This window comes from Aquarana catesbeiana, linkage group LG01 (assembly GCF_042186555.1).
Source record: "Aquarana catesbeiana isolate 2022-GZ linkage group LG01, ASM4218655v1, whole genome shotgun sequence".
NCBI lineage: Eukaryota > Metazoa > Chordata > Amphibia > Anura > Ranidae > Aquarana > Aquarana catesbeiana.
The window spans coordinates 319,306,450-319,509,129 of NC_133324.1; the positions used below are offsets into that span (position 1 = coordinate 319,306,450).

Here is a 202,680-nt window from a genome sequence, read left to right on the forward strand (position 1 = left end):
CCCTGCATGTAGCAAAGGGTAAACACAGCAGAAGAGGAGCTCCAGACTGCCCCCAAATGACTACAGAAGATGGTAAGTGACTGCAGACATACTACAGGAGATGGTCAGAGACTGCAGACATGGTACAGGACATGGTCAGAGACTGCAGACCTGCTGGACGTGGTAAGGTAGGTGCCAGACTGTCCTATGCAAGATGATCAATACCCCACTGCCCTCACCACTAACCTGTCCCCATATAATACTATTACCATAGCGCTCCCCTGCCCAGTGTCACCGCGGACCAATACCCATCCTTCTCGACCAGCATCCACAGTCCTCTGCTCTCCACACACCCCAACCCCCCCCCACACACACACACACACACACCTCTACACTGAGCATGCAGATAGAGCAATAAAACAAAAAATGGTGTGCAGTGCTTTGTGGTGACAAATGCACAAAAGAGTCTTATTAAGTAGAGAATAAATATAGCACTGAAATATATAAATGTGTGATCTGATTAAAAGAAATCTTTTGTGTATTCAAAGTAATTCCAGTGAGTGCTGAGTGTGCTCTGCTGTGTTCAAATCATTCCTGATTTCTGGTGAATGATTTGAACACAGCAGAGCACACTCAGCACTGGAATTACTTTGAATACACAAAAGATTTTTTAATCAGATCACAGATTTATATATTTCAGGACCATATTTATTCACTTAAGACTTTTGTGCATTTGTCACCACAAAGCACTGCACACCATTTTTTGTTTTATTGCCCTATCTGCATGCTCAGTGTTGAGGTGGGGGGAAGAGCATAGGACTGTGTGGATGCTGCTCAAGAAGGATGGGAATTGGCCCGTGGTGACACTGGGCAGGGGAGCGCTATTGTAATAGTATTAAATGGTGACAGGTTAGTGGTGAAGGCGGCGGGGTATTGATCATCTTGCATAGGACAGGCTGGCACCTCCCTTACCACGCCCACCCCCCTCGGTGTCCTCCCCGCGGCCCCCTCACCTGGCTATGCCTCTGTCACACCTGGCTTGACATGCCGCGGCTCCACTTTCCTCCTCGGAGCTCCGTGCTCCACAAGCCGGCCGCCGCCACTGTTAGCAGCAGCTCCAGCCACTGGCGATCCATGTCCCCACCAACGTGCATACAGCTTCGCTCCTTGACGCAGGGCAGCAGGGGGATAACGTCAGGGGTGGGAAAAGCCGGCGCGGCTTACTCCCACTGCTCTTTGGCGGCGTTCGGTCGCGGAGGTGGGGCTTAACGCGGCGCGAGGATGACATCATCAAAACATCGATTACTCCCGTCGTAACATCGATGCCGCATCGTGTATGGTCGAATCGCGATCGATGTTACGATTAATTTCAACAGCCCTACTACCCACAGTAAAATTTGGTGGAGGTTTCATCATGCTGTGGGGCTGTGTGGCCAGTGCCAGTACTAGGAATCTGGTTAAAGTTGAGGGTCGCATGGATTCCACTCAATAGCAGCAGATTCTTGAGAATAATGTTGAGGAATCAGTCACAAAGTTGAAGTTACGCCGGGGCTGAATATTTCAACAAGACAACGACCCAAAACACTGCTCGAAATCTACTCGGGCATTTATGCAGAGGAACAAGTACAATGTTCTGGAATGGCCTTCCCAGTCCCCAGACCTGAATATCATTGAACATCTGTGGGGTGATTTGAAGCAGGCTGTCCATGCTCGGCAACCATCAAACTGGAGATGTTTTGTAAGGAGGAATGGTCCAAAATACATTCATCCAGATCCAGACACTCATTACAGGCTATAGGAAGCATCTAGAGGCTGTTATTTTTGCTAAAGGAGGCTCTACTAAATATTGATGTGATTTTTCTGTTGGGGTGCCCAAGTTTATGCACCTGTCTAATTTTGTTTTGATGCATATTGCGCATTTTCTGTTAATCCAATAAACCTAATTTCACTACTGAAATATTACTGTGTCCTTCAGTTATTAGATGGATCAAAATGAAATTACCGATTCAAACACCCAAATATTTATAAATGACACAATCTTGAAAATTGTTAGGGGTTCCTAAACTTTTGCATACGACTGTATATCCTCCTGACCCAGCCATCCCCACATCATCAGGACACTGTCTGCCCTGGTCCCCTGACCCAGACCATGCTGCCGACTCAACACCCAACAGTGGGACACCGATTCCCCAGACATCCCCAATCCATTGGTACACCTATAGCCTTGTACCTTCTGGCCGGATTTCTATAACCCTACCACAATCCATGAGTTTTCTTGTTAGTGTCTGTAGGTTTGGACCTCTTCTCCTTCCGGGAGAAACCAGCTTCACTAGTTTTATTGTTTCTTCATTTATCTTCTGATTCTTCAATCAACCCTCATTGTCTTTTAATGCTTACAAAGAAGCAGGGTATCTGGATTGGTCCAACCTTAGTAAAAACCTTGGGAACCGTACTCACACCCCACACTGGGGTTGGCCTGTAATGTTGCTTTGGGCACTGGATCCTGTGTGGGGCGCTCACCTTGGCACTTGGTGCAATGGGTTGAATTATCAGCAGGGTGCTATACAAGTACAGGGCTGTGGTCCATAATAATGGATCCCAGTTCATGAAGACCCCTTTCAAAAGTATGCCCACCATACTGGATGAAGCCTGGACTTTATATACAGTCAAGTGTTGTGGACAGGTAAGATGAGGTCACCCTGTATTTATTACTGTTACTGAGTAAAATGGGGCTATGTTTGGAAGTATACACTTGACAGTGCAAATGTTTCAAACTTGGTGCCAAAATTCAACCACTCACAGCTTTGTATCCTGTAGATTTGGATGACCAGGTGTGGTACAGCTTACCATTGTTCACACACTTTAACATCACTTCTGCCTACAGCCAAAAGGCTTTGTTGCAGGACAGTTTATACCTAGGCTATCGTGTATTCCTGCACATGCTTACATTATCTCCTACACTCTGGGCTATTGCTGTGGTTGACTTGGCTGTCTCTGTCCTAAACAAACATCTCACTGTATCTATTGAAGATGTTCTCTTTTTCAAAGATTCTGCTGACAGAAAATTTGATACGCTCCTAAATGCACTCTCTAAACTGGCAGGCCTAGCCTGCAACCAGCTGATATTTCTGTGTGTCAAACTGCAGCTAACTGGACTAGGACAATGAATAGCCAACCTGACCCTGTTTTTCAGGATCATTCGATTGCAGAACAATTACAACTGCCTTCTGCTCTTTTTTTTGTGTAGGTGCCCTGGAGCACATCATGGGACAAATATCCAGAATGGCTCTAATCTCTGTTCATATGCACAGAACTCTGGCTAAAAGCTTGGACAGCCAGTAAAAGATGCCACACATGTATGCCCTTCCAAGCCTCAGTCAGTTCAGGTTGTTATGGAAGTGTGAATGCATTTGAATTTATCCCATCAGACAGAACCAGCTATAAACATGTTACAACATGCATACATTTACAGACTTGACTTTGATCCAATCCAGCTGCAGAAGACATCCACAGATTATAGTAGGCCAGCAGAGCTTCAGCCAGCTCAGACTACGTCTCGTCTCTGTCCAATTAGTCTGCAGATGGGGCCCGCTAATCCAGGTATAGATGCTGAGCCCAAGGACGCATTGCCCTGCTCCCCTTGTAAGTGGAGAATCTGGACAGGGGCACTCAGGCTCTGTCACTCACAATTTAATTCTGCACTCTCCCTGGCTGTGGGCAGAAATACGGTAGGGTATTGTGGAAGTGGCAGAACTGTCACTTGCAATTAACTTTACACCATCCCTCAGGGGGGAGAATCCAGGGTATCGGTAGTGTTTAACTGTTTTGCTGACTGGCTAGACGTGGCCATCGGTGCTGCTGTAGTGGGGATGTTTTAGTAAGCATAGCATTAATCTTCTTTAGCTTAGGAGAAATGTCTATAACAGGCATATTATCCTGATCTAGTGCCTGAGAAGGTAAGGAGTCCGTCCTCTAGTTCTGTTTTTGGCTCAAGGACAAAGTCAAAGACTGATTCTGGTGGGGAGGTCGAAAGGGCAAGCCCATAGCCCTGTAGTACTACAGCAAAGACATGGATTGGGTACTGTATCCCGGATACAGTACCCAATCCATGTCTTTGCTGTAGTACAATCAATCAGCTTATGAGTTTGGGTGTCACCACTTCTTATTTCCATGTTTTGTATACAAAATTGTTTTTAATTGTCCCATGTGGGAATTTTTTACGTGTTTCAATAAATCATACTTTTTTATTATATACAGTATTGTATGTTTGGTTGCCTTTAAGAAAGTCCCAATGTAGAGATTGTTTATGTACCACAAAACAGGGATGATGGCAACCCTGATTCAGCCCTAGAATAAATAGCGTTCAAACCCTATCCTTGCTTTGCCCTCCATGATGGGCATACCCCCACAGGAGTCTTCAGAGAGACTGGGTTCTGCAACGGGGAAACCACGGCCTGGACCTGTGCCTAACTCCAGTTGCACTACATGACAAGGAGGTGCCCCTACAGCAGGATCCAGTACATAGTGACATTAAAGGCCACCCTACACTTTCCAACATATGAGGTCCAGCTCCCCCCCCCCCCCCCCCAAGGCTCCGCTGAGGTGTCAACCAATCTGGAAGCTGCATGAAGAGCCACAGAAGCTTTGGGGGAGCCAATTGATAGAAGAATCATCTTGGCATATAATCATTCAGAGAGAAAGAGAAGCCTCCATAAGAGAAAGTAAGCCTCTCTCAGTAGAAGGAAGAGGTCCATCACCTAAGCACACTGGAAAAAAAACTGAGGCTAGCTGGAAGTTGGGAGAGTTGTATAGGGAGATGTCCCTGCATCCTTCCTTGTTGTCCAATCACGTGAAGGTAGCTGCATACAACCCAGTCACAAAGATTTAAATAAGCCTTTGTCCTGTACGATCAGGAAATCAGGTTTTCTTCCCTGCCAAGTCTCAAGCCTGGATAGAAGAAAAACATCCTTCGGTAAGAAAAACAGCTCCCTTATATGTATTTCATCTGTGTGTTTAGCTAGAATTCAGCTTTAACAAGTGCAGAGTGCATTCATTCCTTTATTAGAATAGGTGATTGGGATGTATGCTAATACTGGTATATTTTAATGTTTAGGTGTGGGCATCCTTCTGGTCGCACCAGTTGTGATTAACTATTTGGAAGACTTAATTGGTACATACCTAAACAATGGAGTTGAGTCCAGTTGTAAATCAAGGCACCATAAATAAAGTAAAAACATAAAACAAGTTCCACTACAGATGGCCCATTTTGGTTTACATTAACATGAAACAAGACACTGGTAAGAAAATAATTTATTCTGCATACTGTTACACAGTAGACAACACTAAAGTGCACACTGCTTAGAATAAAAAAAAAAAAAAACATCTATGCAAGGTGCTGCCAGTCTTACTTGTCACAACTCCTTACAGTGTAATGTTTAATAGCTCAGGCATTGAAGATTAAGAGGTTACCTTATGTGGAACTACTACAGAACTCTTCTACACTAACTACACAGCCTACAGCATTATGGTTCAATTGGGTTAAAAGATTTTAGTAACTCCAAATTGTGGCATAACTTTATTTAGGCTTCCAGCAGGGTGTCATTTGAGAACCTCTGACCACTTTTCATGTGGCTCAGACTTGTGAATCTGTAAACAATGAATCGGTGGATGCCATGATGCACATTGCTGTAAATGTGATTGGAATTAGCAGTCGCTAGATTCCAGCCCAGCCATTTACACTGGGAAAGGTCATGACTGTGCTACATCAAAGCATTTTTTTAAAAATTGAATTAGCACTTTATTGCAGTACAGGTAATTGCCACAGTGATTGAGATGTGAATTTCAGTGCATGGTTTTTGGTTGAGAGATAATGTTGTCACTTCTTTTATATAAATAGTATTTTTATATATTTTACATGCTTGTTTTTGTTCCTGTATTTATTGCTTTTTATGTCCATTTTTGGAGACATCGCTTCCCACATTGACACCACTTCCCACCACTATTTTTAGACCCAGTGACACCATCACTGAGACGGTTTCTATATGTCGTGCTGGCAGATCATGGCTGGTGGGAGGAGACAGCAGGTTGCTGTAGCTGCCTGATAACATTACAGCACCTTGTCTTATGCCTAGTACACGCAATTAAAAATCGGACAAAAAATACTTTGAGAAGTTATCTTATAATCTAAACATTAGTACGTGGCTTTCGAGAGCTGTTCATGCGAAATTATCCAAAAGGGACAAACATGACTGTTTACTTGTACGATAACAGAACGAACAATTTTTGGGTAATTAGTACATTACTGGTCACACAATTTTTTTCGTACAAAGACCACACATGCTTGGAAACGAAAGAATACATTACAATACAATATATTACTTCTGAAGTTGTATTCTGTTGTACAAGAATTTTCGTAACTTTAGTATTCTATAGGTTTTCGACATGAGACTAACATGTGAAAAAAAAAGATAAGTAAAACAGACGATCATTTGTTCGCTATTTTTGTTGTGTGTACAAGGCATTCCTTTCAGGCTGCATTCACACTTGATCATGGGCAGAATCGCAGCGATTCCACCCATGATTTCAAATCACTGTAAAACAAGGGATGTGTTTGTGATGTCATCACTTCTTAAGTAATAGATAGTGCTTGATATCCCCCAGCAATCAGGCTGGCTCTATTGGGGTTGCAGCAGTTTCTAATGTTCTCTGTAAGGCTTCATGTACACACAGCCTACTTTGACCACAGAAAAATGCAAAACATGGCAAAATCATGCTGTGATTTTGCAGCGGTTTGCGTTTTCCAATGGTCAAAACGTTCCAATCATGAACCTGATTCTTCCACATTCAGGAGGAAGAATTGAAGCTCCCCTGACTGCAGCAGTTCCTAAACTTTGGTAAAAGTCTATGTGTACATGGACACATGGGCTTTTATGGAGTTGAGTTTAGGAGCTTTGGCAAATAACACCAAAAGCTCCTAAACTCAAGTTTAGGAGATGTAGTGTACATGAAGCCTAAGAGGCTCACAGTTTGCAATGAAATCAGATTAAACAAAATCAGTACATGAGAGATGCCCATATAACTGTGCAAGACCAAAGTGAGGGCTGGAGTTCAGCTTTGAAATCTCGCAGACTTTCAAATATAACCCTGCTTTTTTTTTTCCCAGCTGGATGATTTCACTTGCTACCTGTCATGGTAACTGGAACAGGAAGCGAAAGACACATACAGTGGCAAAAATGAATAGAAGTTCTAATCCAAAAAGGCTGGAGTTGGGCTTTATACAGTATGTAATAGATTATCAGACTTAGGCCCCATTCACACTAGAACACGGTGTGGGAAACCCACGTTCAATGCGCGATTAACGAACCATGTTCAAAATGCACTGCAGTTGTGATCCTCAGCTGGTGTCAATGTTAGCTCAATGGCAACCCAAAAACAGGTCAGAAACGCAACGTGCTTGTCTGAACCGGATTGCATAGCACTTTTGATCCCGTTGGCAGTGAGTTTTGAAAAGTAGTGCATGCGCTACTTTTGGTGCGGTGCAGTGCAATTTGAGCTAATTCAAAAATAATAGCCTCAAATTGCACCACAGTGAATGGCATGTGAATCTGAATCGCACAGTAATAAGCTTCCTGGTGTGAACTGATCCTTTCGTTATATTTTTATGAGCAGAGAAACAAATACCCATTTTCCCATATTAACATGGTTAACCGTCTTACAGGTGTTATTTCTTCACTGAAATATAAATCTGGTTTCTATATTCAATAGCACCTTTTATTTAGTTCAGCTGCTGTGGAGTGCTGATCATTGGTGCAATGCTTTACAGGCTCCTGCAACAAAAAATAAGAAAAAGTATGTTTGCAGAAGACTTGCAAACATACCATACATTCCCTGTAACATGCTAAAGCAGTTTACTTGAAGCCCTTAAAGTGGTTGTAAACCCTTTTAAGTGACTTTTACCTATATTTTGCCTTATTCTAGGCTTACCTATAGGTAGTGGAAATATCTCCTAAACATGCACCGTTTAGGAGATATTTCACTTGTAGTGCGCCAATGTCGTCATTGGCGCATGCACTGTGAAGAAAGGGACCACTGCGCCATTTCTTCCCCTAGCACGTGCGGTGACTGACTGCTCCCGTGCGCATGCGCGGGAGTGATGTCATGCGACTCCGGCCAGTCACAGAGCCCGAGTCCGCGGCCCCGGAAGGAAGAGGGGCGAAGATGGATGCGGCCTGCACAGAGGACAGCAAGGGCTTCGGTTGCAGGTAAGTGTCATATAATGGGCTAGTATGCAATGCATACTAGCCCATTATGCTTTTAATTTGCAGGCCTTGTGGGGAGCAAAAGAGGAAATAAAACCCATCGGGGTTTACTTCCTCTTTAAAACTACTTACAGCTCCAGTCTGGTAGTTTTTTAACAAAAATCTTAATGAGAGTTCTGGCTATGGCTTTAGGGCCTAAAAGTGCTTTTTAAGTTAGAGAACCACAAAACTTATGCAGTGCTTTAGGAAATAAGCCATAAAACTGGTGTTGTATAATTGTTAGTTTGCACTGTGGCACAATCCTGTAGGTATGAAATGCTCAAGAAATGTAGCAGCAAAATTGTTCAAATAAATTAACAAGACGTAGCCGACATCTCTGGGAAGTGTAAAAGTTTAAGGCAACTAAGGCCGCACCATAGTTTGAAAGTTTAGGTCTTCACTGGAAGTGTTTGCTTGCACTCAAAGAGATCAGGGTTGGGTTCTGGGAGACCAACCGGATGCTCTGCTGTGGCTATCAAAAATAGATCTAAGGTTGTCTCTGTACATTTGGCAATAAATCGAATAAAAGGTCTCACGTCCCCTTCATTTGCCAGTTCTAAAACGTGATAATATTCAGACCTCTGCTCTTTCCGGATGGTTACTGGTGGGTATCCTGCCTGCATGAGAATGAGATTCATGAGCAAGCGTGAAGTCCTTCCATTACCATCTACAAATGGGTGGATATAGACCAGTTTATAATGCGCTAAGGCTGAAAACTCCACAGGATGTAAGCTCATGGCTTCATCTGAATTCAACCACAGCACAAACTCCTGCATATGCTTTTCAACATCTCTGGGATGTGGTGGTATATGATGACCCACAAACACTTGGGTAGTGCGAAATCTCCCAGCTTCCACAGGATCCACATAGCCGAGCACTCTCCGGTGTATCTCCAATATGTCGTTGATTGTCACAAAACCAATACGAGAAACTAAAGTGGTGTTCATATATTTCATGGCTGCATGCATACCAATCACTTCATTTTGTTCCTCAAGGCTCTTACCAGGCACTGCGTAGCGGGTTTCAATTATATGGCGGATTTCAGACAACGAAAGTGTGTTGCCTTCAATGGCCACCGTGTGATAAATGTGGTGATAATAGGACTCCTCCATGACCCTGCGGAGAGCTGAGCTACCCTTTGGAATGGACATCAATTTCTTAACCTTGCTGTCAATTATACTGAAATACCTCTGATCTATTTCTTCAACCAATGGCAATGTCCGATCGCGGTTTATTAGAGCCTTTTCATTGTGGGGAGAGATCATTAATGCTTTGGAATATAAGTAGTCTGCCTGGATGACATCTTTTTCTTCCTCCAAGAGGATACCTAGCTCATTAAGAGCATCCACATGATCTGGATCCATCTTTAAGGTGTGGAGAAGAAGTTTATGTGCTTTTTCTCTTTTGCCTTGACGCTTCATTTCTAGGGCTTGGTTAAGAGAAGCTCTGGCTTCAAACACGACCTCTGCAATATTAAAAATACATCTTTAGTAAATCACAGTCTTTATCAGCCATGGGCAGTCACATTCTGTTTGCGTTAAAGTGGATGTAAACCCTGTCCTATAACCTGTGAAGTGAACAGCCCCAGATGATACACAGGGATGAAACAAATCTCTCTACATAAGTTTTACATGTATATCTGCTGTCTTTCCCTTTCTATATTCTTTAGAAAGTGCACATTGTGTTAGAGATTTTCTCTTCCTGTTCATTGCTGGGAGTGGATTCTTGGCATACAGCCAAGACAGCTGACTGGAGCAAAGGCACACACCCCCAATCCACATTAGGCAGAGACTTGCAGAGTTGTGCTGTGACAAGTCAAGCTCTCTGCTAATTTATTTATAGCAACCTCCAATACAAATTTCAGGCTGCTTTTATCTTGGTTGACAGAGAACTTGTCAGAAGTTATCATGCTGATAAAACAGCAACGAAACAGCAGAAACACACGGGACTCAGGGCTTTGGAGAGAGATAAGAAAACACTACAGATATATGTGCTTAGGTCAAATTTCATGAAATCTGGTTTACATCCACTTTAAATCAAGAGGTTACAAAAAAAAAAAAAATTGACCAAAAATTAACTAGACATAGGACGGTATCATGAGCCTTGTCTCCACTGTCTATAGATGGTACTGGGTGACATTGCAACACTAATGCCCTGTACACACAAGCGGATTTTCCATCGGAAAAATTTCTTGGATGGTTTTTCCAATGGAATTCCACTCAAGCTTGGCTTGCATACACACGGTCACACAAAAGTTCTCTGAACTTTCAACCGTCAAGAACGCGGTGACGTACAACACTACGACAAGCCGAGAAAATTAAGTTCAATGCTTCCGAGCATGCGTCGCATTGTTTCCGAGCATGCGTATAAATTTTGCGCGTCGGAATTTGTACAGATGATCGCATTTTTGGATAGGAACTTTTCCCGACTGAAAAATAGAGAACCTGCTCTCAATCTTTTGCTGGCTGGAATTCCGCCAGCAAAAGACCGATGGAGCATACACACGGTCGCATTTTCCAACAAAAAGCTCTCATCTGAGTTTTGCTGGTGGAATTCCCGATCATGTGTACGCGGCATAAGAACATGCCCTCATCTACTTGCTTGAAATGTACAGTTTTTTTGAAGGTTAGACTGCCATTGAAAATCTAGGACTGTTTATATTTTTTTGCATTGTTTGATTTTTATAATCTCTTCGGCCCCCCTGTTAGAACACAATAGCACAGTGGGCAGATTGCAGTACTAACATCGGATAGTTAGTACAGCAACATCCTCGGTTTTGTTTTCATTCAACCCGCTGGGTTGAATGAAATAAAAACTGAACGTGTGTACCAGGCTTTAGTGAACAAGGTCACCAATTCAAGTAGTATAGATCTTTCCAAAAACAAGACAGACAACAATGAAAACACTTTTTAGTAGAATGAATAAAAATGTGAACCTCTGGCTGCTTGTATTGGTTTCTGGGTGAAGATTGTCCTCCACTTCCTCTCTCAAGCAATGGGATTTCTCCCAACAGAGACACAGAAAGCAATGAAGACTTGGGAGACATTTTTAACTTTTCCTAGAAATCTCCAAAACTACAACGAAAAAGATTTTGGGCAGAATTCAGATGTATCAGAGTAGTTCTTATGTTTATTTTAAACCAAATGCTGGTCACATTTTTTGCCATGGTATGTGGAAGACCTTGGTAGGAAAAGATGACATAAATGAACATACAACAGAATGTCCATTACCTGGGGAAGGTTTCTGTTTGAATACCAGAAATTCAATTGCAGCTGAAGTAACGGTAAGACCTGTTGACTGTCCTGTGTATGTGTGTATGCGCTCATCCCCTCCCCAGAGGTTATAATGAAGGAGAACTTTCAGAGCTCCTCTGTAATGTTCCTCCAGCCCACTCAGGGGGACAAGGACAACCAAAAGTGACCCAGATAATATCACCAGTGCTGCTCTCATTCCATAGCGGGCACCCAAGTGTGGCCACTGAAAGTCCGTGGCGGCCATTGAAGTATCCATCATCCAATTCCACACATTTGCAGCATGGTCATGCTCAGGAAGGTCACCACGATCCTGAAATAGAACAAAACATGCTAAATGCTGCTGTAGAGAGACTTAAGGCTTATTAAAACAAAGCAATGGAAAGTGCTGTAACTGATGACAACCAATCAGAAATCATTTTTTTTTTACTGATATGGCTATAGTAAACATAAACCCGATTAACTGGCACATAGATATCTTCTATGTTCCTATACGAGGACAAGGAAATAATCTTTCAAAAATAAAAAGGAGATTATAAATCTTCAGCAACAGTAGAACTACAGATACCAGAGTGCCTTGTAAGACACACCACTTACCGTCTCCATCTGTACCCCACAAACTGGCCTAAGGTTGGGATATACAGACCAATTCCATACATGTCTATCAGTTGTCAGGCATTAAATCCAACCTGTGCCTAGACCAGCATCTCACAACCTTTTTTCAGTGACAACACCCTATAAAAGTATGCAAAATCTGGAGGTACCCCAGTCTAAAATGTAAAAAAAACGGATTGTTATTAATCAATGGGAAACCTGAACCTGGGACAATACACACAACCTCCTTGATGAAATTAACTTCACATCAGAGTCACCCCATCACATAGGAGCCCTACTTTTTGGCTCTAGCAAAGAAGCCTCATTGGATGTTATGGTGCAGGGGGTCAGTCTGCCCACACCATAGTAACTCATGATGCTGATCCAGGGTTCCTGTGCTCCGCACAACCCAGGGGAGCCCAAATGGCACCTTAGTTAAGAAACACTAACCTAGACAATGCACATTAAAGTACATACAGGAGAACCACCCCCCCCTCAACTAACTTACACCTGTGTCAGTACATACATAAGAACCCCACCTATTTCAGTTCATATATCAATCTCCCCTCCTTTACACCTCTGTCAGTGACAGTACATACATAAGTACAAAACAGATTACAGCACACACATACAAGAATGACATTTCCTGCAGGGCTAGTTAAAATCACCTGAACATATTCAAAAAATACGGGGGTTTGGTCACACTATATGGTCATATAGTGCTAAGCCCACTTACTGCGACAAAGTACCCCGAATTAGTGGGTCCTACGCTATCCATAGAATGGAAGATCCTTTGTCTCACCCATGGGAGCTGAACTCCTCTATGTGGGAGAACTGAAGGAGATACATCCTAAACACTTGTGTCGCAGTAAGTGGGCTTAGCACTATATGACCATATAGTGTGACCAACCCCCGTATTTTTTTGAATATGTTCAGGTGATTTTAACTAGCCCTGCAGGAAATGTCATTCTTGTATGTGTGCGCTGTAATCTGTTTTGTACTGTTTGTTGGTCTTATAGCAGCACCAATCCCCCCCCCCAGTGACAGTACATGTATAAAAACTCAAATCCCACCACACCCTTTCCTTTACACCTGTGTCAGTACATACATGAAAAACATAACCGCCCCCCCCTTCCTTTAAATCGGTGTCAGTACACATATGAGAACGGCCCTATCATTATCAGCACATTCATGAGAACCCCCCACCCCAGCACCTTACATCTGTGTCAGTGTCCGTACATACATGACCCCTCATTACATCTGTGTCAGTGTCCGTACATACATGACCCCTCATTACATCTGTCAGTGTCCGTACATACATGACCCCTCATTACATCTGTCAGTGTCCGTACATACATGACCCCTCATTACATCTGTCAGTGTCCGTACATACATGACCCCTCATTACATCTGTCAGTGTCCGTACATACATGACCCCTCATTACATCTGTCAGTGTCCGTACATACATGACCCCTCATTACATCTGTCAGTGTCCGTACATACATGACCCCTCATTACATCCGTCAGTGACCGTACATACATGACCCCTCATTACATCCGTCAGTGTCCGTACATACATGACCCCTCATTACATCCGTCAGTGTCCGTACATACATGACCCCTCATTACATCCGTCAGTGACCGTACATACAAGACCCCTCATTACATCTGTCAGTGACCGTACATACATGACCCCTCATTACATCCGTCAGTGTCCGTACATACATGACCCCTCATTACATCCGTCAGTGACCGTACATACAAGACCCCTCATTACATCCGTCAGTGACCGTACATACATGACCCCTCATTACATCTGTCAGTGTCCGTACATACATGACCCCTCATTACATCTGTCAGTGACCGTACATACATGACCCCTCATTACATCTGTCAGTGTCCGTACATACATGACCCCTCATTACATCTGTCAGTGTTCGTACATACAAGACCCCTCATTACATCTGTCAGTGACCGTACATGCATGACCCCTCATTACATCTGTCAGTGTCCGTACATACATGACCCCTCATTACATCTGTCAGTGACCGTACATACAAGACCCCTCATTACATCTGTCAGTGTTCGTACATACAAGACCCCTCATTACATCTGTCAGTGTTCGTACATACAAGACCCCTCATTACATCTGTCAGTGTTCGTACATACAAGACCCCTCATTACATCTGTCAGTGACCGTACATGCATGACCCCTCATTACATCTGTCAGTGTTCGTACATACAAGACCCCTCATTACATCTGTCAGTGACCGTACATACAAGACCCCTCATTACATCTGTCAGTGACCGTACATACATGACCCCCCCCCCCATGACAGTACATATATGACCCCCCTCATTAGACCTGTGTCAGTGCATACATGAGAAGAACCCCACCTATGTAAGTTCTTATATGATAATCTCCCCTCCCCCCTTACATCTGTGTTAGTGAGAGTACATATATAAAAACTCATCCCCGCCCCCCAACCTTTCCTTTCCACCTGTATCTGTACATACATGAGAACCGCCCCACCTTACACCTGTGTCAATGACAATACATACATGATCCCCCATTACACAAGTGTCTGTACATACATGATCAAGCCCTAATGACACCAGTGCCAGTGTATCCATGAGAAACAACAACCCCGCCCCCTTTTCCCACCCGTATCAGTACATACACAGGAAGTACTTCATATATAACAGCCCCCAGACACCCCTAACCAATGTCAGTACATACATGGGAGCCCCCGAACAATCCCATCAGCTGGGACCGATTGGACTTCCTCTTCAGGATTACGCACAGCAAACTTATAGCTCTGGTCCCACCTACCTGAACGTCTCAACTGCTATTGGCTACTCCCGTTAGGTACCCTTTTCCTCTAGCCTATCGCCTTTCTTCGCCACGCCGCACGGCACGGCCTCCAACACTAGGAGAACACACTGTGGTAGAATTTGGTCCTTTGATGTGTCCTCAAACCGATCTATGAGGGCGGCTTCCTTTCTGGAATAGTCCTATTGAGGGCCATAGGAGAGACTACAACATGGCGCCCTGAGCGGGGACGAAATGCTTCGTTCTCTAGTAGCTAGTTAGAAACAAGGACGTAACTCTTAGAGGATTGGACGGCAAACCACAGCGTGGTGTATTTTGATTGGACGCCATGTAAAGTGTACCTGTACGGAATATCAGGAAACCGAAGTTCTAGAGAGTTTTGGAAAAACTATATATTTGCTTAACAATATATATATATATATATATATATATATATATATATATATATATATATATATATATATATATATATATATATATATATATATATATATATTATTGCCACAAAAGCCAGCTAGTGATTTAGTGTTATTACACTTACTATTTCATTTCAAGCTGACTGAAAACTCGAACTCGGAATTAAAGCGTATGTAATCAATCATCTTAATAAAACAACCCATTCAGTTTGAAATAGAAATGAAAAGCAAAACATTTGTGTATAGATATAAAAAAGTAAAACACTTTTTTTACCCTTTTTTTTTTATATAAGTGATCACATTCCCTCTGATCTCAGATGCATAAGAGCTGGGGGAGGAGAAACATCAGTCCACTGAGCTTCCCAGTGAATGGCTGTGGAGGGGGGGTGTCAGGATAAGTCTAACAATTAGGTCTGAGAGCAGGTTGAGTTCCCAGCATAGCATGAGAACTGACCACACTGTGTTATCCTGCTTAGTGTGGTCAGTTTTTAATAGCAAAGCAGAGGAACTGGCAGGCACCAGTGGCGTCGGGGGGGGGGGGGAGTGTGACACCCGTGAGTGGCGGCCCCACAACACTGCCCGCTGCCCTACACTGATCTGTCTCTCAGATCTCACGGCTGTGTCCCTCAGCGGAGGGGACCGAAGCTGCCTCCCCCTCCTCTCTGTTTACATTAACACAGGAGGAGGAGGAGCTCGGGACACACACACCACTGTCCGCTGTGTATATGCATCCACGCTGTTCTGAGGTCTGTACAATACTATATATGTAGATTGATATGTGCAGGGGGGCGCTATGAGAGGGTTGAGGGGGGTCTGTACTGATGGGGGGGTTTGCACTGAGGGAGGGGGTTTATACTGAGGGGGGGGGGTCTATACTGATGGAGGGGGGTCTGCCCTGAGGGGGGCTCTATACTGATGGGGGGTGTCTATACTGATGGGGGGTCTGCATTTAGGGGGGGTCTGCACTGATAGAGGGGGTTGTACTGAGGGGGGTGTCTATACTGATGGGGGGTCTGTACGGAGGGAGGGTAATCAGTACCTAGTGGGGGAGTCTATACTGAGGAAAGGGGTCTGTACTTAGTGAGGGGGGTCTGTACTGAGGGGTGAAATCTATACTGAGGGAGGGGGGGTCTGTGCTGAGGGAGGGGGGTCTGTACTTAGTGAGGGGGTCTGTACTTAGGGAGGGGGATCTATACTTAGTGGGGGGGGTCTATAGTTGTGAAGGAATGTAATGTACATAATGATAATCATAAAAATGTCTATTTTCTTATGTGTATACATGTTTCTGTGCAACTCCTTACTTATTATATAGTAAACAGGTCAGCTCTTCTTTGGAACCAAAAGATGGCGTCTACCCCGTACAGCCCCCGCATTGGAGGTATGAGGAAGTAAGGAGAAGAATCAGCAACAACCAAGCCTCAGCATCAAGTTTCTGCATTCCTCTTGTATTTCAGCCAATAAGATGTACCCTTTTAAGGCCCGTACACACGATCTAATGCAAATTAGCTGTTTTGGGGTAACATCCGACCGTGTGTACGCTCCATCGGACAAACTTTTTTTGTTTTCCATCGGACTTTTGTTGGCTGTGCGAACGGACAAACTTTCCGGCAACACATGTCCGATGGAGCAAAGTCTGATCATGTGTAAACAAAGCCATCGGACTTTTGTACAAACTACAGTACCTGCCCGCGAGAATGTTTCTCGGCGACAGAGTACTGTACATCTCGCGCTGGCTGCAATAGGAAAAACATATTTTCCTATTGCAGCGAGAGGGAATTCCCCTCTGGGAGCATACCAGGCTCTTAGGTCTGGTATGGGTTTTAAGGGGAACCCCCTATGCCAAAAAAAACGGCGTGGGGGGTCCCCCCCCCAAGATCCACACCAGACCCTTATCCGAGCACGCAGCCTGGCTGGTCAGAAAAGGGAGTAGGGACGAGCTAGTGTGCCCCCCCTCCCGAACCGTACCAGGCCGCATGCCCTCAACATGGGGGGGTGGGCGCTTTGGGGCAAAGCACCTTGTCCCTGGCCGTTGGTTGTTGGGGTCTGCGGGTGGAGGGCTTATCGGAATCCGGGAGCCCCCAGATCCCGGCCCCCCACCCTATGTGAATGAGTATGGGGTACATCGTACCCCTACTCATTCACCTGGGGGAAAAGTGCCAATAAAAAACACACTAGACAGGTTTTTAAAGTAATTTATTAGGCAGCTCCAAGGTTCTTCTTACGACTTCGGGGGTCTTCTTTCGACTTCTCCGCTCTCTCCGGCCTTTTCTCCCGGTGTCCGGTTCTTCTCCCACTCTTCTGCCGGGCAAATCCGCTATCTTCTGCTCTTTTGCTGCTCTTTTGCTAGCGGTTGCCCGGTCTTCTCCGTCGTCTTGTTCCCTCTTCTCTTCTTCCGATGTTGACACGACGCTGTCTCCCGCTGTAATGCTGTGTGCGAAGTGCACGACGACTTATATAGGCATGGGGCATGGTCACCGGGTGATGTCACCCGGTGACCCCGCCCCCCTTATGATGTCACAGCCCCGGGGCATGATAGAACTGTGATGTCATAAGGGGGCAGGGTCACTGGGTGACCCCGCCCCATGCCTATATAAGTTGTCAGGCACCTCGTACACAGCATTATAGCGGGAGACAGCGTTGTGTCAACATCGGAACAAGAGAAGAGGGAACAAGACGACGGAGAAGACCGGGCCACCGCTAGCAAAAAAGCAGCAAAAGAGCAGAAGATAGCGGAGGAGCCCGGCAGAAGAGCGGGAGAGGAACCAGACACTGGGAGAAGAGGCCGGAGAGAGCGGAGACGTCGGAAGAAGACCCCCGAAATCGGAAGAAGACCCCCGGAGCTGCCTAATAAATTACTTTAAAAACCTGTCTAGTGTGTTTTTTTATTGACACTTTTTCCCCCTGGTGAATGGGTGTCAGGTCACCTTGAGGCTAGGTGACAGCTGCACACCGTTGGGATCAGGAGTGCACCGCAAGGTAGTGAATCCTACGGCTGACTGCTGCAGATGGGAGTCAGGGTGGTAAGGAAGGCAGGGCCGCTGAAACACCAACACGGATCCCACCGGGGTTAGAGCGTAAGATTCCCTGAGGCACAGAGTCTAAGAGCCAGCAGGTGTTCACCAGAGCCTTTAGTGGTGAGGATGGACTGGGTTGCAACTGGCTCCAGGTCGCGACCCCCATGGTCCCCCAGCTCACACGCACAGTAGGCAACAGGAGGATAGGGATAGTAAGGGAATAAGCCAAGGTCAGGGCCACAAGCAGACAAGGACAACAGAGTTCACGCCAAGGTTCAGGGTCACAGGCAAACAGGGATAGTCAGGGACAGACCAAAGGTCAGGGTCACAAGCAGACAGGAATAGTTGAGACACAGTCGGTAACTGGAATCAGACGTAGGAAACACAGCAAGTACACATGAAAGCTAACACACAATGATTGATCAGCACTGCTGGCTTGCAGTGCACAGGTTAATATAGGGTTCCCTGATAGGGCCTGGGGTGGGGCCATGCTTAGAGGAGAGGTTATAAAACCAGTCAGGTGTGAGTGGCTGGCCTCTTAGGCTCCATTCACACTAGCGCGTTTTTTGATGCATTTTGCATTTTGCAGAAATGCATGAGAATTTTTTAACATGGGTTCCTATGGAACATGTTCACATCAATGCTTTTTTGTATCTCTGCGTTTTTGGAAAGGGTCAGGGACTTTTTTTCATGCAAAAAGCAGCGTTTTGCATGTAATGGATTTCAATGGACAAGCATCAAAAACGCAAGTGCACCGTTTTTGCAGCGTTTTTGGTGCGTTTTTGGTGCATTTTTGGTGCGTTTTTGCCGTTTTTTTATTTTTTTATTTTTTGTAATTTTTTTTTAAGACTGTAAAAAAAATGAAAAAAAAAAAAAAAACGCAAAACGCAAATCGCGGCAAAAACGCCGCAAAAACGCTACAAAAACGCTGCTCAAAAACGTGCCAAGCATGAAAAAAAAACCTCCAAAAACGCTCAAAAGCAACATGCATAGGTGTGAATCGAGCCTAAGTCTGAACACATGAGGAGAAGGTAAGCTGACAGAGAAAGATTACTGCATAACCATGACAATGGGTAGGGGTACGATGTACCCCATACTCATTCACATAGGGTGGGGGGGCCGGGATCTGGGGGCCCCCTTATTAAAGGGGGCTCCCGGATTCCGATAAGCCCTCCGCCCACAGACCCGGACAACCAACGGCCAGGGTTGTCGGGAAGAGGCCCTTATCCTCATCAACATGGGGACAAGGTGCTTTGGGGTGGGGGGTGCCCCCCTGCCTAAAAGCGCCCACCCCCCCATGTTGAGGGCATGCGGCCTGGTACGGTTCAGGAGGGGGGGGCGCTCGCTCCTCCCCACTCCCTTTCCTGACCAGCCGGGCTGCGTGCTCAGTAAGGGTCTGGTGTGGATTTTGGGGGGACCCCCATGCCGTTTTTTCGGCGTAGGGGGTTCCCCTTAAAATCCATACCAGACCTAAGGGCCTGGTATGCTCCTGGAGGGGAACTCATGCCGGTTTTGTATTTAAAATTTGGCGTGGAGTTCCCCCTCATGATTCATACCAAACACCTGTCGGCAATGCTTGTCGCTCATCGCGAAAGGAAAAGACACATTTTTCCTTTCCCGTTGAGCGAGGCAGCTCGGCGACGGGGCTCGCAGGTGTCAAATCTAGCCGATACAGAAGTTGACCAAAGGGTGGCAGAGCTGAAAAACCACGTGATTTGGTGAAAGTTGGATGAAAAAGTCCTGGCGTGTGTATGCTTAATTAGTTTAAGGCCAACGCCCTTTGTACAAAAATCCACGGGAAAGTTTGTACAAAGTCCTATCGTGTGTATGAGGCTTTAGAGTGACCACATTTACATAGTAGTGACGTATAATCTACTGTTCTTTGTGTATAAAACATTGAGCACCACCCTGCAATAAACAGAGATGTGGAAGTAATCGAGCTGAACAGGTGTCAGAGTGGTTGCTTCTGGCGTGCACGCATATCTTCACTTTATAATTAGGACCAGCAGCAGATACCTAATTAGAACCTGATTGAGGTTTTGATCTATCATATAGTTAGTGGAGGGGGTCTGTACTAAGGGGGGGTCTATACTAAGGAAGGGGGTCTGTACTGAGGGAGGGGGATCTATACTTGGGGGGGGTCTATAGTTAGTGGAGGGGGGTCTGTACTGAGGGGGGGTCTATACTTAGTGAGGGGGTCTGTACTTAGTGGGGGGGTCTATAGTTAGTGGAGGGTGGTCTGTACTGAGGGAGGGGATCTATTCTTAGTGGGGGGTCTATAGTTAGTGGAGGGGGGTCTATACTGAGGGAGGGGATCTATACTTAGTGGGGGGGTCTATAGTTAGTGGAGGGTGGTCTGTACTGAGGGAGGGGATCTATTCTTAGTGGGGGGTCTATAGTTAGTGGAGGGGGGTCTATACTGAGGGAGGGGATCTATACTTAGTGGGGGGTCTATAGTTAGTGGAGGGGGGTCTGTACTGAGAGGGGACCTGCTGCAGGGCAAAGGCGACGCGCTCTGTGATCACAGTGTCCAGAGAACACTGCTGATTACAGATTGAGGCTAAGAGTCAATCAGCGGCTCTTTACCACGTGATCAGCTATGTCCAATCACAATGTAAATAGAAGCTGGTTATCGTCATTCCTTTCCTCATGAGGATCGGAGAAGAGAGCTGATACCTGACTTTTCTAAAAGGGACATGTACACTGATAATCAGGGCCGATGTGTGCTCCCCAGTGCTGCCAAAAAAGTGCTCACTAGTGCTGCCAATCAGTGCCTCCTCATCAATGTCACCTATCAGTGTCGCCTAGCAGTGCCCATCAGTGCCGCTCGTCAGTGCCACCTCATCAGTGTCATGTATCAAGAAGATCTCTGTGAGGGAGAAAAATTAACTGTTTCCAAAATGTTATAACACACTATGATTTTACGGTCTTTGTTTATTTAGCAAAAAGTAAAAAACCCAGTGGTGATTAAATACCAGCAAAAGAAATCTCTATTTGTGTAAAAAAATGATACAAATTTCATTTGGGTACAGTGTTACATGACCACACAATTGTCATTCAAAGTGTGACAGCGCTGAAAGCTGAAGATTGTCCTGGGCAAAAAAGGGGTAAAAGTGTCCAGTAGGCAAGTGGTTAAGGCAACCTGGAGAAAAGCTAGTCCACATCGCTACACACACCTTTGTGTCCTCTGCAAAAAGACATGCCTTACACACCAAACCTTTAGTTATATCACTTACAAATAGAATAAATAGAACATAACCTTGTGGTACGCCACAACAGACTGGTGATCCCATTGTATTTTTTCCTTCCATCTCTGATCTACCTAGAAAAAAGGATTTGCCCCCTTTCTTAATAGATTTAGCCATTTCCTCCTCTCTATTGCTTTGACAGCACTGATAATACATTTGACCTCCTTTTGTCTGTTTTTATACACTTCTCTATCAGCTACACTTTGTTTACATGCTGATTTTTTTCTCCTTTTACAACCTACTTACTTCCTTAGTGTACCATATTGTTTTTATTCTTCTGTTTACTCTTCTTAGTGTAGCACCCTGGTCTTAAACAGGGCTGCTAATAAATCTAGTTGTGCTAGGTGGTGACTAGCCTGGCTAATTGGTAGTTTTTGTCCTAAGTCTGAGTTTAATTTGTAGTCTCTCTCTTCAGTCAATAGGTGGCACTGTTGCCTTTGGCATTAGGATGTTGGATTACAGTGAATTCAGGTGATGGGTAAATAACTTTCTCAGCCAATCAGCAGGAGTTTCTTTTGGCTGCTGTGCATGCTGGGATAGTCTATTTATTCGGGAGGAGTCAGGTGATCGGGGTTCTTCCTGCCCCACGCTGCAGCCTGGGTGGAGGTGTGTCAAACAGTTCCCGGTTGCTAGGCCTGAAGCCTATCCAAGAGTCCTACTGGCTGCTAGGTCTATGTGAGGCCTATCCAGTAATTCAAGGTTCCGCAAATGAGGAGCAGCAAAGCTTAAGCCTGGGGCAGAACCACGTGTGTTAGAGGCTCAGTTCAAGAGGAGCCTATTCGTTGCCAGAGGTAAAGCAGAAGCAGTTGCCAGAGGGACAACCACTTAGGGTTGCCACCTGTCCAGGATTCACCCGGAAAGTTTGGGTTTTGAATCATGTGTCCGGATTTCAGTCCACCTGAAACCCAGACACAATATTTAAACAAGGCTGTGGCTCCCCAAGTAAACAAGATAGTCATACACACATCTGTTGCTGTCCGGGAGATGCGGGCAGCGTTTGGGGGCAGGTTTGACTGAAGGGTGGGGGATAATGTCAGCAAAAGCAGTTTGGCCACACCCACTGTTTGCCAAGGTGCGCTCTGTGCGCTACATTACTACTCTCCTTGGGGCACCAAAATGTATCTAAGGCCTTTTATAATCCTATAGTGTTTACTGCAAAAAATAAAAAATGTCTCTGTGCTGCAAAAGTGTTCAGGTTTGGCTTGAAGAAAAGGTGGCAGCCCTACGACCACTCCTGTTACCAGAGGCAAGGTTGGAAGGGATGAAGTTCTCAAGGAGTACCAGAGCAGCCGCTTTACTAGCCGGGGATGGTGAAGTAAGTGGGAAAGCTTCAGTAGAGACTCATCCAGCAATACAGTGGGTAGCTGGGAGTAAAGCTTGAAGGAGTATGGCGGGTAGCTGTAAGTAAAGCTTGAAGATAAGTACAGAGGTTAGCTGTGGGTGAAGCTTGAGGAATCCAGCAGGTAGCTGAGAGTCCAAGAAGTCTAGTGAGAGACGGCGAGCTGAGCTTGGGGATCTACAGTGGGATACTGTGAGTTAAGCTGGAAAATCCACATTGGGATACTGTGAATTAAGCTGGAAGATCTACAGTGAGATACTGTGAGTTAAGCTGGAAGATCTACAGTAGGATACTGTGCAAGAAGTTGTTGCATACAGAGTATGAACAGACCATCTGTTATCTTCCCTGCACAGTCCCCATCCCCCTTCAGTTAGAACACAAACTAGGACACACTTAACCCCTTAACTGCCCCCTAGTGTTAACCCCTTCACTGCCAGTGACATTTTTACAGTAATCAATGCATTTTTAATCGCACTGATCGCTGTATTAATGCCAATTGTCCCAAAAATGTGTCAAAATTGTCCGACGTGTCCGCCATAATGTCGCAGTCACAATAAAAATCGCAGATCACCGCCATTACTAGTAAAAAAAAAAAATTAATAATAGAAATGCTTTAAATCTATCCCCTATTTTGTAGACTCTATAACTTTTGCGCAAACCAATCAATATGCGCTTATTGTGATTTTTTTTAACCAAAAATATGTAGAAGACGTATCGGCCTAAACTGAGGAAAATTTTTTTTTTATATATATTTTTGGGGGATATTTATTATAGCAAAAAGTAAAAAATAATGCATTTTTTTCAAAATTGTAGCTCTTTTTTGTTTATAGCGCAAAAAAAAAAAACGCAGAGGTGATCAAATACCACCAGAAGAAAGCTCTATTTGTGGGAAAAAAAGGACGTCAATTTTGTTCGGGTACAACGTCGCACGACCGCGCAATTGTCAGTTAAAGCGACACAGTGCCGAATCGCAAAAAGTGCTCTGGTCAGGAAGGGGGTAAAATCTTCCAGGGCTGAAGCGGTTAAAGTGCAAGCTTTTTTAAAAATAGCCCGTGGACGCTCAGGAAGGGCAGGTCCAAGTACACTGTCCTCTCTCAAAATATTCCAATATTTTTTCAGTACATTCACAACCCATCGATGTTGGCTAGAGAACGTGGTGAGGAACGCCCATTCAAATCGGTTTGATGACTGTTTTTCTACAAGCTGTTTTTTTGGTTTAACCGAGACAAGAGAATTTTGATTTTGAGTCAACGCTCGTCAATATTCTCTTTCCAGACATTCCTCAGAGTATCCTTTTTTGAAAAAATCTACCTTTCAAAATTCCTGCTAAAAGGACAAAGTCCTCCTCTTTGGTACAGTTCCTACGAATTCTTTGAAACTGTTCCCTTAGAATTGCTTTCAACCAATTGGGATGGTGGCAACTTGCAATCGGGATGAAGCCATTCCTATCAGTACATTTAAAATAGGTTTTTGTTGATAATACATTATTTTCCCGATAAATAGTTAGATCCAAAAAACTGACTGCTGTATCACTCCACTCATATGAAAAATGTATACCCCATGTGTTGGAGTTCAGTTGTGACATGAAATCGTGTAAAGATTCCACATCACCCTGCCATATGAAGAAGACATCATCAATATACCTTCTCCAAAATTTTAAACGTCCAAAGAATTGACTGTAAATGACACTATCCTCCCAAAAGTCCATGAAAAGATTGGCTAAGCTCGGGGCGAATTTAGGGCCCATAGCAACGCCAGTTTTTTGTAAGAAATACTAGTGGCCATAGTAAAAATAATTGTGTTCCAAATGTGAGTAGATCCAAAATAAAGGGCTTCTGCTGTTGGATGGTCTGTCATCAAAACCTAAAAAACATTTAGCTGCCTTATAGCCTCTATAATGAGGAATTAGCGTATAGAGGGACGAGACATCGGCAGTAACAAGCAGAGTCTCAACCTCAACATGTATATCTCCTAATTCTTTAATGATCTGTGATGTGTCTATTAAAAAGGAAGGCGTACCAGCTACCAGAGGTTGTAGAAAAAAATCTATGTATTTTCCAATACGTGAAGTGAAGGAGTCTATCCCACTGACTATGGGTCTACCCGGAGGTTTTTCAGAATTTTTGTGTACTTTGGGCAAATAATAAATTATAGGAACCCTGGGTGCTAAGGGAATTAAAAATTCTTTGTCTTTTGATCTCATTCATATAGGCATTTTTAATCATTTTATCCAATTTCATTTTAAATTTATTGGTGGGATCACAATGTGAGATAAAAAGGTGCGCCAATCTGAGTGCAATATCCAAAAAACTTTATTAATAATATAAAAAGAAGAACGGCCAAATGGCTACTCACAATATGTCAGTGGGGATAAGGCATGTAATACATAGAGATAGCCCACAGGCAAAACCTCAGCAACTCTCAGTGCGAGGTCCCAAGGTAGGTGAGACGCTGTCGGTGATGTAGGCAAGCAGTCCGTGATGTGTAGCCCTCTGCTGGTGGGGGCTTGGGTATGGGGGAGCGGAGTGCCCACGGTATCAGCAAGGTCGGACCGGCGTCTCTCGAGGACCGGAAAACGGAAGTCGGAGTGAGATGAAACCAGCCTGGAAGGCACAGTCTGGCAGATCTGAAGAAAATGCAGAAGCATTGAAACGCGTCATCTGACACGTCCAGACGTCATTTCCGCAGCTCCCTCTCCAGTGTATGGTGTGTTCCAGGCTGGTTTCATCTCGCTCCGACTTCCGTTTTCCGGTCCTCGAGAGACGCCGGTCCGACCTTGCTGACACCGTGGGCACTCCGCTCTCCCCATACCCAAGCCCCCACCAGCAGAGGACTACACATCACAGACTGCCTACATCACCCACAGCGTCTCCCCTACCTTGGGACCCTGCACTGAGAGTTGCTGAGGTTCTGCCTATGGGCTATCTCTATGTATTACATGCCTTATCCCCACTGACATATTGTGAGTAGCCATTTGGCCGTTCTTCTTTTTATATTATTAATAAAGTTTTTTGGATACTGCACTCAGATTGGCGCACCTTTTTATCTCACATTGTCTTCCAGAGTCCTCGCTTCTACTCTATAGGGAGCTGCCGCTGGTGCTTAGTATCAATTTTAACTTGAACTTTGTATTTGGGACTTTAGCTTTACAGCGTATATAATAGACATTTCCTTATCCATATACGCTAACACCACAGTTTTATACCGTCCTCCTGGACATCATCACCATCATTTTTTATATATTTATATTCTGTTTGGTCTTTTCATGTGTGGCTGATTCTTGCGCCATTTCTCCCTTGTTGTTATTGGTGGGATCACATTGAAGAACTTCATATGTATTTCGATTTGACAATTATATTACCCATATAATCTTGTTTTTTTAAGGAGAACAATATCTGCTCCCTTATCAGTGGGACAGATGACAGAACGAACTGGAGCATACTTGAGACATTTATTTAAAACCTCCTTTTCTGTTTGGGTAAGTTGAACTCCACTCAAATGAAAAAATCCAATGCAGTTTACCTTTTACTTTTTTGTTGTTTCCTCCTTCCTCCCCTACATCCTCTAATTTTCTTCCTTTGTTCTTTCCCCTGCACTTTACCTTGCCTAAAAAACCATGGGCACGATGTTTTAAAGGGGCACCCATTGGACGATCCCTCCAGCTTGCTTTTTCCACATGGGGGACTGGTATGGACCATGTGCACTTGCAACGCCCCTCTGCCCCAAAGCACCCACCCTCCCCATGTTCAGGGCATGTGGCCTGGTATGGTTCACGAGGGGGGGGGGGTGCTCGCTTGCTCCCCCCCCCATCCTGACCTGCCAGGCTGCATGCTCGCATAAGGGTCTGGTATAGATTTTGAGGGGGGGACCCCACGCCAATTTTTTAAAAAAATTTTGGCATGGAGTTTCTCTTAAAATCCATACCAGACCGAAGGGCCTGGTATAGACTGGGGGGGACCCCACACAGTTTTTTTCATTGATTTTTCATCTATATTGCCGGGAGCCGGCAATACATTACAGCCGCGAGCAAGTTTAAATGACATTTTTTTCCTTTAGAAATGTAATTATTGCTTCCGCATGTTCTATACCTTATTGTACAGATGTGCCACTTTACAGGCAGACTAAGGGGACCCCAGGCACAATATTTAAAGGAATTATTTTTATTGTTTCACGTTAAGCATCATTAAAATCACTGCTCATGAAAAAACTATTTATTTAAAAACTTTTAAAATTACCCGATACCTGGGTCTCCATACACTTTTTATGGCAATAACTTGCTTATAAGCCATTAAAATTAATTCATTTTGATTGTTCATGTTTGTGTCCCATAGATTTTAATAAGCTTTGCAAGTTTGCTACAACTTTTTGCCTGTTCGAGGTGTTCTGGTGCAAACCGAACCGGGGGTGTTCGGCCTATCCGTAGTAGCCAGTACTCCTTCCTTTTTAAAAGACACATTACAGATCATTAGAGAATTAGCAGATATACGCATTGAGGGTGAGACTCTGCTTGTTACAGTCTATGTCTCGTCCCTCTATACAATAGTTTCTTATCATAGAGGCTATGAGCTAAATATTTTTTAGGTTTTGATGAGACTATCCCCCCAGCAGAGGTCCTTTATTTTGGATCTACTAACATTTGGAATGGAACACAATTATTTTTACTATAGCCACGAGTATTTCTTACAAAAACTGGCGTAACTATGGGCGCCTAATTCGTCCCGAGCTTAGCCAATCTTTCAGGGACTTTTGGGACTTTTGGGGGGATAGGGCCATTTATGGTCAATTCTTTGGACGGTTACAATTTTGGAGAAGGTATATTGATGATGCCTTCTTCATATGGCAGTGTGATGTGGAATCTTTACATGGTTTCATTTTTCATATGAGTGGCGTGACACAGCAGTCAATTTTTTGGATCTAACTATTTATCTGGAAAATAATGTATTATCAACATAAACCTACTTTAAATATACCGATAGGAATAACTTCATCCCGATTGGAAGTTGCCGCCATCGAAAATTGGTTGAAAGCCATTCCAAGGGAACAGTTTCAAAGAATTTGTAGGAACTATACCAAAGAGGAGGACTTTGTCCTTCGAGCAGGAATTTTGAAAGGTAGACTTTTGGAAAAAGGATACTCTGAGGAGTGTTTGGAAAGAGAATATTGACGAGCGTTCTCTTGTCTCAGTTAACCACTTGCTTACTGGGCACTTAAACCTCCCTCCTGCCCAGACCAATTTTCAGCATTCAGCGCTGTCATACTTTGAATGACAATTGCGCGGTTGTCAGGTCACCTTGAGGCTAGGTGACAGATGCACTCGGTAGGAGTCGGAAGTGCACCACTAGGTATTGGACCCTAGGACTGATTGCTGCGGATTGAACCCTGGGAGGTTCAGGAAGCAGGTCTACTGGATCACTAACACGGATCCCACTGGGAGCTACAGCATAGATTCCCCAGGGCGCAGAGTCTAAGAGCCAGCAGGTGTTCACCAGAGTCTCTAGTGGTGAGGATGGACTGAGCTGCAGTCTGGCTCCAGGTCACGGCCCCCAGGGTCTCACAGCTCACACTAGACTACAGGAGAAGAGGAAGGAGGCAACAGGCTGGAACAACAAGGAAAGTGAGGAATAAGCCAAATGTCAGGGCGACTAGCAGACAAGGCTAAACATAACACGCCAAAGGTCAGGGTCACAAGCAGACAGGGAAAGTCGAGAACAGGCCAAAGTAGGGTAACTGGAATCACACGAAAGCTAACACACAATGGTTGATCAGCACTGCTGGCTTGCAGTGCACAGGTTAATATAGGGTTCCCTGATAGGAGCTGGGGTGGAGCCATGCTTAGAGGAGAGGTTATAAAAGCAGTCAGGTGAGAGTCAGCTAGTCTCTAGAGATGAACACATGGAGACAGGTAAGCTGACAGACAAACTCTATTGCATAACCATGACAGCGGTCATGCTACACTGTACTCAAATTTTTTTCATTTTGTTCCCCACAAATAGAGCTTTCTTTTGGTGGTATTTGATCACCTCTGGGTTTTTTATTATTTGTAAAAAATTTTTTAAAAGACTGAAAATGTTGAAGAAAAAATACAAAACATTTTGTTATAAAATTTTGCAAACAGGTAATTTTTCTCCTTCATTGATGTACGCTGATGAGGCTGCACTGATGGGCACTGATAAGGCAGCACTGGTGGGCACTGAGAGGTGGCACCGAAGGGCATTGAGAGGTGGCACCGAAGGGCATTGATAGGTGACACTGAGGCATTGATTGGCACCACTGGTGGGCATTGATAGGTGGCACTCGTGGGCATTGATAGTTGGCACTGATTGGTGGCACTGATATACACTGTGTGGGCACTGGCAGGTGGCACTGGTGAGCACAGATAAGGCGGCTGTGCCTTTTCGGGACTGATGTCTCTTACACAGAAGCCGTAGGTGAGCTTTTTTTTCTCCTCACGCTGAAAAACAAACAATTCCTGATCTTCTGTTTACATCACGTGATCAGCTGTCATTGGCTGGTCATTGGCCAGGATCGGCCCCTTACTCCGATCTATGATCACCCAAGTCTCATTGACACACATATTAGTTCTTTTGGCAAAGACCTTTTAATTAGTTTCATATAGCTGGTCTATATATAGCTACGTGCTCTTTTGTCTTCACCTCAAATGTTTTAAGTTTATTTTTTGATAATTTTGCACATAGACCCTCTCTCTCCTCTTTTTGATGAGGATATTCATAAAGGAATGAACTGTGTTTAGAATTTATTGTATATGTAATCCTTTTAATACACATGTATGTGTATTTTTGAGACATACATTTGTGTTTTGTAAAATGTTTTATAGTTTATCATTGAGCAGCACATTTGTAAAGTGTCATTTTTAATTTATGCTATCTTCTAGATCAAATTTCATGATTCAAGTAGATGATTCAATATATATAAAATTGTAATTTTATATTTGATCCACTAGATGGCAACAGTGTGTACTGTACGTATGCAAAAGATCATTTGTTTGCTTTTTCTCCCTTTTTTCTATATTTTTTATATTTAAATAAAATTGTCTGATTTACACTATGGGGCTTCTCCCTTTACATACATGATCTTTTGAACACATGGAGCTCATCCCTGCAAGTGAATCAAGACATGCTGTTTTAAATCTCCACACCTGTGATCATTCCAGCACAAGCTTCCTTGATATCTGTTATAGGGATCCATCAGATCTGGAAAATGTAGTTAAACTGCAATACACCTCCATCCTCTCCCTTAGTTTAAAGTGGGCTTAAAGTGAAAATCCAGCTTTCATTTTTTTCCCTGCTCCATCCTAACACTTATGCTGATTAACGTGTAAAAAAAGAGATGCATATACCTACCTATTTTCAGGCGCTTCCAGTATGGTCGCGTGATCAAGTTCAACTGTGTCAGCCAGTAGCAGCTGCAGGGGAGAGAAAGGCACACCAACAACCAATGGGCCATGGGAGTCTATGGGTTAAGATGCCGCTGTAGGCTTTACCAGCAACTGGCTGACACAAGAGGATCACGTGACTGGACTGGAGCAAGCTGAAAATAGATGCATCTTTTTTTTTACACAGGACAGTCAGCCTATGTGTTAGGTGGGGAAGGGGACAATTTTAAGGCTAGTTAAAGTGGAACTTTAGTCAAAAAATGAAGTCCTGCTAGATAATGTCAGGATGGTTCCTTTTGCAGGTATAGTTATGTAACACATTAAAAACAAGTGCCTATGTTGTTTAAAATCCAGTAATATACTGTCTCATCCTGCACTGCACATGCTCAGTTGCTCTCGATTTTTAGGCACTGTGCTGAATTTGTAGAGGCCGATCTGCTGACAGCCTAAAGATTTAATGCTGCACAAGACTCTGGGCTTCAGCAAAATGGCAGCCTCCGGCAAGAAGAAATAGTAACAGTATTGGAGGCAATTTACAGCACACACTCATTTTGGCAACAAATGTGTGGAATGTATGTTTCTTGCAAAAGAACAATATTTTTTAATGATGTTGTTATGGGTAAAGTTCTGCTTTATATTTAAGCTGGAATTCAATTTTAAACTTGGGTTGGTATTTGTTTTATAGAAGCCCCAAATCCTGGTGTTCACAAATGCAGACTTAGCTAATTTAGCTGTATATCATAGAACCGAGATTAGCAGCAAAATGACATTACTGCTTATATCAGTGTATCAGGACTCCTCGCTGGTCTTATTTTTCATCGACCTAGGCAGTGTTGGTTCGTTAAAAAAAAACAGCTAGAAAAAGATACAGGGGCTGACATTTTTGTCCTTTCTCTAAATGCATCAGTTAAGTGGCTGTTATTCTTACTCACGGTTTCTTATATTTTTTGATTCTCCTCCAGAACAAGCATGCAGGTTGCAAAAGTTCCTAAATGCATACTAATGACAGGTCACCAACCAAGGGTGGTGAAATAGGACAGCTAGATAACTTTACTGAAGAGTTTATTCGTGCCAGTCTCTCTGTTTTGTGCTTTCCTTTAAAAGCTTTTGTACACACAGGCACATCCCAAACATGTGTTGATTGCGGGCTTTACATATCTAACTGACCAGTGGCGGCTGGTGCTCAATTATTGGGGGGGGAGCAAACCAACGCCATCCCAACCCCTTCCCCCGATCTCCCCTGTCCGAGCCGGGGAGTGCTGGAAGCAGCGGGAGCTTGTGGGTTGGGCTTCGCCTCATCTCTTGACATGAGGCTTGCCTTTGAGGGAGCCAGAGCCCTGGACCGGCATGGGCACCAGTTGTGCCCTACTGTACCTGGGACATGGCCTTCTGGATACAGGTGGGGAACCTCTCATCCATGGTCCTGCCATCCGTTCTTGGAGATCCCGGGGCCCCTGAGCAATCCTCGGCCCTCCGAGCCGGCTGGGGACAGCAGAGAGTCCAAGTCAGAGTCCGAAATGTGGGACATGGAGCTGGCCAGTGTTCGGCCGTGCGTCTCCTCTCTCCAGGCCAATAGGATTGCTTCTTCTTTCTGCCAATTGGGAAACGGGTCTCTTAACGTGTAAAAAAAAAATGCATATACTTACTCTTTTTTGAAGCCTATTAGAGCCTCTGGCCCTAATCACGTGCTTCAAAAAAAACAAAAAAAACCCACACTGGAATCCATGGTCTGGCGCCCTGTATGTAGATCAGGGGGCCGGATGCATGGATAGGGGGGCGGCACCCACGCGCCCCTAATGGACAGACCGCCACTGTTGACACTCCTAAATGGGGTACATTATAACCTATGGAAAGCTCACCTATAATGTACAAGACATCTTGTAAACACAGCTCAGCAGCAGCCAACAGCATCCTAGACAGTGAGGGAGGCACATCCGTGAAGCCACTCTCACTATTCACCGACACATTTGGATTTGTAGCAACATGTGTAGTAGATGTTAACAGCTATATAGTAAAAGGAAGAGGACACCACTAGTGTAATTTATGGTGTGTCACCTCCCTTCTCATTGCTGAGGTCCTTTCCGTCCTCTCTCCCTCAGATTATTTATCCCCTTCCCATATGAAGTTTGCCATAGATTACAATCTGATTTCTACAATCTCCTTGGAATAGATTTATCAACCAATCAGACTCAACTATCTACTGAGTAGGGGTCACCTGACCAGATATACACTAAATGGATTGGTTAGGAAAGGACTTGCACTACATGTACCAACAGACATTAGAGAACATTCACCCATTCTGGACATTTATGGTTGTATCAGGGAATGTTTTTACATCTGTAGGCTTTTCTCAATACAACCCTGCTTGAGTCTTCTTGGACATGGAATAGATCAGCCAATAAGGGCAGAGTTAGTGTGACGTCATCGTGTACTGGCGTGTCAGCTGGCTTCTGCGGCACTATTTTTGTGGATAGTTTGTTTTTATTCAACTTTACGTAAGTGCAATACCTTTTAGAATAAAAATGTATTTGATTTGGAGTAAAGGATGTGGCATGCTGGTTTCATGTGAGGATTATACCATCACATTCCATCAAGTTATCCGGGGATCTGGCAGTGAGAGTACCGACTTTTACTTTGGGGTACAAAAGCGCATTTGATCTCCAATTCGAGATCATCTCGGTCTGGTAAGGGGCCCTTTTAACTTAAAGTGATTGTAAAGTCTTGTTTTAAAAAATAAAATAAAAATAGCAAACATGTTATACTTCCCTCCTCTGTGCAGTTGGTTTTGCACAGAGCAGCCTGGATCCTCCTCTTCTTGTGTCCCTCTTCGCTGCTCCTGGCCCCTTCCTCCTGTCGAGTGCACCCAAAGCCAGCAGCTTGCTATGGGGGCACCCGAGCAGAGTCACAGCTCCATGTGTCCATTCAGACATGGAGCCCCGACCCGGCCCCCTCTCTCCACTGATTGGCTAACTGACTGACAGCCGTGGGAGTCAATGGCGCCGCTGCTGTGTCTTAGCCAATCGGGAGGAGAGTCCCGGATGGCCAAGACGCTCGTGGTCATCGCTGGAGAGAGATGGGGCTCAGGGAAAGTAATTAGAAGGTGCTGGGGAAGCTGCTACAAACAGAATGTTTTTTATCCTAATGCATAGAATGCATTAAGATGAAATAAAAACCTTCTGCCTTTACAACTCCTTTAAGGAGCACTTATAGCACTGTAGCACTTAGGATACTTAGGAGTACAAAGCGCTTTATTCACTTATGATTCATCATGGATTTTATGTTTATATGAATTTTACAAATAACCAATTTTGTCACTTTGGATAAAAAAAAATCTGTTTTTGCATTGATTATGTTATATTCAATAACTTTTCTTTCACTCACGGTTAGTGTTTGGCTGAAGCCATTTATTATCAATCAACTGTGTTTACTCTTTTTAAATCATAATCACAACAGAAAGCACCGAAATTACCCTAATCAAAAGTTTACATACCCCAGTTCTTAATACCGTGTATTGCCCCCTTTAACATCAATGACAGCTTGAAGTCTTTTGTGGCATTTGTGGATGAGGCTCTTTATCTTCTCAGATGGTAAAGCTACCCATTCCTCTTGGCAAAAGGCCTCCAGTTCCTGTAAATTCTTGGGCTGTCTTGCATAAACTGCACATTTGAGATCTCTCCAGAGTGGCTCAATGATATTGAGGTCAGGAGACTGGGATGGCCACTCCAGAACTTTCACTTTATTCTGCTGTAGCCAATGACAGGTCGACTTGACCTTGTGTTTTGGATCATTGTCATGTTGGAATGTCCAAGTACGTCCCATGCGGAGTTTCCTGGCTGATGAATGCAAATGTTCCTCCAGTATTTTTTGATAACATACTGCATTCATCTTGCCATCAATTTTGACCAAATTTCCTGTGCTTTTGTAGTGCACACATCCCCAAAACATCAGCGATCCACCTCCGTGTTTCACAGTAGGAATGGTGTACCTTTCATTATGGGCCTTGTTGACTCCTCTCCAAATGTAGCGTTTATGGTTGTGGCCAAAAAGCTAAATTTTGGTCTCATCACTCCAAATGACTTTGTGCCGTAAGGTTTGGGGCTTGTCTCTGTGCTGTTTGGCGTATTGTAAGCGGGATACTTGGTGGTATTTGCGTAGTAATGGCGTTCTTCTGGCAACTCGACCATCCAGCCCATCTTTCTTCAAGTGCCTCCTTATTGTACATCTTGAAACAGCCACACCACATGTTTTCAGAGTCCTGTATTTCACCTGAAGTTATTTGTGGGTTTTTCTTTGCATCCCAAACAAATTTCCTGGCAGTTGTGGCTGAAATTTTAGTTGGTCTACCTGACCGTAGTTTGGTTTCAACAGAACCCTCATTTTTCACTTCTTGATTAGAGTTTGAACACTGCTGATTGGCATTTTCAATTCCTTGGATATCTTTTTATATCCCTTTCCTGTTTTATACAGTTCAACTACCTTTTCCCACAGATCCTTTGACAACTCTTTTGCTTTCCCCATGACTCAGAATCCAGCAGCACTGGATGAAAGATGCAAGGGTCTGTCAGGAATCCAGAAACTCATTGACCTTTTATACCCACACACTAATTACAAGCAAACAGATCACAGGTGAGGATGGTTACCTTTAATAGCCATTCAAACCCCTTTGTGTCAACTTGTGTGCATGTTATCAGGCCAAAATCACCAGGGTATGTAAGCTTTTGATTACGGTGATTTGGGTAGTTTCTGTTGTGATTATAATTTAAATAGAGTAAACACAGTTGATTGATAATAAATGGCTTCAGCCAAACACTAACCATGAGTGAAAGAAATGTTTTTGTGTTATCATTCATATTCTCTGAAAAATGGCCAAGAAATCATACATTCTGCCAGGGTATGTAAACTTATGATTTCTTGGCCATTTTTCTGAGAATATGAATGATAACACAAAAACTTTTCTTTCACTCATGGTTAGTGTTTATGTGCAACTTCTGAATTGCACATAAATTGAATTTAAAAGGAACAGAGAAATCTTTATTACATTCTTCATAGATCGGCTAATGCAAACACATATTTGTACAACATATCTATCTTATGGTCAGTCCAATGATGTCTGTAGGGACCCATCATAAAGGGACCTGTCATAAGGGACCCATGCATGATCTGCATGGAAAGTATATGGATCCTCCTCTAGATACAGTAGCAAAGTATGCCTAGAGAGTTAGTCTTCAATAGGCAAGTTAATACAGCTACCAGTGACTACTTTCCAGGCACTCCTACAGTCAGCTTGATTTTAAATGTCAATTGATACAGAAAAAAGGTGATAATTTAAAGCATATGCAATTCCAAAAACAACCTTTATTTTTGCCTGGACATCCAGCCAGTAAAACACTTTCAGTCCTAGCCTGACATTCCTCATTCTTTGTACAGTATCAGAACAGAAACTATGGAGAGAGGACTAGGGAACCCAACTCCTTTCCTGTTCTAAATAACAGAGGAGTGTGGTTTTGTAGTCTTCAAAGATATCTGAGAACAGGCAGATTACACGGAAGTTATCAGCTCACAAGATTTCTGGTAACATCAAACAAATAATCCAAAACCTTTCCAATTGTATATTTAAGGGACAAACTAAAGCAATGCATTTTTGGTTTTAGGTTTAGAAATGCTTCAAACTACTTTCAGATAATAAACTCAGGCAAGAAGTATTATGTTCAAGTAACAGCTTTATTTAAAAATAAGTCTATAAAATAAACCTTCATTCACATGAATAAACTGGTAGACCACAAGTTCATTAGCGGTTCTGCCAACTTAAAGCATTAGTTCACCTTTTCATAAAAAATGAAAAGGTGAACACACACACCGTACACCCTCCCCATCCCCTCTGGTCCTTACTGTACTTAAACCCCTGGAGATGGTGAGATGTCAGTGCCCATACAGCCAGTCCAGCGTTCTGGTTGCATGGGCACTGGCATTGCGAGAACTGGGAAAGGGGGGGGGGGGGTTGTGACGGGTGTTGGTTGAGGGTGTACGATGTTAGTCCAACTTTTCATTCTTTTTTGCAAAAGGTGAACAATTTAAGTGAAAATGCTTTGTTAAAAAAATACTTAATAATTAAAACACACGTTTTTCCCTTTTAAATAAACACATTGTAAAATCATTCTTAATTTTGTGCTTAAAAAAATAAAATGCAGCCTAAAAAACCAAAAAACCTGAGATAGTGATGCAGCCATTCCAGAGGATGACCTTAAGAAATTGTGGAAGAATGGCGCTTCAACGCAGCATATTGGTTTTATGACCTTTTTTTTCCCTTTTGGCATTAGGATTCCTCTTTGATTATTCCAAACTCTGTTAATAATGCTACAATTAGAAATACAACATAAAGTACAAGTAAGGCAATTCCATAAACACGACGAAGATGGAAGCACTGCACGGTTACGAAAACCAGTGAAAACACCAGGCTAATTCCAAGACCTCCAGCCAATATCCACATCAAAAGACCATGTGCATCTAACTGAAAAACAAATAGGAAGAACATTAGAATGGCTTGTTTACCTTTGCTTTGGTGGGTTGTGTGTGTGTGTAAAATTATAGTGCAAAGAAGAATCTGAGCTTTGGCAAACTATAAGCAAATTCCAGCTGACATTTGTTTAGCACCAGCCTGAGATAGCAGCAAGACTATTAATGATATGGGAAAACCCTTGCAGAATTTATTTAACTGTACGCTCTCATGGTGTGTCATATGCTGTCGAAATCCACTATAAAGTAAATAATATGGTATTACCATTTAGACCAGTGGTTCTCAACTCCTGCCCTCAGGACCCACTAACAGGCCAGGTTTGCAAGATAACTGAAATCCATCACAGATGATATCATTTGCTGCTCAGTGATAGCAGTATTCTAGTCTGCATCTCCCCAAGGTAATACTTAAAATCTGGCCTGTTAGTGGGCCCTGAGGACAGGAGTTGAAACCACTGATTTAGAGGTTAACTCCACTTTTGTGGGAACAAAATTAGTAAATAAACAAAATAATATAGTATATATAATTGTGACAAAAGTCATATTGTAATTAAACGTTATTACAAATGACCTTTGCTTTTCAATCTGCAGCGCTGTAATTTTCTGTAAAATGCAGTAAAATATGTCTACCTAGACGTGTTCTGTACGCAGATGGTGTACACAACACCCCCTGAAAATGTAATTTCCTGCTTGTGTGATTGGCTTACTGATTTCCCCAGAAGTCTGCACTAAGACACAAGTCAGATTTTGACCATGGCCTGCAACAAAAATTTGCTTTTTATTTTTTTTGTTTACCCCGAAAATAAGCCTGTGTCTTATATTAATTTTGGCAACCAAAAACACAGTAGGGCTTATTTTTTGGGTAGGGCTTGCCATTTAATGTGCTGTCTTCTCTCCGCCTCTCCCTCCCTGCCTGTCAGGAATCCCCAGTGTGAACATAGTAAAAGTGGTTGTAAACTGCTAGAATTCTCTCTATTACAGTAGTATATAATGTAAAAGGTGTGTGTTTCTGTAATCTAATTGTGTCAAATACCCTCTTATAGCGCTGTGCAGCGCTTCCATAAATCGCCTGAGTGGTCTTCCCCCCTCCGAGCACTGCAGAGGGAGGGGGGCCCCGAGATCCCCCGCGGACAACTGGGAGAGGAGGAGAGCAGCAGGAGATCAGCTGAGCGCCGCTTGGTGCTTGCATGGCCCACCTGGGCTCTCTTCCCCGCTCCGAGCACTGCAGAGGGGGAGGGGGGCGTAATCCTCCACTGACAGCTGGGAGAAGAGGATAAGAGCAGCAGGAGATCAGCCGAGCGCTGCTGTACCGAGGGTATTTGACTCAATTAGGTTACAGAAACACACACCTTTTACATTATATACTACTGTAATAGAGAGGATTCTAGCAGTTTACAACCACTTTAAACTAGGGCTTTTTTTCTGGGTATTGCAGCCCTCCCTGAATATTGCAGTAGGTCTTCCCCTTCCCGGGAAACACGGTACTCTCAAAGGGAAATCACGTCTAAGAGGATGCAGACCCTGCCACTTTCCTCATTACAGTTGACTGATAATTAGAAAACCACCCCCATACAGATTCACTTTGTACATGGACACATACAAACAGATATTCCTTCAGAACAAAAGGTAAGAGTTTGTTAAAGTCCTTGCAATGTACAAAGATCACATTTGTTAAAGTCCTTGCAATGCACAAAGATCACCCAGAGGCGGAATGTTTTTTTTTTCCTCAACAAAAGTGGAGTTACTCTTTAAAGAAGTTTGGCACGTTTTATACCATGTAACCATTTCTGTGTCTCTAAACCAACCAACAAATAGCCAGATGGGGGCCACGTAAGACACCTTCTTGGCTCAATATGGAATTGCCCATATCTGAAGTTGGCCACAGCCCATCTTGCCCAGGGACAATTATAAGGATCATTTGAAGGCAAAATGTATGTCCTAATGCAGCTTCCTTCCCTGCCATTTAAAACCCATGCCAGTAACTCTTGGGAGACTCTTATAGCAGCCAAATTACCAGCAAAGAGAAGGTTTACATAGATGGGCAAATAAAAGTATAATGTATTTTCAGTAAGCACATATTTTAGGTTTTTGCCTAATATATCTCAAGACATTTTTTATTTGACTATTTTTTTTGCGAGTACTATACACATACATACACTTATAAACACACACTATACATTAAAATAAGATACAGTATATATATATATAAAACAATAACACAAACTGAGAAGCTTATTTGCATCAAGCCAATCTCTTTTACACGTTCATCTAAAAAATATTGAAGACTATACATTCCCCTTAAAGGGTAAGTTCACCTTTGTACACTTTATTTTTTTTTCTAAATTCCAGCTCCCCTGTGCACCAATATAGCATTCATGTACTTTTTTTACAAAAATATCAAAGCTATCCATAAAATCTACAGTCACTTACTTTTCTTGTCCTAATCCAGGGAGTGGGTAGAAACACTTTCTCATTTCTCAGCCCCTTTCACATCTCTGCATAGCGGGAACTCACATTCTAGCATTTTTGCTAGGGGGAAGGCGTTTTGGAGCATTTTCACTCAAAACACATAGGGCAGCTCATCCACCTGAATGGGTTGCCCTACACATAGCAATCACCCCAAAGAAGCTTCGGAACTTTTTTTTTTTAGAGAGTGGAGCTTAGTGCGTTTTTTACTGCGATTTTTGGTGCAGCGCATTTCTGAAATGCAAGGAAACGCACAGATGTGAATGGAGCCTCAATGTTCTTGTGTTATCGCACCAATTTCACTTTCAGGCCCCATTCACATCGTGCACATTTTGCGTCTCGTTTTTCCTGTGACACGCATAGGGCAGCCTGTTGATTTCAATTGGCTGCACTACATGTGGTTAATGGGACATTTTGGCGTTTTGTAGGTTGCGGATTTTTTACTGTGCGTTTTGCAGCATTTGTCACTCGTTTTTTCACATAGCAAAATGCGTGTTTGCTTCTGTGTTTGGTGCACCATTAACAAATTAATGGCACTGAAAGCGCAACTAGTAATTTTAGGTGTATAAACATGGCCATACACTATGCAATCTGATTGTATATTGTGTATTTAGTGAGAAGGGTGATTTAATGAGAAGGGCCTTTTAGTTCTGGACAAAGTTAGAATCTGTCAGTTTTTTCTTTCCTCTATCACTGTCCATTTAGGAATGTTTCCCTTCACTTCCAGTCCTGGATACATAACAGGTGGTACTATAAGCCTAGGTTCACACTAGTGCTGCTGCATAATAATGTGTTTTTCAGTGCATTTTTGTAACATGTTTGTAAACATGTTCTGATGCGTTTGTGATTTTTTTGTAGAAGGTTTTAAGCACAAAACCCTGGTAAAAATGCACCAAAATAGCATGTAAATGCACTTTTCATGCGCTCCCATTGAAGTCTGTGGGGCCAAAATTGCACTACGCTGTACTAAAAAGAAGCACCTGCTCCTTTTCTAAAATCGCACTGCACCATATGTTGTATTGATGTTAATGGGCACCATAGGGAATGATTTGCATTGTCTTGCACTGAAGTATGACGGCAGACGTGGAAGAAAATGCACAAGTGTGAACAGGGCCTTAAATTTGGGATTTCCCAGGAGTACAAAGTAAAAAAAGTTTAGGTAAACCAAAGAGTAACGCGGAACAGTAAACCCAAAGTAATGCCACTCTAGGTGAGTGACCGACTCTCACAAGTTGTGAACTGGTACCCAGGGCGCTGCACAGCTCATCTGTGAGATTCAGGAACATGCACAAATCCGGAATATTGCTGCACTCTTTGGTTTCTTTATCAAAGCAATAAAATGACATCATAGGTATTACAGGAACACTAAAGTGGAAGTAAACCCTTTCTGTAAACTTGTAGCTACAGGTTAGCCTATAATAAGGCTTACCTGTGGGGACTATGAATATCTCCTAAACTTGCACGATTTAGAAGATATTCACTCTTCATACAGCCAGTGATGTCACCGGCGCACGAGCTCTGAAGGAACGGTATACAATCCCTTCAGAGCTCCCTTCAGAGCTCCGAGCGACGGTCTGTGACTCCGGCGCGTGACGTCACTGCAGCGCCACCAATCAGACGTTCGGAGCACGCAAACCCTAAAGGAGGACCAGGTGAAGGTGGAAGCGACAGTTACAGCTGACAGCGCAGTGCTGTAGGGCTTCGTTCTAAGGTAACTATTTCATAATGTGCTAGTATGCACATTATATCTTTATTTTGCAGAGTTTAAAAAAAAAAAAAAAATTGCTGAGGTTTACTACCGCTTTAAATGATCCTGTCATACCCGTGATGTCATTTAATGCTTTAATAAAGAAACCAAGGAGTGCAGCAATATTCTGGATTTGTGCATGTTACTAAAAAGTAATGCAGCTGCAATTTATGTTCATATATACAGCCATAGTTTATTGGTAAAGGTACACAAAACAAAATACAGTACAAATAAAATGAAAAAAAGGACTACAGCAAATCTCGGAATCTCTGAATCACAACTCACCTGTAACACAGTCTTTGATGGGCCCATCTGCAGCAAACAGCCTAGACCAACTCCAATTAACACATCTGTAGTCCAGTTAAGGAAGGGAAAAAATAAAAAATAAACTTACCAGCTCTCTGAAAGCAGTGATTAGCTTGAAGATAAAGCACACTATTTACACAGGTTTTATCAAACACAGTGGTATATAATGATAATTTGAAGATTATACTATTTAATTGCAATCTCTCTCACACTCCAGGGAATTAACTAAACACCCAAAGGCTTGCTCTCAAGTTGAATTTATTGAATAAAACAGCATAGCGGTGTGCATGTGGAACAATGTGGCCAACTCCATATGCTGCAGTCTCCCTCTATAATACCGTCACCCTCTATTTTCAGGGCCCAACCCACCTCTAAAATATTGACCCCCTGAAATTCCCTATGTACCCACCCCCACTATTACCCAGCCCCCAGTGATCCCACCTAAAACCTCCCAGAGGAGCTGGAACAGCACAGCCAGAACCACTACCACAAAATAGACTCCCCAGATGTTGCCCCTATGTATGCACCTGCACTCTAACACTTGGCCAGCTAATTGGGGACCAATCCCATGGAGCGCTGCACCCTGAATCTCATTGGGCAGATGTGATGAGCACCTCAGCGTAAGGTTTCCCAGGGAAATAACAATCCACAATATGCATGATCGTTCCCATATAAGCAGTGTAGACCTTCAAAGAATGGGGGCAACCATGGTAGTCCAAGGCCTTACTTTATACCGTGATTGGGACTAAAATGTCTACACATTGCTGTTGTAGGTACCTCAATCCACACACTAGGCTAATCAACACTGATGTTTAAACATTTTACCGTTTCAAGCCACATAGTCAGCTGAGAATCACAGTGAGTAAATACTGATGTAATGAGCATATTAGATTGCATCCGATCTGGCTGGTACACAGCTGGGTCCCAGTACACCGGGTACCTCAGGCGATTCAGGCCATACATGGGTCGAATTTCGAAAGAATTTTCTTTCGAAAATCTTATCTAAGAATTTTCGTTCGTATTTCGCACCATTAGTGGGCTGCAGCAACAGCCGATTTTTGTGTGGCCATCGAGTTTGAGTAATCGGACGTTGGAAATTTTTAAAAAACTAACAATTTTCTAATCAATGATGGGAGAATCATGCAAGAAATGTAATCGAAAAAGAAGTGCGCATGTGCAAGAAAAGAAAATTCCCGGAAAGAAAAGAAGATTCCCAGCCACGAAAATTCTTTTCTGTAGCAACAGGAGGTGAAATTGAAGGCTTGGTTGGTCGAATTTCGAAATCAATGGTGGCACCATCGGATCACAAAATGCACAAATTTTCTGATTTTCAGAAGAAAATTCTTTCGAAATTCGACCATGTATGGCCAGCCTAATGCAGTGTAGTTGACTCCTCTGTGGGTGGTAATTAGACACACCTGCCGTGTTATGACACACTCCCGTTAAGGAAACACTTTTATCCTGCAAAGTAAAAGCATGATGGGCTAGTATGCATCGCATACTAGCCCATTATGTGCCACTTACCTGCAAACGAAGCCCGCTGTGTCCCCGCTAGTGGCCGCATCCATCTTCTGCCCTCTTCCTTACTGGGCCGCGGACTCCGGCTGTGTGACTAGACGGAGCTGCGTGACATCACTCCCACACATGCGTGCGGGAGCCATCAGTCACGGCACATACGAGTGAAGAAACGACATGGAGGTCCATTTCGTCACAGCGCATGCGCCGATGACAGCATCCAAGCAGTGTACAGGAAATATCTCCTAAACGGCGCACGTTTACAAGATATTTCCACTACCTACAGGTAAGCCTTATTTTAGGCTTACCTATAGGTAAAACGTACAAATGTGGGTTTACAACCACTTTAAAAGAGGGAATGCGGCAGTTTTCCAAATAGAAAACGGCTGCAGATTCCCACCAGGTGTGATCTTGTCGTATGGAATGTGAGCGCCCTGCAAAACAGCTCACATCCCTCTCTCTGCCCATGTAGGGATTACACTACATGAGCAGAGCCTGCAAGGTTAACAACCCTCCTCTCTTCCCACTCTGAGCTGGGCACGGGGAAGCCACGGGCAAAGAAATTGAAGAATGCAGCCCCAGCTCACTGTTCTCTGTGCTGCATCTGTCACACCCACAAAAACAGAGAACTGATCTCTCCTAACGAACAAAGGGGCTTGCAGCCCTTTGTTAATTAGGAGCAGCGTCTGATTCATTTTTATGTTAAGAAGTGTGGTACAAGCATTGTGTTAGCACCACTCTTTGGTAATTCCACCCGTGAAGTGCAGATATTGTCAGAATACTTTGTTTACCATACTGCTGCCATAACAGTAACAAAGTAATGGAAATTTAATTCTTACATGAGTCTTGTGTATAATGTTAGAAATTCAGAAAATGGGGAATATTTAATAAAACAGAGTGCAGATTAGTAAAGATTAATTTTTGTGTGGTTGCTATTTGTCTTTTAGGGCCCTTTCACACTGGGGCGGATTGCAGGCGCTATTGCGCTAATAGCGCCTGCAAACCGACCCAAAAGTGCCGCTTTGTCTCCAGTGTGAAAGCCCCGAGGGCTTTCACACTGGAGCGGTGCGCTAGCAGGACGGGAAAAAAAGTCCTGCTAGCAGCATCTTCGGAGCGGTGAAGGAGCGGAGTAAAACCGCCCCGCTAGCGGTCGAATACTGACGGTAAAGCGCCGCTTATAATAGCGGCGTTTTACCGCCGACGCCGCCCCCGCCCCAGTGTAAAAGGGCCCTTAATGAATCATCAGTTAGGACTGATATATGTCAAAAATAGAGAAAGGAAAAAGGGCACAAAATTGTAGCTGCTGTCCATAGTCACAATTCTTGTTCAAGAAAGGTGCAATCAGACTGATTGCTATCAGCCCCAACATATCATTAAGTTGTTCATAAATTTTATGTACTGAAAAAATTACCATTTCAGTGTGCAGCGCTTTACAACATTAGGGTAGACAGTACAATTACAATACAATTCAATACAGGGGGGAATCAGAGAGCCCTGCTTGTTAGAGCTTACAATCTAGGAGGGAGGGTCAAGTTATACAAAAGGGTAATAGCTGTGAGGGATGAGCTAATGGAGAAACCAGTGCAGTTGTTAGATGGAGGCAGGATAGGCTTCTCTGAAGAGGAAAGTTTTCAGGGATCGCCTAAAAGTGGATAAATTTGGAGACAGTCTGACAGATTGGGGTAGCGAATTCCAGAGGATGGGCGAGGCTCGGGAGAAGTCCTGGAGGCGGATATGGGAGGAGGTGATGAGGGAGCCAAAGAGCAGGAGGTCTTGGGAGGAACGAAGAGGGCGATTAGGTTGGTATTTTGAGACTAGGCTAGTGTAGCTGGGGGCAGAGTTGTGGATGGCTTTGTAACTTATTGTTAGTATTTTGAATTTAATTCGTTGGGCGAGTGGCAGCCAATAGAGGGATTGGCAGAGAGGGGTAGCAGACACTGATCTGTTTGTAAGGTGGATGAGTCTGGCAGCAGCATTCATGATGGACTGAAGGGGGGATAGTCTATTTAAAGGTAAGCCAATGAGGAGGGAGTTGCAGTAGTTGAGGCAAGAGATAACCAGGGAGTGAATCAGGAGCTTTGTGGTTTCATTGGTTAGAAAGGGACGTAGTTTAGAGATGTTGCGGAGGTTGAGGCGGCAAGCTTTGGAAAGTGATTGGATGTGGGGCCGAAAGGAGGGTTCAGAGTCCAGGATAACACCTAGTACCCTGACATATGGGGATGGGTGGATGGTTGTGCCATTGCTCTTGACAGATAAGTCAGGGGAAGAGGCACTCGGTTTTGGACAAGTTGAGTTTGAGGAAGTGGTGCGACATCCATACAGATATGTCTGTTAGTAACTTAGTGATGTGTGAGGAGACTGATGGAGTGAGTTGAGGGGTGGAGAGATAGATTTGTGTGTCGTCAGCGTAGAAATGATATTGAAAGCCATGAGAGGCCATCAGCTGACCCAGGGAAGAGGTGTAGATTGAAAATAATAGAGGTCCAAGAACAGAACCTTGGGGGACCCTGACGGAGAAGGTAAGAGGAGTGGAGGAAGTAGAATTATATGTGACACTGAAGGTGCGTTGGGATAGGTAGGATGAGAGCCGCTGAAGAGCACAGTCATGGAGACCACGGGAGTAAAGTTTTTTGTGGAGGAGGGGGTGGTCAACCATGTCAAAGGAAGCTGAAAGGTCCAGAAGTAGGAGTACAGAATAGTGTCCATTGGTTTTTGCAGTTAGTAGGTCATTTGTGAGTTTTTGAAGAGCAGTTTCTGTGGTGTGTTGAGGGCGAAATCCAGATTGAAGGGGATCAAGAAGGTTATTCTTAATGAGGTGGTCACTCAGTTGGTTGTAAACCAGGCGGTTAAGGAGTTTAGAGGAAAAGGGGAGCAAGGAGATAGGGTGTGTGTGTATATTATATATATATTTTCCATGGCAAAAATGCTTATTTAGTCTCTACAGTCTTCACCCTCCTGATCCAATTTTTAGCTCACCAATCTATAAAAAGCCTGAAGTGTATCTCTAGCTAGAACTAGCGGTGCACTAAAATAAAAGTTCCGGTGCTGAAACCGAAAATTCAGGAAGCACTTGCACGTAATCAAAAACTGACAGTTTTTTAAAACATTTTTTTAAATTTAATTAATGTGACTGGAGTTTTTTCATAGAAGTCAATAGGGGGCCTTTTTGCATTGAAGTCAATGGGACATGACTTCACATCAAAGTCAATGGAACACGATTTTGCATTAAAGTCAATGGGATGCAGCATGCCATTATCGGCACCTTTTATTTTATAGCAGCAAAACGCTGGTTACCCAATGTTCGGCTGATAATTTTCGGCGGCTGTTATATCGAAGCATCCCTAGCTAGAACCGTTTTTAGTTTTGGATGAAGTTTGGAAGAGCTAGAACTTCTGTCAGGTCTTTACTGCGGTCTGGTTCTAACTCTTCCTACAAACTACATAAAACCTCATATGAAGCCATCTGATGGAAGATGATCTGACTCCTTCACAAGAGTGTACAGTTCGCAACTTAAACCTACTGAGCTTTGATTATAGGCTTTTTTTTTTTATGATCCTATATTGTATGAAATTTTTGTTTGCACTATGGCACTTTATATATTCTAGCATATATTTGGATTATAAGGTTTATGATGTTTTATTTACACGCTTTATGGTAAAAAATTTTCGCACGCAAACATTTTATTTATTTTGTGTCATTGCAATAAGGCACTCATGCTAAAATCCAGATAGTGCAGCATTTCCTTTAAAAGTATTGCTTTTGCACGGTCGTATGGGACGTGATCAGTGCTAGCAGCTGTCTTGACAGGAGGTGTTACATATTTACATATGGTAGCTCGCAAGATTTATTTGGAGTAGACGAAGGCTGGCCATACACGACTCGGCAGTGTTGAATGAATGAAAGAAAATCTATTCCTTTATTCATGCGGATAGCGTGAATGGAGGAATCTCCACTGCCACATGCAGATGCCTGAAAATAATGACGCTGCCAAAAAGGGACTGCATTTGATAAGATGCACTTGCTGCTCAGTGAATCATTTTCCACCCGGATGAGTCAATTTTTTAATTTTAAATTGCAGGGCCACCCATGGCTCAACTTTCAGCTGATCCAGCAGTAATTAGATGCACTAGTGCTACCTTCCATTTGGATAGATATACACATTTTATATATATAATAGGATATGATAATATTACCAAAAATTATATATATATATATATATATATATATATATATTATAGGATATGATATGATAATATTACCATATTATGGTATTTCAGTAGTAAATAAAAATATATATGAAACCACTATGCATTGCCTTTACATGCCTAAGAAAATGAATGCAAGGATACTGAATATAATTCCACCAAAGCATGCAGAGAATGCCATACGAGGATAGCCTTGACGAGCTAGCGTGAGGTCAGATACAAAATCTGTAAGAATAGAAGAAAGAAAGCTTATGAATAAAGCAGTAAACAGGTGAGACCGCAACATATTTAGTGCCTGTATGGTCTACAAGGAAGTGGCTTAAAAGAGACCTTCCAGTAACATTATCTTCCCACCTGCTTTTGACTAGTTGACCTTAGCTTAAAAACTCTCTTGTAAGTGGGACCCACAATCTACTTTTTATCAGACAGAGGTCCAGACAGATGAAATGATGCTCAAAAACAGCATTAGATATGAAATAGCTGAAGTAAAATTGCACCAGCATGTGCCACTGTGTGTGAAATACACAGCTCAGCTTTCACTTTTAAGAAAACAGTGTAAATGTATTTGGCAGGATCACAATTATGCAGCTATAAAACGATTTTATATAATATATTAGGGGGCTGTTACTGATTAAAATTTTCGTGTTCGATGAATCGATTTTTTTTAATCGATTAATTATAACGCACATGTAGATCCAACTACTTTTAGTAGATCTCCTTGCATTGCAACTCTGCATTAGTCAGTGGTAAATGTGGTATACACTATATCACCCGACACTAGTTAGTTTCCACAATCCATGACTTAACACTTAAAAAAAAAAAAAAAACTTTTAAAAAAAATTTTAAGGAGTCTTTTAATGGTTAATTTGTTTTTAGGGTGGACCTCCACTTTAAGAAGACATTTTCAAACTTACAGCTCAATTGCTTGCTATCTGGGTAATGCCTCCAATGGGTATACCAGTCCTGTTGACAACCATCTAAAATGGGAATGCCATTTCACTTTCCGTTGTGTCTCTGGAACAGGAAGTGAAATGAAAGCTCCACACTGGGATGCACAAGGCAAAGCCTAAACCAAGAGGTGTTTTCTCTCTGCATGACCTAATATAAAACTAAAATACAGAATACATACTTTAAATCACCACGATTCCTCCTCCACAATTGACCTGTCCAGTACAGACAACACACTCACCTTCATAATGCCTTCCAATGCTTGTTTATTCCCAGCAAGGGTCACGTATCATCAGCATGGGGTGTGTCCGGCCAATCACAAAACCGGCTCACAGCCACACCTCTGCAATTCGCGGACACGCCCGCTCGATTGAAGCCTTTCAGGCCATGATTGGATCGGTCAGGCGCCTGCTGTATTCCATTACTTTACCATTGTCCAGCGTAGGCGCCGTCAATGACTGGGGAAGGGGGGAGGAGTCCGGTGACGTCGATGTCCGTGACGTCACCGGATCTCCGACGGAACTCCCTGAAGACCTGGAAGCTGGCGGAGAGGTGAGTACCGATCCAAAGAATTTTGATCGATCAAAAAAAATGAACGATTAATCGAGGAATTAATCGTTAATTTCCGCAGCCCTAATATATATATCTATATATATTCTATATATAGATTTTATATATATATATATAAATATATATATATTGACATATTGTAATGTATATTGTATTTCTTAGTACCAATAGGATTCCCTGAGGAAGCTGTAAGCGAAACGCGTAGTGATCCCTCAGTACGTTGATCTCCGGTGGGGCCCTGATATGTAAGACCTTCTGCATATACTAGCCACACAGTCCACCATATCTATGGGCATAACTACAGGTTTTCTTAAGTGTTCACATAGGTTTCATCCAGATGGGACAATATCAAACATTTATGGAATCATTTGATATGTACTCTCAAGTACATATCAAAGGTACTCTCAAGTACATACATAAAGTTCCACTTTAATATCATCTACATGGCTGTTTGCTCCTAGAATGTTTTGGAGACTTTGGGGAGCTGTCATTTTTGGACCACCCAGCTACTCTTTGACCCCACCCAACTGAAAAAAAAAAATCTAAGAACAGTGAGTGGACATCATTTTGGCTTGTGTGTTATTAAAGCATCACTAATGCAAACAAGCTTATAAAATAGACACTTCATCTACTGACATCCATAGGATTATCCAGGCTTGCACAGTACTGCTATTCATTTATCTCCTTATATGTGGTACTGTCCAGCTCTAGAAATCCTCCAATTTCTGTAAATTTAGGTTAACTACTCACTAATAAATATAGAGAGATATCTATAGAAGTCATGTTGCTTACTAACCCCCAATACTGTTCCCCCAGGCAAGCAAGGTTAGCCCCAGGACTGTGTTACTCAGCCGGAAGACAACTCCAAAAGTGCGTAGAAGGTTAACAATTTCAGTTGCAGCAGCACTGATCCAGAGAGCACTGGCAATGAATCCCAAGAAGGAGAACAGCTGAGGAGACAGCAAGAGAAAGCAATAAACATGAAGCATAGCACACACTAGAGTACAGTGAACAAAACCTGTCTTTTAATCAGATGCTTACAAAGTAGTACTTGGGTGGCTGGTTGTTCTTAGTGGTGAAAAAAATGATGACTGCCAGTGGAGTTCCAATGATCACCAGAAGAGCCCAGATGGGCATTGTGCCCTGAATAAGGTACAGTGCATCTATGGGTGGAAGAAAGCAACACTTACATGTTTAGTATGAGAACTTGGAAATAATGTTTTGGTAAGCAACCAGCTAAACAAAATTGACTACAACAAAAATCCACATTTACCAAAATAAGTAAGTGAAACTGCGCTGGAAATAAAATAAAGTGTACAACATATAATGGACAGAAGACTCAATCGAATAAATAGATCACAAAGTGAATATACAATGAAATGTGTGATCCAAAAAAAACAACTCAAATGATGACGTATGGGATCAAGTGCTTATGCGTCACATTTAGTGCCAACTCCACTCATAGGAAAAGTGGTCCATGCATAGAGATCGGCTCAACAGCTCCCCTGTGGCCACACTACTAACTCACTAGAGCTTTGAACCCTGCATACCAAGGGTCAATACAAGCTTTTTGCAAAAAAACATTCCAGCAGGCTCCACCACGCCTTATCTCCTGGGGCTCCTTCACCATCAGCCTTTACTCTATATGTGCTCAGAATCATAAACAATAGGAATCATCATTGTGCACTATAAAAACTTTATTCCACACTAAAACATCCACAAAGACTCGGCAGGTTAAAAACTCACATTTAGTGGTGCCTAACCGACACCAGTATGTAGAGCGTGTGTGATGTGTCCCTGCTCGGCTACTCCATGCCCCCAGAGGCCAGCAGGAACAAATAGGGAATGCAAATATGAACCGGAAATGACATTAAACTGACCGGAAGTGACGTATCCCAAACTCCGCCTCATCGCATTTCACCCAGTCAGGGGGAAGCCCTCCTATAAGTGGAGTTGGTACTTTATGTGACACATGGACACTTGATCCCAGACGTCATCATTTGGATTTGTTTTTTGTATCACACATTTCATTGTACATTCACATTGGGATTTATTTAAGCTGTTGAGTCTTCTGTCACTTTGCCTATTGTAAGTTGTACACTATTTTTTTCATTTCCAGCGCAGTTCTCACCTACATGTATTTTGGTGCATGTGGATTTTTGTTGTAGTTTTCTAAATGCATGAATTGTACACTTGATTGGGAACAGGGGGACACTTGGTTTTAATATACACTTTCCATAGCGCTGGTACATATATTGTAAATGTGTGTTTATATATATATATATATATATATATATATATATATATATATATATATATATATATATATATATATATATATATATATATATATAAATAAAATGAGATAGCGAATGTTTAGCATAAGAAATAGTATTTTTGTGGGCACTCACATTTTCCTGAATTTAGACAGAAGACACAGAGAAGAGGACTGGTGATTAGTTGAATGCAGTTTAAAGGCCTCTGCCAGTTGAGATCCTCTTTGTCAGGGTCCACCACAGGGACAGAAATACGAAGCAGCACCTCTATGGGGAACTGGGTGGGAGTGAGGGGTTAAAAAATGAAGTTAATTTAATTACACATGGAAGGGCTTGTCCAGTCTTTTAGCCCCCTAGATTTTTGTTACCTTTGCAACTTTTAGAATTTTCCAATGCCAAGGTTTTTGCCTCCACTTCCTTGCATCCACTGGATTTAGAGATTCCAGGAGGATCTGGCAGGTTCCATGCTGCACTGCTATTAATGGTCGATACTCATCACCTGTGTAAAGGGGGGGGGAGAGATGAGGACTGTGTAGGGAAATGTGTGCAGAGGTGGGGAATGGGGGAGAGCAGTGCAGAGGTCAGCGCTGAGAAGGGGTGGAAGTGAGACAGCCTGTGAAAGAGAGCTGAGCCCTGCACTCTGTGCGTGGCGCACCCCTGAGCCCTGCACTCTGTACTTTGAGCACTCCTGAAACCTGCACTCGGTATGTAGAGCACCCCCGAACTCTGCACTCTGTACGTAGTGCACTCCTGAATTCTGTGCATAGAGCACCCTTGAATCCTGTACTTGGTACGTAGCACACCCCTGAAACTGCACTCTACACAGCGCATCCCTGAACTCCCAGATCCTCCCACTGTTAGCGCAATTTGGTCACATCCACTATTCTATTTTTGGTGGGTTGGGGCGTGGTTGAGTTCCTGCACCTATTTTCTGAGAAAAAAAGCCCTAGATAAATATATATAATCTTACAGATACAATGGCCCTTTGAGGGCAACTATAATTGCTGATGCGGGCCACCATAGAATTGAGTTTGACACTCCTACTCTATTATATGCCCCCTAGACTAAACAGGAATTCAATCCTAATTAGAACAAAAGATTACAGCGCACACATGCAAAAATGCCAATGCCATCCTAATTACACCACCATCCCCCATATAAAATCGCCACAAAAAAAAAAAAAAAAATCACACAAGAGAAGAAAAATAACAGAAAATATACTTGCCTTACAGCTTGGCTATCACTTGTGGCGACTAAGAGAGGGCCTCCAGGCCATTTCATGTGGTCCTTGCACCCAGGGCTTTTTTTTTCAGCCAGAATGTGGTGTAATGGAGTTCCACTACCTTTGGCTCTCACCTTCCACTCCCCGTGGATTTACTTGCCTTACAACTTGGCTATCACTTGTGGCGACTAAGAGAGGGGCCTCCAGGCCATTTCATGTGGCCCTTGCGCCCAGGGCTTTTTTTTTTTTTCAGCCAGAATGCGGTGGAATGAGAGAGGGCAATCCCGGATGTTCCATTAAGATCCTGGGATGCTCAAGCAATGTGAGGCATATCCTGGATCTTGCTGGAAGGCCCACTGTTTGTTTCATGTGGCATTTTTACACAGTGGTTTGGACTAACTAAAAAGTGGACCTTGCATTTTGATGAACGGTCTGCTTTTGTAGCTGCTGACTTTAACTTTTTTTTTTTTTTAAAGACCGAAGTTCCTCTTTAAATTAGCCCCTATTTGAATAGTTCCCAGTATGTGTGTGCGAGGTAGGGACCCAAGATACAAAGCACTTTAAGGGCAGGAACTGATGTGAATACAATATGTAAAGCACTGTGTGAATTGTTGGCGCTACATAAATACCTGTAATAAATAAATTATGGGCTGCCCTGACGGCCAAGACTAATATTTGAGAGACAAGATGGCGTAGGCAAGCATAAACACTACCATGAGGTGCTGGAGCCTTGCTTGATGCAGAACAGTGGTTTTTACCAAGGAAAATTTGGATTTATAATATTCAAACAGGATATAAAACAAGCATTTTTAACTAATGCAGAAAATAAATATTGACATGAAAAATTTCCACTTGTAGTTTTTTTATTTGAACCACTGCATATGTTTGTTTTCTATTTTGCAAGGAAAACTATTATATATTATAGAAATGTGCATAATTTTTCTTTTTTCAGCCTGAATGACCCTTTAAATGCCTCCATTGTATTTTATGGGTGCAGTTCAATGTCTGTTTTCACAAATTTGACATGGAGCTTCATGTAAAATCTGCAATTCAGCAGCACTCTAGACAGTTCCAGATTGTACATTACAATCAAAATGTTTAATGTTTATGAAGATATGAACACAGAACTGTCTCATCTGTTAGAAGTACAGAAGCTAAAAATGATCATACCAAACTCAGAGCCATGAGGAGTGGATTCACTAGGTTCTTCACTGTCCGTCAGAAGATCTGATTATAGAAAGAGGAAATACAAGACATAAAAAGGAAAATAAAAAGCCGATTTAACAGGATCAATCTTACAGTTTAACTACTGTGTGGTATAACTCATAACTGATTCCTTCAAGGAATTTTACTTTTGTTATGCTACCATTAAATAGCTAAGCGACACTGTGTACCCAACAACTCTTTAAATTAAAAGCTGAGTATAAGGATTTCAAGAGCCACCATGTGGTTTACTGCAGCAAAGTTAAAATGTTGGCCACGCACCCTTTCTTTCACTTCCTAAGGTCTACAGGAAAAAAAGTCAGCTTTTTTGCTGCCACAGGCATTGGGAAGTTCACCGGTGTGCTTAAAGAAGAACTATAGGCCAAATGTTTTTTTTTTTTTTCCATTTTGGATTGAGAAAGGGAGTGTTATAACCCTTGTCAGATTTTTTTTTTTCTACCGCCATTTGTGTCCCATTGCAGAGATTTCTTTTCATTTCTTGTCCCATAGCCAAACAGGAAGTGAGAGGAAATCCCTGCAAATTAAGGGCATTCCTTAGGAACCCCCAGGTCACCAGAACGAGTGTCCCCACTGGAAAATTTCCCCTCTCTTACTGTTCTGGGGACAACTCAAAATGTGGGGTTTTCTTTTACTTTCACTTTCAATGATAATGTTAAACAGGACAAATAGAGAGGGTGAATCTCCTTAACGGAGGCACAGACAGCAATAAAACTGACAAGAGTTCTAATCCCTCTCCAAAAAAAAAAAAAAAAAAAAAAAAAAAAAAAAAAGGTTTGCCTTTAGTTATACTTTAATCACCAATCCACTTATGTCAAGGCAAAATACATTAAAACACATACAAGCATGCTTCTAACCTTAGATTTGAGATCACAATGCAGTGTCTCTGCTGCTATGAAATGCCATGCATTGTTGTTATCTCTGCCCAGTTCTCTTCTGCTGGACTATAGAACACCCCATTCTTTTCTCCATACCATAGGAGGGAAGACTTCTGTTGTCCAAAAAAAAACCAAAAAAACAACAACAAGGAGAACGGGGTAGGACCAGCAACACGGCTTAGTATTTCAGTGCAGCAGAGGCAGTATGTGTAACGATATCACGTACTAGACACCCAAAAAAGCTGTAGCTAGTGGCCATTTTGTTCAGGAATCATACGTCAGCCATGACAGTTTGTCAGAATAGGTACACATTGCAGCAGTAATCTTAACCCCCTCCCTCCTCCCTTAATTCATGGAATTCATAGGCTTAACTCAGGCTCACTTCAAAAGAGCCATTATCTCAGCTTAGAGACATACAGCAACAGCTATTTCCTACAGCTCCTTCCTATCTCTGCTATCTTTTCTGCTTGCAAAATGCCTGGGTTATCAGAATATAAGAAGATGAGCAAAAATGACCTGACTGCTGAGTGTGCATTAAGAGGAATTGACTTTGGCGGCAAAAATCGTGAAGGTGTGATTGATTCATGACCTACAGGAGTTCGATATTTGGGCAGACCAGAACCTGGGGGTACCTGAACCAGAAAGGGTTTCCGCTACTTCAGAGCCCAGTGGTTCAGAGATGGCCTCGCAGGATGGGCAAGCAGAAACTGACACTGAGGTATCACCAAATGTCACCTCAAAGCATCAGCATGAGCAGGCCAGCCCCAGATTGCCTGAAAATAGACTCTCCTCAAGTGCAGGAAAAGCTACAACGCATCAGGGAGACGGATACTGTGGGGTACCTGCAGTTTCTTGAGCGGCAGGTTGCGGCTGAGCGAGAGGAGCGCAGGACTGCGGTTGACAGAGAGGAACACCAGGCTGAAAGAGAGGCTGCAGAATGCCGGTGTCTTGTCGAATACAGTCCCCTATCCAGAAGTGTCCGCCCTGTACTGCGCAGGCGCAGTACGGAGGACAAACGAGACACCGAAAGTCTCCGAAGTTCAACAGCTGATCATCAGCTGTACACGGCGCCTGCGCATTTATTCTTACCCTATGTCCAGGATCATTCCCTACTATCCAAGTGGACATAGAGTTAGAATAAATAGTTGCCGAGCGCAGCGAGGCCGTGCCCGAAGCGTGGCGAGCGAAGCGAGCCCGCGAGGGGCCCTCTTACACAGCCATCGCTAACAGGTGCCCGAGCGCCGTGTACAGCTGATGGTCAGCTGATCAACTTCGGACATTTTCGGCATCTCCTGCTGCTCCATACTGCGCAGGCGCTGCGCCTGCGCAGTACGGGGCGGACACTATTTGATAGGAGGACACTATATGTCAGAAACCGGGATGAGAGAGAGAGGCTGCACTGAGGGAGGCTGATCGTCGGCACGAACTGGAGATGGCTAGGCTCCAGCAGCAAAGACAGGCTAAGAACCCCGGATCCCTAGAGCACAGGGACGCCTCTCTGCCTGTGAGACAGGCAGCCCAATTTCTAGTTATGGAAAAGGACAGTGACACTGACGTTTATCTACTGTCGTTTGAAAAAAATTTCCGCCAGTACCATCTTCCCCCAGCACAATGGGCCTGGTACCTGATGCCAGGGCTGCGAGGCAAGGACCTGGATCCATATGTTGAATTGCCAGCAGAGCAGGACGACGATTATGAGGCCATAAAGGCTGCGATCATCCAAAAGTTTGTTAACCCTGGAAGTGTACTGGAAGCGTTTTAGGTCCTTGCAAAACGGGCCTGAGGACTCATATATGGATGTGGTAAGTCGCTTACACACCACATTCTGTCAGTGGACTAAAGGCTTGAAAGCCAATTCTTTTGAGTCCCTGGAAGATCTTATGATTGAAGATCAACTTTTGCACATCTGTCCTACAGACGTCAAACAGTTTGTGCTGGAGCGGAAGCCAACCTCTGTTGAAGTAGCAGAAGAACTGGCAGATACCCATATCAACAGTCGGGTATCTGACCATCGCAAGGCTCTTCTGAATGGCTGGAAAGAAGGAAATCACTCATGGCAACCCCTACTCCGCCTGCAACCCAAGTTTCTCAGTGGCTGGCACCTGCAGTTCCGGTGCCAAGCCATTCCTGACTGACAACTGCAGATGTTATACCTGTGGAGAACTCGGCCATCTCCGGACTCAGTGCCCTGTGCAGAAGAAGACCACATCATCTGGCCCACAGGCCAGCAACCCTTCCGCTGTGCTGCTCGTCAGTGTGAAACCTCAGGGAACCAATGCCCACTTGCAGCCAGTCATCATCGGCACCCGGACTGTAACTGTTTTTTGAGACACCGGAGCTGAAGTCACATTGGTCAGACCAGAGGTGATAGAAGAAACGGACATCATCCCAGAGAAGTTTGGAGTTGGGGGATCCGTTCCCGCATACCCCGTGCATGTGTGTTCATTGATTGGGGTCAGGAAGTGGGATTAGAGAGGTGGAAGTCTCTGAGGAGATCCCCACTGCTGTGTTGTTGGGTGCAGATTTAGGGACCCTTGTCTCATATTATGCCCCTGCTGAGAACACCCCCATGGAACCCTCTGGACCCCCCAAGGTACTCTGACAGATGTGGGTTTAATATCTGGGCAACCTGGGGAGGGTGGAGTGGAAGTGCCAGGTCCTCCTTCTTCAAAGAACAGAGAGGAGACCCCCTTGCCTGTGAAGGTAACAGACCTATGTTCCAATGATGCTACAACTGTAAATGCTAAATGTGATGATGATAATGCATTGCCAATATTGGTGGTCACTCACAGTGCTGCAAAGGCAGCTGAGGGGCAGGCTCTGGTCGCAGAACAGCAGGAGGCGGTCCCTGGGCCCTCTCCTTGGACTCCACCTCTGTTGATCATCAGCAGATGTCTTTGTTTGTCACAGGACTGCTTGCTGCTTGTTTAGCCTTTAAGCCAGCACTGCAGACAGACCAAACACTAGAGCAGCTCAGGAGTCTAGCTGATCGCTCCCTGCAGAGAATGACAAACAAAAGGTCTACTGGGACAAAGGAAAACTGTACAGAGAGGGTTTGCCTGCAGAAGTGAATGAGACTGACATTAGGTAGGAGGCAGCTTGTTGTACCCAGTCAATTCAGGGGGTAATTGCTAAAAGTGGCTCATGAGATTCTCCTAGCAGGGCACTTGGGGATCACAAAGACCCAGGGGCGGTTGATACATAACTTTTATTGGCCTACCATGCTTGCTGACATAGCTGACTACTGTCGTTCCTGTGTTACCTGTCAGTGAGTCAGTACCTGTTTCTGTAAATATTTTACTTGCACCAATTTTGCACCAATTTTGACCTTTTAATTATTAAAACCTTTTTTTGAAAAGTGTTAATCTTGTCCCTAAGCTTTTAATTCAAGTTAGAAAGAACCTGTGTCTTGAAGAGTGCTACTGTATAGGATAAATCTCTGAACATCCCTGTCTGTGTTGACAGTGTGTGCTACAGACGATTATCCTAAAATAATAATTGTAATGCTAAATTGGTGGAAGTTCTGACACTTCAGTAAACAAACGTCAGTGCTGGCAGTTAAAGGTTTAATTGCTTAATTAGCCCAGTGACAATCGCTTTCAGGTTCCTGGCACCTAGATTGTGGTCCCGCAAGCTGGAAAATCCTTGAGTCGGGTGCAGCTGACAGTAGCATTGTTACGTAAGTGACATTGTGGTGTGAGATTGGCCGGTCCTTTGTCACGAGTTAGTGAGGAGTACAGGGATCTGATACCCGCGTTCGTCACAGTATGCACTGAAAATTATGAGCTTGCTGGATTTCTAGCAGGATCAACAGATATTTTTCAGTGCTTGCAATGTTTTTTTTTAGGAGAGACAACATATGGGGAAGTGCACAAATATTGGAGAGATATACTGAATATTTTTTTACATTTTACCCAGACATACAATGTAAAGGCTCCAATGGAGCAATTTCCCTGAAATGATGCGTCTTCTACCTGTTCACATAAACCATTAAAGCCAATATCTCACAGCTAGACTCTCCATTTAATTGTTTACAGTAGGAAACCAACATTTGCCTCAACAATGACTGTAACATTTGAGAAAACATCAGAAGTCTGTGCCTATTTATACCAGACTAGAGAATAAGATACCGCTCAGGTGTAGTATGTGATGGATTACTCACGGTGCTGGCCCCGGCTCGCTACCGCAGTAACATGCAAATTAGAAGAAAACTGGTCGCACACCGCAGTTGTTATCCAATAAAATGTCCTGTATTCTTCAAACATTAGAGCAGAATAGGATACAGTTGACATGTTTCACACGTAGGAGTGCTTAGTCAAGCACTCCTACGTGTGAAACATGTCAACTGTAACCTATCCTGCGCTATTGTCCCATGTTTAAAGAATAAAGTACATTTTATTGAATTACAACAGCGGTGTGCGACCAGTTTTTTTCTAATTTGCCTACATATACCAGCATATGAGTTACCTTCCCAGCTGTCACTCAAACGGTTGTGGAGTTGTCATTTGTCATACGCTTGATGAGGCAAGAGCAAAATGGAAACAAAATAACTAATATGTTACCTGGCTCGCTTAAGCTGGGGGCAGCCAACGACCGATGGCGCATCCTCTGATAGATCCAGGCGGAGAGCACCACCACAAGAACATAAGCCACATACATCAGTAGATACACTGTGGGAACAAAATAGAAAATTAGACCCTGTAAGAGTAATACAGCTTAAAGATTTCACCTTTAATTTAGGTGCCAATATAAATAACAGAAGTAATCTCGCCATTATTCTTGAATATTTTTTTGCAGGCCACGGTCTACCATAGACAGGCATTAAGGCTGTAATACAAGCTTTTTACTTTAGGTGATGCATAGAAATTTAGTAAATACAGAAAGCAAAATGCAAGAACTTAGTGTTTCTATACAAAATGGTTATATTTAACTGGGGAATTTTCAACTATCACTGAAAAACCCATAAAAGTAAATACAGAACCATCTGTATATACAGCCAAAATTAAAGTAAGTACATGTTGTATGATATATAGTGGATGAAATTACATACTCCACTGGAAGTATTAAAGTGGTAGTAAACACCGCTTACTCACTTGTACCTACAGGTAAGCTTATAATAAAGCTTACCTGTAGGTACAAGGAATATCTCCTAAACAAGCACCATTTAGGAGATATTCACTACTTCTGCAGTCGGTGATGCCACCGGCGCATGTGTACTCTGTGCTCTGAAGGGATGGCATGCTGTCCCTTCAGAGCGCTGTGTCACGGCTCCCGTGTGCATGAGTGGGAGTGATGTCATCGTGTCTCAGCCATTCAAATGGCCAAGGCCCATGAACCCGGAAGGAAGACTGGGTAGAAGGCGCATGCGCGGCGGCTCCTGACATGGACGCTTAGTCAGGGAGCTCCGTCCCGCTTTAGCAGACCGGGCCTCCGCAGCGGCACTCGGACCGGCGTTCAGCGCCTGGATTACCCCCCCTCGGACACCGGAAGACTCAGGGACTCTCCCGATGTACTCGGGAGCAGTTAAGAGGAACTTAAAGCCCGCATTTGAAGCCGCTCTGTCCCACGCTGAGACAGCTAAGATGGCGGCCGCTCCTCACTGCTCTGCAGATTCATGCCCTCCCTGTGCCCAGCTCACAGCATTCCCCTCCCTGCTACAACAAAACTCCTTCACAGGTAACTCTCCCCTAGAACCAGCTTCCCCAGCATCCACCGCATCTCTCCTAGAACACTCCCTGACAGGACTGGAGTACTCCCCCATGGATGCAGGCCCTCCCCAGGCACACCAGCTAATACAGCCCGGGGATTCAGGCCTACTACAACTGACCTCTGTGGCAGAAATGTTTGCCAAATTTGCTGAACTACTGGACAGAGGCCTGCACAACACAGCCCTGAAAATAACAAATGACATTAAAGCAGACCTACAGCATATAGGCACCCGCATGGACCTCATTGAGTCCAACCTAGATTCCACCATTTTGAGAACAAATCAGAACACTACCTGTATACAGACCCTCCAGGAGCAATTAGAGACTGCCAATGCCAAACTTGATGACCTCGAAAACCGAAATCGGAGGTACAATTTTAGAATCAGGGGGCTCCCTGAATCGTTTAAGGATATTCCTGAAACTATACAATCCTTTCTTAAGGAATTACTCCCTGATGCACCTCAACACAGACTGGAGCTGGATAGGGCTCATAGAGCTCTCAGACCTCCTAGGGCGGATGGACTCCCCCGTGATGTTGTGGTGAAACCGCACTTCTCCGTCAAGGAGGAGGTCATGAGGAAATCAAGATCCATGCCTAAAATAGTGTTCCAGGGTCATCAGCTGCAAATCTTTGCTGATTTATCCCCCCTCACTATCCAAAAAAGGAGGGCCCTAAAGCCACTACTTCAAATCCTGATGGACAGAGAAATTAAATACTGGTGGCTCTTCCCATTCCAACTTAAACTAATCTTCAAAGGCAAGGCCTATACCTTTGGATCCCTGCAGGAAGGAGAACGACTGTTTCTACAACTGGGCCTCATCAACCAAGACCCTAATGCCCGTCAGTTGGGACCTCAACCAAACTCTGCGAAAAGACATATGCCCACCAGTCCCCTGAATCCGGTTTGGGAGAAGGCCAGATCCAAGAAGTCCAAGGAAACTATCCCTCCATGACTTCCGTGACTCGTTTATTCTCCAGGACTCACCTTTTTTTATGTGTCTCCTTTTCTTCTCAGCTACTGGCTGAGATGACGGAGCCCCCCCCCCACTTGAGCTTCCCGTGACAGGTTTTCCATTCACTGTCTAGATGATCTCACGCCTCGGCTGAGGCGGTGTCGGGTACCTCTCAAACTGGGGAGGACACTGAATAAGAAATTTTTTTTTTTTTGACCCCTTTAGGATGCTCCATTACTACCTCTAGGTGGGAGTTGCGGGAAGTACTTATGGCGCCTATCTAATGCAGATGAAAATTTTTTTTTTTTTTTATATAATCCACAAGGTTTTGGGGCACCATACCAAATGTACGCCTTCCCCTACAGTCCTTTTCGCTTCCCCCTCCTGTGTACCCCTTGCCCTTATTCACAGTTCACCATTATATATCCAGGTCCACATTTATTTGTTTGTTAACTGTTTAATTTTTACAAGCATTATCAGTGTACTGATGCACTTCCACCTCCAAGTTTTCCTTAGTATACATCAATGTTAGCAGAGGGAGTGCTAGGTTAATGCCGGCCCCAGTGCCTTCATCCTGTTAATCGCTAACCATATTAAACGGCCACTCTGCTGAAGTGGTGTTCATGCGCCCCCTCCTGTCTAGTGGCTCAGGTAGATTACCCTACCCTGGACAGGACCATTCCCTGCCTTCGGGAGGGACTTCAGTGTGACACACACTTTCCGATGGAGGACTCTGTCCCCTCCACTCTACGGGAGACTCTCTTGTCCCCCGTCTTTCTTTCATGCTTTTTCTTTTTTCTTCCCCAACAATGTCTTATTTTACATTTCCCCATAGAAGTCGACTGGGGGGATCTATCCGGACAACAACAGGACATCTCACCGGTCTTCGCACGCTATGCGGGATGTCTTGGTATCCGTGTATCCGGATGTCTTGGTATCCGTGGACGTCAGATGGTAAGAGCTGCAGATTTCCTAGCCCTGCCCCCTCTACTGCTCAATGGCTGATGACCCACCGGTAAATACACCACTTAAAATAATATCACATAATGCGCAAGGCCTAAACTCACCGACAAAAAGGCGCAAAGTCTTCCAATACCTACATGCACAAAAAGCAGACATAGTTCTCCTCCAGGAAACGCATTTCCCCAAACGCTTCAATCCATCTTTTATACACTCCAAATTCCCCTTCTTCACACTAGCCAATGCGGAAGATAAAACAAAGGGGGTGGGCATTTTTATCTCTAAACGATGCAAATTTACCCTCAAATCTGAACACAGGGACCCTGATGGTCTCTATATCCTCATTGTGGGGGAATTAGACGACCAACTGTATTCTTTGATTTCGTACTATGCCCCCAACAGAGGCCAACTAGCCTTCTTTCAACGCCTGTTTACAACACTAACACCACTGCTGGAGGGCACAGTGATATATGGAGGCGACTCTAATTCGGCCTTTGACCAGGGCCTAGACAAGTCTCGCCCCCCTGGTAAACGCCTCACCAGACCCACTAAACAGAGTCTACGAATAGCCAAACTAATCTTTCAACATGGTCTCGTTGATATATGGAGGGAAGTAAATCCCACCCTACGAGACTTCACACACTTCTCTAACCCCCATAGATCCTTCGCGAGAATCGATCATATCCTCATCGCTTCTGCTTCTATTCCCCTAACGAACAGGGCATATATTAAAGACGTAGTCTGGTCGGACCACTCACTGGTGATCCTTTCCATTCAACGCCCACTGGGCCCTAAACCCAGCAGGCGTTGGAGACTTAATGAGTCCATCCTGAGTGATCCGATTAGAACCAAAGAAATCGAAACCAATATTTGCAATTACTTCACCACAAACGACCAACCAGAAACTAGCCCTTCTTGTCTTTGGGCAGCACATAAGGCCGTAATTAGAGGTCATCTGATCCAAATTGCCTCTCAGATTAATAAAGCCAACAAAGCTGACATAGAGAAGTTAGATAAGGATTATACAGCCTTAATTAAAAAACACAAGGCCGACCCGAGAGCTGTCCCCACCAGCAAGTTGGATGCAGCTCGCACGGCATTGAACCTCGCCCTGACCACACGGGCCGAAAAATGGCTACGGTGGAATAGATCCCGATTCTATTGCCAAGGCAATAGAATTGGTCCTATGCTTGCAGGCAGGCTGTCCCCGAAATTTAAATCCCCAGCCCTTCCCAAGATCAAAATCCAAGGCGGCACTCTGTCCCAGAACCCTAAACGAATAATGGGGGAATTCCTGACCTTCTACAAATCCCTCTATAGTGGTGAAAACGGTCCCACTACAGAGACGGTTGATCACTTCCTAGACAACATACGAATCCCCAAATTAGAAGAAAGACACCGCCAGAAACTAGACTCACCTATTTCCGCTGAGGAAGTATGTGCAGTGATTAAACACTTGAAATCTCACTCGGCGCCTGGCCCAGATGGTTTCTCCATACCATATTACAAATCGTTCTCTCCCATTCTTGCCCCTTATATGGCCCGATTTTTTAACGCGCTACGGCAGGGGACTTCACTAGATGCTTCACTTAACATGGCATACATTACGGTCATCCCTAAACCTGATAAAGATGCCAGCTCGGTTAGCAACTATAGACCAATATCTCTCATTAATAATGACTTAAAGATTCTGACTAAGATCCTTGCAGACCGCCTGGCCTCCTTCATTAGACTATACATTAACAAAGACCAAGTGGGCTTCATCCCAGGGAGGCAGGGACCTGACCAAACTAGGCGAGCGATTGATATAATATCTCTTCTCAATTCTAACTGGGACGGGGGCCCTCCCAGACAGGGATGTTTACTCTCTCTAGACCTCCAAAAAGCTTTTGATACTATCCAATGGCCATATATCTTCAACACTCTTCAAAGATGGGGATTTGGGAATTCATTTCTTAATGTCATGCATGCCCTTTACTCAACCCCCTCGGCTCAGGTGCGTCTGCAGGGATTTTACTCGGAATCCTTCCCCATAGCTAGAGGCAGACAGGGCTGCCCCCTATCCCCATTGATTTTTGCCATAGCAATTGAATCCTTGGCGATAGCCATCAGAAACAACCCGAATATTCAAGGCATTCAAAGTGGCCCCAAGTGTCATAAATGCGCATTATTTGCGGATGACATCTTACTATTCGTTTCCTCCCCAATAACGTCACTCCCCAATGTATGTCGCCTCCTAGATGAATTCGGGGCGGCATCAGGCCTTAGAGTTAATTACGATAAATCACAGGCACTCAATATTACCATCCCAGAACCTCACTTGACCGGGCTCAGGAAGAGCTTCCAGTTCTCCTGGAACGACTCCTCCATCTCATACCTGGGGATCAAACTGACCCCCAGGATAGAACTCCTACACCAAGCCAATTACCCACCTCTCTACAAGAAACTGGAGGAAGACCTCTCCCGGTGGTCCCGGCTATCATTGTCATGGCTGGGTAGAATCAACACAATTAAGATGAGTCTACTCCCCCGCATTCTCTACTATTTTAGAGCCCTCCCGATTCCTGTAGACAAAACTCGCCTACAACAACTCCAAGCTAAAATCGTCAAATACATTTGGGGTAGAGGGGGACACAGATTCCCCAAAGCAGTCCTGTTCAGATCTAGAACTGAAGGGGGCATGGGACTTCCAAATCTGCTGTGGTACTTGCAAGCTGCTCATTTAGCTCAGATCTCGGCGGTATACTCACGCTGGGAACAACCTGACTGGATTCACATAGAAAGACAGGCAGTCCCTCTCCACACTCTAGACTACCTTCTCTGGAGCCATAGAAAACTCAGACCCTCCATACTTTCCCCAACCCTGTCACACTCCTTCGCACTCTGGGACAGTCTACGTTGCAACCAACATCTGACTTCCCCCACAAAACCATTGCAACACTTATTTCAAAATCCTGATTTCCCTCCGGGCCTTGACATATCAGCATTTAAATGGTGGCTCGACAAAGGGTTATACAGAATAGGGCACTTCCTTAGACCTCTTGGCCCACTCTCCAAAGCATTCTGTGTTAGTAACCTAGACATGCCTGTCTCAGAATCTTTCAGATTCTCTCAAATCTCAAACTTCTTACATAAAAGGTGTAAAACACTCCCGAATGGGCCCCAAATAACTCCCTACGAAGTATGGTGTGGTCAGGCCGGTGAGCAGAGGGGGGGCATCTCGGTAATCTATAGAGCCCTGTCCTCCGCGCAATCCAAGACATCTTACATGCAGGCTTGGGAATCTGATCTTTCCCAACACTGGACATTGGAAACGTGGCACAGGAACTTTTTCCAATCCTACAAAGGTATCCTTCATTCCAACCTCATAGAAGCTAGTTTAAAAGTGTTGACTAGATGGTACCTGGTCCCTTCAAAACTGGCGCACATGTACCCGTCAGCATCTCCCCTATGTTTTCGGTGATGCGGTCTTAAAGGCGATATGCTCCATATATGGTGGACTTGCCCCAGAGTCCGACCATATTGGCACAAGATCTTCTCTTGGATTAGCAAGCTAACCTCAATACCTATCCAAATGTCCCCCCTCATAGCGCTCCTTAACTTCCCAGTGAAAGAAGCCTCCAGGATTACTCAACGCCTTATATTCTTTATCATTTTAGGTGCCAAACTCACCCTGGCTCATGCATGGAAAAAACCACTGGTGTCATCACTTCTAGCCAAAAGAAAGATCTCTTGGATTATGAACCAAGAGAAGATGGCAAGTGTAATCCTGGATCGCTCAGCCAAATTTGAACAAATTTGGGAACCCTGGGCTACCTTTGTGGGGGTCACCCTCTAATTATCTCCTCCTGAATGTCTCCTTCCGGCTCTCTTTCGCCCCAGTCGACTCGTAATCACCTCTTCTATCGTTTACCCCTTCTTTCTTTTTCCTACCTTTTCTTTCCTCTCGTATTCTTTTCTATCACCTACCTCTCTAGGTCAGTCTTGGATCTCAGCCATTGATTGACTGGTTGTGACCGGAGCGGGGGTCAGGATTTACCCTGCTCCCGGTCCCAACTTTGACTACAAACTAGATTCTTACGAACATGTTGCTGTACTAAATCCCTCTTATATACACCATGTGATCCCATGAGTGTGTCCCTTTTTGTATTTTACTGAGCAGTCTTTTACAGGACTCGAAATTGTTCCCTTGTCCAGAAAACTTTGGACTAGTTTATACACTTACTGTTCTACAACTAGTTTTATTAACCCTCTACATTTTCTTTTTATTTACACAAGATAAATCAATAGCTTCATTATCCATGATGGGGGGAGGCTGAGGGGGTAGGAAGCCTCGCCACAGCTTGTGCCCAGTTGGGGTGGCGGAGCTTTCCCCCCTTCTACACTTCTCACTGGATAAAGCTCCTGGGAACATATTTGATACCCGGGGATCCCGATCAATTCACTTGACAAGTTATGTTTGTTTTATGCAGATATGTTTTGTAATTATATCATTGATTACTATGTTTTCCACATGACCGTGTTGGTCACCCCAAGACAAATGGCTCACGTTGTATCTATGACATGTGCTGTATTCCGTTCATCCACTTTTGAAAAATAAAATATATTGAAACAGGAAGACTGGGTAAAGATGAAAGCCCTGTCAGCGGTGGAGGGCTTAAACTTAAGGTAAGTCTTTCATAATGTGCTAGTATGCAATGCATACTAGCATATTATGTTATTACCTTGTGAGGGGAAAGTTTTTTTTTTCTGGGGGGCGTGGGGGGAGGGGGGGTTTACTACCGCTTTAAAGTAGTTTTAAATTCTCACACATACCCAATAAAATGATGGGTCTCGGGTGATACACAGTGATAAAACAAATCCTTCTACACAAGTTGTATCTGTTTATCTGCAGCTGTCTCTCCTCTCTACAGTTGTTCAAAGTTCAGAATTTTTTCAGCTTGTGAGCTTTCAAAAAGCAGGGGACAGAGAACTGAAGTTACACTCTGCAGAGATCAGTGAGAGCTAAGTGGAGGGAAGGGAAGGAAAGCGCCCCCCCCCTTCACTGAGCACACAGGAACAGAGCTGAGGCTATCAAATATAGGCTGTGTCCTGGAGGTCCCTTCCCAGTCACCTTTTTACTTCTTGGTGTCTGGAAAACATGTCAGAAGGGACTCATTCAGATAGCAGAGACAGGGGGCAGCAGACAGAATGCCACTTAGTGCTCTGGATTGAGTACAATAGTAACACTATAGAGGGATAGAACTTGTTCATATTTCTTGTCAGGGATTTACAAACATTTTAATTAGATATGTTCATATAAATAGCTGGAATGTCACTGTTAGGTATAAAACCCATTTGTAAAGACTGATACCGAAAAGAAAATACAATTCAATAAAATAGGCCTGTGAGAAAAAAAAAAAGATACACACCTAGAACAACAGGTAAGGTCACATAACCTTGATACAGCACATAAAATGTTAGGAAGATGGCAGCAATGTAGAATACAATATCTCTCAAGAAGGGACGAGAAGCAGCAGTGAATGGCTTTACCAATGCAATGCCTCCAGCTACGACTGTGGTGACAAATACACCAGCACCTGGAAAAAAGAACACATGGGTCGTCATACGCCTGACTTTTTTGGAAGTTAGTTGAACACAATGTTAAATGTTATTGGTTTTAATACATACCAAAGAGAGCACCGATAGCCAGCCCAGCAGTCCGGGAGTCTGAGAACGCAGCCACAGCACTGAACACATCAGGGGCCCCATTCCCAAAGGCCAGAAAGGTGACACCATGAAGGTTAAATGGTCAAGGAAGTCTGCTTTACCAATACGTCAACCTGTTTTCCAGACTGGCCCATTGTGTTATGCTACCAATGTAGAAAACGGTTTACCATTGTGCAATTAGAGCTCATATAATTATAGCACAATAGTAAAGTGTGGCCATTGCTTAAACACTAGAAATGCACAATGGAAAAAAAATGTGAATAAAGAAAAAAAACAAAACAAAGAAAAAAACAAAAAAACAAAATGAATGTATTGGTGTTTGAAGTGTGTAAATAATAGATGTACAGAAATAGAGGTATTTTCAGAATAAAAAACACCTTCCCCTCTACTCATCTCCTTAACATGTGGAAATGATTTAATTTTTTTTTTAAAGCGGAGCTAAACTCTGCAATACTCACCTATCCTTTAATAGTCCAATGTCCCTTACCAGTATCTTCTATCCGGCTGTCTTCATTGGCCAGGGGGATGTCACATTTGTAGGAGTGCAATCATAAAGTGAGCTGAGCAGTGTTCATTCCAAAGAAGACCGCAGGTAGGTTTCTCATTCTGGGGATAGGCAGCACATCCCATACATTTCCAGAACACCAGATATGAGTTCCCCTTTCTTCTGTACATCATTCCCTTTAGTTTTCAAATCAACCTGGCCATACACTCTACAAAGTAGGCGCCCCCGTCAGCTGACTCCGGCCTAACATCTCTCGCCTGGAAAAATTGGATTTTGGGTTTACCTGTAAAGTCATTATTCTTGAAGTACATTACAGGACACAGGGTTATCTTTATCTCCATTACGCCAAGGATGTCCCAAACAACCACAGCGTCCCTTCAGAGACATAGCAAAGGATAATGCTGGTAAGCTGAAAAAATATGTCTGCACACCGGTTAAATCCAAAAGGACAAGTGACTTGGGCAGTACAGCAAGGGAGGCAGAATCACATCCACAGCTGCTGGTTAACAGGCTGGGATAGACAAGCATGAACCATCTACTCACTTGGAGGCTAAAAAGCACGTAGAGTGACCAACTTCCCCTGCCAAACCAACCCAGGAACATGTGTTTTTTTTCCTGTTATGCAGTCTTGTAATATACAGTATATTTACAGTCTCTCACTAACCAAGTGCTGGAAATTAGGGAGGATATAGCTATTGACAGCTATAGACATGACAAACAAAAAATCCCCGACAGCACCACTGGCCTGGAAGAAGAATGAGCTTCCTTTTATGAAAAGAGATATTCCAATCGCCTGAGAGAAGGTCATTATTCAGGAACACAGATTGGAGAAAATAGAGAATGGGCAGAGGAGAAACAACAGTCGCATACTGGGTCTGCTTGAATGTATAGAAAGCAAATGACCATCTGACTTTATTGAAAAATGGTTGCTGGACATTCTTGGCGAGGTGGTTTCACTAATACTTTTGTGGTTGAGATAGCACACAGAATCCCAGCACACCCTCTACCTCCAGGAAACCCACCCAGACCATTTATTCTAAAAATGGTCAGCTTTCTTACACTGGAACCAATCAGCAGTTATTTTCTAACTCCTTCCAAGGCAGAAGACTGTTATCACTAGGTGTATCGGCATCTCCCGTGTTGATGAGTACTAGACCAGGCCTGTTGCCTACTGGCTCTTCAAAGCGGGCTACTGAACTTAGCCCCCAATGGAGAGTCCTTCGTGGATAACAGTTTTTTTGCTTATTTTTTCTTTTTTTTTGTATTGACTGTGACCCGGTTGGTCCATTTGCCATAAGAGTGCTTAATCATCTCTCTTGCAGGATGTACTTTCATCATCAGAGACTACCTATCTCGATTTTTTCTAGTTCATGCCTTCTAGAAGCCCACCCAAGGGGTGTCATACAAAACAAGTGATTTCAATGCTGTTGTTTTAGTGTCCTATGGCTAAGCAAGTGGTTGTGACGAGCTGGAATGTTAGGGGCCTGGGAGACAGGGTCAAACGACTGGCAGTACTGCATATGATTAACCGTTTGGGTTCCTCAGTGGTGTGTCTACAGGAGACTCACATGTTGCCTGGACACGATTCCCCATTCTCTGCAAAATTATTTGGTGCCCAGTTTCATTCTGCCTTCTCGTCCTATGCCAGAGGGGTCAATGTTTTAATTCACAAGAATGTCTCTTTTGTGTGTACTACTTCGCTGATTGATGCCAATGGTAGATATATATTCTTAGTGTGCTCCTTGGATGGACTACGCTGCATTATAGGGAATATATATATACCACCGCCCTTCTCAGTAGAGGTTTTAAAAATTCTGGCTGCTTTCTTGTCCCAGCACCCGGGTATCCCCGCCATTATTGTGGGAGACTTCAATAATTATTTGGATGCTGACCTAAATAAGTTATCTACTAGGGCTTCTTTGGGTGGCCAGAGGGGAGGACAGACAGCCTTTGCTCGGCTACTCATGGAAATTGGGTTAAGAGATATTTGGAGGCTTAGTCATCCACGGATAAAAAAGTATTCATGCCATTCTACAACATATGGAGGTCTCTCGAGAATTGACCTGGGTCTTGGCAATGATGTGATGCTCCCACTAGTGATTTCCTCACATTACGAGGCTAGAACCATATCTGACCATTCCCCGTTATGTGTTGAGATCTGTACAACTGGGGTGGCCAAGTGGGTGGGTTGGAAACTTAACCCGTTCTGGTTGTCGCTCCTCCCTAATCCTGATCCTATTTATGAGAATTTGAATGTCTTTATACAGCTCAATAAGCCCTCAGCGTGCCCTGGTATTTTCTGGGACTCGCTTAAAGCATATTTAAGGGGACAATTCATCACATCCATCAATGATATTAAGACCAGAACTAAGGCTTGGGAGTGCTCTGTGCTGCAGGAGGTTGAGAGTGCTGAGTCCACTTTTGTTGACTCCCTCAGACTGAAAGAATTTGGCATGAAGCCCAGAAGGTAGTCAGGCATTTGACCTTGACGAAAGTGGAAAATAAACATTTTTTCCTCCAAAGGAAATTTTTTGAGGAGGGAGAAAGCACAGGCCATATGCTTGCCATGATGGTGAGGTCACAAAAGGGGTCATCTCATATAGAGGCAATAACTAATCCTACCGGAACTTTAGTCTCCTCTCATGCTGATGTTTTATCCACATTCCGGGAGTTCTATGCAGACGTATACTCCTCTAAGTTTTCACCTACGCCTGGGGAAATTAGCTCTTTTTTGGATGAATGTAATATTCCACAACTTTCGGCTCTGGACGCGGAGCAGTTAAATGCTCCCCTCACGACTGATGAATTGCTGGATGCATTGGCGCTCTTCTCTCCTGGTAAGTCTCAGGGCTCTGATGGCTTGCCAGCGGAGGTGTACAAGCGTTATTCTAAATTACTGATACTGCATTTAAAGGGGGTGTTTGAGGACGTGAGGGAGGTGGGACGTTTACCCCATTCCATGAATGAAGCGTTTATTGTACTTCTTTTGAAACCCGGTAAGGAGGTACATTCCCCTGACTCGTACAGACCCATTTCATTATTAACCACGGATGTTAAATAATTGGTAAGAGCTCTGGCTACTAGACTAGCCAAGGTTATACATAAAATAATTCATAATGACCAATCAGGGTTCATTCCCTCTAGATCCACAGCCCTCAACATCAGACGCCTTTTCCTTAACCTCCAAACACACGTAGATAACTCGGGACGTAGAGCAATTCTATCCCTGGACGCAGCTAAAGTGTTTCATAGCGTCAAGTGGCCCTACTTGTGGGCAGTGCTGAGACGTTTTGGACTGGGAGACAATTTTATCCAATGGGTCAAGCTGCTTTATGCAGCTCCCAAAGCTAGGATCCCCGTGAATGGAGACCTCTCTGACTCGTTCTCTCTTTTCAGGGGCACAAGGCAGGGGTGTCCACTGTCACCCCTGCTGTTTGCGCTAGCACTTGAGCCGCTTGCCATTGCGATAAGATCATCCACGTCTATTGTGGGTTTTAATAGGGGACCGGTTGCGGAGAAAGTCTCCCTTTACGCGGATGACGCCTTATTATACTTGGGAGATACAGACAAATCTCTTACAAACGCTATGCAGTTGATACAACAATTCGGCTCTTTGTCGGGATTTACTATTAACTGGAGCAAGTCTGTTCTCATGCCAATTGATGATCTAACAGTCACACTACCGACTGCTGCAGAATACCTTAAGGTAGTCTCCACATTTAAACATTTAAATATTTGGGAATACAGGTGTCTGCTAACCCACGGTTGTATCTAGAGGAGAATCTCCTGCCCCTTTTCAAAAGATTGCAAATGATATGTAACACTTGGTGCAAACTTCCGTTATCAGTAATTGGGAGAATAAATCTTATTAAAATGGTTTGGTGCCCCCAACTGTTGTATATTATGCATAATTCGCCACAGTGGATACCTCGTGGATGGTTTAACCGTATTGACACACTGTTTAGGTCCCTGATATGGAGGAAAAAAGAGTAGCTAGAATAAGCCTTTCCTCTCTGCAGTATAGCAAGGATAGGTGATGGGCGGCAGTTCCAAATCCGAGACTCTACTTCTATGCCTCTCAACTACAACACCTGAGTGGTTTTGGGTTGTTGAATGATTATGGATCAATTGAAAGTTTATTACGGACTGGAACTTCAAACGTTTCAGTACTGGCTGGTTTAAAGGCAGGGCTTCCTCACTTACCACAAACAGCTCCCACCGTTATTCTTCTTAAAAAATTATGGACCTCAGTCAAATCTAATTTAAAGATAGTAGGATTTCTGGCGGAACCCCCCTTATGGGACAATCCTAATCTAGAGGAGGTGTTCAAATTGGAGGGCTTTCGAGCTTGGGGACTAGCCGGAATCTGTAATATATCCCAACTATATAAACACAATGTGTTAAAAACATTTTTAGATATACAAACAAAATTTAATCTTCCGAGGCAACACTTTTATAAATACCTCCAGATACGGCACGCTCTCCAGGCCCAGGGTCGGATTTCCAATCTTTCGCTTTCCAGTCATCCCCTGATAGAGGATATTTTCCTCAGTCGGGAGAAAAGGGGCCTGATTTCCCACATTTACTCTTGCCTGTTGTCTTCCATACAAAACATTGAAACCTACCGAGTAGGATGGACAGAGTACTTAGGGGAAATAAAGGACAAAACATGGGACATATGCTTACAGGCGGGGCCACTTACTTCTGTATCACAATCACACAGACTGTCCCATCTATTCTTACTGCACAGGACCTACCGCACACCTATACAACTGTAGCGTTGGGGAAGGAGGAATTCTTGCTTATGCTCCAAACATTGTGGAGAAGAGGGGTCACTAATTCACCTGATGTGGCACTGTCCAAAATTGCATCGGTATTGGGGCACTATAACTGAGGTCATCTCCTCAGTATTTCTGATTAGGGTCCCTTTGGACCCCCAGATATGTATCTTAGGTGTCGTGGATGAAGAAATATACCCATCCCCAATTAACCTTGCAGTGATCAGACTATTATATCTAGCTCGTAAACTAGTGGCCAGATTTTGGCTTTCTATACATGTCCCTACTAAACAACAATGGATAGATCAGGTTAATTATATCCTCGTAAGGGAGCACTTAACCTATCAACATAGAAATGCAGTGCGGAAATTTTATTCCATTTGGCAACCTTGGCTGGAAACACCTGGGTTGGTACCCCCAAGATTAATTATGCAACGGTTACTACAGGTTTAGGAGGTACTTAGGGTTCAATAGAAGATAGACTCTGACGCGATTATGTGTTTTAAGGGAGGTGATGGGCACGTTCATCCTCTGAGGTAAGAGGAAAGGAACACATATGATTGGGCACAACATGGGCAACACTGTTAATTAGATGGCCCGCTGGCCATAAGTTTTGTTGGTATTGGAATAGCGGATGTATGTACGTCCGTTTAAGATAAGAATGTCTCTTTTGTGTGTACTACTTCGCTGATTGATGCCAATGGTAGATATATATTCTTAGTGTGCTCCTTGGATGGACTACGCTGCATTATAGGGAATATATATATACCACCGCCCTTCTCAGTAGAGGTTTTAAAAATTCTGGCTGCTTTCTTGTGCCAGCACCCGGGTATCCCCGCCATTATTGTGGGAGACTTCAATAATTATTTGGACCCCCAGATATGTATCTTAGGTGCCGTGGATGAAGAAATATACCCATCCCCAATTAACCTTGCAGTGATCAGACTATTATATCTAGCTCGTAATCTAGTGGCCAGATTTTGCCTTTCTATACATGTATCTTATCTTAAGCGGATGTATGTACGTCCGTTTAAGATAATTCTCATATATGTACTAACCAAGATATGTCCAAGTACTTCCTATTTTTTGGTGTCACTGCTGTACTGATTGTCAATTGTACAATGTTTTTCGGTTACAGTAACAAATGTTATTCCTTGTACGGTAGTATGTAAAATGCTTTCTGTCTTTGTTGACACAAACTTTTTTTCTGATTTAAAAAAAAAAAATGCTCAGCTATAGGGATAGGGATCTCATACTGTCCAAAGTCCATATGAAAACGAATATTGCATTCAACTGAGCAAAAATGTAATTCTTTCCTGATTTTTCGGCCGAAGTGTAGAAACAACGGGCAAAACATGTAGATGTTAAAGTGCTTGTAAACCCTTAGACATAGATAGTGATGTGACTGGCCTCAGGTGATACACAGAGATAAATCAAATCCTCCAACATAAGCTGTACCTGGTTATTAGTAGTCTTCTGTACAGCCATTCAAAGTCCAGAATTTATAAAGCTTGTCCGAGCTGTGAGAAAAAAGGGGGTGGAGAGCTGAAGTTACACTCTTCAGAGCAAAGTGACTAGAGCTCTGACAGCTGATTGGAGGGAAGGGACACCCCCCTCCACACAGTTCACAGGAACAGAGCTGAGGCTGTCAATCAGCTCGAGGTCCCTCCGCTGTCACCTTTTCTCTTTTTGTGTCAGGAAAATTTGTCCGAAGTGATTCATGCTAATAGCTGAGGAACGAAGCAGCAGAAAGAAATTACACTTTGTGCTCTTAATTGAGTACACACTATAGGGAGATATGCTTTGTTTGAGGATTACGCCTACTGCAAATCCCTTATGCCATAAGATATCCTGCTAAACTAGAAAAGGAGATACCACACATTTGGGGAGAAGAGCCAATTCCCCCGAGACAGTAAGAAAGCAAATTGCCCTAAATACCAAAAAGTTGATGGGCAACGACCTCTTCTGCTAAGACCTAGGCTGTTATCTGTCTTCAGGACCCTCCAAGATAGAGGGAGAAATGATTTTCCCATTTCCAGCATCCATGAGGTAATCCACAGGCTCATGCTGGGGAGTAACAGCAATGGAGAATCCAACTTCTGCGTTATTCTTTCCCATGCAGTCAAGGCATTCCGTCCAATGGGGAGGGAATATGAATATTCAAGAAGAAAATCAATGGAGCTGGACAAAATCATCATCATCTAAAAAGTGGCTGCATCCAATCAGATGCAACTGCTGTTCAGTGGCCGGCTGTCAAATTAAAAGTGACAGAATGGTGGGAAAACTATCAGTATATGGCCTGCTTATGGAAATCAAAGAACATTTCGACATGACTATCTCACACAGTCTCTTGGCTTCAATTCAAAACAGGAATATGTGGGTCAGAGAAGGAGGAGCACACAGAAGATCTCAGCACTGCTTACAACTAAGGAAAACAGAAAAGGTATTCTAATCTGTCCAGTCACTTTTTCCCCACCATGAACAGTTTTGGGGCTATTAGAGGCTGCCCTGTAGGCATTTGATGATTAGCAATTAGAAGGCCAACATATGTCAATGGGCACCTTTAGTTGTAGCCGATTAGTATACTGACTACTACAGTACTTAGTACACTACTGACATCAGCTACAACTAAAAGGGCCCATGGACAAACATATGTCAATGGGCACCTTTAGTTGTAGCCGATTAGTATACTGACTACTACAGTACTTAGTACACTACTGACATCAGCTACAACTAAAAGGGCCCATGGACAAACTACATTACCACAAAAACTTTAAACCATAATTAAGTAGCTAAAAAAAAAGGATACTGCCACATTATGGGAAAGCCTGAGTGTTCTTGAGATTGCAGACAAGTTTGGACAAAAGCTAAAAAAGCAATGGAAAATTGTAAATCAAACATAATGAATGAAAAAAACAAAACAATTAATGTAAGACATTGCAACGAAGACACTGACAATAGTCCCATCCAAAATTAGTTACTGAGCTCTATGACTATTTAGGCTTACAGTTCACACATTTCAGAAATTTAAATTTATTTAGCCTTTTTTTGGCTTTTATCAAAACCTAAGCAAAAGAAAATAAACATATTCAAGTCTACAGTCAATGGTGATATCTAGCACGAGATGCCATCAAAGCAATCCTGAGTATTGGAGAAGTAAGCATCTGGCAGTCAAAAGAAAAGTAGGAAAAGGGTGGAGACCAGTGGCGGCCTGTCCATTAGGGGCGCCAGAGCGCTGCCCCCTTTATTCACGGCCGCCACCCCCATGCTCTATCCACAGCCGCTATTTTCACAGGACACTGCCACCCCCTATTCATGCGTCCAGCCCCTTTCAGGACGCCAGGCGCGTGAATTACAGTGGCGGGGTGTTTTTTTGAAGCACATGATTAGAGCCAGAGGTTCTAATAGGCTTCAAAATAGAATGGGCTCATGGCGCAGAGCAATGCGCTAGGAGCCCACCCAGGTGTTACAACAGCAAATGAATATTTGCTATTGAAACACTGATCCTCAATCCGGCCAATCAGAAGCAGGTCTGAGACCCATTTTCCGATTGGCCGAAAAGAGAAGACTCCCAATTGGCCACCGAGAAGGAGGGAGGAAATGGAAGTAGCCGTGGAGAGTAGGAGAAAGGAAAGCCGTCGCCGCCGTGCAAGGGAAGCCGCCGGTAGAAGCACCGCCCACCATAGATGGGGCAAGTGCACCAGACCCACCCGACCGACCGGGGGGGGGAGGGGATAGTGGGCAGGGTGGCAGTTGCGACTGTTTGCCACCCCCCCAAAATAAATTACTACCGATCACCACTGGTAGAGACTATGAGTGAGGAAGGAAAAGCTGGGGAAATAGAGCATAAGGGGTTAGAAAAACAGGAGAGCTCAGAGGTAGGACTGTAACATGGATGGGGGGGGTAAAGTCATAGGTCAGAGGCAGTGCCTAACAAAGGTCACAATCACTACACAGATGAAGCCTGAAACTAACACTAGCACAGTAGGTAAATCCTATTCAATCAACCTACATGACAGGGTAAGCTACACTAGGCCTCGAATCAATACTTGAGTTCCCAAGGGCGATAAATCAGTATAAAAGGCATTCTTAATCATGAGATTAAGTACACCGAGGTGGGAATTTTATTGGTTTAAAATGATCTATTATAAGCAGAAAAACATATTGCCAAAGAAAAAATGTCCTATATACCTGAAAATGTATTTTATTGAGTGCTCATGTGACCAATTTTTCTCTTAACTTCCCTCTTACAAAGGGTGGGGGAGTGTGTGTTCTTGCACTCCCCAACTGCCCAGTGCCACAACATAAATGCTCAAAACCAGTCTGCTCTGTTGCTATATGCATCTTGTTCAGCTGCTATTAGTGTTGTCAGCATGGCTATGGAGCCACGGCCAGTTAGAAGCAGAAGGGCTGGGTGGGGGATGTATCAGCTTGTTATGTCACAAGCTAACAAATGAATTACAAGCACTCTGTGCAACAGCATGGCATGCTCTAGGTCCCAGGCAAGAACACAAGAGGCACCTTTACAATGGTATCAGATGGTATCACAGATTTGCTTCCATGGTAAGCCCACAGGGCACTGGCAGAATCAATGGGTATTTTTTATGGATTGTAACTTATAAAGAAAAAAAAGCCAGAAGAATGATTATTGTGAGGGACAGAGGAATGTACTCAATCTGTGATTTTAGGTTTACATCTACAACTGCAGGTATCAGCTGAATAGTTATAACAACGTATAATTTTGCTTAGTTGGAAAAGGCAGAAATGAGCAAATTTAGGACGTGTATAGCATGTCAAAATTTTTGTAAATCATCTCCAACCAGACAGGTCTATGTAGGAAAAGAAAAAGTCAGCTGAAATACTTACAACTTCTCTGCAGTTACTGCAAGGATGATGAAAAGGTAAAGAAGCCACAGGGCCTATGCAGGAAACAAGAGGTGAGATAAAATTAATCTAGTAACTGTTGTACCAATTCAAATCCCAAATAAAACCCCACACTGTCAAAGCTTACCTCCAGCTACTTGACAAGGTGTTTTCTACTTTCAGTATGAATGGAAACCATGTTTTTATATATTAAAAGCTCAAAGTTGGGGGGACCCTGCATAAAGCGGAACTCTGGGATAAGCAAGCATTGTCTAAATACAAGTGGCATGTGTATTTTTACTTGAATCTTGTGGGGCTTTGTGTACTTCTTCCAGATCTGTGCATTAACCTAGTGTGAAACTTTGCCTCTGTGCAGGAGCTTCTTGTAATAACGACCGATCACCGCCGCTCTCTCTCCTTGTGCAGGGTGACTGTTTTGGTATCCGCACCCTCCTGTAGGTTTTCTGTAGGCAGCCTGTAGTGGGCGGAGCCAGCTGGGTCCCACCTACAGCTCTGCCCTCTGCATAGGTTATTTACAGCATAGTGATGATGTCTCTGGTATTTTTGTATGGTAATATCTGGGTCCGTAAAGGTATGCACACAAAGTCTAATTATATCTTTCGTGGCTATTAAGGAAGTATTTGTGCCTGGAGTTCTGGATTTACAGAATACTTGATTAATCCCAAGGGAAATTGGAAAATGATTGTTAAAGCAGAACTTTATAACAACTTGATAAAAAATAATGTTCCTTAGCAAGGAACATACATTCCACATTAATAACTATGCTACCAAAATTAGTGTGTGCTGTAAATTGCCTGCAGCATTGCTCCTGTTTCTTCTTGCTGGAGGCTACCATTTTGCTGAAGCCTAGAGCCCCTGAACAGTAGTAAATCAAAGCGGAACTAAACACATCGATTTAACAGTTTAACAGTCATGATGAATAACTATGCTCAGTGCCAGTTGCTGAACACAGCTATCCTTTTATTCAGCGGACTGACTTTAAACTGCCTAATTTTCAGTACACAAAGTGCTATGTACTCATGAAGATAGCAGCTGCAGCAGTAGGCTTGTGACAGGGCCACTTAAGTAGAAAGTGATTTATGTATTTTCTGTTGTGCTTACTTATAACAGCTATAATTCATATTAACAAGTTCATCTAGCCCAAGTCAGGCTAGCATAAAAGTAATTAATGAAAAGTATAGTCAGCATGCCAACAACAGAACTAGAATCAGCATTTCACAGTTGTCCAGAATATCTAGAAATTAAGGTCATGCGAGTATACTGCAATCATACTATACCAAAACACAGTATCAGTATTTTGTACAGACATACTGCACCAAATAACATGTACAGTATGTGATACATATTAAGTAATACTGTATGTGAAATAACATAGTCCTAAAAAAAGCTTTAAATTAATACAATCAGCATCTACAGCATTAAAGTGATACTAAAGTCTCTTTTTTATTCTTTAAAAATAGCAAACATGTTATACTTACCTGCTGTGTGATGGTTTTGCACAGAGCAGCCCATATCCTCCTCTTCTCGGGTCCCTCCCTCCGGTTGAGTGCCCCCACAGCAAGCAGCTTGCTATGGGGGCACCTGAGCCACAGCTCCATGTGTCCATTCAGACACAGAGCCGTGGTTCGGCTCCGCCCCCTCTATCTCCTGATTGGCTAACCGACTTTGATTGACAGCAGTGGGAGCCAACAGTGCGGCTGCCGTGTCTCAGCCAATCAGGAAGGAGAGTCTCAGACGGCTGAATTAGGATAAAAAACCTTCGGTCTTTACAACCACTTTAAGGCAAAGTCCCTCCAGTATATTTGCAACCCATGGCAGAATTAATTCTCAGGGACTTATGGAACTTGAAAGATTAACATTAATATGCCTTGTCTTATAAAACAAGTCTTTAAAAGAGTCCATGTGATCATCAAATGAATAAAGAAGCAAAATGCACAGCCAGTTTTTTGCTACAAACTATCTTGCGTGAGCTTTCCCAGTCTTGGCAATATAAATTCCAACTGAAGTCTTTCACAAGAGTTAATCATTGCTAGGTTGACGTAAATATATACTTACATACAAGAAGATAGCCAGTGCAAAGAGTGGCGGAGGAAAGATGCAGAACGCCCCATCCAGGTAACTAATGTATCCATCACTGTCACTGCAATCCGGAGTGCTTCTGATGAATTCACATCGAAGAGAAACATTTACCTTTCCCACCTCTTGACACTGCACAAAACAAACAAAACAGGGCTCAAGTAAATCCAAAGTTAATCACTTATGAAGAATAAAGAGTAAAGTGTGGCGCTAAAATGAACTTGTTCCTCATATGGGTCAGACCCACTGAAATGTCAATCAGAGGGTCAAAACTCCCCCATGAGGTATTTAATCAAATAAAATCTTTTTCAAATCCTATAAAAAAGAAAAAATAATGAGTACCTTAAGTAAACCCCCCTATAGTCTGCCCCATATATTGTACTATATCCAATCAAGTGTACCCGACTGAAAATTAATATCAATATCTTGAAGGGGATATCTATATAGGGATTGGTATGTGTGCTATCTAAAACAAGGAAGAAGGGTCCCCCTAAAGGGGAAGAGAAAAAAATGTGTGATATTTAAATCACGTGAGTAGGGGGGCGCATGCGCGGCGCGATGCGGGACAGACGCTGCTGAGCTCCGTCTGACGAGGCAGGCCAGGCACGATACCCGGGGCTATTCCCAGCTAAAAACACCACCATCTGACCGATCACCCCCGCGGGATCAATTTGTGCATGCCATCCGGCAAAAAGGAGCGACAGAACCGCTCCCAACATACCCTCACAAACTACCTCATTAGTATGGAGAGGAGGATGACCCAAAATGGCGCCGGCCACCATGCGGCCTCCAGCGGTCCGGAGCATACAACTAAAGACAGTGAGTACCCTCAGCCCCTTTCCAAAGCAGACCTAGATGCAAGCCTCTCTGCAATCTATGATAGATTTGTGGACAAACTAGAAAGGGAGATTCACAAGTCTACCACTGCTCTCTCACAGGAGATTGCCAGCATAGGAGGCCGCACAGACCTATTAGAAGCCAAACATGATGAACTAGCCATTGCACATAATGACCTCAGAAAAGACTATGAAACATTGGCAGACAGTTTTTCTTTCATGCAGGCTCACATCGAAGATCTCGATAATAGGAACAGACGAAACAATATAAGAGTGCGTGGTGTTCCAGAGTCAGTCACAGACATAAATAAAGTCATTACAAAGCTTTTCCATGATCTCGTACCAGACAACCCTCTCTCTGCTTTTGCATGTGATAGAATGCACAGGGCTCTGCGCCCAAAACCTACAGCAGATAAACCTCCAAGAGATATAATAATGTGTATGAAGGACTTTCTCACCAAAGAAGATGTAATGCGTGCTGCCAGGAATTCCCCATCCATAGAATTAGATGGAACAAGGCTGCAGATTTTCCCTGATATCTCCCCTGCGACTTTAGACCGAAGACGCAGAATGAAAGAAGTCACAAATGTCCTTCAATCAGCCAGAATCAAGTACAGATGGGGATTCCCGTTCAAATTGTCATTAACCCATAATGGCAATTCCTACACGGTCTACAATGTCATTGAAGGAAAAGATTTACTCATTAAACTAGGACTGCTAGACCCACAACCATCACAGCGTTTACCTGCCACTCCTAGATCTTCACCTATATGGTCCACTCCTTCTACCAGACGCATCCCAAGAGATCAAAGAAGATGGCAACAACACTCCCCCCAAGATCGTGTCGCCTGATCTGTTTATACAGCAACCAAGCTTGCGACTTAGCGGTCACTTTCACAGGATGGTTTTCTAACCTCAGCTTCGGCCCTTCTCCCCTGTCTAACTCCCCAGCGAAGTGTAAACCCTCATGCTTACTGTAAATGCTCCGGATGCTACAATCAACTCTGGTTCAGAACTTTGGAGCAGACCACTTATTCAATCTCCTACCCAGACGAATACTACTATTTTTGTTTTTTCGTCCTAATTTTTTCATGGACTCTTTTTTTTAGGAGGAATAAGTTTGTAAGGGGATACAGTGGGGGGTGGTGGGGCTGGGAAGGGAAGCTCCCATGTTCCTATGTTCTCATTTTTTTTATATAATGTTTTGGTTCTTTCCTTTGGTTTTTTTCTTTCACCTATTTAGGTATCCTGCTCTTATATTCACCCTCTCTACTTAAGATTAGACATTATTGATGTGATTCTCTAACCCAGATAAAGGAGGGTTATGGTAGAGAGATATAACCTATTATAAAAATGCTCTCCTCGTTTACTTCTTGAGGATTTATACCATTTAGGGATACGCTAATGTTATTTATATAGTGTTCTTACCATGCACTAATCTCCTTTTTTGGTTTCATACCTAGTTTTTACTCTACAAACTGCCTGGCCTATCCGCCGTCGCTAGTTTGACCCCCATTCTGCCAGAGGGGCCTGCGGCCCTACCTTCCCCTAGTGGGGTGCTGCACCCCCCACTGGCGGAATTTGGATGATCCAGTCCTTTGAAAAAATTTACAAGGCTGAACGACTTTAAGTCCTTCAGTCCCCTTTTTTTTGTTATTTTAATAGTTGGTATTTTAGCCCTTATGGCAATTTATGCAAATATTATATTTTTTGGAAGACTTTTTATTGCGGACCATTCAATTTTGGGTAATTCCAATTGTTTAACAACCATTATTCATTGTAATAATATACTGAATTCAAGTTTTAATACAAAGCTATTGATCTCATTTCGATTTATGAAATCACGTATAACCTATTACTTCAACATCATCCCACTAGTACTCCCTCCCCTATTTTGGTATATACCGATCCTCATCTATATAATTAGAATTATCATCCTCAATAAATATGGGTCTTAAAGTATTCTCCCATAATGTCCAAGGCCTTAATTCTCCCAATAAACGTAAAAAGGCATTCAAACATTACAAAAGATTGGGTGCAGACATAATACTAATGCAAGAGACCCACTTTTCTACTTCCAATCACCCACAATATTTTGACAAATCATTCAACCAATTCCACTACACTACATTCTCCAACAAATCTCGTGGTGTCGCTGTTTTTATTAAAAATTCCATAATTTTTGAACCCCATTCTATCTACAAAGATATAGACAGTAGATTCATCATATTGAAGGGCAGTATAAATAGAAGAAATATCACTATAGCTTCTATATACGCCCCAAACGAGGCCCAGACAACATTCTTCACTAAATTCTTCAACGTACTAGAACAATATATTTCACCTCATTTGATAATTGGAGGCGACTTCAACCTTTCTGCACACCCTGCTCTTGATAGAAGTAAAGTGGCCCCCTCCTCCAAAGCTTTTAGTAAAACTATAAACCGCTCTCTTAGCAAACTGCAGCTAATTGATTCCTGGAGAGCCCATAATGTTGGTATCAGGGCATATACCCACTATTCCCACCCCCACGGTTGTTTTGCCAGGTTAGACTATATTTTCTGCACGCCAATCCTTTTAGCAAATTCTTCTAATACTGAAATACACCCATGCCCATGGTCAGATCACAACATAGTAGAGTTTGATACCTCCCATATCGGCATGACTCCCACCCCCTTTAATTGGCGCCTCAATGATTCACTCCTATCTATCCCTTCCATTGTCCAACAAATAAATACCCATATAGAAGAATACTTCCACACAAACACCTCAGAGGAGGTTCTCCCTACCTCAGTCTGGGCAGCCCACAAAGCTGTTTTGAGAGGTCATCTGATTAACATTGCCGCAGCCAGAAATAAATCTAAACTGACGGAAATTAAATGTCTTACCAAAGAACTGCATGATCTATATATTAAATTAAACTACAATATTACCCCAGATATAGTAAATCTCATTCAAATAAAACGTAAATCCCTAAACACTTTACTTTCTGAAGACACAGAGAAATCCCTCAGATTTTCCAAAGCCAAATTCCTACTGCATGGTAACTCTTCCTCATCAATGTTTGCCAGGAAACTAAATCAAGACACTAAACCCCCACACGTTTATAAACTGCGAAACCAGAAAGGCAATATCGTAACGCACCCCCAAGATGTCCTAAAAATTTTCACCTCATTCTATAAAAACCTCCTTTCTGGCCCCCAAACACACCCACCTCCCACCACGTTAGACTGGTTAAACTCCCTTCAACTCCCAAAGCTTACCCAACTCCAGGCCTCTTTGTTGAACAACCCATGCACAGACAGTGAAATTCTCAACATAATAAAATCCCTCAAAACATCGACAGCACCAGGCCCAGATGGCTTCACCACATCATACTATAAAAAATTTGCCTCATTACTGACTCCCAGCCTCACCAAAATGTTCAATTATATCCTATCAGGTGGTCACTTCCCAGAAGATATGCTACTGGCCAACCTATCATTAATCCCTAAACCTGAAAAGGACCACTCCCTTCCCCAAAATTTTCGCCCTATTTCAGTCCTCAACAACGACCTCAAGTTATTTGGCAGATTGCTGGCAAACAGGCTTGCTACGGTTATCACATCCCTGATCCATACGGATCAAACGGGCTTTATCCCAGGCAGACAAATAGTCGATAACATTAGACTTGTCACAAACATTGTTCAAGATGCCAACCTCCATTCTCGCCCCCTCTATCTGCTTAGCCTTGACATCCACAAGGCCTTCGATAGCGTTAATTGGTCCTACTTAAATCACTTTTTACCTAAATACGGCATATCAGAAAAATTTATACATGGATTTAACGCTCTTTACCACTTACCCCAAACCAGAATTAGAATTCCAGGGAATAACTCAGATTTCTTCCCCCTAAGCAGAGGAACCAGACAGGGCTGCCCTCTCTCCCCCCTCCTTTTTGCCTTAGCCATCGAGCCCCTTGCAGTTGCCATCAGAAATAACCCTAATATCAAAGGCTATCAAAAAGTTCCATATGACTTTAAACTCAGTCTTTATGCTGACGATGCACTTCTATTTTTAACAGACCCATTAATCTCAATACCCAACCTCCTCTCAGATCTCCATTCATTCCATAAACTTTCTGGTCTTTTTATTAACACTAACAAATGCTCCATTCTACCTATAAACAGCCCTCCAAACTTAACCTCACTTCTGAAGAAAAACTTCAACTTCCTTTGGTCCTCACACTCCTTTAAATACTTAGGAGTTAATATCACAACATCCCACAACCTATTATATAAAAGCAACTACCTTCCCCTTTTCTCACGAATCAATTCACTGTTAAAAACCTGGTCCTCTTACCATATTTCTTTCCTCGGAAGGATTTGTGCCTTTAAGATGACTATCCTTCCAAAACTATTATACTATTTTAGAGCTCTTCCCATTAATGTACCCAAAACAAAACTGGAATCCCTACAACGTGAAATTAATAGATTTATTTGGAACAACAAAAAACCCAGATGTAGTTACAATCTTATGCATAGACCACAAGATAGAGGTGGGCTGGGACTTCCCAACCTTTGGCTTTATTTCTTAGCAACCAAATTAGTACAAATGGCTCAGTGGTCTTCCCCTGATACAAATGTCTCCTGGTTGACCTTTGAATCCACCTCTATTCATCCTTTGAATATCAGAGGAATTTTGTGGTCCAACACAAAACTACACCATATTCTTAATAAAAAAAACACTTTAATTGCCCAACTTATACTCCTTTGGAATAGAATCAAAGATAACTTCAAACTCCTCTCTGCAACCCCTCCATTAGCCTCATTCTTGGGGGACCCCAGACTCCCGCTTGCTTTCCTTGATCACACACCCTTTTACAACTGGATCAAAAACAATCTTACCACTTTAAAGTCTATCACACTCAACTCTAAATTTCCATCTTTCGCCTCACTACAATCCAGATTTAATTTCCCCCCTTCGGAATATCACCAGTACACCTTGATCCGCGAGTTCTACTCTACATACTACTCATTATCTGTTAATCCCCCTAGTACTTTATTCAAACACATCTGTATCTCTTCACCTAGAGACAAGGGACTGATATCCTTCCTCTATAGCAATCTCAATAACTTTCTCCAACCCGAAAAAACAGGCCCCATGATTAGATGGGAAGCAGAGATTGGTAGCTCATTCCCAATGGACTCGTGGACCAGGATGATTAAAAACCTCCGCAAAAGTAATTGCGCTGCTGCATTTAGAAAATCCCCAATAAAACTTCACATCAGGTGGTACATGACTCCATCTAAGATACATCCCTTCTACCCCTCAACCTCCCCGAACTGTTTCAGAGGTTGTCTCTTGGAGGGCAGTTATATCCACATCTTTTGGGATTGTGAATATTTGAAACCAATATGGGATAAGTTAATCAACATACTAGAAAACCCTCTTAAGAAAAAAATTTCCCTATCCCCCCAAATATGCCTGTTATACGCTACAGTTCCAGATGTCCCAACTCCTTGTAATAGATTAATCCACTCTCTAATCAGTTCAATACACTGGATGATAGCCTTTAACTGGAAAACACAAAACCTACCATGGCCCCAGGTTGAATCTAGAATGGAATCACTTAGACTTTCCGAAAGAATTCATCATACCCTATTTGACACTATGCATATCTATAATGAGAAGTGGAAATTTTGGTCCTTATCAGACCTTCAACGCTTATAATTTTTCACACCCTACTAAAAATTCATTCTACTATATCGTTGATTTTTACGATAACATATCCTCTATACTCTAATGATTAAATAATGTAACCCATCCTACTATATCAGCTTTGTGTTATATTTCCCTTACATCTTTATACAACGTCTTCATTGTATTCTATTCATTAATTACCCAACTTTGTATATTCTACAATTATTTCCCACACATGTTAAACCATATTGATGTACTCTGCAACCGTTTTATTATGTGTCTTTCAAATAAACTTTTGTAAACAAAAAAAATAAATCACGTGAGTAAACACAAAATATATTAAACCGTGATGTCAGCAGACATATAAACAAGCATCATATAGAATACATATATTGTATTAATATGTGAAAAATAAAAATATATAATTGTGAAAAAATTCATCCCAATATGATGACAATGATATATAAATAATGTTCATAAACAAATTATATTTAAATCGGATGTGAGTCCCAATGATGGACCTATGAAGGTACACCTAGATGCTTGGCCGCTTGAACTCCCTCCGAACAGCCAGGATGGCTCACATACCGAAGTAATAAAGTTGGAACTGTGGATATAGGTGTATATAAAATACTCTTACCAAGAGTGGTGGACTCACCGGCCAGCGGCTTCGGAGTCAAGGTAAGCTTGTAATAGCACGAACGGTAGTAGATGGAATGCTGCTTCATCTGTTTAGTAGAGATGCTGGAAGGTGAGAGTCCCCACCAAACGGTCCCCTACATTCAGGTATTCCATTCACCATATAGCTCCTCCGGTGGAAAAATCAAAAGAAGAGACCCCACATAGCGTAAGACCGCTTCAAAAAAAACTTTAATAAAAGCTTTGCAATAAAAAGGAAACACTGGCTCATGGACCACACCAGAGACCAGGTATAGCAAAGATCTAATGGCCCATAGACAATAACAGAGGCCAGGAGACCAAAACTGGTAAAATCAATAAAAAAGCGCTTAGTTTAGTTGTGGCATTTTTTATTGATTTTACCAGTTTTGGTCTCCTGGCCTCTGTTATTGTCTATGGGCCATTAGATCTTTGCTATACCTGGTCTCTGGTGTGGTCCATGAGCCAGTGTTTCCTTTTTATTGCAAAGCTTTTATTAAAGTTTTTTTTGAAGCGGTCTTACGCTATGTGGGGTCTCTTCTTTTGATTTTTCCACCGGAGGAGCTATATGGTGAATGGAATACCTGAATGTAGGGGACCGTTTGGTGGGGACTCTCACCTTCCAGCATCTCTACTAAACAGATGAAGCAGCATTCCATCTACTGCCGTTTGTGCTATTACAAGCTTACCTTGACTCCGAAGCCACTGGCCGGTGAGTCCACCACTCTTGGTAAGAGTATTTTATATACACCTATATCCACAGTTCCAACTTTATTACTTCGGTATGTGAGCCATCCTGGCTGTTCGGAGGGAGTTCAAGCGGCCAAGCATCTAGGTGTACCTTCATAGGTCCATCATTGGGACTCACATCCGATTTAAATATAATTTGTTTATGAACATTATTTATATATCATTGTCATCATATTGGGATGAATTTTTTCACAATTATATATTTTTATTTTTCACATATTAATACAATATATGTATTCTATATGATGCTTGTTTATATGTCTGCTGACATCACGGTTTAATATATTTTGTGTTTACTCACGTGATTTAAATATCACACATTTTTTTCTCTTCCCCTTTAGGGGGACCCTTCTTCCTTGTTTTAGATAGCACACATACCAATCCCTATATAGATATCCCCTTCAAGATATTGATATTAATTTTCAGTCGGGTACACTTGATTGGATATAGTACAATATATGGGGCAGACTATAGGGGGGTTTACTTAAGGTACTCATTATTTTTTCTTTTTTATAGGATTTGAAAAAGATTTTATTTGATTAAATACCTCATGGGGGAGTTTTGACCCTCTGATTGACATTTCAGTGGGTCTGACCCATATGAGGAACAAGTTCATTTTAGCGCCACACTTTACTCTTTATTCTTGATTCACAATTTGTCTGATTGTTGTGTTGGCAGATTTTCACATTTTTCTTTGGGACTGGCGCAATATTATTAATTTTAATTTTATTTTGTAATCACTTATGAAGGTTAGATTACTTCCAAAATGTTATATAAGATGAGCCAACCAAACTACAGGGAATGAGATTCAGCCAAAAGTGGGCTTGTTTGTTGATATCTATGAATTAACCAAAAGAGGGCCCCCCCCCCTCAAAGCTTTGTTCTGATAAGCACTTGACTTTGTTTTGCATTTTTTGGTGCTTGTCAGAAAGAGGGGAAATTAGAGTTGCTAAATCTATCCCAATGAATCTGTAAAGGTGTCCTTGGACTGCCCATTTTCCCCCTTTCTGACCATTTTCCTCCCCTACATCTGTCTGCTGTCCTTCCCCCTATGACCTGTCCAGCCCCCCTCCATTCATGAATACTCTCCTTCCCCTATGATCACTCTTGCCCAAGTCTTTCCATACATAAAAGTGTATCTTTTTCTTTCCATCCTTTCCATTTTCCATCTGCAGACTTGCCAAAATCAAAATGTGGACTCCAATCACGGACATGTTTTTAACCACTTCAGTTCTCGAGAAATTTTCCAATTTTTTGCACACGTGTAAAAATCTGCATTATTTGCCATAAAAGTACTTAAAGCACAGATCATTGTATATTTTTTCGGAAAGCAAAGACCTTGAAGTACCAAAAGATAGTAGTTGCTCTCTGTCCTGCAAGATTAAGGCCAGCTTCCAACAAGGGAAATCTTTTAATATTTCATACATTCTGAATACATTCTTCCCTAACTAGTATGATGCTTTTTGAAGGTATCTGTAACTCAGATCCTTATGCCCGGGGCATTACCTCCAAATCATATTCCCATGTTACAGCAACCACCCCCAACCCCGCCCCCCACCACTCTCCTTTCCTACACTACCTCCTGGATCTCTGACCTGAATATACATTTGGAGCAAGAGTATTGGGATAGTATCGGGGCTATGACTAAATCTTCCTCCCAAAATATGTTAGCAAAAGAAACAAATTACAAAATTCTACTACGTTGGTACTTGGTTCTGGCATATCCAAAATATTCAAGAATATCCAAAAATTTCTGCTTTCTACCCCCGTTTGTTTCCAGGGCTGTGCAGATAGGGGCACTCACGCCCATATCTCGTGGACTTGCCCGATCATGCAGAAATTTTGAACTGAAAATGATTGTAAAGTTAGGTTTTTATCTTTATGCATAAGGATATATAAAGACTTCTGTGTTGTAGCAGCCCCTCTCAGCCCCACTAACACTCACCTGAGGGCCCTCTCTGTCCAGCAATGTCCACGAGCGTCTCAGCCGTCTAAAATTCTCCCTCCTGATTGGCTGAGACACAGCAGTGCCGCCATTGGCTCCCGCTGCTGTCAAAGTCAGCTAGCCAATCAGGAGAGGGGACAGGGCTCTGTGTCTAAATGGACACAGGAAACTGTCACTCAGCTCAGGTGCCCCCATAGCAAGTTGCTTGCTGTGGGGGCACTCAACAAGAGGGAGGGACCAGGATCACCGAAGAAGGACCCGAGAAGAGGATGATCTGGGCTGCTCTGTGCAACTTCACTGCAACAGAGGAGGTAAGTATAACACATTTGTTATTCTTAGAGGAAAAAAGAAAACAAGACGTTACAATCACTGGAAGTCTTCAGGATGTTATTGTTACCCCTGTCGCCTGGCTCAACTTTTACCTTGTTAAGCTGTTGTACTTGTGACTTAACTAGGGCCTAGCTATACAAGTCTTGACAGTATCTAAACAAATGATTGCCAAGCCATGGAAGACCCCTTCACTTTGTATTGTGGAGACTAAGAACAAAATCACATGAGCCATGATACATAGCAAAACTGAAGCCACTATGCTGGAAATCATGGGTGGACCATTTTCTCCCAACAGCCTTTGACACTTCCCTTCTAAAGCTATAACATCCCTAGCCTTAGTCTTTCTTTCTCAACTTCCGTATATATAACAGCTGTTTGAGGGCTTCTTGCCCCTACTTTTCACCTTTGTAATAATGGAACAGATTATTATGTCCTTATATTTTTGTCATCTATGACATGATGTCTTCTATATACTCTACTGGAAATCTATGGATAACCCATTTTTACCTGTATTTTTCTGATCTACTGTGGTTCTGTATATTCTACTTGCATTTGTCAATAAAAATATTGAACAAGAAAAAAAATAGTAGTTACAATTTTTTAGGTCATGCTATATTTGTGCAACTGTTTATCAAATGCATATTTTCAGGAAAAAAATATAATAAAAAGAATTTCAGTACAAACGCACACACACACACACACACACACACACACACACACACACACACACTATAATACCCAACTGTTTGGTCAAGTAAAGAGATACAAACAAGTCAAGTCTTAAAATTGTGTGATACCGAGTCTCCTCCCACTCAGCATCCTAAAGTCAGTTGATGTGGTCCAAGGCTCCCAGTAAGAGTTGGAGAGCTTGTGATTATTTCTTCACCCTTTGGATGTACTTTGTACGTCCAAAGAGCTGAACAAGTTAAAGATGCTTGAGAATTGTCATCCCTATCCTTGTTTTACTATTTAGAAAACCACTGTGGATCTAGCATATGCTTATATAGGCGTCCTCACACTTCAGTGACTGTTCCATTTCAGTGGCTCACAATGCAGTAAAGCAAGGATGAGTATGAAGCTTGCATCTTTATAAATCAATCAACAATGGCAGCTCCTAAATTTGACATGTTCCTTTCAAAAACATGTCTATAGTTGCACTTGGAAAATGAAAGCTGCCAAGACATTTTTTTTCTGCCTCTCCTAACCATAATGATTCACTGTAAAAATCTGTTGCCACACTCATGGTATTCCATGAAGAAATTTGCAACAGTCCCTGGACATGCAGAATCTTTGGTTCACTTACCACTGAATGGAAGTTGTCTCTCTTTCTCTCTCCTCTACAGCCCTTCAAAGTGCACAGTTTACACTGCATTTCTCAGCTCTAGAAGGCAGGGGGTGGTGATCTGATGTCACCCACTGAACAGCATAGAGCAGGGAGCTGAGTGTAATGTGAAACCTGAGATTCCTGGAGGGAAGGGACGCAACCCCCTCTACAGTCTCATAGGGAAACATGCACAGCTGATGCTGTCAATCACCTTCTGTTTGCATTGGGGGGGGGGGGGGCATCCCCTGGGATTCTGTCAGAAGTGACTCAAGCAGACAGCAGAGAAAGGAGAAGAGTGCAGATAGGAACCACACTAAGATAGTTAGGATTGAGGCTAGTTCACACTATAGAGCGATAGGCTATGCTCATTTTTAATTTCAGAGGTTTATAACCAACCACTCTAAATTGTGCATGTTTACTACCAGCTATATCAAAACATTGTTAGAGAACCACATGAAAGTCTATGCCATAAAGAACGAATTTCCCATCTGCACACTATAAAACTTCCTCTTTATAAAATGTAATCAGGAAGCACTATACACTGGCATGTGACCAGCTGTAACGTTACCCCTTTCCAATAGTGAATACTAAATTGTAATACTAAACAGTATAAATAATATGTGATAAGGAGAACTGGATGAAATAAGGACGTACAAACTGGATGATGAGACTGGACATATACAAAAAGCATCAGGAATAATATGACACACTATGGACACTACTGTTATCAGGTTTTTCTAGTTGCCACTGACGTATACATAGAAATGTTCTAAGACACTTGCACACAAACATTCTCGTTCAATATTTTTATCGAAAAGTTTCATCAGTATAGCAAAACATCGTAATAACAAATATCCCCATCCGGGAGCCAACATGGCCCTTCGGTAGGGTTTAACAAAAACAGAATTTAACAAGATAACAGTGTATTAATGTAACAACGAATATATAACATACATCGGTGATATCTGATCCCCTGAAGGCTTGTTATAAACCATTGATCAGAGAAATTGAGCGACAATAAACTCTTTGCGTGCCATAGGTCTATTAGGTTGAGCAGGGGTCGGCAGAGGATCAATATCTGATTTTGTTCCAGTCGGTTCAAGGGAGCACATGCCAGCCACCCCAACAGGGATCACGCTGTGGTCCGTACATGCTCCTCCTGCTCCTCCCGGATATTTTGGTCCTGCCCTCCGCCTCCTCCCTGCCCCTCCATTTCAATTTATTAAGTAAATGTATGGACTGCCTAGTGACATTGCTCCAAATTATGTAGTTAGTGAGAGAGGGCTGTGATCATATGGCATGCAAGATAAGCTAACAAAAAACAAGGTGCAGGGTAGGCCCTGAGTAGTCATCTTGTTGCCATAATAGGTAGTAAGGGAAGAGAGTAATAGAAAAGAAAGAGGAAGAGAAAGTGCATCTGTGGTGTGATTATCGAAGAAGAGCGGAGGAGGGAACCCAGTACCTGAATCAATCGTTGAGGGGAGTCAAGTGGCCCAGATATAGGGGAACCTTGATGTAGCGTAGCCCAAGGCTCCCAAGTCGCTTCAAACTTGGGCATCCTGTCTGATAATTTTGCAGTGATTTGGTCTTGGGTCATAATCCAAGAGATTTTCCGCTTAGCGGCTATCAAAGATACCTTGTTTGTTTTCCACGCCCTTGCAACGGTAAGTTTTTTGCTCCTAGGAGCATAAAGAAAATAAGATTATTGGTATGTTTGGGGACACCTTCTATTCCGTGGTTCAGTAATTCAATAGTGGGGGCTTGTGGAATTCCACTCCCGAAAGCAATGGGGTGAGGTGTCAGGAAAAATTTTAGCAAGTCTGGAGGGCACATAATACCAGCGTGTGAAAACTTTAACGTTTGCCTCTATTAGGTTTATGTTGAGAATACCCTTGTAAGATTTCTGGAAATGACAGAGCCATTTATTCGGCTCCTGTGACAGGCCAAAGTCCGCCTCCCCTGCCTGAGCATATTGAGACAAGCTGTGTTTACTCGCCAATAAGGCATAAATCAGTGAAATACCACCCCTCTGATCCGTGAGGACACCATACCACTGTTCGTAAGCTGTTGGTTTTGGGGGAATGAGTTTGTCTGTCCATAAAGTTTTTAGAAATGTCTTAATTTGGTTGAATCTAGATTTCTCAGTATTCGGCATTTCAAATTTGTTAACATAGTCAGTCAGCGTGAGAGGGCCCAATGCCGTTAAGAAGTGTCCTATTCTAAACATGCCCTTATTTAACCACCACCAGAAAGCTGTTGTGTTCAATCCTGGCATAAAGTCCTGATTGTGAAAAATATGGGCCAATGGTATCAGGGAAGAAACTAGCGAATTCTGTTTGTGGAGTGTGTCACAAAGTACCATCAAGTGTGAAAGTGTCGGGGCCATTATTGGGAGTCACTGTTTCCGGGGACACCATATCAAAAAATCGACTGTGAGGAGTGGGACCGCCTGACTCTCCATGGATATCCAGTCCAGTTTTGGCCCCTTGGAATATACTGAGGAAATTTGTGTCAATTGAGCCACCTGGTAGTACCACCATAAATTTGGAAGACCTAATCCTCCTTGCATTTTGGGGCGAAAAAGGACCTCCTTTGATAAACGGTGTCCCTTCTTTCCCCAGACGAAGTGGATAATGCGTGATTGGAATTTGTTCAGGAAATGTTTGGGTATAGGGAGGGCAGTGAACGGAAAAGGTATAAAATACGAGGCATCAGGGTAATCTTAAATTCGGGGGTAGTTTGCAGCAAAGGGTTTGTCCACCCTACTGGGGAGTGCGATTCCCAGGTAAGGTATAGAATCCGTGGCCCAAGTAAAGGGAAAATGTTGTTTAAGTTGATCTAGCCGATGTTCTGGGACTGAAATATTAAGAGCCATAGATTTAGATAGATTAACCTTGAGACCTGAGAGGGCACCAAAGTCCTTGAGCTTTCTTAATAGATTGGGTGTGGATATTAAGGGGGTGTAATGAAGAGGAACATGTCATCTGCAAACAGTGCACACTTATGTTCCTGGGATCCACATAGTACTCCTTTAATGTTTGGATTTGATCTAATGGCTATAGCCAGTGATTTAATAGCAATCGCGAATATAAGCGGAGACAGTGGGCAACCCTGTCTTGTACCTCTATGTATATTAAACCCTTCAGAGTAGTGTCCCATGAGGCGTATTTGTGCAGTCGGGGAGGAATATAGAGAGTGCATAATGCCCAAAAAGTTGGGGCCAAAACCCCATCTACCTAAAACATCGAATAGATAAGGCCAGGATACTGTATCGAAAGCTTTCTGTAAGTCTATGGATGTCAGGAAGCCTTCTTGTGGGGTCTCTCCATCCCAATTGGAATACAGTGGTGAGATGACATTTATGACCCTTCTGACCTGGTCCGCGCCCTTTCTCCCCGGTATAAAGCCTGCCTGATCCTCATGGATATATTTTGCTATAAATTCCGACAATCTATTCGCCAGGATTTTGGTCATGATCTTGATATCATTATTGATGAGAGAGATGGGGCGATAGCTGCCCACATCACTTCCATCTTTCCCTGGCTTAGAAATGACTGAGATGAAGGCTTTGTTTAAAAAAGCGTGTGAGGTAGGGGGCTAATGTGGTCCCAAATTTTTTATAATAGCCACTGGAGAAGCCATCTGGGCCTGGTGCCGAACCAAGTCTCAAGGATTTTATTACCCCCAGAACTTCTTCTATGGTGAACGGACTGTCCATGATGTCCCTATGCTCATTCGATAATTTAGGGAGTGTTAGGTCGTAATGAAAGGAGTTTTGTTCGTTAGCTGTTGGTGGTTTCTGGTCTCAATATAGTTTGGAGTAGCATGCCTGGAAGGTATCCATGATACGGTTCGGGTTTTGCGTCAAGTCCCCCCGTGGCAGTCTTAATTTTAGAGAGAACCAGGGTTCGAGTTCTGGGGCCTAATTTTGCTGCTAGTTTGGAACCGATTTTATTGGATTGGTAATAAAATTTTGCCCCTGACCAGCGGAGACGTTTCTCGGCATCCATGGTGAGGGTCAGATTAAGTTGAATTTTAACTGCCTCTAGGGCTTGTAGAGAGATAGGTGTGGGGTTGCGTTTATGTGCTTTACTCAACTCTTGAAATTCCCTATTCAGTTGTACTATTTCCGCTTTGCGTTCTCTCTTTAATTGAGAGGATAATTGGATAAGTGTGCCCCTCAATACAGATTTGTGTGCTGCCCAGAGTGTGAATGGTGAAATATTGTCAGTGTCGTTGTCTAGAAAATAGTCAAGTAGCGATTTCTCAAACACGGAGCAGTGAACAGGGTTATTCAAGATGGATTCGCTGAGACGCCACTTAAAGGGTCTCTTGTGATCCCCTGCATATTGCATGGCTAGAGACATCATGAAGTGGTCCGAAAGTGGGGTATCTTTGAGGATATCATTAAGGGGATTGAGGAGGTCCTTACAAAGATTTGGTCTATCCTGGCATAGGTCTGGTGTGGGGCCGAAAAATGGCTGAAATCTTTTATATGGGGGTTCAGTTCCCTCCATATGTCAATCAGATGATGGTTGTTTAATAATTGAGCGACTTTCAAGCTCTGTTTTGGTGGGGGTTTGGTAGAAGTTGAGCTTGATGGATTTATCCATGGCTGGATCAAAAGGCAAATTAGTTTCTCCCCCCATGATGACAGTCCCCTGTAAGTGAGGTTCAAGCTTGGATAGCATAATGTAGAAAAATGTTCCCTGGCCTTTATTGGGTGCATAATATGTTACAAAAGTGTATGTCCTTCCGTTTATGGTCCCTTCAAGTAGGAGAAATCTCCCCTCTGGGTCTCTAATTATCTTTGTCAGGATAAAGTTAAGGTTACGCGAAAAGCAGATAGCTATCCCTTTCGTCTTATTCTCGGCATTAGCCAGGTAAAATTGTGAAAACCGGTGGTGTAGAAAGGTGGGAGTGTATGACGCGGGAAAGTGTGTCTCCTGAAGGAGGATAATGTCCGCCCTCATGGAGTGGTACTCTTGGTACCCGTTTGACTGGGGAGTTCAACCCTTGGACATTATGAGAAATAATGGACAGAGTTGGGTTGTGTAGGGTCAGTCACGGACCCAAGGGGTGGAAAAGTGCTATGGTGGAAAATTTCTTACCCCAGCCAAGAGGGCGTCCTGGCAATTTGGTAGATGGTAGTGGATCCCTGAAGTTCGGGCCCTTGCCTTCATGATGGTCGGGCTCCTCCGCCCGCTCATGAGGGTCAGTAATCGGATGCTTAGAAAAGGGAGTAGAAGAAGAAGGAAAAGAAAAGGAAAACAACATGAAGAAAATGGTCATTACATAAGAGATAATACTTGGTGAACCAAAGAGTTGAGTGGGGTCCAAGACTGTCCCCACTCCCCTCGTGTCTGGGAGAGTACAAATTTTCCTCTTCCCAGATATAACCGGTACCCACTGAAAGGAGAACCTCATCCTTGCAGTGACTATGGGAGGTGCATTGTGACCGATCCGGCCAGTCAGCCATAAGATGCGTATTGAGTGTAGGGCAAAACAGAGCCCCATAGGTAAACCTTGCATTTGAAAAAAAAAAAAAAAAAAGAAGAGGTAGCCTATGCCTCGGGAATCCGTAGTTACACTGGGGGGTCCCTGAAATGTGGAAGCCCCCACCTTGTGAGCACCCACCTCCCCATGGTCCAAGCAGGCATTGTCTGCATGTGTCCATCAATGTCTTCCTGTGGATCTCTATGGGAAAAAAAAAGGGGGGGGGGTGAATTTTAAATATCCCAGTCTCTGTGTGGGTTCAAGCTTCCTGTGAAGCTGGTCTTCAAAGTTGAGAAAAGAATGTCCAATGCTTTTTCAAAAGCGTGTGAAGACAGCGGAGGGAGTAATCATGTTATATTAATTCCTAAGGGGGTGAGGGATATGGAGGGGAGGTAATCAATAGAAACATGTCCAACTCATCTGCAGGAAATATAGTATTTAAGGGAGGCAGAGCTACTATGTCAGGTTAGACTACCTGCAGTGGGGGATGTGTTGCAGACCTAGGGTGTCCCGATAGTGAGTGTTAGGATCCAATCCGGGGGTGTCAGTAGGCTATATGAATCGTAACAGGAGGAGGGTTTTCATGTTGGCGGGCGAGAGTCTTTCGATCGTTTGGACTGTTGTTTTTGCCAGGTTGGGAGCAGTGGACTGGATGGGGTGCTTCTGGTGGCCGCAGGTTGTGGAAACTCCTGTGTGATGATCCCCAGGCGAGTCAGCAGATGTTCCCCTTCTCCAAACGTAGAGAAACCATAGGATTTATTCTGAAAAGAGAAGTTTAGGCGCAGGGGAAAAGCCCATCTGTACTTGATATCTCTTTGTATAAGAGGTTTTAGGGCCCGCCGCTTCTGGATTGTGTATGGTGACAGGACAGCAAAGATCTGGATTTGTTGACCCTGCAAAAGGATATGTTCTGCTGCCCTGGAGGCTTTCATGACACCCTCCTTTACCGCATAAAAATGGGGCTTCACAATTATATCTCTGGGCAGTCCGTCTTTGGGGGGCGGTTGAAGGGCTCTGTGTGCTCTATCTAGTTCCATCCTGTGCTCCGAAATGTCAGGTATAAATCTTTAAGTAGGGACCTGACTGCTGCGAGGACATCTGTAACCTGTGTCTGTTTCTGGGAGGACCCGAATTCTAAAATTAGACCTTCTAGACCTATTCTCAAGGTCGCCAATTTTGTATAAGGCCGTCTCCAACTGATCCTGGAGGTCCTGGATTCTGGCGGTGTTCTGGTTGATCTTGCCAGTTGCCTGGTCTGACTTTTTTTCAATTACCTCAATCCTTGCTCCCAACTGTTGTAAATCAGCATGTATGGATGAGGTAATCTGGGCTGCTGTCTGGGCTAAGCCTGTGGAGAGCATAGCAGAAAAAGCAGACATCAGGGCTGGCAGGTCTATTGGAGAGTGAGGGGAAAATTGTGGCGCTATATTGCAGATGTTAGGAGATGATAGGAAGTCTCTCATGGGGGTACTGTGTAAGTCTCCAAGGGGTCTTTCTGTGAGTGACTCTGTGAAATTCGGGAAAAGTGAGGTCAGGAGCTTGTTACTCACTGTTCCCAAGTCTGGTCTCTGCTCCATTATTGGTGCCGGTCCTGTGTTCTGGTCAGTAATTGACTCCTCTTCTTCCCCAAGTACAGTATGTGAAGATAGCGCGCTATCCATCCTGAGGTAACTGAGGCGGCTGTGTAGTGGCTACCAGCTGATATTAAACTAATCCTGGTTTTGTCCCAGGCCAGAGGGTGTTAAAACCGGCCCGGTCGGGGTGCTCTGTCGGCTGTGGCTGAGGTTTAACAGCCGGAACGGCACGGAGCTCTCGGGCTATGCAGCCATCCTAGAGAGCCTTGCGCATGCGCCTTGCGCATGCGCCTTGCACAGACTCATATATAGCATGAAATCTATCCACGGCCACTCCCTATTTATGTGTCCGGCCCCTTTCGGGTTACCGGGCATATGAATTAGAGTGGCCAGGTTTTTTTTAAGAACCTGATCAGAGCCATAGGCTCTAATAGGCTTCAAAATAGGGTGGACTCGGGAGCATTGCGTCTGGAGCCCACCCAGGCGTGTTGCAACAGCGAATTTTCATTTACTGTTGCAACACTGATCCTCCTCCCGGACAAGCAGGTATGAAACCGGTTTCTCGATTGGCCAAAACATCAGGCAATCCTATTGGAGGCCTAGCGCCAGGAGGAGGAGAGAGGAGACACCGCGGAAGCTGCTCCAGGAGAGGTCACCGGACCAGCTTTCCCCGAACCCGCCACGGGTAAGGACAGCGGGTGGTGGTGGTGGGGCTGTGTTAGTGCTGCTCCACCGGCGGCCCGGGGGGGGGGGGGTTGTTTGCCGCTCCCCCCCCCCCCAAAATAAAAACACCACCTGCCACTGATGTAACTTCTAAACTAGTACCAAATCCAGTCCAAGTCATGCATGAGTCTCATAAAGTAAACTCTCTTTACTTTCCCTGACTGAGCCAAATCCTTCTTCATTTGTGTCTCACATGCTCCCCTGATACCCAGACACTGCAGATCACACTGGGAGGATTTTAGCAACAAAGACAGCGCTGTTAATCCAGAAAGCAGTGGGCAGGACTAGGTGTGGTCAGGTGCTCACTGACAAGCTACTGTTTTGTGGATCAGCAGTGACAATGCGGATAGCCACACCTCCTGCAACATCTCACCCATTGCAATTCAAGAAGTCACAGCCTATATGAAAGTCGCAACTCTGCTGTGAATTTGAAAGCAGTGCAGCATTGTTGCCACACCATCACAAGAAACTGCCTAAAGAGAACTTCACTGGCAGGATGAACAGGTATTTGTTAGGCTAGGGGACTAAGAAAAACAAGTGCAGATGTACTCATAATTAATTGATGCAATACATTTTTCTCAATGAGGCCAAAGTTCTACTTTAAGACAATTTATTGTAACAAATGATTACCATGATTTAAGTGGAGATGAATTCAAACTTCCTCAAATGATCCAACAGCAGCAAGTCCTCCAGTCTGCTTCAAGCCCAGCAGAGTTCTCAATAATATGTACAGTAGGATTGCTTATCACTGCTGTGGCCATTACCATCATTAGAGCAATGCAACACTACATACCAACTACTAAGACCTGGAGACCACTGCTGGCCCAGACAGGCCTGAAGTCTTTGGTCCCATTTACATGAGGATTCATTTTTAATAGAACCTAAACGAGGTGCGGTTTTGGCACGATAAATCACGTGGCAATTGCGGTAAACCAAACCACCTTGTGCGAAGCTTGTCACCCAAAAAAGGAGCAGGAGCTTCCTTTGGCCAACAAGCATCTTACAACAATCATAGCAAAACCGCACCGAACCCTAACATGCATGGTGTGTTTTTCCACTATTGCAGTGCGATTTGGAATCGCTAGCAGCATCACAGCAGTTCTGCCCGAAATCCCAAAACCAGATGTTAATAGGGCCTAAGATCTCCCCAACCACTGGACTGAGGCCTTTATTTATATGGATGTGATAAAGAGGGTGAAGGGAGCATTAAGGGATGCCTGATGTATAAATTAAAAGTATAACTTAAGGCAAAACTTTTTTTTCCCATTTTTGATAGAGAGGAGATGGATCAGAACACCTATAAGGTTTTTATTGCTCCCTTTGCCCCCATTAAGGAGATTCTCCCTCTCTATTTGCCCTGTTTACCATTATCATTGAAAGTGAAAGTAAAAGAAAAAAAAAAATCACAAATTTGGGTTGTCTCCAGAAAAATAATAGAATGGAAATCTTCCAATGAGGACACTAATTCTGGTGACCTATGGGGTCCCCAAGGAATTCTCTTAATTTGCAGGTATTTCCTCTCAGTTCCTGTTTGGCTATGGGATAGGAAGTGAAAGGAAATCTCTGCAATGGGACACAGATGGCAAAAAAAATAAAAATCTGTCAGGGGTTATAATCCTCCCTTGCTCCATCCAAAATAAAAAAAACATGTTTGCCTATAGTTCTACTTTAAGTTTTACTTTATCCTTCAAAGCCATACACTGTCAAGTTAAAGAGGGATTTCATTTAGCCAGGAAAAAAAAAAATTATATTAAAAAAAAAAAATTATAATATTAATATATATATATATATATATATATATATATATATATATATATATATATATATATATATATATATATATATATATATAATAAAAATATATACATGCATTCAGTCGTAGTATTTTTTGTTGAAAGAAGCTATAAACCACTGTACAATGCAAACTACAGCACAGGCTGCTAATTAACACAGGGGGCAATTCAATAAGGCAACACACTTGTAGATGTGCATATATATATAGTTAGACACCTTGAAACATTTTCATTTTTAGTACCGTAGTTAGTAGAAGCATGCAGCAAATTCAATTAGTCCTTATTTGCAACACATTTAATGTATGGTGCTATTTTGTTGCAACCAATTTGTAAAAGAATACTAACATATCAAAGTAGAAGTAAAGCCACCCTTTATGTTGGCGTAAATTGTTGATTGTGTCACTTGTAATTGCTGTGTCCAAATCTTTTGAGACAATCTGCAACAAAATTTGTCTTTAAAGGGGTTGTAAAGGCAAAAGTTTTTTCACCTTAATGCATTCTATGCATTAAGGTGAAAAAACATCCGACAATACCGGCCCCCCCAGCCCCCCCGTTTTACTTACCTGACCCCTCGAAAGTCCTGCGCTCGCCCCCAGCATCCTCTTCGCCGCTCAGCCAGGCCGTTGATTGGTTACAGTGGATGGATTGAAAGCAGCGCAGCCATTGGCTCGCGCTGCTGTCAATCATATCCAATGACACGGCGAGCCGGGGGCGGGGCCGAGTGATACAGTGAGCGGCTATGGCTGCCGGCTGTATCACGGAAGCGTGCCCGCAACCACTCAACACCATGCGAGGGAGCTTGCATGAAGGTGTTGAGTCCTTGCGGGGGGGAGCCGAGACAGCCGTCGAGGGACCCAAGAAGACCAGGTTCGGGGCCACTCTGTGGCTGCACAGTGGAGGTAAGTATAACATGTTTGTTATTTAAAAAATATATATATATATATATATATATATATATATATATATATATATATATATATATATATATCTTTAGTGATCCTTTAAGGCTCCATTTACACTGCGTGTTAACTGTTAACACCCATGCGATCCGATTCTGGTGCGGACAAAAAATAGGATCCTGCACGATTCTGGTCCGATTGTGATGCAAATTCAGCCATACAATCTGTATGTCTGAGTTTGCATCGCACAGACATCGCATGTGATCTGCACAGCAGTGTAGTGCGAATCACATGCGATATCTGAAATCACACTGGTGTGAACGGGCACTAAATAAATAAAAGAATAAAAAAATAAAGAAAATAATAACTAGATCAGGGCTCGATCTAGGTCAGTGTCAGGGTTAGGGTCAAGGTGAAAAGTCAGAGTCAGTGTATCTTAGATAGGAGAAAAAAAAAAAAAAAACGTGCACCATAGTTTTTAAGCCCTACTACGGGTACAAACAGCAAAAAGCATGCACATATGGGGCATCACTGTAGCCGTCAAGAGCAGGAGAATATCTTTTGGGTTGTTTTTGGGGGTAGGTTAAAGTAATAGCAAGAAATATACTAAACTAAAGAAGAAATATACTAAACTAAAGAAGAAATATACTAAACTAAAACTAGATTAAAGAAAAATAAAAATGATTTTTATTGCTATTTTGGGCAGTTTTTTTTAATAATAAAAAAAAGAATAATAAATAAATAAGAAAATAAATAAATAAATAAATGAAATCAGGAGATATCCATTAGCATTTACCACTAAATGAAAGTCCAATTTGCAATGGAAAAAAAAAAAACAAACAAAAAAAGAAAACGTGTAATCATCCACCTGGATAGACCAAATAGTTTCAATAATACAGTGGATATAAAAAGTCTCCACACCCCTGTTAAAATGTCATGTTTCTGTGATATAAAATAAATGAGACAAAGATAAATAATTTCAGAACTTTTTCCACCTTTAATGTGACCTATAAAACTATACAACTCAATTGAAAAAAATAAATAATTAAATAAAATAATGTGGTTGCATAAGTGTGCACACCTTCTTATAACTGGAGATGTAGCTGTGTTCAGAATTAAAGCAATCACATTCAAACATGTTAAATAGGAGTCAGTACAAACCTGCCATCATTTAAAGTGCCTCTGATTAACCCAAATAAAGTTCAGCTGTTCTAGTAGGTCTTTCCTGACATTTTCTTAGTTGCATCCTACAGCAAAAGCCATGGTCCGCAGAGAGCTTCCAAAGCATCAAAGGGATCTCATTGTTAAAAGGTATCAGTCAGCAGAAGGGTACAAAAGAATTTCCAAAGCATTATATATACCATGGAACACAGTGAAGACAGTCATCATCAAGTAGAGAAAATATGGCACAACAGTGACATTACCAAGAACTGGACGTCTCTCCAAAATTGATGAACAGAAGAGAAGAAAACTGTTCAGGGAGGCTGCCCAGAGGTCTACAGCAACAATAAAGGAGCTGCAGAAATATCTGGCAAGTACTGGCTGTGTGGTACATGTGACAACAATCTCCCGCATTCTTCATATGTCTTGGCTATGGGGTAGAGTGGCAAGACGGAAGCCTTTTCTTAGGAAGAAAACATCCAAGCCCGGCTAAATTTTGCAAAAACAGACCTGAAGTCTACAAAAAGCATGTGGGAAAATGTGTTATGGTCTGATGAAACCAAGGTTGAACTTTTTGGCCATAATGCCAAAAGATATGTTTGGTGTAAAAACAACACTGCACATCACCAAAAGAACACCATACCCACAGTGAAGCATGGTAGAGGCAGCATCATGCTTTGGGGTTGTTTTTCTTCAGCTGGAACAGGGGCCTTAGTCAAGGTAGAGGAAATTATGAACAATTCCAAATACCAGTCAATATTGGCACAAAACCTTCAGTCTTCTGCTAGAAAGCTGAACATGAAAAGGAACTTCATCTTTCAGCATGACAATGACCCAAAGCATACATCCAAATCAACAAAGGAATGGCTTCGCCAGAAGGTTAAAGTTTTGGAATGGACCAGCCAGAGCCCAAACCTGAATCTGATTGAAAATCTGTGGGATGATCTAAAGAGGGCTGTGCGCAGGAGATGCCCTCACAATCTGACAGATTTGGAGTTTTTTTGCAAAGAAGAGTGGGCAAATATTGCTAAGTCAAGATGTGCCATGATGATAGACTCATACCAAAAAAGACTGAGTGCTGTAATAAAATCAAAAGGTGCTTCAACAAAGTATTAGTTTAAGGGTGTGCACACTTATGCAATCATATTATTTTAGTTTTTAATTTTTACTTCCCTCCAACTAAAAGATTTCAGTTTGTTGTTCAACTGAGTTGTACAGTTTATAGGTAACATTAAAAGGTGGAAAAAGTTCAGAAATGATTTATCTTTGTCTCTTTTTTTTTTTACATCACAGAAACCTGACATTTTAACAGGTGTGTGTAGACTTTTTATATCCACTGTATGTACAGTTTTACTAACACACGTCAAAGTCACAAAACTGTGTTCAGGTGCTGGGATTTGTTTTACCCTCCATTATGAAGGGGATAAGCATTGTAATCAGGGACGCGCAGTCAAGGGAGGCAGGTGAGGCAGAGCCATGAACAACAACAAAAAAAAAAAATACCAAAAAAACCCCCCAAAAAAACGATCAAGCTTTGAGGGTCGTAGATTGGCAACCTGGGGTCACAGAGACCCCAAATAGCTGAAGTATTACCCCATAACTCGTCAAATTTGGGGCTCCTGCCACCTATAGTTCCAGAGATAAGGGGCTCCTTGTACAGCCTGTCAGGAGCTACATACAGAGTGGTCAGTTTAAATACAAGCTGGCACACTCTGTTTGCAGCAGACTGAGAGGATGAGCTCACAGCGCCTCTCACTTCTTGTCAGAAGCACTGAGCTTAATGGACAGCTTGCTTGGACCAATGGTAAAGCACCATTAGAGCTCCAATAAAAATGATGAAGTGGAGGCTCTCCTCTCACTGCAGTGTCATAGAAGGGGGCATGTATCTAAAAGACAAATGCTCCCTTCCAGACCTGCCCTCTTAACTACAAGGAAAAAGCATGGGTTTATGTGTATAAGATTTACCCACAATCCCATGTTTTTCTCACACAGTTAAGAGGGAGAATGAGAATCTGCAGCTGCTAAAAAGGTACGGTTATAAAACATATAGCATAATAATGTATTATGCTATATAACATAATAACTTATTACCATATTTATCGGCATATAACACGCACATTAATTTTAAGAGGGAAGTTTCAGGAAAAAAACTTAAATTTTAAATAAGGAACTTTAAAGCAAAATAAGGGTCAGTGCCCATCTGCAGCCTCACCATTGCCATCAATGCAGCCTGATCAATGCCCACCTGCAGCCTCGCAAGTGCCATCAATGCAGCCTTGTTAGTCCACATCAATGAAGCCTCACCATTGCCATCAATGCAGCAGCCTCGTCGCCATTGCCATCTATTGACTTCCTATTACAAAGGCCGCCAAGTAAACAGGAGATTCTCACTGTATGTAATCTGATGGCAGCTGAAATTGAAGTATTGGCGTATAACACGCACAAGCTATTTGCACCCGATTTTCATGGTGAAAAAGTGAGTGTTATACGCCAATAAATACAGTATTTATCTATTTACTGTGAAATTACTGGTTTGAAGGTATAACTTCAAACTGCAGTAATTTGTCCGTTAAGCCACCTGCTTGAGTACAGTTGAAAATATAGTAAATTACTTTAACCACTTACCAACCGCCCATAGCCAAATGACGGCTGCAGGGCGGTTGGATAACTCTGGGTGGACGTACTATGACGTCCTCCCAGAATTCCCCTCTCGCGCGCCCCCTGGGGCGCGCACCCGAACACATCCGTGACCGCCGGGTCCAGGGGACCCGGCGCATCACGGATCCCGGTAAATGGCCGCTGATCGCGGCCGTTTACCATGTGATCGAGCCGTCAAATGACGGCGCGATCACATGTAAACAGACCGGCGTCATCTGATGACGCCGGTTCCTCTCCTCCCCTCCTGTGTACCGATCGGTACACAGTGAGCGGGGAGGGGGATGGATGGATGTCTGCAGCGCTGTGGGCTGTATGTGTAGTGCCCACAGCGCTGCACAGAGACATCCATCCATCCATGCTCAGCCATCCCTCACTACTAATGCTGTGCAATACTCTGCAATACCCCCACAATACTCTGCAATACCCCCACAATACTCTGCAATACCCCCACAATACTCTGCAATGCTGTGCAATACTCTGCAATGCCCCCACAATACTCTGCAATGCTGTGCAATACTCTGCAATACCCCCACAATACTCTGCAATGCTGTGCAATACTCTGCAATGCCCCCACAATATTGTGCAATGCTGTGCAATACTCTGCAATGCCCCCACAATACTCTGCAATGCTGTGCAATACTCTGCAATGCCCCCACAATACTCTGCAATGCTGTGCAATACTCTGCAATGCCCCCACAATACTCTGCAATGCTGTGCAATACTCTGCAATGCCCCCACAATACTCTGCAATGCTGTGCAATACTCTGCAATGCCCCCACAATACTCTGCAATGCTGTGCAATACTCTGCAATGCCCCCACAATACTCTGCAATGCCCCCGCCATACTCTGCCATGCCCCCGCCATACCCCGCCATACTCCGCCATACCCCGCCATACCCCGCCATACCCCGCCATACCCCGCCATACCCCGCCATGCTCAGCTGTACTCGCCCTCTGTATGTGGCCAGGCTGTGGAAGTCTCACACATGGGGTATCGCCGTACTCAGGAGGAGCAGGAGAATCTATTTTGGGGTGTCATTTTTGGCATGTACATGTTATGTGGTAGAAATATTGTATAAATGGACAACTTTGTGTTAAAAAAAAAAAAAAGCGTTTTAACCACTTCCCGCCCGCCGGCCGTCATACAACGTCCATGACTTTGTGCGGAGATATCTGAATGATGGTTGCAGCTACAGGCATCATTCAGATATCAGCTTTTTCAGCCGGCGATTCCCTACACCATGAGAATGATCATAGCAGCTGTTCCACTGCTTGATCGTTCTTACGGGAGGCGAGAGGGGACGTCCCCCCTTCCCGCCGCCTTGCGGTGCTTCTACCGACTCACCGCTACGATTGAAGCCAGGATCTTTTTTTTTTTTTTTTTTTTTAATTTCAGGCTTCCCAGCCTAGAGGTGAGATGTGGGGTCTTATTGACCCCATATCTCACTGTAAAGAGGACCTGTCATGCCATATTCCTATTACAAGGATGTTTATATTCCTTGTAATAGGAATAAAAGTGGTCAAAATTTTTTTTTTTTGGGAAAAAAGCATCAAACTAAAATAAATAAAGTAAAATGAACAATAAAAAAAAAAAACATTTTTAAAGCGCCCCTGTCCCTGTGTGCTCGCATGCAGAAGCGAACGCATACGTAAGTCCCGCCCACATATGAAAACGGTGTTCAAACCACACATGTGAGGTATCGCTGCGATCGGTAGAGCGAGAGCAATAATTTTGGCCCTAGACCTCCTCTGTAACTCAAAACATGTAACCAGTAAAAAATTTTAAAGCGTCGCCTATGGGGATTTTTGAGTAGCAAAGTTTGGCGCCATTCCACAAGCGCGTGCAATTTTGAAGGGTGACATGTTGGGTATCTATTTACTCGGCGTAACTTCATCTTTCACATTATGCAAAAACATTGGGCTAACTTTACTGTTTTGGTTTTTGTAAAACACAAAACAGTTTTTTTTCCAAAAAAAAGCGTTAAAAAAATTGCTGCGCAAATACCGTGCGAGATAAAAAGTTGCAACGACCGCCATTGTATTCTCTAGGGTCTTTGCTAAAAAAAACATATATAATGTTTTGGGGTTCTAAGTAATTTTCTAGCTAATAAATGATGATTTTTACATGTAGGAGAGAAATGTCAGAATTGGCCTGGGTGCTCCAGAACGCCTGAAGGTGCTCCCCTGCAAGTTGGGCCTCTGTATGTGGCCACGCTGTGTAAAAGTCTCACACATGTGGTATCACCATACTCGGGAGTAATAGCAGAATGTGTTTTGTGGTGTAATTTGTGGTATGCATATGCGGTCTGTGAGAAATACCCTGCTAATATGACAATTTTGTGGAAAAAAAAAAAAGTAAAAAAAAAACCTTGATTTTGCAAAGAATTGTGGGAAAAAATGACAACTTCAAAAAACTCACCATGCATCTTTCTAAATACCTTGGAATGTCTTCTTTCCAAAAAGGGGTCATTTGGGGGGTATTTGTACTTTTCTGGCATGTTAGGGTCTCAAGAAATGAGATAGGCCGTCAGTACTTCAGGTGTGATCAATTTTCAGATATTCGCACCATAGCTTTTGGACTCTATAACTTTCAAAAAGACCAAATAATATCCACCAATTTGGGTTATTTTTACCAAAGATATGTAGCGGTATAAATTTTGGCCAAAATATATGAAGAAAAATTATTAATTTGCAAAATATTATAACAGAAATGAAGAAAAATGTATTTTTTTACAGATTTTTCTGTCTTTTTTCTTTTACGGCGCAAAAAATAAAGAACCCAGCAGTGATCAAATACCACCAAAAGCAAGCTCTATTTGTGTGAAAAAAAGGACAAAAATTTCATAAAGATACAGTGTTGCATGACTGAGTAATTGTCATTCAAAATGTGAGAGCACCAAAAGCTGAAAATTGGTCTGGTTAGGAAGGGGGTTTAGGTGCCCAGTTGTCAAGTGGTTAAAAACAATATATTAAATTATTTGTATATTGCTCACTTATGGAAATTAACCCCTTGCCACTCAGGCCAATTCTGACACTTCTCTCCTACATGTAAAAATCATAATTTTGTTACTAGAAAATTACTCAGAACCCCCAAACATATACATACATATATATATATATATACACATACATATACACACACACATACATACATACATACATATATATATATATATATATATATATATATATATATATATATATTTTAGCAGACACCCTAGGAAATAAAATGGTGGTCGTCACTCGGGAGCAGATATTATTATGATTCAAGAGACCCACTTTAACAAAGGGGACTCCTTTACGTTCGCCTCCAGACGATACTCCCAAATTTACCAGGCGTTTAATCCTCGTAAACGCGCAGGAGTGGCCATCCTTTTTAAACGGGGTTCGCCCTTTCTATGCTCAGAATCCTATATTGACCCACGAGGTCATTACATTATATTGCGTGGTCAATGGCAGTCTCAGGCGGTTACTATATGCAACCTCTATTCCCCAAATACCCATCAGATCAACTTCCTTACTAAAGTATTCGCACGTCTGTTCCGAACACCTCATGAATTTCTGATAGTTGGAGGAGACTTTAATTTGTCCCACTCATCGGTACATGAGCGCCACACGGTAGACCCCCAGAACTCACAGAACAGGGCAGCCAGAGAATCGAAACTCTTTAGACAGATCACCAGACGGTATGCCCTGTTTGACTCTTGGCGTGCCTTTCACCCTGGGGACAGACAATACACATTTTATTCTGCACCCCATCGCATGCACTCTTGAATTGATTATCTCTTTGTAAATAATGCTGCCTTGCGTGTCGTTAACGATACACGGATCCACCCGATCTCCTGGTCGGACCATGCCCCCATTTTCATGACATTGAACTTGGGCTCCTAAAACCGTAGGCCTTGCCACTGGCAACTCAACACTTTTCTCCTACAGCATCTTCCTTCCAAAATGGAACTAGACTCGGCATTGCAGCATTATTTTATCGAGAATACAACCCCAGAGGTTTCCCCTTCCATCCTTTGGGAAGCCCATAAGGCAGTCTTCCGGGGTCGGTGTATTGCACTAGCCTCGGCCATGAAGAAAGATGCGATGGCTGTTAAGGTGCGGACCGAGCGGGAGCTTAGGGCACTGGAACGGAATTTGCAGATTCTTAAAAAAATCGTATGCCTACGCACAACTCTTAAAGACTTGGCTATTGGCAGAGTGGAAAAAGCGTTACGGAGATTGAAACAGCTCTATTATGACAAGGGTAATAAGGCTCACTCCCTCTTGGCTCGCAAACTGACTGAACGCTCAAACGCCACAACTCCACATCGATTAAAAAACACGGAGGGCGACCTAATCTCCCATCCCCATGATATAACTCAAGTCTTTGCGGAATTCTATATAAGTTATATAATAACGCTGAGATTCCTCATGACACTACTTCCCCCGAACTTACTGACAGACTGACCCAGTATCTGGAACGTAGTGGGATTCCCTGACTTCAGGCATCGGACCTTCTTTCACTTAATGCAGACATATCTGAGGAGGAAATTGCCTCTACTGTTAAGTCCCTGCCCACCCGTAAATCTCCAGGCCCTGACGGACTCCCATATGAATACTATAAAACTTTTCTCCCTATCCTTCTACCACACATGTGTAAACTATTTAATGCTTTTCTCCAACAAACACCCATACCTTCTGACATGCAGAGGTCCTTCCTCGCAATAATCCCAAAGCCAGACAAAGACCCTGCCCTTTGCGCTAGTTACAGGCCGATAGCACTCCTGAATTCCGATCTAAAAATCTTTACAAAACTCCTCTCTATGCGACTGAATGCGATATTGCCATCCCTGATACATAAAGATCAAGTAGGCTTTGTTCCTTTACGCTAAGCGGGGGATAACACGAGACGGGTTATTAATTTGATAGATGTGGCAAACAGGGAGGGCCAAGAGTCCCTGGTTTTGGGACTGGACGCAGAAAAGGCATTTGATCGCCTTGGCTGGCCCTTCCTGTTCGCCACGTTAAAGCACATGGGCTTTCAGGGGGCCTTTCTAAGGGCCATTCAACAATTGTACACTAACCCTACATCCCAGGTTAAGACCCCTTTTGCTATGTCCCCCGCCTTTTCAATAGCAAACGGTACACGCCAGGGATGCCCGCTCTCTCCGTTATTGTTTGCATTGTGTGTAGAGCCCCTGGTGGCGTCTATTCGCGGAAATCCGAACACAAGGGGGGTCCCGGTTCGAAGGAGGGAGTTTAAATTGGCCTTGTTCGCGGACGATATCATACTTACCCTTACTCAACCTCGGATATCACTGCCGAATCTACATGCCGAACTGGACACTTACAAATCCCTCTCCGGATACAAAATTAATGCATCCAAATCAGAAGCACTGCCAATTAACATTCCCGACGCAGAAGTGCAACACCTACAGCAGTGTTTTCCCTACCATTGGAAGACCTCAGCCCTGAAATACTTAGGGGTCCAAATTACCCAGTCTTACGCATCCTTATATCAAGCCAACTTCCCACCCTTCTTCCGCCACATAAGAGACCTTATACAAAAATGGAAAACCCACCATATTTCCCTCTTGGGCAGAGTGGCGTCTGTAAAGATGATCATTCTCCCCAAACTTTTGTACCTGTTCCAGATACTGCCCATTCCAGTACCTTATGGACAACTGCGGAAGCTCCAGGCAGACCTAGTGCGTTTTTGTCTGGAACTACAAGAGACACAGAATACCCCGATCAGTACTGGTTGCGTCCCGAACAGATGGGGGACTGGCGTTCCCTGACCTGGTGAAATATTACCAAGCATCTCAACTACAGGCTATTACCTCCTGGTTTCCCCAACGGGCATATAATAAATGGGTGGAAATTGAAAAGATATGGCTAGCTCCTATACACCCAAACAGTCTGCTATGGAGTGCCAACGCGAAGGTGGACCCGGAGAAACTCCTGGGGTCAATGACCCTACTTAGGTCGCTCTGGAGAAGACTGTCTCATGCCCATGGGCTCAGCTCAGAGCAGTCGCTTCTCACATCCTTTCTCTATAACCCTGACCTGCCTGCCGGTCTAACACGCCAGATGTCTCTCCCCTGGGCAACACGGAATCTTTTCATTTAGGCCACTTGGTGGATCCTAGGACATGCAGAATGCTATCGTTTGCCCAATTACAGACAAAATATGACTTGCCTCGCCACGTGTTTTATGGATATCTGCAGATACGTCACTATGCCCAGTCCATTGCCCCGAACATCCAATTCTCAGCGCCATCCCCCTTTGAGAGCATAATCTTGGAAGGCACAGCACGCCGAGCCCTGATATCTGATATCTATTGGTTGCTCAACTCTCACTCCATTACCACCCATGGCAAACATGCGTACGTGCTCCGCTGGGAAAAAGTCCTGGGGGAGGTGCTCCCAGAGGGGACGTGGCAGGCGATCTGGTCTCAGGCGGCAAAGAGCTCCTACTGTACCCTCTATAAGGAGAATTCATATAAAATTCTCTATTTTTGGTACCTGACACCGGACGTCCTTCATGTCATATATCCCTCATGCTCAGATCGGTGCTGGCGCTGTGGAAGAGAAAAAGGTACTCTCTATCATATATACTGGAGCTGCCCCAAGATTGTCCCTTTCTGGACAGAGACGCAACTATTGCTGTCCCGCTTACTGGGTGTGCAAGTCCCAATGACTCCAAAACTATTTCTACTAGGGGTGTCTCCCGTACAGATTTCTAAGTCCTCTAAAAAACTGCTAAGACACATCTTGACGGCTGCCCGATGCCTGGTTGCCCTTCACTGGAAAAGACGTTCACCCCCCTCCCAGGAGGACCTTTATACCAGAATAAAAGATGTAGAACTAATGGAAAAGATGACAGCTAGACTACAAGACAGGCTAGAAGCACACAATAAGGTCTGGGAGGAATGGTATAGCCATGAGGATCCGCCTTGAGCTGAGGGTCAAATCCCTTCCTCTATCCCTCATACCTTTCTTCCCTACCCTCTCTCTAGTCCTATTCTTCTCTGCAATCTCTACAATATCTGTCTTATCTTCTTTTACTCTTTTCTCTCTACATTTTACTAGCTATATAATAGCATGTAGTAGATGCTGTTTGAGAAGTCACAATTTAAGCGTTAGACCAGATGTGATGGCATGTCACTTACAATGCTACGTTTGGATACAATATGTGCATAAGCTGAACTGTGACAGTTATGTTGATTCTTGTACATTCCAACGCACAAGCTGTGTCTATCTTTTGCTTTATAAACAAAACAAAATAAAAATGTTATTTGAAAAAAAAAAAAAAATGGTGGTCGTTGCAACTTTTTATTTTACACAGTATTTGCGCAGCAATATTTCAAATGCTTTTTTTGGACAAAATTAATATGAATATAAATATATATATAAAAAAAAAAAACAACAAAAAAAAACCCACTAAAGTCAGCCCCATTTTTTTTGTATAATGTGAAAGATGATGTTACACTGAGTAAATAGATTCCCAACATGTCACGCTTTAAAGAAGTCACGTGTTCAGTGACGCAACGCGTCAGAGAGGAGCCAGGTGTCGTCACTTCCGGTCGCGGCCGAGACTGGAAGTACCCTCATGTAGTCGGACTAAGGAATTTTAACTGTAAGTTACTACTTTTTTAAATAAATTTGTTTGGAAATACTGCACTATGGAGCCATCCCTCTTTATTATATGTCCTCACCTTACTGGATGAGTGTAAGAGAACTGTTGCGTCCCGGGTTCACTCGCTGGTACGCACGTTCGTAAAGGACTCTTCACGCACGCATGCGTTCGGGAAGGTCTCTTCGGATCGCAGACGTGCCAATGCGCGTGCGCAAAGGAATGGGCGCGCCCGCGGGAGCGCGTCCGCGCGGCCCTTTGGCGCCAGACGGCCTATTTAAAGGACACACTGACTGTGACAGGTGCTGACTGATCTTCAGCTGTTCCTGTATCTGTATCCTGTGTTACCTGCCTGCTTGATATCCGTTGCTGAACCTTGGCTCCTCTGACCTTGCCTCTGGACTCTCCCATATCCTGATTCACTGGTTCCTGATTTCGGCTTCCTACTTGACTCTGCTTCCGCCTGATGATTTAGTACCTTGCTGTCCGCCTGCTTCCGAACCCGGCTATTCCCGTGACTCCGCTCCTGTTTCCTGTTTGGCTCCAAGCTGCCTGTCAAGTCCCTGCATCTCGGCTCCTGCGATCCGCTGCAACTTCCTGCCTACCTAAAGTCGCATCATCTGCCTCAAGATTCCTGGGTTACTTCTACAGGCACTCGTGTTCCTCCTTTCCTTGGGGTCCCTCTGTTCCCACTCTCAGCGGGACCCGGGTTGGAGATACAAGGGAGGCCGACCTCGTCACTTCAGACTCCGATCAGGTACGTGACAGTATCAGTCAGGCAGCAATGGAGTCTGAAAGGGAGGCCTCACCTGTTATGGACATCTGCCGGGCAATTTCTGCACTAGCCCATACCGTACCAAATCTCCAGGAAGACTTGGGCCAGATGCAAGATCGTCTACCGAATCTGCTTGGTGTCTCATCTGCATCTGCTCTCCTTGCACTTGTAAATACGTCTGTACAGACTGACTTTTGCCTGCTCAACGAAACCTCTCTGCCTCCTGAACCCAGAGTACCCTTGCCAGAGCATTTTTCAGGGGATCGCAAATTGTTTTGCACTTTTCAAAATGCCTGTGAACTTTATTTTTCCTTGTTACCACGAACCTTCTCATCCGAGCATATTAAAGTGGGATTTATCATTACACTCCTACGAAATGAACCACTCTCCTCGGCTCATCATCTTAGAGAACACCATGATCCGGCCTTGTCTTCCGCGGACTCTTTCTTTTCAGCCATGTCCCAGCTGTATGCTGACCCCTTCCTCCAACAGACTGCTGAATTTACACTGGGAAAACTCCAACAAGGCTTGAGATCCGCTTCAGATTAGTACCCACAGTCTATCATGAATTCTTGGACGTATTTAATAAAAAGAGTGCAGAGAGCTTACCTCCCCACTGGACTTATGATTGTCCCATTGAACTTCTACCAGGGGCAGAAATTCCCTTCGGCCGAATTTACCCTCTCTCGGAACCTGAACTAGAGGCCTTACGCAAATACATTGATGAAAGTCTAGAAAAAGGGTTTATTCGAGCCTCTTCCTCCCCAGCAGGAGCTGGTATCTTTTTTGTGGAGAAAAAAGATCACTCACTGAGGCCCTGTATTGATTATCGTGATCTTAATAAAATAACTATCAAGAACCGGTACCCACTTCCCTTAATTCCGAATTATTTCAGAGACTATGCGGAGCACGAGTTTTTTCCAAGCTAGATCTAAGAGGTGCCTACGAGGAGTGGCGCTACCTGTTAGAAGGAGCCTTGCACCCTATACTCATTTTCACCGACCATAAGAATCTCGAGTATTTGAGAACAGCTAAACGACTCAGACCTCGGCAGGCAAGATGGGCATTGTTCTTTTCCCGTTTCACATTCCACATAACCTTCCGCTCTGGTTCTAAGAATGGGAAACTAGACGCGCTGTCACGCATGTTCCATGATCCTGTTCATCCTTCCGAAGCAGACACCATTTTACATGCCAAAAACTTTCTTCTTCTCCAAACCAACCTGATGTCCCAAATAAGAGCTGAGTTGTTGGAGCATCCCCCTTCCCAAGACTTATCTCTTCAACTCAAGGACGGGCTGTATTACCATAAGGAACAGGTCTTTGTCCCGGAGCAGTTCAGGGTTTCTGTCCTGAAGCGTTGCCACGATCATCCTTTGGCAGGCCATTTCGGGATTCACAAGAGTATCAACCTAATTTCCCGTTCTTTCTGGTGGCCAGACTTGATTCAAGACTGTAAAAGATACGTCAAATCCTGTGTGACCTGTCAACGCAATAAGACTGACCGAGCCAAGACTTGGGGCCTATTAGAATGTCTTCCTGTGCCTAAGAAACCATGGAGCATGATATCCATGGATTTCATTGTGGAACTTCCCCCGTCTGAAGACTTTACCACCATATTTGTCGTGGTTGATCGCTTGACTAAAATGGCACACTTTTTACACATGCAAGGAACACCGTCTGCCGCTGAGACTGCTTCCATGTTCATCCGAGAGATAGTGAGGCTACATGGTATTCCCGATAATATCACTTCTGATCGATGGGTACAGTTCACGTCCAGATTCTGGAGATCTCTCTGTGAAGTCTTGAACATCGAGCTCCGTCTGTCCTCTGCCTACCATCCTCAAACTAATGGACAGACGGAGAGAACCAACCAGACGCTGGAGCAATATTTGCGTTGCTTCTCCTCTTTTTCACAGGACGATTGGTCACCTCTGCTTCCACTAGCAGAATTTGCATACAACAATTCTATCCACTCTGCCACCAAGCAAACACCCTTTTTTGCCATTTATGGATACCACCCTTCCTTTTTGCCTGAATTACCCGTGGATTCTGCTGTGCCTGCTGTTCAAGACAGACTGAGTTGGTTCATCTCCAACAATAAAGTGCTTCAGGACACCATCTCTAAGGCTCAGGCTAATAACAAAAGATTTTTTGACAGGAAAAGGAGGGGTAACTTGAATCTGAATCCAGGAGACAAGGTTTGGCTATCCACTGCTAATTTAAAACTTAAGTGTCCCTCCAAGAAACTTGGTCCAAAATACCTGGGGCCCTTTGCTGTGAAGAGGAGGATCAACTCTGTGGCCTTTGAACTTATCCTACCAAAGAATCTCAAAATTCACCCTGTTTTTCATATTTCTTTGTTGAAGACATCAGTACCCAAACCCTTTTCTAACTGGGATACAGAAAACCCTCCTCCACTGCTCGTTGAGGGCAGTGAAGAGTTTGAGGTAGAAGCCATTCTCGACTGCAGAACCAGGAATGGCCTAACACAGTTTCTGATTAAATGGAAGGGCTACGGCCCTGAAGACAATTCCTGGGAACCAGCTTCTAACGTACATGCCCCGCAAAAGGTACGAGCATTTTTTCAGCACCATCCAGAGAAGAAGCCCCTGAGGGGCATCCGGAGGCTGCCCGTAAGGAGGGGGCAATGTAAGAGAACTGTTGCGTCCCGGGTTCACTCGCGGGTACGCACGTTCGTAAAGGACTCTTCGCGCACGCATGCGTTCAGGAAGGTCTCTTCGGATCACAGACGTGCCAATGCGCGTGCGCAAAAGAATGGGCGCGCCCGCGGGAGCGCGTCCGCGCGGCCCTTTGGCGCCAGATGGCCTATTTAAAGGACACACTGACTGTGACAGGTGCTGACTGATCTTCAGCTGTTCCTGTATCTGTATCCTGTGTTACCTGCCTGCTTGATATCCGTTGCTGAACCTTGGCTCCTCTGACCTTGCCTCTGGACTCTCCCATATCCTGATTCACTGGTTCCTGATTTCGGCTTCCTACTTGACTCTGCTTCCGCCTGATGATTTGGTACCTTGCTGTCCGCCTGCTTCCGAACCCGGCTATTCCCGTGACTCCGCTCCTGTTTCCTGTTTGGCTCCAAGCTGCCTGTCAAGTCCCTGCATCTCGGCTCCTGCGATCCGCTGCAACTTCCTGCCTACCTAAAGTCGCATCATCTGCCTCAAGATTCCTGGGTTACTTCTACAGGCACTAGTGTTCCTCCTTTCCTTGGGGTCCCTCTGTTCCCACTCTCAGCGGGACCCGGGTTGGAGATACAAGGGAGGCCGACCTCGTCACTTCAGACTCCGATCAGGTACGTGACAATGAGCCTGAAGCCTTTTTCCAATACCGTTATTGCCATGGTTATCGTTGGAAGTCAATCAATTGCTGGGATCCTGCTTTTACTTCATACCGAGGCTTGATTTGACCCGTAGGGGTTTCCATTTGAGTTGAGAGGCTGGGGGAAACGAGTGGCGCACTACGGATGGTGATAGTAACTGGATGAAGTGGCTACCGATTGAATATATTGCACATGCACTTTTTTCTTTCTTTCTATGAACTACCATATGGAGATTTGCTCCCTCCTTAGTGGAGTCTAATTTCATCATTTTTGGACTTTGCACTTTATTGCGTTCCATGCACTTTGCACTTTATGAAAATATTGGACATTATTAGATTGTGTATTGCACCATTTGCACTTCTGAAATTTATTTACACTTTTGTCTGCACTTTATGAATTTTTACGTATGGTCATTATTCAACATTTTAGTGAAGATTTGTCACATTGGATTTGTTAACACATTGGCTGCAGCACATCCGTGGAAGTTGCTGACAGTCAGTGGGTTTCAATCATTTACTATTTTTCACTTAATTCTACTTAGTATTACTAGTTAGCGCCACATACCTTTTATACATATTTTCTTTCGGTGTGGGAACACTTATATATGCTGGCGGCTTCTCACATCCTTTATCCTTCTGAGTGAATTTGGTTTTGCGCATTAGTTCCTTCCTATTTATACGCTTTAAAATTGCGCATACTCAAGGAATGGCACCAAACTTCGGCACTTAAAAATCTCCATAGGCGTTGCTTTAAATTTTTACAGGTTACATGTTTAGAGTTGGAGGAGGTCTAGTGCTAGAATTATTGCTGTCACTAACAATCACGCCGTATGTAACCTGTGTGTATCTGGCTCGGATACTAGCCAGTGCCTGACCAGCCACTGACCTCACCACACGTCCCTGATTGTAATTGTGTATAGTGTATGTAGATATTTATTTTCTCTCCTCCCTCATTAATATAAGTGCAGAGAAATACATGAACATACCTCAAGTCATATAATAAACATGTGCTACAATACAAACATATTTGAAATGATTTAAGATTAATGCCCGTGAGGTTTCTACTTACTTCAACGTCTTCTGTAGTGTCGTTTCCATAGTTCCCATGCCTCTCTGAAGCTGAAAGTCTGGAGAATAGTGTGAGGTTGGTGGCTTCTTGACTTGTAGGTGCAGCAGTCACAAACCATTGTGAAATGGCCAGGAGCATCCTGTGTTTGACAAGCCAAAGTTAACTGTTCATCCAAGGAAAAGCTACAGTATATATACACGGACCATCTTTCACTGTCATTATGTCACGACATGCTCCTCTAACACGGGGTGCCCCCTTCCTGTCTAGATACGGTTGTTGTGTATACACTTCCTCCTTTGCCTCACATGATCTACAACGGGGAAGGAAGTTACAATAGCATTCAAACAAGTCACATTTCAATCATATCCTCACACCCACATTTTCTGTTTTGCTGAATAGTGATGTGATTGACATGTCCTAAAATAAAAGTGTTTATGATTTGCTTATTCACATTTCCAGTTTTTTTTTTTTTTTTTAAATACCACAAATCACTCTGATAGAACTGCCTGGGTTGGTCAAGCAGGTTTTTGAAGTCAAAACTGTAAAAGACTGAACAGCGTGATCTTAAATGCATGGTTATATCACTTTTTAGCAGTAGAGTCGGTATTCCAAACAGGTAGAAATTATTTTGCGTATTAGGAAAGTATAATGGAACATTTGATACCCTTCCCTCATAGCTCCCAACTGTCCCTGATTTCGAGGGACTGTCCCTGATTTAGAGCAATGTCCCTCTGTCCCTCTCCCCCCTGATTTTGGTATGATCCATATAGTCAGGGCCGTCTTTAATATTGATTGGACTCTGGGCAAACATTTTCTTGGCCCCCCCTCCCATCATGCAATTTCGCTCTCCACCTACCTACACACCATGGACTGGGGTGGTGAGGGGACCCATCAATAGACAGAAAAATCCTAGGGATCCTAGAACTCCTGGGATCAGTGGCAGTGCTGGGGGGAGGGGCGCGTGTGATCAATGGCAATGCTGATTTTTTTTTAACCGACTACCAATATAAAGAGGAGTTTCAACACTGTCCACCAATGTAATAGAAGCATTCACAGTAACCACCAATGTAAGGAGGGGGACCTTCACACTGGCCACTAGTGTGAATAAAAGGATTGTACACCAAGCCCCAATTTAATGAGAATATTTACAATGACCACCAATGTAATAGGGGTTTAAACTCACCACTAATGTAATAGGAGCATTCACAGTAACCACCAATGTAAGGAGGGATTTACACTGACCATCAATGTAAGGGGGACCTTCCCACTGGCCACTAGTGTGAATGAAAGGTTTGTACACCAAGCACCAAGGTAATGATAAGATTTACACTGACCACCAACGTAACAGACATTTAGCCTGAGTTCACATTTGTGTGTGTCGGGAACGCATGCAAAATCGCTTTCCTGACACCACACCAACATGCTGCCCCTTGGCAGATACACAGCAGTGCCATTAATTGTTAATGACACACACACATCTGCTGACATGTGACGTGTGATTTTGAAAAAGGGTTTGGGACTTTCTTCTGCATTTCTAGGGCATAAAGCAGCCCATTGAAATAATTGGGCTGCCCTACACGCGACCTATATCTTTATACACCCTGTCGGTACACCTTTGCATCCTAAAACCCATGCTAACCTCTGCACCCCAAACCTCCCCCATCCTCTCCACTCCAACCCCCCACCACTTTAACTCTACCTGCCTCCTCTGCTTATCTTTGCACCCACCTTCCTTACCTCCATACATCCCCTCTTTGCTCACCTGTGCACCCCAAACTGTAATTCCTTCTCTGTCTACCTCTGCACATCCCACACTACCCTCCCCCCCACCAATTAGCTTGCCTTTGCAGAACAGGTTGAGGTTAGGCTGAATGACCACCGTTCCAGGCAGGACTTTCAAGCATGCCTCTTCATCTCCCCAGTGGGCAGCATTCAGTATAGGTGATGGTGGATATGACCTCAGGGGGGCATGATATAGATATGAATGCTGCCAGTCTGTGGCTATTTACATATCAATGCTAGTTATTTACATTTAAACACAGGGTCTGCAGGTGAGTCATCTGTACACATTAGGGCAGAGCTGGGCAGCATTAGTAGCAGCCCTTCACACTGAGATATCAGGACACAGCACGGGACAAGGGAATTTAAACCAGGATAGTTGGAAAGTATGAGGTAGCTGCTTTGGGTCCCACAATGACAGGGCCCAGGGCAGCTGCCCCTTTTGCCTTGCCTTAGAGACAGCCCTGCATATAGTTGTATATAATATGCACTTTTTCTCTTTCAAAACGTGTTTCCCAGTGCTAAACCTTTGCATCTAAATTCTAAATTACTGAATTTGTAAATATCAAAAGACAATATAAAGAAATAGTAGTGGTAAAAGAAAGCCCTTGTGGATTTATTATTTTTAATGTTTTGGGGCGTGTCCTATGCCTACATACATTTGCTAGTAGGTGTCCCTCATTCCCATTTCAAAATGTTGGGAGGTATGTTCCCTTTCCTTCTCCAGACTCTCACATTCACTGGGCCAGAGGGATGTTGGGAAGAGGTCCTTGTTTGTATCAACATGGAGACAAGTAACCTACCATAGGCTAGCTACTTGCGCTGCTAACTCCTTTCCGGCCAGCTAGGCCGCATGCTTGGGTATCTTGGGTATCTGGTATTCTGGTATGAAGCTTGTGGAAGATTGGCTACACCAGCCACCACCCCCCCTTATTTTTTTTTGTACAGGGTACCCCTTAAAATTAAAACCAATATCAGACCCAAAGGTTCACCCTAAAAAATGTGTTAAAAATTAAAAAGGGCATCTTTCAAGTCAACAGCTTAGAGTGAAATCTGAAAACAATGCAGCTGTAAAATGCCCCAACTTAATAACTCAAAGAAAAAAAAGCTGTTAAGAAAGTTATAGCATTTATGAAAGAAATGCTTCCCACAAAGAGAGAGAGTTAAAGGAACACATTACAGGCTATAAGCCTAACCCAACTGTGAAAAGGCAAGAGAGTACCCCGATTCTGACTGGATCCGGTCAGATGGTTGAAATGCAGCAGCTCCCAGCATGCCACAGGGTATACTGAAAAACAAAGAAAAGAGGGCGCACATACCTTGCACATTACCCAAGTGGTATCTTTAATAATGTATAAAAAGACATATACTCACAAATACATACATGATATAAGCATTTCAAAGTCCATGGTAAAAGCAAAAGCAACCAGGTCACCGAGACTATTCTCAGCACGTTTGAAGACCTTCAAGATGGCTGACGCATTTTAAGGGGAGATCCCCTCTTCCTCGTTTTGATTTTACCATGGACTTTGAAATGCTTTTATCATTTTCATGTTTGTGAGTATATCTCTTTTGGTACATTATTAAAGATACAACTTGGGTAATGCACAAGGTTGGTGCGCCCTCGCTTTGTTTTACAGTGTTCCCATTGGGTTCATTTCCCGAACCTCAGAGGGCAGCAAAACCTGTGCATTCATTTGAACCACCAACATTATGTAACACTTCCAGCACTATTACACCACCCTTGAGCACAGGAGAATTATTGTACCGCCTATGCCCCAGGGTATAGTGTCTGAAAGATTTCAGAATGGGTTGGTAAAAGCCCACCTCCAGTATGCGGATCACTCCTGAAAATTTAATTTGGCCCACATATTTTCTCAGATGACTATGCTAAAATGCAAAAGTACCCATTTTTGGACACCTCATCCAATAGGCAATTATTCTTTGGTAACATATTCTCTATGGGTTAACTACTTCAAAAGGGATGTTGACACTGCAACTTTCTTAATCAAACACTGAACATGCACCAGGTGGTTATATAGAACCAGATCCTCCTATTAAGGAATCAGTCTGGAAAGCATCTGGTGAAACAAACAGCTTTTTCTTCAGAACAGGAAAAGGAAGGACTGCTTGCAAATCCTTGCAATGTACATAGATCACCCAGGGCGGATGTTTTTTTTTTCCCCCTCAACAAAACTTGGCATTACACTAAGATTCTCCTTGTTCAGCCCTACAGGATGAATTTCTCTTGTTGGCTATTCTAGCTGGCATTAGGGGCTATCAGAATATCGTAGCAGTTCCTGCATCTGATTGCACGCAGTCAGTGCTGGTCAAACAATTTTTCGTCCAGCTCTTTTGATTCTTAGATTGAAGGATATTGGACAGGAGGATGCAAAGAGCATAGCTTCCAACGGTCCCTGATTTCGAGGAACTGTCTCCGATTTGGAAGAAAGTCCCTCTTTCCTCATCATTTGTCCCTCTTTTTGGTCTGATCTATATAGTTGAATATAAAATGCACTTTTTATCTTTCAAAAAGTGTTTCCCAGTGCTAAACCTTTCTTCCAATTCATAAATGGCTGCATTTGCATGGCTCTAATTTGCTCTGTGTATCGCCAGCTTTAGTGGGTGTATGTATTGTAATACAAGAAATGTTGACACAATCACAATTTAAGAAAGCAAAAGTTATGTGAATAATATACGGATGATGTGTATATACTTAGTCATTACTTAACAATTCCCATCTTGCTCCTGGAACACATCGCTGTATACTATGTGTAGTTGAGGCCACATACAATTCATATAGTGCTGACAGCCCCCGCATGTTAGTGAAGCAAATAATTTTTGGACCAGCATGAGCCAATGAGGAGAGAGCAGGGGGCGGGGCCAAAACCACTACACAGAGCAGGTAAGTATGACATTGTTATTTAAAAAGGAGATATTTACCATATACGCTTGCACCGACGTCATTGGTGCATGCGCACTGAAGGAACGGTTTGATCGTGCTGTTTCTAAAGGGTCTGTGCTGTGACTGGCGGCTCTCGCGTGTATGCACGGGAATGCCAATCACAGCGCTGGAGCCCGCAAACCCGGAAATAACTCCGGGAGACATGTCGACGGTCACATCAGTGTATGGGGACCGCTGCAACTGTTTCGATCTAAGGTAGGTATTTCACAATTAGCTCAATATGCCTTCCACTTTAAGCAGCTATGTGCAAAAAACACTATGTGCTGCACAAAACCGATGGCAACTATAGGTCAACTTTCGAAATTGTTTGTGGTTTGAGGCTAGAGTGGACTTTAATGGTACCATGACACTTGGGATACACAAATAGATAAAATAAAGTTTTTTTTTAAATTAACATAGACATTTTATTTTTTTAAAACAGCTCTATGAATTCATACATATAAAAGGTGCAGCTGGAAAGGGTAGTGATACCAGTTCACCCTGTAACAATCATATAGGCATGCTCAACATGTTTTGCAGGTGATTCACCGCTTCTTTAGGAGCTCAATCTGCATATACATGATGTTATTAACAGAGATAATGTACAGTGCCTTGCAAAAGTATTCACCCCCCTTGGCATTTTTCGTGTTTTGTTGCCTCACAACCTGGAAGCAACATGGATTGTTTGAGGATTTGCATCATTTAACCACCTAAGGACTGAGCCTCTTTTTGAGATGTGTTGTTTACAAGTTAAAAACTGTTTTGTTTTTTTTTTGCTAGAAAATTACCTAGAACTTCCAAACATTATACATTTTTTTTCTAACACCCTAGAGAATAAAATGGCGGTTGTTGCAATACTTTCTGTCAAACCGTATTTGCGCAGCGGTCTTACAAGCGCACTTTTTTTTTTTTTTAAAAATACACTTTTTTGAATTAAAAAAATAAGACAAAAGTAAAGTTAGCCCAATTTTTTTTTTATATTGTGAAAGATAATGTTACGCCGAGTAAATTGATACCCAACATGTCACGCTTCAAAATTGTGCCCGCTCGTGGAATGGCGACAAACTTTTACCCTTAAAAATCTCCATAGGCGACATTTAAAAAATTCTACAGGTTGCATGTTTTGAGTTAGAGGAGGTCTAGGGCTAGAATTATTGCTCTCGTTCTACCGATCGCGGCAATACCTTACATGTGTGGTTTGAACACCGTTTTCATATGCGGGCGCTACTCACGTATGCGTTCGCTTCTGCACGTGAGCTCGGCAGCACGGGCGCGTTTTTTTTCTTGTTTATTTTACCTTTTATTTTTTATTTTTACACCATTTAAAAAAAAAAAAAATGGTGTCACTTTTATTCCTATTACAAGGAATGTAAACATCCCTTGTAATAGAAAAAAAAGCATGACAGGACCTCCTAAATATGAGATCTGGGGTCAAAAAGACCTCAGATCTCATATTTACACTAAAATGCAATAAAAAAAAAAAAAAATCGTCATTTAAAAAAATATAAAAAAAAAATGGCCCTTTAAGAGAAATGGGCGGAAGTGAGGTTTTGACGTCGCTTCCGCCCTGCAATGTTATGGAGACGGGTGGAGGCCATCTTCTCCTCACTCGTCTCCATACCCAGCAAGGGTGAAGATCTGATCACCTTCGCCGCTGTCGACGGCTCCAGTAAGCAGCAGAGGGCACTGGAGTGCGGTGGGAGGGGGGGCCCCCCTCTCCCGCCGCTGATAAAAGTGATTTCACGCCACAGAGACCACTCTGATCGAAAGCGGACCGCCGGCCGAAGAAGAGGATACCGGGGTTATGGCAGCTAGGTGCTGCTATAACGATATTCCTCTTGAAAGTTAGGACGCATATCGGCGTGCGGCGGTCCGTAAGTGGTTAATTTAAAGAACATGCCCACAACTTTGAAGATGATTTTTTTTTTTTTTTATTGTGAAGCAAACAACAAATAGGACAAAATAACAGAAAAAGTCAATGTGCATAACTATTCACCCCCCTAAAATCAATACTTAGTAGAGCCAACAAGTCACTTTGGATAAGTTTCTATGAGCTTGACACATCTTACCACTGGAATTTTTGCCCATTCCTCCTTGCAAAACTGCTCCAGCACCTTCAAGTTGGATGGTTTGCACTTGTGAACAGCAATCTTTAAGTCTGATCACAGATTTTCTATTGGATTGAGGTCTGGGCTTTGACTAGGCCATTCCAACACATTTACACATTTCCCCTTAAACCACTCAAGTGTTGCTTTAGCAGTGTGTTTGGGGTCATTGTCCTGCTGGAAGGTGAACCTCCGTCCTAGCCTCAAATCACACACAGAGTGGTACAGATTTTGCTCACGAATATCCCTGTATTTAGCACCTTCCATCTTTCCCTCAACTTTGACCAGTTTCTCAGTCCCGACTGTTGAAAAACATTCCCACAGCATGATGCTGCCACCACCATGTTTCACTGTGGGGATAGTGTTCTTTGGGTGATGTGATGGGTTGGGTTTGCGCCAGACATGGCGATTTCTTTGATGGCCAAAGAGTTCAATTTTAGTTTCATTAGACCAGAGCACCTTCATCCATACATTTTGGGAGTCTCCCACGTGCCTTTTCGCAAACTCAAAACGTGCCATTTTGTTTTTTGCTGAAAGTAATGGCTTTCTTCTGGCCACTCTGCCATAAAGCCCAACACTATGGAGCTTACGGCTTATTGTTGTCCTATGTACAGATACTCCAGTCTCTGCTGGAACTCTGCAGCTCCTCCAGGGTTACCTTAGGTCTTTGTGCTGCCTCTCTGTTTGCAGCCGTCTCTTGGCAGGTTTGCTGTTTTGCCATGTTCTTTCCATTTGCTTATGATAGATTTGATGGTGCTCCTAGGGATCATCAAAGATTTGGATATTTTTTTATAACCTAACCATGACTTGTACTTCTCAACAACATTGTCCCTTACTTGTTTGGAGAGTTCCTTGGTCTTCATGGCAGTGTTTGGTTAGTGGTGCCTCTTGCTTAGGCATTGCAGCCTCTGGAGCCTTTCAAAAAGATGTGTATATGTAATATCAGATCATGTGACACTTAGATTGCACACAGGTGGACATCATTTCACTAATTACGTGACTTCCAAAGGTAATTGGTTGCACCAGAGCTTTTTATGGGCTTCATAACAAATGGGGTGAATACATACGCACATGCCAATTATCGTTATTTTATTTCTGAAAAATAGTTTTATGTATATATTTTTCTAATTATACTTCACCAACTTAGACTATTGTGTTCTGATCCATCACATATATTTCAGATTAAAAAGACATTGAACTAAAGGTTGTAATGTAACAAAATAGGTAAAAAGCCAAGGGGGGTGAATACTTTTGCAAGGCACTGTAAAATACCACAAGAAAGAAAGGAAAATATATTAATCACAGTACAAACAGTATAACATCGCATAGTATGATTAGAGAATAACACGGTAATGGCAGATGTGGTGCCCCCCCAAGAATGCCGGAAATGCCCTTCGCAATTCAAATTTGCTACGACGTAGGTACCCCTTCTTTGCTGGTATTAACCGCTTCAGCCCCGGAAGATTTTACCCCTTCCTGACCAGAGCACTTTTTGCGATCCGGCACTGTGTCGCTTTAACTGACAATTGCGTAGTCGTGCGACGTTGCACTCAAACAAAATTGATGTCCTTTTTTCCCCACAAATAGAGCTTTCTTTTGGTGGTATTTGATCACCTCTACAGTTTTTATTTTTTGCGCTATGAACAAAAAAAAGAGCAACAATTATGAAAAAAAACAATATTTTTTGCTTTTTCCTATAATAAATATACCCCAAAAATATATAAAAAAAAACTATTTTGTTCCTCAGTTTAGGCTGATATATTCTTCTACATATGTTTGGTAAAAAAAAAAAAAAAAAAAAAAAAAAATCGCAATAAGCGTATATTGATTGGTTTGCGCAAAAGTAATAGCATCTACAAAATAGGGGATAGTTTTACGGCATTTTTATTATTATTTTTTTAACTAGTAATGGTGGCGATCTGCGATTTTTATCAGGACTGCGACATTATGGCAGACACATCGGACACTTTTGACACATTTTTGGGACCATTGTCATTTATACAGCGATCAGTGCTATAAAAATGCACTGATTACTGTAAAAATGTCACCGGCAGGGAAGGGGTTAACACTAGGGAGCGATCAAGGGGTTGTGTTCCCTAGTGTGTGTTCTAACTGAAGGGGGGAGGGGACTGTGTAGGGGAGATGACAGATCGCTGTTCATACTCTGTATGAACAGTCGATCTGTCTCTTCTCCCCTCAGAGAACCGGAAACTGTGTTTACACACACAGATCTCGGTACTCCGTGTGTCAGCAGCGATCACGGGAGCCAGGTGGTGATCGTGACTGCCGGGCACTCGCATCGGCTCCGGTGGGAGAGTAGCGGGCGCGCGCCCCTAGTGGCCACAGGGCGAAGTGATGTAACATAATGTTGTTTCGCCCAGCCGTGCCATTCTGCCGCAGTAAAACAGCGGCAGCTGGTCGGCAAGTGGTTAAAAAAAAATTCTAGGCACCCCACTTAACTATAGATCAACTTTAATCACTATAAGGCAGGGGTCTTCAAACTATGGCCCTCCAGTTGTTCAGGAACTACAATTCCCATCATACCTAGTCATGTCTGTGAATGTCAGAGTTTTACAATGCCTCATGGGACGTGTAGTTCCGCAACAGCTGGAGGGCCGTCGTTTGAAGATCCCTGCTATAAGGCCTCATACACATTGAACGTTATAAAAACGCCAGTAGCGTTAGCTGTAGAATGAGTTTTGAAGCATGATTTTTTAGCTTTTTTTTTAGTGAAACTATACTCCCACAGAAGCCTATGGTTTAAAAATGTTGATAAACGCAGAATAGTCGCGTTTTTAAGCTTTTATTAGAGTTAGAGCATTTTTACAGCTGAAAAAACACCTCTTAGAACACACTAGTTCTGGGGGTTTTTTCTAGCCAGAAAACGCCCCTGCCAAAAAACACTGATAACAGCCTGGGGGGTTTATTTACTATAGTTAAAGGGTGCAAAATCAGGCTCACTTCTGCATAGAAGCCAATCAGCTTCCAGGTTTTATTGCCAAAGCTTAATTGAACAAGCTGAGGTTAGAAGCCGATTGGTTTCTATGCAGAAGTGAGCCTGATTTTGTACTCTCCAGCTTTAGTAAATAAGCTCCTATGTGTGCATGGACACATACTGTAGTATAACATGCTGGGGATTTTACTGGCTGCAGAAAAAAAAATGTCTGAAGCTAAAAACAGCAGCTGTAAAAACATCCAGTGTGTGTATGAGGCCTAAGGACTCATTCTCACTACAAGATCTTACATTTATCTTGCAGTGTTTTCAGCTCATAGGCATGAGAAAATACAATAATTACAACCAATGTATTTGAAAACCAAGAACAAAATGTACTATATGAAGTTTACAGGTCCTTAGATATGGTGGCTGCATTCATTTTCTTTTTTTTTACTTTGTTGTCGTCTGGTGATCATGCCAGTAACACACTTCCTGTCCAGTGCCATCTTAAGAGCATTATAGGCCCCCGGGCAATACAGTGCACTGGGGCCCTGTCTACACAATCACGTACCCCAGGACTTATGGAAGGTAATAAAACACAGTATCCCAAGACCGGTAGAAGATAAAAAAAAAAAAAAAAAAAAAAAAAAAAAAGTACCCCTGGGACATGCAGAAGGTAAAGGAGCTGGCAAAGGTAATAAAAAAAAAAAAACAGTACCCTAGGACTTGTAAAATATAAAAAAGAAGAAAACAGTGCCCCAGGACCAGAATAACCATACAAAATTATAATCTGAGGACAATCTACTTTAGACGTACTAACAACTATAGATCTATATAGGGCATGTTTGATACAGATTGATTGGTTCGTTTACGTAGGCCCTCATAATTACATAGTTTTGATCAGTCTAAAACTGTATAAAAACAGTACAGTCGGATTGCAAAAAATGTATGGAGCGTCCTATCAAAGTAATAAACCAATAGTGGGGATTGGGATGGAGAAGGAGGCTGCTGTGACCAGGAAGTTGTTTGCAGGAGAAAAGCGCACCAATATTCAAGGATCCTGGAGGCTGGATTACTGGACAGAAGAACAGAAATGTCAAGTATCAGGGTTTTTTAGCAGTTTACCCACTCTTGCCACTGCCACACTATTTGCCCAATAAAACAACTCCTTGATTTACCTACCGTTTCCTGTGGCAGAGGCAGGCAAAATATCCGACTGCGGCGGCGATGGGATTTGTAGCACGCAGTAGGCTGGCTGCGCTGCTCTCCTCAGAGTGACTGACTCCACCCCCCCCGGGATCAGGGAGCTTGAACACGTAGCCGCCGCCGCGGACTACAACTCCCACAAGCAACAGCGGCAGCCATCTCACGTGACGTCACCTGACAGACTGACAGTCAGTCAATAATGAGTCGTGATTCAGCGGGCGTTAACTCGGACAGCTGCAGCGCCGGCCGGCGGCCATTCTTTTGGTTATACAACCAGACATGCTAGGCTGGGGGTCACTGGGCAGGTGGGGCCCCCGGGCAACTGCCCAGCGTGCCCATGCGAAAAGACGGTCCTGTTCCTGTCCAAGGGTGATGAAGCTCACTCACTGTACTGTATTTTTGGAGGAGCAGCATTGTCACTTTAGGAAAGAAACTGTTAGGATTTCAGAACATCTCCCCTTCACGGTGGGGGTTGTTCTTGTTGTTATAAGAAAGATAACTACTCTCTGTTTTCTGTACAATACAGATGTTTACTAAGGCTAGGTTCCCACTTATGCGAAACACTATTGCAATAGCACAGCTCCTTGCAATCTGCTGCAGGTGTCATTACAAAGTTACAGGTCATTTATCTGCACCGCACCAGATCGCATGGTAGAAATTACTATAGGGTCCAGTTTTGTACAGCTCCAAAAGAGGTGCATGCACTTCTTTGGTGCGATTTGAGCCCATTCAAAATGAATGGGCTCAAATCGCACCGCACTGAATCACATGTAAATTGCACAGGAATGTGGTGTGGTTCCTGTGCGATTCACATGCAGTGTACAGTGTGAACCAAGCCTAATCTTAATGAATGTCCAATCCTGTAGTAAGCAGGGCTTCCTGCAGCTAAGAATATGAAGTGTCACATAACTTGGACCTGCCCCTTTGTGATCATGACTTCTGCAATAATTCAAAAATTTTGTGGCTCCTCTGGGTAACCACCGTGCTGCTTTCCGTACCACATTAAAAGAACACTAAAGTATACAGGACCTGAAATCGCAGAAGTTGCTAAAAGTTCATCATGCATCTTTCCTAGATGTGCTGGCATAGCCTTTTCCACAAAACAGACCTTTGTGGTCAGACGTTCTTCACACATAAAGACTTCTGAGTGTCTTCAGATTCTTCATGATTTTGCACTTACATTGATTTCATACCAATTTTCTATGGTTCTATGAAAGATATAATATTCTAGTAATAGACATGGAGGAAAAAAAAAGCCTTCCTGTGAAACAAATGGCATTGGTCATGGGGATTTTCTCCAGACCACTGCAGCAGAGAGATAGCTAAGGTCATTAAAGATTCAAGGTTCCAGATAGATTATGTACTAGACAAATTATTCACAATCTATGACTGAAATTTCATCCATTACATACATTTTAAATGAAAACATAAAGCAAAAAGAAAAAAATAGGCAAGGGAGGAGGTATTAGCCAGAAAGTTGCAGAAGCTAGCAGAAAACAAGTATAAGAGAGTGGTAACATAAACTCCTACAAGGACACACTCCGCGTAGAGTTTGCATGAGACCCCTGTTTGCACTTTGCTTTTCTTTCACATAACAGAATCATACATTTTTTTTTTTTTTACTTTCTGCTATAATACATAGCCAATAAAAAAAAAACAAATTGTCATAAATTTTGGTGAAAATCCCAATAACAACAAACTATGGTATAAATACTAGAATTCATTTTTTTTTATGTATTACTAATGGCTGTAAATCAGCAACTTATAGTGGGACTAAGATGGTGCGGTGGGCAATCTGACACTAACTTATCCTGGGTGGGAACTGACTAACTGCTACTGATATCACCAGGGACACCAATACAGTGATAATACTATACACGGTCACTGTACTAATGACACTGGCTGGGAAAGGGCTAACATTTAGGTTGATCATAGGGTTAGGGGCCAGTTCACACCACATGCAGTCCAGTGCATTTTTTCTGCATCAAAAACGCACGGATAGTAGGTTTTTAATGGCATAGTTCACACCAGTATGGTCAGTTTCAGTTCCAGTGCGTTTCAGTTCTAAAAAAAAAAAAAAGTAGAACATGCTGCATTTTTTCTGCACTGGACTGTACTGTACTGTACTGTACTGTAACACAGTAAAACGTATCAAAAATGCACATAATTGCACCAAAAAAGCACACGTCCCCATTTAAAGGTGTAGAAAAAAAAAAAAAGGAGGGGAAAAAATGCACTGGAAAGCACCAAAAACATGCATGCAGAAATGCATCCAGACTGTGTTTCTATGGTGTGAACTGGCCCTAAGAAAAAAAAGTATGGGTGGGGGTGGGGGTATGGGTGGCACTGGACTGCATCAAAAACGCATCAAACATGCACTGGAACGCATCAAAAACGTGCATGCAGAAAAGCATCTGGAACGCATTCGGACTACGTTTCTATGGTGTGAACTGGCCATAGAAATGCAGCATGTTCTACTTTTTTTTCCTGGGACGCACTGGAACTGCAAGCACTGGTGTGAACTATGCCATTGAAAACCATATAGCCTAATTCTCATGCGTTTTTGATGTAGAAAAAACAGGCACTGGACTGCATGTGGTGTGAACTGGCCCTAACTGCTTTTTACAAAAAAATCTCAGTTTCTTAGCCCTGCTTTACAGGAATAGGAAACAGAGGAGAGATTGTTCCCCCTGTACAGTACTCTGTGTTGATTGTCAACACAGGGCTCTGGGCTGTGATTGGACACAGCTGATGAGCATGCCCCAGCCATGAATCATTGGCTGGGACCTGCTGACAGATTTCAGCTGTGTACAATCACAGCAGGTGTTGGTGGGAGGGGGGCATCTAAACAAGAAAACAGGCAGCAACGTAAAACTACTTGCTTTACCTGCATGGGCCGCCCGTTTGCAGTACATTGCAGGCAGGTGATATGCCAGTAGTTAGGGACAGCAGTATAAAAAAAAGGTATAAGGTGGTTGTAAACCTCTGACATGAAAAATGGACAAAGCATATACCACTATAGTGTGTACTTGCCTTGATTCAAAGCACCTAGTGTGGTTCCTATCTGCTGTCTCTTCCTTCTATCCACATGAGTCACTTCTTACAAGTTATGCTGACAACACAGAATCGCAGGGGACAGCCCTGGCACTTTTAGATAAACATTTTATGGATTGCAATTATAATTTGGCAGGGTAGCAAAAAGACTGAGGGCATTTTTGGAAATGTGGAACCATAATGAACATAAGATTAAATCTACATATCACATTCATAAGGAGAATATTACCTTCTCAGAACTTACACGTGAAAAAAAAATTCTTCCGAGATACACCCCTTTTTCCCATTTTTTGCAGAATAAGTATTTTGTCTTTTTCATTTGTTTATTTGTTTGGTTTTGGATTTTTCCATAGTTCACATTTTTGTGCTATTTCTAGTTGGTTCAGTGGGTGGAATGGTGTTGGTTATTGGTGTTCCTAAATTTCTTTCTTTAAAAAGAACAATGAAAACTCCGACACCCACACAAAAGGTCTGGTGTCATGGGGTAAATGAATCATCACAAAAAAGAAAACACAACAACCTCCAAAGTGACGACCACAATAAGAAATATTTCTTTTTAAATACTATACGCGGAGGGAAGTTTGTAAGAACTTCAAAAAGAACAATATTTGGTATTCATGGAGCTGTATATCTAATAAAATATTTTTAAAAATTAAGATGGATAAATGTACTTTCACATTGAATACGCCAACCATTAGCGCATTAAACGCCGCTTTTTGGCCACTAGCGGGGCACTTTTAACCCAAAAAAGGGTTAAAAACTCCTGTTTTGCAGCGCTTTCAAAGCGCTGGCCATTCATTCCAATGGGTAGGGCACTTTGGGAGCGCTAAATACATTGCTTCCAACCCACCCCAAAGATGCTGCTTGCAGGAGTTATCGTAATGTCCCGCAAGCGCACCGCCCCAGTGTTAAAAGACACACTGGAATGAATAGGAGGCGGTTTTCAGGCGCTTTGCAGAGGCTATTTCTAGTGCTAAAGCGCCTGAAAACCGCCCCAGTGTGAAAGGGGTCTTAATCTCAACCACCACAATGGGTACCCATGTACAAAATTGGGGGCAAGCAAAATTATGCCACAAAATTTTATATGTGCTTCATAATTCACCGATGGTCATCCCTTTGAAGCTATTCCACATCATTATTTCCATTTTTAGGTCCCTTATTTGGCATTCCACAACTGCTAGATTGAGGCTGGAGCAGCTTCAGCGCCCACCTTCTAACTGTACTATTTAGCCTCCCGACTGCAGCACAACAGCAAGAGCCATACGCCCAGAAACCGCATCTTTTTGACCCCACTACTAAGATCCTTAGACTCATGGTTGGGATGGAAGTCGCTGGTGACCTGGAAGCATTGCACTTTGGTAAATCGAATATATTGTACCCTACCGATAATCCGATGCAGAAAATCTGGAATAAGCTCAGGGCACTAGAGCAGGTTAAGGGGTTCACTAGGTTTAGCTCCATATGGGGTAAAAATCACTACAGCGAGTTTGGGAAAATGCAATATGGTCTGAAATAATAACAATATGGGGTCACTTATGACAAATCTTTAATAATGGTGAATTACACACTCTCTCTTCTCTCCAAACGCAGTTTTTGCTCCCCCCATCCATGCAATTTTATTATTTGCAACTTCAACATGGGATCAGGGCCCAACAAGGTTCAGATTTATGGGTACAAAGCTCCACTCCCATTTTCAAATTACATGTATGAGGTAACTTCCTGTAATGGGTTCATATCCTGCAGTTCTGCAATTTTACTTAATATGTTCCTTCCAGACTGTACTGGTAGTGATTTCCCAATGGGAACGAGATGTTGGGACCTTGAAAGAGGAGCAATGGGAGGAAGCTTTATTAGCAGTTACCCAGTGTCTATCTCAGCTATACTTGCTTCTTCGAGTCCACTTTACACCTGCTAGACTAGCTAGACTGGGTATGCGCTATGACCCTACTTGCACTCGTTTTAGGGATTGTGGCGATCTGATACATCTTCTATGACGGTGTCACTATATATTGCATGTATAGTGGAAGGTTATAGATACTATTCACCGGGTCTTTCAGGTTCAGATTTGAGAGGACCCTAAACAATGTTTGCTGGGTATAATAGGTGTTCCGGTTAAAGACGCCTCTATACAAGCAATAGCCAGAGCTCTTTTTCAGGCTCGAAAATTTATTTTGGAGACACTGGAAATCTACAGATCCCCCCCACAGTGAAGGAATGGATTGCTCAAATGGGTAACACCATAAGATTAGAAAAATACATTTACCAGCATAGGGGTAGTTCTAGGAAATTTGGCAAACTTTGGACACTCTGGTTGAGTGTACCAGGCTTAGCCTCGGTAGATCTCATTCTGGACAGAATATTATTATAATAGAGGTACTATGGAATAAAAACAAGCACTAAGGGTTTCTTTTTGAGGAGTAAGGAGGAAATGTTGTTTCTAAATATGCCTGACTGAGCGTTTGAGGTCGGACATTATGCTTTGTATTGAGGTTTTGTGTCTGAGCTGTGAAGATGCTTCCTTTTGTATGGATTATTGTTCCAATGGGAAAAAGTACACACCGATTCTGTATTGCTCTGGAATCTGTAATGTTTATTGCACATTTAGGGAACCCTAATTTGCCCCATTTTCAAACGATCCCTGATCCCCAGTTATGGGCGGGTTTTGGTATTAAAACACTAAGAGATATTATGCCCACTGGTGCATTGATGTCTTTTGCCCATATGGTGTTATACACCTTTTTGGACCTTACTTTCTCATGGACTAATTTATCTATAACACTAATTATAACCACTTCACGACCGGCCACTGTATATATACGTCATTTTTTTAAAGATGGATATCTCGGTAACGGCAGCAGCTGCTGCCACAACCGAGGTATCCATCTTTAGGGCCGGCGTTTCTGTACACGATAATGGTGGTCTCTGCGGCGAGTTTGCCACGAGATCACCGTTATCGGTGGCGGGAGAGGTGCCACCCCCCCTCCCGCCGCTCTCCCGCGCCCTCCGCTGCTTACCGGAGACGTCGGTAGCGGCGGAGGAGATCGGGACCTGTCACCGCTGAGGTACTGAGACGAGTGAGGCCAAAATGGCCCCCACCCGTCTCTATACCATGTGACGGCCGGAGCGACGTCATTACGTCGGCTCCGCCTACTTCTCTTAAAGGCACAATTTTTTTTGTGTCATTTTTTTTTTAAACGACTTTTTTTTTTTTTTTTTTGCATTTTAGTCTAAATATGAGATCTGAGGACTTTTTGACCCCAGATCTCATATTTAAGAGGACCTGTCATGCTTTTTTCTATTACAAGGGATGTTTACATTCCTTGTAATAGGAATAAAAGTGATCCAAATTTTTATTTTTTTTTTAAAACAGTGAAAAAATAAATAAAATAAAGTAAAATAAATAATTAAAAAAAAAAAAAAAAAAAATTTTAAAGCGCCCTGTCCCGACGAGCTCGGGCACAGAAGCGAACGCATACGCGAGTAGCGCCCGCATATGAAAACGGTGGTCAAACCACACATGTGAGGTATCGCCACGACCGGTAGAGCGAGAGCAATAATTCTAGCTCTAGACCTCCTCTGTAACACAAAACATGCAACCTGTAGAATTTTTTTAAACGTCGCCTATGGAGATTTTTAAGGGTAAAAGTTTGACGCTATTCCACGAGCGGGCGCAATTTTGAAGCGTGACATGTTGGGTATCAATTTACTTGGTGTAACATTATCTTTCACAATATAAAAAAAAATTGGGCTAACTTTACTGTTGTCTTATTTTTTTATTCAAAAAAGTGAATTTTTTCCAAAAAAAGTGCGCTTATAAGACCGCTGCGCAAATACGGTGCAAAAAAAAGTATTGCAATGACCGCCATTTTATTCTCTAGGGTGTTAGAAAAAAAACAATATATAATGTTTGGGGGTTCTAAGTAATTTTCTAGCAAAAAAACCTGTTTTAAACACCTAAAATCCAAAACGAGGCTGGTCTTTAAATGGATAAGTGTGTCACAAAACTTCTTGTGCATCACGGACACAATTTTTATGATTTGGAAAGTTTATCATATAACTTCACATACCTATGGATTCTGTATATTGACTTATATCATCCGTTGTAAGATATGTATTAATGTTATATATCATGTATTTACTTGTTAGCGCTGCACTTTTCTTTATTTAAGTTTGCTCACAGGATTAGATCACTTGTATGTGCTAGCTGCTTACACACATTTGTTCTTGACAGTGTGATACTTCCACATATGTTTAATTGTCTTTTGCCCCTATGTCTAGGACATATGGGCTCCCGGGATGGGTGTATTTCCGCTATGCCCAGCTACGCCACGTGGTCAGGGCGCAGTTCCCTGTCCCCCCACTCCTCCAACTGGATCCATTGGAAGATCTATTATCCAGTAGTGACTTAGAGAAACCTCTCTCTGCTTTATACAATACCCTGCTGCCTAAGGACTCTCCCAAGATGGATAGGTTGTGGAATGCATGGAAATTAGATATCCCCACCTTGGACAGAGAGGACTGGGAGGCCAAACTGGTGATCTCGGCTGGAGATAAACTGACGCAAACAAAATTTTTGCATAGAACCTACTTTACTCCGGCGAGACTATCCAGGATGTATCCTGATAGGGATCCACACTGCCCTAGATGCCGGATGCAGACTGGTACCTACCTACATATGTTTTGGGACTGCCCCGCATTGTCGAAGTTCTGGTTGGGGATATTTGATCATTTAAATATCCGGATGGACCTGTTTGTCCCCAGAACACCTGAGTTGGCTCTATTGGGCATACATTAGGATGAACACAGATCTCACCATAGTAAAATTTTAATTTCACTTCTCCTCTATTATGCCAAAAAAGAAATCCTCTGTAAGTAGTCTTCAGCCAGCCCCCCCGTCCTCTCATCTTGGGAAAATAGAATTAATGCCGCCTTGCCTCTGTACAAGTTGACATACCTTAGTCGGGGATGCCCCTGGAAATTTGACAAAGTCTGGCTCCCTTGGATTACTTAGAAGTTGTAGAAATCTCATACTGGTTGGTATGTCAAAAGACCACAGAGTTATAGCGGGATTGATTGTTTTTTTTTCCTCCCCGCCTCCTACGTGGCTTCTCCTTACCCCTGAATCTTCTTGCCCCATTTCCCACTTCTCTCCCTATACCCCCCCTCATTCTCCTCCTCCTCACCCTGACTAAGTGTATTCTGTTTACTTAAATTGGATATTATGCGATGGACATTATGTGAGGAATGATATTGCTTGAAGATATATATGTGATCTGTATGACATTGTAAGTACTGCATACTTTGTCTGCTTTGTACTGTGAGTTATTCTTTCAATAAAGCACTCCTGATTGTTAAAAAAAAAAAAGTAGGCGCTGCCCTTTACGCCAAAAATTGTGAACAATCTGCAATTAAATTAACTAATGAATCCACTTATAAAATACATAGCAGATGTAAGCAGCACGGTGATTGGCAACAGATCATCTCTTAACATGGACTTTTTATATTCACATCTGCTATGTATTTTATACGTGGTTTATTCAATTCATTTAATTGCAGATTGTTCACAATTTTTTTTGTGTATAGGGCAGTGCCTACTTTTTTAATTGACTAAAATTGTAAAAGTGCTAAGAACACAAAGTTCATTCTTTGGTTGAATGCTCTAGCTAGTAAGTGAACTGGACATCAAATATTATTTTGACTGTGCCTTTATGGTGGAAATAAAAGCTACATATAAATATTCTTAAACCCACTGATTCCTCCCTCCTCCTACCTATGCTGTATAGTGCTGGAAAAAAAAAAAAAAAAAAAGGATCTGTGTAAATCCCTTACTTCAATTCGCTCCGGTCAAGTCATGCAGAAGCTCCGGCTCCCGTGTGTCATGGAGTGGCTGCTGCAGGGGAGAGAAGGGAGAGCCAAAAATGGATGGGCAATGGAAGTCGGTGGGGAACGTCACATTTCCCAAATTTTAGCTTCCTTGTCAAGCGCTACATGACACAGGGGAAGCCTGAACTTCTGCATCACGTGGCTGGAGCAGTTCACATTGAAATAATCCATTGTTTCAATTGTAATGGAGAGTAAACATACAATAAATCACTGAACTTTGCAATGCTTAATTATTTTTTGTGCTTTAAGTGTCTGAAAGTGGTCAACAAAGGGGTAATGTTCCATCAAGGACCTGCAAAAATGACATTTGAAATGCAAAATCCACTCAGGCTTGAGTGCTCAAGTGAGTGTACACCATCCACATTCCATTCGTAGCTGGGAAGGAATACAGAGGAAAGCAGTGCTGACTCAAGCGTCACATTACTAGCCATATACTGAACCTTCACTGGGCTCTGCTACAGATCTGTCATCTAAGGTAGGTACTAAACATAGCTAAACAAATAATACACCTTCTGAATATCAATTAGAAACTTTATTTTATGTAAGGAAATCAATTGCCATGTATGCAATCCTGAAGGAAGCTGCACAGCATAGGGATTTTTTTTAAACTATAAACAGAAATTATTTTAGCACGAACTACAAATGTTTATCTGTATCATTTAAAAAGGATAATAATGTAGCAATAGCAGTGTTCGCACAAAAAAAAATCTTCTATCTCAAAGTGGAATTCCAAGCTATTCCTAACTATTCTTAAACCCGCTCCCACCTATTCTGTGGAAGGAAGATGCCTATACTTACCTATTCTGGAGGGCTCCAGTCCGGTCTTCAGTGTAGAGGAGAGACTTCCGTCAACATCTGGAGTGCCTGGGCAATGACATCACCCATAGGCTTAATATGGGGCATTCGTTGTTGGTTGTCTCTCCTCTACACTGAAGCCGCCCCAGAGCGCCCTCAGAATAGGTACAGTGGCTATAAAAAGTTTACACACCCCTGTTAAAATGTCAGGTTTCTGTGATGTAAAAAATGAGACAACGATAAATCATTTCAGAACTTTTTCCACCTTTAATGTGACCTATAAACTGTACAACTCAGTTGGAACTACAAACTGATATCTTTTAGGTGGAGGGAAGTAGAATTAAAAAAACTTAAATAATAATACGGTTGCCTAAGTGTGCACACCCTTAAACTAATACTTTGTTGAAGCACCTTTTGATTTTATTACAGCACTCTTGGGTCTTTTTGGGTAGGAGTCCATCAGCATGGCAATAGACTTGGCAATATTTGCCCACTCTTCTTTGCAAAAACACTCCAAATCTGTCAGATTGTGAGGGCATTCCTTTGTTGATTTGGATGTATGCTTTGGGTCATTGTCATGCTAAAAGATGACGTTCCTCTTCATGTTCAGCTTTCAAAACCTGAAGGTTTTGTGCCAATATTGACTGGTATTTGGAACTGTTCATAATTTCCTCTACCTTGACTAAGGCCGCTGTTCCAGTTGAAGAAAAAACAGCCCTAAACCATGATGCTGCCACCACCATGCTTCACGGTGGGTATGGTGTTCTTTTGGTGATGTGCAGTGTTGTTTTTGCACCAAACATATCTTTTGGAATTATGGCCAAAAAAGTTCAACCTTGGTTTCATCAGACCATAACACATTTTCCCACATTATTTTGGGAGACTTCAGATGTGTTTTTGCAAAATTTAGACGGGCTTGGATGTTTCTCTTTGTAATAAAAGGCTTCTGTCTTGCCACTCTACCCCATAGCCCAGACATATGAAGAATACGGAAGATTGTTGTCACATGTACCACACAGCCAGTACTTGCCAGATATTCCTGCAGCTTCTTTAATGTTGTAGGCTTCTTGACAGCCTCCCTGACCCGTTTTCTTCTTGTCTTTTCATCAATTTTGGGGGGATGTCCAGTTCTTGGCAATGTCACTGTGTTTGTGTCATATTTTCTCCACTTGATGATGACTGTCTTCACTTTTTCATGGTATATCTAATGCGTTGGAAATTCTTTTGTACCTTTCTCCTGACTGATACTATTTAACAATGAGATCCCTCTGATGCTTTGTAAGCTCTCTGCGGACCATGGCTTTTGCTGTAGGATGCGACTAAGAAAATGTCAGGAAAGACCCACTAGAACAGCTGAACTGTATTTGTGGTTAATCAGAGGCACTTTAAATGATGGCAGGTGTGTACTGACTCCTATTTAACATGAGTTTGAATGTGATTGCTTAATTCTGAACACAGCTACATCCCCAGTTATAAGGAGGTGTGCATACTTAGGCAACCACATTATTTTATTTTTTTATTTTTACCCCGCTCCCCCTAAAAAGATTTCAGTTTGTTTTTCAATTGAGTTGTACAGTTTATATGTCACATTAAAAGGTGAAAAAAGTTCTGAAATGATTTATCTTTGTCTCAGTTTTTTACATCACGGAAACCTGACATTTTAACAGGGGTGTGTAGACTTTTATATCCACTGCAAGTATAGGCATCCTCCTTTCACATCCACTGTAAGTATAAGCATCTTCCTTTCACAGCGCAGTTAGAATAGGATTTTGAAGAGGGTAGGAGTAGGTTTAAGATTAGTTAGGAACAGCCTAGACTTCCACTTTAAGTTCAAAACTGTAAATTCAGAGGATTTGATACAGTTTAAACATGCTTATTTTTATATAGGATGTGATGATTTGTTATGATCACTAACTTTAGGACTGACATTAACACCTTCCCGCCCAGCCTATAGTAAAATGACGGCCAGGGGTTTCATTGTTCTGACTGGGCGTCATATGACATCCTTCAAGACAAGCCGCTTGTGCCTGCCAGTGCCCACCTGTGATGCCCGTCAGTGCCCATAAAGGCCCATCAGTCCCCGTCAGTGCAGCCCATCAGTGAAGGAGAAAAACTACTTAGTTACAAAATTTTGCAACCGAAACAAAGAAAATAAAAAAACTCAGTGGTGATTAAATACCACCAAAAGAAAGCTCAATCTGTCTCAAAAAAAATTATAAAAATTTAGTTTGGGTACTGCATTGCATGACCACGTGGTTAAAAATATTACATTTATAAAACTATGCAATATATTTAGGAGGCAGTGAATGTGACATTCAGCACACATACACAGGTGTACACCCTGTAACTAAAAACACATTAACCACGAAGATTCACCAGCAGTGAATATTAGGTGAGTGTCACTTTTACTGCTTTACAAAGATTATTATTATTATACAGGATTTATATAGCGCCAACAGTTTGCGCGGCACTTTACAACATCGGGGAAGACAGTACAGTTACAATACAATTCAATACAGAAGGGATCAGAGGACCCTGCCCCTTAGAGCTTACAATCTAGAAGGGAGGGTCAAGTGGAACAAAAGGTAATAAGATTCTCCTATATCTAAAGCAGTGAAAGTGAAATTCATCAAACTTTCACTGCAGGTGAACAATGCTGATGCATGCACTTTAGGGCTCATGCACACTGCAGCAAAAAAAAAAAAAAGCTTATTTTACAGGCATTTGAGCTTTTTTTCACCTTGAAGAAGCTTGTAATTTTTTTATTGAGCTTCTTTGAGCATAAGTGTATTTTTCACAAACCCTCCCCTTGGCTCATTTTTCTAATTTTTTCTTTTTGTGTGTTTGAGCTTCTTAAAGATTTTTCATGCTCTTTTACGTGTTTTTGTGCACTTAGGCGTCTTTTCTGCTCAAAAGCTCCTCTCAAAAATGTGAGTTTGGTGGGGGGTTTTTCTCTGCCTGTAAGCTCCCAAAAAAGCCATATTGTGCATAGCTACATAGGGCAACATGGAGGGGAGTTTCCAGGCAGAAAAAATAAGAGCTCAAAAAAGCTCAAACCTGTAGGAGCAGCTTCTTTGAGCTGCAGTGTGCAGTGATCCATTCACCTGCAGTTTAACACTTTATGACCACGTGTTTTCTGACAGGTTTTGTTTACAAGAAAAAAAAGCTTTATTTTTTGCTGGAAGATTACTTAGAACCACCAAACATTATTTATATATTTAATTTTTAAAAAATACGTTTTTTTAGCAGAGACCCTATAGAATAAAATGGCGGCCTTTTTTTTTTTTTTTTTTTATGCCCACGGTGTTTGTGCAGCGGTTTTTCAAACACAATTGTTTTGAACAAAAACACTTTAATGAAATTTAATGCAAATCACAATATATAACCCAATTTTTTGGTGGAATATAAAAGATGATGTTACGCCAAGTAAAAAGATACCCAGCTTGCCACGCTTTAAAATTGCGCACGCTCGTGGAATGGTGACAAACTATGATACTTAAAAATCTCCATAGGTGACATTTTAAACCTCTTTACAGGTTACGAGTTTAGAGTTACAGAGGAGGTCTGGTGCATTCGTCTCTGCATGCACGCACGGGGGTGCTTTAAATTTTTTTTTTATTTTTACACTGTCCCAACTTTATTTTTTGATTACTTTTATTGCCATCACAAGACATGTATCCCTTGTGATAACAATAAAGAATGACAGGTGCTCTTTATAGGGACATCTGGGGTCTATAAGACCCTAGATCTCTTCTCCTCTACCCTTGAAAGCATCAGATCAAAAAAACAAAAAATTATTGATCTGATGCTTTAAAAAAAAAAGAGATTGCTTACATCCGCCCTAAACTGGAAGGGATTTCATAAAGTTGCCACCTAGATCATAGTGGTGAAGAGAGATGATCTGGTCTCTTTTCGGCTCTGTGGCCAGCCGCTTAAACCGCCAAATCATTTTCCGGGCTCGCTGGTGAGAGCAGTAAGCCTGAGAAACACCGCTGGGGGGGGTTGGCGGTTGTGGTGGCACAACCCCTCCCACTGCTTCTAAAAGCAAGCCAGCGGCTAATCAGCTGCTTGGATCGCTTTTATCAGAGAGCATTGTCGGCTGCAAAAAAACAATACCGGGATTATGGCTGCTTCAAAACTGCAAAATATATACACGTATAAAACTGCTTGAGTGTTATTGCTTAAAATGTAGTAATGAGGGGGGGAGGAATTTTTACAGTTTCCACTTCACTAAAAACAGAATAAAATTGAAAATAAAACCATGAATTCACTATAAACTTTATTTTTCTGGAGAAAGGTGAAGGGCCATCAAGTGAAAAAAACTGCTAGCTGCATATGAAAAAGCTGTTGATACCGTTTAAGTGAAAATGATGCGATAGTGGAGGTAATCAGTATGAATGTTATCAGAAATGGAGTTATTGATTGCAGGAATTGTATGATCAGACACTTGTGACTTCATAAGAGCCCTACTGAAGGTTATTTTTAGTCTTTCCTTACCCTGAAAATGCTATTGGCCAAGGCGATCAGTTCCTTACAGCTAAACAGTAAACTGAAATAATTCCAGGTAAGAAGTTCTGTCCAAGTTGAAACTGTTTTTTCATGTCCAATACTGAGTATAAAAAAAAAAAAGTCAGATTTGGAAGTTCTTAACCATCTGACCCTTGGGCCATTTCTGAAACTTCTCTCATACATGTAAAAATCTGTATTTTTTCTAGAAAATACTTAGAACCCCCAAAAATACATACCTACACAGGCAGTCCAACTCCTTCAGGATGGCACATCAATATGTGCCATTGCCAGAAGGTTTTGCGTTGTGTCCTAGAACAGGTCTCAAGGGCATGGAGGAGATTCCAGGAGACAGGCAGTTACTCTAGGAGAGCTGCACAGGGCCATAGAAGGTCCTTAACCCATCAACAGGACCGGTATCTGCTCCTTTGTGCAAGGAGGAACAGGATGAGCACTGCCAGAGCCCTACAAAAATGACCTCCAGCAGGCCACTGGTGTGAATGTCTGACCAAACAATCATGAGGGTGGCCCGAGGGCCCGACATCCTCTAGTGGGCCCTGTGCTCACTGCCCGGCAACGTGGAGTTCGATTGGCATTTGCCATTGAACACCAGAATTGGCAGGTCTGCCACTGTGCCCTGTGCTTTTCATAGATGAGAGCAGGTTCCTCCTGAGCACATGTGACAGATGTCAAAGGGTCTGGAGAAGCCGTGGAGAATGTTATGCTGCCTGTAACATTGTTCAGCATAACGGGTTTAGTGGTGGGTCAGTGATGGTCTGGGGAGGCATATCCATGGAGGGATACACATACCTCTACAGGCTAGACAATGGCACCCTGACTGCCATTAGGTATTGGGATGAAATCCTTGGACCCATTGTCAGACCCTACATAGGTGCAGTGGGTCCTGGGTTCCTCCTGGTGCATGACAATGCCTGGCCTCATGTGGTGAAAACATGCAGCCAGTTCCTGGAGGATGAAGGAATTGATACCATTGAATGGCCCCCACGCTCACCTGACCTAAATCCAATAGAACACCTGGGACATTATGTTTCGCTCCATCTGACACCACCAGTTTTTTTATTTTATTTATTTACATTTATTTTTTTTACACTGTACCTTTATTTATTTATTTTGATTAACTTTATTGCTATCACAAGGGATGAACAACAGACAGTGCCCAGAAAAAGAGGAGCAGTGGGAGTGGGGGGCCTTTCCGCCACCTGTAAAAGTGACCAAGCAGCTGTATATCCACTTGGATAACTTTGATAACTGTGCAGAATCGCCAGCTGAACAAAACGGTATAACCACCTTAATATGTGGTTGCATACAGTATAAGTACGGTGGTATTGAAGTGGTTAAAACAGCATAAAAAAAAAAAAAGCTACGACCAAAGGCTTCCGTATGATAGTCTAAACAAGTCCTAAGTCCAGTTACTATGTGATACAAGCCTCATATACAGTGAGGGAAAACAGTATTTGATCCCTTGCTGATTTTATGCATTTGCTCACTGACAAAGAAATGATCAGTCTATAATTTTAATGGTAGGTTTATTTTAACAGTGAGAGAATAACAACAAAAATCCAGAAAAACGCATTTCAAAAGTTATAAATCGATTTGCATTTTAACCACTTCTGGACCAGCCGCCGCAGTTTTATTGTGACAGGTTGGCTCGGCAAATCGACGTTACCTTTACGTTGTAAAGGTTTTTTTTTTTTTTTTAAATAACAAACATGTTATATTTACCTCCTCTGGGCAAGGGTTTTTCACAAAGCGGCCCCAATCCTCCTTTTCTGGGGTCCCCCGGCGGCGCTCCTGGCTGCTCTTATGCATCGAGTCCCCCCACAGAGAGCCGCTTTCTATGGGGGCACTCGTGCGGGCGCACTCCCGAGTCCTGCTGCTGCGTCCATTGACACAGACATCAGGACTCGGCCTCGCCCCCAGCTCCTGTGTCACTGGAGTTGATTGACAGCAGTGGGAGCCAATGGCTCCCGCTGCTATCAATCTATCCAATGAAGACCCGAGACAGCTGCTGGGCTCGTTCTCATCGCTGGAAAGATTGGGTTCGGGTAAGTAAAAGGGGGGCTCTGTGGGGCAGCTGCACCACAAAAGGTTTTTCACCTTAATGCATTGCATGCATTAAGATGAAAAACCTTGAGACTTTACAACTCCTTTAAGGTAAAGTGGACCTTCACTCCTCAAAAGGGACTAAGTATTTGCTTCTGCCCCACTCTCTACAATATAGAAGCTAGGGTTTTTTCCTTCTTTTTCTAAATCCGTCGCTACTATTCTCACCCAGTCGGGAAGAATGTGCCCTTGCTCCTGCACCCTCCTGGGATATCCTCGTCACATATCTCAGGATACTGCAGGAGCAAAAACACAGAGCGGCTGGAAGGTGAAGCTGGAGGTGCATCACTGGGGGCTGGCTGCCTAAACCTGGAAAAGATGGGCAAGCTCCCAATGACTGAAGAGGCAAAGATGCCAATACGAAACCTGGGCTGTCGCAGCAGAACAGCAGATTGCCACGGGACAATGTTGGGCAGGCAAGTATATATTTTGAAGAGAACCCAGCATAACAGGTATGAAGGGTTGAAGTTTCTCCAAGTAGTTGTGAACATACAATGTTTTAGACACTTTCTAATACAGTTATAATTGTTATATATGCAGGTACCATGTCTGCTTTTGTTTTAATTTCAGTAATGATCTTTCTTACCTTTTTTACAAGAATAAACAATTCTGTCATGTGACAATTCATCTTTTCTTCCTGAATGAGGGGCAAGGTTATAGGACACTGTGCAGACACACACTGTGCCTGTATTCAATAGTCTGCTCAGCATGAGGCAAGATGCAGGGGGTGTGTTTAAGGGGCAGGCTCTGATTGGGAGGGGGGTGTGTGCCAGGGGTGGGCTGTGATTGGGAGGGGGACAGAGTAGCTGTACAAACCACCCAATACAGGCATGCTGTGTGTCTGCACGGTGTCCTGTACCTCTGAATGGTCAGCCAACGGACGAAAACTGACCACGCTAACACAGATCTGTTTCTGTACTTTGTGCGGTCAGTTTATAAGGAAGAAAGGTGACTGGCAGGATCAAACAGGTACTTCAGATAGAAGTACATGAAAATGATAGAGACTGTGATTTATAAAATACACATATGTAAACACACACATAAAATAAATATTTGGGGTAACATACACTTTACTACTACAGCAACTTCTTTCAGCTTTACCAAAATCACAGTAAACTATAAGAGCATACTCACGACTGATAGATTCTTGGAAATGCCTGACAAACCGGAACTATTTAATGAATATATAATGTAACCTATGAAGAACAACAAAAGCATCGAGTTAGGATTTGTATTAACAATGCAGTTATTTTGAGAACATGTATATCTTATCGCTCTATAGGCTATTCATTGTCAGATTTTATTTGTTAGCGTATTTGTTAAGCTATATTGCCTCCAAGGCCTCTTTTCTATTGTGCGAAGCCCTTTGACATAGATTTGTTGAGGCTGTGCAGTTCCATAGCAGAGACATATACAGTAAAAATTTTGAAATATTAACTTCCTCATATTTTTCTTACTGAATATTTACATGAAAAAAAAAAAAAAAAAAAAAAAAAGGATTAGGCAATGGCTGTACCCCACCCACTATACATTTTTGGCCCCCTAGAGCCCAGGCTATGCCGCCTTTAAAGGAAATGAAAAAAAAAAAAAAAGAGTTTGAACATGCACTAAAACACGCACAAACGCATGCTTTCATTTATTTCTATTGGTTTTAATGTAGGACGTATGTGTCTAAAAATGGGCAACTGAATGCAGTTTAAATCAGCGACTGGCATTTCATAGACAAGTACCTTCCTTCTGTTTTATTGGATCATTACATAGCAGTTTATGTCAAGGGCTAACCATGAAAAATATGTATGCTTTGCTTGCTCTACACAGCTAATATCCGACCAGGGCGATGCCCAGTTTGACCACATGGAGTCATTTTAGGCATACTAAAGTGAGGAATTACCTTATTAGATATTCAAACGAATGTTCACACGAACATTTGAATGCACATTCTCAGTACATTCGATGACTTGATTTTGATAAATGTTGTTCAAAAGTACCGTATTTATCGGCGTATAACACGCACCTTCATTTAAGAAGGAAGTTTCAGGAAAAAACTTTTGAAGCAAAATAAGGGTCAGTGCCTATTAATCAATAATCAATGCCCATCTGAAGCTTCACCTATGCCCATTAATGCAGCCTGATCGGTGCCCATCTGCAGCTTCACCTATGCCTATTAATGCAGCCTGATCGGTGCCCATCTGCAGCCTCACCAGTGGCCATTAAAGGATATGTAAAGGTTTGTTTTTTTAATAAAAAAAAAAACCAAACAACTATGTCATACTTCCGTCCTCTGTGCAGTTGGTTTTGCACAGAGTGGCCCCGATCCTCCTCTTCTGGGGTCCCTCAGCAGCGCTCCTGGCCTCTCCTCTTCTTGAGTGCCCCCTTGGAGAGCAGCACTCCCTCGGGGCACTTGTGCGGGCGTGCCCCCGTTTCCTGTTGCTGCATCCATTGACACAGACAGCAGGACTCGGCCCTGCCCCCCGGCTGTCAATCAAATCCAGTGACGTGGGAGCTGGGAGGCAGGCTGCACGGCTATCAATCTATCCAATCAGGACCCGAGACACCGGCTGAAGCTGGTGTGCTTGTTCCCGTCGCTGGAAAGACTGGGTTCAAGTAAGTAAAAGGGGGGCTCTGGGGGGGGAGCTACATCACAGGAGGTTTTTCACCTTAATGCATAGAATGCATTAAAGTGAAAAACCTTGAGGGTTTACAACCCCTTCAATGCAGCCTGATCAGTGCCCATTAATGCAGCCTCACCAGTGCCCATTAATGCAGCCTGATCAGTGCCCATCTGCAGCCTCGCCATTGCCTATCATTGCAGCCTCACTATTGCTCATTAATGCAGCCCGATCAGAGCCCATCTGCAGCCTTACCATTGCCCATTAATGCAGCCTCACCAGTGTCGGGTTACACAGAGGGATCTCCTGTTTACTCGGCGCTCGCAGTCACACACAGTCCCGCCTCCTCGACCGGCTCCTATGATATAGATAGAACAATGATCCAGTGCCGGGACATGCGACATCTACCCTAGGAGCCGACCAGGAGGCGGGACTGTGTGACTGAGAGCCCTGAGCAAACAGGAGATCCCGGCTCTGTGTAATCTGGTGGGACACAATCCAGTTCTTGTGCATCTTCTAACTCTTGGTGTGGTCCAAGCATGATTTCAGCCCATTTAAATGAACGGGCTGAAATTGTACTGCACCTGGAAAACATGTGAATCGCACAGGAACGCACAGTGTGACCCTGTGTGATTCATCGCATGAACCGGCCCTGATTCCTGGAGCCCAGTGCAGGAAAAAGTTCCGCCACCTGGCTCCACTTACTTGCCTGGCAGGGGTGCACTAGTGTGAGCACCTGGGGCGATTGGCCTGCATGTCTAGCGGGGTGCCCAATGTCCCGGATGCCATGACTGTCCCCTGTGTAGCAGCCAGCATCTCTTTGAATCAGGGGTGGGGGAGAGGGTACTGCATGTGCTAGGGGGCACTTTGGGAGGAGGGAGGACGGGCAGAATTTCCTAAAACGCCCCCAGGCACATGCAGTACCCTCTTCCCCACACCCAAATCACTGCAGGTGTTAATTTTTATTAGCTCCCCCCGCGCAAGTGTCATGTAGTGTGTGTGTTAATGACAGACCTCAGATGAGCGGCACATGCACAGCGGCATCTCGCCTCCTCCCAGGCTCCTCCTCCTGTATGTGTACACAGAAGACATCTGAGCGGAGGAGGCGAGTTCATCGGAATTGCACTGATGTCAGCTGCCATAAAGAGCTGAGATCGCGTGGGACATCAAACACCCCGCACAACCCACATTAGCGCGCCCCTCCCAAGAAAGTCACTGCTCCAGCAGGATTGCATTCATTCACTGGCAAGCGAAGGGTGGCCAATCAAGAAGGTATGGTTGCGCCGGCCCTGCTGACAACCCCCCCCCCCCCCAGGGTGTGGCACCCGGGGTGGACCGCCCCACCCCCCCTCCCGTGGTACACAAATTGGGTGCTGTGTACACTCTGGCAGCTGCTGTCAAATAAAAAAAAAAAAAAGGAGCTATCTGACTCAATGTTTTTCAACAACACTGCTCGGACAACAGAAAGATACAAAGTAACATTTTTACTTTTGTATCTCTTCTGTTTCATTCCCCTGCAGGTATTAAGGAATTAAAGTGATTGTAAGGCTTCATCTTTTTTTTTTTTTTTTAAATAACAAACATATCATACTGACCTCCACTGTGCAGCTCGTTTTGCACAGAGTGGCCCCGAACCTCAACTTCTGGGGTCCCTCGCCAGCTCTCCTCTTATCAGATAACCCCCTAAGAGAAGCGCACTCCCAGGGAGGTTACCTTGCGGGCGTGCTCCCGAGTCCAGCATTTGCGTCAATAGACACGAATGCCGGACTTGGCCCCGCCGCCCACATCATTGGATTTGATTGACAGCAGCGGGAGCCAATGGCTGCGCTGCTATCAATCTATCCAATCAAGAGCCGGGACCCTGTGCAGAGAGCGAGAGCGTGTCTCCGCCGAGTGAATGAAGGGGCTCAGGTAAGTAAAATGGAGGGGGCCGGGGGGCAGTCACTGCCAGAAGTGTTTTCACCTTAATGCATAGAATGCATTAAGGTGAACAAACACGAGTGTTTACAACCCCTTTAACTTTTTTTTTTTTTTCCTGGTCCTCTGTTAAAGTGATACTAAAGTCTCCCTTTTTTTTTTTTTATTAAAAATAACAAACATGTTATACCTCCTCTGTTGCAGTGGATTTGCACAGAGCAGCCCCAATCCTCCTCTTCTCTTGCCCCTCTTCGGTGCTCCTGGCCCCTCCCTCCTGTTGAGTATACCCACAGCAAGTAGCCACAGTAGTCCCCACAGCTCCGTGGGTTCCTTTTCTCTCCTCATTGGCTAAATGACTTTGATTGACAGCAGCGGGAGCCAATGGCGCTGCAGTCCTGTCTCAGCCAATGAGGAGGAGAGTTCCAGGCTGCAGAGACACTCCTACAACATCTCTGGATCTAGATGGGACTCAGGTAAGTATTAGGGGGCTGTGGGAGACTGCTGCACACAGAAGGCTTTTTACTTTAATGCATGGAATGCATTAGGATAAAAAAAAAACCTTCTGCCTTTACAATCACTTTAAACCCCTTATTAACCCTTTAGTTTTTTAACTTATTCTCCTTTCATTAATTTACCTGCATATTTTTTTAAAAATATTTTTACACATTTAACATATATTTACACATTTCACATGAAAAAAAAAATTGAAAAAAGAAAAACCCACTTTATTTCATTTGGATCTAAATTTGCAATGCTTTGTACCCACATTTTTAATCAGGTACACTTTATCTACAGTAAGGGCGGTTTCACACTGCCGTGCTGCAGTTTGGCAGTAGCACAGTGTAAACACATTTTTGTATGGGTTACCAGAACTTTCCTATAGATTTAGATCATGCATTTGTACAATAAAAAAGTCTATGTGAAGGCGAGGGTAACCCGCACGAAAACCATATGTATGTTTAAACTAACACTGGTCAAATAACACTGGTGTTTTGTTATGTTTTATTGTCTAAGGATTGTAAAAAAAAAAAAAAAAAAATCAATTTTGCAAGACAATATTATGAAAAGATTAAAATATGTTTTTTTTCCCCTTAAAAAACAATATATGTGAACCTTTACCTTGTAAAACAACCCATGCAGTTTAACCAATTGCCGACTAGCCGCCGTCATTGTACGTCAGCTTAGGAGCTATTGTGCCGCCGGAGACGAGCGCACCCACTGGCCAGCGGGGGGAGCTAATCAGCGGGTAGGGCGGACACGATGTCGCGATTGTTCCCTGCAGTGACAGAATGGGGATCTCCATTCTGACAGGGGAGATCACATAGATCCTGTCTTTCTGCTATGCAGGAAGACAGATCTGCTTGTTTCCCCAGTCACACACTTCCCCATACAGTTAGAAAACACCTGCAGGGAACACAGTTAACCCTTTGATCGCTCCTGATGTTAACCCCGTCCCTGCCAGTGTCATTAGTACAACAACAGTGCATATTTTTAGCACCGATCACTGTAATAATGTCACTGGTTCCCAAAAAATGTGAAAAATGTTAGGTGTCCGATCTGTCTGCCGCAATGTCGCAGTCTTGCTAAAAATCGCAGATCGCTGCCATTACTAGTAAAAAAAAAAAAATAATAATAATAAAAATGCAATAAATCTATTCCCTATTTTGTAGATACTATAACTTTTGCACAAACCAACCAATATAATATATGTAGAAGAATACATATCGGCCTAAACTGAGGAAGAAATTTGTTTTTTTATTTTTTTTGGGGGGGGGGGTATTAATTATTTCCCAAAATTGAAGCTCTTTTTTTGTTTATAGCACAAAAAATAAAAACCGCAGAGGTGATCAAATACCACCAAAAGAAAGCTCTGTTTGTGGGAAAAAAAAGGAAACAAATTTAGTTAGGGTACAGCGTCACACGCAATTGTTAGTTAAAGCAACGCAGTGCCATATCGCTAAAAATGGCCTGGTCATTAAGGGGGTAAAACTTTCCGGTCCTTAAGTGGTTAAAACAGAAACGAAAGACAAACTATTGTGTATATATTTATGCACATATACATACAAACACACATACTGTATTATAAATATATATTTTACATAATCTTGGTTCTTTCTTAGTTGCATAAGGGCCTTAGAGAGGTGGGGGTAGAGAAGCAGCAGTACACTGATCTTCTCAGTGAATGGCTGTGCAGGGGGACATGTCAATACAAATCACTGGAGGACAGGCAGGCTGTGCTCCCAGCACAGACAGAAAACTGACCACACTGGGATGGATGTGCTTTCATGCCTACGGTAGTCAGTTTAAAACAGGAAAGCGGGGACACTTACAGCATCACCAGGTATTTCACACAGCAAAGTAAGCAATAAAGAGAGAACAGAATGCTTTTTAAAGTGGGAGTAAACTCCCATGTATGATATTTACCTATAGGTAAACCTGTGCCCGTTTAGGAGATATTTTCTTTAGATGCACTGGTGACGTCACCGACACATGTGATCTGAAGGAACAGCATACCAGTGGCGTTCCTTCAGAGCCACGCTGTAGACAGTGACTCTCGCACGCCTACATTTTCAGGCAAGTCTGTCATAATGTGCTAGTATGCTATGCATACTAGCACATTATGACTTTAACTGCTCGGGTCCAATTTTTTGGATGCGGTTGTACACGGTACAACAGACATATCAGGAATATGAAATTCTGGGATAACATATTCTTTAAAGTAATGACAATAAAATTGCTCTGGCCCATAGGGAGTGAACAGGTGAAAGAAGAAGTCTCAACAGCAATAGAGAACAAAACACATGTATAAGCACTTTGACCTGTTTTGAGGATTGTCGCGGTAGCAAAACACACTGACAAACACCCATAAGCATAATGAGCAAACAAGGGCAGCGACTGATTGTTTTCTGTGCCTTGATCTATCAGCCTGCTGCAGTACATCGATTCACGCGATCAGAGCTTCTCTGCCTTATCACCATTGACCCAAGGTACACAATATGCAGTAGATTTACAACATGATTGTAGATGAATAGATGTTGTATGCTAGGGGATCTGCTTTTCCTTGTAATGAGATCAAGTTGTCAGGGTTGTTGCAGCACTTTCACCCAGCTGGTGCCAGGAAATAAACAGAGAAGAGGGGGTGTTGCCTAGTGCTGTGCTGTAACTCCCTGATGGGAATGTCCATAAATTGGGTTTTAGACTGGGAAGGAGCTGACAGTACATACAGACATAAAGATGTACGTTTTCTTTTGTTTTTTACAATGTGGCCATAGTTCTACATGCACATAGTTCCCTTAAAGGATTTTGCAAGGATACTGTAGTTTTGGTTATACCTTAAATCGATTCCAAACAATTTACTTTTGCTCTGAGCAGGCTTAAAGCGGTGTTCCAGGAGCAGAATTTTTTTTTTTTTTTAAAAGTCAGCCGCTACAAACACTTACCTGTCCAGGGAGCCCGCGATGTCGGACCCCGAGGTCGATCCATCCATCAGATCAGGTGCAGGCGCCGCCATTGTAACTAAGGGAAACCTTGCGGCCTCACTGCCGGTTTACAACTGTGCATGCTCGAGTCGAGCAGCGCTTTGTGAATGGCCAGCTTGTCTTCTGGGACGCACATAGGTCTCAGAAGACAACGGGGGGGAGGCTCGCCGCAGAAGAGGATGTGACATCCAGGGCCACGTCCTGGCTGGATCGGAAGTACACTCAATATTTCCAAAAAAGTGCTATAGAAGAAAAAAAAAAAGTTTTAAATATCCAAAAACGAGGGGTGGTGAGGTGGTTTTTTATTTAAGACCACCTCTCAAAAGTGGTTGAAACTCCACTTTAAAGTAAATGTAAAGTTTTTTTGTTTTTTTTCTCTAAATAAAAATAACAAACATGTTAAACTTACCTGCTCTGTGCAAGGGTTTGGCACAGAGCAGCCCTGATCCTCCTCTTCTGGGGTCCCCCGCAGGCGCTCCTGGCTCCTCCCCTTCATTGGGTGCCCCCACGGAGAGCCGCTTTCCCTGGGGGCACCTGGGTGGGTTTGCTCCTGAGTCCTGCTGTTGCATCCATTGACACAGACAGCAGGACTCGGCCCGCCCCTGGCTCCCGTGTCACTGGATTTGATTGACAGCAGTGGGAGCCAATGGCTCCTGCTGCTATCAACCTGTCCAATAAAGGAGAGAGACAGCGGCTGGAGCCGTTGGGCTTGTGCACATCGCTGGATCGGGCTCAGGTAAATAAAAGGGGGAGGGGGCAGGTCTGGGGGGCAGATGCAGCAAAGAAGGTTTTTCATCTTAATGCATAGAATGCATTAAAGTGAAAAACCTTGAGACTTTACAAACACTTTAAGCTAACCAAAATTTACATGTTTTTTTTTCTTTTTTTCTTCCAATTAGCCAGTGGGCGGATTGAAAAAAAAAAAAAAGAAGACAAACGGATTTCTCAATCCACAGAAGCGAGGTGCACAGGTGGGACATTGCATTCTAACAGCAGGACTCTCCTCTGTCAGAATACACTGGTCAGCAGCTACAGCCAGGCAATCGAGAAACAATTTCCAACAAGCCCATATGACAAAAGGTCATGTAACGATCGACTCCTGTTAAGCAGGAAATGGACACACATGGATCAAAATTTGGCTGGATCCTGTAGAACCAGCCAAAAGTTCAGTCCATCTACAGCTAGGGCTTTTTAACCCCTTCCCGCTGAGCGTACGCAGATGTGCGTCCTCGGGAGACCCGATCAACAATCCACCGGGAGACCCTATCAACAATCCACCAACTCCGGCGGCTAGCCACAGACTGGAACAAAGCTGGAAACAGCTTTTTTCCAGTCTCCTGAATGTAAACACGGAAGCGACGTCATGACGTCACTTCCCATTTACTCGGCTGCCAATGGCGCCGGTTTAAAAAAAAATATACAGTATTCAGAATCGCCGAAAACAGCGATCTGAATACTTTGAAGTGCAAAGGAGGGATCGAGTACCTGTCACCACCTATTACTGTCACAAGTGATCTTTAAATTCCTTAAGACAGCAATAAAAGTGATATATATATATATATTTTTTTAAACAATTTATTAATATAAAAATAAATAAAATAAATAAGAAAACATTTTTTTTTAAAGCACCCCCGTCCCCGCGAGCTTGCGCAGCAAAGAAAACGCATACAGAAGTTGCGGCCGCATATGTAAACGGTGTTGAAATCACACATGTGAGGTATCGCTGCGATCGTCAGAGCGAGAACAATAATTGTAGCACTAGACTTCCTCTGTAACGCTAACCTGGTAACCGTAAAAAAAAAATTAAAGCGCCGCCTATTGAGATTTTTAGGTACAGTAGTTTGTCACCATTCCACGAGTGCGTGCAATTATAAAGCGTGACAGTATCTATCTATTTGGTATCTATTTACTCAGCATAACATCATCTTTCACATTATACAAAAAAATTGGGCTAACTTTACTGTTTCGTTTTTTTTAAACTCATGAAAAAGTGTCCACAAATACCGTGTGACATAAAATATTGCAACAATCGCCATTTTATTCTCTAGATTCTCTGCTAGAAAAATATATATATATAATGTTTGGGGGTTCTAAGTAATTTTCTAACAAAAAATATGGATTTTAACTAGTCATGAAAGGGTTAAACAGGTCACATTATGTTCCCCTAGATATGATTAGGACATTCAGTACAATCCCCAGCTCTTGCATTATGCAACTGTTCAAGTGAAAACTAATGCCAGAATGTGCTATAGGAGGCAGAGAATGTAGACTTTCGTGTTTTTTTTTTTTTTACTTCTCTCAACCTTCCTAATACCACCTAGGGCCATAGATTATCTTGCTGCGTTCAACCGCAAATGTAATGGCCACGAGCAGGAAGCACACAAAAAAAAAAAAAAAAAATTAAAAAAGGAATGAAAAAAAATGACCAGTATGTAAATGTTGGGATATAGTAGTGCCCCTGCGACTGGCTACTCTGAGAGCAATCATCAGATCCAGATTCATTGGGTGATACTGGTGTGAGACTGAATCATATGTACCAAAAGGGCAGTACTGTTTTCACGTGGAATTTACGATCATCACAACCTATGCTTAAACCTATGCTTACTATGCAAGAAGGAGGTCACCATGGCAAGAAAAGAAACATTGTGTATACAGCTCTGCAGATCATTTCAGGGTTACATCTTTCCCAACCAATACAATTTTCTCCAGGAATAATATCCAGTTGTATCATGTCACGCCCAGTGGTTGTAGACCATTTCTGGCACACAGCCTGGTCTCTAGAATTTATGCACAGTGAGCAGCTCAGAACACGAGAGAGATCTATTGAGGTACTGATGTCCGTTACTTCAGCTGGAGCGTGCAAGGACCCAATCACACCTAAGCGTTTTGTAGCTTGAAATTCAAAGCTCCAAAATGCTGGAAGAGGAAAAAAAAAACAATAATTCTTTACAGAGATGGTTCACATCTCCACTACAAGACTTCTGAAGCTCAAAAAAGTTCTGGCCCTTTTTTTGTAGCTCGAATTAGACAGACTGGTGCGTTTCTGACGCGGTTTTTGTTTCATACAAATGCATTGGAAACGCTTTGTGCGTTTTGACACGCGTCTTTAACCCCTTACAAAAATAAGTAAAAAAAAAAAAAAATGTATAGAAAAATAAAAAGCGGATGAAAATTCTGAAAAAGCTGAATAGCATAGCAACAAATAATGAAACAAATAATTTTCTGCTCTATCGGATAACAAAAAAAAGACAACAAAGCTAAAAATGCTGTACAAAAATGCTCAAAAACATGCAGACAACCACAAAAAAAACGCTCAAAAATGCAATACTCAAGCCTTAATAGCAGTGATGCACTGACATTTCAGACGCCGAAAATAGGGTTTTCAATGTTGTGCCGAAAGAAAAAAAGTGCCGATAATGTTTTCCAAAAACGCCCACGATTTTGTCACAATTTTATCTAGCTTATGGTGTGCTTTTCATAGGTCATGTGACCCAGGAAAATGCATCAAAAAAGCAACACAGGTGCATTTTTGATGCGTTCTTGCTGCGTTTCAATGGGGAGGTACATTTTGTGGTGTGGTTTGCCAACTATGCACTAAAAATGCAGCAAGCAGGATTTTTAATACTGCTTCAAAAGGTGCCGGTAATGGCCGACAATAAATACATGTACATTCGGTTATATTCCGCACTTAGGTGTGGGAGGGCTGCTCCCTCTCTTGAGGTGGTCCCAACTGGAACACGCTTGAAAATAATTTTTACAGGTATAGGGTTGGTGGCGCTGCCCATCACCCGATGAGTGATCCTCCACAGTAAATCACCCAGAAAGAGTGAGTCACTGTGGAGGATCACTATTTGGGTGACGGGCAGCGACAATAAATACATATTCATATTATTAATTAAAAAGTCGAATATAATACAATTATTTATAAAAATATATATATTTTTAAAAACTGTCAACTTTGGTTTCGGCCAAATGAATAATTTTTGGCACCAAATTTTTCATTGCGGTGCACCACTACTTACAAGGACTCCCACAGCAGGCCTGCTCAGAGGAAAGCATTGCTAGGGCAAAAATCAGCTTTTAGGACCCATTCACACCCGATCATTTTCTAGCTCGAAGCTCCAAAATGCTCAGGGAGAAAAATAAATTACTGGTAATTAATTAATTTAAAAAAATCAATTATTCTCTATGGTGGTGGTTCACATCTCCACTCCAAAATGCTTGAAGCTCAAAAAAAAGTTTTGTAGCCACTTTTGAAGCTCGATTTGAGCAGATCGGTGCATTTTTGAAGCAGCTGAAAGCAGAAACACATAGCAACAAATTATGTAACAGGTGATAGTTTTCTCTATTGGCGAGTACAAATTTCCAAAGCACTTGGAAAACGCTGTACAATAAAAAGCTCAAAATGTGCAAACACGTGACAAAATGTCTGAAAAAAACCAAGCTCAGGTGTAAATGCAGCCTGCTGGATTTTACATGCAATATTCACTGTTCTCCTGGCAGGGATGACTTCCCCTGCCCCCCCCCCCACCACCACCACCACAAGTAGAAGACAATGGCTTGGCGGGAGGGATTCCCCAGCAGCACTGTCAGTGTTGATGGGGAAATCAAGTAAATTTTTTTTCCTTACGCTGGCTATACATGATTTACTTTCTTTCATTCAGACAGTGGATTGAACGAAAGAAAATTAAATGATTCCCCCATTCACACATTGGAGGTGGATGGGGGAATCCCTGCCAGGGAGCTATTGTATTTTGACAGTGAGGAGGCATCCCTGCTGTCAGAATACACTCATCAGCACCACCGGTTTGAGCCGGCGGCACTGATCTAGCTGAAGTTTTTCAAAAGGCTGGTTGTACAGAAGTCGACTGAGAGACCGACTTCTGTACAACCAGCCTGCCCATAGATAGATCAAAATTTGCCCGGTCCCTGCTGGCTGGCTTTAGTGTGAAAAGACTCTTACAAAAAACATTTATTTTGGAGTTATTTTAAAGCGGAGTTCCACCCAGGCAATCTGGGCAGAACTCACATGTGCGTAACGTCACATGCGCGCCCCACCCCCCTGCTGCTCGCGGCTCCCACTCCTTGCGAGGTATGATACTTTGCAGCTTCCGTCCCCTGCATCTTGCTACCTGTGCCTCAAGGTATGTGGGGCACATTTTTCTTAAGGGGATCACTGATGGGCATATTTTGTTAAGGGACACGCTGATGGGCACATTTTGTTGTGCCCATTAGAGTGCCCCTTAACATAAAATGCTCCCATTAGAGTGCCCAATTATAAAAGGTTCCCCCCTCACAGTGCCCCCTTTAGATTAGGTGTGCCCATCAGAGTGCTCCTTAACATCAGGTGTCCCTATTACAGCGCTTCCATTCATCAAGCATTCCCGTCAGTGTGCCCCTTAACATAAAATGTGCCCATCAGCGTGGCCCTTAACATAAAATAAGGGGCATGCTGATGGGCACATTTTATGTTAAGGGGCACACTTATGGGAACATTTTATGTTAAGGGGCACTCTGATGGGCACAACAAAATGCGCCCACCAGCGTACCTCTTAACATAAAATATGCCCATCAGCATGTCCCTTAATATAAAATAAGAGGCATGCTGATGGGCACATTTTATGTCAGGGGGTACTTTGATGGAACACATTACTTAAGGGGGTACTTTGATGAAACACATTACTTAAGGGGGTACTTTAATGAAACACATTACTTAAGGGGGTACTTTCATGAAACACATTACTTAAGGGGGTACTTTCATGAAACACATTACTTAAGGGGGTCCTTTTATGAAACACATTACTTAAGGGGGTACGCTGACGGTGGCAACTGATTCATGGGTAGTCTGAGGGGGGCACCCAATGTAATGAATTACTCTGGTAGGGGCACCTGATGTAAGGGAGAACATCCAATTTATATTAGTATTACCAGAGTGTGTAGAGGAAACAGTAACAAAAGTGCCAGAGAGTGTGGCTTGCGCCAAGAAAAGGAAAGTAGAGGCGTACAATATTTCATGGCATAGACTTGAGATTCAGACCTTGGCCGGAAGAATTTTAATGACCAGACAATCTTGAATTGTAATTCAATACCCCTGCAATAGACCCCATCGGTCTCTAAGCAATAGACTCTATCTACAGGGCCATCTTTAAGGGAGGTCAAAAGGGGCAGCTGTCCTGGGCCCCATCATTGTTGTGGGGCCCAAAGCAACTGCCTCATACTTGCCAACTATCTCAGTTTAAATTCCTTTGTCTTGTAAAGTTTTAGTCCCCTGCTATGTCCCGATATCTCAGTGTGAAGTTCTGTTACTAATGCTGCCCAGCTCTGCCCTATTGCCATGTGCAGATGACTCACCTGCAGATCATGTGTTTACATGTAAATAACCTGCATTGATATGTAAATAGTGGCAGCATTAATATGTATTAATATGTAAATAGCGTCAGACCAGCGGCATTGATATGTGATTAGAGGCGGCATTCATATGTATATCATGTCCCCCTGAGGTCATATCCACCATCACTTCTGCTGACTGCTGCCCATTAGAGAGATAAAGGGCCATGCTTAAAAGTCCTGCCTACAACAGTGTTCATTAAGCCTTACATCAGCCTGTTCTGCAAAGGTAAGCAAATTGGAGGTGGAATCCTTTTTTAAAATAACATGGTGCCACAGCCCTGTGAATTTTGGTGCATGTGAATATGCACATCTCAGAAGATGCGTGAGGGTGTCATTAACAATTAATGGCACTGCTGTGTATCTGCTAAAGGGCAGCACAATTTTTTTTGGTGGTGTCAAGAAAGCGATTTTGCATGCATTCCAGACACACACTAATGTAAACGCAGGCTAAATGTCTCAGTTACACTGGTGGTCAGTGTAAATCTTCTCATTACATTGGGGCTTGGTGTACAATCCTTTCATTCACACTAGTGTGAAGGTCCCCCTTACATTGGTGATCAGTGTAAATCCCTTCTTACATTGGTGGTTACTGTGAATGCTCCTATTACATTAGTGGTCAGTGTAAATCCTCCTTACAATAGTGGTCAGTGTAAATCCCCATTACATTAGTGGTCAGTGTAAATCCCCATTACATTAGTGGTCAGTGTAAATCCCCATTACATTATTGGTCAGTGTAAATCCCCATTACATTATTGGTCAGTGTAAATCCCCATTACATTAGTAGTCAGTGTAAATCCCCATGACATTAGTGGTCAGTGTAAATCCTAATTACTTTGGTGGACAGTGTAGAAACTCCTCTTTATATTGGTAATCAGTAAAAGAAATCCAAACTTCCATTTGTAGTCGAATCCTCCCTTACACTGGTTGTCCATGTAGAAGCCTGCTTTAAATTGGTAGTGAGTGTAAATCCCCCTTTATTGGCTGCTGATGTAAAATACCCCATTACATTGGTGATCAGTGTACATTTCCCTTTACATTGGTGGTAAATTCAGAATTGCCCTTACATTGGTGGTCAGTGTAAATCCCCCCTAACATTGGTGGTCGGTGTAGAAGTGTCACCTTACATTGGTGGTCAGTTCAAATCTCCATTGGTGGTCAGTGTAAATTCCCCCTTACATGGAAATCATTGTATATTCCCCCTTACACTGGTAGTTGGTGTAAATGCTCTTATTACATTGGTGTCATTGTAGAAATCCCTCTTTATATTGGTGGGTGGTGTCAATCATGCCTCCAGCGATGCCTTTTCCAACAAGGGGTCTCTGCTCACAGCAGAAAGCTCTTCCCCTTCATGCTGTTGGCCGTCAGCTAACTTTCTCCTGCAGTTTCTGCCTCTTGTCCCAACATGGCATTTGTCTGCAGCAATGGGGGGGGGGGGGGGGGGGACTGCGGAGAGGATAGGCAGGCAATCCGCTGTGTTGGTATGGCAGCAAGTGCTCTGCCTAGGGCTGGACTGGGACAAAAATTTGGCCCTGGATTTCTTCCAGAGCGGCCCACTTTACTCCAAACACCTGGTGTTGGTGCTTCAATCATCACAGCACCAAGGTTGTTATGGTGTGAGGATTATTGAAGCGCATTTTTTTCTATTATAATATATGATGAAATAGTATAACTCACCCAAAATGCAGAATCAGTGGGAGCCCTGAGTGTGTCACTTGCCACTGTCTCCTGCCACCAGATGCAGCCTGTCACTTGCCACGTCACTTGTCAGCGGATGCAGCGTGTCACTTGCCACGTCACTTGCCAGTGGATGCAGCGTGTCACTTGCCACGTTACTTGTCAGCGGATGCAGCGTGTCACTTGCCATGTCACTTATCAACAGATGCAGCATGTCACTTGCCACGTCACTTGTCAGCGGATGCGTGTCACTTGCCACGTAACTTGTCAGAAGATGCAGCGTGTCACTTGCCACGTCATTTGCCAGCACATGCAGCTTGTCACTTGCCACGTCACTTGTCAGCAGATGCAGCTTGTCACTTGCCATGTCACTTGTCAGTGGATGCGTGTCACTTGCCACATCACTTGTCAGAAGATGGAGTGTGTCATTTGCCACGTCACTTGTCAGCGGATGCAGAGTGTCATGTGCCACGTCACTTGTCAGCGGATGCAGCGTGTCACTTGCCACGTCACTTGTCTGCAGATGCAGCTTGTCACTTGCCACGTCACTTGTCAGCGGATGCAGCTTGTCACTTGCCACATCACTTGTCAGCGGATCCAGCTTGTCACTTGCCACATCACTTGTCAGCGGATCCAGCTTGTCACTTGCCACGTCACTTGTCAGCGGATCCAGCTTGTCACTTGCCACGTCACTTGTCAGCAGATGCAGCTTGGCACTTGCCACGTCGCCTGCCACCGGGTTGAAGCGGGCCCCGTCAGGTAGGCTGTACAGGGCCCCATGATTTATAACAGCAGACCTGATGCCCACTGTCGTGCCGCGTGGCTGTCGTGTCGGGAGCAAGAAGGGACTCTGTGGACAGGGGAGGAGAGAGAGAGATACACAGCGCCCGCTCCTTATTTCACGGGGAGCGATCGGGCCAGTAGAGCACCGGTGTGTACTTCTACTTCCTGGCGACAGTGGAACGCACAATAAGGGCGGACGTGATGTCATCAGCCGGAAATGATGCAAGATGTGGGAGGCGACGCAGCCATCATTTCCAGCTGATGACATCACGTCCACCCCATTGTGCGTTCCACTGTCGCCAGGAAGTAGAAGTACACACCGGTGCTCTACTGGCCCGATCGCTCCCCATGAAATAAGCAGCGGAGCGGGCAGAACGGGCTGACTGGCGGGCAGGAGTTTGCCGCCCCTCTGAAAGTGCCACCCGGGACCCATGGTCCCACCGGGTGCCATGGTCGGGCCGGCCTTGACTGTAACCTCTGGCAACCAATCGCAATTACTACCTGATCTGATTCATTAAACTGATTTTGAGTCTAGCTGCTATTTATTGTATGTCTCAGAGCAGGTGGAGAGAAAAATCGCATGGAGGGGGGCCAAGAAAATGTTTGCCCAGGGTCCAATCAATATTAAAGACGGCCCTGCCTATCTGTCTCTATACAATAGAGCCAGTGAGTGTATACACTGCACCCTATGTGTCCCCCCCCTTCCCCCAGTGACCATACACTAATCACTGACAGATCTCAGGGCGTACGATGCCAGGCTCTTCATTCATTCATTCATTACCTGTACGATCTGTCTGCTCCTCTCTATAGTGTCTCATTCATCAATACCGCGGACTGTTGTTTACCACCCGCACCGATCAGCTGACTCAAGCACACCGGGTACACAAGGCTCCGCCCACTGCATGCTTTTACACGAAAGGGGCGGGGCCTCGCTTATAGACACCTCATTGAGCCTAACTCTGGGAAATGCTAGAAGGGGTGACAGTTCCGTGACACAATGCGGCCGTACGTGATGGTCATATCAGGCAGTCTGTGTTTGTTTTAATTATAAAGTCAACAGTCAGAATGAAAGGTTAATACAAGTCTCCGCCCTCACAGGTGTCAGCTGACTTCCCGCTGCACGTGATCTCCGCCTGCCGTCACATGACGAGAGAGATGGCCGCCTGCTGGGTGCTGTTGATGGTGCTAGTCTCCTCGGCCGTGAGGGCGCAGAGCTCGGAGGTGTCCGTCATTCTGAACCCGCTTACAGGGAACCTCACCACCGTGCCCGGGAGGAGGGGGGACGCTGTGGCCTGGGCTGCACTAACGGATACCATCGACGACAACGGGTGAGAGATCTGGTGGTGACAGGGGGATATGGAGGTCTGGTGGTGACAGGAGGAGATGGAGGTCTATTGGTGACAGGGGGAGATGGAGGTCTGGTGGTGACAGGAGGAGATGGAGGTCTATTGGTGACAGGGGGAGATGGAGGTCTATTGGTGACAGGGGGAGATGGAGGACTGATGGTGACAGGGGGAGATGGAGGTCTATTGGTGACAGGGGGAGATGGAGGACTGATGGTGACAGGGGGAGATGGAGGTCTATTGGTGACAGGGGGAGATGGAGGACTGATGGTGACAGGGGGAGATGGAGGTCTATTGGTGACAGCGGGAGATGGAAGTCTATTGGTGACAGCGGGAGATGGAAGTCTATTGGTGACAGCGGGAGATGGAAGTCTATTGGTGACAGCGGGAGATGGAAGTCTATTGGTGACAGCGGGAGATGGAAGTCTATTGGTGACAGCGGGAGATGGAGGTCTATTGGTGACAGCGGGAGATGGAGGTCTATTGGTGACAGCGGGAGATGGAGGTCTGGTGGTGACAGCGGGAGATGGAGGTCTGGTGGTGACAGCGGGAGATGGAGGTCTGGTGGTGACAGCGGGAGATGGAGGTCTGGTGGTGACAGGGGGAGATGGAGGTCTGGTGGTGACAGGGGGAGATGGAGGTCTGGTGGTGACAGGGGGAGATGGAGGTCTGGTGGTGACAGGGGGAGATGGAGGTCTGGTGGTGACAGGGGGAGATGGAGGTCTGGTGGTGACAGGGGGAGATGGAGGTCTGGTGGTGACAGGGGGAGATGGAGGTCTGGTGGAGGCAAGGCGGTGATGTGGAGGTGAGAGCTCATAACAGAGGAGATACAATAAGAAGCTTCCATAGTTTGTGACACCCCAAGGAGATGGAGCTCCCGCAGTTTGGGTGGTACCATGAGAAGCAGGTGGAGCTCCCATATTTGAAGGGATACTAGGAGGAGTAGGAGATGCCAAGCTTCACTGATGTCTGAGCATAGGTTTTACCCTGAAGTTTGTGTCCTTGGGTTTAGTAATACACCTACAATTTGAATAATCCTTGTTTCTTTAATGAATACTAATATTATGGTAACGATAAGTGAATATTTTAAAGCAGGTTTTTATTTTCCAAGGCAAATCCTATAGAAATGGAGTTACTCACCATTAAGGATGAACTCAGGTGTGTTCGCAACTAGCTTGTGCAGAGCCTGCCAGGAAGTCGGCACTGCACAGCGCTAATCACGGAGTGAGACATTCCTCGATCTCTGCAGCCGTGCATCGGGAAAATGTCTCGCTGCCTGTGATTAGCGCTGTGCAGTGCCGACTTCCTGGCGGGCTCTGCACAAGCTAGTTGCGAACATGCCTGAGCTCATCCTTCACATGAATAAAACAAGTTACTTGCTTGTCATCACTTCCCTCACCATGGAGTCAATTCCTCATTTCAGGACAAAATGTGGAACCATTCAGATATTTGGCTTCTAGCCTAGATGCAGCCAGATGCAAGAGCTATTAAAAATTACACACCACTGTTTTCCTTTCCTATCTCATCAATATAAGGTATGAAATCCTGAAGAGCACAACTGTAGACCGTCCAACTACTATGGTGTCCAAAACAACATAGTGATGTTGGCACAGTGATTCAAAGGAAGCCTGTCATAACTGGATCATAGAAGATGCCATTGCTGAACTCTCCTTTTGGGGAAGCTAGCTCGTTTGCTGTCATGTTCATGCTTTGGCTTCATTGCTGTCTTGAGTTACTGACCTGGAACAAGTGTAGAAATAAGGAGTAAACAGGGCCAAGGATAAATCCAAGGGAAAAAAAAACAAGCTTACTTACTGACCAGCCCGCAGACAACCAAATAACCTGTCTAACAGTATGCGTTTAAAAGCAGGGGTTTAGCCTGCACACATTTGCAGATGCATGCATAAGCCACAGAGCCTCGCCACGGACCCTGGTATCTGTGGTCCCTAACACTAACTTATAAGTGTCTCCACAGTGGCGTCGCATTTTTTTTTTTTTGTATCACTGTCGTAGAAATAAGGAGGCCTGACATTCATTTAAAGCATGGTTGTTTCTAGGACTGTGATTCAAAAGGACTTAAAGGGCTTGTTCAACTTTTCAGAAACACTTAAAAGATGAACTAATTCGCAGCACCCTCCAGTGCCTGCTGCTTGGACCACATATGCTCACCACCCATCGTTTGGAATACCTTGGGAGCGGGAGGGAGCGGTAATCACGTGACCACTGTCAGTGGTCACTTGATTGGAAGCTGATTCCACTGACTATTGATCTCGGCACGGACTGAACTGCCTGCAGCAGTACAGTCTCTGTGCTGTGAGTGTGCTCTCTGCGCTTAAAAAAAAAAAAAAAATGGGCACCCAGTGATGCATGTGTGGCATTTGAGTGTTAAAGCCTGCCCTTTTGCAGTTGCACATATGTCAGGTGGTCCTAAAGGGGTTAAAACATTATAGCACAGGCTGTGTAACAACATAAAGTAATGGCTAGCACAGATTGATGGCACTGGTCATATGGCTGCCCTGTCCATTGAGAGGATTCTTTTGAGGCTCCTTTCTTCCTGGAACAAAGATGCTTATTGGTCAGTGTGGACCCATGGCCAGTGCTGACCAGAGAGCACTCCCTATTATCCTATTCTGCTGTGTGTGTGTGTGTTTGTTTTTTTTGAGCCTGTAAAGCATTGCAACCACAATCAGCAGGTTATGAGTGTAATGCCAGGCTCCTGCAGACTGTCAATGTAGCTGGGGGGGGGGGGGGATCGGGGGAAGAGCAGGCAGATGAACGTGTTAGGATTCTTTTCACACAGGCGGTCTGCTTGGCGGACTCCGCTTTTCTCAGTGGGGGATCAATCCGCTGAGCAGGTGGATGACATGTCCGTCTCCGCGCTGAGATGGATCTGTCGAAGTCCTGCTCTCCTCTATGGGAGATCGGATAAAAACAGGCCCCCAGTCCATTCCAATCTGCCAGACTGATGGAAAATAGGGCCACCATAGGTCTTGATTTGGCGAACAGGATCGGATCGCAGCGGGTGTTAGTGGACATGTCACCGCTGACATCCGCCACTCCATAGAGGTGAATGGAGCGTTCGATCAAGTCCGCCTGAAAAACTGACAGGCGAGCCTTATTGGAAAGCCCGTGTGAAAGGGGCCTTACACCCTCCAGAGCAGCTAGCATTTTTTCAGAAGGAGACCAGCAATGGTAGTCCCTAAATGAGGAGCAATAGCTTTTAGCAAATACTTGTTAAAATGAAGGTGTACGATTTGAGCACAAGTAGCATTTGAGATGGAGATTGGAGGGGCAAATCTCAAAAAGCCCAAATCCAGCCAACTTTGTGCAGGGCAATTTTGTTTTTTTTTTCTCTAGAAAAGAGAAAAATTGCCCTGCACCAGTTAAAATAAAAAGGAGCTCTCCCTTTTATGATCACCCCTACTATGGCACTATCCCCCACAGACACACTGCTCAGTCATCAACTATTGGGTTGATGCATATCCATCTGACTGGTCCAATTTATCTGTTGCAGGAGTATAGAATACTGCCCCCTACCCCCAAGTAGTAGTATAACTACTATAGCATTGCACTGCCCAGGCAAACCATGTGTCATGGAACTAATTTCAGAACGTTTTCAACTATTGTATAGTAGAGCAGGCTTCTGTTGTGTCAGTGTCATTTGACTGTTGCAACGGACCACTTGTTTATACAATTCTAAAACCGTAACCGTACTTCAGATTTTTATGGCTGCCCCTGTCTTTTTTGTTGTAAAATACAAAGAAAAGTGTTTAATGTTCTTGTAAAACAAATTTATTTTTAGGAAGTCATACTTTTCTTTTGCTATTTAATAGGAAGTACTGTATAGAAAGGGAAACCATGCTGTTCCTCACTTGCTCATGTTGTACATGTGTGATATTGATGTACTCTATTCCAGGTGGGCTGTTCTAGAGGTGCAGAGCAATGACCAATATAATGACAGCATTCAGGCATATGCTGCAGGGGTGGCTGAAGCTGCAGTCTCTCAGCGGGTAAGTGTGCTTATCTATTTGCTGATATGTGCAAATTCCAGTGTTTTATCACAACCAGCCTTTTATCGCTCACTGTTGGTTTACGCATGGAAATGTAATCCTCAGATATTGGCCATGTGCGATTACTCACTCCAGTCAACATTAACTATTCTTACTCCAAAAGCAGCACATAGAATATGCAATCTTCTTTCCTTCTAGCACAGGCGGAAAGAAAATTGCTCGACACAGTCATTGTTGTTGGGGGAATCCCTCCTGCAGTGCTATTGTGTTCTGCAGGACACCATGATCGTTGTTTGGTGGTTATTGCATGAACAAAATCCAACAAGCTGATTGTACTGAAGTTGATTGATCAATGACAAGCGAGCACCCCCCCCCCCCACATGCGCCATCCCAAAGTACCTTGTCCCATGTTGATTGGTGCAAGGGCCTCTTCCCCACAACCCTGGCCAGTGGGAAAATAGGATTTTTTAAAACAGCTTACCTGTAAAATCCTTTTCTTTCGAAGGACATCACGGGACACAGAGCCACAGTAATTACTGATGGGTTATATAGGTATCACTGGTGATTGGACACTGGCACACCCTATCAGGAAGTTCAACCCCTATATAATCCCTCCCCCTTGCTCAGTTTTGTAGCCAAGCAATATAGTGTATTAGAAGAGGGGCGGGACCTCTGTGTCCCGTGATGTCCTTCGAAAGAAAAGGATTTTACAGGTAAGCTGTTTTAAAAAATCCTATTTTCTTTCTCGAACATCACAGGACACAGAGCCACAGTAATTACTGATGGGATGTCCCAGAGCAATGCTACCTGAGGGGGGGGAACCACGACCAAGTAGGGTGCAATCAGACCTGAGGACCCTGTACCGCTAACTGCAGCACACTACGCCCAAAGGCGATATCCTCATGCCTTCTCACATCCACCTGATAGAATCTGGTGAATGTATGAACTGAAGACCAGGTTGCGGCCTTGCAGATTTGAGCCATAGAGGCCTGGTGATGCACTGCCCAAGAAGCACCAATAGCCCTTGTGGAATGTGCCCTGATCTGAAACAGAGGAATCTTCTGTTTCAAACCGTGAGCTTGAATGATCAACTGTCGAATCCATTTAGAAATGGTAGCTTTTGACGCTGCCTGTCCTCTATTGGGACCCTCTGGCAGCACAAACAAAACATCCGTCTTGCGGATCTGAATAGTTGCCCCTAGATAGGCCTTAACTGCTCTTACTACATCCAACGAATGTAGAGATCTCTCTTCCGGAGAACAGGGATCTGGAAAAAAGGAAGGTAGAACAATGTCTTGGTTTAAATGAAAATCAGAAACCACCTTCGGTAAAAAACTAGGATGAGGGCGTAGTACCACTCTATCCTTGTGTATAATCAAATAAGGCTCCTTACAGGAAAGAGCTGCTAATTCTGATACTCTTCTAGCAGAAGAGATGGCCACCAGAAAAATTAATTTCCTTGTCAACAAGACCAAAGGAATCTGACTTATTGGTTCAAAAGGCTGTTTCTGTAACACAGCCAGGACCAAATTCAAGTCCCAGGGGTTTAGGGGCGCTTTAACCGGAGGATTAAGACGCATCACCCCCTGCATAAAGTTTCGGACCAAAGAATGCGAAGCAAGTGGCCGCTGAAATAATACTGATAAAGCAGAAACCTGGCCCTTGATGGTACTCAAGGCCAGCTTCATCTCTAATCCCATCTGTAGAAAATCAAGGATTCTACCTATGACATATTTCCTGGGATGCCAACCTCTGGATTCACACCATGTTATATAAGCCTTCCAGACTCTATGATAAATCATCCCGGAAGCTGGCTTCCTTGCATTAATCAAGGTAGATATGACAGGACCTGAGAGCCCACGACTCTTCAGAACGTGAGTCTCAATAGCCAAACCGTCAAATTTAGCATTTGTAAGGCAGGATGGAACACTGGACCTTGAGATAACAGGTCTGGGCGTACCGGTAGGGTCCACGGGGAACCCACCGTCATCCTTACTATTTCTGCATACCAAGTCCTTCTGGGCCAAGCGGGGGCCACCAGAAGTACCGACTTCCTTTCCTGCCTGATCCTGCGAAGGAGTCGTGGTAGTAGCAGAATAGGCGGGAATGCGTAAATCAGTGAGAACCGATGCCACGGAATCACCAACGCATCCGTCCCGCATGCAAGAGGATCTTTTGTCCTTGCCACAAATCTGTCTATCTTTTTGTTGAATCGGGATGCAAAGAGATCTACATCTGGAACCCCCCATCTTTGGCATATGGCCCAAAAGACGTCGGGATGCAGAGACCATTCCCCTGGAAATAACTGCTGGCGACTTAGATAGTCCGCCTGCCAATTTTCTATTCCCGGGATGAAAACTGCCGATATGCATGGCACATGCATCTCTGCCCAGACTAAGATTTGGTTCACCTCTTTTTGAGCAGCTCGGCTCCGGGTGCCTCCCTGATGATTGACATAAGCCACTGCTGTGGCATTGTCGGACTGGATCCTGACCGGACAACCCTGTAGCCTGATAGTCCAGGCTTTTAGAGCTAGATGTATCGCCCGGATCTCCAGAATGTTGATGGGTAAGGTCCTCTCTGTCTTGGACCATACCCCTTGGACCGCAGCCTGTTCCAGAACTGCTCCCCAACCTGACAGACTGGCATCTGTTGTTACCACCGTCCAGGTAACCGGTAGAAAGGATTTCCCCTTCTGCAGGTTTTCGGGTATGAGCCACCAATTGAGGCTCTGACGCACCGCATGCGACAGGTGCATCGGAAAGTCTAATGCCTGAACCTTCTTGTTCCAGGTCGACAGAATACTGTGTTGCAGCATTCTTGAGTGAAACTGAGCATAGGGAACTGCTTCGAATGAAGACACCATCTTCCCTAGTAGCCTCATACAAAGGCGGACTGAGGGACCCTTCTTGGTCCTTACTGTCAGAATCAGCTCTCTCAAAGCAGTGATCTTTGCCTGGGGTAGAAATATCTTCTCCTGGCTTGTATCTATAATCAGACCTAAATACTTCAGTCTTCTTACTGGTTTTAGGAAAGACTTTTCCAAGTTGAGGATCCAACCCAGGTGTTCTAGATACCCGACTGTGGTCCTCAAGTTTCCATTCAAAGAGGCTATCGACCGGTCTATCAAGAGCAGGTCGTCTAGGTATGCTATGACAGCTATACCCTGAGCCCTTAATCTGGCCAGAGGAGGAGCCAAGATCTTTGTGAACACTCGAGGTGCAGTGGCTATCCCGAAAGGCAGAGCCACAAACTGGAAATGGCGCCCTCCTACCTCGAAGCGCAGAAACTTCTGATGAGCAGGAAAAATGGGCACATGCAGATATGCATCTCTGATGTCTATTGATGCCAGAAATTCTCCTCCCTGCAGGGTGGGAACTACTGTTCGAATTGATTCCATGCGGAAGGATTGAATCCTTAGGAATCGGTTCAGATCCCTTAAGTCCAGAATGGGCCTGACAGCCCCATTTGGCTTTTGGACCGTAAAAAGGTTGGAATAGAAGCCCAATCCCTGGTCCTTTGCGGGAACTATCATAATGACCTCCTGCGACAAAAGTCGCTCTAACGCTAGAAGGAGCGACTGCTTCTTCTCTGGGAACATTTGATCTGAGGAACCGAGGAGAGGGGAATTCCTGAAACTCCAGCTTGTACCCTAAGGTTACCGTGGAGATTACCCATCTGTCCTGGAAGTCCTCCTGCCAGAGCTCTGAGAACTGTCGCAGTCTTCCCCCCCACTCGAGTGAGCGGGGGCGCCCCCTCATGCAGAGGTCTTAGTGTTTTGCCTAGTAGGCTTCTTTCCCCAGGACTTCTTTTGTCCCTGGGGTTGACTCTTGTCTCTGGACCCCGATGGAGGCGGCCGTCGAGACTGCCTGGAGGCTGAAGCCCCCGGCGCTGGGGAAAGAGTCCGTTTGAAAGAGGGACGCTTACTCTTCTTCTTGACAGGTAAGAGAGTGCTTTTTCCACAAGAGATTCTCTTGATCTAGTTATCCAAGTCCTCTCCAAACAACCTTGCACCACGAAATGGAAACCCAGCCAGTAGCTTCTTACATGGTGCTTCGGCTGACCAATTTTTCAACCATAGGATTCTACGTATATGCACCAACCCCAGTGAAAGACGGGAGGTTTGCACGATAGAATCTCTAATGGCGTCAACCACAAAGCATAAGGCCGCTGGAAGGTTAGCAAACCCCTGGGCCTGCTGTTCAGGTAATACTTTGATGACCTGCTTAACATGGTCTCTTAAGTATTGACAGACTCCAATCGCTGCTACTGCAGGTTGGGCCACTGATCCTGCTAAGGAGAAAACATCCTTCAATAGGGATTCCATCCTTTTATCTACAGGATCCCTGAGCATCTGAGCATTGTCTACAGGACAAGTCAGGCTATTATTTACGGAGGAAATGGCGGCATCAATAGCCGGTATTCCCCACATTTTAATAAACTTTTCTTCCATCGGATAAAGTGTTGAAAACTTTCTCGGCGGAAAAAAACGTTTGTCTGGGTGATCCCACTCAGAATAAATAAGCTTTTCAAGTAAAGTATGAACAGGAAAAGCATGTGCTGCTTGGAAAGGTTTCAGTGACCCCAAAGCAGAAGAGGATTCTTTAGCAGTTTCAGGTATGGGCAACTTAAATGTGGAGCGGACCAATCCAGTGAGGATCTGCACTAAGACTTTCTCCTCTTGGGAAGTCGCAGAGGGTCCCTCTCCACCTGAATCCTCCGAAGAGGAATCCTCCATCCCATCCCGATCCTCTGAAAGGGATTCATCTCCTTTATCCCAGAGCTCCTCTGTCTGAGGGTCTTGGGGAACAGAGGAGGGAACAGAGGAAAGCCTAGTGCGTTTTCTTCCACTGAGTGAAGATGTAATCACGGCCATTAATCTTTCCTCTAGACCATTAATGGTTGAGGAAAAAACCTCTTGTGTAATATATACAGGGGCTGAAGTGCCAGAAGCAGGTGTAGCCCCTGACCCCGATGGCTCTCCCTGGCTAGCCGTCCCTGGCCCATCTTTAGGGGGGGAGGATGCTGCCAACAGGGGGCCCTCAGAACTTGAACGAGATCCCCTAGTGTCTCTGGTTCCTGGGGTGCTTGAACCTCTTCTACCCATAGTGCAAAGCAACAAGGTGTGAGGTATACAAATGAACACTGCCCGCTGAGCGATGTAGTCTGGCTAAAAGCCTTGCTACCCAATGCTCAGTCTGGTGTTACTTCAGTAAATGCTGCCTAGGAGAATGCCTGTGTTCCACCTTACATGCGACCGTCAGCTCTGTGTCGCTCAGAAGGCTGAGTGCACCTGTACAGAGTGCCTTTAATAGCCTGCAGCTGGCCTGAGTGGGAGTCTAAGCACCTGTGCTGACGTCCCGCCCCCTCCTCTACCGCCCCCCCCCCCCCCTCGAGTTTTGAAAAAAACGAGCGCTTCCCGCGCTGCCGACTCTCCTGTCATGCTTCCGGAGAAAGGCTGGGGATGGGGGGGGGGGAGGAGGGAGACTGGTAACAAGATCTGCCTGAACGGCTATCTTGAGAGATGGTGGCCATTAGGCCGCAGAGCCCGGGTGGTATAACCACTTTCTAGACCCCTGTGGCCCCTCTCTAGCCTGGGGGGAACATTCAAACATGAGAAATCCCCCTTTCCACCTTACCTGTTTGCAGCCTGCTTGAGACGCTGGGACATAAACAGCGATTACAACACCTGAGACAGAGTCAGCATGTGTAGGTTTGTGCTCTTGGCAGCCCCCGGTGGTCACAATAGGCATAGCATGCATTTTACCTTTTTAAAGGAGAAAAGCCACTAGAACTCAAAAATTCTGTGGAATCTCCTCTTACCTTATCCAGCCGCAGGGTGCTGTTTACACAGACCCAATCTTCACCTCTCACAGTGGGCTCCGTTTGAAAAAACCGTCAGAGACTGGGGCCCCCATCAGTAGGGGGATCCAACAGTTCTGGGACCGTAAAGCACCTCGCCAGAATTTAGGAAGTTTAAAGCCATTTTCTGATCTGCGGGGTCCAGCTCTCTAAAAAGAGAAGCATTACGGGTAAAACCTCGTTTCTTCAGACATGAGGCCCGGGTACCATTCAATTCGGCCATGAAAAGACACTTTGAATGGATCCGGTTCGCCTGGCTTGCCCCAGTATAGGATCTTAGGATATTCCCTTTGGAGCTCAGCACAGGACATCTTTACACGTCCATCACCTAAGACACTGGCGTAAAAACTGAGGTATCCCTGCAAGGGGGAGGGATTATATAGGGGGTTGAACTTCCTGATAGGGTGTGCCAGTGTCCAATCACCAGTGATACCTATATAACCCATCAGTAATTACTGTGGCTCTGTGTCCCGTGATGTTCGAGAAAGAAAGGGGCTTTCCGGAATCTGCACCCCCCCCCACCCCCTATGTGTGTATGAGGTACAGTGTACCCCTGCTTATTTACCAAATAAGCCTTTATTACAAAAACAATGGTCCCTAGTGTAGGATCCATTGTTTATGTGAATGTCACCGACCCGGAGGGGAAGGAATGCTCCTCACCTGACTCCCGCTGTCTGACAGTTTTTAAATAGCTAAGGGGAAGAGCCACTCGGCAGTGGCTTCCAGATTCCGATTAGCCACCTGCCCGCAGATCCCCGCAACCACAGGCCAGGGTTGTGTTTCCATAGAAGGCAATAAGCCTGGAATTTGCATCCTAATTGCTCTGCAGTGCTCAGGAAACTCACAAGACTCTCTTTAAATTTGCAGTGAATTTGCACTGCTGCTGCACTGCATATATGAATAGAAAGCTGGTTTGGTTCAAGTGTCATGCAAAACACACCCAATTGTCAAAGCACCCCCCCCCCCCCCCCCCATGTTGAGGGCTTGTGGCCTCGCTCATCCCCTCCCTCTCCTGGCCTGCTGGGCTGCATGCACAGATAAGGGTCTAGTATGGATTTGGGAGGGGAATCCCATGCCAGTTTTGGGGTGGGGTTCATCTTAAAATCCAGACCTGCTCCTTAACAACCAGCTATTGTTAAAGACACTAGTGGCCGCTGTCTGGAAATGTTTATCAATACAATATTTTTGCTAAAAATCCATTTAAAATCCTGATTAGCAGATAAATACACAGCAAATTTTACAAAATTCCTACTAAATATAAAAGCTTAACCTGTATTGAATTAATAAATAGCAAATTGTAACTTTTAAATTGCGCCTTTTTTCGAAATTGGTGAAAATTGAACAGACGCAAAAGTGTAAATATCCAAATTTTCCCTTACAGCTTTCAGAATTTGTGAAAGACCCCTAAAAACCATATATTTTCTGAAAACATATGACCTCTATAATAAAAAGGTGCTACTGATAAATTTTTATTTATTTATTTTTTTAGACCCCGTGTGCACATTTTTTATCACGCTAATATATTCACAAAAAAATACACTAAAACAATTAATTGGCAGATAAATACACAGCTAATTTTACAAAATGCCTGCTAAATCCCTACTAAATATAAAAGCTTAACCTGTATGGTGTTAATGAATAACAAAATTGTAATTTTTACATTGAGCCTTTTTGCAAAATGGTGCAAATTGAACATACGCAAAAATGTAAATCTCCAAATTTCTCTAAAAATCTGAAGGTTTCTTATAAAAGCTCATCCGGTGAGTTAATAAATAACAAATATTTGTAAATTTAAAATTTCGCATTTTTGCAAAATAGTGAAAATCGAATGCATCCAAAAATGTCTTAATCTGGAGGTTTTCTTTTTTCACTTACAGCTTTCGGAGTTTGTAAACCCCCCCCCCCCCCCCCAAACCATATATATTTTCTGAAAGCACATGACATCTGGAATAAAAAGAAGGTGCTATTGTTTTTTTTTTTTTTTTTTTTTTTAAGAGGAAGTAAACCCTGATGGGTTTTACTTCCTCTTTGTTTCCCTGCAAAGGTTAAGCATAATGGGCTACTATGCATCGCATAGTAGCCCATTATGTGTCACTTACCTGACACAGGAGCCTGCAATGTCACCGCTGTCCCCTCTGCTACGGAGCGTCCATCTTCTTTCTGGGTATCGTGGCTCCGGCGCTGTGATTGGCCGGAGCCGCGATGACGTCACTCCTGCACATGCGCACGGGAGCCGCCACTAACGGCATATCGCCGTTGGCAGCGGCATGCTCTGTGCGCCTGCGCGCCACTCTCAGCATTGCCTGTCTTTTTGCAAATATCTCCTAAACCGCGTAGGTTTAGGAGATATTTCTTGGACCTACAGGTAAGCTTTAATCTAGGCTTACCTGTAGGTCAAAGTGGTCTATAAGGGTTTACAACCACTTTAAGGCCCTGCGGTATTTGTGCAAATGTTTATCAAAACAATATTTTTTTGCTAAAAATACAAAAATCATTAATAGTGAATTCATACATGGCAAAATGTCCTAAATTCCTAGCAAATATAAAAGTTAAAACTGTATTAAGTTAAAAAATAACAAATGTTTGTACCTTTTTAACCGCTTGCCGACCGGCTCACGCCGATATCGGTGGGCAGAAGAGCATGTACAGGCAGATTAACGTACCTGTACGTTGCCCTTTTTAAGAAGCGGTTTGCGCGCGGTGCGACCTCCGTGAGTGTGATCGCGGGTCCCGTGGACTCGATGTCCGCGGTGATACCCGCGATTGTCTCACGGAGAGGAAGAATGGTGAAATGCTAATGTAAACAAGCATTTCCCCGTTCTGCCTAGTGACAGGACACTAATCACAGCTCGCTGTAATCTGGAGCGGTGATCAGTGTCGTGTCACATCACTCATAGCCCCCCCACAGTTAGAATCACTCCTTAGGACACACTTAACCCCTACAGCGCCACCTATTGGTTAACCCCTTCACTGCCACTCACATTTACACAGTAATCAATGCATTTTTAATTGCACTGATCGCTGTATAAATGTGAACGGTCCCAAAATCGTGCCAAAAGTGTTCGATCTGTCCGCCATAATGTCGCAGTCACAATAAAAATCGCTGATCGCTGCCATTACTAGTAAATAAATAAAAATGCCATACAACTATCCCCTATTTTGTAGATGCTCTAACTTTTACGCATACCAATCAATAAACGCTTATTGAGGGGATTCCATTCCCAATCCATCTAGTAGATCGGATGGTATCCGATGGAAATGGACAGGCGGTCTGTTTCCATCCTACCACCCAAAAGAGAACAGCGGCCTGTGTCCGTGTCCACGCTGCATCAGCGGAGCGGACACGGACCTGTCATCCGCCTGCTCAGCGGGGATCAGCAGACAGATCCCTCGCTGAGCAGGCGGATCTGCTTGACTGAGTTTGCTCCATGTGAAAGGGGTCTTACCAGGAACCAATCAGCAAATCCATTAGGGGCGCACCCCAAGCCCCCCCACCCCGCAGTGTGTTTTTTATTTTTTATTTCCTTCTTTCAAGCCACTTGGTTAAAGCCTGAGGCTATAATTGGCTTGAAAAAGTTTTGGCTTGGGGCGCAGAGCATTGCACCCCGAACCCGCCCACTTGTGACAATAGCGAATTAATATTCGCTATTGTCTTCCGGCTTCTCCCGGCCAATCAGGACGGATCGGGATGGCCGGTAGGAGACGCAGAGGAAGACCCCCCATAAACAGACCCTCATATCTCCTTCTTCTCTTCTTCTCTCGGTGGGGAGGGGGGGGGATGAAGGATAGGAGAGTTTAAGGTGAAAGTTAGCGGAGGGAGGTGGAAAAGCAGGGGGGGCAGGGAAGTGGCGGCATGGAGGGGCGGTCATATTTTAGGTTAATAACTCTGATCAACAGGTTGTAACTCGCTGATTGTAGTTCTAGAATTGTTCAGACTGCTGAACAATTCTGATATAAGCTTGTGGTCCTTGAAGTGACCATAAGCTTATAGGAGAGGGTGAAATGAGGTCCATACGGACTTGGCCACCTGCAGGCACCTTTTAGGTCCATACGCCGTGAAAGGGTTAATATCAATGAACAGACAGTGCTGTGTGATGTATCTGGTGCATTGTGTGTGTGTGTGTTTACTAGCAGCTCATTCAGAAGAGTATAGAAGCAGTTCACTTATAGACTAGGCAAGGGTTCAGTGCTGGCTGTACATCTTCCCATTAATTGGGCTTCAGACTGGGATGGAGCTACAGCTAACATTTAACAGATATAGGCGCTTTTTTTTTTTTTTTTTTTTTTTTTTATCTGCAGCTAAGCGACCTATTACACAGGAGTATGCACCTAGTCCAAATACATTTAAAAAAAATTTAGGTAAAGAGTCCAGCCGCAACTATTTTCTGTTTTTTTTTTTTTTTTTTGTGTGGAAGCGTATAAACATCTACCAGGCTTCCTCCATTAAATAAATGGTTCTGACAGAAGTTCTTGCCCTTTAGTGTTTTCCTTTTACAGTGTTCCTTTTAAGTAAAATGCATATAATGGAATAAATGTACTAAGAGTTTATTTTGCTGGAAGAAGTACCAGTTAAAAATTTAGCATACAAGCATTTTTAGAATAAAAGGTACCGGTATTTATTCAGCCTAGGTTCGCACTGCTGCGGGTTAGAAATTGCAAGTTCAAACCGGCAATGCAGTCCGACTTCAGGGGTGATTTGACTGACATCTGAGATCATGCACAGATGTCTATTCAAATTGCCCCCAAAGTCGCCAATAGTAGTACAGGAACTACTTTTTGGAATCGGTGGTGCGCCGCGCTGTTTCGGACATTGCCATTGCAGGAAATAACCACTGATTTGGCATGTGATTGATTTGACATGTCAGATCGCATGCCAAATCGGCCCAATGTGAACGTGGGCTCAATACTACTTTTATATGCAGTTTTCACATCAACCCAAATTAAGTAAACCTGAACTGGCCATCATACCATATAAAGTAACAACAATGCAGGCACTTTCACCACAAAACCCCTTGGACTTTTGGGTCCTGTATGTACACAGGCCATTGACTTTATACACTTCTATGATGTTGTAAATACATTTTGAAAGATTTTAAGGGCTCATACATATGGACAGTTAGGGCTGTACACAGTCCAGATCAGTGTATTTCTGTTTTGGGTGGGTTTTTCTGTTTGTGGACAGGTAGCCTGTACATTTACATGGGTTTTAGATGTATTCAGTTTGGCTCCGTTTAGAGAAAATATAACTTTGTACGTCCAGGGGCAGATTAGATAATCTGAGAGTCTAAATGCATTTAAACGCACATATGTTTAAATTTAAGAATACTGAATCTGGTAAGCTTATGTCTCCCTCCCAAGATAATCTTTTTGTTTTCATAAACCAAATGCAGGAGACTAGTGTGACTGTAAGACCTCATTCACATGAGGCGGATCTGCTCAGTGGAGCCCCCCCAGCTCAGCAGGAGATCGCTCTGTTGATCTCCGCCGAGCCTGCGGATGACAGGTCCATGTCTGATCACTGAGCGGGGAGGGGCCTGTGAGAGCGCTGCTGATTCCTATGGAGTGATCGGACGAAAACAGACAGCAGGTCCGTTTTCATCAGATCTCAGCCAATATGTTTGCCATCAGTCTTATCGGATCATCATACGTCTGTCTTAGCGGATTGGATGGCAGACGGGTGTTGGCAAACACATCTCCGCTGACATCCGTCTTCCCATAGGAGTCAATGGATGGCCTGCTTGATTCTGCCTCAAAAACGGACAGGCGGATCCGAGTGGGCTTGCCGTGTGAAAGGGGCCTATGCCTAATGCTGCGTACGCACGACCGGACTTTCCGGCAGAAAAGGTCCGACGGAATCATTCCATTGGACATTCCGATCGTGTGTGTGGGCTTCATCGGACTTTATCTTTCGAAAATTCTGACGGACCTAGAAATAGAATATGTTTCAAATCTTTCTGACGGAATCAGTTCCTATCGGGAAAACCGCTCGTCTGTATGCTATTCCGACAGACCAAAAACGACGCAAGGGCAGCTATTGGCTACTGGCTATTGAACTTCCTCTTTCTAGTCCCGTCGTACATCATCGCGTTCTAAACGATCGGACTTTGGTGTGATCATGTGTAGGCAAGTCCGTTTCAGCGGAACTCCGTCGAAAAAAACCGTCAGAGTTTATTCTGATGGAAAAACCGGTCGTGTGTACGTGGCATTAGTAGCTGAGTGCAATTCTGTGATATTAACAGGTTTTTTACTATACTTTGCAGGGTATTTAAAGTGATTAAAAACGGGAAAATCAAACCATTCGAATCCAAGTGCCTGTATGCACGCTGTCCCCTCATTGACAAAATTGCATTTGCTGGCTTTTTGATTGTGAACATGGCATGATACTGATCTTTTCTTTCCCCGCTTGTTTTGGGGGTGTTCCATTGCCTGGCCTCATTGGTTCTCATTGTGACTTTGCTGGCTTTGTGAGCAGTTTTGGCTTTCAAAAATCAGTGGATGGACTTTGCTGCCTTGTTTTTATTTTTTGTGGCTGGTGCATTTTTTTTTTTTTTTATATATAAACTTCTGTCAACATTAATAACATTCTATCAATATATACACCCCTGAAGAAAGAAGGGATTCTGAAACATGTTGGGTATGGTCCCTAGATTTCTGCCATGGTGGCAACATCATGGTAGTCCTGGACCTATGAGTACTACATCTCCATTGCCATGTTATGTTGACTTGCATGTTCACCAGCCACTATTGTGAATATACATACTTTTGTTATCTATCTCTCCATATTTCTTGCTCCCCCTTTTTTTTTTAATTGTTCATATTGTGATTGTTCTAATAACTATTTGGGCCATTAAGGGGGAACTTTCCCACTTGTTCCATGTAATTGGGATGTGGGCCCACCCTCTTGTTCAACCTTATCTCAACATTTCTTTATGTAAAAATGGGGAAATTAACATTCTTTGTGGAGATTTACTGCATTTGCTTTTGTGATTGGTGTATGGCCAACCTAATGAGGGGGGGGGGGGGGGATTCAAGGTCCTGTGTGCAGCCTGTACATACATGGGGGCACAGGGATCAATTTAAAGATCAATGCAGGCACTTCCACAAAGTATTTTGCATCTCAGCTAGTAGGTTTTTATTTAGGTTCACTTAAAAATGTAGTGAGTTACTTCATGTGATGAGATTTTGTGCAAGGTGTCTATTTTGTGGGTTAACATGAATTCTATTGTGTTGGATGGTTTTATGTTTCACAACATTTCATGTGAGTTTTACTTGCATTGTATTCAGTTGATGTAGGGCAGGGGTCTTCAAACTATGTCCCTCCAGTTGTTCATGAACTACAATTCCCATCATGCCTAGTTATGTCTGTGAATGTCAGAGTTTTACAATGCCTCCTGGGATGTGTAGTTGCGTAGTTTGAGGATCCCTAATGTAGGGTTTGGTTGGCCCTTTTTGATAACCTGTTTCAAAGTGTACAAAATAGGCAGTGGGGGGGAATGAATGCCTTCTAGTAACAGAAGCAGCGCTTTTACAATTTTCTTGCATTCCTCTGCAGCTTATCTATATGCACTGGATGAACACAATGTTTGGTTACTGTGGTCCTTATAAATATCAGACCCCATACTGTGAACACCTGCGGGACTATCTAGCAGCCAATCTGGCTTGGATGCAGGAACAAATGGAGTTGTATCAAGACCAGGATTACTGGCATCAAGTAAGTTTGTTTACGTTAAGTAAGGAATCTTTGCAGCATTTTCAAGTCATTATTATTTTTTTATTTTTTTTTTTTTTTTTAATGGTAGAAGAAACATTATGGGATTGATTTACTAAAGGCAAATAGACTGCACTCTGCAAGTAAAGTTGCTCAATAGCTTAGTAGTAAATGGGGTAAAGCTTCCCTGTGCAAAGAATACCCAATCACATGCAAGGGAAAAAAAAAAAACAAAAACAATTTATTTGCACACGATTAGATGATAGTCAGCCGAGCTTCCCCTCTTACTAAAAGCAAACCTAAATGGTACAAGTGTATAGGTAACTTCAGCACTAAAAGACTAACAAACAAGACTGGAGTCCATAAAGGTCATCTTGGGCACATCAATGGTTAAATCCTGAAGAAAAGAGAAATGCAGAGGGCATGACCATGTAGATTTTATTAAAGTGTTACCAAACCTACAACAGTAAAATCAGTCTGTATATGCAGTAAAGCATGCTTGCTATACACACTATATACCCTAAGGGGTTAATCCTCTGCACTGTGTAAAAAGGCTGTTTGATCCTGTCTTGTCTGATCCTCCCCTTTTACTGCCCCCAGTCCATCTGCTGATAGCACAGAGCCCTAGGAGGCACTATGCACATGGGGTGTGTGTGTGTGTGTGTGTGTGTGTGTAGTTTCTTTGGGAGGGTGCATGTGATCAGCACAGGGCCAATCGTCACTGTCCAGACAGAGGATCAGGGGTCATGCAGCCTCATAGGACAGTCAGGAATAAAAACTCCAAGTCTTAATCAGTGCTTGGCTAGACACTGATAGAAATTACAAAACTGCTTTATACTGATGAGAAAAGGTATTTAGCAGTTCTTTATATACTAAAATGGGAGACCAAATATAGTGAATGCAGGGTCCTGGGTTTAGTAATGCTTTAAAACAATGGGTTTAAAATAGCATTTTCACTCAAAGGTAGAGACATCATCCTAACAAGGCTTAAAGGGTAACTCCACTTTCGTGGGGAGGGAAAAAAGGCAAATAAAGAGAAAATATCGCACATATAATTGCGACACTAATCATATTGTAGTTGACTGTTCTTAAAAATGTACCTTTCTTTTTCAATCTGCAGCTGCTGTGATTTTTCTGAGAATGCATTGCAATATGGCTACCTGGAGTTGTTCTGTACACAGAGTGTGTACTGACAACTCCCCAGAAACATTTCCTGCTTGTGTGATTGGCTCACCAATTTTCCCAAAAGTCTGCCTAAGATACATGTCAGATTTCAGGCATCCCTTGCTGCAAAAATCATTTTTGGTGAGATACTTTCAATAGGAGTATGTAGGCCCAGCAGATTTCCTCATTGGTTCACTGTAGCTGCACACCTGACAGTTAATTATGAAACCACTCCTATTAGACTCGCTCAGTACAGAGGCACAGACAAACACACATCGATTACAGAATAACAAAAGGTAGGAATTTGCAATTGTTATAATCCTTGAAATGTACGTAGATCACCCAGAGGGGAATGTTTTTCCTCAACAAAAGTGGAGTTACACTTTAAATGGATTATTGCTGGATGGACCCAAGAAGGTTGGCAGAGTTTGTCAGGGAACGAGCCAGTTATTGCAGAGTGATGCCAGAAATCTGCTGTGGATATTGCAAAGTGCGGGCATCCTGGAAATGTGTAGCCATGCCCCCTTCATGCCTACCAGCCTGTGACATCAATCTCCACTGGGTCCCACACTGTCTGAGGCTTCTGACATTTCCCCACACTTTGGTCTGGAGCCTTCACTGCCACCCAGCTACTACAGAGAGGGATATCATGCTTGGCTGAAGCCCTGTGATAAGCGTGCTTTTTTACTATGCAAATGTGAGTTGCCATCTTGATTTCTAATTTATGTCAATACTGCACTTGATGCGCCCTCTGGTGCTTCTTTCTTTTATGTACCTCATTTAATTGGCTCTGGGGCAACTGCACTTCCAAAGTGCACCGTCAATTTGCCTTTAGTTTTCCCTTCTTCAGTTCCAAAAATCCCACAGTTTTTGACAAAGAAAAAATTCCATGGTAGTGACTTTGTGTGTGTCTGTATGCGAGTCTGAAAATGGTTTCCGCTCATTGGAAGCTTTTCACTGAGGCATTTTGCATTTGTGAAAGGTTCTTACTAAAGAGTGAAATCTATAGACTTGGATTTTATAAGACCTATGTTCTTTGCAGATTCGACTTGCATTGCTTCAGCTGAAAGGCCTAGAAGACAGCTACAATGAAATCATTTCCTTTCCTGGGGAGAAATTTACACTGAACCCCTTTGGGTTCTTGTAAGTGTTTTTTTGTTTTTTTTTCTATATTTATGTAATATTTATAGCTTGGTTTGATAGGAATTCAGACACGTGTTGCAAGGTCCACTTTTGAAGAGGGCCCATAGATGAGTGATCATGTTCCAACCTTCTGATTGGAAAAACAAAGGAGTAATAGTAGCAGACTGATGAGGTTCCTTCTCTGCTCAGTCTGCTCTCTTCTCGTGTCAGCATGCTCCCTTTTTTATTCATTTTATTTTTATCAACATTTGCATAGCATGCCCCATTTGGTAACTCCCCCTGTTCCAATCTGAAATCAATTTTACATGGTAATAAGCTTCTATTTTGTTAGATTCAGGTTCTTTAATTTAGTTGTATGTATTAAAAACAAAAAAACTGTGTGTGAGAAAATATATAATCTCATACACTGTTTTTAGCGATTTTATTAAATGCAGAGCTGCAAAAGGGAGTTGGTTCTGCTTCAACACAAATTTTTCATGCGATATTACCTGGTTGACAGACAATACTTCAAAACTGAGCTCCACCCAAAAAGTGAAGCTCTGCTTGTTTGCACCTTCACTGCCACATTTAGCACTTTTTGGTGGGGGGAGCAGGTACCTGGTTTTGACAGGTTCCTGCTCCCGCTTCCAGGTAAGCTTGGCGTGGCGATCTTTGGGTATGGGGGGGGGGGGGAGAACCCCACAACTAGTGGGTTTCAATAGTTTTTCAGCTGTAAAAATGTTCTAACTCTGAAAAACTAGGCTATTTTTGCATTTTATCAGCATTTTTGAACCTTAAGCTTTTATGGGAGTATAGTTTGACTAAAAAACTAAACGCTGCAAAACTCATTCTACAGCTAACGCTACTGGCATTTTTATAATGTCCAGTGTGCATGAGGCCTTAATGTATTCTCAGCCACTTGCCATCCATGTGCATGAGGCTTTAAAGCTCATTTATACCTGAAGGCGATTGTGTAAATGCACACATGTTAATATGCAATAAAGCAGCCTATTCATAAAAGTGAGCTGCCAATTCACCAGAGTGGGCAAACCACATCAGTGCTTGACGTATGCTAAAGTGTTAAGGCTAGTTCACACCACAAAAAAAAATGTACTCCAGAACCACCTGTCCATTTTCCATTCGATCTGATTCCCAAGACAAATGAGGAATAGGACCACCATCCCTCTGGTTTTGGTGGATTGGATGGCGGCGGGTGTCAGTGGACAAATTAACATGCACTATATTGTTATGGCAAATGACATATGGTTTGTGTGAATTGAAGCCTATATCTGTTAAGTTCTTTTATTTCTCACATACTCTTAAAATGGGGTGTGATGTGTGTCCTTTTTGTTTTTTTCACAGGCTTTTCCAACTTGGTGGAGACCTAGAGGATCTAGAAGCTGCCCTGAATAAGTCTGATGCTAAAAGAACGCTGGGCTCAGGGTCTTGCTCAGCGCTCATTAAACTTCTACCTGGCAATAAGGAGCTTCTGGTGTCTCATGTCACCTGGAATACCTACCAGTCTATGTTGCGGATAATCAAGAAATATACCCTTCCCTTTCGTAGATCCCCAAATGGTGAGGGTTGATTTTCTTTTGCCTTCAAAGCTGTTAGTTGCTTGTGACTCATAGTATTTTTGTCTTGTGATGGGAGGATTTCAAATTTTCCATGTAGCCTTTTTTATTTTTTTATTTTTTTCCTTCCCCCTTCCTGGTATATGTGATCAATGTGCTGTTCCTTTATACCTGCTGTGACCTTCTCTGCTGGTGCACCACTTTTTTTTTTTTTTTTTTGTCTGTATGAACTGTGAAAGGAGTGCATTGATAAACTAGTTTTACTGTTGTGCTTTTAGCAGCCATGTATATGGAATGTTTTTTTGACCAATCATTTTATTTTGTGTTCTTAGGGGCCGCTGTGGTACCAGGATCAGTGCAGACATTCTCATCTTACCCAGGCACCATTTTCTCTGGCGATGATTTCTACATTTTGAGCAGTGGTCTGGTGAGTTTTAAAGATCCCAATGTATGTACTAATGTTATAGTCAAGAGATTTGTATGCAAGTATTTGGCAGGCAAGCAAGTCCTGTATTGGACCTGACCCAGATTTCAGCCCTCCCTGCTGGTTATAGGGACCATAAAAATCCTATCCCCTCCTGAAAATGCTAATTTCTTGAGTGCAGGCAGTTTGGATATAGCTGGTTAAATTGGGCCTCCTGTTCAATATCTCAGAACTCATTGAAACCAATGGATCATCATGATGAACTTGCATGCTCTGGACATAAGGTCAGACATGGGAGCCCATGTATTTTTCATGAGAATTCCAGTTAAAACCTAACTAGATTTAAAAATGTCCCCTCCCCACTCTTAACACCTACGCTGACTATTTCCAACTAGCTCTGGTCCAGTGGTTCCCTTTGTCAGTCAGTGACAGCTGCATGGGAGAGGAGAGAGCGCTAGACAATGGCTGGGAAATACAGGAGTGGTGGCATCACCCATAGGCTCCCATTATTTTATTTATTTAAATATACGGGGTGATCCGCATAGATGTTCGGCAGCGAGAAGGGAACATGAGACTAATTAGGTTTAGGCTGGAATTCTGCTCTAATATTATTGCTAATGTTTCTATTTCTGCAACAGACAAAAATTAGCATTTTTTCACAATATCCCCTTTGGCTTGATAAAGCAATGCAAGAATTGTGTCGTTCTCTCTGCGCACAGAACCCACTAAGCTCTAAAATATAATTTTTGGGCCTCTTGCGCACGTTACTGATATTTAAGCATCAGCTATTTTGAACGTAATTCCAATTTGTTGTGCGCACAAATGCATGTAAAATACATTCCTAGGGAAAACCCATTAGTATTTATGCTCATATGAGTGTATTTGCGCACACCACAGCGCAAAAAAAAAGTGACCGGGAACACAGATTTTGGCTGCATTTTAGGGTTGAAAAAATGTTTTTCTTTGGAACAACATTGAAAGTATAAGAATGACGTAAAATAATTGTAAGGCAATGAGTCTGCTCAATGGCTATCGTCCACAGCTAGACTTGTGTCTATCAATTATATATCATATAAACTTAAGTGTCCATTGGTAGACGTAATCCGGAAACACGATAAGAAGGGAATTAAGTTCCGTAGTTCGAAGGACAGGGATAAGAAAAATAAAGATGGAGATGGTAAGGGAGCATGAAAATACAATTTGTCAAAGCCTTAAATCAAGGCAGGCGCGAGGGTTGGGCTGCATTTTAGATCACTAAAAAAAAAAAAATTCTCTACTGAGCTTTTTCAAGCTGGAGTGTGCAAGAGGACTTATTCCCACATGGCAAAAAATAAAGTATGTTGGCAAAAGTTTAGAAATCATGAACCTGCTGGTGGTTGCAGGGGATAAAAAAAACAAAATGGTATTGGTATTCAAAATGGTTTTTCATGCACATGTTTTTTATTTTGAGCACTTCTTCTTTTTTTTTTTTTTTTTTTTTATCGTCCGTTCTGTACTGGATGCTGGACCGAACGGTCACAAGCACAATAGTTGTGGGGACTGTGCTCTCTACAACAACAAATAAAACCTTTCCTGTACAGCCAAGTTTTCTTCGTACCATCTGCAGGGTCTTTCCTCCTTTTTGGCCTCAGTGGGTCCTCTGGCCTCCCCCTTCTGGGTCAGACACCTCCCCTCTTTTGAGGCACACCATTTGTGTTCAATCTCCGGCTCAAGCAAACGGAGTATTTCTCTGCACCTACATGATTTTAAATCTGCAAGGGTTGTCATTTCACTATATAATATTGAGTATTCTTGCTCCATTATACCCCTGAAGGAGGAGAGATACGCATGTACTCTGAAACGCATCGGATGGAAGAATTACTGGTGTACTACTTATATTAGGATTAGCACTGTAAATTTGCTCTTACATTTTTTATGTGCTTTTTTTTATATATGTTTTGTATTTTTATATTGAATAAATATTTTCATACTAGATTAATTTTGCTAACAGTTTTTCATGCCTTTAAAGTCCCCTAATAGGGGATTCTGTTCTTTTTTTTTTTTTTTTTATATAATATTAAATGTGGCACAAACATATGCTCAAATATAGCCAACTCACCTGTTGTAATTTTTTTTTTTTATTTAAAATTACTATTTTTTTTTTTTCTCCTGACAGCCCTTTTATGGGTGAAACATGTTGAGTTTTGGGGTTGGGATGCTCACTTTTTGAAATGCATTATAATATCGGGGCAATATAGTCTGGTGTGGGAGGCACTCATTAGTTTGGCCAGTTTTTGGACAGAAGGCAATGTTTTTCTTCTCATGGAAAACTTATTTTGAAAAGTAATTTTTTAGGGGTTAGTGGGTTCTGTGCGTAGAGATTGGCGCACAACTCTCGCATTATTTTATCAGTTGTGATTCCCACACCGTAGCCTGTAATTTGGTTCTGGATAGTCAGGTGAATTTATTGGTTTTTGATCCTTTTGGCTTACAATAGAATCACAGCCTTGAATTGAAAGACAAGGCCTTATTCTACCTCCTCCGTGTTTTTTCTGTTCCAAGAGGTAGAGATCTGTTTCTTTTCACCATAGGCAGAAGCATTGAAGCAGAAGATTACATTTTTTTTTTTTTTTTTTTTCAGGTTTGACTGTTAGCTAATCCTCTGGCCACCACCTTTGTCATCCTAGGCCATAAGAGATTGGCTGATGGAGGCTGAGAAGTGAAAGTGCTACTTCAAGAATCCTTTCGTTTTGCCCTCTTTATATCTAAAAAAATATATAGAAGGCCCATGTAATTTGTGAATTGTCATTGAGAAGCAGAGATGTTGCTTCCAGACTGGTGCATCTTTGATAGCAAACTTTGATAGTTGGCATGCAGGAAATTCTTTCATTCCTATAAAAAGGCTACATATTGTACACTCCAGTAATAGAAGTCCTCTCCCTAGGCTTGAATGGGGTTTTTGTTCTGCACATGTGCAGAAGAAGCTATTCACTGGTTAGAGAGTTGACAGTGGTGGCTGTGCGGCTCCTAGTGGGCCTCAGGATGGACCTCACTGAAATGTGGACAAGTGAATATAAGACTTTGGGGAATGATGCTGGACAGTGGTGAGTAATTTTTAAAGGATAATTATACATAAATATTTACCCTTTTAAAAGCTGAAATTCGGGCAAGCAGCTAAATGAACAGATAAAGTGCATGTATAAGGGGGCAGTGTTGCCTGTCAAATTGCTTTTCTGCCCATCTAGTACTAAGATTTATACAGCACAGTCCTGTCTGCCAGGGTGAAAACCCAAATTTTTCTGTGCTGTATTGCAGTAATACAGGTTGTCTTCCCAGCCTGTGGGCAATTGAAGGAGAAGCAACAAACTGATGAGCTCCTCTCCGTCCCTCTCTTTCTCCCCCCCTTCCTCCTTCTTTGGACCTCATCCCAATAAAGCTTTGAAAAACAAAAAGGAAAAATAAATGGGATTTTTAAGTGATGCCCCCTCAAAATGAATTACAGGAAATCATGTTTAAAAAATCAAATTTTTTTACAATAAAATCATTAAAATCCATTGGGGGAAATAAATATCCCCATAGGCATACATAAAAACAATGCGATAACCATTCAGCTTTCCTGATTTATCAGCCTCCCATATATTATCGTGTTTGCCTAAAGTAACAACAATACAACAAATATCATGTATGGATCACATAGGGAGGATGACAGTTGACCCAACGTGTTTTACAGTTGTAGCTTCATCAGGGCTTCAGGAAATATTGTTGAGCACATTGAAAAGATTTTCACAATTGGAAATCTTAACTGAGCTGAAGGAGATCCCAGCAGGGCCTGGTATGGAGTGAACTGTGGCTGCAGATGTAAAAATGGGTAGAGGGCCCACGCTTTAAACCGTGAGACCACAAAGCTTCTAGGGCCAGGTTGTAGCAAGCCAGAGATGTCCATCGGCTATGACTAGCCATGAGATATACATCCAGTAGATGTTCTACAGACGTTGTCCCTGGCATTACCTGGTGCCTGCAAAAGGTGCTGCTTCTCTTCCGGCCCACCCCCCCCCCTCCCCCCCTGTGTGAAATCTGCTCTACATGGACTGTAGAAAGCTAACGCCAAGTAATATTCAGGTACTTGGGAATTTAAAAAAAAATGTTTACATCGCGCTTTATATTTACAGGTGAGCCTGGAGACAACCATTGGCAATAGTAATCCAGATCTTTGGAAGTATATCACTCCGAAAAATTCTGTTCTGGAGTGGTTACGAAATATTATTGCAAACAGGCTGGCAACAGGAGGGCAGGAGTGGGCTGATATTTTCAGCAAGTTTAATAGTGGAACGTAAGTAGACAAGTACAGTTAAAGTGTACCGATTTAACAAAGTAGTAAAATTATCACATTTGACTCCCTACAGTTATTTACAGTATGTGACCTTTTGAAACTCTTCTAGTTTGTCTGCATTCATTGGACTTTGGAGGTTTAAATTGACAATATATAGTGTCACAGCAGATCCAGCACTGCCCAAAACCATGCATCAGCTAAATCCTCCATTTCATGTAGCTGAGTCAACTAAACGAGAGCAGCTAACATCTTCCTTCCTTTTTTTTTTTTTTTTTTTTTTTTTTTTTTTTTTTTTTTTTTACCTTTTGCTTTGCTGCTTTTTCTTATGCTGAAATTTGTCTGCAGAACGAAAAACAAAATGTGTGGCAAGCACAGTTCTTCACGGTTCTATGGGATCAAGTATTGGTTATCTAAACTTAATCCATTGCTATTTACATATTTTTAGGCTAATGGTTCTCCTCCACTTGCCAACCGGCCTATAGTAAATATACGTCATTTGTTGGACATTAAATACTGGTGTTATGGCTAGCATAACTCCGGGTGTTGTGTGGTTTTTTTTTTTTGTTTTGTTTTTTTTTTGTTTGTTTTTTTGTTAAAGGTAAATGAGAGATTTGGGGTCTTTTTTGAACCTAGATCTCTGAATAAAGAGGTCCTGTCATCCTTATTTCTAGTACAATGAATGTTTTTTTACATTCCTTTAATAGGATTAAAAGTCATAAATGGACAGTGTGAAAATGTTAAAAAAAAAAAAAAAAATTAAAGTGCCCCATCCTTCTGTGCTTGTGTGCAGAAGTGAACACATATGTAAGTCATGCAAGCATATGTAAATGGTGCTCACAGCACCTCACACATGTGAGGTGTCACCACGAACGTTGGAGCCAGAGCAATAATACTAGCGCAAGACCTCCACTGTAACTCTAAACGGTAACCTGTAAAAAGGTTTAAATGTTGTCTCTGGAGATTTTTAAGTACTGTAGTGTGTGTGTGTGTATATATATATATATATATATATATATATATATATATATATATATATATATATATATATATATATATATATATATATATATATATATATATATATATATATATATATATATATGTATATGTGTATGCATGTTCCAGAAAAGGCCTGGTCAGCAAGTGGTTAGATAATCGATCTCCTGCTTTTGCTTTTTGTGCATTCTGCTTTGATCTTCACCACACTTTTTGGATAATGAGTTTCTGGCTAAAGGGATAACCTGTTTCTAAAGTTGCAAAGCAAGTACATTTTCTGCTATGAGTGTTCTGTAGTTTAATGTCATATGTGGCGTAAGCCCAGGTTCCCACTGCCCGTGACAAAGTCGGACCCCAACAAGACTTCGGCATGACTTGCATGTGACTTCTTTAACAGATGTCAATGCAAGTCGGACCAAAAGTAGTGCAAGAACTGCAAGTCGCACCAATTTAGGACAGCGCCATTGCACAGAATGGGGGCCAACTTCTGATGCAACAAGTGCGCCATTGTCGCATCAGTGTGAACCGGGCCTCAGTCTCTGGGCAAGCAGTAAGTGCTTTTTAAAGCTGAACTCCTGGTAAACCATTATCTTAAGTAGAAGGAACATGTACAAGATTTACTTGAATCTTGGTTTACTTCCAGATCTGTGCAGTAATCCAGTGTGAAACTTTGCCCCTGCCTAGGAGCTTTCTTAATGAAGACCAGTCACTGTTGCTCTTTCCTTGTACAGGGTGATTGGTCTTGTATTGCCACCCCCCTGCAGATGATATTTTACACAATAGGGATTACATTTTGTCTACTTGGCTGGGATACAGATGGCAATAAACCCTTGACAAGAGTGCTAACCCTTCAAATTCTGTCCAAAACTTAGTTTTGACTCTTTTTATACTGTGATTTACATTAAATTGCTAAAGGTAAAATCTGGTTTTAAGTTACTGCACATTTAATTCCAGTAGAAGTAATTTCATATATTGTACCATTTGAGTAGTGTACAGATGAGGGGATGGTGAGCCTTGTATCCTAATTGCTGGCAGGTTTTGTTGCTGTTTTTATGTTTTCAGTGACTTTCTATAAATCTTGCTGTCTGTCCTATACAATATTCCTCTTAGGTACAACAACCAGTGGATGGTGGTTGATTACAACAAATTCAAACCAGGTGAAACAGATGTGCCTAGTGGACTTCTAACCGTCCTAGAGCAGCTCCCGTAAGTTTTATGGTTGGCTTCTGTTTCCCATTTCTAATTGACATTAATATCTCTAGCAAAGATAGATGATGTGATTTATTGTAGTGCATATCTAAATTATGTTTACTTGAAATCTATAATAAATTGTACATCCTTTTAAAAATGTGTAAAGCGCTGCGTAAATTGGTGGCGCTGTATACCTAAAATGAATAAACATTCACACATTGATTGAATAACTTCCTTTTTTGCTTGTGTAACCGTTTTTTGATTTTTAGTAACACTCATGTGCTACAGGCTCTGACTACAAGCTCATTAAACACAGGATGGCCATAAACTAACCTTCCCCTGTCCTGTGTGAAAATCCTTGTGCACACCTGTTTTAGCTTAAAAATACAGCTGTTCTTTCCTTTTTTTTTTTTTTTTTTTTTTCTCTGTTCATCAGACTTTTGCTTCTCTTAGACCCCTTTCACACTGAAGCACCGGTCGTTTCTTGCGGTGCCTTAGTGGATATTTATAGCACCCCAAAGATGCTGCTTGCAGGACTCTTTCTAACGTCCCGCAAGCGCACTGCACCAGTTTGAAAGCACACATGGAGGTTGATGTACTAAAACTGGAGGATGCCAAATCTGGTGCAGCTCTGCATAGAAACCAATCCGCTTCCAGGTTTTATCGTCAAAGTTTAATTCAACAAGCTGAAGTTAGAAGCTGATTGGCTAACGTGCACAGCTGCACCAGATCTTGCACTCTCCAGTTTTAGTAAATCAACTCCATTGCAATGAATGGGAGGCAGTTTTCATAGGCTATTTCTAGCGCTAAAACGCCAGAAAACTGCCTCTGCGTGAAAGGGATCTTAGTGCGGAGGAACTGTTGGTGAAAATTTTGCTTTAAGGCTGGGTTCACACTGCTGCGGTGGCAGACATCGCATGTGATTCGCAGCGCACTGCTGTTCACATTACATGCGATGTCTGTGCTGTGCGATATCAGCCATACAGATAGTATGGCTGATATCGCACCGCATTCGGTCCAAACTCGCACAGGACCCTTTTTTTTGTTCGGACCAAAATCGTATCGCATGGGTGTTCACACCTATGCGATCCGAAAATGTCCGAATTGTCAGTTCGCATTGCGATATGCGGGCTGAACTGGGGGTGTCATTAACATTGTATGACACTCCCCAGCAGTTCGCATATGGCAGTGTGAACTGCCGTGCGAGTTGGTGCGATGCGGGAACCCGCAGTAAATTCGCTGCGTTCCCGCACCGCAGCAGTGTGAACCCAGCCTAAAGGAGGAAGAGGGGAAGCATGTAAAATTCACTTACTAACCAATAAAGATATCCCATATGTTAGAAACTGAGGGTGTGCTCACAAAGTGAAGGGGAAACTTCCCTTTTTTCCTCTGAGACCAATTCATCTAAGTATCCCATTGTATATATTAAATGGATTTTAAAGCAGAACTTCACTCAAAAAGTGTTCTTTTTCCTCCCGCAACCTTTACCCCTCCATAAGTTTAAAATGCTGTGTGTGTTGGTTTTTTGTTTTTTTTTCCCTTCCTGTTGCCTTTTACAACTACCCTGTTTCCCTGAAAATAAGACCACGTGATTGTCGGTGATGGCTGCAATATAAGCCCTACCCCCCAAATAAGCCCTAGTTAACCCCTTCCTGACCGGCGCACGCTGATGTACGTCGGCAGAATGGCACAGCTGGGCAAATGGGCTTACAGGTGCCATTGCGTGTGTGCCGGCCGGGAGCTCCGTGAGTCGGGTCGCGGGTCCCGTGGACTCTATCGCGGTGATACCCGCTATCGCCTCATGGAGAGGACAAACGGGGAGATGCTGATGTAAACAGCATCTCCCCGTTCTGCCTAGTGACAAGTGTCACTGATTTCTGCTCCCTGTCATCGGGAGCTGTGATCAGTGTAGTGTCACAGCTAGCCCATCTCCCCCCCCCACAGTTAGTAATCACTTCCTAGTACTGACTTAACCCCTCCCCGCCCCCTAGCGGTTAACCCCTTCACTGTCAGTGTCATTTACACAGGACAGGAATCGGTGCATTTTTATAGCACTGATCGCTGTATAAATGACAATGGTCCCAAAAATGTGTCAAAAATGTCCGACATGTCCGCCATAATGTCGAAGTCACAATAAAAATCGCTGATCGCCTCCATTACTAGTAAAAAAAAAAAAAAAAAAATTTATAAATAAAAATGCCATAAAACTATCCCCTATTTTGTAAACGCTATAACTTTTGCGCAAACCAATCAATATACGCTTATTGCGTTTTTTGTTTTTTGTGTGGTGTTTTTTTTGTTTTTTTTTATCAAAAATATGTAGAAGAATACGTATCGGCCTAAACTGAGGAAAAACCTGTTTTTGTGTTTTTGTTTTTTTTTGTTTTTTTTGTTTTTTTTTAATATATTTTTTGGGGGATATTTATTATAGCAAAATGTAAAAAATAATGCGTTTTTTTTCAAAATTGTTGCTCTTATTTTGTTTATAGCGCAAAAAATAAAAATTGCAGAGGTGATCAAATACCACCAAAAGAAAGCTCTATTTGTGGGTAAAAAAAGGATGTCAATTTTGTTTGAGAGCCACGTCGCACGATCGCGCAATTGTCAGTTAAAGCGACGCAGTGCTGAATCGCAAAAAGTGCTCTGGTCAGGAAGGGGGTAAAATCTTCCGGGGCTGAAGCAGTTAAATTCCTTGTAGGTCTTATTTTCAGGGTAGGGCTTATTTTCGGGGGAAACAGGGTAGGGCTTATTTGAGGGCTAGGGCTTATATTGCAGCCATCACGAACAATCACGCTAGGTCTTATTTTCAGGGAAACAGGGTAGGGGTGAATGATGTGTTTTTAGTCCCACAGCCCCCTGGGATATCCCTATCACATATTCCTGGGGGCTGCAGGGGCAGAGATTTAAAGGGGTTTGAAGGGCAGAGCTGCACAGGTCATTTTTGGGGGTTGGCTTGCTTGAACCCAGAAGAAAATGGCAGTTTGGGATCCACTGTGTAAGAGCACTGCAGAGGATCACAGCAGGACAGTGCTGGATTCGCTGGTCAAGTGAGTATGTGAATTGAGGACCGCATTACAGAACAAATAAGAAGGGGATATTAAAAAAAAAAAAAATAAATAAATGACTAAAAGTGAGCATTCCTCTTTAATACTTACAGGTTAGACAAATTATTTGAAAATCACTAGCCTGTGTTAACTCAGACACCATGGCCATCTGGTAATGGCCTAGGTAGGTGTTTTGGCATTAAATGCTTGGTGCCTCATGTTGGATGTGAACCTACCTTAGAATATTATATGTATATAAGTCAATATTGCAGCACATATTGCTTAGTACAATCTGTAACAGAGCAAGTTTGTCCTTGCTGAAGCTGAGAAACGATGCATGCACACATAGGGAGGCAATACTGAGACTGGCACTTCAGTGTGCCTATAGAGAGGTCCTGTATACTGCGCTGCGAATGTATGGCTCTGTGTACACTGGCATGTAGAAACTATAATGACAGAAGTGACAGAGAGCCTTTCTTCATCATAAAAAGCCTACCTGTCTGCTTTCCTTATGCGTTCTATTAGATGCAGAATGGGTTTCTCTTTTTATTGTGTTCGCAACTATTCTGCTTTAAAGCATAGTCCACCTTTCTGACCAGATCTTATAGGGTGTAACGTGAAACTTGGTCACATTCCTCAAATGGCAAACTGCCCTCCACTCACCTGAGTTATGGTGTACTTCTCCCTAAAAATACCTTCCACTCATGCAACCGTGTCTTCCATTCACAGGATGATTCACCGGGATCTGTGAATGGAAAGATTACAGGTCCCATTTTCCACAGCAGCAAAGGGACTATTGGATCTCAATGGAGCACAAGTGTAATGACATCCTAGCACTTTTAGTCCATTGTATACTTCCGTAGCCTCCATGCGGATCTGGAGCGGGGGGGGGGGGGGGGGAGAGAGAGACAGTTTTCAAGAGCCTGTGTATTGCACCCATGATCATGATTGCAGTACTCTGCAGCCTCCAATGCAACATTTACGTATGCAACTCTTTTCCTCTTATTTATTATTAATTTAATTTTTTTCAGAGGCTTAATGACTTGGGCTGATAAATCTGATCTCCTCTATCAGAGCACATACTGGCCCAGCTACAATGTTCCGTGAGTATACTGGTATACATGGCATGGATAAATTTAGCTGTATTATATATGTATTTACAGTATGTGACACTTCTCAATACACCACTGACATGTTTTGAGCTAAACCTTTACCTTTGGGTTCTAACTTTGCATTGCCCATTAACCTAAGGAACTCTGGGGGCACCTAAAGCTGTGTTGTGATTGTTGCCCACCTTTAGTACCAGTTTTGGCATTTGATCTGTATAAATAAACACTAGTGTAAAGTGCCCTAAGGAGATTTATAAATATGATATTTTACAGGTTCTGCCTGTGCTAGCTATGATTCCCCAACTCGTCAAAGCCCCCTGAGAGTTTTTCTCTTGTAACTGATAGTGCTTTACTCAGACTATGACTGATCATGTGATTTTTTTTTTTTTTTTTTTTTTTAGCAGGCAGACATTCCCCCTTTTAACAATCGGACTGTAGACAATGACTGGAATGCATGTGTTGGTAGCGATGGAGTAACCTGTACACTGTTTTGCTAAATGCCTTGCAGTGCATATTGTTGACCTGGAGAGGGTTGTACTTTTCTCTGTAAAAGTGGCATGCTAAATTGATTAGCACTTTTAAATGGAAATCGATCTATAGTATCATGACAGTCGAGCTGTGAAAATGTGGAATAGACTCCCTCAAGTGTTGATTCTGGCCAGCTCAGTAGATTGTTTTAAAACGCCTGGATTCTTTCCTAGCTTTACATAATATAACTGGATACTAACTGTGGGTATGGTTTATTATTTTTATTTATATTTTTTTTGCTCTTTCTATTGGTTGAAAAAAAAAAAATATATAAATATATATATTATTATATTATATTATATTATATTTTGTTTTTTCAACCTAACTATGTAACTATCATAATGACTTGTCTTCCTCCTTTACACAGGTACTTCGGTGATATATTCAATGCAAGTGGCCAGCCTGATCTTGTGAAAAAATTTGGCGACTGGTTCACTTATTCCAAAACTCCCAGGGCTCAGATATTCAAGAGGAATCACACTCTTGTGGAGGATCTACCATCTATGATGAGGCTCATGAGGTAAGGTAGCCACAGTCCCAGTTTGAAATGGCGCATCTTCCTTTTCTGGCATTTATATTGATTTTGAATTTTTATATGGCAGAAGAATCTTTCCAAAATAAAGTACAGTTGTCTGCTTAGTAGGTCTATGGTGAAAATATTGTGATGGGCTGTTTTCCAATTTCAGATACAATAACTTCCTGAATGATCCTCTGTCACTCTGCTCAAGTTGTGAACCAAAGCCAAATGGAGAGAATGCCATTTCTGCCCGATCTGATCTCAATCCAGCCGATGGCACTTACCCTTTTGGAGCCATGCACCAGAGACAGCATGGTGGCACTGATATGAAGGTTGGTAAAGGCCCACCAATGTGTTTATAATGTTATGAGGATTTGTTTATTGCAATGAATCTTTCATAAGAAAATATCCTCCACTCTCTTCACAGGTCACCAGTTATGAGTTTGCAAAGGAGTATATGATGTTTGCAGTTAATGGCCCCACATGGGACCAGGTTCCTCCCTTCCAGTGGAGCACTTCTCCATTCAGTAACCTCATGCATATGGGTCACCCTGACCTCTGGAAGTTTGATCCTATCCTTATTAGATGGAAATGAAGTATTTTCTCAGATGTGACAAATGACTGTTCTTCCAGCAATCATATTCAAGGTTGAACTGCTTGTTTTGCAGATCTGGCAACAGTCTGTAGTGATCCAGATTTACAGAATCTGTTAAAGTTCATGCAACTCTGGTGTTCCAGACCCGATTACAATTAAAAGGGAATTTTTTAATCTGATAAACAGATTTGATTGACTAGAATCATCTGTTAAATGCTGCATTTTTTAAATTTGATATTTGTGTGTTTGTTTTGTTTTTTTTCCCTGTGTCAATGTAGCCATGTAGTAAAAGTACAAAAGTTTGCCTACATGTGATTATGGCTGTACAATGTTCTGCAATAATTAACCACTTTGTTAAGGGGTAATTAACACTAGCAGAGTAATCAGTGACTGACTTCTAAATGCAGTTTGATGCCATGTTGGCAATGCCATGGAAGGGCCAATAAACCCAAAGGGATTGTTCTAGAAACAAAGAGCTTTATTATAATTGTTTTCTCAAAGTAATTTTTTTTATTTCATATGCATTTTTTCTAATAAAGTTTTTTACTGGTCGCTTTTTTTTTTTTTTTTTTAATTGTTTCAACCATGCTTCATTATTTCTGAGGTTGGTTTCCTCTATGCATGCTCATTACTTTTTTTTTTTTTTTTCCCCCCCCATTAAGGGCTATGCATGGATGACATAGTCTTACTATGACATAGTCATACTCTTTAAATAATTCTAAAGTGTAAATTAAAGACGTAATACAAAGAGCAATGGCAACGTGCATTAAGCTCATAGTAGACAAATTATCTTTCAATTAGTATGACTATAGAAAATAGAAATCTGGTTGCTAAAGGTTACTGCATGGTGCATTTTCCCCATTGGTTTTGCACTAATAGAGATAGATGTATATCTCTCTATCTCTTTGTATATTTTTATAGTTTAGTATGTACTGTAAGTTTTATAGTGCAAAATACAAATGATGCGGCAATATAAAGTATTTTTTGGGAAAAATGTTAAATGTGGTGCCAATCATATGTGTAACAAATCATCCATGGAAAATATGTGCTATAAGTATAGTGCAAGAAGGTCCACAAAGAAAAAATTATATTGTGACCCTCGAAGTCTTTAAATGGAATGTACCTGTGTGTAACAAGTCTCTCTGAAAATTGTGTCAACCACCATTAGAAATTTCCACTAAATCTTCTAGTGTGTGACTGCACACCACAACCAGGGAAATTTGACACTTGCCAGAAGCATAAGCTGAAAAGTGCACAGCATATCCTACTGATCTGAGGCTGGATTCACACCTATGCATTTTTAATGCTTTTTGCATTTTGCAAATTTGCACTACAGAACGTGTTCCACGGGAAACCATGTTAAATGGACTGTAGTGCACATCTGCAAAAAGCACTAAATATGCATAGGTGTGAATCCAGCCTGAGAGCAGCTCTCCCCTTTCCAGCCAAACAAGATGCAGTCTGTGACAGCTTGAAAGCACCTCCACTCCTGGTCCCGATGGATCCATACACCAGCAAGGGCTTTCTGCAAGCCTTGCATAAGGAGCAGACAAAATGAGACCATAGTGCAGTCTTTTTATTGACATCAATTAAAACGTCAGTAAGGACATTTTATAAGCATCCGGATAAAACTGACACAAACTCACATGAAAAGCCGTCACTTTGGAACCATGAGCAGAGTCTAGGTGCTGATGTTGCATAATCTTTTCACTGAATGATTTATTATGTAACCTAGTATATGATTGGCACAGCATTTTGCAATTTTATTGATCATTTAGGCCTCATGTACACTGCTGCTGGTAAACGGACGTTCAGAGGCAGTTGGATGCTTTTTTTCAGCTGCCCCTGAACTCATCCAATCTTTTATCAGTACATGCACACAGATTCATTTTAATGTCGTTTTTAGGCAGTTGAGTTTAGAGGCCTTTTTTGGAAAGCAAAAAAAAATGAGTTCAGACGCTGAGTTTAGAGGCATTTCAAGAGCTGAAAACGGTAACTCTCGTTTAGCCGCATTTCATTTACAGGCGTTTTTTCATTTTTGGCTATTTAAAAAAAAAAAAAAATATATATATATTTTTTTTTTTTTTTTCAAATGTTTCTAAACTTAAACGCGGCAAAACGAATGTTTTAGCCTGGGTTCACACTATAATGGGCTGCGGATCGCACAGGAGCGCTGTGCGCTTCTATGCCTGAATTCGGCCCTGAAACAGAGCCAAAGACGCACTGCATTTCTGTGCAGTGCGCTCCGCAGCCGCCCCGGAGATATGTGAACCGGCTCCATAGGGAGCCAGTTACATTCTCCTGCTATGCAAATTAGATGCGGAGAAACGCACATCTAATTCGCATAGGTGTGAACCCGGGCTAAAACGCAGGTTACTATCTGTCAAGTTAAATCGTTCAGGAGAGGTTGCAAAAACGTCCCGTGTACATTAAGCTTTAGGGTTTGTATATTTATCCTTTGCTGGCTGCCTATCGCCACCCATAGCACTGACTTTAATTTTTTGTTTTTGTTTTTGTTATTTTTTTGCATGTCTTTAAGGAAGTTATGCCATTGTGCTGCCTAAGCCATACTTTGTCTCATTGTAAATAAATTTGTTTTTGTTTTTTTTTTGTTTTTTTACACACAATAGGACTTTTCTTGATGGGATGTTCACAAGGGAGGGGCAGTGATTTTAGTTTGATGCATATGTAATTAAAAGGAACCTACCAAGTCAGGAATATTAATCCTTGCCACCTTGCTTAAAGTGGAGATGCAGTCAGTGTGGTGTTTTTTACATTTTTTGGGGGGAGGTTGGAGAACCTGTCAGATTTTAGTTTTGTCTTGATACTAATTTGGCAGCTTTTCCTCCCATCCTGTCCTGGTGGTCACTGGCACAGGAAGCGGGATGACATTTCTCAAATTAGAATGCAGACTGCAATAAAATATGTTTTAATTATGAAGGGTTAGAACATTTTGAAGTGGTTGCTGTCTGTCACACCTCCCCCTGATCTAGTGATAAGTGCTCACCAGCATGTGGTGCTGGAAAAAAATTGTTTGCTCAATTCTCGAGTTACTGGACTTCATAAGACATTCACAGGCTTGAAATTCTAACTTTACTGACTGCATTCTTGTTCTGGTTAAGCAAATTAAATACTGAATCAAGCATTCGAGCCCCATATCTTTTCAAAACAAGTAATGTCAGCTTGCATATTTTGTCTGACAGGTACCTATTAAAGGTCTTTATGTAAAAAAAAAAAAAAAAAAGGGGGTGTGTAGCAATGATGGTTGGTCAACTTTAGTGATCCTGTGATTGTCCAGCTACCTTTTTTTTATAAACCTGTTAGGCAAAGTGCTTGTAGAAGCCAGTGATGCAGACGTTGACTTTTTTTAAATCCTCTTTTGTGATTGCAAATGTGCCTACGGCCTTTTGGAACTGGCGTATCCACAAAAGCACTTGTAGTTAATCAATGGTGCAAGTGGCCATATTGTGCTTGTTGCACTACTTTTCTGTCAGACATTTGCTAAAAGCATGACCTGCAGTTAGACAGCAGAATCCAATATCTTGCTAGCCTCCTGTCTGCACTCTATAGCCGCCTAATGGCAATATCCCCTATTCTGCACCACAATTAAATTTTTTTTATTCTTGCAAGATGTAGACTTTTTAGGCTGATTTCCTCTCCCAGATCAAAATGTTATCTAAAGAAACCTTTGAGTTGTCTTTACATTATACTCGTGGATTGGTCAGTCGTGGGCCATATCCACATTCCTCGCATGGGCTTCTAACATATTTTATAGGTTTAGCTTAAAACCCTCTTGCTTTAGATTGGTGCCAGATATTTATGATAAAAATAAAAGTACCATAAAAGATTCAGGTATTCTAATGGTCTGGTATCTGCCTTCTTGCTAAAACCTCTATGCAATAAGATTTTGAAGCTGCTACAAGTGATCAATACTCGTGTGTCTTTACCTTGTACTGCAATTATGTTTGCGTAAATGGAACGTTGCATTTTTGTTTTCAAAACTTGTATAGACCACTTTCTGATATGTATGTTTAATTGTAATAAAAATTGATTTTACTTTCAACCTAGAGTCAATGAATTGATGTTTTACTTGACTGATCATTGTGGCCCCCATAATCTTAAATGTTGATATGGGGGGGGGGGGGGATACCCTCTTTTTAGAGGCACCCAGCTCTCCCTTCCTCCCATGGCTCCATGGCACTGAAAGGAAGTTCACCTCCAATTTCCCACCCCCCCATATCTTCCGGGACACGTCACAGGTCCCAAAAGATTGCCTGACCATTCGCTGCGCGGCTCATAATGCAGTGCGTGCCTGGCTGTGAAGCCAAAGCCGGGCACCCACAGTAAGAATGCTGGGGAGAGGAGTGAGGCTTCGTATGCCTGGATCGTGGGATAGGTGAGTGTCCGGGTTGTGTGGTTTGTTTTTGTTTTTTTTTTTTTTTTCGTTTTTTTTTTGTTTTTTTGTTTTGTTCTGGTGGAACTCCGCTTTTAAGGTTTAACCACTTCAATACCAGGCACTTGGACACCTTCCCGCCCAGACCAATTTTCAGCTTTCAGCGCTG

The 202,680-nt window shown here is 43.1% G+C and overlaps 3 protein-coding genes across 5 annotated transcripts; 1 reads left to right on the forward strand and 2 right to left on the reverse strand.

Annotated features, from left to right (window-relative positions):
* Positions 1-5,272: 5,272 nt before the first annotated feature.
* Positions 5,273-15,138, reverse strand: FICD (FIC domain protein adenylyltransferase). Of its 2 annotated transcripts, none has more exons than XM_073630184.1 (3): positions 14,956-15,138; positions 11,507-11,840; positions 5,273-9,741 (listed from the first exon to the last, which is right to left on the reverse strand). In XM_073630184.1, exons 2-3 carry the CDS (start codon positions 11,787-11,789, stop codon positions 8,666-8,668), a joined length of 1,359 nt encoding a protein of 452 aa, XP_073486285.1. In that variant the 5' UTR covers positions 11,790-11,840; positions 14,956-15,138; the 3' UTR covers positions 5,273-8,665. The 2 variants fall into 2 exon arrangements, with proteins under 2 accessions (XP_073486285.1, XP_073486276.1); XM_073630175.1 differs by having other exon boundaries at positions 14,863-14,964.
* Positions 15,139-36,067: 20,929 nt separating this feature from the next.
* On the reverse strand, positions 36,068-163,604 carry SLC8B1 (solute carrier family 8 member B1). Of its 2 annotated transcripts, XM_073630196.1 has the most exons (17): positions 163,404-163,598; positions 146,905-146,966; positions 118,440-118,578; positions 79,786-79,938; positions 77,713-77,765; positions 75,655-75,713; positions 67,525-67,629; positions 67,266-67,433; positions 58,795-58,902; positions 53,304-53,360; positions 51,280-51,410; positions 51,047-51,188; positions 49,677-49,798; positions 49,432-49,585; positions 47,262-47,342; positions 41,377-41,441; positions 36,068-36,873 (listed from the first exon to the last, which is right to left on the reverse strand). In XM_073630196.1, the coding sequence occupies exons 3-17, from the start codon at positions 118,575-118,577 to the stop codon at positions 36,679-36,681; spliced, it is 1,731 nt and encodes a 576-aa protein (XP_073486297.1). In that variant the 5' UTR covers position 118,578; positions 146,905-146,966; positions 163,404-163,598; the 3' UTR covers positions 36,068-36,678. The 2 variants fall into 2 exon arrangements, with proteins under 2 accessions (XP_073486297.1, XP_073486307.1); XM_073630206.1 differs by lacking the exon at positions 146,905-146,966 and having other exon boundaries at positions 163,404-163,604.
* Positions 163,605-163,731: 127 nt separating this feature from the next.
* PLBD2 (phospholipase B domain containing 2) lies at positions 163,732-202,181 on the forward strand. The gene is made up of 12 exons (XM_073630220.1): positions 163,732-163,950; positions 167,882-167,975; positions 181,390-181,548; positions 183,752-183,852; positions 185,194-185,408; positions 185,738-185,832; positions 189,978-190,138; positions 192,245-192,340; positions 196,401-196,472; positions 197,374-197,526; positions 197,693-197,855; positions 197,951-202,181. The coding sequence occupies exons 1-12, from the start codon at positions 163,766-163,768 to the stop codon at positions 198,116-198,118; spliced, it is 1,662 nt and encodes a 553-aa protein (XP_073486321.1). The 5' UTR covers positions 163,732-163,765; the 3' UTR covers positions 198,119-202,181.
* The last annotated feature ends 499 nt before the right edge of the window (positions 202,182-202,680 follow it).

What these genes read in the sequence shown, in the direction of transcription:
- FICD (XM_073630175.1), bottom strand. Translation starts at nt 14,886, where the DNA reads ATGGGATTGTTCGGGGGCTCCCAT. An exon ending in GATTGTTCGGGGGCTCCCAT is followed by an intron (nt 11,841 to 14,862) that starts GTATGTACTGAC and finishes GTTCTATTTCAG; the next exon opens with GATCGTGGTGACCTTCCTGA. An exon ending in CAAACAGAAACCTTCCCCAG is followed by an intron (nt 9,742 to 11,506) that starts GTAATGGACATT and finishes TTAATATTGCAG; the next exon opens with AGGTCGTGTTTGAAGCCAGA.
- SLC8B1 (XM_073630206.1), bottom strand. Translation starts at nt 118,577, where the DNA reads ATGCTCCTGGCCATTTCACAATGGTTTGTGACTGCTGCACCTACAAGT. An exon ending in GCTTTCCCATAATGTGGCAG is followed by an intron (nt 67,630 to 75,654) that starts TATCCTTTTTTT and finishes TTAACCTTCATG; the next exon opens with GTGTCACCTTTCTGGCCTTT. An exon ending in CTGTCTAAATTCAGGAAAAT is followed by an intron (nt 49,799 to 51,046) that starts GTGAGTGCCCAC and finishes TTCCACCCATAG; the next exon opens with ATGCACTGTACCTTATTCAG.
- PLBD2 (XM_073630220.1), top strand. Translation starts at nt 163,766, where the DNA reads ATGACGAGAGAGATGGCCGCCTGCTGGGTGCTGTTGATGGTGCTAGTC. An exon ending in ACATTTTGAGCAGTGGTCTG is followed by an intron (nt 185,833 to 189,977) that starts GTGAGTTTTAAA and finishes TTATATTTACAG; the next exon opens with GTGAGCCTGGAGACAACCAT. An exon ending in ATGGTGGCACTGATATGAAG is followed by an intron (nt 197,856 to 197,950) that starts GTTGGTAAAGGC and finishes CTCTCTTCACAG; the next exon opens with GTCACCAGTTATGAGTTTGC.